General features: G+C 42.6%; 2 protein-coding genes and 2 pseudogenes across 4 annotated transcripts; 2 read left to right on the top strand and 2 right to left on the bottom strand.

The window, feature by feature from the left end:
- Nucleotides 1-15,305: 15,305 nt before the first annotated feature.
- Nucleotides 15,306-105,485, top strand: LOC124805132 (cytochrome P450 6j1-like). Of its 2 annotated transcripts, none has more exons than XM_047265590.1 (9): nt 15,306-15,371; nt 32,066-32,277; nt 36,714-36,902; nt 53,206-53,339; nt 64,990-65,197; nt 71,881-72,047; nt 79,269-79,490; nt 95,062-95,322; nt 104,135-105,485. In XM_047265590.1, the coding sequence occupies exons 2-9, from the start codon at nt 32,081-32,083 to the stop codon at nt 104,299-104,301; spliced, it is 1,545 nt and encodes a 514-aa protein (XP_047121546.1). In that variant the 5' UTR covers nt 15,306-15,371; nt 32,066-32,080; the 3' UTR covers nt 104,302-105,485. The 2 variants fall into 2 exon arrangements, with proteins under 2 accessions (XP_047121546.1, XP_047121547.1); XM_047265591.1 differs by having other exon boundaries at nt 95,062-95,345; nt 104,135-104,298.
- Nucleotides 41,613-41,729, top strand: LOC124709441 (annotated as a pseudogene).
- On the bottom strand, nt 56,611-56,728 carry LOC124709388 (annotated as a pseudogene).
- A 6,246-nt stretch (nt 105,486-111,731) lies between the features above and the next one.
- Nucleotides 111,732-287,900, bottom strand: LOC124804932 (cytochrome P450 6j1-like). Of its 2 annotated transcripts, none has more exons than XM_047265309.1 (9): nt 287,857-287,900; nt 229,519-229,741; nt 219,117-219,305; nt 213,245-213,375; nt 208,064-208,271; nt 175,649-175,815; nt 168,744-168,965; nt 163,984-164,244; nt 111,732-113,235 (listed from the first exon to the last, which is right to left on the bottom strand). In XM_047265309.1, the coding sequence occupies exons 2-9, from the start codon at nt 229,713-229,715 to the stop codon at nt 113,066-113,068; spliced, it is 1,545 nt and encodes a 514-aa protein (XP_047121265.1). In that variant the 5' UTR covers nt 229,716-229,741; nt 287,857-287,900; the 3' UTR covers nt 111,732-113,065. The 2 variants fall into 2 exon arrangements, with proteins under 2 accessions (XP_047121265.1, XP_047121266.1); XM_047265310.1 differs by having other exon boundaries at nt 229,519-229,738; nt 287,857-287,898.
- Between the last annotated feature and the right edge of the window lie 458 nt (nt 287,901-288,358).

Here is a 288,358-nt window from a genome sequence, read left to right as displayed (position 1 = left end):
GGTTCTTGGTCAGATGAAGGAAGTTCGTTTTTATACCACCAGTAATATAGGTCATTTAGTTTTAAAAGGCAACTTTCACTGCCTTGCCTGAGTAGCACATTACTTTGGCCAAATATGTTTTGTGCAGCTATAAAACAATTTAGATGTGGAATTATTTAACTTGGGTGGGTCCATAGTGCCTCTCGCCAAGTGTGGTACCGAGACCTAACTTTTCACATTGCCAAGTAGGAGGTACAGAGTACAATGTGGGGTACATACTGATAGGCTGTTTCATTTTAATGATTCGTAAAATACTAGACTGTGATTACCTATTTCGTTTTAATAGCTGGGAAAATACTGGGCTGTTTCGTTCAAGTGGCTAATAAAGTCCTGCAATTGAGAGATCAGTAAAGTCCTGTGACTGAGAGATCTAAATGTGTAAGTAAGTATCTGTGTGCGTGCGTGTGTGTGTTGGGGCGGAGGGGGGGGGGGGGTGTAAGCTGTTTCAGGTTTCTGCAAAGTCAGCAAAGCTTCAGATAAATCGAGATTTGACGAAGCTGTGCGTGCGTGGTGTGTGTGTGTGTGTGTTTGTGTGTGTGTGTGTGTGTGTGTGTGTGTTCATTCTGCTGATAAAGTTGTGTTTGGTTCCTACGAAGTCAGACAAGTCGAGACTGGATGAAAAAGCTGTGGTTCTGCTGAAAAAGCATCACGCCTACACCTGCCACAGTTAGCTTTCATAAACGCAGTTAGTCATGAGCTGTTACTGGAATACTTAGAGTCTGGCTGTTTCATTTAAACAACCCACGTCATTCAGATACTTTTGAACATGGACAAGATTTTGCCTCTGAGGCTACACAACGATTGACTGTTTCATTTATGCAATTCAGTAGGTCGGATGCTATTGAACATGGTGCTAATAGTCTGCAGGTCGTGGACTAGTGGTTAGCATTGCTGCCTCTAGATTGCAGGGTTCTGAGTTCAATTACTGGCTCGGCTGTAGACTCTGTTCACTTGCGAACTGGGTGTTCGTATTATACTGATTATTTCAACACCTCTTCACTGATGTGCAATTTGCAAGAGTGGCGTCAACTAAAAAGACTTGCAAAGGGTACTCGAACAACCCCAAATGGGGTCTCCTAGCTAATAAAGCCATACGATCATTTCATTCTCATGATGCTAATGCAACAAGATGGAGGCTCTGTGGTTTAATACTGATTGGATATTTCATTCTTTGAGCAGTTCAGGTTGCTGAGATACTTTTCAGCATGGTGCCAACAGAACAAGATGGCGGCACTGGGCCTAAATACTGATTGGTTGTTTCATTTTAGTGGCCGATAAGATACTAGACATTGATTGTCAGTTTTGTTTTAATTACTGGCAAACTATGGGGCTGTGATTGGAGGAGAGGGATGGGGTAGGAGGAGGGCGAAGGGGCTGTGTATATGAAGGGATGATGGGTTAAGAAAGGGGCATGGCTTAGCAGTGGGGTGTGGCTCTACTCAGGTGGGAGTTCTGTGGATTCATCCCGGAAAATCCATTGCATTCGTAGTTGTATTTCTGGAGTCGTGGAAAAATCGTTAAGTAAAACGCATATTGGCCATGATGCCAACACTGAAAATCTCAACAAGAAATGAAATACCTGCACCATGATATAACGGAAATAAAAAGTAATTTAAAATATTTGGACTCTGGTACATCTATATGCGATGAAGATCATGCATCCAGCATAGGTGTAAACGTTAACAGAACTAACAATAGTAGTACACTTGCAGCCAACAAACAAAACCTTGTCAGGAGGGCTCATGTACTACATGTTATGGCTGCGATATCGTGTTTTCCTGCTTATCTCGTGGAGGATAACATGCTCTGACAATGGAAACCAAGACATTTGCTCTAGGACAACATGATATTCATCTTATGGTGGTCATAAAACCTTTTTGTGGCATCATTCGTAACAGAAGATGTGACACAATGTTTAAATTTATAGTAGGATACTTGCACGCAGACACAGTATTGTGGGCCACTGAAGCATACTCGACTTACAATGACTTTGAAAAAGCATTTTTGTTCAAGTACTGGTCAAAAGATGAACAGAAATATTTATATAGAAAGGAATTTAATACCTCTAAGTACAAGAATAAGTAAGGCACTCTCTGTGCATACTGCGGCAATATTGAAATAAAACAATGCATTAAATAACACTGACTGATGAACTGAAAATAGTAATCGAAAATCTCTTGATAAGCATCAGAGAAAAACTGGTCACAGTTCTGGATCGTGACACAGATGAATTCTTGTCCACAACTGACACATTCGATTTAAATGAAGAGGATAGGTGTACAGCTGAGAATATCGCTCACGCTTCACAGGTAAACAGTTGAGGGAGCACAGCTAAACAGAACGACTGACACTCATTTGAAAACTCACTGGACCAACAGGCGTGACAACGCATGAAAACGATGGACGAAACTCATGAAAGTAAAATAACAGGTGATGGAAAAGTAAACTGAACACAAGGTACCACACTTGATATGATAACATAGATCACGATCACAATCGTTGTTTGGATAAACTTATTGATTATAACCTAGAGGAAAACTAATTTTAACCACTCAAGTTTTCACCAGTGTCCTGGTCGAAGGGTATTTGAAAGGGTCAGATTTAGACAATTGCATGTTGCGCCTCAGTGATGGCATGGACACGCACTACGAGTTGCAAGCTATCTATGAAATTTGTCTCGGGCTTGGACCCAATGAGAAACGGTCGGCTATAGCCATTCGAATTGAAGGAATTGATAAAATGGCAGTTATTGATTTTGGGGCCAAACGAATTTCTGAATGAAATGAGGACCCACGCTACCTGTTAACATCTGCGGAATATTATGTGCAGTAGATAAGTGACTTACCAGCAGGGAAGAACTCTATGATCCAGTAGAAGCATTTGTTTCGCGACTAGGAAACTGTATATGGAGGTAACTTTATTAGATACAGCTGAAAGCTGTTGCTGGTTCTGTTTGTCGCTAAAAGTGCAGAAGGTGGTGATCAAACCTGCACCCACAAATCGCAGCTTGGATACTGGCAGTATTAGTGACATAACAACAGCTATTGAAGCATCTGAAAAATTCATATTAATGACCAACGGTGAGTCGATCTGCAGACTGGTCTAACCAATTACAGTGACATTTTTGAGGAGAAGCCTGTAATAATTTATGGTTACGAATGCAAACTAGAAGTAATAGGTCACTGACAACTCAATATGCCATCATCAATTCCATGGGCAAAGAGACCCTCCGCTAAAAAAGAAGTGAACCAGATGTTGTGTTGGGAGAATTTCAAACCTCCACAGAAATCCACTTTTAGCAGTGTCCTAGTCTGGGGGTAAAATGTAGTACTCAAAGTCGGAGGTATCAATAAGATACTCTTACCAATCAGGACTAAGCCTGACAATCCACAGGCACAACTGCAAAAAATTCTGGGAATAAAATACCTGAACTGCTTTGACTTGAGTAAGGTCCCCGATTAGAAGCATAGAAACTTTTTTTCCAGTTGGTAAGTCTGAAGGGCCGCCATCAGACAATGGTACCAAGTACATAGCCACAAGTAGGAAAAACTTTCTCATGGATGAAGGGAGAAAACAAGTTTCAATTTCAAGAAATCATCCAGAAGCAAACCCTTTTTACAAAATGTCTAGGTTTATGTGCACATGCATGTCACGAGACCACATACAGACTACGTATATGGTATATTTAGGATCCTTCAAAAGAGTGGTTAAAGAGTAGCGGAACACAACAACAAGCTACACACCATGGTTGTTGCTGTATGACAGTCTACGAAAAAATAAGTGATGTAAATCCATGCCGAAGTTCGTATGAGGTAAACAATGCAATACAGATGAGGTCAGACAAACGTCGATGAACCTATTTGTGAAAACAAATCAAAGAAAATCATATTTTGATAGAAAAAGTCACTTAAAACCACAAGCGTAAAGGCAGTGACATTGTTTTGGTTCGTAATCGTCCCAAATCTTCTCTAATAACTAATAAAGTGAAGAAGCAATAATTAAAATGAACTGTCCCATTTGAAATTATACGTAACCAACAGGCTAGGGTCATATTTACTCAGCTTTCCCCGCCTAGGGGAGAATAGGATACATTCTTTTAAATGTAACCAGTCTATAGAAGCAGCCAAATGAAAACCTTTGACACAGTCCATTGTAGTTTTGTCTATTGACTGAATTACTCATCCTTTCTTTTCAAGTGAAATAAGCCTGAATTTTTTCTGCCAATTGAGCTGCGTACTCATTCTATTAATTAAAACCATTTCTTAGTGTTTTGACTACGCTATTCATTTATTCTTGTGAATGGAACCAGTAAGTAGTACTCCCATTAGCTGAACACAACGGAGTTACACATACATTTAGAGGACAGCTTTTCCTGAGGGTATCTAAAGGCATCTCAGGAGGTATATATAAATTAAAATAAGCATTATACATATTGATTGGATTACTTATTGAACAGCCTAATTCTTCTTTCCATCTTTTAAAACTGATTATTGTATTGCTGTAGATTAATGTGTGGTAGATGCTAGTAAGGTGTAATTAACTAAGCTGATGTTTCTCTGGAGGTACAAAGTGGAACATAAAAGTTCCCTCTAGATTACATGAAGAAGAAAGAGACTCTCCTAATTTTACTTACTGGTTGCATTCTGCTGTGCTTAAAAGCTGTGATGATGGCCATTAACTAAAAATCATTTAAATATAGCCATTTATTTGTGTGGAAAACATATATACTGCGCAGAAAATTACGTTGCGGGCTATGTAGGTGGAAATCATACTGGTGATCGTAAAGCTGTTTGTGTTTTACGGCTTTTGAGCAGGTGTAATATTTCATGGACATGAGAAAGTACTATCCACATTCACACATTAATACTTCAATTTCACAGTTAAGTCTGTCTTCAGCCATCACTGTAAACAGTCTCTAATCACACTCGAATCCTCCTGAGAACGCTCGTGGAAGTCGACTGATCCAAGAGCCATTCATTTAAGCGGAAACTTTCGATAGTTTTGGTACTGTTAAATGGTTATTGCTGACTCCATTATTCCTGCCCATCACTATTATTATTGTTCAGATATTTGCTTGCCAATAAGTATATTTCACTTGAGTTATTCGCCCACTTTATGAACAGGCGATTACTTAATAGTGAGCTTTGATTATGAACCGAAGGTGCCGAAAAACTTAGTGATGTGGAAGAAGTCGAATCACTAGATAACCAGTGATCCTCAAGATAAATTCATTGTGATATGCAGTATTCTGCAAGCATGGTTCATATTCTGAAACTATTAATTAAAGGAAAAAATTACTTCTGACAGGTTCCAGTAGCTGAGCAAAAACCAAATGATTAAGTCACCATACAATTTAAAATAAATCTATCTTATATACTTCCTGTTCATGTCGTCTCAGCATTCACTGGCAGATGATTATCAGTGATGTGTACAAAAGAAGTGGGTAGAGTAAGAGCTTTCACTAATTAGCAGGAATACCAAATGCAGTTTGGATTCCGTAGAAATATTGGAACACGTGAGGGAATACTGACCTTACGACTTATCTTAGAACATAGACTAAGGAAAGGGAAACCTACGTTTCTAGCATTTGTAGAATTAGAAAAATCTTTTGACAATGTTGACTGGAATACTCTATTTCAAATTCTGAAAGTGGCAGGGGTCAAATACAGGGAGCTAAAGCCTATTTACAATTTGTACAGAAACCAGATGGCAGTTATAAGAGTCGAGGGGTATGAAAGGGAAACAGTGGTTGGGAAGGGAGTGAGACAGGTTTGTAGCCTATCCTCGATGTTTTTCGATCTGTATATCGAGCAAGCAGTAAAGGAAACAAAAATTCGAAGTAGGAATTAAAATCCTTGGAGAAGAAATAAAAACTGTGAGGTTTGCGATGACATTGTAATTCTGTCAGAGACAGCAAAGGACTTGAAAGAGCTGTTGAACAGAATGGACAGTGTCTTGAAAGGAGGATATAAGATGAACATCAAAAAAATCGAAACGAGGATAATGGAATGTACTCAAATTAAATCAGGTGATGCTGAGGGAATTAGATTAGGCTTGAGACACTTAAAGTAGTTGATGAGTTTTGCTATTTGGGGAGCAAAATAACTGATGATGGTCGAAGAGAGGATATAAAATGTAGACTGGCAATGGCAAGGAAAGCGTTTCTAAAGAAGAGAATTTTATAAACATCGAGTATAGATTTAAGTGTCAGGAAGTCGTTTCTCAAAATTTTTGTGTGAAGTGTAGCCATGTATGGAAGTGAAACATGGACGATAAATAGTTTGGACAAGAAGAGAATAGAAGCTTTCGAAAAGTGGTGCTGCAGAAGAATGCTGAAGAATAGATGGGTAGATCACATAACTAATGAGGAGGTATTGAATAGAATTGGGGTTCGTAGCACAACTTGACTAGAAGAAGGGATCGGTTGGTAGGACATGTTCTGAGGCATCAAGGGATCACCAGTTTTAGTATTGTAGGGCAGCGTGGAGGGTAAAAATCGTAGAGGGAAACCAAGAGATGAATACACTAAGCAGATTCAGAAGGATGTATATTGCAATAGGTATTGGGAGACGAAGATGCTTGCACAGGATACAGTAGCATGGAGAGCTGCATCAAGCCAGTCTCTGGACTGAAGACCACAACAACAACAACAACAACCAAGTGCACTGAGGTGTGAATAAGAATTTGGATTGAGATGGGAGGCATTCTATGGTCATCCATGCAGCTTTGCAAAACCCACTGTGCGAGGATGGCACAGTACTGGAATAATAATGAATGAAATGGGGGATCCTGCCTGCAATACAGGGATAGCTGCTTTATCAAAGGAAGTGGACCGAGGCGTGAATGGGAATTTGGACTGAGGAGGGAGGCATGTCAGGGTGGTCTGTGCAGTTATGCAAAGCTACAGTGTCAGGATGATGTAGTGGTTAGAGCATCTGCCTAGTGAGCAGGAGACATAAGTTCGAATCACAGCCTTGGTACAAATTTTCATTCATCGCTTTAGTCTGCATATTAACATCATAGATTATTCAGATCTGAAAAATCTCTGGAGTCATATAGTTTCATTTGAATAAAGCCCCTATTCCTGGATTTCAGGCAAGATACCCATTTCGTTCCAAGCTTAGGTGCTATTCCAAAACAGTTGGAGAGTGCTGTTCAATTTTAGGTGGAATACTAAGTGGCCTGTGGCATGAAAGGGAATTTGGATTAAGGCGTGCTAGGGTAGTCCGTGCAGATGAGCAAAAGCAGCTGTTCCATGGTGGTGTAGTGATTAGCGAATCTCTCTAGAGAGCAAGAGAGCTGGGGTTCGGGTTCTGGCCTTAATACACATTTTAAATCGGAGCTTCATTCTGCATGTATTATGTGTATTGTGCATTAAACTAAGGGCCTATAAACGGCGGAGAGGCTTCGTCCTGCCGCAGCTCTCAGTGGTTCACAAGCCCCCAACAGGCCACAGCAGTCCACCCACCCCACTGCTGCTCCCCACCGAATTCAGGGCTATTGTGCGGTTCGGCCCCCAGTGGACCCCACCCGAGAAGGCCTCATACCAGACGAGTGTAACCCCAAATGTTTGCGTGATAGAGTAATGATGGTGTACATGTATGCGAAGACAGTGTTTGCACAGCAATCGCCATCATAGTGTAACTGAGGCGGAATAAGGGGAACCAGGCCGCGTTCGCCGAGGTAGATAGAAAACCGCCTTATAAACCATCCACAGGTTGGCCGGCACACCAGACGTCGACACTAATCCGCCGGGCGGACTCGTGCCGGGGAGTGGCACTCCTTCCCGCTCGGGAAGCAGCGCGTTAAACCGCGCGGCTAGCCAGGCGGGCCTTCAAGTATCCATCATAGATGTCTCAAACTTGAAAAGATCAGTGAAACTAGATATTTTCATGTAACTGTTTTTTTTATTAAAACATAAATTTGTAATGTGGCACAAGTTATTGACTTCTTAAAAGCAATCTGAAACCCATATTTAATGCAAGAAGTACGAAAAATTCTTATTCAGGTAAATAGATTCATAAATTTTTATAAACTTTGTCCGTAGAAATACACTGTTTATTCACCTCTCCTTGACATAAGATACATTATTTGTCTCTGGAAAAGTTGGCAACACTAGTCATCGTTTAGGTATAACTGAAAACGTTGAAGAAGGGACTAAGTGAAACCTGGGAGTGAGTGATAAATTTTCAGATAGCTGAAGCCTCTGTAGGGACTAGTTTCATTCGGTCTTTTTTCAGTGTAAAGAAACGAGTGAACGAAAAAGGCACTCGGTTGTTAAAACAAAGTCGGTTGTGCCATCACTGAGCATAAGAGTCGTATATGAGTTTCCACCGTGCCGTATGTTAGAGTGTTTCCATGAAATGGTGGCGCAGTGTCTATCGAGCCGCTACCACTCGTTAGCCCAGAGGTCACCAAACTGACAAAATGACTAGCGCGGGTCGCATCATAAGTCTGGGAAGAAAAAAAGAAAAACCAATTTCAGCGTTCTACGTTAATCACGGGTGAGTGACATTTAACGCAGATAAAACAAGGAAAAGCAACATATTTACTTACTAAAAAAGTTGTCAAAAAAGCGAAGTTAGCAAAAAGATAGTTACATCAGACCTACTATGCACATGTCAGAATCTAAAATAAGCAGTAAAACACGTTATTGAAATCACTGTTTTGGTATTGCTGCAACCAGTCAAGAGAGTTGGTTTCAAATGTTCATCTGTAAATCTTGTTCTATCAGCTGACTTCACATACTCCTGTTTTGAAAATGTTTGGTCGTAGACGTTAGTTGTTCAAACACTGGTGCCGGTCTAGTGGCCGATGTCTTCCGTTTCGCAAACTCAATTTCAGGTAAACAGCGGTAAAATTCACCAAGTTCTCCCTCTCTATGCTTCTCTTTCAACAAGTCATGTGCTTGCAAATCGGTAAGCTCCAATTGTAGTTCAAGTGGCACGTCATGAATGCTGCAATAAATCGGATTCTGGAACACAAGAATTTCATTCTCAATTTTGTCAAAACCTGAAAAACTCTCGAAAAAAAGTGTTTCTCAAAGTCACGAATATTTTCTTTTTGAGAAAATCGAGGCTGACATCTTCGAGGATTGCTGTGCGAAACTCTTTGAAACAGTGGAAATGAGAAAAGATTTTTCTTCCATTGTGCTTCCAACAATGACAGCTTTGTCCCAGATTCCCTGAGGATTCTGTGCATATCACAGACGGGGTTATCCTTTACCTGAAGTTTCTAGTTTAATTCATTCATGTGGGATGAGATGTCTACCAGAATTTACAACTTCGACAGCCAGGTAGGCTCTGACAGATTTGAATCAACTCTATCTTTGTCAATTAGAAAAATGTCTATTTCGGTTCGGAGCGTGTAAAAACGAAGCGGACTTTACCCTAGCTGAGCCACCTGATTGCTGTATGACGAGGCAAGCTACAGAATTCACAGTCAATTTCTTAGAGAAGAGCCCGGAACTGGCGGTGATTGAGGGCGTGTTCCCGAATAAACTTCACAGCGGAAACGACTGGTTTCAATACACAAAAAATATCCAAGTCTTTCTCGCAGAGTACTTGCCGATGTACACTGCTGTTTGAAAAAAGTGAAACACCAAGATCGAGAGATGTGACCGAAATGATATTTATTAATACGATTAAGGACATGACACTATACATTTGACTAGCATTACAGACCTGTAGATGCCCTGTGACTGGAAATTCAGCACGGAGTAACGCCACCACGTGCTGCATGGAAACACGCTGCTGAGGAATACTCTGTCACACAGTTTGTAGGTATCCACTGGAGTGCAGGAGGACCTGAACGAGCAAGAAGAATTCTTGCACATCAAAAAATGTTTCAAATGGCTCTGAGCACTATGGGACTTAACTTCTGAGGTCATCAGTTCCCTAGAACTTAGAACTACTTAAACCTAACTAACCTAAGGACATCACACACATCCATGCCCGAGGCAGGATTCGAACCTGCGACCGTAGCGGCACGCGGTTCCAAACTGAAGCGCTTAGAACCGCTCGGCCACACCGGCCGGCTCTTGCACATCCCCACCCCCACATACGGTCGGCGTTGCCCTACTGAAATATGGCATGTGGAACGGCATGCACAGGGCAGTGCTTGGGCTGTAAAACCTTCCTGACGTAGGAGCCGAGATTGCGCGTTACAGGCAATGGTGCCGCAAACCATCACACTTGACGTTTGTCAGTTATGCTGCTCAATAACACAGTATGCCCGATTGCGTTCACCATTGCGGCGTCGAACGCGTATGCTGCTCTCACTGTAGGACAAGTTGAAGCATTTTGCCACTCAGCACGCCAGTGTCGGCGCTGACGTGCGCATTGTAGAGTGAGGCGTCGGTAAGTTCTGGACAATGGAAGTCGACGCAATGGCATGCGTGTCGCAAGTCCAGCCCGCAGGAGACGGCGTCAGACCGTCGAACCAGACATGTCCACACCCGTTGCAGTACTCCAACGTCGCGCCAACACTGTGGAAGAAGATGTTCTATTCGTTATGATCAAGCGGACTAGATGGCGTTAATCTCGCGCTGTGGCCACATTGTGTCGTCCATTACCCTGTCGACGCTGCATCCGGCCCAATTCTCTCCCTTGGTTTTCCACATACTGTTGAAACAGCATGTCGTGTGCGACCCGCTGTGTCACGGAACGACAGACCCCCCCCCCCCTCCCCCGTCCCTCCCCCCCCCCCCCCCGCACCCCCACCCGAGATCAATCATTCTGCCCCATTCGAACGCACTCTCATGCCAATATTCCACCCTGTGATGTCTGCGAAGCACAGAGCGCTTGGTTATAGTTTACACTTCGGATGGAAATGTCGTGTGGCTAGGGCCTTCCGTCGGGTAGACCGTTTGCCTGGTGCAAGTCTTTTGAGTTGACGTCACTTCGGCGACTTGCGTGTCGACGACAACACAACACCCAGTCCCTGAGGGGAGAAAATCTCCGACACAGCCGGGAATTGTACCCGGGCCCTGAGGCATGACATTCCTTCGCGCTGACCACACAGCAACCGGGACGGACTCCACTTCGGGTGACTACTTCTCATCGACTGAGCGTTGCGGAAGACCGACCTGTCCGGTCACACAAAAGAGGGCGTTGTTGGGCCTACGTGGACTCCACCTCACTGTCATTTACATTATTTATTATGGTACTGCTGTTCCATACGTTCATTGACTCTGACTGTTTCACTTTTTACGAACAGCAGTGTGTGATGTAGCATATAAACAGTATGCACGGAATCTGAAAATATTTCACTGAGTTCTGATCTGCCCCTGCAGACCCTACCTCAGGCCAGCCATGTCTTTTTTTCCTCCATCAACTGTAACACCTCGAAGCTGATCCCATTGAAGGTTATAGTCTTGCAAAGTTTTTTGCAATTCCATGATCCGTCTTTTCACTTGTTGATCCATGCGTGCTGCAAACGGACGCCAGCTCTTACGTTATCTGAAAACCTAAACTGAGACCATGAACACGAGAAGCTGAACTTGAAAGATCTGTGGATCCATACAACACCAGAAAATACCATAAGAAGTTCCTAGCTTCCTCGTGCATCTGCAGCACTTTGTTCTCTCCAGTTAACTTCATTCTCCAAAAAAGTGAAGTTGCCGAGAGGTTGACACTTTCAAAGAAATCGGATTTCTTAGGAGATACGTCATTTCCTGCTTCCATCATACATCATATCCAACCGCTCTTCCTCGTTCTGCCATCTTGTGCATCATTTTGTAACTTGCACGACTGACAGATTCATTTCCAGCAATCCTTTACGTGAAGAGATTTTCTTGAGTTTCCAAATTACGTTTCATGGATCCATATTTCTCGGAGTGCAGCTTTCCACAAAACTTTGAATATTTTGGTACAGGTTATTTTGTAGTTGTACCGAACTCTGTACTCTTTCAAAACGGCAACACTTCCAATCCATCTAACTCATGTAGTTTTCTGGTCTTTTGTGTCCACAGACAAGTAGTTAACTTACCATTCTTCATTGAAAACGCGACGTTGAACGTCCACTTTCTTTCAAGACACTGAATTATAAACATTATTAAAGTCTTGGAATGGCGCGAAATAAGTGAAAATTACAATAAACAAGAATAGCTAGATACAATAACTTAATACTGAATGCAATAAATTCAATGCACATGGATGCCAGGAGGTCTCCGTGTGTACAACAAAAACGAATATCGGTGTGTGTGAAGATCTCCTAGCATCCAAAAATAATACTGAAATTTAAACTGTATCACGATGTCTCGTGTTACGTACGTTTTATCAAGCAAATTGAAGTGGAGTTATCGGCCTACTGACGTAGTTTGGTGACTTCTGCGTTAAGCAGAACAGTGACTGCGAGAGGTGAGCTGCTAATGCAGTTCTTAAATACGAAAGATAAAGTGACGTGGAAATATGCCGAACTGTCTCTGTTTCTGGCAGCAGTTCACCTAATGTACAGGGTGTAGCTGAATTCACTTTGCAGACTTTGAAGACACGACCCTTACGCCAAAACAAGAAAAAATGTCCTGCAAACATGAGCTCTAAAGTGCATAACTTGAGAGGTATGAGGATTTGTTCATCTTCGATACTGGGAAATAAATCTCTTCTACTGCATGCTCTTTGCTTTCCTTATTTTTGGAAGAGCTAGTACGGATCAAAATAAGAAAAGAAGTGCAATAAACCGGATTTAAAACGCATATGACAAGAGGTATGATCACTTGCTCATCTATGCTGCTTTGAAACATATCTCCTCTATTCAACAAGTGCCCATCGCTCTTAAAGTATCTATTTTAGATCCCATGTTTACTGGACATTTTCCTCTTGTTTGGGTCCATATAACCTCCTCCCAAAATTGGAAAACAAATAGCTTGCAGTAGACGAGATATGCTTCACAGTATGGAAGATGAAGAAGTGCTCATAACTCGTAATGTAGCATTTCGCAGCCCATTTTTAGAGGACATGTTTTCTTCTTTTCGTACCGTATACAAACCTGTACTCAAAGAGTCTGAAATGAATTCAGTTACATCCTGTATAACATTAATGGCCAAAAGTAAAATAAAGATGAACTATTTCAATACAGAAAGGTCTTGTCTAAACTTTTTCCGTGTTCTTTTTAACATTGAAAATTACACCTTTAGGTTACTCATATTAACTGCAATTGTTGTTTTATTCTTTTCGACACATGTTGAGTTTCCTTCTATGCGAACTACGGAAGACTACAAAACGTTTGTCCCCGTACAGGTAACTGGGAGCAGTGTATTATCTGTAAAGAATTAAACTAATATTTGTTGTACAATTTGTTACATGTTTACCAGGATGAGATGCATCGCAAGAATTCATAGCCAGATTCCTACTGACAGCTCATCCTGTCATCCCACATTGCTGTTGTGAAGACATCCTACTTGCCTGATGCCAAAACTGTCCCTCAAAATAATGTATCAAGATCCAACAACGATGCCAGAAGGCAATCTGCATCAGGTTTTTGGGATGGCTATCAAGCATCTACGGATGAATGCCTGGACGAAGACTATGAGGTCCATCCCAACGAAATTCATTTAGATTAATTCCTCGTAACAATTTAAAAAAATAATGTGTTGTCAACTTATTTATAAAAGGGGAAGACACCATACCGATTAATGTATTGAAACAAAACAATTAACAAGACTTAGGCTGTGTACTTGAAATAAATATGTACGAATGCAGAAAGAGATCTGAATTTCCATTTTAAAATAAGCATAATAACATGCAATCATGTATATGTTTGTGCACTGTGCACTGTGCACTCTTATGTATTGCTTCTGAAAAAAATTATTTTAAACGAACAATGTATTAGAAAGAAATTTTCACTCAGAGTGCGTATGGTGACATGTACAGACAAACATTTATGTTCGTGTCTGATGAACTTTATAGCAAAACTACGTGGTAAGGATGAAAAACTGAGACTCTCCACGTATTAGCAGCGTTATGTTTTCAATGTAAACACTTTTTTCCTCATGTCTGCCTCTTAGTTTGTAAGAATTAATGTGTTCTTCTCTTGTTTTTGTCAAATAACTGCTTAGCATCTCAAGAGATTTCGTCAAAAGACTGAATGTTAACAGCAATAGTCAAAGAAATTTCAGATTTAAATCTCAGACTTTTAAAATGCAGAAATGGAGTCAATGTCATTTTTGCATAACAAGTATAAAGAACTTTACAGATAACGAGTTTAGCTTTCTATACTTTAAATTTAAAATCTCTGCCTCTCTAATGCAAAATAGTGTTTCCTAATCGGAGGCTGCACGATACATGATCATTTAAATTTTGTATGGAAGAAAGAAGGTAAATAAAGTATCAAAAAATTAAGAAAACATAAGGAAAAGACACATTATTGAGGAAATACAGGGTGTTCCAGAAGAAACTGTCAGTATTCAAACATACGACAGGAACGATTTTTCGAAGCAAACAATTCTAGTTAACATGGGTTTTAAACTGCATACCTTAAGACCTATGAGCACTATTTCATGTTCGATACTGTGATACAAATCTGTTCTACTGCAAGCTCTTTCCTTTCCATATATTGGAAGCAGATAGTGTGGAGCACAACAAGAAAAAAATTGTCTAGTAAAAATAGGCTCTAAAACCAGTACCTTAAGAGCTATGCGCACTTCTTCAGTAGAAAAGATGTTTCACTGTAGCGAATATGAACAATGCTAACAACTCTTACGGTATGCACTTTACAGCCCATGTTTACTAGACAGTTTTTTTTCTTCTTTTGGTTCGAACTACCACCTCTTAAAATATGGAAGGCAAAGAACTTAAAACAGAAGAGATTTGCTTCACAGCATTGAAAATGAAGAAGGTATGCGTTTAGAGTCATGTTTTCTAGACTTTTTTGCTCTGAATGATTGTTGCTGTCATATTTATAAATACTGACAATGGCTTGTGGGATACTATAGTGGCAAAGACTAGCCAACCGGCAACACACTTTGCCTCGGTTGAGAATTATTTGTTACGTTAACGATCTGTGGTAACGTCGCACTTCACATGACATCCCTGTACGCATTTGGAGGAACTGACAGTCGTTGCGATACCATAATTCGTCCCACAGCAGTCATGGTGAAAACTACATTGCCTAGATAAATAAATCTGCAATCATCTCAATTGCCAGTGTAGGAACGCTGAGCGGTGACGCCTACAACTGAGGTGGTGATGGAGGAATTGCAACAGGAGGGCTAGTGGCCTCGATTGGGCCTAACTGCTCTATTAGGCGGGCCAGTGGGGTCAGTCGCTGCTAGGCAACGACGCGCAGCGCTTCGCTTCGCACAGTCGCCTCCACTGCTTTGGCCCCGCATAAGGGTACGTATAGTTTGTGCTGCCGCACATTCCGATTTTCGCGGCATATCCCGATTTCGAGGAGTATCGCGAACCGCCCCACGTAATCCTTCCACGGGATACCATACGTTCCAACTTTTAGGCACTGCTAACAAAATGGAATGCGTATTCACTTAAAAAATGGTCAAGTACATCAAAGTTCCGAAATGTGTTTCTGAACCCATAGAACAAGAAATCATTTGCCAGGGGGTCGTCGTCAACCGATGAACTGAAGGAATGCCTCATTGCACACCAGAAATTAGTTTTACAACGCGTGGCTTTCGTTTCTGTTTTATTACAGCCACGCCGCTGTATTCTGAACAATGTGTAAGTCTCTGCCCCCACCTCTCGGCCAATGAGTGGTCCCGACTGCTCTTACAACTACTACCTTTTCATTCCACGGCCACGGCGGTGACAGCCTCTCTCGGGCGCCCCCCCCCCCCCCCCCCCCAACTTTGTTAGTTTCGCTCTTTCGCTTTTAGTAAGAAGTAAAATTGGGGAGGCACGTGGCTCTAAATGAGTAAAACACGAACATCCAGTCTGCGGGCGGAGGAAATGCCCGACCCGGGCGGGAATCGAACACGGAAACCCGTATCGAGAGGCAGCAACGCTAAACACTTTTTTTTCTCATTTTGTTTTATATTGCTTGTTGAATTTATTCGGGGCGGACGTCCGATAACACCAGTTCAGGTTCTTCGTTGATCCTTTCACTCAGTTTTTTATTACAGAGGGTAGCCAACCCTTTGCGAGAACACACTGAGCTACCGTGCAGGAGTCACTAAGCCACGAGCTGAGGACGTTCAGTTCATTCGGTCGGTTTAAATACGACTGGTAGGTAATTTATCGACTACGTATTTATTTCGAAACACGATAAATGCAAACACTTTGATGGCTCTGAGCACTATGAGACTTAACTTCTGAGGTCATCAGTCCCCTAGAACTTAGAACTACTTAAACCTAACAAACCTAAGGACATCACACACATCCATGCCCAAGGCAGGATTCGAACCTGCGACCGTAGCGGTCGTGCGGTTCCTGACTGTTGCGCCTACAACCGCTCGGCCACCCTGGCCGGCAACAAACCCTTTCATCAGAGCTCGTTTCGTATATTAATTAATTACAGCAGAAAGTCTAAATATCAGTCAATCTTATTAGTATTCTCATAAATTCAAAGCACACTATTCTTTATTAAGCGTATGTTACTTCGTATTTTATCCAGTAGAGCGCGTTTCTTTTTGCATTAAGGCTTTATTAGTAGGCAATCTAATTAATCACAAATGTCATAAATACAAATGAAAAATCCAATTTCATTTTCTTTCATTTTTTTTTTACTGCTAGACTAAAGTTCATACTTTCTATGAACAGAACAGTACCCACGAGCATGGTACATTTGTACCAGTATATGATGAACACAACAGTAACTTTCAGTTTACTTGTACCAGTCCAGCAGTTTGTTCAATAATATGTTATTAGATCTCTCTTCTACAAAATAAAAAATAAAAATAAAAAAAAACTTCTGACTTTTTACAAATGAGTTAACGTACTAAATATGTGACATTAAGCGATAAATAGTTAAGGAAAGGTTTGAAATTACGTTTCAAGTTCGTTGGCAATTGCTAAGTGCTCTCGTTATCAAACGTCGAATCAGTATAGTATGCGAAATTTGCGCTCCGCTTTAAGCAAACCCTAGTTTTTGTAAGCTTCTCAATATCTCTTGAATTATGTGCAGTACAATGATATAATTTTGCACGTACTTTCTACTATATATGTGGATACTGTCTGCCAAATTTGTTGCGAATGCTGTTAGTAGTAGTAGTATTAGTAGTAGTAGTAGTAGTTGTAGTAGTACACTACTGGCCATTAAAATTGCTTCACCAAGAAGAAATGCATATGATAAACGGGTATTGATTGGACAAATATATTATACTAGAGCTGACATGTGATTATATTTTCACGCAGTTTGGGTGCATAGATCCTGAGAAATCAGTACCCAGAACAACGACCTATGGCCGTAATAACGACCTTGGTACGCCTGGGCATTGAGTCAAACAGAGCTTGGATAGCGTGTACAGGTACAGCTGCCCATGCAGCTTCAACACGATACCACAGTTCATCAAGAGTACTGACTGGCTTATTATGACGAGCCAGTTGCTCGGTCACCATTGACCAGACGTTTTCAATTAGTGAGAGATCTGGAGAATGTGCTGGCCAGGGCAGCAGTCGAACATTATCTGTATCCAGAAAGGCCCGTACAGGACATGCAACAAGCGGTCGTGCATTATCCTGTTGAAATGTAGGGTTTCACAGGGATCGAATGAAGGGTAGAGCCACTGGTTGTAACACATCTGAAATGTAACGTCCACTGTTCAAAGTGCCGTCAATGTGAACAAGAGGTGACCGAGACGTGTAACCAATGGCACCCATACCATCACGCCGGGTGATACGCCAGTATGCGATGACGAATACACGCTTCCAATGTGCGTTCACCGCAATGTCGCCAAACACGGATGTGACCATCATTATGCTGTAAACAGAACCTAGATTCATTCGAAAAAATGACGTTTTGCCATTCGTGCACCCAGGTTCGTCGTTGAGTACACCATCGCAGGCGCTACTGTTTGTGATGCAGCGTCAAGGGTAACCGCAGCTATGGTCTCCGAGCTGATAGTCCAAGCTGCTGCAAACGCCGTCGAACTCTTCGTGCAGATGGTTGTTCTCTTGCAAACGTCCCCATCTGTTGACTCAGGGATCGAGACGTGGCTGCACGATCCGTTACAGCCATGCGGATAAGATGCCTGTCATCTCGACTGCTAGTAATACGAGGCCGTTGGGATCCGACACGGCGTTCCGTATTATCCTCCTGAACCGACCGACTCCATATTCTGCTAACAGTCATTGGATCTCGACCAACGCGAGCAGCAGTGTCGCGAAACGATAAACCGCAATCGCGATAGGCTACAATCCGACCTTTCTCAATGTCGGAAACATAATGGTACGCATTTCTCCTCCTTACACGAGGCATCACAACAACGTTTCACCAGACAACGCCGATCAACTGCTGTTTGTGTATGAGAAATCTGTTGGAAACTTTCCTCATGTCATCACGTTGCAGGTGTCGCCACCGGCGCCAACCTTGTGTGAATGCTCTGAAAAGCTAATCATTTGCATATCACAGCATCTTCTTCCTGTCGGTTAAATTTCGCGTCTGCAGCACGTCGTCTTCGTGGTGTAGCAATTTTAATGGCCGGTAGTGAACTGAAACGTCATGGCCGGTGCTGAGGTCTGACTGCATGAACAGCAAAAATGTAATACGTGGTATATTTTTTTTCCTTTTATCATTTTGCGTGGAGTGTTAAGTTTGTTGCAAGTCGTTAAGCGCTCTCATTCTCAAATTTGGATGAATAAAGTTCGGGTATTTGCACGACGTAAATTATATTGCCGCAAGACGTACACAGTTCCTAACCGTAAAACTTGTCTTACTGCGTTAAAACTGTAACATCTGATAGTACATCTTAAAGAGGAATACTGAAAGCTAAATTTTTGCTGCCCCTGGAAGACATTAGGTAGCGAAACTGAAGCTGGGATTGGGTTAACGTGCCCTAAATTAGCCGCTTAGTAATATATTGTAGTTACATTCCAAGGGACTTATAATTTACATCAGTTTTTTTTGGTGCCTCGGCTTTTATATTCCTGTTGAGCCTGTTTTTTTGAACTACCACTCCCCATTCCCGATTTTCTGCAAAGTGGATCTGGCAAAAATTAGTATAGTCCAGCATTCTCTCCTGGCGCTGACGTCTCACTCAAGAGAACTTCAGAATCGGTGGATTCCTCCGATGGCCGGCGTCGACCGAAGACGATCGATCTTTTCAAAGCAACACGTTAGTATGTGCTCGGCATCAGTGCAGTCGATCTCAATGCCCAACTCTACCGACACCGGACGACGGTCGGCGGAATTTAAATCAGTTTGTTTTCTTCGCCTGAATTGACCGACGGACGTTCCCTCATGCAAACATCAATTGTGAGGAATGTCTAAGTTTAGTGCAAGAAAGAAGGAGTCTGTGGCATCCGGAGGATGAGAAAGATAATAATAGGGATGTGTCTCAGAATTTACGGTCTGAAATCGTTATTTTATTCGAAACCACAATTTTCGAACAACTTAAAAAATTATTGAACGGTACCTTATCTTAGACTAAGCGCGTTGTATGAATGCCCGCCCCTTTCAGGCTCATATTATACTTAATTCAGACTGTCATCTGCAGCACAGGAAAAATCGTTATCAGAAGTTTTAGGTCTAGATTATATCCTCGCAACATTATGTGTTCAAGTGAGAAGGATGACGTGTGTCCATTTTAATGCTTAAAATTTCTGTTGTGGATATTCTTTGTGTTGTCGAAAGTGGGCGTTAGCTGTCTGCGAGTTATTGTTACTGCGTACTGGCGTTTACATGCCAGGAGAGAGGCGATTCTGTTATATGAAGTTGTTTGCAAATGTGGTATGAGTTTCCACTTCTCAGAGCTTTAGGCGTTCACGGTATTATGTTCTGTAATTTATTTTTGTACACTGGACAACACAATGAACGTGTGTCTTCTTCGAAATCCCGTAATTGTCTCCCATTGCGAAGCAGAATTATAAAATTTGGCTCAAAGATACTTAAAACGTACCTCTATAATGGTACAAAAGTGTGGTACCCTCGATGTAACCCTCGGGCTGAGCGACACTTCAAACAGCAAAGCGTCGACACATGCGAAAAACGGTCACAACTCAGAAGTTAACGTCAGGCATAAAGTTGCTTACTGACGTTACGATATCAAATTTCGCCAAAATTATGCCAAACCGCACGGTGGGAAGGCCGCCATGCCCGCTCTTAGCCACATTTCCCTCCTTCTCTTGACACCTCTCCGATGAAAGTCGAAACCACGATGGCCAGAGTTGAAAGCCCGCAGTTCGCCTATGGGTGCCTCACCGAAAACATTTTAGTATCGCCGCTCAGAAGCAACGCAAAAAACCCAGAAGACTGCATGAAGGGGATCAAGAAACCCACATCTTCTGTTTGGGCGTTGATTCGCACACATTTTGCAGTGTAAAACGAGAGTTCACTGTGCGGTGAGTAACGGGACTATATTCTTGACAACGTTGTCCCTGCTGAAACTCCCCAGATGACTGATAGCTTCTCAAAGAAAAGCGGGAGGTTGCAACCACACTGAACGTAATCTGACGCCTTTGGAGTGTAGCACTGCCGCAGTTATTCCCCAGTTATACAGGATGGAACCACTAGGGACTGTTCAAAAGTAATCGACGAAATTGGAAAGTGATCCAGAACAGTAAAGGTTGTTCATGCTTTTTCAGCCCTCCTGTTTCACACCCTCCTGTGGCGTGATCACGAGAGGGTACAACATTGACACATTCATGAATAAAAGCGCTAAGGCTCTCTCCACTAATGCTCTAGCGCCTGCTTGTAGGCATCGGAATCGGGAGTTGAAGGGGTTGCCTACCGTCAGGCGCTAGAGCTGAATTTCAGCGCCAATCAGCTGAATGGGTATATTTTTGATGTGCTCAACAATTTGCAGGGGAGGTACCAGGCATGTTGCCGAACTCGACGTCTAAGAGAGACCCTTTGTTCTTTTATTCACGCATTTGTCAATGTTACACTCTCTCATGATGACGCAACAAGAAGGTGTGAAAAGGAGGGCTGAAAAACGAAAAATCCCCTTTGCTACTTTGGATCACTTTCAAATTTCGTCGAACGCTTTTGAATGGTCCATGGTGGTTCCACCTTGTATACCAGTGGGAAAACTGTGGTCGTGCTACACTCCAAAGGGCTCGGATTACGTTCGTGGCGCTTGGCGCCCCACGATGCTCTCAGAGAGAGATTGAATCTCTCGTGGATTGTCACCAGTGTCGAACGTTCTCAAGAACATCGTCCTGTTGTTTACCGCACTGTGAACTGTCGGTTTTAGCTGTCAGATGTGAGAGAGTGAACCCCAAGAGAAGGGGTGGTTTCTTTGACGCCCTTTACGCCATCTCTTGAGGCCTTTTCGTGTCGATTCCCAGCGGCGCTGCATCTGAAATGTTTTCCTCGGCCCTCATAAGTGAACTGCGGGATTTCAACGCTCGCGTCTCAGTTCTGGCCTTATTCGCAGAGACATCATGAGCAGTCGTCATGTGGTTAAGAGAGAGTGTGACGACGCCCCCGTGGCGCGGCTCGTCCACAGTGGCTTTGGACAAAATTCTGGTGAAATTTGGTGCCAATGTGACATCATTAACCCACCTTTCATTTCACATGAACTCCTGATCTCTGGTCTTTTTTCACATAGGTTGATACGTTGCTGTTTGATACGTCCTCGGGCACGAGAGTGTCGTCTCAAGGTGCCACACTTTTGCGTCAGTTTAGAGAAATGTTGTAGGCACCTTCGGGCAAAATTTCAAAAGTCTGCCTCGCAATATGGGGCAGTTTCGGGTATTCAAAACACGTTTTAACTGTGATGTGAGGTGTACTTCACAGGTATCATGAAAGACAGTCACGAAAGTTAATAGATAAATGTCTTATTCGCTGAAGTTATTTGGAGTTGTCTTTGTTATCTTGTTTTTCAGTGTCGTCATATAACACTACCGGCTACTGCTATAGTAGTAGTTCACCGAAAATGCTACTTGTATGAAAGTAATTTAGTTTTGACCGTGAACGTATGCTGTTCGTTAAGATATCAAACTATACTTCCATACACAAAATATTACGATTTGGTAGGGAGCAGTAGTCGAAATAGTGAGAATCGAACTTATAAAGTAAACTGTAATTAAAGGAAAGAAAAACGGTCGCCAACCTAATACAGAAAAGTGTTACCAAGATGTTATACTGTCCATTATTAAAAGTTATTATTCCGTATCACTTTGCTTGATACTGAACTGTTTTACAAATAGGACATAATCTAGGAAGTATTACATCAGCAATTTCTCATGAGCTACACAGATGTAGACTTAAAACGTTTTGGCCAGAAACTGACCCTCATTAACGCTCACTGTCTAAATTCAAAATAAGAAGGCTACCGTAAATCACTTGATATCAGTTATTGTGATGATGGCTCAATGGAGACCCAGAAACTATTTTATCACTTGACTGAACTGAGACCTGAACACGACTAGTAAAACACAGTGTGAAAACAATTTTAAACATAAATACGAGAATATAAACAGTTTTACAGATCCGTGTAGCAATGTTTATTATGTTGGGCCTTAAACTGCAATGGCCAATAAGAACTTAATATAATCACTGTTTTGTTCAATTATTTTGAATACTGAACTTAACTTTTGGCAAGAATGAAAATTAAACAACGTAATTAGTTCTTTTACTTGACTTTAGGCTTTTGCAAAACTTGATCTATGCCTCTAAGCCAGTTTACGTGACGTATTTCAGAAATAACACTTAAGAAAACTACTACTTCACAAAAGTCAACGAGGACCATTAAAGCAATAAATACTTCTCTGTTCAAAGAAAGAGGATAGTCGGATATACTGCCTCACTAGGAAAACTGCCCTGTCTAAATAACACGACAAAGGAGTAATCCAAGGTCTTCGACACTAAGTTTAACTAAAAACAATTAATATTTGCAAATAAAGCGAATAATCGTTCCTTGCAAGTAAATATTAGGGTGGTTCATAAGTTCATAGTTTTTTACCGTAAGTTTAAGGAACAGAACAGGTACACAAAACAGAGACTTCAGTCATCAATAATATATTCTCCTTCACTATTTACAACTGTCTGCAAACCCTTGGGCAACTTTTCGATTCCGAAACTGTATAAACCATGTGGTCTTGAAGCAGAGAACTCTTCGGGCCGTCTTCGGAGCGCATTTCCATCCGGTGAGGAACTTCCTTGAAGGTTATTCGATAGAGAGCGGAGAAGGTGGAAATCTGAGAGCGCAAGATCAGGTCATGAAGGTGGGTGCGGAATGACTTCCCAACCCACCTCCTGTCTAGAGTTCTTTGTCAGTCTAGCAAAATGCGGGCGCGCGTTATGGCGGAGAAGCGTCACTTCACGCAGTCTTCCTTGTCGTTGTTCTTGGACTGCGTATGCGTCTCATCTGCTGACAATAAATGTAACGTTAGCTACACCTTGGGGAAGCAATTTGTAATATACCACACAGTCGCTAATCCACCAGATGCAGAACTTTATCTTTTGTGGTTGCGTACAGGTCTTTGTACTGGGAGTTGCTGCTTTGTTTGGGCTCAACCATTCCTTTTTTTTCTTTATGTTAACATAAAGACATCATTTCTCGTCACCATTAACGATACAGGATAGAAATGGCCGTGTTGTTCGCGAGCCAAATGATGACGAAAGAACCAGGTGATTTTCATGTTTTTGGCTTAGAGCGTGCGGTACCCATACACATGATTTTAAACCTTCCCCATTGCATGCAAATGTTGCACAACTGTGGAATGAACAAAATGCATCAAATATGCCAGTTCTCCAGTACACTGACGTGGATCATTGTGGATTAATACGCGTAAACGATCTTCATCAAACCCCGAAGATCTTTTTTCTTGGAACTCTTACATTTGGTCCGTGTTTGCATAGAAAAACAGTAATATCAGAAATTGAGTCCGCCTTGATGCAAAACACCTTGTTATTCTTTTATTTCTTTATCATCCCAAACTAATTTCGGTGACAAATATCACCATCATCAGTGGGGTTTTTTAATCTAGAACATGCAGAAAATTGCATGGTTATACAAACACAGTAAAACACTAACATTCGAGCCTTCAATCCAGGCCTAACAAGAGAACTAGTGACAGAGGAAATGAAGCAAATCATCAGAAAGAACAAACCATCCATAAACACAAATAAAATAAAAACATCTGATGAGAAAACCATAAACAGCCAACACAGAAAACTAAAACAACACAATGCTCTCATCACCAAGGCAGACATAGGAAATGTTCTAGTCTTAATAACAGAGGCAGAATACATTGAGAAAACAGAAAAATTTCTGGCAGAGAATGAAGTAAGCAAGTTAATCAGTGACCCAACACAAAGATACGAACGAAATGTAAAGACTCTCTCAAAAAACATCACACACCCCATGACACAGAACCAGACAAAAAGGATGACACAAAAGAACCCTGAAGCTCCACTCCTAACAAGCCTGCCAAAAGTCCACAGACCCCTCATCCCAGTCAGGCCAGTGGTCGACTTCAGAAAAGCCACATCTTACTTACTAGGGAGACACACGCACACATTCCTACAGAAGACATACACATACACAAACAAGAGAAGCCTCAAAAACACAGGAGACATAATAGAGAAAATTAGGCATGTCAACATCCCCCCCAACAGCAAAACTGGTATCTTTTGACATAACATCCATGTACGCAAGCGTATGAAACTATAAACATTATAGAAAAACAGCTAAAATGCAAGAAATTCCCAGATGTACAAATAAAATGAAATCTCATCCATTCTTAGGCTAATCACAGAACAATATTACTTCACTTTCAACAACAACTTCTATTTGCAGCAAGGGGGGCTTCCCATGGGGTCCCCCATCAGTGGAACCTTAGCCAACATTTTCTTGGACCATATAGAGAACACAATATTCAATAACATTGTAAAACAGGGAGAGTACAAAATAATATACCGGTACCAATATGTGGATGACATAATCTATCTCGTAGTTGAAACACATAACAAGACAGAAGAGCTACACAGCAACATCAACACAGTACACCCACAAATACACTTCACAATGGAAATAGAAAACAACAAGAAACTAAATTTCTTGTATCTTACAATCACAAGAAACAACCTGAAACATGAATTCTCCATCTACAGAAAACCCACATCCACAAGCACTGTTATCCACAGCTCATACAATCACCCGACAGTGCATAAATATGCCAGTTTCACACACATGCTCCACAGGATAAACAGAACACCTCTTAAACCAGACAACTACACACAGGAACTAAACATAATCAAATAAATTGCTGTTGAAAACGACTGCGAAATAGACATCATAAACAAGCTCAACAACAAGGTAAAACGGAAACACGCAGTACACACAGACAACAGAGTAGACTACACCACTTCAGAGAAAAGAGGGAGATGGTACACACTAACATACAATAACATAATATCAGAATAGGAAACATCTTGAAAAAACAAGGGATCCCAATAATATTCAGAACAAACAATACAGTTCAGAAAAGACTAAGGCCAGTCAGAAAAACCTCAGACAAATTCAGCAACGCGGAAATATATCTACTCACTTGCAACTCCTGTCAGACCCAATACGTAGCACAAACAAGCAGAAATTTCCGAACGAGGTACACAGAGCACATGAGAGCTTTAAAAAGTGACAGCACAGATTCAGCTTTTGCAGAACATCTAATGAACAAAAACCACAACCCCACTAATATAGAAAACGATCTACACATTCTGAGAAACAGCAACAGTCTATACCGACAACTAACAATAGAAGAAAATTACTACATACAAAAGGCTATAGTCGAAGGGGAAAATGTAATAAATGACAATACAACACTTTGCAGCAACACACTCTTTACCGCTCTGAGAGAACTGACCAAGGTCACAGAACAGAAAGCACACACACGCAAAAGAACCACTTCCCCATCACGCACAGAGACATAAATAAAGAACAGAAGTCGTCGTAATTCGCGCTACTGTTTTCATAGCCTTTCTCGCCACATGCGATACACCTTTCACGACACACGCGAACAGCAGGATAAAGTTCTGGATCAGAAACAAAATGCGAATAGCTAAGTAACAGCTCAGTACACACCAAATAACTGGTTTCCACAACACTACCACAACCTCAGGTATATTGGTGACATACGAAGTACACCTTTTAGCATTTTGTTTACTAACATCCGCTCACATGGTTGCAGATGACATGATGTTCGGTAAGTAAAAAACGGCAACAGAAAAAAGAGCATAGAAAATATTCTCCAAACAGCGCCAATAATTGCTTAAAACATGCTGTAACACACAATAAATAACTTAATATGAAAGTTTCCGTAGAAAACCATATTTCAAAAGATGAATACTAAAAATGTAATAATGTTTTACTGTGTTTGTATAACCATGTTATTTTCTGCATGTTTTAGATTAAAAATCCCCACTGATGATGGTGATATTTGTCACCGAAACTAGTTTGGGATGATAAAGAAATAAACGAATAACAAGGTGTTTTGCATAAAGGCGGACTCAGTTTCTGATATCACCCGAAAATCTTCCTGAACGTGGAGTGTCACTAGTGTCAAAACGATCCTCCTCAAAACGATAGAACCATTTTCTTGCCGTGTTCCGGTTGGTTGGTTGGTTTATGGGTTTAAGGGACCAGACAGCAACGGCCATCGGTCCCGCCGTGTTCTGCACATTGGCACTATCCCTATAAAAGCCGCAAATGTTTGTGGCTGACTCCGCTGCTGTCACCCTTGTACTGAACTCAAACGGAAGAATATGTCGGAAATGTTCCGATTTCTTCACTTGGGACTCCATTTCCTAGCGTCAACAGCTCCACTCACTATCTCCGAATGACGAAATGACAATATATAAACTCAAATAGCTACAGTGAACTACAAATATAAAATAACACTCGATAAATAAACCTATATAACCGGAATACCAACAAACAAACCAAAAACTCTACGAACTTATGCACCAACCTCTAACAATATTAACACTTCACTTGAGACATAAGTGTTGGCTGTGGCGATCTTCTCTGGCTAAAGTAGGGCAGAAAACTTACTCACGGCTCTTGATCCATAAAGGCCCTGAAAACTGTTTTCTTGGCGCCGAATTTTTGTGATTCAGAGCCAACCAGTAAATCTCACGAATAATTAGTCGTCATATTCCACATCCGAGGCATTATCACATTAACCTTGTTACGTTCCTATCATCATTCAGCTCAGAAAATTTGAACAGTTTGCATGTTAACCATCGGCTGACTGTGCCTCAAACACTGCTTCCGATTCTTCCGCCAAATCCACCTTTTCTATTTCCATCATGCGGCCTACGTAGCATCCCGCCTTCCATTCAGATTTTACATAATCACAAACCTTCGTCACTAGTAAGTGAACTAGTTCTACAAATTCTATTTAAAACAGCAGCAGTTGATCAGAACACAGATTTGGAAAATATATAAACAGATATATTACAATGATACAGACTTACAGGAAATATGAATAAACATTTACATAGATACTCAATCAAAGAACTTGATGAAACAGGTATCACATTAAGCATATGACACAAATAGTTACATGAAAGAGATATAGTCGATCGTGAATGTGTCACAGTCACGAATCGACTATGTAATAAAACGTTTCTCTCCTTACCTCTCGTATGTCTATGACTTGTTTGCTTATTCCAATAACTGAGGAAGTAAGTTGAGCACTCACCACTTTCTTTTAGACATAGATATAGCTCATTCACATGCATTCGTTGTCTTTTCAATACCTAAAACCGCAGTGCAGCTATCGCCTCCATGCACAGTGAAGAGCTTTGGGGACGATGCCTGGCGACCGTTGTCGGTTCGACTGCAACCGCAGCCTTACATTTTCATATGGGCTATACACTGAGGCGACGAAAGTATTGGGATACCCCCCAGTATCGTGTCGGACCTCCTTTTGCGAGGGGTAGTGCAGCAACTCGACGTGGATGGACTCAACAAGTGTTTGAAAGCCCCTGCAGAAATACTGAGCCATGCTACCTCTACACGCGTCCGTAATTGCCGTTGCGAGATTTTGTGTACGAAGGGACCTATCAGTTACGTCCAACATATTCTCGTTGAGATTCTTGTCGGTCATTTTGGGTGGCCAAATCATTCACTCGAATTGTCCAGAATGTTTTTTAAACCAATGGCGAACAAATGTGGCCCCGTGACATGGCGCACTGAGATCCAAAAAAATTTCATCTTTCTTTGGGAATAAGAAGTCCACGAATAGTTGCAAATGATCTCCGAGTAGACGGACATAACCATTTCCGGTCAGTGATCAGTTTAGTTGGACCAAAGGACCCGGTCCATTCCATGTAAACACAACCCACAGCATTATGCAGCCATCAGCAGCTTGCACGGTGCCTTCTTGGCAACTTGGGTAAATAGCTTCGTCGGGTCTGCGGCAAACTCTAAGCCTACCATCAGCTGTTAGCAAAGGCACTCGCGTCGGTCGTCTGCTGCTATAACCCATTAACGACAAATTTCGCTGCATTGTCCTAACGGAAACGTTCCTTTTACGTCACACATTGATTTCTGTGGTTATTTCACGCAGAGTTGCTTGTCTGTTAGCACTGACAACTCTGCGTAAATGCCGCTGCTCTCGGTCGTTAGGTGAAGTCCGTTGGTCACTGCGTCGTCCATGGTGAGAGGTAATGCCTCAAATTTGTTATTCTTGTCACACTCTTGACACTGTGGGCCATTCTGCGTACAAATGACGGGTCCGCCAATGCACTATCCTTCTGTACCTTGTGTACACAGCATTACCGAAATCTGTATGTGTACATATCGCTGTCTCATGACTTTGTCACCACAGTGTCCAGCCACGTTACGATCCTAGTAGTGAATCTCCGGGCTTCGTTCGATAACCGTGGTTATATCTATTCCATAAAGAGTTCCAAACGTCTGTAGAGTAGCCTATAATCGGCCACATTACCGTATATTGCACGCGATTTCCGCTGACGATGAACTGCTCTTTTCCAGAACGCTTCCAGCACGACCATATCTGCCATTCCCCTTTCCTAACACTGATTTTTCATGTTGCACCCATTTCGTATCGCTTCTTAGTGTTAACTCTAAATAATTATGTGGTGTGAAGAGCTCAAAATGTTCACCACTGGTTTTGCAGTCGGACACTGTTGGACCTTCCTTGTTGGCTGGTCACGTCCAATGATGACGTAAGACTTCACTTTGTAAGCCTAACGCCTGTTCACAAATGAATATGAAATGCAGTACATCTAACATAGTCAGGATCAGCCCGACGTCTCGAAGTTTTCGCCGACACTGACTTACTTTACTGGCTATGATGTGCACTCAAAGAACTAAAAATATTTCTGCAGATGAACACTCGTTTTGAATAATAATTCTGCTGAAATCAGAATGCACTTAATAGCTTGTTCTCAGGTCAAATATTCCTTCACGTAAAATATGAGAGCGAGTTTGATAAATGTCTGTGCTATACAAATCGAAGGCAGTTTATAATAATTGTGTGTTGTTCTTTAATTCAATGAGCAGTGGCAACAAAATTAGTTTTGTTCTATGATGGACCAAGTGGATCGCAATTTCACGAAACATGTAAATCTAAACAAAAGGAAACCACATAAAATGTAGTATTCCCATGACAGTATTAAAACACTAGGAAGGAAATGAATTCTATACACTAGTCTCACGGACGAACAATTAAAATGCCAATTAATTCGAAATAAATTCGCTGAAAGCAAATAACTTGGCACTAGATGTATCAGGTATAGATGTGCTACCTTCATTGAAGTGATGAAAGTCCTAGGATACATCCCACTTTCGTGCTGGACCTCCTTTTGACTGGTGTAGTGTAACAGCTCGACCTGACATGGACTCAACAAGTCGTTGGAAGTCCCCTGCAGAGACATTGGGTCATGCTACCTCTACAGCCGTCCATAGCTGTGAAAGTTTTGCTGGTGCAGAATTCTGTGTACGAAATGACCTCTCGATTATGTCCCATAAATGTTCGGTGAGTTGCTAAGTCATTCATTCGAATTTTCCAGAATGATCTTTAAACCAGTCGCAAACATTTGTGGCCCATTGACATAATTCACTGTCAGTCATAAATATTCCATCGTTTTTTGGGACCGTGAAATTCATGAATGGGTGCCAGTCCTCATCAAATAGCCGAACATGACCATTTCCAATTACTTATCAGTTCAGTTGGACCAGAGAATCCAGCCCACACCATTAAGGAGCCACCACTGGCTTTCATAGTGCCTTGTTGACAACTTAGCTCCATGGCTTCTTGGGGTCTGCGCCACACTCGAATCGTACCATCGGCGCTTACCATATCAAATAGGGACTCCTATGACCAGGCCGCGATTTTCCAGTCGTCTAAGGTCCAACTGCTGGCGCTGCAGGCGATGTCATTAGTAAAGGCATTCGCGTCGATCGTTTGCTGCCATAGCCCATTAACGCCAAAATTGCCTGCACTGTCCTACCGGATACGTTAGTCGTATTTCCCACATTTATTTCTCTTTAAATCACTTTATTGCTGATGAATGTACATCCATGTTCAAAATATTCAAAGGTGTGTGAGTTCTTAAGGGACCAAACTACAGAGGTCATCCGTCTCTAGGTTTACACACTGCTTAACCTAACTTATGCTAAGAACAACACACACACCCATGCCCGAGGGAGGACTCGAACCTCCGGCAGGGAGGGGACGCGCAGTCAATGACATGGCGCCTCTGACCGCGCGGCCACAGCGCGGCTGTACATCCATGTATTTATAAACAATTTATAGGTTCTGCGGTTTTTCAAGTACGCGTTTGTTTAGCGTAAAATATATATAGAAGAATGTCTCCTTGTTTGTTCATAATTAACGCAAACCTACAGTTTTATTCCGATTTTCATGAAATTTTGCATACTTTACCTCCAAGGCAAGAGGAAGATCACTGTCTACATAAGGTTTCAAAATCTCACTTAAATCATGTATGTATGTAATATATAAAGGGGAAAGGTTGCTACCAGCAATTTCTAAAAGTTCTTGGCCGATTTAAATCAAATTTCTGCACGCTCCCTAATTAGTGATTCGGCGGACATAGGCTATTTTTTTAGTGTACGCAGTATATAAATACATAAAGGATAAAAGGACAACAGAAGCGCTTGATCGAACACGCGGGCATGGGCGCCTGGATAGTTGGTTTGTTTACACTCCAGACGGACAACCGAAGAATATTGTGAAACCCAAGCTTTACGATAAGAGTGTTATTTTACGGTTTTATTCGAGCTTGGTACAATTATATCTTTGCTGACTGTCAATATACTTTCATTATGTTTTCGTGAAAGCTTTGAATGTAGAAACAGCTAAATTTCTTTTGAAGTAATCAGGGGGTTTTCTCGCCTGCTGACTGTAAAGGTGTGTTTAAGTTATACAAAATATTGATAAACATGTGAAATATTTGCTCATTTGGCATATGCACGTATTTTTTGAGTCAAAACATTTTTTGCAGGGAACTGATAAAAATCTTTATTTTACTATAACATTTGAGGTACGTTATGCAATGCAGTTAGATTACTTTAATTTATAATTTAAAAAGGAATAAAAGCCTAATCTGTGATGTAATTGTTATTACTAAACGTTTTGTTTGAAATTGGTGTATATTTGCAAAGTTCAGAACCAGTAACCTTGACCCTGATTTTTACGAGTGCCGCAGCTGAAGACGTATTCATTCATCGCGTTCCATTGTCACCGATCATTCAAATATGCCATTCGGTTTAAAGCGATTACAGTTTCCCATGCGGTTTGAATTCGCTATGATTATCAACAAGGCGTAGGCCACTTACGTTGTGTGGCAGATATTAAACATCCCGGTCAATGCTGGGCACTGCAGCTACTTGCATTATATTTGTGGGCACATAGGTACCGATAATTCACGTAAGTGAATGCTGAGAAGACCGTAAAATAGTTCGTATTTCCTCCAGTGACGACGCCACACGATGTCCCTGGACTGGTGCACCACGGGCGCCCTGGTGGTTCTGGCGGCGTGGCTACTGTGGAAGTACCTGTCGTGGAACTACAGCTACTGGCAGACACTGGGAGTCCCCTGCCCGGTGCCATCCGTGCCGTTTGGGAACATGAAAGACGCCATACTAGGCAAGAAACATGTTTCAGAGGCCGTCAGAGACATCTATTGGTAAGTGCTGACTACTACTAAGCCTTTGTTATGCAGAGCTGTAAAATGAAGATTAACGACTGACTGTTGCTGTATCAAATAAACAAAACGCTTTGTTAGTTACTTGCTCCACAGATCAAATTCACGATAGGCGTTATGACGTGGGACGTGTCGACAGAACAATCATAGAACACTTACATACGACGTGTGTGAGAAAAGTAACAAGACAACAGTGCGATCTATTTGGCAACGCTGTGTTGTTCCACTTGTGTAGATCGGTGTTTTCAATCATTCCAGATGCTCAGGCCGAATTTCAGTTCCATGCAGCCATCACGTAATTTCGGAGAGAATCATCAGTAAAGATGTGTCTTTGTTGTGCGTGATGAAAATGGAACAGCGTAATATACAACTTAAATTAGAAAGAACGAACAGAAAATGTTTTGGAGAAAGCGATCCAAAGACTGCGTTTCATTGGTCACTCACCAACCAAGAGACTGCCTACACTACTTCTGGTGCGTTACGACTCCCAGGACTGAACCAACGCAGCATCTCCAAATGCTCTGCCGAGCCGCCGGCTGCCAGCCGTTTCAACGGACGCAGGAAGGCGCGCCGATTTTCAGAACCTCTTCGCCGGTCGGCAGCATACGGCCGAACTGTTTCCTTACTTTCGGAGCTGTACAAGGATTTAAATTATATAATGTGCATTGTGATCTGCCAATCCGTTTACCACGAAAGAAGTATTTGTCTCTTTAACTTTAACTTCTGCTTGTTGAATGAATGCATCATCTATGAGTACTAAGAACTTGAGCAACTTTGGTAAGGAAGTTTATGACGTACTTATATTTCGTTCCCCCAACGCTAGGTAGCAAATCGAGCAGCAAATTGCCTCCAGCGAACTAGATCTGCTGCCAGGTTTTCAGCTTTCAACCCGTTCATGCCCATGCATTGAGGATCCTTTGCAAAAGTTAGTTTCCTGCTGTTACGAGGTCTTCCTTTGCTTCTGTATCCATCTATTGGTTTCCGTAACAGTGTTGATGTTGGGATTCTCCACCTTTCATGAGTAGAACATGTCCCATTTACCCCGCAAGCGTCAGTCTTCTTTAAGAAACGATTTTATGCACGCTGCGTAGATCACTTTTTCTCAGCACTTCTTCATTTGAAAAGTTGTCGCGATAGCTTATTTTCGGAATTCGCCTCAATCATCTTTGGTGAAAAACATTGAGTTTCTGTGATGATTTTGCTGATATTGTCTAGCTCTCAAATGCGTATGTTGCCATCGGTAGGATGATATAGGAGTACAGCCGAAGCCTCGTACACACTGACCCCCATACACTGAGGTGACAAAATGCATGGGATAGTGATATACACATAGTGATATTATCGCGTACACGAGATATAAAAGGGCCGTGCATTGGAGTAGCTGTCATCTGTACTCACTTGAATTATGTGAAACTGTTTCTGACGTGATTATGGCCGCACGACGGGAATTAACACACTTCGAACGCGGAGTGATACATGGAAGTACACTCATGCTCATAAATAAAGGATAATTGCAGAATGTGGTCCCACAGAACGTGACACAACACAAAACTGGCTCTAGTAGCGTAGGCACATAGGGAATACACATGACACAGATCTGTAAGTCCACGGTATTGGTGATAAGTTGCGAAAACCGTCCCGAAACACGTGTGCTACAAAACGCCACTGTTTCCTGCGCCATGTACCCCGACATCAATATGGGACATGATCACCGTGCACACGTACACAGGCCGCACAACGGCTTGGCATACTCTGGATCAGGTGGTCGAGCAGCTGCTGGGGTATAGCCTCCCATTCTTACATCAGTGCCTGTCGGAGCTCCTGAAGTGTCCTAGGGGTGTGAAGACGTGTAGGGACACGTGGACCGAAAGCATCCTAGACGTGCTCGATGGGGTTTAGGTCTGAAGAACAGGCAGGCCACTCCATTCGCTTGATATCTTCTGTTTCAAGGTACTCCTCCACGATGGCAGCTCGGTGGAGCCGTGCATTATCATCCATCAGGACGAAAGTGGGACCCACTGCACCCCTGAAAAGGCGGACATACTGGTGCAAAACGACGTCCCGATCCACCTGACCTGTTACAGTTCCTCTGTCAAAGACATGCAGGGGTGTACGTCCACCAATCATACTCCCACCTCACACCATCAAACCACGACCCTTCCACACAGGTCCCTTTCAAGAACGTTAAGGAGTTGGTATCTGGTTCACGCCAGATGAAAACCCGGCGAGAATCAATGTCTAGATTACACCTGGACTCGTCCGTGAAAATAACCTGGGACCACTGTTCCAATGACCATGTACTCTGTTCTTGACACCAGGCTTTACGGGCTCTCCTGTGATGAGGGCTCAGTGGAATGCACCTTGCAGGTCTCCGGGCGAATTAACCATGTCTGTTCAGTCGTCTGTAGACTCTGCGACTGGAAACAACTGTTCCAATGGCTGCGGTAAGGTCCCAAGTAAGGCTACCTGCAGTATTCCGTTGCCCTCTGTGGGCACTGATGGTGAGATATCGGTCTTCTTGTGGTATTGTACACTGTGGACGTGCCGTACTCTAGCGCCTGGACACGTTTCCTGTCTGCTGGAATCGTTGCCATAGTCTTGAGATCACACTCTGTGGCACACGGAGGACCTGTGCTATGACCTGCTGTGTTTGACCAGCCTCCAGTCGCCCTAGTATACTACCACTCATAACGTCATCAATGTGTTGTGTTCTTTGAGCCATTTTCAACACGCAGTCACCATTAGCACGTCTGGAAACGTCTGCACACTTACTCGCTGCACCATTCTCTTACATGCACCAAGACACCTCTGCGTATGTGGACTGCTGCCAGCGCCACCGTGCGACGACCGCAGCTCAGATGCAGCGCATGGTCATACTCCGACGTGATTTAATCCCGGAAACCGTCCACCAGAGAGTTTTTTCGCCAGGTATCAGCATTATCCTTAATTCATGAGAATGAGTGTAGATGGATGTGAATTCCATTTCGGGAATCGTTAGGGAATTCAATATTCAGAGATCCAGTATCGAAAGTGCACCTACAGTGCCAAATTTCAGCCATTACCTCTCACCACGGTCAATGCAGTAGCCGACAGCCTTCACTTAACGATCGAGAGCACTGGCGACTGCGTATGGTTGCCAGTGCTAACAGACAAGCAACATTATGTGAAATAAACGTAGAAATGAATGTGGGACGTATGACTAGCGCATGCGTTAGGACAGTGTGGCGAAATTTGGCTTTCATGGGCTAAGAGAGCAGAAGACCGACGCGAATGCCTTTGCTAGCAGCACGACGTCTCCTGCAGCGCCTTTCCTGGTGTCGTACCGTGTTAGTTGGGCCCTAGATGACTGGAAAACCGTGGTCTGGTCGGATGAGAACCGATTTCTGTAGGTGAAAGCTGATGGTAGGGTTCGAGTGTGGCTCCGACCCCCGAAGCCATGGACCTAAGCTATCAATAAGGCGCTGTGCAAGCTGGTTGTTGCTCCGTAACGGTACAATAATGGCGTGTGACGAGCGCCTCCAGTCGGGTAGACCGCTCGCCTGGTGCCTCCGATTTGAAGCCACTTCGGCGACTTGCGCGTCGATGGGGATGGAATGATGATGATTACGACAACACGACCCCAGTCCCCGAGCGGAGAAAAATTTCCGACCCAGCCGGGAATTGAACCCGGGCCATTAGGATTGATAGTCTGTCGCGCTGACCACTCAGCTACCGGGGACGGACTCCATAACGGTGCAGGCTGCGTCTACATAGAATGAACTGGATCCTCTGGGCCAGCTGAACCAATCGATGACTGGAAGTGATTATGTTAGGCTATAAGGAGGCCATTTGCAGCCATTCATGGACTTCATGTCACGTTACTGGGACACAAATTTTTCGCGATTGGTTTGTAGTACATTCTGGACAGTTCGAGGGAATGATCTGGACACCCAGATAGTCCGACATGAATCCCATCGAAACGTAATCGAGAGGTCGGTTCGCGTACAACATTCTGCAATGGGAACACTTTCACAGTTATGGACGGCTATAGAAGCAGTTTAGCTCAGTATTTCTGCGAGGGACTTCCAACAACTTGTTGAGTTCCGAGCTGCCGAGCTACGCCTAGCAAAAGGTACGATACGATATTAGGAGATATGCCATTACTGTTGTCACCTGAGCCGGCCGGAGTGTCCGAACGGTTCTAGGCGCTACAGTCTGGAACCGCGCGACCGCTACGGTCGAAGGTTCGAGTCCTGCCTCGGGCATGGATGTGTGCCATGACCTTAGGTTAGTTAGGTTTGAGTAGTTCTAAGTTCTAGGGGACTGATGACCTCAGAAGTTAAGTCCGAAAGTGCTCAGAGCCATTTTTTGTTGTCACCTGAGTATAAGCCCTACTGTGAAATGAATAATATAGAGACTGTCTTGTTTCCGCTCTGCAGCCAGATGGAAGGTGCGCCGTTCTGCGGCTTCTACCGCTTCCGGGAACCGATGCTGCTAGTGAGGGATGCCGACCTGGTGAGGACGATGCTCGTCAGGGACTTCCCCTCCTTCCACGACAACAACGTGCAGACCAACGAAGACATCGACCCCATATTCGCCAGGAACCCGTTCGTGCTTAAGGGCGAGAAGTGAGTACCTCTAGTTCAATAATGTAGTGAATTACATGCTGGAACATCCCTTCCTGTTGTGGAGGTCAAATTACCGTACTTTCAGGTAATTAGAGTCGAGAAGCAGACCAGATTTTTAGAGTCCAGGGTGAACACGAAATCCATGGAAACAATTTCTGAAGCTGTTGGGGGATATTTTCTGAGGATGGTTGGTTGATTTGTGGGAGGAGACCAAACAGGGGCAGGATGAGGAACTTTGTCGGCCGCGCCGTTTCAAAGGAACCAACCCGACATTTGCCTGAAGCGATTCAGAGAAATCGTATAAATCCTAAATGAAGATGGCCGGACACGGGTTTGAACCCTCGTCCTGCCGTATACGAGTCCAGTGTGCTACCCACTGCGCCACCTCGCTCGGTTTCTGAGAATGTTGGCATAAGAGAGCCGTACTCTGCAATGACTCGTTACCGAGTAACTGCGTATAGTTTCATTTATTACCTCTATCCACCTTTGCATCTGTACTGCTTTGAAAATATCCGAACAACAGTGTGAATGTCGACGGTACGCGATGCGTGCTGTGTGTCTGCTAAGGAGCGAACTTGGTCTGTTCACTCACGTTATTTCCTGTTAATAAAAGTAATTTCCTCTTCACTCTTCACCCTAAAGCTTGCATTCGGTATTACTCGTTTCTGTCTCGGGTTTGTTTTTCTGAGAGCATCAGTTATACGTCAACAGCGTTACCCACCAGTGCGGATAGAGTAGCTAATGAAGTGTTGGCCGATATGCACTTCGTGTATGAGTTCACTGGATACAATGGAAGAGCGGCATAGCGGTACTGTGCTATGTTCGTGCAGAGACGTATTTTTCTCTCTGCAACTTGTAACGCCCCTGCACTCACTGAATAACCAAGACTGAATTTAGAAAGTATCTAACTGTAACTCCAGTTTACTCAAAAATGGCGAGTTTGTTGCAATCTACACAATGCTTTAATTGTGAATAAAAACTTTAGTTGTGCTTATCTTTATGGACCGATGCTCTCGATGATTGTCGACCGGAGTCATTCCGCAATCTGCAGAAAGTTCTGAATTTTCTTATTTTGCACTCATCATGCGGAACTAGTAATTTTTCAAATAAATGTTTCATTCACTTTTTTAATTATTTCATTGATCCTTACTTCTTTTGTCGTGTAACATTTAGAGCAGATCTTTCTACTATGTTTGCTCAGTCCCCACTTCACACACTTCTACTGTCCGCTATGCTAGCCCGTGAACAATAATTATATTACGATCACATCTCCCGCCGAAACATCGGACACTAAGTAAAACCAAAGATATATAGAGGGCTACAAGAAGTGGGTCATCGTTTCCAGAGGTCTGTATTACCCAAAGTATTACAAATGCATACACGGTCCAGTCACGTTAATTTGACCACCGCATATGTTCGACGTCAACCTGCAATAACAACTCGCAGGCGGCAGGTGGCTGCAATCCAGTGGATGCTATATAAAGCGTTTCGGGGGACGTGGAAAACACGATAGTTGTAATTGCAATGCGATAACGGAGCAATTTATCTGAACTGCAATAGGGCATGATCATTGGCTTTCCGAAACGCCTATATTTGTAAACTTTTCGCTTTCCAACCGTGATTACAGTATTCTTTGCGTGGCAAAATGGCGCTATCCAACACCGGCGCCAAGACAACTGCAGTGCAGCACTGGTCATAGATGACAGTTGAACGACGGCTACGGAGATATGTACGGGCGAGTAGCCGTACAACAGTTGAGCATCTGACCGCCCAGATGACCCAGTGGCCTACCAACAGTGTCTCAGCGAACGTTGCTGCGTATGTTCCTCCGAAGCAGGCGCATGGTTCATGCACCCATGCTGAATGATGTTCATCTGCGCCGAAGACTGGAGTTTGCGCGCCAATACCGCAAATAAAGGCCCACTGAGTGGCGACGGACGGCCTCTTCAGATGCTCCACTGGACAGATGGCCGCAGGTGCGTACAGCTTGAATCGTCTGTATGCAAACACCCTGCAACAACTTTACTGTGTGGGGGATGTTTTCGTAGCATTCTGGAAGGAACAATCGATCAACGTAGGTAAGCGCCAATCTTTGGCGACCATGTCCACCCCCACATGCAGTTTGTTTTCCCTCAGCATAGTGGCATCTACCACCAGGACAGTGCGCCGTGTCTCAAAGCTCGCCTTGCACGTGCGTTGTTCGTAGAGCACCAGGACGAGTTTACCATACTCACCTGGCCACCAAACTCCCCGGATTTAAACCCAATCGAGAATCTACGGACCATCTCGATCTGGCTGAAGCATCATGCATCCTCACCCGAGAAACCTACAACAGGTGGCCACGCCACTGAAGTCGGTATGGATCTACATCCCAGTCGGTACTTCCATTCACCCTCTTCCTGCACATCTCGCAGCGCTCCGCGGTACAAAAGGTAATTATTCATGCTTTTTACAATTGGCGACATTAAGGTGACTGCACAGTATCCCCACTGCTTCCCCCGCTACAAGACAACGGAGATTACTCACCAGGTAATTCTCGAATAATGAGTAATTAATAATATCATGCGAAGATTTGCCTTTTATTTATACTACATCATCAGCATTAGTAGTGCAGCAATATGGACACCGCTGGTCATAGATGACCCAGTGGCCTACCAACAGTGTCTCAGCGAACGTTGCTGCGTGGCAAGATAAGGCAGACGGCTCCACAAATGATAGATTTTCATCGGGAATATTTTCAAATAGTTCACTTGTCCTCTAAAGAAAACATACACTAAATATTAAAACAATCCGATATCATCATTTCAAATGGCGGGAGGAGAGTCCTTATTTTCCTTCCCCATTCAATCTCGCCAGCTCTGAGCCCCTCCTACACGCAGATGTTCAAGCAGGAGATCATGTCTTACCGTTTCAGCAACAGCAGTTATCTCCAGTTTTTCACGCTCCTTTGCGAAACGATTACTTGTGATGCAATTAGCCGAAATTCTTTCAGTTTATGACTGTTGCATATTGTATTTGCGGACAATGACCGAAAGTGAAAAATATGACAAACCCTGGAGGTGCCCATTGTACTAAATGAAGTCCCTATGGCCCTCTATGATCACAAGTACAGAATATGTATTAATAGGTCCATTTGTGACTATTTTGTAATCATCTTTTAAGTATAGGAAGAGTAAATAAACTGGTACACGAACCAAAGAAATTACCTTAAATAAGATAACATATTGTCACTATACAGAAGCTCTTCCGACGTACAAGGTCTTCTAAGCGGCAGTACCTGCCTTTCCCTCCAACAGCGCACCTCTGCGCATGCAGTAGTTTCACCCCTCCCTTTCTCCTCGCTTCTGTCACCATCTCATCCGTGGTGCTCGCGGGATTAGTTTCCGAACAACCAAGAGATCACCATGTGTTCGATATCCACAACATGCCCAATCAAAATGATACGAAACCCGACATTGAACTCATGTGAGTGTCGAAAACTTCAAAACTCCTGATCGCATTTCAGAGAGTGAAAATTTAAAGGATAAAAGAGAGAGATCGGAAGGACATGTACAACCTGTACAGTTTACAGCGCACAGCCCCAAAGGTTGAAGGACATGAGGGGTAGATGGAAATTGAGAAGAGATGGAGACAGAGTTGTTGCTTATCTTACTGTTACTCAGTCTGTATACTGAGAAGTCAGTAAAGAAATTGGGGATGATTTCAGAAAGGAATAAAACTTGTTTAGATTATTCAGTGGAAGAAAGGTAAAAATTTTTACAATTACACTAATTTTTTCTCAAATTAAATTTCTAGATAAACTTTCAATTTACTATGCCTCCCATAAGACGAATATTGCTCTCTTGCACGGAGTTTAAGATACAAGTTCTGTTTGGAAGCACTGCATCATGTGGTAAGAAATAGTATCGAAAACTTCTGTGTGTACAGTCTTAGCATTAAATGGTTCTTTCCCAGCTCTTCAGTTTGTAAAGCTTAAACTGGGTATTACTTCTGACTCCAGTTATATAAAGGAACACTGGAAAGGTGTACATTGCTAGCCATTAATATTGCAGTACCATGATGGCGTCTTGCGACATTCGTCAGATTAGTCCTCACTGTTTTGGTTAAAAAACCCTATTTTTCAACGTAACCTCCGTTCATTGCGACGGCTTTACTTCACCTTATTAGGAGGGACTGTATGCCCACCTAGTACCATTCTACTAGTCGACGTCGGAGAGAACGTATTGCTGCATCAATAACCTCCCCATAATCCATTCCCGCGGAGTGCATTCTACATTGTGTCATACTCGATGCTCTTCATGGTTTGCTGGTCGGCGAGGAACCCAGCTGGCACACATCTCTGAGTATCCCAACCGGCAGACGAGTGTCTAAGCACTGCGAACGGCAACGTCCACCAGAACAGCAAGGTGTTTGATTCTGATCCATCCATCACATCGAAAGACAGTGTCCGCACGTTCCAACATTGCAGGAGTCACAACTGCGTGTGATAGGCAGGCACACAGGAGATCTGACAGGTTTCCGCGGTCTTATTGGGATGATGTCAGACGCCTCGCCCTACGACTTACCGTGCTTTTGTTCACTGCCAGATCTCCGTAGACATTCAGCAAACGCCTGTGAATGTCTGCGATGCTCTGGATTCCCGCGATATTTCACATTTTTTTCAACCGAAATTGGCTGAGAAAAAAAAGTGAGTTGCATTATTTACTTAATGGCAACGGCCTTGCCCCAGTGGATACACCGGTTCCCGTGAGATCACCGAAGTTAAGCGCTGTCGGGCGTGGCCGGCACTTGGATGGGTGACCATCCAGCCGCCATGCGCTGTTGCCATTTTTCGGGGTGCACTCAGCCTCGTGATGCCAATTGAGGAGCTACTCGACCGAATAGTAGCGGCTCCGGTCAAAGAAAACCATCATAACAACCGGGAGAGCGGTGTGCTGACAACACGCCCCTCCTATCCGCATCCTCAACTGAGCATGACACGGCGGTCGCATGGCCCCGATGGGCCACTTGTGGCCTGAAGACGGAGTGCTGCATTATTTACTTAATGGTCCTCCTAAATTATTATACTACTGGCCATTGAAATTGCTACACCACGAAGATGACGTGCTACAGACGCGAAATTTAACCGAAGGAAGAAGATGCTGTGATATGCAAATGATTAGCTTTTCAGAGCATTCACACAAAGTTGGCGCCGGTGGCGACACCTACAACGTGCTGACATGAGGAAAGTTTCCATCCAATTTCTCATACACAAATCGCAGTTGACCGGCGTTGCCTGGTGAAACGTTGTTGTCATGCCTCGTGTAAGGAGGAGAAATGCGTACCATCACGTTTACGACTTTGAAAAAGGTCGGACAGTAGCCTATCGCGATTGCGTGTTATTGTATAGAGACATTGCTGGTCGCGTTGGTCGAGATCCAATGACTGTTAGCAGAATATGGAATCGGTCGGTTCAGGAGGGTAATACGGGACGCCGTGCTGGATCCCAACGGCCTCGTATCACTAGCAGTCGAGATGACACGCATCGTATCCGCATGGCTGTAACAGATCGTGCAGCCACGTCTCGATCCCTGACTCAACATCTAGGGACGTTTGCAAGACTGCACGAACAGTTCGACGACGTTTGCAGCAGCATGGACTATCAGCTCGGAGACCATGGCTGCGGTTACCCTTGACTCTGCATCACAGACAGGAGCGCCTGCGATGGTGTACTCAACGACGAACCTGGGTGCACGAATGGCAAAACGTCATTTATTCCGATGAATCCAGGTTCTGTTTATAGTATTACGATGGTCGCATCCGTGTTTGCCGAAATCGCGGTGAACGCAGATTGGAAGCGTGTATTCGTCATCGCCATACTGGTGTTTCACCCAGCGTGATGGTATGGCGTGCCACTGGTTACATGTCTCAGTCACCTCTTGTTCGCATTGAGGGCACTTTGAACAGTGGATGTTACATTTCAGATGTGTTACGACCCGTGGCTCTATCCTTCATTCGATCCCTGCGAAATCCCACATTTCAGCAGGATAATGCACGACCGCATGTTGCAGGTCCTGTACGGGCCTTTCTGGATATAGTATATGTTCGACTGCTACCCTGTCCAGCACATTCTCCAGATCTCTCACCAATTGAAAACGTCTTGTCAATGGTGGCCTAGCAACTAGCTCGTCACAATACGCCAGTCACTACTCTTGATGAACTGCGGTAACGTCTTGAAGCTGCATGGGTAGCTGTACCTGTACACGCCATCCAAGCTCTGTTTGACTCAATGCCCAGGCGTATAAATGCCGTTATTACGGCCAGTGGTGGTTGTTCTGGGTACTGATTTATCAGGATCTATGCACCCAAACTGCGTGAAAATATAATCACATGTCAGTTCTAGTATGATATATTTGTCCAATGAATACCCGTTTATCATCTGCATTTCTTCTTGGTGTAGCAATTTTAATGGACAGTAGTGTATACGATGAATCTGGAGTATCCTGTCTTAATGGTCATGTACAGAAGATGATTCTCATAATCTTTTCCATGCAGCTGTTGTTAAACAGAGACGTAATAGGGATGGAACCTATGTCGATGAAGAATGCGTAGAACACCTTCCTCACTCATGCCACTTCCTAGTGCGATTGCGCGGGATCTAACTTGCGAATTAACTGCAACTGCGGCAGAAACAGTAATTTCCCCCTCTTCTGTTGTCAGTTGTTCAAATCAAATGGTTCTGAGCACTATGGGACTTAACTTCTGAGGTCATCAGTCCCGTAGACCTTAGAACTACTTCAACCTAACTAACCTAAGGACATCACACACATCCATGCCCGAGGGAGGATGCGAACCTGCTACCGTAGCGGTCGCGCGGTTCCAGACTGTAGCGTCTAGAACCGCTCGGCCATTCCGACCGGCGTTGTCAGTTGTTTCCTTGTGTTACGTTGTCTAGGTGTTACATTACCACATTCACGTAACTGGTTGGAAAGGTTGATGAATAATTACCCAGATGGTTGACGTATATTGGGATATCATGCCGCATGTACCGTTCAAGAACGATTTGCATTTTCCTACACTCTCTACATGCACCATGATCATGTCGCCTTTTTCTGCGTTGGCAAATCCCATAGTTCACTCACGACCTACAGCTTGGACAGTGTAACGGGACATCCTCTTCTAGCATTACTTTTCCTCGACAATAGTTGTCGATACAAGTTTATTTTTCCAATTTTGGACAGGTCAATATTATTTCAGTTGCTTTTCTGAAAACTTCCATATAACTTTATTCACAGTATATTACATTTCAGGCAAAAATTCATGAAAACAAATTGCCTTACAAAATGTTTTAGTTTCGATATTCTAATCGATAAGTACTAGTTCTGACTGTACATTTAAAATTATTTATTTCGAAACATTTGAAATTATGAATTATTGATACACTTAAAATATCTATTATTAATTACGCAAAAAATGGGTCAAATGGTTCTGAGCACTATGGGATTTAACTTCTGAGGTCATCAGTCCACTAGAACTTAGAACTACTTAAACCTAACTAACCTAAGGACATAACACACATCTATGCCCGAGGCAGGGTTCGAACCTGCGACCGTTCCGGTTGCGCGTTTCCAGACTGTAGCGCTTAGAACCGCTCGGCCACACCGGACGGCTTAATTACGCAATCCTGCACTGCTTACTATATTTATTTCTGGATTCATTTATGAAATAATAATCAAAAGTAATTGGCCTTCATCTGCACTACGTTAGAATCCACTGCATTTTGAACGCTGCAACTCCCCAGTGCCAAATAACAATCCATTTATCTACACTACTGGCCATTAAAATTGCTACACCACGAAGGTGACGTGCTACAGACGCGAAATTTAACCAACAGGAAGAAGATGCTGTGATATGCAAATGATTAGCTTTTCAGAGCACTCACACAAGGTTGGCGCCGATGGCGACACCTACAAAGTGCTGACATGAGAAAACCGATTTCTCATGCACAACCAGGAGCTGACCGGCGTTGCCCTGTGAAATGTTCTGATGCCTCGTGTAAGGAGGAGAAATGCGTACCATCACGTTTCCGACTTTGATAAAGGTCGAATTGTAGCCTATCGCGATTGCGGTTTATCGTATCGCGACATTGCTGCTCGCGTTGGTCGAGATCCAATGACTGTTAGCAGAATATGGAATCGGTGGGTTCAGGAGGGTAATACGGAACACCGTGTTGGATCCCAACGGCCTCGTATCACTAGCAGTCGAGATGACAGGCATCTTATCCGCATGGCTGTAACGGATCGTGCAGCCACGTCTCGATCCCAAAGTCAACAGATGGGGACGTTTGCAAGACAGCAACCATCTGCACGAACAGTTCGACGACATTTGCAGCAGCATGGACTATCAGCTCGGAGACCATGGCTGCGGTTACCCTTGACTCTGCATCACAGACAGGAGCGCCTGCGATGGTGTACTCAACGACGAACCTGGCTGCACGAATGGCAAAATGTCGTTTTTTCGGATGAATCCAGGTTCGCCGGCCGAAGTGGCCGTGCGGTTAAAGGCGCTGCAGTCTGGAACCGCTACGGTCGCGGGTTCGAATCCTGCCTCGGGCATGGATGTTTGTGATGTCCTTAGGTTAGTTAGGTTTAACTAGTTCTAAGTTCTAGGGGACTAATGACCTCAGCAGTTGAGTCCCATAGTGCTCAGAGCCATGTGAACCAATCCAGGTTCTGTTTACAGCATCATGATGGTCGCATCCGTGTTTGGCGACATCGTGGTGAACGCAGATTGGAAGCGTGTATTCGTCATCGCGATACTGGCGGATCACCCGGCGTGATGGTATGCGGTGCCATTGCTTACACGTCTCGGTCACCTCTTGTTCGCATTGATGGCATTTTGAACAGTGGACGTTACATTTCAGATGTGTTACGACCCGTGGCTTTACCCTTCATTCGATCCCTGTGAAACCCTACATTTCAGCAGGATAATGCACGACCGCATGTTGCAGGTCCTGTAGGGGCCTTTTTGTATACAGAAAATGTTGGACTGCTGCCCTGGCCAGCACATTCTCCAGATCTCTCACCAATTGAAAACGGCTGGTCAATGGTGGCCCAGCAGTTGGCTCGTCACAATACGCCAGTCACTACTCTTGATGAACTGTGATATCGTATTGAAGCTACATGGGCAGCTGTACCTGTACACGCCATCCAAGCTCTGTTTGACTCAATGCACAGGCGTATAAATGCCGTTATTACCGCCAGAGGTGGTTGTTCGGGGTACTGATTTCTCAGGATCTATGCACCTAAATTGCGTAAAAATGTAATCACATGTCAGTTCTAATATGATATATATGTCCAATGAATACCCGATTATCATCTGCATTTCTTCTTGGTATAGCAATTTTAATGGCCAATAGTGTATGATTTCATGTATAGTACAATGGCGGACGACAGATACCAGATTGAAAGTAATTATGCCCCGGTGTGCAGGTACAGAAGACAATTTTTGCTGGTCGTAATTATAATTAATTTAAAAGTTAATGATTTTCACCAAGACGTCGGTTTCCGTTGTAAGAGAGTCCTTTGTGCTAATCGTAAGTGGTCCTTCGCTCTTGAATGTACCAGGTTTTCCTCATATCAGGTCGTTGTAGGTGTCGCCACCGGCGCCAACCTTGTATGAATGGTCTGAAAAGCTAATCATTTGCGTGTTACAGCATCTTCTTCATGTTGGTTAAATTTCCCGTCTGTAGCATGTCATCTTCATGGTGTAGCGATTTTAATGGTCTAGTAGTGTATGAACTCATGAATCATAGTAAAATTTAATTCACGTTGTAAGGCTTATGTTAAAATAGGTATCGATTATTCGTGATACGATGCAGTATGTCACAAGACGTGAAGTCTGGGGAGAATGGTGCGGGTAAGTTCAGGTGTGGTATTTTGCTGACGTGAAATGGCAACATTCACTTGGAAACAACGTCCTCACCTGCTATTGGCTAAGCAAGGCTCTACTACATATAGGAGCACAAAAATTCCTTAGCTGTGATTGGCTAAAACGTTCGAGTCAGAAGCTCCTTTGTGTCATTAGGAACTCTTGCTTTCGTTGCTGTTATCGCCAGCCTCATAGTGAGTGTCACAGTAGGAAGTTGTATCGGTGTTGGCTGTCATCAGTTGCTGTAAAATAATTTTAAATGTTTACTACGGTGAATATCGGGATTATGGACAAAGTAAACAGTTGCAATGGTGATGGAAACAGCTGTTGTTACGGAAGATCGCGTTATTGGATTAATGTACCAGCAACTGATATGTATGACTGTAATCAAAGAGAGCAGTTATAAATTTTGTTTAAACACGGGTCTTTGGCAAGACTTACAGACGGTAATAAAACGTGGCATACCCTAAAAAGCATGACGCGCTCTTTACTGCAGAGTTGCTCCTCACTTTCCTGCAATTTTAATTCAACACCGCCACAACAACTCACCACGACATTGTGCTATCGTCTGCTGCGAGAGGGACATCTTTAGAAGATATCATGGAAAGAGTCCTCTAGAAGACTTGGGCGAGCTGCGATGGATTTTTACATTTCCAACCACAGTCTTCGCATGTACTGCTTGTCCGTTTCAACGAGACACTGGGGCACGTACTTGTTAACACAAGGGGAACGTTGTAACACAGTAGTATCATAATCAGTCTCAAAGGCTTTTTAATCATTAATTAAACTAATTCTCATCTGCCATCATTAGACACTATCTCTCTCGTTTGCCCACAGTTACGGGCTTCATTTCTTAAGTTTCATACGTGTCCTGTGTGGTTTTCCTTAATTGACTAAGCGTCATCTCCTGGTCCAGTAATAACTATCTCGTACTCAGGCACTTTTGTCACCTATTTTCTTGTCTCTTTACCATGTTCAGTCTTGTGAGCTTCATCATTGTACGTGTTTATCTAAATATGTATATTTAACTGAGTCTGTAGTCGAACCTTGTTTAAGTGGAGAAGTGCTACTCCTTCCATTCTTAATGTATCATCATGCCTTGTCTACTCCACTGTGTGCGTGAAGACAAGGTCATAGTACGCCTGTAGCAAAAGGTGAATACGATGCTCTGGGTGTAGTCAGGGTAGGAAGCTGAGAAGAGAGCGGTTTTACCGTTTCGTAATTTCTCTTTGGTTCGAGAGTGAGCGATAGATCTATAAGTAACTTCAGGTGTACAGCAGGAAAGGAACTCTTGTTGTTCGTGTTTGCAAATCAATAACTTTGTCAGCGATACAACCAATAACCTCAGAAATTTTGCTGATTATCCGATTTCCTGTAACTAAATATAGTAGGAAAAAGGCTGTACAAATATTCAGTCAGATCTTCCAAAAATTTCAAAATGGTGGCAATATTATCGACTCGCTTTAAATGTTCAGAATTAAAAAAAAAAAAAAAAAAAAAAAAAGTGATATCCTGCGACAACAATACCAGTGAGTCATGACTGGAGTCAGTTAACTCATACAAACACCTGGGTATACATATTTACAGGAATACGAAATAGAATAATCACATAGAGTACATGGAGCAAGTGGTATACTTCGATTTGGTGGTAGGATGCTGGAAAAATGGAATCAGTGTATAAATGAAATTTCGTACCCATCTCTGAAAATTGATCAACTGCCTGCAACCTATACCAAATGGAGCAGTTAGGGAACATTTAACGTATCCAAAATAGGGCAGCACGTATGGTCGCAGGTTTGTTTCAGCCAAGTGGGAACATTTTTTGTACAGGATGAAACACCTAAAACTTGCGCCGCAAATATTATGGAAATGGAAAGTGCTACTGATGTGTGGTTTTCACAGAATGGATTGCTAGTCAGCGTCTCGTATTTTTAACTAATAAACAGATTGTGATAATACTTAAAAAGGATGATTTTTTGGAAACATACTCTTTTTAAATGGAACAATGTCTATTGACGTTAACAAACTAAAAGTAGGGTAAATTAGACTGTTTTTGGTGTTCGTTGCAGGATTGTAGTGCGAGTCGTTTACGAGATATCGTGTTTTGAAAAGCTTCCACACTGATATTCTTTGTGCTATACAACCTATGTAGTTGCTAGATACGATATTTTCATGTTTGCTTACAATGTGCTTGTGTCTTTCTTGAGTCTATTGCGAGTTACCAGTCAGTTACTGTACGGCGGTTGTAGTTTATCCCCTCCTTCCTACTTGCAGCTATTGTCCACAATCTTTTTTGAAGAGCTGAGAGGAGCAAGATTACAATAAACTTCCTAGTTTACTTAGCTTTTTATGTAGAGTTGGCTCCAGATCTTCTCGTCTAGGCTTCTGATTCTTGAAACTGAAAATGTCACGTTTTAGATCCTCACTGTTTGATTTATCTAAATACATTTGAAGATTGTTGTTACAGAATTTATGTTGTTACTTTAATATATTCTGTCACATTTTAGTATATCATATAGTATTTTGATTCTTCACATTAACGAAGTCGAAATTACGTTTTCCGCACAAAATACAAAGTTACGTCCAATCACATCAGAGGTATGCTTACGACTGTTTCACTCAGCTGAAATAACAGTATTCCAAATGGTTTACAATTTTTCTTGACAAATGAACTTCTATTAGTTTCTGTAAAATTATTACTTTCGATTATTATTTCATAAATGAATCCAGAAATAAATACAGTAAACAGTGCAGGATTGCGTAATTAAGCCGTCCGGTGTGGCCGAGCGGTTCTAGGCGCTACAGTCTGGAACCGCGCGACCGCTACGGTCGCAGGTTCGAATCCTGCCTCGGGCATGGATGTGTGTGATGTCCTTAGGTTAGTTAGGTTGAAGTAGTTCTAAGGTCTACGGGACTGATGACCTCAGGAGTTAAGACTCATAGTGCTCAGAACCATTTGAACCATTTGATTTGAACAACTGACAACAGAAGAGGGGGAAATTACTGTTTCTGCCGATGTTGCAGTTAATTCGCAAGTTAGATCTCGAGAAATCGCACTAGGAAGTGGCATGAGTGAGGAAGGTGTTCTACGCATTCTTCATCGACATAGGTTCCATCCCTATTACGTCTCTGTTTAACAACAACTGCATGGAAACGATTATGAGAATCATCTTCTGTACATGACCGTTAAGACAGGATACTTCAGATTCATCGTATACACTACTGGCCATTAAAATTGCTACACCAAGAAGAAATGCAGATGATAAACGGGTATTCATTGGACAAATATATCATACTAGAACTGACATGTGATTATATTTTCACGCAGTTTGGGTGCATAGATCCTGATAAATCAGTACCCAGAACAACCACCACTGGCCGTAATAACGGCATTTATACGCCTGGGCATTGAGTCAAACAGAGCTTGGATGGCGTTTACAAGTACAGCTACCCATGCAGCTTCAAGACGATACCGCAGTTCATCAAGAGTAGTGACTGGCGTATTGTGACGAGCTAGTTGCTAGGCCACCATTGACAAGACGTTTTCAATTGGTGAGAGATCTGGAGAATGTGCTGGCCAGGGCAGCAGTGAACATTTTCTGTATACAAAAAGACCCGTACAAGACCTGCAACATGCTGTCGTGCATTATCCTGCTGAAATGTAGGGTTTCGCTGGGATCGAATGAAGGGTAGAGCCACGGGTCGTAACACATCTGAAATGTAACGTCCACTGTTCAAAATGCCATCAATGCGAACAAGAGGTGACCGAGACGTGTAACCAATGAAACCCCATACCATCACGCTGGATGATACGCCAGTATGGCGATGACGAATACACGCTTCCGATGTGCGTTCACCACGATGTCGCCAAACACGGATGCGACCATCATGATGCTGTAAACAGAACCTGGATTCATCCGAAAAAATGTCGTTTCACTATTCATGCACCCAGGTTCGTCGTTGAGCACACCATCGCAGGCGCTCCTGTCTGTGATGCAGAGTCTCCGAGCTGATAGTCCATGCTGCTGCAAACGTCGTCGAACTGTTCGTGCAGATGGTTGTTGTCTTGCAAACGTCCCCATCTGTTGACTTTGGGATCGAGACGTGGCTTCACGATCCGTTACAGCCATGCGGATAAGATGCCTGTCATCTCGACTGCTAATACGAGGCCGTTGGGATCCAACACGGTGTTCCGTATTACCCTCCTGAACCCACCGATTCCATATTCTGCTAACAGTCATTGGATCTCGACCAACGCGAGCAGCAATGTCGCGATACGATAAACCGCAATCGCGATAGGCTAGAATCAGACCTTTATCAAAGTCGGAAACGTGATGGTACGGATTTCTCCTCCTTACACGAGGCATCACAACAACGTTTCACCAGGCAACGCCGGTCAACTGCTGTTTGTGTATGAGAAATCGGTTGGAAACTTTCCTTCATGTCAGCACGTTGTAGGTGTCGCTACCAGCGCCAACCTTGTGTGATTGCTCTGAAAAGCTAATCATTCGCATATCACAGCATCTTCTTCCTGTCTGTTAAATTTCGCGTCTGTGGCACGTCATCTTCATGGTGTAGCAATTTTAATGACCAGTAGTGTATCTTGTTTAGCTATGAAGCTACATTTACCAATCATGGCCAGGTAAACCGCCAAAACATACACTATTAGTCGGTTGACAATCCCCGTTGGTTTCATAAGGTGGAATGGCAGCGTCCGTGGAATATAAACATGTGGTGTGGGTTAGTGAACTATCAGGTCATAGGCCCGTGTTTCATAGGCGGAACACTGAAAGCGCACAAGTATCACAGCCTCCAAACAGACAATGTTCCACGTATGCTGGAAGGCGTTCCTCTGCAGACTAAGAGGAACCTTTGGTACCAACAGAAATTGTTTCCCAATCGTTCGATTAGATACAGAGGACCTGCACCTTGGCCGGCCTGTTCCCCGGATCTGACGCATGTAGACTTCCTTCTATGCGAAATCTGAAAGACGCTGTCTGCAAGGACATACCAATTACACCCGATGATACGCAACGACGTATCACTGCAGCCTTCTCGGACATCTCCGCTAGACTGGAAGCGTTTACTGCCGCTGCCGATGGTCATTTTGAACACAACTTGGGAAGGGCAGTTGTCTTGTTACTGGTTAGAATCCAAGTAACCTAGTGTATGCACTTGTGTTGTTCTTTAGTGTGTGGTACCACAGGTTTTGTACATGTGTCGGTATGGGAACTTTCCAAAGTACGATATCTCGTAAATGACTCGCACTAGACTCCTGCAATAAACACTACTGACATTCTGATTTACCCTATTTTTAGTTTGTTAGCGTCAATAGGCATTGTTCTATTTAAAGATTGTATGTTTCCACAAAAATACCCTTTCTAAGTATTATCACATTGTTTATTTGTTAAAAGTACGAGCCCCTGACTACCATTCTGAGAAAACCGCACATCAATAGCACTTTACATTTCCGCAATATTTGCGGTACAAGTTTCGGGTGATTCACACTGTACATTACTTTTTTAATGTCCAGTCTGATTTCACTAACATTCTGTTAATGCTAGCGAGTCATTACCCAAGTAGATAGTTAAACATTTATGGTAATTGTTAATATACTCAATTTATGTAATTTACCTAAGAAACTACCTATCGAACGACCTCTCGCGACTAATTACTGTACATACAACGGATATTAAACAAGTAATCAGACATACTTCATTTTCAGTCCTACAGACGATATTAAGTCTATAAGCAGAACTAACTTCATAAGTTCGTTTCGGAATCTATAAGAAAATTTTAAGTGTAATTTCCGATGTAAACAAGCACATATGTCGATCGCAGAGCAAATTCTTCGGTGTGTCAGTGAAGCAGTGTAGCTAAAAGTGTGTGTGCTATACATATAAATATGAAAAAACGAAATAAAAGTTGCAAAATAAAAGTAAGAGCATCTAACTATTAATTAAACGCAATTTACAAATTGGAAAACTTAATAGATAAACGGATTGTTATTTGGCACAGGGCAGCTGCAGTGTTCAAATTGCTGTGGATACTAAAGTAGTGCTGATGAAAGCACAAATGTGTTATGTCAACTGAAGATGGGTCAAAGCCAGAAAGGCCTTTGGCCTAAACAGAGTTGTATAAAAAGTGAGTCATTGCTGTATTTCTTCGAATAATTTAATTCACAGCCACGTAGTTTAGCCACCATTGAAGTCGATAAATTAACATTATTTCTGTGTTTTATCATATTGAATGTACGTTCAAACCTTTTCCTTCATTTATGCAATAGATTCTCGCTGGTTACCGTTGCGTCTTATTCAGGCTTCATTGAAAGGGGAAAGTCTGTAATTGAGCAACGAGAGGCTTTTTAGCTGGTAACAAATGTTGTTTGTCGCAGATGGAGAAAGCTGAGGTCACAGTTAAGCCCGTCCTTCACAGCGAGCCGCCTGAAGCCGATGTTCCTCCTGATGAAGGAAGTGTGTGACGAGCTGGTGCAGGTGCTGCAGAAGGAGGGAGCCGGTGCTGGCAAAGGTAAGCAGCCGCTCTGGCGTGCCACAGGAATCGTTTCGCTGCCGAGGAAAGAATAGCAGTGCATTGTTATCAGTCCAAAAAGTCCAGACACTGCATTCGTAAAAAATAGATAATAGTCAATATGGTGGGTTTGAAGCCTTAGGTGTTTTAGTCGTCCCCCTTTACTTGAGAACAACGCACGGAAATTTCAGGCAACTATACGAAATTGTCAAAAAAGTCCTTCTTTCGAATATTGCCCGGCTCACACATCCCACTGGCTTAAGTGTCGGTTATGCCCTGAAAATATCAACCCTTCATGTGAATTTCTGCACTATGTCATTTTTTAATGATTTCTTACAGAAAAGAATTTACCACGTTTTGCATTTGAGATAAATAGCTGCAGGCGTCCATGCGTCGTTCTCTTTATTGAGGAGCCAAGGTGTAAGGTGAGCGAGACAAGCTTTCCAAACACTTTTTTCTTCTCCCAAACATTCGGAAGAATAAGTCGAACACTTTATTTAAAGATGTTCCTTCATTGCGATTTATTGCGTAACAGTTTGACACGCTACGATCACATGTACACTCCCTGACACTGCCTCCTCGCAACTGACTGGTCGAATGAACAGCTTTTTTTTCTAAGTTGTTAGTTGAAGCTGTCACATTAATAACTACGCTGAGATCGTTGGTACGCCAGGAATAAAATCACTCTCGAAACGTTTGGATGTACCGCGTAGATACATGGTGACAACTATTGAACTACATGAAAAAACGTAAATTAGTAACAAACTACGGCGTGCACACACTTCATTCAACATATGGACGTCACTACAGACATTCGGATCTATGTTATGACATGTTCGATACACCTGCTAATATTGGCGATGATGTGGCAGAAACGAATAGCGAAATTCTGCATGAGCTGCGAGTAGTGTCGGAACACCGATGCTGTCGATGAACTCCAGAACGTCTGTTTTCCGCTCAGCAATGGTTTTGTGTTTATTGCTGTATAGCTTGTGTTCAACATAGACCCATAAAAACAAGACGCATGTGTTCAGACCCGGAGAATACGGCGGCCAATCGAGGCCCATGGCAATGGCCTCTAGATAGCGCAGAGCCAGAATGCAGTCTCCAAAGTGCTCCTCAAGGACATCAGACACTCTCTTACTTCTGTGAGGTCTAGCTTCGTCTTGTATGAACCACATCTTGTCGAAATTAGGGTCACTTTGGATAATGGCGATGAAATCATCTTCCAAAACCGTCACATTCCGTTCGGTAGTCATCGTGCCATCGAGGAATATTGCACACTACATAGTCACCCGTTGGGGGTGAAGAGACTTCTCGAGTACGAAATGCGGTTTCTCAGTCCCCAAAATACGCCAATTTAGCTAATTGACGAACCCATCCGAATGAAAGTGGGCTTTGTCGCTAAACCAAACAACAATGCGCATACTAATTCCCATCATGGCATGCGGACAACCCTGCAGTTTGAACGTCCTAATGCAAAGCATTCCGAAGTTATGATGATTTCTTTCATATAGTACAATGCCTGTCATCCTGTAGGATACTTTAATCAATGTTGACGTTCCTGTCAGGAAGCACGTTGTAAATTACAATCTGTTGCTAATTTTTAGTCATCTCAATGGTAATCAGCAATCCTACGACTGGAGATAAAGGAAATATCTTTCGACTAAGTAAAAAGTGGTAATAGTTACATACTTTTCCACTAGAAGAAAACTATGATTTTTTTTTACAGGAATAAAAGAGAAATCTGTTGTCGACAGATGTGAGCCAACGGAAGTATTTCCAAAGTAGTAATTATGGAAACTGAGAATAAACAAGCATAAAAAATAACTGTCGTAACCGAGCAGAGAGAGGTGTCCAAGCCAAGCATAACAATAAAGGTAAAGTTTGTGGTTCAGGCTCTTGACCCGACTGTCGGCCAGACTAAATGTAAGTTGCAGCATTTCTGTTCGCCAGAGGACGAGGAGGGGGAGGGTTTGCACGTCTCTCGCCCGGGCTGCCTTTTATCCCCTGGGAACATCCCCGGTAGTCATTTTGACAGCAGGCTCAGAGAACCTGGGAACGTCCCGGAAGGACTGAAAAGAAGGAAAATCCCCACCTCTGCCGAGGATTGAACAAGGTGAACAAGGTTCGTCCAGAGCAGAAGTATAATTTTTTATCTGCTAGACCACTACGGCCGCACAATAAAAAAATGCGTATCGAATACTGCAAACACCAAGGAAAAGAGCGAGAAACAGTGGCGATAGCTTTACATATCCGACGAGTTTGGAGAGATTAAATTACGGCAAAAACATTGACAAAGCTGCATGACACAAGTGAACTGTGAATAAATGAATGTGATTCAAGATTGCATTATACCGCTCTCCCTACGACAGTGGTTCAAATGGTTCAAATGGCTCTGAGCACTATGGGACTTAACTTCTGAGGTCATCAGTCCCCTACAACTTAGAACTACTTAAACCTCACTAACCTAAGGACAGCACATACATCCATGCCCGAGGCAGAATTCGAACCTGCGACCGTAGCGGTCGCGCGGTTTCAGACTGAAGCGCCTAGAATCGCTCGACCACTCTGGCCGGCCCTACGATAGTGCCTTATAAAAGATGTGTAATATCGTTAACTGCTGTTATTTCGAAGGAGATAAAATGCAGATTAGAGATTGAGAACCGGACATCAAGCTCGGAATACACATAGATAGGAAAGGAAATCAGCCACATCGTTTTCGGAAAACCATCTGGGTGTGAAGACACAACCTCAAGAGTTGATGATAAAACCTTAGAATCAATTCGACTGGAGAAGACAAAGGGCTTGAGGCTAAACCATAATTCAGCATCTTTAATGAATAACATAGATCTATAAGAAAGTTTCTTGTCCCTAGGGTTTTATAACTGATTTTAGCTGTATTTGGGAAGCTGAATGTGAAATGGAATCAATTTTTATCTAGCTGCTCTACTTTTTAGATCAGTTTAAGAAAAGAAAGGCGTGCAGTTGTATACGATACGTGCAGTTCAAACTCTATTTTGTGCAGTTCTAAATAACTTATAAAACGAACTAATCTAAACTCCTCCCGAGAAGGTCATGAAGGCCCAACGGCACCGACCGTCCGCCATGTCATCCTCAGACCATTGGCGTCACTGGATGCTGATATGGAGGGGCATGTGGTCAGCACACCGCTCTCCTGGTCGTATGTCAATTTCCGCGAGACCGGAGCCGCTACTTCTCAATCAAGTAGCTCCTCAGTTCGCCTCAGAATTGCTGAGTGCTCCCCGCTTGCCAACAGCGCTCGGCAGACCGGATGGTCACCCACCCAAGCGCTAGCCCAGCCCGACAGCGCTTAAGTTCGGTGATCTGATGGGAACCGGTGTTACCACTGCGGCAACGCCGTTGGCTCTAAATAACTTATACAGGCATTGAGTCCGTGTATTGGCCTTATTGTTAGTCCACCGTCCGGTTATTTACAGGAAAATGCACTAGATGCAGTAGGCATCTGGTAAATTAAGTGACCTTCAGCGCTAGAGTTGGCGTTAGTTTGTCAGCCCTGCCAGTACAAGGTAGAGCGAAGTTGGCCTCGAGGGTTTTCCGAGGGCTGTTCGGAAAGACCTTTCTTTCCGAATACGCCTCGTGTTTTTATTTAGGAAAGAGTTAAAACGTATTGTGTTGTAGATTCCTATTGAATAAAATATATAATTGCAAACAGAAAAAAGTGTAAATCATCCTGATGTGATTTACTACAAATGCGGAGAATGCATTTTGAAAGTAAACAGAAAAACTGTTAGTGACTTCGTAAAGTGAGCTTATCTTGGATACTTTCGTGTTAGGCCTGGTGATCAGGATAAAACTTTGGCGCCGCTTCTGGTGTGTAAAACTTCTACAGAACGTTTACGACAGTGGACTACCAGGAAAAGAAAAACTCTGAAGCTCGGCGTGCCGATGGGTTGAAGAAAACCCAAAAACAATATCGATTACTGTTATTTCTGCCTAGTAAATATTAAAGGAAGCTATCGAAATAACCGTTGCAAGGAGACTCATTCTCCAAGTAGTCCTGACCCTGACTCTGAGGAATTGCCGATCACGTCTGTTTCATCAGTTAGCAGAGTTTTGTGAGAACGAGTTTTGTCATTATGATACTAATGAAGACGACAGTGATTATGAGGGATATCAAGAATTCGTTAGCGTTTCAAACCAGAATGAACTAAATGTCCTCACCGAGGTCTCAGCCTGTCAAAAGAAGCTGCTGATTCACTGGCTTCCAGGTTGTACCCATAAAAATTTACTGGAACGAGGAACATAAATTACCTTTTACAGGACAAGAGAAAAAGGTCTGCTACCTTTCCTCTGTCAAGAAGACAGTCTTGTATTTTGTCACCAAATTAGAGGATTTCTGGAAAGAATGATTCTTCCTCAACATTTTCCAGATGACTGGGGTATATTTACTGATATCTCAAAAGGAAGTTTGAAATGTGTCCTTCTAGACAGCGGGAACTAAATAGTTCAATACCAATTCCTCAGTCAGCGAAAGTGGAAGAAGAACATAACATCATAGCTTTGGTCTTGCAGAAGATAAAGTATCATGAACATCAATGAGTGATTTGTGTGGACTGAAAAATTATAAACTTCCTCCTTGGTCAGCAAAGTGGTCCACCAAACATCCTTGCTTCTTGTTCCTCTGGGATAGAAAAGGCAAAACATAGCACTGGGTTACGAGACAGTGGCCTAAGAAAGAAAAAGAGTCTTATTAACGACCTCTTAGTTGAAAGAGAGAAAACCACATCTTTCCTCCACTGCAATATCATGCTATGTCTTATACATCAGTTTTAAAGGATAAGAATGGATTATGTTTTGCATGTACAGAGGAAATGCCTCAATTGAGTACGGAAAGAATTAATGCAGGAATATTTGACGGCCCACAAACAAGGCAATTCATTAAGGATCCCATCTTCGCAAATTCTATGACAAGAGTTAAGCGAAAAGCCTGGACTTCATCCACTGCAGTTGTCGGAAATTTTATGGACAAATTCAGAGTTGTAAACTATGTTGAAGTAGTAAATATGTTGCTTAACTTTTTCAGATCCTTTGAGCTTAACATGAGTATTAAGATGCACTATCTACTCAGGCACTTACACCGCTTTCCTGAAAATTTAGAAGTCACCAGTGATGAACAAGTTGAATGATTTCACCAGTGCATTAAAGCTATTATGAGCTGCTACCAAGGAAGATGAGATACGCAGACAGATTATTGTTGGAGTGTAAAAAGAGACTATTCCGAAATACATTCAAGAATGTCGCGGAAAAGAACATTCCGAAGTGTTCAGTAGCTAGTTGTTTTTATCGTTGACTTTTTTTCCTTGATTTCTGTATATAATAATATTTGTGTAATGTAATAATAAAAATTCCGCGTAGTATTTTTTTGGTTCATGGACTGAAGTTAAAACAGTATAATGTATATTTCACTGGAATACCGTCTGTTAGAAATTTTAGCTCCTATCCAAAACTAATGCCATATTGAATTTAGGGCATCAGTGAAACAAGTTCCAAGTACCCCGGCACAGAAACAACTTTTGGCCTGTGTAATTAGTGGGAAAATTATCATATACACTTTATGTATGATGTAAGAGTAATAGAGAGATCATAAAAAGGTAATGATTATTCATAAGTGTAATCTTACCCTGATTTTTGCGAGTCGATAACCAGTGGCAATACAAGTTCCTGACCATCACCAAGGTGACGATTTCCATTAAAACCAAGTCTTTTATCAACATGGATGGTTGCGCACTTAGGGATACACCTCCAAGATGAAGTTTACCGTTAGGAAGACTCCAGTACTCTACAATTTAACGTTCCAGAATGGTCCTTCCAGAACTGCTGCTAAAGACGCAGCTTGGTTGGTCATAGAATGTAGGGCTACTTATGTCTGTCGCCTTTGGTAGCTGACGTTTCAGGCAGCACCGAAAGCGAGCAATGATTCATTTTCTGGCTTTTTGAAGTTTCTCGTTCGTCGTGACAACTTAATTAATAACTGTAATCTCCACTTCTGTCCTTAACTTCTGTCAGAAGCTTGAATGTAATCAGAGTGATTAAGCTAAAGGTTAAGATTACGATCATATCGGGAAACTGTAAGGTGGGTTAACCATTTTGGCAAGAGCAGACAATACCAAGGAGCCTATTAGACATACCTTCACCTTAGTCTATTTAGGGAAACCACGGCGAACTTAAATCCAGACGGCTGGACGTAACTTAGCTCCCAGCCTCTCGAAAATCCGAGACCATTGTGTTAACCATCATTCCAACTCGCTCTGTTATTATTTTGCATATGTTGTACTATCCAATATGCAACAGTGTTCAGTAAAATCACCAGACAAATTTCCCTTGACTAGGTACGCAACACACTCGCTACACTAGATACGTTGTCAGAACGAGCAGTAAATTACATTTCAACCAAAATTATTTGTTAGATTTCAATAAGTAGACTGTAACTTAGACTTAAAACATAATATAACAATCACAGTAGAAAAAATGTAACAAAATAAAAAGTGAAAACATAAAAAACCATAACACTGCAGTAAAAACGTAACTGAGGTATCATACAGTAGTAAAATAAAATTTTAAATATTTTTCGCTGTGCGAATGGCCACAATGTTGGATAGTAAGACATGTAACTGTTCTCATAAAATGTCTGAGTACGGCCCTTGCTTTATTTATGATTGTGTCATTTTCGATGTAAACGTCTCGGCATAAGTATAGTTACTGTATTTTCATTCAGTAGTTTTTGATGAGTTGTATTCTGTAATAACTATAGATCGTGTACAAAAAAAAATTATTTGTATGAAAGCACGAAGTAAGCATAACACACGCTAAAAGTAGTCTCGCAGTACTTACACTCTCTTATACATACTGTTATGAACCAGCGGCCGTAACTGAAAAATTTTCGAGGTACAAACCCGCGTCTAGGGTGAAATTATCTTCAGACAGGAAGTCTACCGTATCAGGCATGACTGTTCGATGTCTTTTGATTTCATATAACACTTCAGTCCACTGTGGAGACGTAGTAACGACTCAGTGGCTGTTATGTGGCATGCAAACATTACTGCCAGGCATTTACCCATCAGTTCCTCATGAACGGAAAACATGAAAACTGTGTAAGAGTTTCATGATATAAAATAAAGCGGATGACGGACACGAAACGGATTAACTTACGCAACGTTTTAGTATAACTGAATTAAAAACAGTGGTTGGCTGTTCCAAAAATGGTAAAAAACAGGAATAGCTGTCATAAGAAAGTTAGAGATAAAACATTTCAGAAAGAGAGAGACACAGAAAGTCTATAATACCTGACACAAAACATGTCATATTTCAAAAATATGGAGGAAGTGAAATGTGACATCCTTTCTGAAGCCAGATAAACCACCAGCAGATGGTAAAAGCTATAGATCAGAATCACTATTGTGTCACTTACATGAAATCTTTGAAAGAATATTTTTGAATATTTGTACTACATGATGGAGCCATCAGTAATTCATCAGAAGACCTGTTTCAGATCAATAAAGGGTTGCACATACATTCCTAAATCTTAACCCAGTACAGTAAACAGATTATGGGTTCGAAATATGCAATATTACAATTGTAGCTTGCATCTACCTAGCATCTGGTTACGACTCTATCAATCGTCGTATATTAACAAAAGGAAAAGATTTGTTGACTTTTCAAAGGATCTACGGTTTCACCAAAACTCATTGAAAAATTATTCGGAAGCAGAAGGTTCAGTATAGACTTCAGAGAAAACGTAGTGGATAGCGATATCTGAAAACACACAAGGAGGCGCACTGGACCCTGCTCTTCTCAACTATTATGCTAATGGCCAGTCACTGCTAAACTACACCACGAGTTCATGTCGATCATTTGGCTTCGTCAACTGACTACTTCCTTAGGGGAAGCTCTTCTAGAAATTACAGTAACGATCAACTTCATTGAAACCCAGCTAAAGCTCAAATGCGTGATTTTCCACTTAAAGAAGGGCAGGCACATTGTAATTTCAGTGTCTCAAGACTTGGAGAAATTTTTGATGCTATCCCATTTCGAAAATAATTTGGTGTCACACGTTACTGTACCTTGAAATCCAAACAGTATTGCCGTAACACAAGGATGAAATTAGAATCCAGGAATAGCGTCCTTACAAAGATAACTGGTAGTACTTTTGGCTGTCATTCACGAACTTTAAGAACAACGGCATTATCAGTCTGTCATACTCCGTAACAGAATACGCATGTCCCGTCCGGTACTGGTCTGTCTATGGTAAAGAGGAAACGAGGGGCCGAACGTGATATGCAATCTTATTACCAGTTGGTTACTGACTACACTACTTTCCTACGGGAGGTGTGGCTTTCCCAGACACACGTCGTGAGCTTACAGACGATGTGGAACAAGCCTGATCATAAAGCCTAGTCATGTATTATATCAATATATACTTCCCACCAGGAGATTGAGTCTACTAAAGCTTCGTGAAAACGAGGAACGTCAAACAACTCCATCCAAAGTAACAGGGGAAATGAGGAAAGTAAAAGCTGTGAAAAATCCTCATTCTGCTCAGTCATCTCAAAATCTCCCTCCTAGCCATTAATACAAGTGGAAAACTGGTGTACTCTCTGGCACCTAAGATCAGCAGTCAGAAGAACCAGAGGCAATCTCCAAAAATGGGAATTTCCAGTAATCACTAGCTACTGCGCCTGGTGGCAAGAGCAAGTCAACGACCACTTCTGCTTCCCTCTCTGTCCCGCATCCTGCAGCGAGAAATGTCCACGCTGCCTCACGAGAAAAGTGAAGCACGCAGAAGGGGTGGAGGAAACTGAATGAAACTTCACGGGTTGGGAGGGTATGTGGTGTTATTTCAGTAAGCACTATGTCTAGTCAAATTTGAAAAGAATTTGGCATTGCAAGCCCACTTATCACCACGGTGTTGCATCCCCTCTAGCGTGGATGCAAGCACTAATTCGGTTCGCTAGTGTGTCATAAAAGCGCTGTATCTTCTCTTGAGGCAAGCTCACTGATCCTTTATATAATACTGGGCACTTCTGATACTGATGATAGTTCCAATTTCATAGAAATCATGTGCTGACAGGTGTGAATCTTGCCGAACTACCAGTTTAATAAGTCATGGTTGCAAAATACTTACACCATTTCTTTACAGAAAAATGGAAAAGCCCTGGTAGAAGCTGATCTTCGGGAAGATCAGTCTGGATTTCGGAGAAATGTAGGAACACGCCAGGCAATACTAACACTACGACATACCGCAGAAGATAAGTTAAGGAAAGGCAAAACTACGTTTGTAGCATTTGTAGACTTCGAGGAAGCTTTTGACAATGCTAAATGGAATACTCTCTTCGAAATTGTGGAGGTAGCAGGTGTAAAATACAGGGAGCGAAAGGCTATTTACAGCTTGTACAAAAACCAAAAGGCAGTTATAAGAGTACAGGGGCATGAGAGGGAAGCACTGGTTAAGAAGGGAGTGAGACAGGGCTGTAGCCTAGCGCCGGTGTTATTCAGTCTGTACATTGAGCAAGCAGTAAATGAAACCAAAGAAAAATTGGGAGTAGGAATTAAAGTCCAGGGAGAAGAACTAGAACCTCTGAAGTTTCCCTGTGACATTGCAGTTCTGTCAAAGACAGCAAACGACTTGGAAAAGCGGTTGAACGGAAAGCACAGTGTCTCGAAAGGAGGATTATGAAGGTCAACAAAAGTAAGTAAGGATATTGGAACGTGGTATAATTCAGTCAGGCGACGCTGAGCGAAACAGGTTAAGAAACGAGATTCTGAAAGTAGTTGATGAGTTTTGCTATTTGGGAAGCAAAATAATTGGTGATAGATATAAAATGTGGACTGGCAATGGCCAGTAAAGCGTTTCTAAGGAAGAGAAATGTACTAACATCGAATAAAGATTGTTTAAGTGTGAGGAAGTCTTTTCTGAACGTATTTGTAAGGAGTGCGGAGATGTTTGGAAGTGAAACATGGACGCTAAACAGTTTAAACAAGAAGGGAATATAAACTTTTGAAAAGTAGTGCTACAAGAGAATATTGAAGATTAGATGGGTAGATCACATAACTAATGAGGAGGTACTGAACAGAATTTTGGAGAAAAGAAATTTATAGCACAATTTGACTAGAAGAAGAGATTTGTTGAGAGGGCACATACTGAGACATCAAGGGATCACCAACTTAATACTGGAGTGAAGTGTATGTGTGTGTGGGGAGGGGAGGGGGTGTAAGTCGTAGAGAGAGACCCCAAGATGAATACAGTTGACATATTCAGAAGAATGTATGTTGCAGTAGTTATTCGAAGATGAAGGGATTTGTGCAGAACAGAGCGACATGGAGAGCTGCATCAAATCAGTCTTCAGAGTTAAGACCACAACAACAACACCTGCTAATACTAGGGCGGAGATGACGTCCCATACACGGTCTGGAGATATTACTGACCACTGGAGTACCTCGTCATCAGACTGTTCGTAGAGACATATTCCACTTGTGGACGAGCATTGTTCTAGTGAAAAACGGCACCACGATACGTCACATGAGATGTAACGCTTGAGGATCCGAGATGTCCGTGCCATACCAAAGTTCTGTTATATTTCCCTTAATCGCTACCAGTCATGACCTGAAGTCACACTTCATGGCTTCCCACTCCATGATAACAAGCACTATACCGCTGTGCTACTCCAAAACATTGAAAGAGTCGGGGGCCCCTTTGCAGGTCGCCGCCATACACTCCTACGAAGATCGTCTGGGGTAGTCCAGGAACTCGATTCATGTCGAACAAAATGCGACGTCATTCATCAAAAGTCCATGTTTCCCAGTCACGACACCAATCCAAACGCAGCCGTGTTGAGCCGTATTGCAGTAGTTCGAGTAACTTTTGAGGTAAGTGATTCATGAAAGGTATAGGTTATTGTTAGCCAGGGCCATTCTTTTGTACGGATTATTGAAAGTCAGATTGCGTTGCGCTAAAAAAATATTGTGTGTCAGTTTAGTGATGATCAGAATAAATAAAGAGAACTGCCTGAGTACGTTCAGTTTTACTCAGCTGTCTTTGTATAAATAACGTAGAAGTTTACTAGCACAGTCATTCATAATTTTTCTAAGGGGACATTTTATACTGTTTAAAACTTTTCCAGATACTGATAATGCTGTCTCATACAAGTACGAATCATGTTCGTACCCTTCACAGTGACCGTTCATCATCTGACCTCGTCGCGCCCATTATATACCCCACCAGGTGTGCGAACAACACTAATGACCATTCTACCAGTCACAGAAAATTGCAACGATAATCATTTACATACCCACCGATGATGCGTATGTTTATGAAATTACTCTGACATCTTTATCTTCTGGGTGCTTCACTACTTTTGTGAGGCATTGTACTCTAGATGTTCTTGAGGTTATCTGATTTGGTCATTCATGGAGTAATCTTCTTGTATTCTGTACATTTTTCTTTGTACTGATATTTCTGCGAAGGAATAAAAAATTCCCAGTGTCCATTTGATGTGAATAAACTACTATGTGATTCATAAGTGGTTCTTAAAATAACCCCTTATTTTGATGGAAGTGACAATTGTCTTCTCGCAACAGCAGATGTAAAAAGGATCGATGCATGTTTCAGATGGTATGGAAGCAAGAGAAGTGTGCTTGCGATATATGACGGACGTGGTGGCCTCCTGTGCGCTGGGAATCAAAGGAGACGCCTTGGAGGACCCGAAGGCGCAAATGCTGCAGCTGTTCCGCAAGCTTTTCCAGCCGGGCTTCGTGACCTTCCTCAAGTTCATGTTCATCACAACATTCCCGTCCTTGGCCATTATGCTACGCCTCAGGTAGGTTGCCTGCTTCTGTCGCTGGTGTAGCCGAAATGTCAGCCCATAAAGTAACAATAAAATATACAAATAGTCTGATACAGAACAAACCTAATAGTTCAGCGTCACAGATATGCCATACATATTTAGGATGTCGTCAACTTTCCATACTCAAAGACGAATATACTTTTACATACACTAGGCATTCATTTTCTGTCCAGGGCGTATTGTCCAGAATAAAATTAAAAATATTTCTCAGCCTTCAGTTGGAATGGACCTGCCTCATTCTGTTTAAAATGTAAATCCATGTGACAAGATTAAGTGTCAGAGTCTGTTTCGCAATGACGGCTCTGTTAGGAATATTGGCCCCAGCAGCATCATAGGCTCGAGCTGTACATGTCTGCTTTCGTGCCCAGCAGCTAATCAGCCACAGAAACAGTTGTATCCTGCGATACTTTACTCAAATTTACCCAAGCATCAACAAGTAATGCGAATTTAAATAACAGTGATTGCAATGCAGTAAATAATAAAACAATAAAGAAGGTTATATACATAATATTGAATGGTTGACGTAGCCAACATCAAAGGATTTATATGGCAAAGAAATGATGATTCACTCAATCTAAGCACGAAAATAGCTTTAAATAGAAGACTAACAAGTACTGTTTAGTCATGATATAAATTACAATACTACACAGAAGAGCCAAAGAAACTGGTACACCTGTATAATATCGTGCAGCGCGCAGAAGTACCGCAACACTACTTGGCATGGACTTGACTTATATATGTGAAGTAGTACTGGAGGGAATTGATACCATGAATCCTGCAGGGCTGAAACTTCCTGACAGATTAAAACAGTGTGCCGGACCGGGACTCGAAATCGAGACCTTTGCCTTCCGCGGGCAACTGCTCTACCAACTGAGCTACCCAAGCACGCCTCACGACCCGTCCTCACAGCTTCAATTCTGCCAGTACCTTGTCTCCTAACTTCCTAACTTCACAGAAGCTCTTCTGCGACCCCTGCAGAACTAGCACTCCTGGAAGAAAGGATATTGCGGAGACATGGCTTAGCCACAGCCTAGGGGATGTTTCCAGAATGAGAGTTTCACTCTGTAGCGGAGTGTGCGCTGATATGAAACTTCCTGACAAATTAAAACTGTGTGCCGGGCCGAGACTCGAACTCGGGATCTTTTCCTTTCGCGGGCATCTGCTCTACCAACTGAGCTACCCAAGCACGACACACGACCCGTCCTCACAGCTTCAATTCTGCCAGTACCTCGTCTCTTGCCTTACCAACTTCCCAGAAGCTCTTCTGCGAACCTTGCAGAACTAGCACATGGACAAAGCCGTGTATGGGGTCTCCGAGAGAACGAACTTTGCCATACTGCATTCGCCATCGTAACACAGGCTCAGCGTCAGGCGCGATGGTATGGTGTGCCACTGGGTAATTAACACACTCTCCTCTAGCTCTCATAGCTAATAATTTAACAGTGGCCGTTAGACTTATGGTAAGTTAAGGCTGGTGGCTGTATACTATATTCGAAGTCCCCGTGATGTTATCTTTCAACAATATAACGCAAGACATCGTATTAACTCACACTGTCCCAACCTACCTCGATACAAATGGATTTCGGCTGTTCTCTTGGGCACTACGTCCTACATATCTATCCCCGTCTGAAAACAAAATTAATGGTCACGGGTTGTCAAGAGACTCGAACACCATCACTCACGTATAATTGATGAACTATCTGAGCTGAGGCGGCATCTAATGATGTGCTAGAGTCTAACACATACACTCACGACACACTCGAGTGCGAAAGTTGTTACTGTTTGACAGCTGGAGGGACACTAGCGCTCCAAGCGTGAGAACGCAATCACTTAATTAACGAAATAATTGTTATATTTTTGCGTTACATACGTTAGTAAATTAACAAGCGACGTGAGCTATCGTGAAATATATGTAAAATCAGCCCAATAACATTCATTCAGTAACAGGATCTACAACTTATTCATGAAGAAATACCTTTGAATATGTATCTACTTACAACTTATACAGCTAAAATGAAGAGAATATAAACACATATTTCACGTATGACAAGCATATATTTCTTCTGTTCTGTGTTGTCATTATCATAGGTACTTTCCGTGACACTTAAAACAATTTTATGGAGTCTAACGACTTGCTCATTCTTACACATCACTCGACTTTCTAATACAGGAATATTTTTGTAACTGCAATTACATTTGCTTCGAAAACGAATGTGTTGAAGATTCTCGCCATTTGTGGCTCAGGTTTAGCAGCAATTGTGGATTTGGTTTCTTCTATGTGGGCAAAAGGTTTTATTGCTCCTGACGATTTATTACTGCAGCTGTGTGGTTTTTCCTAAGCTACAGTTGTGGAGGTTTATTTGGTACGTTAAATAATGTAGGTATTACATTGCACATAAGCTTCCTACGGTCCATATTTACTGATTGGCTGAAAGTGTACCGAACGTTAGGAAAGGTAACGGCACCAGAAAGGTAATTCTGAAGTTACGGTTGATAATGGAATCTGCATCATCAAATAGAAAAGTCAAAATGATCTATGGTGAAATTAAAAGCAGGGATGGTAATATTAAGTGTAAAATGGAAATTCCGAGGTTAAATACAGAGGAGAGTGTATAGGTGGAAATATTACATTGAAGGCCTCTGTGTCTGGGAAGACTTGTCTCATGACGTGATAGAAGAAGAAACAGAAGTCGGTAGGGAAGAGATAGGGGATTCTGTATTAGGATCAGAATACAAAAGAGCACTGGACGACTTAAGATAAAATAAGGCAGAAGGGGTAGATAAGATCCCACCAGGATTTCTAAAATCGTTGTTGGAAATGGGAACAAAACTGTTTATGTTGGTGTGTAGAATGTGTGAGTCTGGCGACGTACGATTCAACGCGTCTACTGTTCAGTCTATGCTTCGAAGAAAGAATGACAGAAATAAAAGTAAGCTATGAGAATGGAATTAAAGTTCAGGGTGAAATGGTATCAATGATACAGGCTCCCAGGTAGATGCTATTTTTCTTGACTTCCGGAAGGCGTCCGATACAGTTCCGCACTGTCGTTTGATAAACAAAGTAAGAGCCTACAGAATATCAGACCAGCTGTGTGGCTGGATTGAAGAGTTTTTAGCAAACAGAACACAGCATGTTGTTATCAATGGAGAGACGTCTACAGACGTTAAAGTAACCTCTGGCGTGCCACAGGGGAGTGTTATGGGACCATTGCTTTTCACAATATATATATAAATGACCTAGAAGATAGTGTCGGAAGTCCCATGCGGCTTTTCGCGGATGATGCTGTAGTATACAGAGAAGTTGCAGTATTAGAAAATTGTAGCGAAATGCAGGAAGATCTGCAGCGGATAGGCACTTGGTGCAGGGAGTGGCAACTGACCCTTAACATAGGCAAATGTAATGTATTGCGAATACATAGAAAGAAGGATCGTTTATTGTATGATTATATGACAGCGGAACAAACACCGGTAGCAGTTACTTCTGTAAAATATCTGGGAGTATGCGTGCGGAACGATTTGAAGTGGAATGATCATATGAAATTAATTGTTGGTAAGGCGGGTACCAGGTTGAGATTCATTGGGAGAGTCCTTAGAAAATGTAGTCCATCAACAAAGGAGGTGGCTTACAAAACACTCGTTCGACCTATACTTGAGTATTGCTCATCAGTGTGGGATCCGTACCAGATCGGGTTGACGGAGGAGATAGAGAAGATCCAAAGAAGAGCGGCGCGTTTCGTCACAGGGTTATTTGGTAACCGTGATAGCGTTTCGAAGATGTTTAACAAACTCAAGTGGCAGACTCTGCAAGAGAGGCGCTCTGCATCGCGATGTAGCTTGCTGTCCAGGTTTCGAGAGGATGCGTTTCTGGATGAGGTATCGAATATATTGCTTCCCCCTACTTATACCTCCCGAGGAGATCACTAATGTAAAATTAGAGAGATTAGAGCGCGCACGGAGGCTTTCAGACAGTCGTTCTTCCGGCGAACCATACGCGACTGGAACAGGAAAGAGAGGTAATGACAGTGGCACGTAAAGTGCCCTCCGCCACACACCGTTGGGTGGCTTGCGAAGTATAAATGTAGATGTAGATGTAGAATGATCAGATTCGCTGATGAAATTGCTCTCCTCAGTGAAAGTGAAGAAGAATTACAGGATCTACTAAAGGGAATGAACAGTTTAATTTGTACAGAATAAGGTCTTAGAGTGAATCGAAGAAAAATGAAAGTAATGGGAAGAAGCGGAAATGAGAACAACGGGGAATTTAGCATCAGAATCGTTCACGAATTAGATGAAGTTGAGGAATTCTGCTACCTAGGCAATAAAATAGCTCATGACAGACGGAGCAAGGATGACATAAAAAGCAGACTATCACTGGCAAAAGGCCTTTCCTGGCCAAGAGAAGTCTGCTAGTATCAAACGTACGCCTTAATTTGAAGAAGAAGTTTCTGAGGATGTACGTTTGGAGCACAGCATTGTGTGGTAGTGACACGTGGACTGTGGGAAAACTGGCAAAGAAGAGAACCGAAGCATTTGAGGTGTGGTGTTACAGAAGAATGTTGAAAATTAGGTGGACTGATAAGGTAAGGAATGAGGAGATTCTGTGGAAAATCGGCAGTGAAAGAAATTTATGGTAAACATTGAAATAAGAAGGGATAGTACAGTAGGTCATCTGTTAAGATATCACTGAATAATTTCCAGGGTATGAGAGAGAGCTGTAGCAGCTGTGTAGGGGAAGACAGAGACTGGAATACATCTAGAAAATAATTTGGGACGTATGTTGTAAGTGCTATTCTGAGATGAAAGGGTTGGAACAGACGACGAATTCGTGGCGGGTCGCATCACATCAGTCAGAAGACTGACGACTCAGAAAGGAAAAAAAATGTTTGCAGCGTAATATTTCCTTCTTCACATAACGTAAGTGGCATTGCTTCTATCTACTTTGTCTGGAGGTGGTGAAGTGTTAATCATTTGCATATCCAAGAAGCTAATACACTCCATGCTATTTAGGCGTTTGATGCCTGCCGTCTTCTTGGGGTTGCAATTTTAATGGATATCAGTGTAACTAATAGACTGATAACTGAGGGCTGCATTCTGTCCAGGGGTTTCTCGCAAGCCCGCTATAGCGTCCAGACTTTCGTCAGCTCGCTTCTGTCAGATGTACACTACTGGCCATTAAAATAGCTACACCACGAAGATGACGTTCTACAGACGCGAAATTTAACCGGCAGGAAGAAGATGTTGTGATATGCAAATGATTCGCTTTTCAGAGCATTCACACAAGGTTGGCGCCTGTGGCGACACCTACAACGTGCTGACATGAGGAAAGTTTCCAAACGGTTTCTCATACACAAACAGCAGTTGACCGGCGTTGCCTTGTGAAACGTTGTTGTGATGCCTCGTGTAAGGAAGAGAAATGCGTACCATCACGTTTCCGACTTTGATAAAGGTCGGATTGTAGCCTGTCGCGATTGCGGTTTATCGTATCGCGACATTGCTGCTCGCGTTGGTCGAGATCCAATGACTGTTAGCAGAATATGGAATCGATGGGTTCAGGAGGGTAATACGGAACGTCGTGCTGGATCCCAACGGCCTTGTATCACTTGCAGTCGAGATGACAGGCATCTTATCCGCATGGCTGTAACGGATCGTGCAGACACGTCTCGATCCCTGAGTCAACAGATGGGGACGTTTCCAAGACAACAACCATCTGCACGAACAGTTTGACGACGTTTGCAGCAGCATGGACTATCAGCTCGGAGACCATGGCTGCGGTTACCCATGACGCTGCATCACAGACAGGAGAGCCTGTGATGGTGTACTCAGCGACGAACTTGGGTGCACGAATGGCAAAACGTCATTTTTTCGGATGATTACAGGTTCTGTTTACAGCATCATGATGATCGCATCCATGTTTGGCGACATCGCGATGAACGCACGTGGGAAGCGTGTATTCGTGATCGCCATACTGGCGTATCATCCGACGTTATGGTATGGGGTGCAATTGGTTACACGTCTCGGTCACCTCTTGTTCGCATTGACGTCATTTTGAACAGTGGACATTACATTTCAGATGTGTTACGACCCGTGGCTCTACCCTTCATTCGATCCCTGCGAAACCCTACATTTCAGCAGGATAATGCACGACCGCATGTTGCAGGTCCTGTACGGGCCTTTCTGGATACAGAAAATGTTCGACTGCTGCCCTGGCCAGCACATTCTCCAGATCTCTCACCAATTGAAAACGTCTCGTCAATGGTGGCCGAGCAACTGGCTCGTCACAATACGCCAGTCACTACTCTTGATGTACTGTGGTATCGTGTTGAAGCTGCATGAGCAGCTGTACCTGTACACGCCACCCAAGCTCTGTTTGACTCAATGCCCAGGCATATCAAGGCCGTTATTACGGCCAGAGGTGGTTGTTGTGGGTACTGATTTATCAGGATCTATGCACCCAAATTGCGTGAAAATGTAATCACATATCAGTTCTAGTATGATATATTTGTCCAATGAATATCCATTTATCATCTACATTTCTTCTTGGTGTAGCAATTTTAATGGCCAGTAGTGTAATAGTACTGCCGGTGTCCACTTCGTCGTTGCAACTTTTCGTTCGTGAACGTTCCGGCAAGTTAAGTGCTTACGCTTCTACAATGCAGGCTGATGCCCGAAGACCTCGAAAAGTTTCTTCAAACTGTGGTGACCCAGACGGTGGCCCGCCGCCAGCACGAGGGGGTCTACCGCAACGACTACCTGCAGATGCTGGTGGAGCTCAAGACCAAGGGCTACCTGGACGGCGCGGGGCAGGTGCTCGCCGACAGGAGCTGTAAGTATACTCAGCTGTGGATCTCCACAGACATTGCCAAGATGTTACGAGGCCAAGGATTACACAAACACTGGACTGACACTACTGTCTACAGACGATATTGTACTAGGGTCGTTCGATAAGTAGTGCAGCACATTTTTTCTCTTAGCAGGACTATTTTATTCACGATTTGTATCACTATATTTTTCCCAATTCTTTGGCTATGAAACCATATTTCTTAACTTAATCTTCTCTGTTACATGCACTTACGTCACCTTAATGTGAGGACCTGTATACCATCATGTTACCATTCTGTTGGTCTGCATTTCAACCAAGTTCTTGCAGCATCTATAATTTCACCGCCGTTACTGTCGTGCTTACCACGGAGCCCACGCTTCAGCAGGCCAAAGAGATGGAAGTCAGAAGGTGCTAGATTTTGGCTGTAGGGTGGATGAGGAAGAATAGTCCACCGGCGTTTTGTGATCTCCTCTCGGATGCACAGACTTCTGTGTGGCCTTGCATTATCGTGGAGGAGGAGGGCATTAACATTTTTGTGGCCACGAAGGCGCTGTAATCGTTTCATTAGTTTTGTAAGAGACTCACATCGGAGTTTGCAGTAGGTCGTTTGACCATTACAGAGGACATCGAACATAATAACAACTTCAGAGACCCAGAACACTGAACGTCAACGGACCCACCGACAAGCTAAGATTCCACTGGTGCACTTCAGTTTAAATAACCAAGTACTGTTAAACTCCACTGGAGGGTGGCTAAAATTTGCCAACTTGAAAACACACGTTGTTGCTCTCGGGAATATCCCAACAGCTGACAACGAACTCCAAATGACACAATGTGAACAGTCGTGACTTGCTGGTAGATTAAGTCAGAAATCAACTTTCATGTCCAGCATCGGTGAGCCACTAACCTCGTAGCAACGGGAACAGCACCACACTCTCTGACACCGCATAGAGTCCGCCAGCGAGGCCCAGCCAAACTATGCGCGGTGGAGATTTCCTCGCTGCTCCACGTCAACCGACCAACTGCCTGAACACAGCCCAGCTGGAAACTATAAAAGCCAGGCCAAAGATAGTCAAAGGTGTTCATATCGATACACACCGCTGCTGCCACCCGCGGAAAGAGAGGATAACAGCATAGCAACAGAATAGCAACCAAGGTTTAATCCAATGCATGGCATGAGCCAGCCACGGTTCAAACACTGTAACCATGACTTTACCATCTGAGAGTTTTAACTTCTTCGTTGAGGGAGACACTGTGTGGTGCCACTCCATGGGTTGCCATTTTGTTTCAGGTACGAAGTTGCGAATCCATGTATCATCGCCTCTGACAATGTGTGACAGGAGATCGTCACCGACAGACTGATAACGAACTAGCAATTCGCACAAATATTCTTTTTTTCCCCTTTATGCTGTTCAGTTAGACTGCAAAGATCCAACGGGCACAAACCTTTGAATACACTAACTGGTGGACAAGTGTGTCACCACTATCAACAGAGATGTCAATCTGGCACTGCGCTGTTATTCATTGATCATCTGGAATAAGAGAGCACTCATGTTGCAACATTGCAGGCGTCACAGACTTGTGTGGTCGGCGTGGTCATGGGAAATCACACAGACTTCCTTCACCTAGTTCTGTAGATGACAGACACAACGCCCAGAGAAGTGGTCGAAAGCTTGGAGTTTTATCCTGAATTGACGCAGCACTTTTTTTTGCTTTATTGAATTTCGATTCACCCCCTCCCACCCCACCCCCCACCCCGAAGGGGGCCGGGCTGGCAGCAGCTTACTATGCTGCTATTCAGCCTACAACGTTGTTTTAAAAATATGAAGGGAACAAATAATAAAAACAGGCGATAAAATCGGAGACTTAAATAGTACATGGCGAAAAAATCGTGGAACTTAAAACATAGAACAAAGGGGTGATGATGCGAATAAAATACATACGAAGCAGATTGGTAAAATAATAGACAGACAATTAAAAAACACGGCTACAGTCTGGTTTCTGTTCGCAAAAGACATAAAATTCACACCCAGCGACAGCATGGTTTCTGTTCGCAACACTAGAAAGACGAACAACACTGAACATTCACTGGAACACTGCACTAAAAGGTTGGCAAATGTGACATACCACAGCCGAGAGCAGGTGGGGGGAACTGGACAGATGATGTGGAAATGAAAAAAAGGGGGAAAGGGGGAAGGACAGGAAAAGCGAAAGGGGGGAGGGGGGAAAGTAGCCGATGGGGGATGAGGACCCATAAGAGGCGGGGAGGGGTGCTACGCGGCATGTACACCGAGAGACTTTCATTCAAGAAATACGTCGCGAAAGACTTCGTAGCCATACAACACCCAGAGGCTTACCATGCATTTATCTGCCTCCTGTTGTCTGTAGACGTTGTGCAAACGACTATGAATATTTGCGATTGTCTGGTTTTCCGCCGAAAGTAATTCAATAACCACTCTTTACTTGGAAGGCACCTCAGTTGCAGACTAGTTACAGCGCTGCCATTTACCGGAGGTTACTGAATGTATATGAGGTGACGCGGTGATGTCTGAGGATATTGCAGACAGTATTAAAATTTTTTTCAACCAGAATTGACCAAGAAAAAAAATGTTGCATTATTTATTGAACGCCCTCGTAGATTCGACAACATTTCTCCAAACATTGCGTATGTACAGCACTGTTGTAAATAGCTCATTTGTGAAGTTCCTCAACTTAATTATCTATAACCATGTTTTCCTCTTGTTCTGTTTCATCTCGCGACCACCTAGTATCGTGGGTGATTGTTCAGAAAGCGTGTGAATGTACTGCAATGCTGCACGTGTTTGCAATGAGGTGGTCAAAGAGGATACTTTTTTTGGTGACTGCCTTGTTGGTGCATCTGTGGAAACAGCAGCAGATCACCACAGCGTATCTAGCGCTCTTGCAAATTGGGAGCCAATGTGTTTGCGTGTGGCTAGCAGTGCGATCTTGCCCAACAAAGCTGCTGCTGTACTTGTTACGCTCTCTGTACGTTAACATAAATTAAAACATATGCTCTTTTGGTTGTAAGCCTGCTACTCCTTTCTAAACTATAGCTGACCGTTCATAAAAAAGTGGTTGAACTTAGTTTATGCTCTGAAATATATTACAAACAGTAAATCTGTAATGTTAATAACACAATATGACTGCGATAGCTTAGTTTGGAAATGCCGAACCTTGCGCAAAGCGCAACAAAAGAGAAAGGGGGGTGGCGGGTGGGGGTTACTCGGAAGTAATATAATTGAGAACTGAACTAGAACAAAGACTGTAGGCTCATTCGTTATTGTATCAGACTGTAGTATTGTCGCGAAATAGGGGAGATAGTGCCACAGACATGATACGTGAATTGGAGTGGCAGTCATTAAAGCAAAGTCGTTCTTCGTTGCGTCGGTACCTTCTCATGAAATTTCAATCACCAGTTTTGTCCTCCGGTTGCGAAAACATTCTTTTGGCACCCACCTACATAGGGAGGAATGATCTTCACGATAAACTAAGAGAAAACAAGGCTCTCACAGAAAAATTTTAGTGCTCGTTTCTCCCGCGAGCTATTAGAGAGTGGAATGATAGAGAGACAGATTGAAGGTGGTTCATTGAACCCTCTGTCGGGCACTTTACTGTGAATAGCAGAGTAATCACGTAGCTGTAGATGTAAAGTTGTGCAGGACAGACGTTTTAGTAATCTATTGCCTACACCATCTGATAACAGGAAAATAGAGAGCTTGTGTGTTGAAAGCAATAATTTACGATGACATCGTATTGTTGTTGTGTCGTCTTCATCATCATCATCATCATCATTGCACCCAACTACGGTCGGAGGAAGGCAACGGCAAACCACCTCCACTAGGACCTTGCCTAGTAAGGCGGCGCGGGTCTCCCGCGTCGTTCCCCTACGCTCTGTAAAGGAGTATGGGACTCATCATCATCATCATCATTGTATTCGCCTCCATTTAACGTCCTCTTACCTAAGCTGCTGAAATTTCTTACGAAAGATAAATGCAAACGTGGCAAGAATGTGCTACGTAGCACATGATCAAAATACAATGTAAGTTGCATGAAACAACTCAGACACGAAGGCAAGGTACATGTGGCAGAATTTGTCAATAAAAAATGATGTAAGATGATGAATTCTCGAAGTCTAAATGTATGAAAAACGCTGTGCAATACATGAACAAATCTGATATACAAGTTAGTCGTTATGGTTACAAACAGACATCAAGTCAGAATATTGAACATTCCTTCTCAACATCATACTACAGGATTACATAAAAATAACTTTATAAACTGTTTAGAAATTTAATTTCGAGTGAGAGTAGATGTTGAATTTACAGGTGGATTTCTCGGAGGCAGATATCGATCGACGCGTGCTCTGAAGTAACTGAAAATTACATCAAAGACTCAGCATTATGCACGGCAAGTTCACACGAAAAAGTTGATGCGAAAAGACCTGATTTTACTTCAATGCTTTCGCTATTCCCAGTCATGTTAGTGCAGCCCGAATGATGGCTGCTTGCTGTGGGCACGCCATTATGTTGAAAGTTTACCGCGTCCCAGCAGGTGTCCTATCACCAGCTGCGGATGAAAGTGTGACGTGCACAGCGCAGTCAGGACATTGACGACAGTGCGGGCTGAGGCCTACTATGTCACACTTTAATGGAATGTGTGCCAAAAGTCTCCTAGAATGCTGAGTAAATGTTATCCCCGAATAGAGAGGAGTTGAGGTTAAATTAGCAAGTGACCTTATAAATAGATATGGAAGAGTTTGCTTAGATTCTGTGTGGAATCCTGCCCTCTCCCTGGTCAAACAACAAAGGGACAGAGTTAATGCTGTTCTTTATCGATAACTTGTGATGTTGGTCATCTTTGGTTGTGTTGTTGCGCTAGTATTTAGAGCGTGTTTGTGTGCGTGTGTGTGTGTGTGTGTGTGTGTGTGTGTGTGTGTGTGTGTAGGGGCGGAGGGGGGGGGGGCTTTCTCGTTACATTTGTCCTCTGAGAATGACAGGCTGTGCACCTGCAGAAAAATCGGCGGCTGCCGAAGACCTCACCCAGCTGCCCGGTTGTACTCCTAAAAGATAGTTTAATGGGGATTTGTTTAATTTTTGTTTTGGTTCGTATTCGTATGTGACTGGACGGAAAGTCATTTGTTCGATTCGCTCCCACCCATAACCTCCAAATTCTCTGGGGGTCACGTTAGTATTATCATCGTTTTTAGATAATTTCAAATATATTAGTAAAACACAATTGTTGTTGATATTTTTGTTGTTGTTGTGTGCCACCTTCCCGTGAGTGACGTAATAGTCACCATATTCGATGTACGAGGGGCGTTTGAAAAGTCAGTCCAAAGTCCAAGACATGGCACCACCGGCGCGTATCGAGGTCATGTTTAGTTAGTAGCGTCTTTGGAAAGAACGCACACCAAGTTTCAGCCATATTGGTCTAATTCTTTGTGTTTGGCATTCGTGTGAATCGAGGTTCAAAAATGGTTCAAATGGCACTGAGCCCTATGGGACTTAACTGCTGAGGTCATCAGTCCCCTAGAACTTAGAACTACTTAAACCTAAATAACGGTCGTAGCGGTCGCGCGGTTCCAGACTGACGCGCCTAAAACCGCTCGGCCACCCCGGCCGGCGTGAATCAAGGATGTCGAGTGATTGTCAAAAAATGGACGAAAAAGAATTTTGCGTGGTGATTAAACATTACTTAATGAAAGGCAAAACCCCTCAGGAGACTAATGAGAAGCTTGATAAACTTTACGGTGACCCTGCACCTTCGATTAGAATAGTTTATAAGTGGTTTAAAAATTTTCAGAGTGGCCATATGGGCACAAGTGATGCTGAACGTTCTGGACGCCCTGTAGAAGTTACGACTCCAGAAATCATTGATAAAATCCGTGATATGATGATGGATGACAGAAGAGTTAAGTTGCGTGAGATTGCTAGTGCTGTGGGCATCTCGAATGAACGGGTACGTAATATTTTGCATAAATATTTGGACATGAGAAAGCTACCCGTAAGATGGGTTTCACGATTGTTCATGCTTGACCAAAAACGGAATCGTGTGAAGTGTTGCAAGTATGGTTTGCAGCTGTTCAGGAAAACTGTGCAGGACTTTAAGCGTCGTTTCGTCAGTGTGGATGAAATATGGATACATTACTATACTCCTGAGACCAAAGAACAATATAAACATTGGGTTCCCAAGGGAGAATGTGTACCAAAAAAGGCGAAGACCATTCCTTAGGCCGGAAAGGTTATGGGGACTGTCTTTTGGGATTCGCAAGGGATAATCCTCATCGACTATCTGGAAAAGGGTAAAACTATTACAGGTTGATATTCATCGTTGCTGGACCGTTTGAAAACGGAAATGCAAGAAAAATGCCGGCGATTGGACCACAAAAAAGTCCTTTTCCATCACGACAATGCACCAGCACACGTCTCAGCAGTTGTGGTCGCAAAATTAATGTAAATAGGCTTCCAACTCGTCTCACATCCTCCATTTTCTCCAGACTTGACTCCCTCGTACTACTATTTGTTCCCCAAATTGAAGAAATGGCAGGCGGGACAAAGATTTTATTCAAACGAGGAGGTGATTGCAGCAACTAATAGCTATTTTGCCTACTTGGACAATTCCTATTATTCGGAAGGGATTAACAAATTAGAACAGCGTTGGACGGAGTGTATAAGCCTAAAAGAAGACTATGTCGAAAAATAAAAAAAGGTTTACCCCAAACACGTAAGTAGTTTTTATTTTTGCACGGACTTTTCAAACGCCCCTCGTACATGAGATTCGCCACATAGATGATGAAATGGAAATGGCTCTGAGCACTATGGGACTTAACATCTGAGGTCATCAGTCCCCTAGAACTTAGAACTACTTAAACCTAACTAACCTAAGGACATCACACACATCCATGCCCGAGGCAGGATTCGAACTTGCGACCGTAGCAGTCCCGCGGTTCCAGACTGCAACGCCTAGAACTGCACGGCCACCGCGGCCGGCACATTGATGATGTCACAGCTGAAAGTCGATCTTGGTATCAAAAGCTTCAGTATTTATGGGGGAAGGAATCGACAGAGCCCTTGTAGAACAAACCATCCAAATCATCGCACGAATTAATTTAGGAATTTTAATTCGGACACTGAGAAAAGAATTTGTGCCCATTACTCGACCGTTTCAACCTCTGCGCCTCCTTGTTGGCGAATGCTGTTGCAGTCTTCACGGACGTGGACATAGCGGCGCAGGTGATGACGTTCATGACTGACGGCATCCACACGAGCGCCACGGCGATGTCGTTCACGCTGTACCAGCTGGCGCTCAACCCGGACATCCAGCAGCGGCTGCGCCAGGAGCTGCGCGAGGCGGTGGGCAGACACGGCGGCCAGCTGGGGTACGACGCCATCAACGACTGCACCTACCTCGACATGGTGGTCTCAGGTTAGCGCCAACAACGCCACGCGTGGGTCCGCGTATTGTATGTCCCATCACTGCACCTACCCGCTTCCTTTCCATGCACTTTCCTTCAAACCTGCACGCTTTCTTTCGTTGACCCATTTTTTACTCTCTTCATTAGATATATTTTCTTGATTTTCTGCCTGCTGTCTTCCGAAAAACTCTGCTTTCCACGAGTTACGTAATAGTTTCTGTAGATCCATCATACGCAGGCCATTCCAAACTTCTAGAACTTGTAGAGGGAATTGAGTAGACAATATTTTGAATTGCAAGTCATGTCTGCAAACGTACCATTTCCGTCTACAACCATTTGAAAACGAGATTATAGTCTGACAACCAGTAATTTATTAAACATAATCCACTACATAACCTGTCTTACAATTCGACTCATTAATAACCAAAGAAACGAAAAGAAAACTTAATTACTTTTCAGAAACACTGTTCTTAACAGTTACACTTAAAACGTTTTTGTCCTTTTCAAAGGAGGGTTAGAAGTCTGATCAATCAGAAGTAAGGTTCGATGTGGTGACCACCAAGTTCCTCGCACACATTGTACCTTCAAATGATGTGGTACACACGCTCTGTCACACATGATATCTCTGCTGCCTGTCCTGCAGTGACCACAGCTCGTGCCATCGGACCTTCTTCTGTCTCTACGAGAGTCTTCTAAACTAATCTTCATTCGATCCCAGAAAAATCAGTCCAACGGAGTCAAATCTGGTGACTGTGGAGGCCATGTGATTGGACGACTTTATATCCATCTGTATACGAAACGTTGGTCCAGATATTGCCGTAACGACGTGAAAAGTGAGCGCATGGACCGTCATGCTGAAACCACATGTCTTGACGGACTTTCAGTGGCACAGAATCCAACAACACGCCCAATGACATAAGCCGATCCGACATAATCACTCCCCACCACAACTACCCTGTTGCATACCTACCTAGCAAACACGTTTCCAAACGGCTGTAGCGCGAAAACGGTACGTTCCCGGACTTGGATTCCACTTCAAAATATTGTCTACTCAGTACCCTCTAAAAGTCATAGAAATTTGTATGGGGAATTTTAGAGGACCCTGTAGGTGTGAATGCGGAACAGAGGCTGATAAATAAATCGAAGGAAAACGGTACCAACAGCCGTAATTCTACCAAATTTTTTTTAAATTAAGCAACCATTTTCGACGCTTCATTAGCATCATCTTCAGGCCTCTGTACAACAGTCCACATACAACTGTCGATGATACTATAACGACAAAGTAAAGTCAATAAAATGTTTTTAAAACGTATATAACATATACATGAACAGGTGTATAGCATTAGATGTGCAAACGAGCTATAGTAATATAAACATAAAATCAGATATTGGTGGATATTAATAGAAAAATATAAGAAAATTATAATAAAAAGTCGGGGAATTAAAAGTATACAAAATCAACAGTATGAATTAATAACAAGTAAGTGAGACATTCTAGTAAAGAGGTAAATACGTACACTCAGTCACAATGTAATGATTCATCACGAAATTAGGCATGGAAAGTAACAAACAGCATAAAAACTTACAAAATAACGCTTTCTTGTTTTCGCGTACAAGATCTGTGAAATACGGTGACGCCTTCGTGTACCAGCGGTGGCCCACGCTCGACTCCAGCATTTGTGCTACCAGCAATATAGTGAGGTACGAGGTACTACCTCTCATCCTGGTGCAACGAACTGTTTAATACAATTTTATATGGCCTTTCAGCGACAGAGTTTTCTGAACAAATGAGGTACCTCATAATTTGTGATTCATTTATAGTAAAATTATTTTATGTAATCTCTCATAGTCATAAAAGACTGCACTTAAGCCACTTTCACAACAACAAGGTCACTGTATTAAAATAGCAGCCTATAACGTTTCAATACGACCACCGCTCCACGTCGGTAAACAGAAAGAGCATAGCGTCCAGATGAAGGAAAGCACGAATACTCTCTCCGCCCCACAGCCAGAAACACAATTCTCAGCGCCAGCGTGAATGCGTTAACGACGCTGATGTGCTTCTGGATCTGTCAGGCAACTGTTGATTTTCGATTACCATTTGTTTCCTGGTTATTTTATTTGTATTTCATTTATTTATCATATTTCGTGGAACAATGGAATCCAAAGCCAACGGAGATAGGAGCTAGTCCACTCGTATTTTACAGAATACTGACTTCACAATCTATATACAAAATAAATTGAATTTTTTTTAAAAATCACTAAAATAATTATGAGAGCGTATATGAATAAATAACGCATTCCAGATAATAGTTCGATGCGGCCCACCCGAATTCTTACCTCAGAGTAGTGCTTACCACTTGCACGCAATCTCCCATGATTATTTGCTCGATATACACTGAAGGTTATGGGATAGCGATATGCTCATATACAGACGGCGGTAGTGTCGCATACGGAAGTTATGAAAGGGCAATGCCCTGGCGAAGCTGTCGTTTGTACTCGGGGGCGGGGGGTAAGGCATGCTTTGCTCGCGACTGTTGTGATTCGATAATGAGTGTGGCTGCTTTAACGCAGGGAGTAAGGGAAGGAGCTTTGCATGAAAGCATCAGTGGGCTTGTATTGACGAAGTGATTATCACAAGCACGTACAACGCCTGTCTACGCACCCATTCTGCAACAGATGGCAATGTGTTTATTTCCTTCACAACCTGCTGAAATATACTGGAACAGTATGTGTAGCGTCACCGCCTGTTAATAGTGATTTAATTACTTTATGTGCAATTAATATGGAAGGCAATTATGGGTTGTGAACTATTTTTATGTTAAAATGAAAAGCAATGGCGGCAACGTTAAAAGAAACTGGGGCCTCTTCCATTAAACGACTAACTTAATTCTGAACTTTTATGAAAGTTGATGCAATTTCCTCTGAAAGTAGCAACTGCCCACAGTTTTGGCTTGGAGAGCAAATTTTTTGGTAAAATTTGTTACTGACCCTGAATTTAAATATGTTTCCTAGGGGAAATTAGTATTAAATTGATTATCGGACTTCGTAATATTAAAATGATTTGCAGGTACTATTCGCATTTCGCAAAAAAAGACTATGGCGGATGAAATGGCGCACGCAAACTATAATAACCAAAAGAAATGCTTCCGTATTTGAGAAAACACGCAAAATTATGAATCTTTAAGGAAGGACAGGTTTGTAAATGAATATGGTTAAATCTTAACAGTATATTTTAAAGATATAAAGGTCAACTTACACTATTCCACACAGCAGATATTTGATGCCTAATATTTAAAACAACAGACCCTCTACATGAAACGCTCGATATTCACATGCACGCACTTGATATTCTGATATCTAATAACAGTTCCAGTTGCAAATAATTAAGTAACAGTCCAAGGAAGCCATCATATGACCATTTCCGCAGCATTAATTGCGTAACATGAATCAAGCATACACAGGAAGCCAAGCACAATGGCAAGAGAGTAAAGAGCAAAAAGAAAAGAGCGAAAGAGCACAGCAAAAGAGAGCAATCTTTGTTTCACTGCTGTTTATACTAATTACACATTATGATCTTTGTCTGATTATCGATATATTATCGAGAGGTGTCTGGCATAGTTACATTACTTTGGGTAAATTTCGTGTAAAAGTTGTGGACGTTATATGTGGTTGCTTTGGCAATGTTATCATCGGAAAATGCTATATATACTTTCACTAGTGAAATATTAAACGCTCTGAGTAATCGGAAGTCACCCGTTGGGATTTTTTATGATCTATCAAAGGCTTTTGATTGTGTAAATCATGGAATATTTCTAGATAAGCTCAAGTACTGTGGTATGAATGGGACAGTGCTCAAATGGTTTAAATCATACCTAACTGGACGAGTGCAGAAAGTTGAAATAAACAGTTCACATAATATGCAAGAAAATGGTGATTTATCAAACTGGGGAACAATCAAGAATAGGATGCCGCAAGGTTCGGTCTTGGGTCCTCTGCTGTTCTTAATATATATTAATGACTTGTCATTTTATATTCACGAAGATGCAAAGCTGGTACTTTTTGCCGATGATACAAGTATAGCTATCACACCCGACAGACAAGAATTAACTGGTGAAATTGTAAACGATGTTTTTCAGAAAATCATTAAGTGGTTCTCTGCAAATGGGCTCTCATTAAACTTTGACAAAACACAGTATATACAGTTCCATACAGTAAATTGAATGACCCCATCAATAAATATAGACTTCGATCAGAAATCGGTAGCTAAGGTAGAATATTCGAAATTTCTAGGTGTATGCATTGATGAGGGGTTGAACTGGAAAAAACACACTGAGGATCTGCTGAAACGTTTGAGTTCAGCTACTTATGCTATTAGGGTCATTGCAAATTTTGGCGACATACAGCTGAGTAAATTAGCTTACCACGCCTATTTTCATTCTCTGCTTTTGTATGGCATCTTATTCTGGGGTAACTCATCATTGAGTAAAAGAGTGTTCATTACACAAAAGCGTGTAATTAGAATAATTGCTGGAGCTCATCCAAGATCATCCTGCAGACATTTAAAAAGCTAGAAATCTTCAAAGTGGCCTCACAATATATATATTCACTTATGAAACTTGTTGTTAACAATCCGAACGAATTCAAAAGTAATAGCAGTGTACATGGCTACAACACTAGGAGAAAGGATGATCTTCACTACTCAAGGTTAATTCTAACTTTGGCTCAGAAGGGGGCAAATTATGCTGTCACAAAAGTCTTTGGTCACTTACCTAATAGCATCAAAAGTCTGACAGATAGCCATATAGCATTTAAAAGGAAATTAAAAGAATTTCTTAATGGCAACTCCTTCTACTCATTAGATGAATTTTTGGATATAGTAAGTGGGTAATTTCCCAACCTGCACAAAAAAATAAATTAAAATTTATTGAGTGTCATGTAATATTTTGTGTAATGTAATGTCTTTTATTAACCTGACACGTTCCACATCATTACGAAGTGTCGTATTCATGATCTATGGAACGAGTACTAAAGTAATCTAATCTCTAATCTAATCGTAAGAGTAGCAGAGTGGCGCTTGCGGTTTCGATCAATGTGGGGCAGTTCCCGTTTTGTTTACGTACAGTTTCTGATTTATGGTCTTGTTTAGCAATCAGATATCTCATTCATCAAATAGGTTCAAATGGTTCAAATGGCTCTGAGCACTATGGGACTTAACATCTTAGGTCATCAGTCCCCTAGAACTTAGAACTACTTAAACCTAACTAACCTAAGGACATCACACACATCCATGCCCGAGGCAGGATTCGAACCTGTGACCGTAGCAGTCCCGCGGTTCCGGACTGCAGCGCCTAGAACCGCATGACCACCGCGGCCGGCCATCAAATAGGCTTTACGCTGTCTATCTCTCTTCAAACATACGGTATCAAACTGGTCTTTGTATGACTGCGATGAAAGTAGTAGGTACTTTGAGTGACTTTAACCGGTTTGAATTATGAAAGAATTTTATAATTTTGTAACATAATAATAATCATAAAAATAATGAAATTCTCACATCTCTACTTCATATTCGCACCTTTTATAACTTCAATAATCTGAAGCATTGATTTTATCAGATAGTGGAAGCGAGCAACCATGAGGCATAGCACATCCAAGAAGGATTTCCTGAGACCCTGACGGCAATCTCTCAATCTCTACACTTTGGGTGGAACAGCAGCACAACCCCTGTGAATCTTGAATTGCGGCTTAGCGCACCGTGACCTAACCGTTCAGACAATTGAGATATCCCACTTGGTTCTGATACCATGTATAGTAGTGCAGTGTCTTTTAGTTTTACTGTAGTGTCTACCCCCGGTAGTTGAGTGGTCAACGCGACGGATTGTCAATCCTCAGGGCCCGGTTTCGATTCCCGGCTGGGTCGGAGATTTTCTCCGCTCAGGGACTGGGTGTTGTGTTGTCCTAATCATCCTCATTTCATCCCCATCGACGCGCAAGTCGCCGAAGTGGCGTAAAATCGAAAGACTTGCGCCAGGCGAACGGTCTACCCGACGGGAGGCCCTCGTCACACGACATTATTCGTTTAGTGTTGTGCTATATAGTGTAGCATTCTCGTAGTGTAGCCCAGATTTATAAATTACAATGTTTGTGATCTACCAATGCACTAAACTGTAACAGACCAATAGCGTGTTCCTTCTGGATTCGAGATGAACATATATATTTGTGACTGATAGCCACATGGTAGCATGTAGACTTAGTTAATTGTCGTTATTATTATTATTCACGTAAATATTCTATGTAGATTCCTCCACCCCCCTTAAACAGCATAATGGTTAGTTGTTACTAACACTTTTGAAATATTGTTAAATGTTGTTAAAAGTATTATGTGCTATATTCATGCCAATTTATGTGCAACATTCGATCTGTACTTTTATATAGATAACAGACTAAAACAAAATAGCAAGTAAATAAATAAATAATAACGGTGGTGAGTTAAATCCTTCCTTGGAAGTATCACGCATGAGCAGAGACTGAATGCTACTATCTTCACTATAGGAATAGTCGCCACTATCTCCGAAAATGAAACATGATAGCTTTCTCACTTTGCACACTTTCAGAGTCCAGGCAGCTCTGGTGCAGTAATTCACGACCTTCGTGTAGGACATTGTATATATATGAATTGTCACTCTGTACACATCCACCATAATGGGTTTTGTTGTTGACAATATTGGCTCATTACGAAGAAAGTGCAATGTCCACTCAGAGAAAACAAGACTGAAAAACGATTTGCACTAGGATAAGAATTCATGGAAACAATGGACTGTCAGAAAACCGAAAAAGAACAGAATCCAAGATTTGAGGTGTGGTCCCATAGAAGGATGTTGTAAATTAAAGGAAGTTTCTCCGCATAATCGGCCAAAACAGGAACATGTGGAAAACACTGACAACAATAACCGACAGGACGATAGTGCACATGTTAAGAAATTAAGGAATAACTTACATTATAATGACACTGAAGGAGCAAGGTGAGGTAAAATCTTTAGATTGGGATACACTGAGGGGACAAAAATTATCGGATACCTCCTAATATCGTCTTGGACCTTCTTTTGACCAGCGTAGTGCATCAGCTCAACGTGACATGGGCTCAACAAGTCATTGGAAGTCCCCTACAGAAATATTGAGCCATTCTGTCTCTTTAGCCGTCCATGATTGCGAAAGTGTTGCCGATGGAGAATGTTGTGCACCAACTGATTATTTCCCATTAATGTTCGATGAGATTCATGTCAGGTGATTTGGACGGTCAAATCATTCGCTCGAATTGTCCAGAATGTTCTTCAAACCAATCGCGAACAATTGTGGCTCGGTGACATGACGTCGTTATTTGGGAACTTGAAGTCCATAAATGGGTGCAAATGATCTCCAAGTAGCCGAACATAACCATTTGCAATCAATGGTCGGTTCAGTTGGACTAGGCCGGCCGCGGTGGCCGTGCGGTTCTGGCGCTGCAGTCCGGAACCGCGGGACTGCTACGGTCGCAGGTTCGAATCCTGCCTCGGGCATAGGTGTGTGTGATGTCCTTAGGTTAGTTAGGTTTAAGTAGTTCTAAGTTCTAGGGGACTTATGACCTAAGATGTTGAGTCCCATAGTGCTCAGAGCCATTTTTTCAGTTGGACTAGAGAACCCAGTCCATCCAATATAAACACAGCCCACACCATTATGGAGCCACTACCAACTTGCACAGTGCCTTGTTTAACTTGGGTCCACGGCTTCGGAGGGGTCTGCACCACACTCGAAATCTACAGTCAGCTCTCACATTGATTTGTGCAGTCATTTAAGGCAGTGTTGCTTGTCTGTTAGCACTGACAACTGTACACAAACACTGCTGCTCTCGGACGTTAGGTGAAGGGCATCGACCATTGCGTTGTCCCTGTGAGAGGTAACGTCTAAAATCTGACATTGCGGACCTCGGAATACTGAATTCCCTAAAGATTTCAGAAATGGAATGTATTAAGTGTGTATCTTCAATTACTATTCCGCGTTCAAAGTCTATTAATTCCCGCCATCGTAGTGCGGCCATAATCATGTCGGAAACCTTTTCACATGAATCATCTGAGTACAAATGATAGCTCCGCCAATACATTGCCCTTTTATACCTCGTGTACACGATAATACCACCATCTATGTATATGCATACAGCTAACCCATGATTTTTTGTCACCTCACTATATCGAAGTGAATCAGGGAAAGCTACAGCAGAAGCCAATGGTTATGTTTTCCATATATCTTCTATTCATGCACAGAGTATTAAAAAGATGTATTCCAGATATTCAGGAACAATAGTACGGACCAAAACAAGAAAAAAATGTTCAATGAGCTCTAAGATGTATACCTTAACAACTGTGTGCACTTGATCATCTTCGCTACTGTGAAAGACATCTGTTTGACTGCGAGCTCTTTGTTACGAACGACCTACAGAATGCAGTACACAAATGAGGAAACATTCCTCTGTTATTGTCCATTGATACAACATGTATTAATGATCTGTTAGTGTTCTCACTGTAAACTGTATACACAGTTCTGTGTAAGTGCAGCGAAGACGTTAGCTGTAATGGAACCACTTTGTGTTGTGATAAATTTGTGAAAAGCTTTTGCATTGTAGTTTTCATGTCTGCACTTACCAGGATTATGGGGGCCTATTATTGCACACGGAAAATAGCAGATATGGTCTTCTGTTATGGTACGACAAATGGAAGCAGCCTTCGACACCATGTCCTGTATGCTGCAAAAAACTCGGAGCATCATATACACAAGTATTCGATCATCTTTTTCAGAGACTAGCAGACTCTAGCTCCGTAATTCCGACAACGATGAATCTTGGAGGACGTCGCACCATTCATACTCCTGTTGTGGAGAGAGCGAAAGAAGATCCTAGAACTAGTATACGTCGAATCTTTCGGAGTTCGTCATCTTCTAGCCTGAGCAATCCTGCAGGAACAGTTGGTATATCCATATGATGTACAGCGTGTCCAAGCCCTTCGGCCACGATATTAGCCTTCCTGAATGTAGTACTGCCAATGGCCTTAGCAGAGATGTTGTAAAGATCCACTTTTTACGACAACGATACTGTTTGCAGACCAGATTCATACTACGCGAGATGGGATTGTCAGTTTTCATAATCAACAGTGTGGGTTGATGCAAATCCAGATGCACTTGAAAAACCAAGGTATCAGCGCCGATTTTCAGTTAATGTTTTGGGCAGGAATTATTGGTGATATACTTGTAGCATCTAAAATACTGCATATCGGGTTGATTGGTGCAAAGTATCGTCAGTTCCTATCAAACGACTCGACTGCGCTACTAGAGGAGATACCATTTGAACAACATCTGAGGACGTGGTTCATGCGTGATGGAGCACCAGCACATTTTCTCCAAAATGTCCGAGAAAAATTCACATAGACATTTAATGGGCAATGGAATGATCAGGGTGATCCAGTACATTGACCAGCTCTTTCTCCCGACCTTAATACCTTGGATACGTGACTGTGGGGAAACTTGAAATCTTTTATATATGCAAGCCCCATCAATATATACAAAACATATAGGACTAGGTTGTCAGCATTCGTGACCACCTTTAAATTTTAGAGATTGTGCATGATTCTATAAGACGTCGGGCATCCTTTAGCGATATCTCACAATTTCTGTTCGTATGCAATAGAAAGAAGATTGCATTAGACGCTCAGTATTCTGTAGGTCGTTCGCAATACAGAAAAAGTTGTGATAGAAGAGATGTGTTTCACAGTAGCGAAAATGAACTAGTGTTCATAGATTTTATGATATGAATTTTAGAGCCCATGTTTACTGGACCTATTTTTCTTGTTTTGGTTCATACGACCACCTGTCAAAGTATTTAGTACTTTATTTTGAACAGCTTTTGAACTGGCTGAAGTCCCCCACAGTGCTTTCTGCCTGTATGTTTGGGCTAATCGCAAGAATTACTGTGGGGATTTTGATACGATTTTGACTAGTAGAGAGACTAATCCACGAGGAATCTTTGTACACATAATTTATAAATATATCGTCCGCCTCCCTAGCGTAGCGGTAGCGCTACCGCCTACCACGCCAAGGGGCCGGGTTCGATTCCCGGCTGGGTCGGGAGATTTTCTCCGTTCAGGGACTGGGTGTTGTGTTGTCCTCATCATCATTTCATCCCCATCTCCGGCGAGCAAGTCGCCCAATGTGGCGTCGAATGCAATAAGCACTTGCCCTCAGCGGCCGAAATTCCCCGAATGGGGGACTCCCGACCCACAATGCAGTACGCTCATTTCCATATCAATATATCGAGTAGATTATTGAATTATGATGAATTAAATTCCCCGCTGCTGTGAAAACGATGCAGTTGCCATATAATGGTGACTGGCAGCACTCGGAATCATTCATAAATACTGTCCGCTCGACTTCAGTGCCAAGCTGGCACGAGCTACCATTAACAAGAGGCCGATTTTCTGAACGATATGCGAAGCAGGACTTACCAGATATTAAGCTGATAAGAGCAGATGTTTGGTTTCTGTACCTCAGTAAGTAAAAATGCTGTGCTGGCGCTGTAGTCTGGAGGTCAGCAAGTGGCTGTAGCATATCTATTCAATTACAAGTGCCAGTTTTCGGTAAAGAAACAACACTAAATGTGCGAGAAAATTATTTAAAATTATTCTCGTTGAAATTCTTGTAGCGCATCTTGATTCATACTCAAAAACAAGTACCAGTTTCGGTAAAGTGGTCCATTGTGTATGGTTTGCCGCAAAATTATTTTCAACGGGTGAAATTTTAAGCAATGTTAACAAAGTTTCTTTCCCGAGTGAGATTCATACGAAGAAATGTTGGTGTGGCAAACCTGCCTTCGTGCGATGCTCGTGGTGTTCGGAAGATCTCTCTTTAGAATATTTCTACGGACGGTATCATACAAAGGAATGCACCAAATCTTCCTGAAGAATAAACGTAAGAATGAAATATAAGAAGTAATATAAATATTGATATAAAGAATGACAGATAATAAGATGAGAATTTAAAAAGATTGTAACTCCTTAAAGTACCATACATACATGTATTGTATAGTGCATATATGACGCTTATTTCAAAACCCAGTTGTAATTTAACATTTAATATAACGCCCCTGCATCCCTTTACTTCATAAGACACATTTGTGTAGTAATCTTCCACAGACTGGGTAAATAAATGAAGAAAAAAATATAGCCACTGTGTCTCCATTACGGCTAAGAGTAATGCGTTCTAAAAGACATCTGAATTACTTCGAATACGTTTACCGTCGATCTCTCAGAAACGGTCGAGTATCTACGGATACGACGAGACACGTGGTCGCTTAATTTGACCCCTCTTCCACTGAGAGAAGTTTCTGAGAAATCGGGTTGTGGCACTTGCCGTGTTTTCCTCGTTAGAGATGTTCGTCTGGGGCCGAGACGGGTCGCTAGTTACTTATAAGCGTGACCTGAATGAGTAAACTTCAGTCATGTTATAGAAAACACTTTCAAAGTCTCGCAGAACCACATCTGGCCTGAGCTGTAGACACACTGCAGATTAGACGCTTCATTGCGCCTTCTGTGGCTTGGAATGGGAAAAACGGACCGATTAAAACCGATACCGGAATTTCATTTCTGAATAACCGATATTTTCCGGTATTTCTTTGGTCTGGATTACAATACCTGCTTTTATTTTTTTACCAATAACCAGGTGAAAAAAAAACGAAAATCAATTAGCCATAGCTGCAGTGGTAATTTTTTTTTTTTTTTTTGCTTTTAAGTAAAACTTTTTTAAAGAACGAATAATTTTTATTCGTAAAATTTGCGTTGATTTGAAATATTGCGTTATTATAGAAGATGGGAAAAGCGATAAGTGCTATTTTAATAGAAATGTCAACAGTAACGAGCAACAAACACTTGGCAGCCGGCCGATGTGGCCGTGCGGTTAAAGGCGCTGCTGTCTGGAACCGCAAGACCGCTACGGTCGCAGGTTCGAATCCTGCCTCGGCATGGATGTTTGTGACGTCCTTAGGTTAGTTAGGTTTAAGTAGTTCTAAGTTCTAGGGGACTAATGACCTCAGCAGTTGAGTCCCATAGTGCTCAGAGCCATTTGAACCATTTGAAACACTTGGCATATAAATTGGTACAGCGTTACCACGTGGTGTGGCCTATTAAAAGACACACGTGTACCTGCAATGTCCAAAGACTAGCCCCCTCTCTTCTATATGTTAGTTATCGAACGCCTCTTATATTGCAGAATGGCTCCACCCCTAGTCCGGAAATACTCGTATTTTACAACGTGCGGTATCAGTGAAGTACCATGTTTCCTATGCTTTAAGAGATTAAAAACGGAAGAAGCCACAACAAATTTCGGACATAATATAAGGAGAAAACTTATAACTTAACAGTTGATTCATAGTTCACAAGAAACATAGAAAGCAGCTTATCCCCTGCCTGTGTCTATATAACGTGCCCTTACCTGCTTGTAGCCCTTGAAAACGGACAAATTAACACGAAAAATAGAGTCCTTCAACCTCAGTTTTCACGCTTTAGCACTGACTGTTCGTAGTATTTAAATAATGGCATGATCTCCGATTACAAGACGGTTTTTGAGCAGAGTAAAAAAATTGGAATCCGTAAGAGAATAATGGTGATTTTTGTAGTTGTCCACCAAGGTAAGCAAAAAACGGTGGACGGATTATGTTTCCTTTAATTTCCCTATTTTATATTTTGATTCTATGTATCTTGAAACTGAGAGAGTCAAAATTTTTTAATCTTTGTTCGGTATCTACAGGAAATAATGGGAATAAAAAACGAAAAATCGGTTATTTCTTAAACTAGTTATTTTTTGCGGTTGTAACAGTCCTGTTACATGGGCGTTGAAAAAACACAATACAACTGAAAATCATTTATTTCAACAACAAACGCCATACCTATTTGTGACTCTAGTCACCGGTGGTCCAGTTTCTGTGTTTGGCCCACTGAACAAATATGGCATTAAGCGCTCCTATGAGTAATGGCCTTCTGCGACATACCCGAATCCAAAATCCATTGCTTACTGCTCCCTTCACAATTTTCCGTGCTAAACTGATTGGGATGGACCTGCATATACTGACAACAGCAATTCCTGTCAGGTTTGAAACCGATGGTCATTCACAAGGCGGGACAATCGCCTACGGTCCCTGTTGGTTAGCATCTTTTTACATCGCCCATTACACCGTCTTACATGGCTGCGAGTGGTACACAGTTCCTTGTAGACACACAAGACAGTCCGCTCTGACATACCAACTAACTGGAACTTCATTCGTTTTGTGCTCATGGAAACACGATATCTCCTTTTTCGCCATTTTGTCACACATCCATCCACGTCAACACATCCTACTAGGCTGATTCCATTCATCCGACTGGCACATACACACAACTTCACTGCCGTGAATTAAGTCGTCGTCAAGGGTCACACGACTGTCTGATACACATCATATGCTGTGCTCCAAGACGACCAGCGTCTTACGTTGATAGGATAACTAATATTTCTCCCAGTGAGTTAAACAGCACCTATTGAAGAGGTGACATGCAAAGGTGAACATGTTCATATTCTAAAAAAAAAAGTGAGATACGGAATGGAATGGTCCATAGAGAATAAGCAGAATCTGAATACATCACGAAACGTGAATTAACTCGAATATGTGTCATGATACAACCCTGTGAAAATTTATGGTTCACGCAAACACGAACTTCTCCACATATACATTTCGTGCAAAGGAGAACCAGTCCATTACGGCCAGTAGGAGATGCTGTTTCGAGCCACGTGATTTCCATTCCAGTCACGGCCAGACGTCCCAGCGCAAAGCAGCTATTAGTAACAGTTCGTTCTCCTGTGCTCCCGCGTAATAATATTGCCTAGCACTAACATTAATAATTATTATTACAAAGACACTGTTACTTCCTTGCTGACCGTATTTTCGGTATAGCAGAGATACCCCTATTAAAAGGCAACAACTGTAACAAAAGAATATAATAAGGTCTACAAGTCAGTGGATGACGTAAGAAATCCGGATGAAGACTGGAGAGTGATAGACGTGAAACACTTATCTAAAAGTGTACGAAAATGAGATCACATAACTGAAATTAAACGAATTTTCATATACAAGTGATGGAGACAACTGCACTCTGGATGTCACAGCAAGATGTGCAGAAGTGGATGTCTCGTTAGAAACGCTGATGGACCATTACGAAACTCTTTTCTTAACCACGAGCTGAAGTGCTTCTCAGCCATCCAATCTCAGATGTCATGTTACTGCGAACAATTTTCGGAGAAGACTGGCAAAATCAATAGGACCTAAGCTAGTATACATCCATCACTGACAATATACCAATGTTGTTCAACACACAGCTAGAGAAAATTGCTTGTGACTGGTTAGAAGAAGCTTCTGGTTAACATGTTTAAGTGTAACAGCTACCTCAAAGAACCGTTTGCATAATAGATAACATCGTTGGAGGTAGGAATTAAACAACGCCTTCAGTCACAACTTTTTCGTATTTTATTAACTACACTATGCATTTCGGACCCTGTGGGTCCATCGTCAGGTGTACTTTGTTTTAATACATGTTTTATTTCTTCTCCTGAATGAGGTGAAATGCATGTTACTGCCATGAAAAAGTTTAATGTTAGGTTATGAATTTCGTAAATCGAACGCTGAAAATACGTGCAAAACGTTGCAACGTTTTGCAAGCCTTTCCTTTCCTTGGATTATGTGGTAAGTTTACACTGTTCATTTTCTACTATTATGCACATATTTTCCGCGTTCGACTTACGAATATTTTCATTGCAGATTTGATTTGCAGATGTGAACTGCCTTTTGGCACAGAAGTAAAGGCATTTCCATTACAGTATGTTGTATTGTATTGTATGTTAACCGGGGGCCTAGAAACGACAGAGAGGCTCCGTCCCCGCAGCAGCCGCAGTGGACCGCAACCCCACGACGACTACAACAGTCCACTTCACCCCTCCGCCGCCTCACGCCGAACCACACTTTCAGGGTTATTGTGCGGTTCGGCCTCCGGTGGACCGACCCCCCCCCCCCCCCCCCAGCCACTCCCCTCAGGGAACGTCTCACACCAGCCGACTGTAGCCCCTATGTTTGCGTGGTAGAGTAATGGTGGAGTACGCGTACGTGGAGAACTTGTTTGCGCAGGAATCGCCGACATAGTGCAGCTGAGGCAGAATAGGCCAACCAGCCCGCATTCGCCGAGGTAGGTGGAAAACCGCCTAAAAACCATGTACAGACTGGCCGGCTCATCGGACCTCGACACAAGTCCGCCGGGCGGATTCGTGCCGGGGACCAGGCGCTCCTCCCCAATCCGGAAAGCCGTGCGTTAGACCGAACGGCTAACCGGGCGGGCTGCAATATGTTACTTTCATTCAGATGTTGCCTGAAATGAGTTTTATGTTGATCGTGGGAAACTACACTCAGCGGAAATGTTCATCTTTGCTTGCCCACCTCCTCATATTCACCGCTAACTCTGACGTGGCCCACTTGTCGCGCGTGTCCAGAGACGCTGCGGGTGCACCCTCCGGGCGGTACGCTGGAGAAGACGTGCACGGCCGCCTACCCGCTGACGACCGCCTCCGGCCGCCCCTTCACGCTGCAGACCGGCTCCCTGCTGGTCGTCTCCATCCTCGGCCTCCACCTGGACCCGCGCTACTTCCCACACCCGGAGCGCTTCGACCCCGAGCGCTTCAGTCCGGACAACAAGGACCGCACCGCGCTCAAGGCTTACATGCCGTTCGGTCTTGGGCCGCGGTCCTGCATAGGTGAGCACGCTGCTAAACAATACGTAAGCATCTGAGATGGTTTCTATTTTTTTAATGCAATGCAATTTACAGGGTTACGTGAAAAACAACCAGATACGACGAAAATATTTTTTCCATGAAACGGTAATCCATGAGAAACTTACACTATCTGTTCAAAAGTATATGGAGACCCCTAAGTAGTTTGGAGTTGACTACTAGATGTCACGAGAGATGTACCCGGCAATAGAAGTTGAGGCGTGAGGCGGGGAATATTATGTTGTCAGTAGGGTAGTCACATCAGAATGAGTCGGTCAGGAGACCTCAACGACATCGAATGTAGACTAGTCATTGGCTGTCTCCTGATAAACATTTCAAACCTTCTAAAGCTGCACAAATTGACTGTTGGTGCTGTGCATACACGAAGGAGCCACCACAGACAAACCAAGACCAGCCAGACTTCACCTGCTGGACACATCTACTCGCGCACCGAGACCGCCGAGCACTGCAGAGGGTGTTCATAAAAAATACACTACTGCTCATTAAAATTGTTACACCACGAAGATGACGTGCTACAGACGCGAAATTTAACCGACAGGAAGAAGATGCTGTGATTTGCAAATGATTAGCTTTTCAGAGCATTCACACAAGGTTGGCGCCGGTGGCGACACCTAGAACGTGCTGACACGAGGAAAGTTTCCAACCGAATTCTCATACACGAACAGCAGTTGACCCGCGTTGCCTGGTAAAACGTTGTTGCGATGCCTCGTGTAAGGAGGAGAAATGCGTACCATCACGTTTCTGACTTTGATAAAGATCGGATTGTAGCCTATCGCACCGTGACGTTGCTGCTCGCGTTGGTCGAGATCCAATAACTGCTAGCAGAATATGCAATCGGTAGGTTCGGCAGGGTAATACGGAACGCCGTGCTGGATCCCAACGGCCTCGTATCACTAGCAGTCGAGATGACAGGCATCTTATCCGCACAGTTGTAAAGGATCGCCCAGCCACGTCTCGATCCCTGAGTCAACAGATGGGGACGTTTGTAAGACAACAACCATCTGCACTAACAGTTCAACGACGTTTGCAGTAGCACGGACTATCAGCTCGGAGACCGTGGCTGCGGTTACCCTTAACGCTGCATCACAGACAGGAGCGCCTGTGATGGTGTACTCAACGATGAACCTGGGGCACGAATGGCAAAACATTTTTTCGGATGAATCCAGGTTCTGTGTACAGTATCACGATCGTCGCATCCATGTTTGGCGACATCGCGGTGAACGCACATGGGAAGCGTGTATTCGTCATCGCCATACTGGTGTATCACCCGGCGTGATGGTATGGAGTGCCATTGGTTACACGTCTCGGTCACCTCTTGTTCGCATTGACGGCACTTTGAACAGCGGACGTTACATTTCAGATGTGTTACGACCCGTGGCTCTACCCTTCATTCGATCACTGCGAAACCCTACATTTCAGCAGGATAATGCACGACAGCATGTTGCAGGTCCTGTACGGGCCTTTCTTGATACAGAAAATGTTCGACTGCTATCTTGGCCAGCACATTCTCCAGATTTCTCACCAACTGAAAACGTCTGGTCAATGGTGGCCGAGCAACTGGTTCGTCACAATATGCCAGTCACTACTCTTGATGAACTGTGGCATCGTGTTGAAGTTGCATGGGCAGCTGTAGCTGTACACGCCATCCAAGCTCAGTTTGAATCAATGCCCAGGTGTATCAAGGCCGTTATTAGGGAAGAGGTGGTTGTTGTGGGTACTGATTTCTCAGTGTCTTTGCACCTAAACTGCGTGAAAATATAATAACATGTCAGTTCTAGTATAATATATTTGTCTAATGAATACCCGTTTATCATCTGCATTTCTTCTTGGTGTAGTAACTTTAATGGCCATTAGTGTAGCTTGAATTCAGCGGAAGGAATCACTCGTGAGATCAAAAGCGCTGCTAGCGTTCCAGCTAGCACAGTGACTGTGCACAAGCAGAAAGAGGTGGAATACAGTAGTGCAACAGCTGTTCGTAAGCTACACGTAACTGTGATCAACGCTAAGCGACGCCGCGCGGGATTAGCTGTGTGGTCTAAGGCGCTGCAGTCATGGACTGTGCGGCTGATCGCGGCGGAGGTTCGAGTCCTCCCTCGGGCATGGGTGTGTGTGTTTGTCCTTAGGATAATTTAGGTTAAGCAGTGTGTAAGCTTAGGGACTGATGACCTTAGCAGTTAAGTCCCGTAAGATTTCACACACCTTTGAACATTTGCGAAGCGATGATTTAGGTGGCGATGCCATTAGACAGTGGAAGACTGGAGTGTTGATCACGCTATAGCATGTGGCAATCCGAGGCAGTGGTTGAAGTTTGGCGAATGGCGGGAGAATGTTACCCGCCATCGCGTGAAGATCCAACAATGAATACGCAGGAGGAGGTACTAAGATCTTTAGTTACCGTGTGGAGCCCTTATTGCGCTTAAGAAGCCGCTATATCCGGAAGGATAGGAACACATTTCACAGTATTTTGTACAACATACAGTGGAGGAACAATTCAGAGATGACTGTTTCTATCAACACGCCAGTGCATCCTGTCATAAAGCACCATTTGTGAGGCAACGGTTTCTGGACTGAAACATTCTTGAAATGAACTGTTCTACCAGGAGTCCCGATCTGAATCCAATGGATCGTCTTTGGGAAGAGAAGGTCGACTTCGCTCCAGACACCAGCGTCCAATATCGCTATCGTTTCTGGTTTCAGGCCCTGACGAAGAATGGACTTCCATTCTTCCACAGACATTCTGAAACCTCATCGAAAGTACCCCCAACAGAAGAAATGGAAATGAGCCTATGGCATCGTTGGGCCGGAGACCCCATTCGGGGAAGTTCGGCCGCCAAGTGCGTCTTATTGCATTCAATGCCACATTGGGCGACTTGCGCGCCGGTGATCAGGATGGTATGATGATGAGGACAATACAACACCCAGTCCAAGAGCGGAGAAAATCTCCAACTCGGCCGGGAATCGTACGCGCTCCCGCTTGCGTGGGAGGCAAGCACGTTACCACCCAGCTAAGCAGGAGGACACCCCCAACAGAGTTCAAGCAGTCAAAAGGCGAGGGGTGGACACACCCCCATATTAATGTCAACTAACATGTCTCTATATTCTTCTAATCAGATAGTCTAATAGATGACATCTTCAAAACTGGGTGTGATGAAGCAAACTGTTTTTATTATTGAAATTAGCGTGAAATATTTAGCTGTTCATTTTATTTATTTGTCCTCACGACACTAGAGCTATAAGGTATGTCACATAATTTACATTACATCCATTATGACATGTATATAATAAGAGGCCTTACGTATAGTGTAGAATCCAAATTTTAGAAATAACTGTGACAAATACTATCTGCATCTATTTTCTGCTACCACTGCCGTTACTATTTCCACATGTTATGTCATAGTTATTTCCAAATTTTGAATTCTATACTACTGTTATTTCCAAATGTTGAATTCTATATTACTGTAAGACTTGTTATAAAACGCTTCCCCTACTTAATGTAGTGCAAATCATGGAGATTGCTTGGCTCGGTGTGCAAGTGCTGCTGATGGCCCTAATCACGCCTGGACAGATAAACAAACAAAGACAACAAATAATGTTTGCAGATTTCAATTCTCAAAAGCACTTTCCTCTATCACATCTAATTTTGAAGATATCAGCAGTTTATTTTTCCTAGAACACCATTCACCGGAAATGTTTTCATCGTCTTTTGTTGTTTTGATGTTACACTGGAAATAACGCTGGTAATCCTGAATGGAAGTCCTGTCAAACCGTCCTTTCCATACGATGTTTTCATACACATATATTAAACTTTAATCTATCTCATGTGAAACTTTGGTGCGCAGCACTGTGTGAAGTAGCCCACTGTTCACCAACCCAAATAAGATAATGTTGAAGGGAGCAGTGCGACTCAGCAGAAAGAGATACGCATCAGAACTCGATAGATATTAGACCTACCTAAAAGAGACATAAATTAGCATGCCACAATTCCATGAAAGTGCCAACGAATACATTTATTTCCTGCGAAGATGCAAGCAGTCGAAAAGGTAATGGAGTAGATAAGGCATCAATTAACGAGATGCTCGAGAAGTATTTGTTTTGCACTAAATGCGTTAACACTAAATCGGATGCAGATATTGGTGAGTAATAACAGCAACGCAAGTAATGCACATTGGCACAATGTTTTACTCTGCTAAAGGAGAAGTTCCTTGTAAGTCATCATGTATGACAGCTGCAGTGTTTATGAACAGTAGCCGCTATATTAATGTGAGTGAGGATTTCGAAATACTGCTCCTCTTTCAGGCAATACCGCACACCATATCTGAGCAAAAATTTGCGCAGGAACGCGGGACGAGGAATATACAACTTTCAAAACGGCGTACAAATAACACCACTGTTCAGAACGACGTCAAATTGCAACGGAATGTTATCGGAGAAGGGCGAAAATGTATGGCAGAAGAAAAAAAAAATAGTGTGAAAATTGACCAATAGATGGCGCTGTATATGTCAGAAAACGTAAGTGAAAACCCCTGTCATGCGCACGACCCATTGAAGTTGGTATAAACACGCCGGGTACACGGCTTTTTCCTCCTTTCGCGTCTGCGACGTCCGCCACTACTGTCTCAATGCAGGATCGCGCTCTGCTTGTAAACCTGTATTACAAGAATGATGACTGTGCACACGTCGCTCTGCAGAAGTTCCGGACACTGAAGGGTTTGAAAAAAAGGCGTTGGTCCGGTGACTGCCGTGGGTCTGGACAAAATGATTCGGAAATTCGAAAAGACATGTTCTTTTGGTGTGCAACCTGGTAGAGGGAGGAAACGAATTGATTCGACGTCAGTGGAAGCAATGGCCACAGCAGTGTAGGAGGAGACGAGAGGTGGTGTGCAAACGTGTAGTGCACGTAGAATTGCCCGAACGTTGGACATTCCCGTGAGCACGGTGCGTAAAATCCTACGAAACATCCATCTTTTCTGTCCATTCAAAGTTACCCATGTGCACGAGTTGCTTCCTGTTGACCTGTCAGCAAGAGAGACCTTTTTTTTAGAATTTCTTGCTCGCGTGGAAGTGGACAATGATTGGCCGTGGAAGATTTTGTGGACAGACGAAGCCCACTTCCACGTGAAAGGATATGTCTATAAACAGAATTGTCGAATATGGGCAACGCAAAATCCACACGCAAGTCAACCAGTACCACTTCATCTTTACGGCATCATTTATCGTAGGGTCATATTTTTTCGAAGAGACAGGTGTTTCCGGTCCTGTTATCTGTACGGTTACTGGTAAGCGCTATGAGTGTCTTTTGCGCAACCATGTCATTCCAGCTCTTTAACAGCGTGGCTGTGTGGATGGTATCATTTTTATGCAAGATGGCGCACCTCCGCACATTGCAAATGCAGTGAAGCATCTGCTGAAGCGCCATTTGGGAAATGTTAGAATTATGAACCGCCATTTCCCTACAGCCTGGCCGTCACGATCACCTGATCTCAATCCGGGTGACTTCTGGCTGTGGAGCTATCTGAAAGACGTTATGTTAGGCGTTCCGACTGCAAACTTAGCTGCATTGATAGCATGCGTTGCGCAACACATTCTGAACGTGACCCCGTAAACACTTCGAACAATGTGGAATATGCTTTTTCTCTATTTTCAGTATTGCAGAAAACGGTGGACAGCAGATTGAACATGTCTTGCGCCAGTCACACCAAAATTAATAATCGTATTTCATTTTGATTGATGCTTTTTATGCAGTTTTTGGCCTCAGGACAATTAAAAACCGATTTTTCCTGTCCGATGTGACATGATCTTGCGCTGGTGGATGGGCTTACGTAACTAATAGTATCACACCTGTACACCCATGGACACTGAGTAGTACCGGTAGTTTACCGTCAAACGTACATCTTAGGCATTGTTGTACGATTCATTTGTCATTTGTAGTAGACCACTATCACATTAGGATGCTTACAGCGCCATTTGTTGCTACATATTGTAACTATTTATTTTTCTTCTGCCATACATTTTCCTCCTTCTCAGATAACATTCCGTTGCAATTTGACGTTATTCTGGCCAGTGGTGTTATTTCTACAACGGTTTGAAAGTTTAACTTGAATTATAATCACCCTGTATAAAACCATTTCAAGTAATGACATGTACAGTGTGTTCATAATTAAAGTTCCAGTTTAAAAACGCTGTAGAAGGAGAACCACTTCTCAGGAACCGAGCGAGGTGGCGCAGTGGTTACACACTGGACTCGCATTCGGGAGGACGACGGTTCAATCCCGCGTCCGGCCAACCTGATTTAGGTTTTCCGTGATTTCCCTAAACCACTCCAGGCAAATGCTGGGATGGTTCCTCTTAAAGGGCACGGCCGACTTCCTTCCCCATCCTTCCCTAATCCGATGAGACCGATGACCTCGCTGTCTGGTCTCCTTCCCCAACCAAACCAACCAACCAACTTCTCAGAATTAAGTTAAATTTTAACAGCATGTTATTGACGCAAGGGGGAACCATCGTGGAACAATAACAAAAGAACTGACGAAAATGTGTCCAATAGATGGTACTGTAAGCGTTTTAACGTAAAAGTGGAATCGGCTACAAATAACAGATGAATCGCAATACGACGGCTATAGTTTGAGTTGCACATTACACCACCCGTGTCGCTGAATGTGCACGAAGGCACAAGTTCGACAGTCAACCGTTGTGGCTCTGTTAGTCAGGTAAGCCGATTCCTCAAGACAAGGTCGTACCACTTCGGATGGGAAAAATCGGTATTCGTCCTGAGGCAAAAAAACAGCGTAAAAATCAGAAAGACATCGGTTTCTAACTGTCGTGAGACTGGCGCAAGACATGTTCAATATGCTGCCATGAGCTGAAATTAAGAAACAGCAATTTCCACAAAACACCTGAGTGTCTCAGAGGTGACGTTCAGAATGCGTTGCGCGACGCGTGCCTACAGTTCAGCTACGTCCGTATTTGGAGCACTGAACACAACATCGTTCAGATAACCTCAGAGCCAGAAGTCACACGGAAGATCAGGTGATCTGGAGGCCCAGGCTGTAGGGAAATGACGGCTGATAATTCTAGAATGTCTAAAATACCTCTGCAGCTTCCGCTTCATTGTCTGTGCAATATGCGGGGGAGCGCCTTCTTGCGCAAAAATTATCCCACCCACACATGCACTGTGCTGAAGGGTTGGAATGACATTGGCGTGCAAAAGACTCTCACAGCGTTTACCAGTGACGGTACAGGTAACGGGAGCCGCAGGACTCACTTCCTCGAAAAGCTACGGCCCTATCATAAACGATGCTGTCAACCCGCACCAGAGAGACCCGTTTGCAGAATGAACCGGTACAGGTTGCTGTGCGTGCGGATTTTCCGTTGCCCATATTATGGAATTCTGCGTATTGACTTGTCCTTGAAGATAGAAATGGGCTTCGTCTGTCCACAGAGTGTTCCATGGCCATTCATGGTCCACTTCCATGCGAGCAAGAAATTCCAGAGCGACCGTTTTGCTGGCTGGTCAACAGGTAGCTACTCCTGAACATGCCTGATTTTGTATGGAAAGCAAACGGCAGGATGTTCTATAGGATTTTATGCACCGTGCTCGCAGCTTGTCCAACGTTTGGGCAATTGCCTGAGCACTGCATGTTTGCACGCCACTGCTCGATCCCTCCCTCAATGCTGTGGGCATACTCCCTCTGCCACACTGCATTTCAAAAGAACTTGTCTTTTTGAGTTATGCACTCATTTTCTTCAGACCCTTAACAGACATCGGAACAATGGCTTTTTTTCATACCCTTGAGTGTCCGGAACTTCGGCAGGGCTACTGGCGCACGGTCACCGTTCTTTTAAAAGAGCTTTGACAGCAGCGCGCGATCCTTCATGGAGGCAGTCACGTTGGACGTCTCAGATGCAAACTGAGCAACAGCGGCGTGCCGCGCGTCTGTTGGTTGGTGTGGATACTCTGGATTGGCTTACCTAACTAACAGTGCCACAGCTGTTGACTGCTGGACTTGTGAATTCAGCGCTTTCAGAAGTACGGTGGTGTCACGTGCAACTCAATCCACAGCTGTCGCGTTGCGATTCAACTTGTAGAGGAAGACCAGAGATTAGTGTAGTAAGCACGTTCAAAAATGTGTATCATGCATTAGTTATGCATAAAGAGTGCTTCAACAACATAATTCAATTATGGATAACGATATGCATGAGTTCATAAGGATTAGTGTAGTAAGCACCTTCAAAAATGTGTATCATGCATTAGCTATGCATAAAGAGTGCGTCAACAACATAATTAAATTATAAATAGCGATATGCATGTGTTCATAAGGATCGGTGTAGAAAGCAATTTCAAAAATAGGTACCATGCATTAGTTATGCATAAAGAGCGCTTCAACTACATAATTCATTTAGAGTTAACGATACGCACGTGTTCATAAGGATTAGTGTAGTAAGCACCTTCAAAAATGTGTATCATGCATTAGTTATGCATAGAGAGTCCGTCAACAACATAATTCAACTATGGTTAACGATGTGCATATATTCATAAGGATCAGCGTAGAAAGCAACTTCAAAAATAGGTACGATGCATTAGTTATGCATAAAGAGGGCGTCAACAACATAATTTATTTATGGTTAACCATATGCATATGTTCATAAAGTTGAACACTGAATATACATCGAGAATATTCTTATACAGACTGTACTGTATTTCTGTATTACGTATACTCAAATTACAAAGTCTTGAGACGGTGTGCTGCAATCAATACCTTTGTTTAAAATTTTTCAGGTCAGAGATTCGCGCTGTCTCAGGTGAAAATGGGTGTCGCCGCTGTTGTTTTGAACCTCGATGTGTCGCGAACTCCACGCACGTCCGACCCCATCGAGATGGACCCGAAGTTCATACTCAACAATTCCAAGGACGGACTCTGGCTCTCCTTCAAGCCCCTAGCCTGATACAGGGCAAAAAACTGAAGGAAGAAAAGTAAAAGAAAGGTGTTTTAGATACCTAAGTGCTGGCTAGGCTTGCGATGAACGGCATTACCGAATCTGTTGTGGTTAAAGTTCCAATAGTACTTTATTGTATAGAAGCATGTTGTAGCAATTGCTCAAATTTTATAAATTAAAAGCAAGAGCATCCCTGCAGACTCGTAAAATATTTCTAAGTCTCTGCAGTTTTATTTTTTTCATTCGAAAGTGGGTGAAATCATTAATTGTTTACTACAGAGCACTAGACAAGTTTGACACTAGAGCTGAAGGCATTGCAACACCCAAAATAACACACAAACTGAATCTTCCCAGATATGGAACTGTAGGTCAAACGTGTATGACAATTCCAACCACAAAGATGACTCAGCGCTAGATGAGAGGTGCATAATAAGCTGTTCTCGGTCAGAAACTTCCGTGTGGGGATACTGGATGAAATGATATACTGAAGTACCGGTACCGAAGGCATATGTGAGTGAACGCGAAAAATTAGGCATGTACCCCAAACAGTGGTACGTGAACTACCCTCTGATACAAACCTTGTATTGTGCTGCGCCGTAGAAATGTAGGTAAATTATTTTTCAACAGAATAATAGTGATATCCATACTGCTACAGAGACTGTAATGTGGTTGATGTACAACACTGTAAAACAGCCAAAGAAAACCCACTATCCTAATTTACATTTCTTGGAAATATGTGGAATGTCTTGAATCTTGCACTGAAAGAAATCAAATTAAATAAAAAGCACTGTTGTGAAACCCCTTCGAGACGCCTAGGCAAAATCCCAGTGGAGACATCAAAGTGATAGAATCAATAAACGCTTCCAAAGAGTAGCCCTCTTACGGCGAAGAAACAAGATAAACTATTTATGTACGATTATGCTTTGTATGGCACAATGTGTCTTTGTTTTTTAAGTTCTTTGTGGCTACTTTTTTAAACAAAGTTCACAATTTCGAATTTTCAGCTTTCATTCCATGTTGATTTCATATTAATTTATCCCCATAAAACCTTCAACGTCAAATTGCATTTGCGCCAGAACACTTTTTCTTAAGTTTTCAAATACGGTCAGCCGATGTGCCGATGCTAGCACCAGAATTGGACTACAGAAACTGGTAAAATAATTAAGTGTGCAAATACATGTTGTATGTTTAAAATAGACGACTGCTTAAAGTTTTACTTTATTTGACATAGTGTGCAGTTTTAATTATTTTTTGTTCTTCGTATGTTAAATAAATATTAAAGTATCTATACAACAAGTCGTTTCTGGCAGCGATTAATCTCCTAAACAGCTTCAAAAACAAAATGTCAAGGCGTCCAAATACATTTTATATATGGTGTACACAAAGATAGAGTAGAGACAAACAACCTCTTCACTCCTGAGCGCATATTAAAAGTACATGTGGGCTATTATTGTCTTAATTGGTTTGTGTTAATGCTAGTTGACAATGAATGGCAGTCAAAACGTTTTTTGAATCAATAGTGCATTTTTTATAAATGGTATCATATATGATACCTCAGGACTTAAGCAGGATAATAGGACACACAACTTAACAGCTTCTTGTTGCTTTATGAAAAAACATATATACTACACATATTTCTCATATTTGCTGTAGATTTCAAGGTAGATCAAAATGCACATTTGGTATCAAAACTTTCAACAACTGTAAGCAAGCAGTTCGAAATACTTGAACAAAATTACCATAGCAAAATTTTTCAAGGTATTTTTGCTTTTTCTGATATTAACCACATGGACTGGCATTAGGTTAACATAACTTGTCCTAATTTAACTTCACTTTTTATCGTGTAATGCAATTCCTATCAGTAGTGAAGCAAGGAAGCACTTTGCACTGTTCTCGCCCTGCAAAGGTAAGCCATCTGCAACCAAGTGCCCGACATTTTGAGGTGTTGTTTTCAACATGGCACTCAAGGCTGGGGTAAACAAGCAAAAAAAATACAACCCCCCTTCCACTGACGTAAATAGAATTGGGACTGGGTCTCGAGGTATCATAAATGATGCGGAAAAGTTTAAAGCTCATAAACTGGTTATAACATTAATTTATGCTTCGCCACTAACTGAGGAGTATCTGTGAAGCTTTAGTAAGTTAGTAAATCATCTGAAAACACTTGTAATTACAAAAAGATTTGTCTTTATCTCAATTTCGCCGAGACATGCTGCGCAGTTACAGGATCCGGAGTTTGTAATGAATACTGACACCCCTTGGTGCTCGGCAGAAGGACGAGCAAGTGAGCTGTGCAACTGCGATGTGCATTTATATGGTACCACAGGCCAGAAAAGACTCAGCTGCGTATGCGCCCGGAAAAAAAATAAAACCTGGCAGTATCATATATGATATCTTGGGACTGAAGAGGATAAGTAAAGCTGTTCTCAAACGGGACGAGGTACCTGACATCGACGTGAACGAAGCATCTATAACCAACCGCATGAGACACAGTGCCAGCTTAAAGTGATTTGCAGTTTCAGCGTTCTGCAGTTGCAGATGTCGCCTGTATCAGGTCTACAAACCACACAGTTTATTTACAAAAAATGGACGGGTGTAAATTCCCACGTTACGTCTATTAAAACACACATTCCTCCCCTTCTTCATATACTAATCACTTTGTTCTGTCTGTGGCAAACGCAAATAAAAACATATCCATGGACATGTTGCAAAATAAAAAGGGAAGTTCCTGTTCAGTAAGCAAAGACATCAGCTTATAATACTTCCATTACAAAAGAATTGCAATATTGAGAATCTCTACATGGCCATGTTTTGACAAAATTGAGTTACCTGTGATTCTGAAATTTAAACACATAAGCCCATCATGATACAACGAAGTTCTATTAAAAATAAATGGCAATATTGAGAAACAACACACGCACATTTTTTTGACAAAGTTACCTGTGATTCTGTACTTTAAACATATACGTAGGCTGACCATAATACAGACAAAATCCGTAAGTTCTGGCATTTTCTTTGTTGTTGTGCAGCCATTGTATCACCTAAAACGAAGAGAAACTCCACATGTACAAAAGTTATAGGCATTATCAAAATTGTATGTTACCAGCACTGCTTTAAACAGATAGCATAATCGATATGCGCCTATATATGACAAGGAAATGCACGACTTTAGGCAATTTCTGCCATTCCTACCAAAAGAAGAAATTAAACAGAATTTCTACACTGACATATACAATTGGTCACCATATGTCAAAGATTGAGACTATTTTTTTATTTTCCACGTCTAGTTCCGTATGGTGAAATTGAGGAGCAAGTCTCCAATGTCCTGGAACGTGTCAGTATGTGAAATTACAACATAAAAGTAATAACAGATAAAATAAAATGTTTATGAACGCAAAAAAGGACAAGCCATAACTTTATGTAAACGCAATCAACAATATAACATAAGAATTAGCTTAATTTTTCAAAGACCTCCTCGAAGAAGTTGTGACCCATGAGGAAACTCTTCAGTTTGGTTCTGCCTAGCATTAACTGAGTCAAAGCTGCTAATTTTTGGGAATAAGCTGATATTCTCAACAAGAAACGGCAATATACATACATATACTGAGAGAGGTCAATGTCACAATACCCTGACTAGTGAACACGGTTCGACAAAAGATTCGCGAACTTACACCACTTATTGCCCGAAACGCCCGCTTCTGAGCCAAAGATATCCTTTGAAAATTCTAAGAGCTACGCCAAAATATAGTACCATACGACATAAGGGAATGAAAACATGCAGAGTACACTACTTTTCGCGTCGAACGATCACTTTCTTCAGAAACCGTTCTAACAGTAAAAATAGCAGCATTAAGTCTTTGAATAAGATCCTGAACGTGAGCTTTCCTCGACAGTTTCTTATTTATCTGAACACCTAGCAATTTGAACTGTTCAGTTTCACTAATCATCACATTCTGTGAAATTAAAACGTCGGGTTTTGTTGAATTCTGTATTAGAACATGAACTTTTGTCATGAACTGCACTATTTTAAACAGAACTATTGTTGCACACAACATCCTTTACTGGCAAGCTAGCGTCATCATCAAACAGAAATATTTTAGAATTACCTGTAATACTGGAGGGCATATCATTTATATAAATAATTAACAGGAGTGTGTGGAGTATAATTCCAAAGAGAATGGAAAACAGGCACAAGTCGGTTAATTTCTGTCCATTACCGTAATGATGTATGAGTTAAGTAATGATTTATGAATATTTACTACAAAATATTGAGAAAGCACACATGTCCATTAAATAAATTTTATCTTAACGTCAAGAAAACGTATCATGATTGTGTTCAGTGTATTAGTATTCTTCACTCTACGTTAATTTGAACGAAAAATGAGCAGAAAACCAGAATTTCAGCGCAAATATAAGGCCTCAAATGTTTCTTGTATCTCCTGCAAAGTTTAGTTTTTTGGACATGTGGAATTTCTCAATATTGCTATTCAAATAGTGTGATACAAACTTACGATAGTCTTCCACGTAACATAAAATTATTTCATCGTTTTCTCTTTTTAATAAGCCCCGAAGGTGATGTTCCCCGTCATTTTATTACAGAAAATCGTACAATCAATGTCGTGTTTCCGAGAGATCGTCAATGAGCTGGTGCTTCGAAATGTCACATATTCGTAAGACGTAAGTTACAACATAAAACTCACAAAAAATGGACTTCAACTGAAAACGATAAAATCCAACGTAGCGTATCCCTAGTTCTGGTTGTGCTGTACAGTGTGTTCTTGAATCTTACTGGTAAAGTGGTTCGTTGCGCTTTGCCGAGATATCATAGAATTTGTTAATGTGTGCGGCAATACTTCCTCAATGTGAAACAACAGGTATTGATGTCACATAGCTGTACGTCCACGTCGGCTTTTACGTTCCGGGAGAGGAAGACATAAGGAAATGGAGACGTAAGGCTGTTGTAAGAAAAGCCGATCTAATAGAGACCATACTAATGAAGACTTAGTCAAAAGGTTTTATAACTAACCTAAGTATAATACAAAATCTTTTACCTCCAGAAAGTGAGAGTAATGCACTGTCATTATTAGTCAAATAACACTTGTAATCTTCAGTTGCCTGCCTATCTTGAAAATATTTCACGATCCTCCAAATAGCGAACCAAGCCCTTGGTTTTTGCGTTTCGGATCTAATTCACTGGGAATAAATACGGCATTACACATCACTTTCTACGATATCGCAAAATATTATCAGACCCACAATTTCATCTTCGTTTGCATCAGTATTCACTATATACTTTTAGTATAGCTCTTTCCATTTCTCGTGAAACGAGTGATTCAGCTCAAATGAAATGCTGTAGTTTTCTTTCTGTCTTGCTTAACATTGCAGGCCAGCCGTTTTGAATGTAAGCTATTCAATGTCAATAGACAGCTACATCTCCGTTTATGACTGAGCCTACAGGCCTATTCTCCAAGAGTCCAAGAGTATTATCCTCAGACTCTCATAGCATAGCGAAATTCTGACGTCAGAAGGGTGTTTTCATTCTTGAGAGTCACGAGTGTCTCAAGTCATGTGCTCCCATTTCCCATATCTGCTAATCATCTAATACATCCTTCCTATAAACGTTTTACTAGCACATCATACAACTGTTATCTATGGTATGACATTTTTCCTTTGACTCTATTTTACACAGTTCCACCTTCCTACTGAAGTAAATAGTTTCTCACTTGAACGAAGAAAATGTGAAACATGATACTCAATAGATACAAAATATACATCTTGTCTTCATTCTCATTCAGTCCTTCTGTTATGCATATTTACTGCTATTACACTATCAGCTACTTTACATTGTGTTCAAACTGATAGTCTTTCTCTTTTCTCTGACTGTATCTAAAAATTGCATCCTCAGTTTTATAAACTCTTTTTTCAAATTCTTATTGTTTCTTGAAACTATTTGTAAACTAGACATTGCTTTTGTTCTTTTTGATAGATAGTAACAGTATGTACTTTAATGGTTTTATGAAGCAAAATAAACATTTGTAAGCCAAAAGGATGACTGATAATTTTAATTGAATTATTTTCATGTGAACTTAAATTAGTAGTTACTTTCAATAAGCAGTTTTCAGCGGCTGCCAGTCTAAATTTGTCCAGTCTCACATGGTTATTTGATGCTTCTGTTGCTATTGGCTTTTGTAAGAAATCTGTGGTTAATTGACTGAGTAGATGTAATAAATTACATTGCAACAAAATGTCTCTCTCAAATTCAATCAGAATATTGGTTTACAAGGATAAAAATTTGTTTTGAATGTTAGATACTTTTGCTGTACATGACATCTATTTTAAGCAATCACTGAAGGCCATATATTAAAAATCATTTCACTTCAAACAGAAATTTTCTATGGTAAGGAACACATTGAGCAATTCATTAACTTCCAAGTCTGTAGATGTTATATGGTTACAGTTTATACACCATTTTATCCCAATGTATAACAGAGATGTCACATTATTATGCAATATTACAGGGTTTGCTATTCTCTCTCTTCATTAAAGTTTAGAAAGTTTTGTGTAAACATACGTGTTCAAGAAAATTTGTTACTATAAATGCGAAACCATATAAAAGTTTCGTAGAGTTCTCATTCATAGAGACATCATCAAGATCAGGCCATGTCTGGAATGTGAAATGTGATAGTCCAAACAAGCAAAGGAAACAATATCAAACTCAGTAAATCATTCTTCCAGAAATTTCAGATAGTAGTTTTGGCCTAGACACTGAGTATATAAAATATGTTGGTTATGTGTGCTCAATGAAAATAATGAAACAATCTGTTCTATGAAGCTTAGATAAGATAACTTTTTATTGAAGAAAAACAATATTTCGTTTTTGTGCAGTGTAAATGAATGTATTTGCAGTAATACTATCCTTTATAAGAAAAGAAGAAACTAAAGGTTAGTGGAATATTCCATAACAAGCTACACAGGCAGATATAAATTTTGGATTTTATTTCTCTGTGCTTTCTGATTTCTTTCGTGCAGATACGAAGAAAATTAGATAATAATTATATATTTATTACTAGTATTAAGATAAAACTCTTTAACAGACTGGAGTCTGGTTTAAAACTGTCGCAGCTTACCAACAGAACAAATACTCTACTACCAACTAGACATGAATGCTTTGTTTATATCCAAAATCAAACTAATCAAATGTTTAAGGAAATTTGACACAATTGGTAATTTCTAATGCTATATACCACTGATATGTACATTCTGAGAGTAAAAATAAATCAGTTGTAGAAAACACTGGAAAACTACAAAAACTCCCAATGAAGACTGACATTTCAAGTTTATGTTTTTACATATGTTAAAACTATAAATGAGAAGTATGAAGTAACTGAAATACCAAGTATAAGATTTTCCAGAATATGTAAAAACATTTATGTCACATATAATACCTAAGAAATAAGAACCTCTGTATTTGAAACACTTCCATATTATTATGGTATGTATGGAGTAACAGAAATAAATGACTGTTCAGCCTTTGATTAAATTATTCTGAAAGTATAATAAATATATAATCATACATTAATGGAAAATATAACATTTGAATATATAGATCATCTTCAGTTAAAACTCATAAGAAAGTACTTAGTATTCAATTTCGTATGTATATAACACAAACATCAGAACAAAAAAAGTTTTCATTTAATATGTTGATTGCCGTATGGCTGTTGTCACCCATAACAGAGTCTCATGCCTAAGACTGTAGCCCCTCTTGGCCTGGCAGTGCAACATCTATTACTAAGCATGTAGCAGACGACGTGTTAATATGTTCCCGACATAGTAAGTTATGATATAGTGGTTGCAATATTAAATGGTAATCAGTACAACATATAATTTCTTCACTGATGTCTTCTCTGTTCCTTAACTGTCAGATAGATGTGAAGTGTCCAGTCACTTTGTTGAATCAATAATATAAAATCGATTATGTATACATTTATCATTATCTCATTTGTTGACCAGTTTTAAACAGTAATTTTAATCAGCCAAGAATTTACATTGTAGTACACACTCTCTTGCAAAATTGAATGTTCATTCTCTGAATCATATTTTTATTCACATCATTTCAGACAGAACTTACCCCACAATATGAGAAAAACATAGATGTTAAGCTGAATTCCGAAAATAATTGGTTTCCTATGAGGAGAACTAAAATTTTCAGGCACCTTCTCCTCTTGGGAAATATCTAATCCAGCCCTAAGGAACAGAAACAATTTTCTGCTGTAGCTTCTATTATATCAAATATTCTCAATGCTTCTTCAGGTCCAAATAAATATGAACAGAAGTCCTAAACTATTGAAAACAAACTTCATAAATCACAGGTAGACGCATAAATGTAGAATCTGCAGTTGTTCCAACGTAACTGCGACAAAATAATTGTTATTAATAAATAGTTAGCCAGATGATTAAAGTTGTTCACCACCATCTGTTATTTATTCATTTACACCAGTAGATCAGTTTTGCTGCAATTACGCTCTAAGATAGTAACGTCGTCCAAAGCTAGTAATCTTTATTCCAACATTATGTTAAAAATCAGTCATAATCTGGTGATGTTAATGATTTCTATACACTAATTGAAGAAAACCAGACATAAAATGTTCTCAAGAGGAAAACTCGAACGAAACAAGCTCTTTTATTGAAGTGCAGTTTTTTTAACCCATACAAAGATATACAAATTAACATGAACAATTTGACATTAATTTTATTCGTCAGTCTTCCTCGCCTATGCAGGGAGAGGTCGGAAAGCAAGCCATAAGCCATTCTTGTTGGCAGTCAGAAGAGACTTGGGATCCATCTCGACAGACTTGGAGGTAAGTGGTGTGCAACATATTTCCAGGCTGAGAACTATGGCCGCCAAGCCCATCTTGACCTGTGACAGTGCAAATCGCTGACCTGCAAAAGGTTCAATGCACGTTATAAAGACATAGAGTACACTTACACAAGCAAATAATGGAGACATTACTATAAAATGAATTAGGATATTCGCCACATAGAGGAAGCTTGAACAGCAGACAGTCGCATTTAAAAACAGACTATTCGACGTTTTTAGGCATCGGACAAAGTCCTTCTTCAGATGAAGAAACACATAGACTGTCCACAGGGCACAGAGATGAAAGAGCTCATATGCGTGAGAGTTTGTAAGTTGTATGTGTGTGACTTCGCGTGTGCGATTGTGCATGTGTGTGATTCTTCATCTGATGACGGACTTTGTCCAATAGCTAAAAAATATCCAACTGTCTACTTTCAAATGTGCCTGTCCGCTGTCCAGTGCCTCCTCCATGTGGAGGGTAGTAATATATCCTAATTAATGTTGCTGTCCTAACCCGGATTTTCAATTGTTAGATCTTACTGCAAACATTTCTGGAGAAAAGTAATAACAATATCAATGATTCGTTTGAAAAGCAACATTAAGTTAAGTAGCTTCACAGTCGTTAACAAATGATAATACATCGTACAGTAGGCTGTGATACCATAACAGTATAAAAACTGAAAACCACATTCAGACAAGTAATTTCCAAATAACTAGAATTGTCACTATTCCAAGATTTGTATGATAGGTCTAAACAAGTATAAACGGAATTTCTAAGAGAAGTATTGTATACAAGGACTCCAAAAATCACAAAGACAAATATATGTAGAGGCTCAAACTGTTCCAACATACCTGCCATAATATAATTGTTATTCACAAATAATTCCCAAGATGATTACCCCATTCATAGTGACAGATTTTTTAAAAAAAATCAATATAACGGCTTTCAGACAGATGAAAGAGTGCTAACAACTGCACTTTATGGTACATAAGCGTATTATCATAACAACTCGATACTATAAGCTCCTACGATGCTTCAGATGTGTGCACTTCATTTCAAAAACCGAAGTGGAGTACAGAAGCACTGTCTACTCCTCAGTATTTGAAAGTTATCTTGGACTCATATTACCATTTATAAGATACAGTATGTTATTACAGCACACATAGATGAAAATGGCATACTCCCAACTCTCATGATCAGCAAAGTGGCAGCCAAATTTATTAAGAATTACGCATTGTATGTACTGTAATAATTTTAAATGACATTCCTGGTAGCAGCTGTTCATAATCATGGGCTTCCAGTTTCTGAATCTCAGTTCTTGGTGTCAGTTTTCTGCACCTGGGTCAGTCCTGTGTGTTTAAGCTTTTCATGCCAAGTCGGATTTCTACAGCCCTTAAGAAACTCTTCTGCGTGATTATCAGCTGTATTTTAACACCAACTGTAAAACGTTACTGTTCACCTGGAGCTGCAGCGCAGACGTTATACATTAAGTATTATGTAGAGTGAAAGGTAAATCTCAATGGACCCTCCTGTTGTTCTGACATAGACTTCCAGTTTGAACACTAAAAGCTGTGATGTTCAAGGGCTCTGACTTGGTTGTCAGTAGGATCAATGGGTAGCGTTGTTCGCCTTCATATCACGAATACCTTATAGGCGAACTGAAATGGTTAATGGAGAAATGTGGTTTCACTTCTCGTTATATGTGTTCGTAATCCGCATTAATTTTATAAGAAACATCATTTTCAGCTTATCGATGGAGAAATTTTTGTTCTGCTACGTTGTCAAGCACATATACACATTGTCATGACAGGAACAGATACAAGTTATTAGTGAAATTGTGACCTAATTTAAAGCAATGTAGGCAACAGCAGCTATAACTGATACAAATAAAGGAAGGGCCAAACTTGTGTTATTCACTTGAATGTGAATGTGCCATGACACGGCACCGAATACTCATGCAAAAACTGATATAATGTCCTTGGAGAAAGTCCGCAATCACCGTTCGAAAATCAGATTTTTTATAGTCTGTCTTGATTTCATTTTCTAATTTTGTAAACAGATCGGTTTTGGTTCAAAGCAATCAAGACAGAAATTAAAAAAATCTGAATATTTATGTTTGACAATGGCGTAGTGCCTGAATTACAATAGCAGAATAAAATGTCTACAAACCATAAGAAGAAAACAACGTCCTCAAGCACTAGTACAATTTGAAGCAAATTGTGTAGGAGTCGTGTATCTGAATCTATTCGCCAGATGAGCTTCATACTGATTTGGTGGTTTCGTGACGGTCTCAACATAACTGATGGTATTTTTAAGATTCCGTGCTTCTTACCGGTTCCATTTATGTGTAGAGTATTATGGCAATTGACGTAATGTTCCAAGTACGGGTCGTCTGTGCTATCTTCTTCCCACCCAACATGCTCTTGGACGTCCTCTTCTTTTCTATTATCCTTGTAATTAATCCGTGTAACTCGCTTCTCCTGGGTGTTTTCCGACTCTACCATATGAGATGGCCGCCGAGATGTTAATGAACTGAGTATCAGATCCGAAGTCTTCCTTAAACTGAAAACTCCTTTCCGTTTTAAAAGTGTTGAAATAGTTTTATTTCTACAGATTCCTTTATTACGCTGCCATATAATTTGAAGCATGCACCACGACGCTGATTTTATCGTATCTCGTGTCACTAGTTTACTGCAGACAGTTCTCGGCAACAGCTAATTTGCTTAATTATTTTGCAATTACCTGTATAAGCGAATAACATGATTCTACAGTAAAGTTGAGACACTGTTCAACCCCCATCCTCCTCTAATGCCTCCCGCGGATCTCCCTCCTAAACTGTTTTCATCGATGTTCGGCGTCAGTTATCTGCAATGTTGGCTTCTGTGAAGACTTAAGAAAGTCCAGAGAGTTCCTGGTTTACGGTATGGTGCTTTGAGAAATACCCTTATTTATTACAATTAATTTTTCTCGCAGTCGCAGTAAATACACTGAACCAATTTATTATAACCCTTGCCAAACAATCTAGTCATTAATTAGTTACAATTGTCAAGTTACTGCTGTGCCTCTGCAGTTATGCTGGATAGAGTCCCCCATAAGAAAATGAATGTTAAAAATGATCATCATAGGTAGACGTAAATGTCAACAAAAATTGATTATTCTAGGAATAAAGTTCACGTTAGTACTTACAACCACCGTCATATCTCACAAATATTTGTGATATAAGTAGGACTTCCTAGTGACCGAGGATCAACGATGTATATTTTTCTTTCGAAACACAGGTTATGTAAAACAAAGATTCCAATACTCTTATAGGCCGTTAAGATCGTTCTACATTAGATTAACATTTTTCTAACAGGGATGTTACACTCCGTAGACAACGAAAAAATGCCACCCTCTTGATGTGTGCTTCTTTAGGAGTATAAGCTCTGCATAAGAACGATCGTCTATTTTCCAAAACTAAAATGTGCAAAACCACAAGTAAAGCTACATGATTGTCATTTCATTATCAGATTTCCTTCTGTTCTATACAGTCCACTTTCTTCACCAAAGTACACGGCTATGTTGTACTATGCTTGGCTAAAGGGGGGTTGCGACTTTGACGCGCCAATATCATCGCTTAAAAATGTAATTCGTGTGCCGTTTGATATTGGACTGATTTAATGAAGAAGTGACGCTGAATGTGAAAAAGTAGTTTTAGTCACATGTCATACTGTACTGTTTCATTTAGCTTCGATCACATCAATGAAATCGCACACCTGTGTTTGTTGTTCAGATAGGGTAATTACACTCCTGGAAATGGAAAAAAGAACACATTGACGCCGGTGTGTCAGACCCACCATACTTGCTCCGGACACTGCGAGAGGGCTGTACAAGCAATGATCACACGCACGGCACAGCGGACACACCAGGAACCGCGGTGTTGGCCGTCGAATGGCGCTAGCTGCGCAGCATTTGTGCACCGCCGCCGTCAGTGTCAGCCAGTTTGCCGTGGCATACGGAGCTCCATCGCAGTCTTTAACACTGGTAGCATGCCGCGACAGCGTGGACGTGAACCGTATGTGCAGTTGACGGACTTTGAGCGAGGGCGTATAGTGGGCATGCGGGAGGCCGGGTGGACGTACCGCCGAATTGCTCAACACGTGGGGCGTGAGGTCTCCACAGTACATCGATGTTGTCGCCAGTGGTCGGCGGAAGGTGCACGTGCCCGTCGACCTGGGACCGGACCGCAGCGACGCACGGATGCACGCCAAGACCGTAGGATCCTACGCAGTGCCGTAGGGGACCGCACCGCCACTTCCCAGCAAATTAGGGACACTGTTGCTCCTGGGGTATCGGCGAGGACCATTCGCAACCGTCTCCATGAAGCTGGGCTACGGTCCCGCACACCGTTAGGCCGTCTTCCGCTCACGCCCCAACATCGTGCAGCCCGCCTCCAGTGGTGTCGCGACAGGCGTGAATGGAGGGACGAATGGAGACGTGTCGTCTTCAGCGATGAGAGTCGCTTCTGCCTTGGTGCCAATGATGGTCGTATGCGTGTTTGGCGCCGTGCAGGTGAGCGCCACAATCAGGACTGCATACGACCGAGGCACACAGGGCCAACACCCGGCATCATGGTGTGGGGAGCGATCTCCTACACTGGCCGCACACCACTGGTGATCGTCGAGGGGACACTGAATAGTGCACGGTACATCCAAACCGTCATCGAACCCATCGTTCTACCATTCCTAGACCGGCAAGGGAACTTGCTGTTCCAACAGGACAATGCACGTCCGCATGTATCCCGTGCCACCCAACGTGCTCTAGAAGGTGTAAGTCAACTACCCTGGCCAGCAAGATCTCCGGATCTGTCCCCCATTGAGCATGTTTGGGACTGGATGAAGCGTCGTCTCACGCGGTCTGCACGTCCAGCACGAACGCTGGTCCAACTGAGGCGCCAGGTGGAAATGGCATGGCAAGCCGTTCCACAGGACTACATCCAGCATCTCTACGATCGTCTCCATGGGAGAATAGCAGCCTGCATTGCTGCGGAAGGTGGATATACACTGTACTAGTGCCGACATTGTGCATGCTCTGTTGCCTGTGTCTATGTGCCTGTGGTTCTGTCAGTGTGATCATGTGATGTATCTGACCCCAGGAATGTGTCAATAAAGTTTCCCCTTCCTGGGACAATGAATTCACGGTGTTCTTATTTCAATTTCCAGGAGTGTATTTTAAACAGATGGAAATGTAGCGATAAGTCATGACATTGCAGTATGTGTGGGTTTGGTCCCCCTTACATCGATATTTTGTTTCTTCTCGTTACCAAAATTCCTCTCTTGGATCTTGAATACGTGTTCATTTAAATGTCTCTCGTGATAACACACGCAGATTTGCATGCGAATCATTCTTATCATCGTTTTTGCGATGAGCGATTTACATTGTAAGAACATTTTCTGAGTGATCAAGGCCACGCACTTCCGTTAATGGTGTAGACTGTCCACCTGACGAGGTTTTATCTTTTTTCTGAGGTTTGCCTCCTTACATAATCAGCTGACTGTAGTGTTTATGTCAGTCACAGTAATTACATTTTCTTTCTACATCAGCCATTTCATACGTACCGTGGTGGAGAAGGTATCAGAAGGTTAGCGTGTTGTGCAGCGTGAACAACTTAAGCAATAAAATGGAGTCTTATTATTATTCAGCTAAATAAATTCTGTTGGAGCTAATTAAATTTAGTGAAATGAATGTCCATAAGTTTTTAATTAAGCTATGTTTATGTGGAAAGGCCATCATTTTCGCCTGATAAGCTATGACGGAAATTAAAGCCACCATCTGACTTCAGATCTTCGTTTTTCCCACAGATTTGCGATTTATTGACTGCATACCAGGATATTTCATGCAGAAAAAAACATTTCGTAATTTATTATGTTAGAATCCCTACAGCAGCAGAAGTTACCGACGCAAGCTTGTAAGGATTAAGATGACGTTTAGAGAGGGCTTACTTTACGTTGTCATTTTGTCTCATCTAACCCTTAGTGGTGATAATCGCTCACAAGTTCGCTGGTCTACAATGCTGTTTGTTGATTCCATCGAGAGATAGACGCTCCAGCACTGACAATTCAGTATGCATCCTTCCAGGAAGTTCTGGTAACAGCTCAAGCAAGGACATGGAGTTCCTCCAGCCGCAGAGGAAAATTTGGTGGACAGAATGCAGACTGCAGTGGTGACCATCGCTCATCATTATTCTGTTCTTTTCTCATACACTGTGTCAGCATCATCAATAGGCAGATTTAATCCACAGACACAATAGCCCACAGAAACAGGAACACACAGGATTAAAAATTAGTGACTTCTACGAGACTTCGTGCTCATAACGAGTAACACTATCTGTAGCCTTGTTAATGGCCTAAATTCAGCAGGAAGAGAATCCACGAGTTTCTTCAGCTATGTCATAAGCAGCTGAAGCTACTCACCAATGGCTAGATACCATAAAGGTATGAAATTACATACATGCTATTACGTTTGACCCACTCTTCAAAATAGTGCCGAACATTTTATGTGGGACTGAGATTGGATGATTTAGCAGGAGATTCGAGGTTTGATAGACTGCCTGAGAGTTCGACAAAGCCGGATCGTACGGGCGCAGCTAGCGAACACAGCCGTTGTCGTTTTGGAAGATGGGAACGACCACAGTACGCTCATGATAAGGATGTAGGAGAAAGGGCAACACTTGATCAACAAGAACGGTGGAATAAACGTCTTGTTTCAAGTTCACGATAAACTGAGTCAGTGTTCCACGTCATGGATCGAGAATCACCAGAAACATCGCAGAACCACCTGTGGCCTGCTCTACATGCCAGGTGGTTATAATAAAAGTGCAGCTACTCTCGATGGCTCGGTGTTGGCTGGTAGAGGTGCTAATGCGTTAACACGGAACTGATTTACGCTAGAAAAAAGTTAGTTCCAATTCTGGCCACCAGGCCCAAATTTGGAGCTGTACATCATCTCGTCAACGTCACCGGTGCTCAGATTGAACAAATTATGTAAGCAGCATTTAATAATAAAATCAACATGATGCCTTTCTCACTTGTTTGGCCTCATATGCTCACGTACGTTCCTAATTCATTACATATTGAAACATTTCTATACGTCTTTCTTGATTTGTACCTGTTGCCCAAGCTTGAACTTTTTTTTCAGAGTAAATCGATTCCGCTTTAACGCATTTGCATATCTACCAATCTTCGCTGCTAATCCGTAATTACAGCCCACACTGGACTCTGTGAGTAGCTGCAGCTAAGTTATAACTACCCAGCACATCATTCACTTACTGTCGATTAAACTCCTCATTGGGCACTCGCTGCACGTTACACTTTACACCATTAGGAAAGTGGCAAAATCACTAGTAGTCGGAAGAACACGGTCGTGTCGTATTCTTGGTGAATCTGTTCATCAGTGCATCTATATGCGTCACTAGTGAAAGAAGAAAAAAGTGAAAAATTTCAAGATCGAAAAGATGTCTTCTCCAAAAGTTGATTCTCAAACTCTGTGGGATGCAACAAAGTGCAATATGCAGTCATAGACATACGAATCTAGCAATCCAGTGAGCACGTCTGTTCGATAAGGTGTCAAATAGGAAGAAAACAACCATCTTAGATCGGTTCAAGGCTACTGAAAGTCTACTCTATCGCCTAATATTGGAGGGTGGTTTTCGGAGGTTTCCTATGTAGCTGAATATCGTTTACGAATCAATGTAATCTATTAAAAACATCAATTGGATACGTATGAATTGGTTGACATACAATAATTCGGTGTAATACTAGTGTGCCTCTTGGGGCACGATACATTATTTCAGAATCTCTATCCCCTAAGTGGAACACTCCTGCATATAGACGACGCGCTAAACGGAAGGGGCTGCTCACTACATTCCAAAATCCTATCTTCGCCGAGGATGTAGAGCATAGATTATTACCACCAACTTTCAAATTGAGCAGTGACCACCATTCAAAGATAAGGGAGATTAGAGCTCGTAATGAGGAGTTCAGAGAGTCGTTTTCCCCTCGCGCGATCCTCAAGTGGAACAGAGAGGAGAATATGACTTTGGCACGAATAGTGCCCTCCGTCACACATCGCTTGGTGGCTAGCTGAGTATATATATGTAGATGTAGATCTAGAGCTTCTATTCTCTTCTTGTCCGCTACGTTTATCGTTCACGTTTCACTTCCATATAAGGCTGCACACGCTTCATATACTGCCTAACACTTATTGTGTCAGATGCTAACAATTTTTTCTGTTTCAAAACCTCTTTGTTTCTTAATGCTAATACTCATATTTATACCATTTAACAACCTTCAAAGTTCTTTGACTTCTCTGACAGAATTACGCTGTCATCGGCAAACATCAAACAGCTTTTATTTATTCTCGCTGAATTTTAATTCATTTTTCCAAATTTCTCACTGATTTACTTTACATTCCATTCAAATTACAGACTGAATCACATGCAAAGATATCACATTCCCTGCTCAAGTACCGCTTCCTTTCAAGTCCTTCGATTCTCAGAACTCCTGTCTGATTTCTGTATAAGTTGTGAATCATGTGTTTTATCCTTATTAAGTTCAGGATTTGTAATGCACTGATGTGGCAAAAACCATGGGATAGCGATATACAGATGGCGAAAGTATCGCGAACACACAGTATGAAAAGGCAGTGCATTGTGAAACGTCCCCTTTTGACAAATTATACATGACTGAGCTTAAACTGACATACAATATTTTTATTTAGCGCAACGCAATCTGACTTTCAAAAATCCCTACAAAAAAAATGGCCCTGACTAACATTAACCTATACCTTTCACAAATCACTTACCTCACAAAAATCTTCGTTATTGGAACTACTGCAATACAGCGAGCGCCACTACTGCCAGCTAAATAAAAGATTCAAACTACGGAAGGCACTAACTACTGATAGGCATAGTTAGCAAATGAAAGATTTTAATAGAGAACAAACACTGTATTTACCTTAATAGTCATAATATATATAGCAGTTCATGACAAATTACAAAACTCCGCCATCTCTCTCCCCACATCCACCACTGCTGGCGGCTCACCTCAAACTGCGCAACGCTATGCGTTGTTCACATCCAGCTGCCGCTGCCCAACACTACAATGGTAGACAACAATGCAAACCAGCCACAGACTGCACACAGCACAGCCAGTGATTTTTATACAGAGGTGGCGTTACCAATAAAAAAACCTAAACAGCCTACTTACAATTGGTGCAACCGTCATTTGTCCTCAGGTGATTCATGTGAAAAGGTTTCCGACGTGATTGTGGCGGCACGACGGGAACTAACAGACTTTCAACCCAGAACGGTAGTTGGAGCTACACGTATGGGACATTCTATTTCGGAAATCGTTAGGGAATTCACTATTCTGAGATCCACAGAGTCACTACTGTGCCGAGAATGCCAAATTACAGGCATTACCTCTCACCATGGCCAACGCAGCTTCACTTAACAACGGAGAGCAGTGGCATTTGCGTTGAATTGTCAGTGGCAACTGATAAGAAATACTGCGTGAAATAATCACAGAAATCATTGTGGGACGTACGACGAACGTATCAGTTAGGCGAAATTTGGCGTTAATGGACAATGACGTAAGGTGGCTGTATATCACATTCCTTGTAGCTGCGGCATGGCATATACAGGGCGTTTCAAAAAGAAAGAGCAGATTTCAAACATTTATTTCTCAAAAACTACAAATGATAGAAACACAATTCAAACGTTTCTTGTCAGAGAAAGGTTCAAAGTTTTTCAATGGTCCGCGCAGAAGTTCCATGCAAATCCGCAGTGGCGCTGGCGTTTGTTTGTAGGAAAATGGCGACGACACCACAGGAACGATCATTTTGTGTGCTGCAATTTGCAAAGTTAGAGTCCATTGTTGGTGTGCAACGTGCATTCCGCCGTCAATTCAACAAACAGCCGCCTCGTCATAAGCAAATTTATGAGTGGCATCACAGATTCGTAGAAGATGGTTGCATCTGCAAGCGAAAAAGCACGGGTCGTCCACGCACATCGGATGAAAATGTCGAGCGTGTCCGTGCAGCTTACGAAAGGAGCCCTAGAAAATCCACGGCACGGGCAAGTCACGAACTAAACATGTCTAAAACAACGGTATGGCGCGTTCTGAGTAACCGTCTGCACATGAAGCCGTACAAACTGCAGTTATTGCAAGCATTGCGTCCTGACGACCACAACAAAAGGTTCGAATTTTCAACTGCAATTCTACAGGACATGGAAGAGGACAATTTTGCCGAACGATTAATTTTTTCAGATGAATCAACGTTTCACATTTCTGGTAAAGTTAATCGGCATAACGTACGAATTTGGGCGAGTGAAACTCCGAGGGACGTTATTCAACATGAAAGAGACTCACCAAAGGTTAACGTCTTTTGTGCAATTTCGGTAAACAAAGTTTATGGACCTTTCTTTTTCATGGAGAAAACTATCACAGGAACCATTTACCTGGACATGTTAGAAAACTGGCTATTTCCTCAACTTCAGGAAGATTCAAATCACTTCATCTTCATGCAAGATGGCGCCCCACCACACTTCTCTGAACCTGTACGACGGTACCTAAATAACACCATTCCAGGACGGTGGATTGGAAGAGCAGGAGCACAAGATCAATGTCATCGTCTGTGGCCTCCCAGGTCACCAGACCTTACTCCCTGCGATTTTTATTTGTGGGGGTACATAAAGGACTGTGTTTATGTCCCACCTATGCCCGCTACTCTTCAAGAGGTACGACATCGAATTGTTGCGGCCGTGAATTCGGTAACTAAAGACCAGTTGCGTCGTGTGTGGCAAGAAATGAGATACCGGTTTGATATTTGTCGTGTAACAAATGGTGCTCATATTGAGGTACAGTTTTGATATTTGTTGTGTAACATTTGGTACTCATATTGAGTGAAGGACCGTTGGAATTGTGTTTCTATCATTTGTAGTTTTTGAGAAATAAATGTTTGAAATCTGCTCTTTCTTTTTGAAACGCCCTGTATTGATCAAACTATCAGGGCCGTGGAGGACCGATATACTGAGCATAAACGACACACACGATTACAGCAGCCAAGTAGATCCGCTATTGCCGAACATTGCTTGGATAATGGTCACCCCATGTTATATAATAACACCGAGATATTGGCATGCAAGTCCAGCTGTTGGGACAGTGTTATTAAGGAGGCAGTTGAGATTAAATTAGCGAGCAACCTCGTTAACAGGGGGTGGCACTAGTGTTCAGTGTGTGTGTTGTCTTTCCTGCATCAGTCCGAGAACCGAGGTTTTAAATTTGCATGAACGTCACCTGTCCGTTGCAGTTTGCCTTGAAAATGGCGGAGTGTTCTCCCACCGAAATATTGACGGTCAGTGAAAGTGTTACCTGGCTGAATTCTCGGAAGTTATTTGAAAATGGCAGTAGGCGAACGACGCGAGTGCCTTTGCTGTCAGCACGACATCACCTGCAGCCTGGGCTCGTGCCCGTGTTGGTTGGACCTCAGACTACAGGAAAACCGTGGCCTAGTTAGACGAGTCCCGATTTCAGTTGCTAGGAGCTGATATTAGAGTTCGAGTATAGAGCAGACCCTAAAAAGCCATGGACCGAAGTTGTAAGCAAGGCACTGTGCAAGCTGGATTGGCTCCATGATGATGTGGGCTTGTTTACGTGGCATGGGCTGCGCCCTCTAGTCCAACTGAGACGATCGTTGACTGGAAATGATTATTTCGGGTACTTGGAGACCATTTGCAACCATTTATGGACATCATGTTCGCAAACAATGACGTAATTTTTATGGATGATGATCCCCCTGTCACCGGGCCACAATTGTTCGAGATTGGTTTGAAGAACATTCTGGACAGTTGGAGCGAAAGATTTGGCCACCCAGATGGATCGACATGGGACATAATCGAGAGGTCAGTTCATGTACACAACCCTGCACCGTAGCAGTCTCGTAATAATGGACGGCTACAGAGGCAGCATTCCTCAATATTTCTGCATGGAACTTGCAACGACTTGTTAATCCCATGCCACGTCGGGTTGCTGCACTACGCCGGGAAAAAGGATATCTGACGTCATATTAGGAGGTATCCCGTGCGTTCTGTTACCTCAGTGTAGCGTATTCCAGTGAACACTGTGAACTGCTTTATCTACAAATATTACAAACGCGGCTTGGCCTCTCTGCACGACTTTCCTAATATGAGTCATAAGGGCGCTATTGCCTCGTGTGTTCCTAAATTTCTACGGAACTGACTTGCTCTATTTTCAGGTCGTCCTCTACCGGCAGTTCTATCATTATGTAAGTAGTTCTCAAGAGAATTTGCAACTATGGCTCATTAAACTGATACTTTGGTAATATTTACGTCTGTCGGCAACTTATTTCATTGATGTTGTCATTATTCTACTCCTTAAGTCTGTTGATTATATAGCGTCCCTCACGTGTCCTACACACCAGCTTGAATAGTTCTTTCACTGATGGCACTTCCAACTATATAAATAATTCCAAGGGAATATCGTCTAGCCCATGAACATCTCTGAAAAATTTGTGTTTGATTTTGCACAATGCCAGGAGCTCCGTTAGTGTCCAATCTTCCGCCTACATGTGGAGACAAAATGGTTCAAATGGCTCTGAGCACTATGGTACTCAACTTCTGAGGTCATCAGTCCCCTAGAACTTAGAACTACTTAACCTAACTAACCTAAGGACATCACACACATCCATGCCCGAGCCAGGATTCGAACCTGCGACCGTAGCGGATGCTCGGTTCCAGACTGTAGCGCCTAGAACCGCTCGGCCACCCCGGCCGGCAATATAAAATGAAATCATAGATTAGAATCTCAAAGCATACTGTGAATGGTTAAAATGAAATGAACTAAAAATCATCTTCTTGCCTAAAACACGTTATTGTTCCGGGGAACTTCGGCAACTCTCAAAATCTTATACACCTTGTAATCTCCCCACGGAAAATTACCCTCTACCACGCAATAATTAATAATGGTCAACCAAATCATCCACATGTATTTACGTTTGAACAGTATCTGATCAGATTTTCTAGTAATATATGCGCCGACAGTTCGTCGACGCCAAGGTATTTTTCTAGTACGTTTATTCTTTGGAACAATAGAGGTACAGAAATGTATGCTCCATGGTTATTATAGAGAGAGAGAGGAACAGCTTCGGAAGTATCGGTTGGAAGATTGTCGGATTGCTAAAGGAGATTTATTTACTCTTCTTCGCGCTAAAGCGAGCTAGGAAAGTTTGTGCCGCTAGCGTGATAGATAAAGAGAAAGAAAAACCTGTAAAAGAAAATTACATGAGACTTGGAACCAACAGAAAACGGAACATGTACGGAAATGGATTCAATATACAATTTTCCTCAGAAATAAGGTTTGTGACCATTTTATTCTAGAGTGAATGACGAATGAGATCTCTGTCTGAACCATTGATGATTGTCTGGGCCCTGTAATTAATTGGGAAGTTTCAGCTGTGACGAAGAGAGCCTGCAATCTCTGAGTTTTTTGAAATCGTCCAAAAAGGCTTCGTCCACATCTGAAATTTTAGATCTGTCGTAAACTGAACGAATTGTTCAAACGATCGATTTTCCCAACTGAATGCAGCGCTTAATAATAACAACAAATGTAAAGATCTTTTCTAGCAAGCCAGCCGCTGAATATTAAGACGAAGGGCTCCACCAGAGATTCTACTAGGCTGATTTCACGTAAATAATATATTTAAACTGTACACAGATAAAGGAGAGAGAGAGAGAGAGAGAGAGAGAGAGAGAGAGAGAGTGAGAGAATCCTCCATTAGCATAATTGTTTCTCTGTCTTTTCACGGATCAGCCTAACTAGAAAACACGAAGCCCTGACTTTATTGTACCGATATATGTGTGAGAGGGAAAGAGCGATAAAGGCGACAGATACACTTCTGTACAGACAAAACATTACACCAAGTTAGCGGCAAGCTGCATTCACATAGACTTTCATCAATTACAAAAGCAGAGTAGAATTCATTATAATGGCCAATCCGTGACAGGACACGTTTTTGGACGTTGTTAAAATAATTTTGTTCTCTGTTTCATGTGAACTACGACGAGACAACTTAACTTGGAAAAGAGAAGAAATACTCGCAGGCAAATTAAGTGGATCTACAAATAAGAGCAGCACGCTGGGGGCAGAAAACGGGGCAGATGTATGATTCTTTATTAAAGCTTGCTAGGATTGAGGAAGTAGACGTAGATTTGAACATTTACTAATTGTGCTCATGACAGACGCAGTTTGATTGACCTGCCCTGGTTGCATTTACCTGTATAAGTACTATAAGAAAGTAGCCACAGAAGTATTCTTGTGTGAAGGGAGATACATACATATTGACTGTAGAACATTTATATGGTTTTAACTAGGGCAATGTTTAAGATGAGGCAAGCAGAGCAGAGCAACACGCAACAGCCTGCAGCTGTGAGCACGGATAATAGTGATTCAGTAAGAAGTGTTGTAGAACCGATCGCTACAGATAGTGCATTAGAACGCCCGGTAGACACGGCTGGAGATGTAACAGCAAGTGTGCAACATGGATTAGATCCATTAGTAATTATCATGAGACAGATGCAGATGATAACCGAGAGCATGAATAATATGAAAACCGACATTAATGCGAAGTTAGCCTCAGTTACCGAGGGGCAAAATGATTTGAATGCGAAATTAGCCTCAGTTACTGAGGGGCAGGAAAATCTGAAAGCTGAGATTAAGCAGCAGTTACATGACAGTTTTTCCGAATTAGAGCAGCGGATAGAGGCGAAGACAAAGGAACTTAAAGATCAGGCCGAAGAGACGGAACGAAAATTAACTGCACAAATAGAATTGGTTAAAGCTCAATGTGAGGAATCTACTCAACGCGTACGTGTAGAAATGAAGGAGTATGTGGCTATTAAGATAGATACCGTACGGGAACAGGTGGAAATGGTTCCGCAATTAGTACAAAAGCAAGATGCCATGTCATGTGCAATTGCGCAACTTCCTGAATTGGCACGTACGCAGACGAACCTAAAGGAAAGTGTTGAACATCTGACCGAACGTCAAGACGTTATAGACCACCAAATTAATGTATTAACGGGTAAATTATCCGAAATCACATTAGAAAACAAAAGGCTAATGTGTGAAAACGTTGAGCAAAATGTTAAAGCAGCATTCCAGAGTCTATGCGGCAAACAGGAAGAGAATTTGTTTGCGAAAGGACTTGAGGAAGTGCGACAGCAGTTAGGTGCTGATTTCGAGCATTGGAAACAAACGATAGAAGAGTCGATACGCGTTTCACAACAAGGCTCAGAACAAATGAATACCGTCCAGCAGCAGAAGTTGGCAGCGTCTGTAGAGCCAGTTACTGCACATTCGCACACGATACCGACTTGTGTGAGTAACTCGAATATTAAATTGCCACGAGCTAGTTGTTCGCGTGAAGTTTTATCTGACGGAGATTACGAAAGCCTTTGCCATGCCGAAGAAAAAATGATAAAGCATCGGCAATTTCGAGCATTGGAAACAAACGATAGAAGAGTCGATACGCGTTTCACAACAAGGCTCAGAACAAATGAATACCGTCCAGCAGCAGAAGTTGGCAGCGTCTGTAGAGCCAGTTACTGCACATTCGCACACGATACCGACTTGTGTGAGTAACTCGAATATTAAATTGCCACGAGCTAGTTGTTCGCGTGAAGTTTTATCTGACGGAGATTACGAAAGCCTTTGCCATGCCGAAGAAAAAATGATAAAGCATCGGCAATTCCAGATTTTTAACACTGACAGAAGGGGGGTCCATCCGATTGTTTTTATCCGAAGTTTTAGAGGAGTGCTACCCAGAAATTGGTCGGAGTGGCAGAAAATCAGTTTCGTGACTGGGTATATACAAGGTTCGGGGGCGATCTGGGCCTCGGACATGACTTCTGTTTGCTCGACATATGACGATTTTGAGAAAGCGTTTTTAGCAAAATTCTGAAGGGGTACAGGAACGCCTAAGGTAGGAGGTGCTCTACCCAGAGCCTTTCTCTTTTTCAAAAGGAAGCCTTAGGAAGTATTTTGAAAAATATATAAACAAAACTAGATATTGGGACAGACCTATGCCTTTGCCAGACATAATAAACATACTTAAGGCAAGATTACCAACTAACATCCGGAATCAATTAATTTACGGGAACGATAAAGACTTGGAGTCGTTCCTCACGACATTAGATCATATAGACATTATAGAAGAGAGCAACCAGAAAGCCCGTAACAACAGATTCCAATATAGGGAGATAGAACCTCCGCCAAATGGTAGGCAAGGGAACGCACAGAGATCGATAAATAGTGGAGAAACCCCTCAAAATCTCAATAATAATACCGGCAATAGTCTTGCGAGGGGCTATCCAAGGAACAACAGGAATGGGAAACGATACAATCCCGTATGGGGGAACGAAAGGAATTTCAGACCGCAAGCCTGGAACAATAACAGTAATAGAAAGTGGAATCAACCGGGGGGAATAGATTCAAATAACCAACATCAGTGGGGACGGACATCTACGAATCAACCGGTAATTACCGAAGTGACGGACGATGTCAACCACCAGGCGAATCAAAATCCAACAAACTTGTAAGGACCCACTCGTGCCCCGGAGGAGCGGTCAACAATTGGTTGAGGGGCAACAGGATATGTGTACCCATGCTAACGTATAATGATGGACGATTACTGGCAGATGAATTGATCGAGGACTTAGAACTCCAAGATGAGGATAAGGAACAGGTGGCAGTAGTCGAAGTGCAAGTCATTTTGGAGACTGTACCTATAGTGGCGGTTTTGGACACAGTTGCAACCACGAATGTTATTTCGGAGGCTCTATTCAACAAGATCAGAAATATAAGACGAGTACCAATTTTTCCAGTTCAAAATTGCAGAATAATAGGCGCCGTTGGGGCTAGATCGGCTAATGTAAAAGTGCAGTCACTACTTAGTGTAGAAGTCGGAAATGTAGCAATATTAAGCACATTCCTTGTTGTAAAAAATTTGGTGGTAGACTGCATTATAGGAGTCGACAGCCTACGACAATACGGATGCAGAATAGATTTTAAAACAGGAAAAATTTGGTTAAATGTAAATAAACAAGAAATTGAGTTGGACGTGTTGAAAAAGGAAAGCCTTACCAGAAAATATAATAGTGGGATCAGTGTGCAAGTAATCAGGACTGCACAAAATTCTAAACAGCACGTAAATAATGAGTTCCAAGTCATAGGAAACTTCGGTCAATTAGTGTATGAGAAGTTAAATGAATCCGACTGCATTATTGAAGAGCAGAAGAAGTAGCTCAAAGAATTATTATTAGTGTATGAAAACGTGTTTGACGAAAGGCCAGGAGTTATTAAGGGATACATATGCCATCTCTACGTTAAGCCACACGAAACGTATTGTAGAACTTTCTATCCTGTTCCCTGGAGGTTAAAGGCTCAAGTTCAAAAAGAAATAGATCGCATGTTGAAATGGGGTTTGATCGAACCCTCTACAAGCCCATACTGCTCCCCATTGTTGGTCGTGCCAAAAGCAAATGGAACTGTGAGACTGGTACTCGACGCCAGGGAAATAAATAAAATCATAATTCCAGTGAGAACACATCCGGAAAACGTAGACGAACTGATACAACGGTTCCAGGATGTCCAATATTTGACGAGCATCGATTTGCGGAGTTCGTATTGGCAGGTCAAGCTGGATGAGTTATCAAGGAAATATACAGCTTTCATTTATACCGGAAGAAGTTACCAATTTACTGTAGTTCCTTTCGGACTCAACATTAGTGCGGGAATCTTTATAGCAGCTCTAGATTATGCTCTAGGCCCAGAACTAAGAAGCAGGATAACAGTATTTGTTGATGATATGCTTATTGCATCGAAGACCTGGGAGGAGCATATTACCTTACTGAGTCGGGTGTTGGACGTGTTCAAAACCATGGGAATAACTGCTAACCTACAGAAATCCCATTTTGCACTAAACAGAATCAAGTTCCTGGGGCATATAGTTGACGCAAAGGGAATTTTACCGACCAAAGAGAAGCTAATTGCGATTAGTAAGTTTCCAACACCGAGAAATAGGAGGCAATTAAAAGAGTTTATGGGTCTTGCTTCATTTTTTAGAAGATTTATAACTAATCAGGCCATGAATGCAGCAGCTCTAAATAGTTTGCTGAAGAAGGATGTGCCCTGGCTCTGGACATTAGAGTGTCAAGAAGCATTTGAAGAGATAAAGAAGCAATTAGTAAATGCACCGCTTTTGTACCATCCGGACATGCAAGAGGAATTCTACTTGTCAACACATTCGTCAAATGTGGGTTTTGGAGTGTGCCTTTTCCAAGTACGCAAGATAAATGGACAGCTTACCTTTTGTCCTATTGCGTTTGCTAGTCGTGTTTTGTCCAACTGTGAACGAACGTACACGACGACAGAATTAGAGGCTCTTGCGGTCGTCTGGGGATTTAAAAAATTTCATTATTATTTATATGGGTCGAAGACTATCGTATATTGCGATCACCAATCATTAACGTTTTTAAAAACGTGTAAACTGTTACACCCCAGGCTGGCTAGATGGACGCTCGCTCTGCAACAATACCAGTTTAAGATCGTACATGTCTCAGGGCAGCAAAACATTATTGCTGACGCTCTATCAGGGTCACCGCATGGTTTAACAAAAGAGATTGAAGTAAATAATTCCTCAGAATTCCCTGTATTGCTGCTGCAGGAAAATCCATTTAAGACGTACTACGTCAATTTGTGTGTGCATATGGCCCAGTTACAGAAAAAGGATGCTCAATGGGGAAGTGTCATTCAAAGGTTACAACAGCAACCATCGGATCAGATGGCAAACTATTACAAGCTGGTAAATGGCGTATTATTTTTCCGCTGTGGAAGGCCAAACAAAGTCCGCTGGTGTGTTTGTATACCTGAGGCACAAATAGAGAAACTTGTATGGTTCACTCATTTAACCTGGGGACATTTCGGTGCGACAAAATGTGCAGACAAAATAAGTGGATACTGTTATTTTCCCAACATAAAGCGCAGAGTGCATGAGGTCTTAAAGAGATGCATAATATGACAAAAAACAAAGCCGGATTCAAAAGGGACTAAGCACCCATTATGCTCAATATTAGTACAAGAACCAAAAGAATTAATTTCATGCGATCTGTGTGGACCGTTACCTACTTCAAGAGGTGGTGTTAATTATGTGTTGGCATTTCTCGATGTGTGTACGAAATACGTAAAGCTATACCCGATAAAGGCGGCTACAGCCAAAGTAATTGTATTAAGATTGATAAGGGATTATCTTCCACATGTTGGTACACCTAAGGCGATCATAACAGACAATGCTAAAATATTCACGGGACTCCGATGGAAGCAGACTTTGTCTCAAGTCGGTGTGAAACATATACTAACATCATTTTACCACCCACAAGGCAATTTGGTTGAGAGGATTTTTAGAGAATTCAATCGATTTATGAGGACGTATTGCCATAATAAGCAAACTGCGTGGGCAAATTATGTGGAAGAGTTTGAGCAGATATACAATAACATGCCCCACTCCTCAACTGGATATACACCTTGTGAATTGATGTTCGGAGCAAAAGAGGAAACCTTCTGGACTGACCATATCCCCAAAACTCAGGAAACTGAGATGCCTTGGGAAGAAAAAATAAGACAAGCTATCATAAATATGACGAAAAAGGCTGATCAAAGAAAACAACGATATGACAAATTAATCAAAAGGGTACAGACATACCATGTCGGAGAGAAGGTACTAGTTAAACGACATACCAAATCATCCGTAATAAAGAAAAGTATAAAGAAATGGGAGTTACTATATACTGGACCATACAGTATCCTACAAATTCCGAATCCGAGGGCTTATCTGTTAGCATACCCGGGATCGAACAAAATAAAAGGGTTATTTTCTCATAACGACTTAAAAAAGTATAATGAAGATTAGAAGATAGGGAGGAATGGTGTTCCGAGTGACAGAAATGAACGCTCGTAAAAACATAACAATAAACTGTGTGTGTAGTGATAGAAACCTTTAAATTGAAATAGTTAATCAGTGACATAGAGTATAGAAATAGTGACTAACTATTATTATCGAGTGTTGTAAAGAAGATAGTGGAGATAGGCTTCACCTGTGGTTTGGGTGAACATAGAACTTTAGCATTGCTAATGTCATCAAGAATGATTAAGGATCTAACTGACCTTCAAGAAGAATGAAATGCTTCCCGCAAATGACGCGGAATAATCAAAAGAGGTTCCGAGTGAATATTCATATATAATCTCATGTGAACGCTTACATGTGTAAACGTGTGATGGGATGTGTTGTGGTAGTGAATCGTGAGTGACGGTTAACGCCGCAAAGATAATTTCCCGCGCAAAACAGTTGACGTCGGCGCGAGAATTAAATCGATATAGACGATACAGATATGCTTTGTAAGAGACTCGCACCAAACGCGAGGATAAACTGATTCATGTTGAACTCTAAAAGAAATAGGTGTTATAATTAGAAGTTAAGAGTTTTTAATTTATTAATGAATGATTAAAGAAAGTAATATTCATAGATTCAGTACTAATTTAATGGTTCGTGTTCGTTTGGGAATTTTGTGTGAAAAATCCATTTCCATATATGAGCATGGATGAACACCGTATGAATCAGAGAGTAATTGAAAGAAGCGAATCCGCATTCCTCAATGCTAATAACTTTTACATTTCAGCACTCAAGCGAAGAAATATATGTATTTAGAATAAAAAGTTTTGAGTATAGCTAAATTATATGACTTATCAAGGAAATATGGATGATGTCTTGGTATAAAATGAACTACACTTTCCATTATTCGATGATTTGAATCCAAAATCTATAGTAAGTTACATGAATCCTTTAAATTACGAAGAACAAATCAGTGATAGAAAATGCGTTAGAACTTTTGGACTTATAAGCACAAGTGGGGAGGCAAAGTCAAAAGGAGTATTCAAAAGGGAGTAAATCGGATGATGCTTTTGGCAACATCATTAGTTAATGGTTGAATTCCTTGAAGTACGTCGTAACAAAAAGGACCCATGAAGCCATAAGGATTTTGCTTTCAAAAAGGAGAATCTTGGACGGTGCAACCTAATCAGTTCTCTTACAGGAAGAGTTTTCCTTTTGGTCATTGCTAATTCTTTTGGAATGAATGTTGCATGTGAATTCGAGTATCCCTGTTCCTTCTACTCTTCCCATTGTGGGCCGCGTAGAAGACCGACTACAAATGTGGACGTCGGGGACATGCAAGACCCGGGGGAGTTTAGCACCGCAAGATATTGTACCAGGAGCAAGATTGTAAAACGAGAATTCACGTTATTTATTGTAAAACGTTTTTTTTGCTAGAGGCACAAACCACTCTTCTCCAAATCGTGATACAAATTGATCCCTGTCTTTCCTTTAGAGACCTATTTCAAAATTATATTTTTTTTTCATCTATAGGCTTTCCTATCTTCTATGTACCGTAGGCTGGGGGTCTAGGCTTAAGAGGTTTTCCAAGGTTTCCCTGCTTAAGAAAGTTCCCGAATGGGTAGACCCTGACATCAGTTCATGAAAGATCATCTTCCTTGGTTGTGCACAGCAAATATAACACCTAGATGCACGTAAAAGCAATACAGCCGCGGTACCGGTCTCTTCATTTCTTCTGTCTTCAACATTTCTTTTCTTCGTCTGTCTCAAATATAATATTCTCTTTCAGTCGGAGGACTGACAATCATCACTTCCGGGTTATCCACGCTAATAGATAGCTCGCGAAGTGTGTTCGGTGAATCAAAATTGAGCTCACAAACTTCGCTCGCTGCGAGGGACATTGTAATCTCCCCACGGAAAATTACCCTCTACCACGCAATAATTAATAATGGTCAACCAAATCATCCACATGTATTTACGTTTGAAAAGTATCTGATCAGATTTTCTTGTAATATATGCGCCGACAGCTCGTCGACGCCAAGGTATTTTTCTAGTACGTTTATTCTTTGGAACAACAGAGGTACAGAAATGTATGCTCCATGGTTATTATAGAGAGAGAGAGGAGCAGCTTCGGAAGTATCGGTTGGAAGATTGTCGGAGTGCTAAAGGAGATTTATTTACTCTTCTTCGCGCTAAAGCGAGCTAGGAAAGTTTGTGCCGCTAGCGTGATAGATAAAGAGAAAGAAAAACCTGTAAAAGAAAATTACATGAGACTTGGAACCAACAGAAAACGGAACATGTACGGAAATGGATTCAATATACAATTTTCCTCAGAAATAAGGTTTGTGACCATTTTATTCTAGAGTGAATGACGAATGAGTTCTCTGTCTGAACCATTGATGATTGTCTGGGCCCTGTAATTAATTGGGAAGTTTCAGCTGTGACGAAGAGAGCCTGCAATCTCTGAGTTTTTTGAAATCGTCCAAAAAGGCTTCGTCCACATCTGAAATTTTAGATCTGTCGTAAACTGAACGAATTGTTCAAACGATCGATTTTCCCAACTGAATGCAGCGCTTAATAATAATAACAAATGTAAAGATCTTTTCTTGCAAGCCAGCCGCTGAATATTAAGACGAAGGGCTCCACCAGAGATTCTACTAGGCTGGTTTCACGTAAATAATATATTTAAACTGTACACAGATAAAGGACAGAGAGAGAGAGAGAGAGAGAGAGAGAGAGAGAGAGAGAGTGAGAGAATCCTCCATTAGCATAATTGTTTCTCTGTCTTTTCACGGATCAGCCTAACTAGAAAACACGAAGCCCTGACTTTGTTGTACCGATTTCTGTGTGAGAGGGAAAGAGCGATAAAGGCGACAGATACACTTCTGTACAGACAAAACATTACACCAAGTTAGCGGCAAGCTGCATTCACATAGACTTTCATCAATTACAAAAGCAGAGTAGAATTCATTATAATGGCCAATCCGTGACAGGACACGTTTTTGGACGTTGTTAAAATAATTTTGTTCTCTGTTTCATGTGAACTACGACGAGACAACTTAACTTGGAAAAGAGAAGAAATACTCGCAGGCAAATTAAGTGGATCTACAAATAAGAGCAGCACGCTGGGGGCAGAAAACGGGGCAGATGTATGATTCTTTATTAAAGCTTGCTAGGATTGAGGAAGTAGACGTAGATTTGAACATTTACTAATTGTGCTCATGACAGACGCAGTTTGATTGACCTGCCCTGGTTGCATTTACCTGTATAAGTACTATAAGAAAGTAGCCACAGAAGTATTCTTGTGTGAAGGGAGATACATACATATTGACTGTAGAACATTTATATGGTTTTAACTAGGGCAATGTTTAAGATGAGGCAAGCAGAGCAGAGCAACACGCAACAGCCTGCAGCTGTGAGCACGGATAATAGTGATTCAGTAAGAAGTGTTGTAGAACCGATCGCTACAGATAGTGCATTAGAACGTCCGGTAGACACGGCTGGAGATGTAACAGCAAGTGTGCAACATGGATTAGATCCATTAGTAATTACCATGAGACAGATGCAGATGATAACCGAGAGCATGAATAATATGAAAACCGACATTAATGCGAAGTTAGCCTCAGTTACCGAGGGGCAAAATGATTTGAATGCGAAATTAGCCTCAGTTACTGAGGGGCAGGAAAATCTGAAAGCTGAGATTAAGCAGCAGTTACATGACAGTTTTTCCGAATTAGAGCAGCGGATAGAGGCGAAGACAAAGGAACTTAAAGATCAGGCCGAAGAGACGGAACGAAAATTAACTGCACAAATAGAATTGGTTAAAGCTCAATGTGAGGAATCTACTCAACGCGTACGTGTAGAAATGAAGGAGTATGTGGCTATTAAGATAGATACCGTACGGGAACAGGTGGAAATGGTTCCGCAATTAGTACAAAAGCAAGATGCCATGTCATGTGCAATTGCGCAACTTCCTGAATTGGCACGTACGCAGACGAACCTAAAGGAAAGTGTTGAACATCTGACCGAACGTCAAGACGTTATAGACCACCAAATTAATGTATTAACGGGTAAATTATCCGAAATCACATTAGAAAACAAAAGGCTAATGTGTGAAAACGTTGAACAAAATGTTAAAGCAGCATTCCAGAGTCTATGCGGCAAACAGGAAGAGAATTTGTTTGCGAAAGGACTTGAGGAAGTGCGACAGCAGTTAGGTGCTGATTTCGAGCATTGGAAACAAACGATAGAAGAGTCGATACGCGTTTCACAACAAGGCTCAGAACAAATGAATACCGTCCAGCAGCAGAAGTTGGCAGCGTCTGTAGAGCCAGTTACTGCACATTCGCACACGATACCGACTTGTGTGAGTAACTCGAATATTAAATTGCCACGAGCTAGTTGTTCGCGTGAAGTTTTATCTGACGGAGATTACGAAAGCCTTTGCCATGCCGAAGAAAAAATGATAAAGCATCGGCAATTTCGAGCATTGGAAACAAACGATAGAAGAGTCGATACGCGTTTCACAACAAGGCTCAGAACAAATGAATACCGTCCAGCAGCAGAAGTTGGCAGCGTCTGTAGAGCCAGTTACTGCACATTCGCACACGATACCGACTTGTGTGAGTAACTCGAATATTAAATTGCCACGAGCTAGTTGTTCGCGTGAAGTTTTATCTGACGGAGATTACGAAAGCCTTTGCCATGCCGAAGAAAAAATGATAAAGCATCGGCAATTCCAGATTTTTAACACTGACAGAAGGGGGGTCCATCCGATTGTTTTTATCCGAAGTTTTAGAGGAGTGCTACCCAGAAATTGGTCGGAGTGGCAGAAAATCAGTTTCGTGACTGGGTATATACAAGGTTCGGGGGCGATCTGGGCCTCGGACATGACTTCTGTTTGCTCGACATATGACGATTTTGAGAAAGCGTTTTTAGCAAAATTCTGAAGGGGTACAGGAACGCCTAAGGTAGGAGGTGCTCTACCCAGAGCCTTTCTCTTTTTCAAAAGGAAGCCTTAGGAAGTATTTTGAAAAATATATAAACAAAACTAGATATTGGGACAGACCTATGCCTTTGCCAGACATAATAAACATACTTAAGGCAAGATTACCAACTAACATCCGGAATCAATTAATTTACGGGAACGATAAAGACTTGGAGTCGTTCCTCACGACATTAGATCATATAGACATTATAGAAGAGAGCAACCAGAAAGCCCGTAACAACAGATTCCAATATAGGGAGATAGAACCTCCGCCAAATGGTAGGCAAGGGAACGCACAGAGATCGATAAATAGTGGAGAAACCCCTCAAAATCTCAATAATAATACCGGCAATAGTCTTGCGAGGGGCTATCCAAGGAACAACAGGAATGGGAAACGATACAATCCCGTATGGGGGAACGAAAGGAATTTCAGACCGCAAGCCTGGAACAATAACAGTAATAGAAAGTGGAATCAACCGGGGGGAATAGATTCAAATAACCAACATCAGTGGGGACGGACATCTACGAATCAACCGGTAATTACCGAAGTGACGGACGATGTCAACCACCAGGCGAATCAAAATCCAACAAACTTGTAAGGACCCACTCGTGCCCCGGAGGAGCGGTCAACAATTGGTTGAGGGGCAACAGGATATGTGTACCCATGCTAACGTATAATGATGGACGATTACTGGCAGATGAATTGATCGAGGACTTAGAACTCCAAGATGAGGATAAGGAACAGGTGGCAGTAGTCGAAGTGCAAGTCATTTTGGAGACTGTACCTATAGTGGCGGTTTTGGACACAGTTGCAACCACGAATGTTATTTCGGAGGCTCTATTCAACAAGATCAGAAATATAAGACGAGTACCAATTTTTCCAGTTCAAAATTGCAGAATAATAGGCGCCGTTGGGGCTAGATCGGCTAATGTAAAAGTGCAGTCACTACTTAGTGTAGAAGTCGGAAATGTAGCAATATTAAGCACATTCCTTGTTGTAAAAAATTTGGTGGTAGACTGCATTATAGGAGTCGACAGCCTACGACAATACGGATGCAGAATAGATTTTAAAACAGGAAAAATTTGGTTAAATGTAAATAAACAAGAAATTGAGTTGGACGCGTTGAAAAAGGAAAGCCTTACCAGAAAATATAATAGTGGGATCAGTGTGCAAGTAATCAGGACTGCACAAAATTCTAAACAGCACGTAAATAATGAGTTCCAAGTCATAGGAAACTTCGGTCAATTAGTGTATGAGAAGTTAAATGAATCCGACTGCATTATTGAAGAGCAGAAGAAGTAGCTCAAAGAATTATTATTAGTGTATGAAAACGTGTTTGACGAAAGGCCAGGAGTTATTAAGGGATACATATGCCATCTCTACGTTAAGCCACACGAAACGTATTGTAGAACTTTCTATCCTGTTCCCTGGAGGTTAAAGGCTCAAGTTCAAAAAGAAATAGATCGCATGTTGAAATGGGGTTTGATCGAACCCTCTACAAGCCCATACTGCTCCCCATTGTTGGTCGTGCCAAAAGCAAATGGAACTGTGAGACTGGTACTCGACGCCAGGGAAATAAATAAAATCATAATTCCAGTGAGAACACATCCGGAAAACGTAGACGAACTGATACAACGGTTCCAGGATGTCCAATATTTGACGAGCATCGATTTGCGGAGTTCGTATTGGCAGGTCAAGCTGGATGAGTTATCAAGGAAATATACAGCTTTCATTTATACCGGAAGAAGTTACCAATTTACTGTAGTTCCTTTCGGACTCAACATTAGTGCGGGAATCTTTATAGCAGCTCTAGATTATGCTCTAGGCCCAGAACTAAGAAGCAGGATAACAGTATTTGTTGATGATATGCTTATTGCATCGAAGACCTGGGAGGAGCATATTACCTTACTGAGTCGGGTGTTGGACGTGTTCAAAACCATGGGAATAACTGCTAACCTACAGAAATCCCATTTTGCACTAAACAGAATCAAGTTCCTGGGGCATATAGTTGACGCAAAGGGAATTTTACCGACCAAAGAGAAGCTAATTGCGATTAGTAAGTTTCCAACACCGAGAAATAGGAGGCAATTAAAAGAGTTTATGGGTCTTGCTTCATTTTTTAGAAGATTTATAACTAATCAGGCCATGAATGCAGCAGCTCTAAATAGTTTGCTGAAGAAGGATGTGCCCTGGCTCTGGACATTAGAGTGTCAAGAAGCATTTGAAGAGATAAAGAAGCAATTAGTAAATGCACCGCTTTTGTACCATCCGGACATGCAAGAGGAATTCTACTTGTCAACACATTCGTCAAATGTGGGTTTTGGAGTGTGCCTTTTCCAAGTACGCAAGATAAATGGACAGCTTACCTTTTGTCCTATTGCGTTTGCTAGTCGTGTTTTGTCCAACTGTGAACGAACGTACACGACGACAGAATTAGAGGCTCTTGCGGTCGTCTGGGGATTTAAAAAATTTCATTATTATTTATATGGGTCGAAGACTATCGTATATTGCGATCACCAATCATTAACGTTTTTAAAAACGTGTAAACTGTTACACCCCAGGCTGGCTAGATGGACGCTCGCTCTGCAACAATACCAGTTTAAGATCGTACATGTCTCAGGGCAGCAAAACATCATTGCTGACGCTCTATCAAGGTCACCGCATGGTTTAACAAAAGAGATTGAAGTAAATAATTCCTCAGAATTCCCTGTATTGCTGCTGCAGGAAAATCCATTTAAGACGTACTACGTCAATTTGTGTGTGCATATGGCCCAGTTACAGAAAAAGGATGCTCAATGGGGAAGTGTCATTCAAAGGTTACAACAGCAACCATCGGATCAGATGGCAAACTATTACAAGCTGGTAAATGGCGTATTATTTTTCCGCTGTGGAAGGCCAAACAAAGTCCGCTGGTGTGTTTGTATACCTGAGGCACAAATAGAGAAACTTGTATGGTTCACTCATTTAACCTGGGGACATTTCGGTGCGACAAAATGTGCAGACAAAATAAGTGGATACTGTTATTTTCCCAACATAAAGCGCAGAGTGCATGAGGTCTTAAAGAGATGCATAATATGACAAAAAACAAAGCCGGATTCAAAAGCGACTAAGCACCCATTATGCTCAATATTAGTACAAGAACCAAAAGAATTAATTTCATGCGATCTGTGTGGACCGTTACCTACTTCAAGAGGTGGTGTTAAATATGTGTTGGCATTTCTCGATGTGTGTACGAAATACGTAAAGCTATACCCGATAAAGGCGGCTAAAGCCAAAGTAATTGTATTAAGATTGATAAGGGATTACCTTCCACATGTTGGTACACCTAAGGCGATCATAACAGACAATGCTAAAATAATCACGGGACTCCGATGGAAGCAGACTTTGTCTCAAGTCGGTGTGAAACATATACTAACATCATTTTACCACCCACAAGGCAATTTGGTTGAGAGGATTTTTAGAGAATTCAATCGATTTATGAGGACGTATTGCCATAATAAGCAAACTGCGTGGGCAAATTATGTGGAAGAGTTTGAGCAGATATACAATAACATGCCCCACTCCTCAACTGGACATACACCTTGTGAATTGATGTTCGGAGCAAAAGAGGAAAACTTCTGGACTGACCATATCCCCAAAACTCAGGAAACTGAGATGCCTTGGGAAGAAAAAATAAGACAAGCTATCATAAATATGACGAAAAAGGCTGATCAAAGAAAACAACGATATGACAAATTAATCAAAAGGGTACAGACATACCATGTCGGAGAGAAGGTACTAGTTAAACGACATACCAAATCATCCGTAATAAAGAAAAGTATAAAGAAATGGGAGTTACTATATACTGGACCATACAGTATCCTACAAATTCCGAATCCGGGGGCTTATCTGTTAGCATACCCGGGATCGAACAAAATAAAAGGGTTATTTTCTCATAACGACTTAAAAAAGTATAATGAAGATTAGAAGATAGGGAGGAATGGTGTTCCGAGTGACAGAAATGAACGCTCGTAAAAACATAACAATAAACTGTGTGTGTAGTGATAGAAACCTTTAAATTGAAATAGTTAATCAGTGACATAGAGTATAGAAATAGTGACTAACTATTATTATCGAGTGTTGTAAAGAAGATAGTGGAGATAGGCTTCACCTGTGGTTTGGGTGAACATAGAACTTTAGCATTGCTAATGTCATCAAGAATGATTAAGGATCTAACTGACCTTCAAGAAGAATGAAATGCTTCCCGCAAATGACGCGGAATAATCAAAAGAGGTTCCGAGTGAATATTCATATATAATCTCATGTGAACGCTTACATGTGTAAACGTGTGAAGGGATGTGTTGTGGTAGTGAATCGTGAGTGACGGTTAACGCCGCAAAGAAAATTTCCCGCGCAAAACAGTTGACGTCGGCGCGAGAATTAAAATCGATATAGACGATACAGATATGCTTTGTAAGAGACTCGCACCAAACGCGAGGATAAACTGATTCATGTTGAACTCTAAAAGAAATAGGTGTTATAATTAGAAGTTAAGAGTTTTTAATTTATTAATGAATGATTAAAGAAAGTAATATTCATAGATTCAGTACTAATTTAATGGTTCGTGTTCGTTTGGGAATTTTGTGTGAAAAATCCATTTCCATATATGAGCATGGATGAACACCGTATGAATCAGAGAGTAATTGAAAGAAGCGAATCCGCATTCCTCAATGCTAATAACTTTTACATTTCAGCGCTCAAGCGAAGAAATATATGTATTTAGAATAAAAAGTTTTGAGTATAGCTAAATTATATGACTTATCAAGGAAATATGGATGATGTCTTGGTATAAAATGAACTACACTTTCCATTATTCGATGATTTGAATCCAAAATCTATAGTAAGTTACATGAATCCTTTAAATTACGAAGAACAAATCAGTGATAGAAAATGCGTTAGAACTTTTGGACTTATAAGCACAAGTGGGGAGGCAAAGTCAAAAGGAGTATTCAAAAGGGAGTAAATCGGATGATGCTTTTGGCAACATCATTAGTTAATGGTTGAATTCCTTGAAGTACGTCGTAACAAAAAGGACCCATGAAGCCATAAGGATTTTGCTTTCAAAAAGGAGAATCTTGGACGGTGCAACCTAATCAGTTCTCTTACAGGAAGAGTTTTCCTTTTGGTCATTGCTAATTCTTTTGGAATGAATGTTGCATGTGAATTCGAGTATCCCTGTTCCTTCTACTCTTCCCATTGTGGGCCGCGTAGAAGACCGACTACAAATGTGGACGTCGGGGACATGCAAGACCCGGGGGAGTTTAGCACCGCAAGATATTGTACCAGGAGCAAGATTGTAAAACGAGAATTCACGTTATTTATTGTAAAACGTTTTTTTTTTTGCTAGAGGCACAAACCACTCTTCTCCAAATCGTGATACAAATTGATCCCTGTCTTTCCTTTAGAGATCTATTTCAAAATTATATTTTTTTTTCATCTATAGGCTTTCCTATCTTCTATGTACCGTAGGCTGGGGGTCTAGGCTTAAGAGGTTTTCCAAGGTTTCCCTGCTTAAGAAAGTTCCCGAATGGGTAGACCCTGACATCAGTTCATGAAAGATCATCTTCCTTGGTTGTGCACAGCAAATATAACACCTAGATGCACGTAAAAGCAATACAGCCGCGGTACCGGTCTCTTCATTTCTTCTGTCTTCAACATTTCTTTTCTTCGTCTGTCTCAAATATAATATTCTCTTTCAGTCGGAGGACTGACAATCATCACTTCCGGGTTATCCACGCTAATAGAAGGCTCGCGAAGTGTGTTCGGTGAATCAAAATTGAGCTCACAAACTTCGCTCGCTGCGAGGGGCATTGTAATCTCCCCACGGAAAATTACCCTCTACCACGCAATAATTAATAATGGTCAACCAAATCATCCACATTTATTTACGTTTGAAAAGAATCTGATCAGATTTTCTAGTAATATATGCGCCGACAGCTCGTCGACGCCAAGGTATTTTTCTAGTACGTTTATTCTTTGGAACAACAGAGGTACAGAAATGTATGCTCCATGGTTATTATAGAGAGAGAGAGGAACAGCTTCGGAAGTATCGGTTGGAAGATTGTCGGAGTGCTAAAGGAGATTTATTTACTCTTCTTCGCGCTAAAGCGAGCTAGGAAAGTTTGTGCCGCTAGCGTGATAGATAAAGAGAAAGAAAAACCTGTAAAAGAAAATTACATGAGACTTGGAACCAACAGAAAACGGAACATGTAGGGAAATGGATTCAATATACAATTTTCCTCAGAAATAAGGTTTGTGACCATTTTATTCTAGAGTGAATGACGAATGAGTTCTCTGTCTGAACCATTGATGATTGTCTGGGCCCTGTAATTAATTGGGAAGTTTCAGCTGTGACGAAGAGAGCCTGCAATCTCTGAGTTTTTTGAAATCGTCCAAAAAGGCTTCGTCCACATCTGAAATTTTAGATCTGTCGTAAACTGAACGAATTGTTCAAACGATCGATTTTCCCAACTGAATGCAGCGCTTAATAATAATAACAAATGTAAAGATCTTTTCTTGCAAGCCAGCCGCTGAATATTAAGACGAAGGGCTCCACCAGAGATTCTACTAGGCTGATTTCACGTAAATAATATATTTAAACTGTACACAGATAAAGGACAGAGAGAGAGAGAGAGAGAGAGAGAGAGAGAGAGAGAGAGAGTGAGAGAATCCTCCATTAGCATAATTGTTTCTCTGTCTTTTCACGGATCAGCCTAACTAGAAAACACGAAGCCCTGACTTTGTTGTACCGATTTCTGTGTGAGAGGGAAAGAGCGATAAAGGCGACAGATACACTTCTGTACAGACAAAACATTACACCAAGTTAGCGGCAAGCTGCATTCACATAGACTTTCATCAATTACAAAAGCAGAATAGAATTCATTATAACCTCTGATGTTTAGCCACATGTGGACCAATAGTGGGTCTCATGAAGCAGCACTGTTTAGCCGTCACAAAATAAAGCCTCGAAAATCAGTAAATAAAACTATTCTTCTACTGTTGCTCCGAATTGCATGTACTAACCGCCCTCTGCTGCGACAACGACTCGAAGCCTATTGGGTATTTGATTTTTCTCTTATTTTTCGGGCCTCCTTACCTCCCCTCCTAGCCCAACCTTCCTCTCCAGTTACGCCTTCATCGGCGAGCTTCTCTTCATATTTTTCATTTGTGCTGAATTGCTTTTTACCCTTCTTGCATATACACGTGTGTCATGTATTTTTTGGAGACTGCATGATTATATAACGTGAGTATTTCTTCTCTTAGCAAATTAAATATTACATATCTTGTTGTGAATTAATTTGTTTGTCCAGATTCAACTTACTGCGTTTCCTTAGAACTATATAAAATATATGTCTGTAAAAAAAAAACTTGAAACTTCTGTTGCAGCTAATGGGTTAAGGGATGGAAAAAAAACCTCTGCTGATGCTGCTTAGTATCGTGTGTAGCCTCCTTCGGCTTCCGCAACGGCTCGAAGTCTGTTGGGCATTGAGTCCACAACTCTAGCCACATAACTGGGAGATTCAAGTAACTCAATCCAAACGTCATGAATCACATTATAAAGGTCTGCGAATCGACGGTGACTGTTCCTTTTCCCGTATTACTCTGACCACTTCTGTCCAAATATTCTCAATGGGATTCATATCAGCTCCTTTAGGTGGAAATTCCATTACAGTAATATTACTATGGTCGTCGAAGCACCTCTTAACCACAGGTGCCATATGAATAGGTGAGCGATCTTGTTGGAACATGATCTGATCATCGCCAAATCTTGCTGCCACAGAAGGCAACATCACGTTCTCCAGAACTGATATTAAATTGCGCGCATCGAGTCTTCCTTCCACTTCCCACAGGTGCCCACACCCTTCGGCCGATACCCATGCCCATACCGTTACCGACTACCTGCCACTCCTTCGACAACTGCAAATAAATTTTGGATTATACCTAGCACCTTTTGGCATGTAGAAACAATTCATAAGATGATGACACCTTTCATCGTGAAGGATCTGCAATCGGTTCTGGGTGAAGTCACCTTGTATCACCAGTATCAGGGAAGTCTGTCAATTGTTGAATCGACTGTTGTTCGCAGCGTGTGACTGAACTTCGCGGCATCTCAAAGTGTTACTAAGCAGCACTCTGGCTCTGCCGGCCGTAAAAATTTGCTGCATAACGAAGGCAGCATGCAACAAATGTCCAACTTGCATGAAGTGTCTTACATGCTTGGACACGCAAACAGTAAGTATTCCAGTGCAGCTGCACAAAGGAGTAACTCCATCTGCATTACGTATATGAGACCCTCATTCAGATTTCGTTCTTCAGTGATGGTTGTTTATGAGAAGACTGCGCTGCGCCTGGTGTGGAAAAAGAAAAGTCTACCAGGTAATGTCGAAATTCGACAGCAGTATGATCTTGGTCTATGGATAACGAGGTTTTATGGTTCCGTGGTGTGCTCACGTTCGTCAGGATCACATGACTGTCATGCAAATGTGCAATCAGTGAGTTCAGGAGGGCCATACTCAGTCCCATGCAGGATCTCTACGACCCCACACGACTAGCGCCCAAGAGGACAGACACTTCATTCACTCGGCGATGTAGAATTGTACACGCACATCACGTACACTCGGTGACGGAATTGTCTACAACTCTTGCCATATCGTTATTCCCAATTGCACAGCTTTACTGCCACTATCACAGCATAACATGTAAGGTGACGAAGCGCAGCTGACGTATGGCCTACAGATTTAAAGTCGAGAAACCCTATGAGCACTATCAGACTGATTTACGAGGTGTGTGAGAAAAATAATGAGCCAGACAACACTGCGAGCGATCTGGTTATGCTGCATTGTTCTACTTGTACAGACAGGTCCTTTCACCTCTTCCAGATACTCAGCCCGAGTTTCAGCTGCGCACAGCCATCTTTGAAGTTGTGTTGTTGTTCTGCGTTACGGAAATGAAACAGGGGAGTTTATAGCTATCAATTTTTATGTTAAACTTGGGCATTTTCGTGTGTGACCTTTGAAAAGTTGAAACAGACCTATGGGGAACATTCTCTATCAAGAGCACAAGCTTCTCGCTCGCACAAGTCACAATTGGAAGGCCAAGAACACGTTGAGGATGAACCTCGCTCAGGGAGACATTCAACATCAAAAACCGACGAAAAATTCGAACGTGTGTTTGCTCTCGTGTGATTGAACAATAAGGAAGATGGGTGACCCATTAGACACTTTCGCCGTACATCAAATTGTGAGCAACGTTTTTCATACGGGAAAGGTTTGTGCCATAATGGTGCTAAAAAATTCACAACTGAGCAGGTTATCTACAAAATTTTCAGGCCCATTCCGTAGTTTCCTGTGCATGGTCAAGTTGACACTTTGAAATTTCGTTGTCTTACTTCTTCCAATTCCGTAGCACTGTTTGATATTAGGCTATCATCCACTGCTTACCTTGGAATCACTGTAATTTATTTTGCGTGCAATTTGATATGCATAACTTATTAGGTCACTATCATTCACATCCTGCAAATTGCATTAAGCTTCCTCCAAACACGCAGATACCAATTTTTGTGACAAGTGCGCCTTGTCCTCCCTTGAATATTCGTGTTTTTCTTACGCACTACATGTCATATTGCTGCGGACTTATTCCAGATCTGTTCATAATTGTTTTTTTTGCTGTGCTTCAGATTATCTTTCATGTACGTAATTATGCTTAGTACCCGCTTCTTCAACAACGATTGTCCTTTCCTACATTTCATTGGAGACGCGATTTATGGTTCCCCGTCCGACAAGGATGATGAACTACATAGCTCGTCAACTGTTTCAGTATCACTTCTACTACTTAAACACGTATCGTCATCGTTGTACTCGTCACGTACTTTGTCCGCATGTCGATTACGATTTCCTCTCTTTCCTATATGGAATGTCCCCCACGTCTAGCTCCACCTATGATTTCGCGTTCAAAGTCTGTCAATTACCGTAGTGCGGCCACAATCATGTCGAAAACCTTTTCACGCAATTCATCTGAGTACAAATGACAGTTTCATCAACGCACTGTCCTTTAATAAGAAAACAGATGCTGACAGGTGTGAAAATTGCCGAACTATCGGCTTAATAAGTCATAATTGCAAAATAGTAAGACGAATTCTTTGCATAAGGACGGAAAAACTGGTAGAAGCCGACTTCGTGGAAGATCAGTTTGGGTTTCGGAAAAATGTAACAACACGTGAAGCGGTACTGACGCCAGGACTTACTTTGAAGGATACTTTAAGGAAAGGCAAACCTACGTTTACAGCATTTGTAGACTTAAGCGAAAGCTTTTGACAAAGTTGACTGGAATATTCTCTTTGAATTTATAAAGTAAGAGGGGTAAAATACAGGGAGCGAAAGGATTTACAACTTGTACAGAAACCATAGAGGTTAAAACAGTCGAGGGACACGAAACAGAAGCAGGGAATGAGAAGGGAATGAGACAGGGTTTCAGCCTATCACCGACGTTGTTCAATCAGTACATTGAGCAAGCAGTAAAAGCAAGCAAACAAAAATTTAGAGCAGGAATTAAAGTTCAGGGAGAAGAAATAAAATCTTTAGGGTTTACTGATGACATTAAAATTCTTTCTGAAACAGTAAAGGACTTGGAAGAGCACTTAAACGGTATGGACAGTGTCTTGAAAGGGGGATACGAGAAGAACATCAACAAAAGCAAGACAAGGATAATGGGATGTAGTCGAATTAAATCCTGTGACGTTGAGGGAGTTAGATTAGGAAATGAGACACTTAAAGTAGAAGATGAGTTTTGCTGTTTCAACAAAATATGAAGCAAAATAACTGATGATGGCCGACGTAGAGACGATGTGAAATGTAGACTGGCAATGGCAAGAAAAGCGTTACTGAAGTAGAGAAATTTGTTAACATCGAACTCTTGCCTGAAGGTATTTGTCTGGAGTTCAGCCATGTCTGGAAGTGAAATGTGGACGATAAACAGTTTAGACAAGAAGAAAATGGAATCTTTTGAAATGTGGTGCTACAGAGCAATGCTGAAGATTAGATGGGCGGATCACGTAAGTAATGAGGAGATAATGAATAGATTTGATGAAAAAAGAAAGTTGCAGCTAACCTCACTAGAAGAAGGTCTCGGTTTATGAGACACATTCTGAGACATCAATGGATCACGGATTTAGTGTTGGAGGGAAGTGTGGGTGGAAGATGGGGGAGGGGTAAAAATCGTAGAAAGAGACCAAGAGATGAATGCAGTAAGCACATTCAGAAGAATGTAGGTTGCAGTAGTTATTTGGAGATGAAGAGTCTTGTATATATGGTTCTCGGGCGAGACGTCGGATGTCATAGTGAAAACTCCACAATATTTCATCAGAGCAACTGGCCGACATCTTCAGATGCAACGAACACACTGCTAAGGCATGACTAGAGCCCCCTATTTATGCCAGTCTTAGCCAGAAAGTGCGCATGCGTGGAGGCGCCAAAATTCGATGGCCAATAGCGACGATATCGACCGATAGCTGGAAGGACAGCAACGCCACCTGCAAGATGAAACCGTTTACCACAAGAAGAGAACAACGAAGTTCGTAGGCGATCTGTATACAATCCAGCTGACGAACCTTTGCCTGACGCGGCGGTATCGATCTTGGAGAAGAGACTGAACGTCGCACCCACGCCGAGGACACAACCTGTTTTGGGCATCATTAGTGCCGTCGAACAAGGCATCCTAAAACTTCCCAGGGAAACTGCCAAGGAGATTCGGCGGGAGACTTGCCGTGCTCTAACAGGGGCTCAAGTGCCTAAGAACAATATAACAGCTGCAGAGAGGTCAGTGGTTCGATCCCTATGAGAAGAGCCTTATATTGTGATTTTACCGGCGGATAAGAGAAATGCGACTGTTATCCTCTCCACGTCAATGTATCTGAGCAAGATGCACCAGCTTTTGGACGACTCTGCATATCGCTTACTAAATAAGGACCCCACAGCCCAAATTCAGTGACAAACTTTGGAGCTCCTCAAATACAGCACGATCTCCGATGTAGTTGCTAAGAGACTACGTACACAGGCGCTCGTACCTCCCAGGCTATATGGACTGCCCAAAATTCACAAGGACAATGTGCCACTGCGGCCTATTGTAATATTGGGGCACCAACGTATAATCTCGCGAAACATCTGGCAGCGCAACTGAGCCCTTTAGTAGGAAAATGTGAGCATTATATCCGTAACTCACAAGACTTTATTCGTCGGCTCAGGAACTTACGACTTTCACCATCAGATATACTCGTAAGTTTTGACGTATTCTCACTTTTTACTCGAGTACCATTGCAGGAATCGTTGTTGCTCATTAGCGAGAAGCTGGATGGGGAACTTTTAGACTTATTCAAACATGTGCTCACCTCGTATTTTTTATTCAATGGATAATATTTGGAACAGACTGACGGCGTCGCAATGGGTAGTCCCCTGTCACCCATTGCGGCTAATCTTTTTATGGAAGACTTCGAGGAGAGAGCACTCCGGTCATCGGAATTGAAACCTACGTGTTTTTGGCGATATGTGGACGACACGTTTGTTATCTGGCCTCACGGCACCGCATCACTGAATGTATTTCTCGAACATCTTAACTCGCTTCATCCCAACGTCAGGTTCACTACGGAGATGGAGAAAAACGGCGAACTTCCATTCTTGGACGTGTTGGTACGGAGAAAAGAAGATGGCACGTTAGGTCACTCAGTGTACCGTAAACCAACACACACGGACTTATACTTGCAGGCCACCAGCTGTCACCATCCTTAGTAACGAAGTGGCATACTTAAGACGTTGGTTCACAGAGCACGAGCCATATCAGACTCAGACAGCTTACCCAATGAGCTACTCCATCTGTGTACCACTTTCCAACAAAATGGATATTCCGAACGGGAGATTCGCCGTGCCTTACACCCGAAGCGGCTTACCCAACGTGAGGAACTGGAAGAAGGCGAAGAACAAAGAGGAATGGTCATCTTGCCCTACATCGGCGGTGTCTCTTCAGAAATAGTAAGATTATTGAAGAGGCATAAAGTTAAATGTGTCTTTCGTCCGCCGGCAAAAATTAGAGCTCTCTTGGGCTCATCTAAGGACAGCCTTGGCCTAAGAAGACCCGGTGTTTACGATATTCCTTGTAGCTGCGGCATGTCGTACATCGGACAAACTTGTCGCACTGTAGAAGAGAGATGTACTGAACACCGACGCTACACTCATCTGGAGCAACCAGAGAAGTCTGCAGTGGCCGAGCATTGTCTCAGTACAGGCCATTCTATGAATTATCAACACACCAAAACTCTCGAGTCGACGAGTTCGTACTGGTACAGTGTTATTAAGGAAGCAGTGGAAATACGTAACTAGACGAATCTTGTAAACAGAGACACGGGATTTCAGCTCAGTACAGCCTGGGATCCAGCAGTGGCCATATTGAAGTCGCATCGAGCAGAGAGGAGTACTATTGGTCATACGACGGATGACGATTCGCCAGCAACATAAGTATTCTGTTGACAACGGGAGGATAGTCACGCGCCTTACGCGGACGCGCATCTTTTCTTGCGGCTTCCGACAGAGCAGCGCAGAGCAGCAGCGGCAGCCTCCGCGCGTGCGCCGAAGTCTTTGGTTCTTAACATTGCAGGTGGCGTTGCTGTCCTTCCCGCTATCGGTCGATATCGTCGCTATTGGCCATCGAATTTTGGCGCCTCCACGCATGCGCACTTCCTGCCTAAGACTGGCAGAAATAGGGGGCTCTAGTCATGCCTTAGTCCTTCGTGAAGCTCCTGTCTCTTTCCTCTCCACCCTGGCCAGGCTCTACAATGTAGTCCTGTCCACCGGTTACTACCCCGACCTGTGGAAAACCTCCCGTATCCTGATGTTCCTTAAACCTGGCAAACCGCCGTCCGCCGTCTCCTCCTACCGTCCCAGCAGCCTTACCTCGGTCTTCAGCAAGGTCCTGGAATCTATCCTCACCCGCCGCATCCACCAGCATCTCCGCCAGCACCGCCTCCTTACCGTTACCCAGTGTGGCTTTCGGCCGTCCTTCTCTTCCGACGATCTTCTCCTTCACCTCACTCATCTCCTTTCCGACCAGCTTAATTCCCGTCGCTCCGCAATCTTCCTCTCCCTGGGCTCGAACGGGCTTATGACCGCGTATGGCATTCTGGTCTCCTCTTCAAGCTCCAAACCTTCGCCCTTCCCATTAACTACGTCCGTCTGATCGGCTCCTTTCTCTCCCACCGTCCTTCCTATGTCACCATCCATAACACCGACTCCTACACCTTTTTCCCCTCCGCCGGTGTGCCCCAAGGCTCCGTCCTCTCCCCCCTTCTGTACCTTTTGTATACGGCGGACATGCCGCCGCCGTCACCCCCCGTCCACCTCCTCCAGTTTGCCGATGACACCGCCTTCCTTGCCCTTGCCCCCACCCTGCCGCGCTCCCAATACCTTCTCCAATCCCATCTTCACCGGTTCACCGCTTTGTGCAACCAGTGGTTGCTCAAGGTCAATCCCTCCAAAACCCAGGCGATCATTGTAGGCAAAATCACCTCTTCCTTCTGCCTCATTGATTTCTGTCTCACCATCTATGGCCGTCCTATCGCCCTCACTCCCACCCTTAAGTACCTTGGCGTCACCCTCGACCATCGCCTCTCCTGGACTCCCCATCTCTGGACAATCCAAGCCAAGGCACACTCCCGTCTCCTCAAGCTCCTTTCCGGCAGTACGTGGGGTCTGGACCCCTCCACCATCCTCCACACCTATAAATCCTTCATCCGCCCTATCCTTTGTTACGCCCATCTGGCCTGGATTTCCGCCCCCCCTACCTTTTATAAATCCCTCCAAATCCTTGAATGCCATGCCCTCCGCCTCGCCTATCGCATCCGTCTCCCCTCCCCCACGCGGATCCTGTATGATCTCATCCCCTTCCCCCACCTCCTCCTCTTCCTTGAAAGGATACAGATCCTGTACACCTCCCACAAACTCGATCCTCCTCATCCGCTTGTCTCACCAATCCTCTCCCACCCCCACCCGCTGCCACACCTGTATTCCCACGTCCCACCCGGTCTCCATCTCTCCACCCTCCTTACCCTCTCCGAAGGTGGCTTCCGCCAACTCCCCCTCCCTGATGATGTCCTCCTCCCCTCCTATCAAGTTTGATCCTCCCCCCGACTTCCTGTGTCCTTTCCTTTCGGCACCTCCCTCCCTTCTCTTCCCTTCCCTTCCCTTCCCTTCTCTTTCCTTTTCCCCTGTCCCCTCCCTCCTCCCCTCTTCCCCCGGACTCCCCCTCCCCCTTCCTACCTTCCCCCTATCTCCCCTGCCCTTGGCATCTGCTCTCCCCTCTCCCATCCCCCCTCCTCATCTCTTGGCAGGTCCCCGGACTCGTACACGGTTAGTGAACATTCGCACGCCGGATATCAACGCCTCATGTTCTATGTGTGTCGTCGTTTTGTGCTTAAATGGTTCAGTGTTATTCGTTTTCGTGCACCTACGTTCACGTGTGACAATATTCGTCTCTGTCCAAGTGTCTGAACAAATTTTATCTTCGACTCTACGCCCGTGAACGGCTCCATGTATTTTAAAAAGTGTTTGTCTCCGTTTCTATGTCCACCATGTTTTTTCTCTCGATGTCTTCATTTGTATCTTGTGTGTTCTCTGAGGCCAAAGAGCGGCGTAGCATGCTGGTGCTGGCCTGCCTGTTAACAGGTTTGAAAATAACAATAAAGAAAGAAAAAAAAAACATGCCTTAGTGTGTTCGTCGCAGCTGAAGATGTCGGCCAGTTGCGCTGATGAAATATTGCGGAGTTTTCACTATGACATCCGACGTCTCGCCCGAGAACCATATATACAACATGTCCGTCGGGAAAGCCTCAAGCAACACATGAAGAGGCTTGCACGAAATAGTGTAGCATGGAGAGCTGCACCGAGCCAATCTTCAGACTGAAGACCACAACAACAATGTGATACTACCACCGTCTACGTATGTACACATCGCTGTCCCATAACTTTTGTCTCCTCAGTGTATACTACACTGTACGAACTCAGTCAGAAGATAGCAGACAGTGCGATTGCTATACACTGAACCAGTTGAAATAGCTGTTTATATTTTAAACGGTTATTATTGGGTGAAAATGGGTACATTCACACGAAAGTCTATCGTCAGGAAGCAAATCACTTGCTGCTAATGGCTATTTCAAGTTATTAATGTCGACAATCGAGCAATAACGCCACCATTACAATGCCAACACAAAATCGTTTAATAGTGATACTTGCTCTTACCATTTGCCCTGTGGTCCCGTTTCGCAGCAAAACCATCACAAAACTTTTCACAAACATTCTGCTCTCATCTTCACCTTATCTGGTACTCCTTGTGATATATGTCCCATTTTTCACAATATTTCTTCACCTTTTCAATAAACAATCAACGACCAAACCGGCAGCTTCCATGGCAGGCCGACAGCAACTGTTGCTATGGTTACGAACAAGTGTGTACCGCCAAGGGCCCCGCTACCAGGGGGAAGTGATCGAATGTTTCTCTTTCAATAAAAATGATTTAAAAGTCGGTATTACGAAGGTTTTTAACAGGGTCTGAACTAGAACTTTTTATGAGTACTTAAAACCGCCATTCTCTATCAAAACTACTCCATACTCCCTGGTTTGCCCTCGACCCAACAAAGTATCTTATGGTAACTCTTGTATACCACCCGATTCTCGCGTAAGACAACTTCTTCGCGGGAAAAATGACGTGATCGTTGTGAGGCAGCAGTGACTGGCGATTACAATTCTCTCGCGTGTCTTCCTGGTGAATTCATAGCTCTTCGCAGTTGTATCTTGCAAGCACTAACTAATGCGTCGTACGAGTTAAACTGAGAACATTCTTTGTACTCGGTATTTCGGAGAACATTATCAGGTTCGCATGGATTAAGCTAGTCTGAGGATATATCTGCCTACCTGAGAATGTCCTCAGCGTGAGTATTGTAAACAAAGGACATTCTCCGCTTTCGTATGAATAAAAGTAGAGAAGTGTCTCACAAATGGAGAACGTCTGCAGATTTTTGAAGCGACCTCAATATCATACTTCGAGCTGAGTAAGTTATGTTGTGGCTATTACATAGTATTTTTAGTGAAAACGGCAGAATTTATGGAGCTCGAAAGGCAGAATAATTGGCCAAATGCGAGTAATATTCGCGCACTGAGGCTTCGGTGCAAACTTAATTAGGTATCTCTATATATAGTTCATCGATCCTAGTAATCTAGAAGCTCAATGATTATTGGCTGTTTCCGATGTAGATGCTGCCAAGATATTGGTCCAGGGAATTACTAGACCGAATCAAAATCTCTACAATGGTTTCACAGACTCAGCACTGTTAAAAATATTCGCAAAAAGTTTTGCACTCGAACGTATTCGTACTTTTATTGCTGAGAAAGAAGGAGACAGTGGCACTGGGAAAGAGATGCAATAGTAATAAATACTGGAACCTAGAACAGGGGTTGTGGTAAAAGAATAACGAAGGAGACAATGGCGATGTGAGAGAAAGAGAGGGACTCAGTGACAGAACAGTGCTAGGGAAAGAGTGAAGGAGACAGTGCCAGTGAGAGAGGAATAAAGAGAAGGAGAAAGTGAAAGTGGGTGAGAGCCAGTGATAATGAGAGACAGACTGTATGACAATGACGAAGAAAAGAGAGTGACAATGTCGAGAAAGAGCAACATTGGAAAGGAATGGATCAGATAGTAGCAGTAAGAGAGAGCAAGAGGTGACAGTGACAGTGAGACGTAACTGTAGTGGTAGGACAGAAAGAAGGAGACCCTGGCTGTGAGACAGGAGACAGTGACGGAAAACCACAATGAGATAATGACAATATGTTACCCGAGAGCGCTAAGGCGCTGCTTCCTGGACTCGGGTAGGCGCGCCGGCCCCGGATCGAATCCGCCCAGCGGATTAACGACAAGGGCTGGTGTGCCGGCCAGCCTGGTTGTGGTTTTTAGGCGGTTTTCCACATCCCACTAGGTGAATACCGGGCTGGTCCCCACGTTCCGCCTCAGTTACACACGTCGCCATCATTTGAAACACGTCCGCACTATTTCACGATTTACACTCGATGTAGACAGCTGGGGTACACTGATTCCGTCCTGGGGGTACAGGGTGGCGGCAGGAAGAGCATCCCGCCACCCCTAAAACTAACCTTGCCAAATCCGTTGTATCCACGCCGACCCTGCGATCGCTGCGGGACTGTGGCGTAAGCGAAAGAAAGAGAGAAAGTTAGGCGAATTTAATGAGTGAGAGAACGACTTGTAGTGATGGAATAATTGTAAGCGGGACAGTAAGGGGACCTTGTGGGAGTGAAATGTGAGTTACACGTTAGAAAGAGAGCGAATATGTTCGCATGCCAAAATATTTGGGTAAATTTTTAGTGGTGCTGAGGAAGGTGGAATGAGGCAGCTGGTATACCACTTTTCAGTCAAAGTCTATTAAACAGGAGCATATTCGTCTTTTTTGTGCTCGAATTGAAACATTTTTCTGCTGGTCTATCTTGCTAAGCACCTGCCCCTATCCAGGGGCAAGGGGCAGTAGCAGATAGCTTATCTAACGGCTTCCAGGGACATCAAAAATTTTATTTTAATTGTTTCTGTAGGCACTAGCATTGGTTCCGGAAACAATGATAGTATGAAAGCTAAGTCGCTGTGTTCGTGCACAGCATCAAGAAATCAGTAGATGCAGGGGCCCAGGTAAATGCTGTGTTCGTTGACCTCCAGAAGGCATTCGATAAAGGTCCGAGCGTGACCTAGTGAGCAAAATATGAGAATACGTGATTCGATTTAAGAGTTTCTAGCAAACAGAACAGAGCATGTCACTCTGAAAGGAGAGAAGTCTACAGACGTAAAAGTAACTCTGCGCGCGTCCCATGCAGGATGGGACAAATGAAAGGGGACTGGTCGAGTTGTTACGATTGGAAGTGAGTGTATGCACGTATCCACACCCCATGAGCGTACACCACGTGTGTGCCCGACACGTGGTCCACACGTGGTTCAGAGTGTAGTTCGGGCTGCGTCAGTGTGAGTGGAGCGGGCAGAGGGGACGAGGGTGCTCACAGAGGAGCAGCGGGTATTCATGTGGAAAGCTGCGTGACAACAAAGTAGTGGAAACGGTGTGGTCAGTTGTTTGCTGCGAAGTTTAATGGTGCCAGAGAGCCAGCAAAGAGTGCCATGCAAGTCTTAGTCCGAAAATGGCGTCAGAGAGGATCCGTTTTGAACAAGTCAAAAAACATTGTGAAATATACCCGCACACCAGAAAATGTGCCTCACGTTTACCAGAAAATACTTCAGAGACCTACCAAATCAATCCGATACATGTCGCTAGAGATCAGCATATCATTTCGATCATGCAGACGAATATTCCACCTGGACCTGTTCTCTCAGTAACGTTTATTTTCCCCGCCCTGTAGAACCACTATTTTTCACAATACGTGTATAAATAACCTAATAGATAACGTCGGAAATTCCTTATGGTTTTTCGCGGATGACGCTGTTGTGTACAGAGAAGTCACGACGTTAAAAAAGTGTAGTGAAGTGCTGGAAGGCCTGGAGATGATCGACGTTTTGTGCAGAGAGTGGCAATTGTTTCTCAACATGAACAAATCCAAAATTTTGCGGAAACATGTGCAGAAAGAGCGTTTACTGCATGTTTACACAACTGCAGAAGAATCACTGGAAGTAGATGCTTCCATAAAATACCTAGTAGCACGTGTACGGAAAGTTTTGATGTGGAGCGACCACATAAAACTAATCACGAATAATGCAAAGTACATTGGAAGGAACCTCAGAAAATGCAGTCTGTCAACAAAGAATGTGGCTTACAAAACACTCGTTCGACCAGTACTTAAATATCGCTCGTTATTGATCTGTACCAGATAGGAATGATAGAGGGAAGACAGAAAATCGGAAGAAGAGCAGCGCGTTTAGTTGAGATGCTCAGCCAACTCCTGTCGCAGACAACGCAAGAGAGACGTTCTGCATCACGGTATGGTCTACTGTTTAGCTTCCGTGGGAGTGCGTTAGTAGAAGAGTCAGCTAGTATATTGCTTTCTCCTACGTCCATCAAGCGCAAATACCATGAAGATAAAATCAGAGAGAAATTCGAGTCCATACGGAGGCATAACAGCAACGGTTCTTCCCGCGAACCATATACGAATGGAATAGAAAAAGGTGGGCGTGACACTGGCACACAAAGTAACCTCCGCCATACACCGTAAGATGCCTTGCGCATTATAGATGTAGATGTACATGTGGATTTCATATAAGTAGTGGTCGAATTTTTAAATGTAAAATGTAGCGACAATCAAAAGATTAAGAGGCTATAATCTTAGATGAAAAGTTAAACACAGTAAGTTCATTACTGCTCGCCCCGTTGGCCCTGGGGTCTAACGCGCGGCTTCCCGGATTGGGAAGGAGCACCGGTCCCCGGCACGAATCCGTCGCGCGGATTTTTGTCGAGGTCCGGTGAGCTGGCCAGTCTGTGGATGGTTTTTAGGTGGTTTTCCATCTGCCTCGGCGTATGCGGGCTGGTTCCCCTTATTCCGCCTCAGCTTCACTATGTCGGCGATTGCTGCGCAACCAAGTTCTCCACGTACGCGTACACCACCATTACTCTACCACGCAAACACAGGGGTTACACTCGTCTGGTGTGAGACGCTGCCTGGGGGGGTCCACCAGGGGCCGAACCGCACAATAACCCTGAAAGAGTGGTTCGGTGTGGGGCGGAGGAGGGGTGAAGTGGACTGCGGTAGTCGTCGTGGGGTTGCGGACCACTGCGGCTGCGGCGGGGACGGAGCCTCTCCGTCGTTTCTAGGTCCCCAGTTAACATAACATAACAGAACAAGATCATTATTACAGTTACAAACTGTGTATACGTCCTGAGGCAGCGTAACTCACGGCGCGCAAAATATCCAGACAATATTAATCCAGTATTTATGGATGAGAACATTTAGCGAGGTCCAACAAACTTCAGCCATAATTTCAAACATTTTCCCACTGAAACCTAATCCCCCCCCCCTTCCACACACACACACACACTCGCACACACACACACACACACACACACACACACACACACACACACACACACAAACACACACATCCATTATAAATAAATGGATAAGTTTATCACTTAGTACGTTTTCGCTGTTCAAGTTCAGGATCAAGCATAATGTTTTGATTTATTACTTCTTTACTGCTGCTTCTACTTGCTACACATTTTTTCAGGCAATATTCAATGTCTCTCAAAAATATAGCATTCTATGACATGATTCAGGAATCGTGATGTCACACACACTGAGATGCATGAAAAATTAGTTGTTAATTAAAGGGGAGGGCAATTTGTCGAGACGGTACTCACTGAGTTTTGGTTTTGACTTTTCATTAGTGTGTGGATGAATAATTCAAAACTAATAAAACTAACATACACTGACAGGAAAAACATCGCAACACCAAGAAGAAGTTGTACGACATAAACGAAAGGTGGTAGGCATGTTTCTACATCTAAAAGAAGATGTCTATTCAAATTGCACACCAGTCCAGGAAAAGTGACGCTAGTAGCGCCACTATGAGGTCATGAATCAGGTATTTTATGCGCACTGTAACAGTAATGGGCATTAATTATCTTTGATACTGGGCGTGATGAGTTGATGTCAGTCAACAATGCCTTTAAGGCGACAAAGATGCCATTATCAATGAAATCGTGTAATAGGACTGCGAGAAGCTGTATGTTCCTTCTGCTATATCGCAGAAAGACTTGGCAGGAATGTAACCACTGTACATTATTGCTGGCAGCGGTGGTCACGAGAATGTATGGTCGCAAGAATACCGGGCTCCGGACGACCACAGGGCAGTATCGAGAGGGGAGACATCGTGTTTGGCATACGGCTCTGGCGCATCGTACTGGAACTCCAGCTGCATTCTGAGCAGCAGTTGACACCACAGTGACACAGCGAACTGTTACAAATCGGCTACTTCAAGAACAACTCCGAGCCAGATGTCCCATAGCGTGTGCATTCCACTGACTCCAAAACCACCGCCATTTGTGAGTTGGAGGGCGGGGTGGAGGTCTGTTGCGTTTTCCCATGTCAGCTGGTTCTGTCAGTTATGGAATTGTGTTGGTTAGAAGGAGGTCAATTGAGGGCCTGCAACCACCCAGTCTGCGTTCTAGACGCACTGGCTCTACACCTGGAGTTATAAACTGGGATGCAATTTCGTGACAACAGGATCAATCTCGTGGCTACCCAACTCACTCTGACAAACTTTGTACGTCAGTCTAGTGATTCGATCTGCTTTGCTGCCATTCATGAACAGCAATCCATGGGAGGTTTCCCAACAGGATAACACCCGCCTACATACCGCTGTCCTAACCTAACATGATCTGCAGAGTGTCGACATGTTTCCTTGGCCTGCTCGATCTCCAGATGTGTCTCCATTCGAGCGCATATTGGACATGATCGGATGACAACTCCATCATCATCCACAACCAGCATTCACCGACTCTGCCGGCCGGAGTGGCCAATCGGTTCTAGGCGCTACAGTCTGGAACTGCACGATCGCTACGGTCGCAGGTTCGAATCCTGCCTCGGACATGGATGTGTGTGATGTCCTTAGGTTAGTTAGGTTTCAGTAGTTCTAAGTTCTAGGGGACTGATGACCACAGCAGTTGAGTCCCATAGTGCTCATAGCCATTTGAACCATTTCACCGACTCTGTGTTGATCGCCCAAGTGCAACAGGCATGGAATTACATCCCACAAACTGACATCTGGCACCTATATAACACCATGCACACACACGTTTCCATCTTGCATGCAGCATTCTGGCAGTTACACCGACGTCTGACATTTGCAATGGCTTATCTTGCGCTTACAGTAAACTGCTACCTTGCAAAGTTAATCACTTAAATATGTTACCTAGACAAATGTAGCGGGTGATCAAAAAGTCAGTATAAATTTGAAAACTTAATAAACCATGGAATAATGTAGATAGAGGAGTAAAAATTGACACACATGCTTGGAATGACATAGGCTTTTATTTGAACAAAAAAAAAGAAGTTCACAAAATGTCCGACAAATGGCGCTGGACAGCATAACGTCAGTGACTGCGCATGACAATCGTGTATAAAAGGAGCTGTAATGAGAGAGAGAATCAGATGCACCAGCAGTCGCAGCATGTTGACGTTACCTGAAAAGGCGCTTTTAGTGAAGCTGTATTATCAGAATGGGGAATGTGCTAGTTCAGAGTTACGATCCTATCGCCATACGAAGAGGATTCGAATGGGTAAAGGGTCCGTTGACAAATGTAGCTGTGGCGAGAATGATTTCGAAGTTCGAAGCCACGGGTTGTTTAGACGATAGACCCCGTAACGGCCGACCGAGCACAAGGCGTAATGCTGCTGAGACAGTTCAGAAAGAAATGGAGACAGTAGCGGGTTTGTCTATGCACGGGGAAGTCAGCGCTCATGCAGTCGTACGTCGCACCGGCGTTCCGTACACTACTGTTTGATTGGCAGTTAGGTGCATCCTCCGATGCTATCTGTACAAATATTAATTCTTTCATTAGCATTATCACGTCTCCTGTTCTTTGTATATAAAGAAAATGGCTTATCAGTAAGTACAACAGCTGTACCATAATTCCTGTCGCCCTTAACTCCAATTGAACAGGTACGATAACAAATAATGTCTCTATCATAATAGGACTCCAAACCTAATTGAGGCTTATCACTGCCCCTTACAATAGCAATAGTTAACCAACTATTACCAGTTACAACCTCTGTAGTTGTACAAGAGAAATTAATCTTAGCTCCTACAAAAGTAATAGGTCCATTTAGTAGCTCTTCTTGTGCTACATTATTAGAAGTAAGACTAAATGTATCCACAGTCTTGTACACAGGCATTCTTGATCTTCTTGTATATATTCTCCTCCTGTATGGCTATATGGCTGTGTGCGCCGCCATATTGGCGGGTGACCTTGAACGAGTTTCGCTCGGCCGCCGCTAGAGCTCGGAGGATCGCGCTATAGTTCTAACTAAGCGCGATCCGCTGGAAAAAATACTTTTCCGGCCGCCATGTTGGATTATCAGCGCGGTACTTCCTGCCGCGCCCAGTTTGGCGGCACTTATCACTACGAACTTCCGCAGTACAGGCAACTGCACGCTCATTCCACTCGAGGCAGCCGCACTGAGCACACAGCCATGCCGTACAGGAGGAGAAGATATACAAGCAGATCAAGACTGCCTGTGTACAAGACTGTGGATACATTTAGTCTTACTCCTAATAATGTAGCACAAGAAGAGCTACTAAATGGACCTATTACTTTTGTAGGAGCTAAGATTAATTTTTCTTGTACAACTACAGAAGTTGTAACTGTTAATAGTTGGTTAACTATTGCCATTGTAAGGGGCAGTGATAAGCCTCAATTAGGTTTGGAGTCCTATTATGATAGAGACATTATTTGTTATCGTACCTTCTATATGGCTGTGTGCGCCGCCATATTGGCGGGTGACCTTGAACGAGTTTCGCTCGGCCGCCGCTAGAGCTTGGAGGATCGCGCTATCCATCGGCATCATGAACTGTTACCTGGCAATTTAGTGAAGCGGAGGGCATTTGCGGTGTGGGCGTTTCAAAAGATGGCGAAAGACGACGATTGGTTGAGTAACGTGTTGTGGACCGACGAAGCTCAATTCATGCTCCGAGGGTCTGTCAACGCCCACAACTGCAGAATTTTGGCTACCGAAAATCCTAGAACTGTCGTGGAATCTCCATTGCACTACGAGAAAGTCACAGTATGGGTTGGATTTACCACATCTACCGTTATTGGGCCTTTTTCCTTCGAGAAAATGCGTGATTCTGGTTTTGTAACTGCTACCGTGACGGGTGAGAGGTACGCTGATATGTTACAGAATCGCATCATCCCCAGCCTGGCTGATAAACACCTGCTGGAACGTACGATGTTTATGCAGGTTGACGCTCCACGTCATATTGCTAACGCGTGAAAGATCTCTTGCGCTCAGTCGCCACTTTCGTCATGCTTGACCTCCCAGGTCCCCAGACCTCACTCCGTACGATTATTGGCTTTGGGGTTGCCTGAAGTCGCAAGTGTATCGTGATCAACCGACATCTCTAGGGATGCTGAAAGACAACATCCGACGCCAGTGCCTCACTATAACTCCGGACATGCTTTACAGTGATGTTCGCAACATTATTCCTCGACTACAGCTATTGTTGAGGAATGATGGTGGACATATTGAGCATTTCCTGTGAAGAACATCATCTTTGATTTTTCTTACTTTGTTATGCTAATTATTGATATTCTGATCAGATGAAGAGCCATCTGTCGGACATTTTCTGAACTTTTGTATTTTTTTGGTTCTAATAAAACCACATGTCATTCCAAGCATGTGTACCTCTCTATCCACATTATTCCGTGATTTATTCAGTTTTCAAATTCATACTGACTTTTTGGTCACCCGGTATATTATTCCCGAAGGTTCATTATTCTACACTAATTATTTTTTGGTGTTGTGATTTCTTCCGTCAATGTAATTATGGTTCTGAGTCTTAAAGGTTTTACATGTTTAGCGTCAGTTATTTGACACATTAACTACTTTGTAGAGTTTAAAGCTATTTTGTGCACTCTTCTTTAAAGGATCGAGGGGGGAATTACTGGTTTACTACTGAACCGCGCAAGAAAATGACGCTGCAAGCTCGAGATAATAAATCTCTCGAGTCCATCGAGCCTTAAAAACACACCACTTGCTCTGAAAACTCACCCAAGCAGGAGCGTGGTCCCAATCCGAAAGGTGTGAACGCTTGCATCGAGGTGCGATCCTTGTTGTCTGATGAGAAACGTTCAGGGTCAAAGACGTCCGGCTCTGGGAAGTAGCGAGGGTCGCGGTGCAAGCCGAAGATGGAGACGACCGCTGTGGTGCCGGGCTGCAGCGTCACGGAGCGGCCGGCAGCTGTCGTCAGGGGGTAGGCCGCCGTGCACGTCTTCTCCAGGTGCCCTCCAGGAGGGAACAGCCGCAGCGTCTCTGCACATGCGCGGGCATGGGTCTTTCTGTGACGTCACACTCAGTGGTTGCCGAGCTTATCTTCACAGAGCATATTTCAAATTAGAGGTAATGACAGAAAGTGCGGGCGGAGGGGAGGGGGGGGGGGGAGGGGATGATATCTCAGGGAACGTTTCCATTCGTGTTCAGCTGGCATTCGCTAGAGTTCGTTCGCGTTCGATTGGCATTCGCTAGCGCTCGTTCGTATTCCACTGGCTGTCGGTCTTTTAGAGAACAATCAAAGGAGCTATACGTGCTCTCCACTTCACCGCTAGCACTCTCATGTCTACTTCTTTTGTTGACATGAATTGCGTGAGTGATGGACAGGTGTGAAGAGACTGTAATCTTACTGATAGAAGACAGTACAGCACATGGACGAAAATATCGAAACAGCGCGATAAATGCGTGCTTCAACATAACTGCTGATACTAGCCAAGCTTCCAGGTTCCCTGTTGAATTTGAACAACCGTTCAATGTCCTCAATACGTTGCAAGTACCAGCCGTGGTAAGAACAGTGTTCTGTGTAGTAGTGAGTCGGAGATAAGTGACTTAGAAAGTGGGCTAATTGTTGATGCTCGCATGCCGGCTGCTTCCGTAACCAAGGCAGCTGAAGTTTTTGAGTTCCAGTGGCACCATATCGAAGTTTATACCATATACAGGGAAAACGGAAAAACAACGCAGAGGAAAGTACGTGTTCAGTAACTGTGGCAGGCGGTACTTGAAGAGGATGGTAACGAAAAAATAAGAGAGCGACAGGTGCAAAAGTCCCTGCAGAAGTCAATGTCGCGTTCGCTTTTCTATCGCATCAAAACAAAACAAAGAGAGCTCCATAAGCTGCGAGTGCAGGACGAGCTGGAATTCCGAACTACTTATCAGTGGTGCAAGTGCCAGTAACAGGAAAACGTGCTGTCGAAGACATAAGACCTGGACTATGCAGCAAAGGAAGAAAGTCATTTGCTCAGATGAGTCTTCTTTCACATTGTTTTCATCTCTGTCTAAGTTTTTGTACGAAGAATGAAACATGGCGAGGGTTCGGTGGTGATTTGGGCAGTCATTTCACGGTATTCCATGGGCCTCATGTTTGATCTAGAAGTTCGCAACTATTATGTGACAATTTTGGCTGATCACGTCCATATGGTGGTACAGTGGCTATTCCTCAGTGATGGTGCAGAGCCAGCCGAGGTGGCCGAGCGGTTCTAGGCGCTACTGTCTGGAACCGCGCGACCGCTACGGACGCAGGTTCGAATCCTGCTTCGGGCATGGGTGTGAGTGATGCCCTTAGGTTGGTTAGGTTTAAGTAGTTCTAAGTTCTAGGGGACTGATGACCTCAGAAGTTTAGTCCCATAGTGCTCAGAGCCATTTTTTTGATGGTGCTGAGTTGCAAGACAATAGGACCCCTGTTCACATAGCTCTCATCGTTCAAGACTGGATCTGCGAGCACGAGGACAGATTTTCTCCTCTGCCCTGGTCATCACAGTCACAACACCTGTAAATTATTGAGAATTTCTGGTCTGCTTTGGAGAGAAGTGTGCTTGGTCGCTGTCCACTTCCACTGTCGTTTCCTGTACTTCCCACTACTGTTCAGGAAGCTTGGTTTAAAATGCGCTTGAGAATCATACTATACAAGCATTTGTCCTCTCCGAGACGAATGGAAGCTGTTTTGAATGCCAACGTATTACACATGGTAATACGGTTTTGGTGTTTCCATATTTTTGTGTCCGCTCCCTGCACTTATTGTTGTGTCTAGACAAGACAGCCTAGACACAATGAGAGGAAGCCGACAGGCACGCGCTAAGCCAAAGCAGGGTGCGTGAGGTCTGAAACAGGATACGTAATGAATGCTATAAAGAAAAGTACGTAGCTTCTGGAATACTTAACTTTAATCCATCCTTTTGGTACATCTGGAGATTGTGGCGATACAAGTGAGACTCTTTAGATACATGCAATGTTACTAATGGCGCCTTGCTAGGTCGTAGCCATTGACTCAGCTGAAGGCTATTCTAACTATCTGCTCGGCAAAGGAGCGAGGCTTCGTCAGTGTAGTCGCTAGCTACGTCGTCCGTACAACTGGGGCGAGTGCTAGTCAGTATCTCGAGACCTGCCTTGTGGTGGCGCTCGGTCTGCGATCTCACAGTGGCGACACGCGGGTCCGACATGTACTAATGGACCGCGGCCGATTTAAAGCTACCACCTAGCAAGTGTGGTGTCTGGCGGTGACACCACACTTATAATAGGTGCTTCAGGGATACAAGAGGAAAAGGTATATGAAAGAATATGTACTATTATAGTGAATAAAATTAAAACTGTACGAACAAACACATCATTTGCATCCCTTGGTTAGGTTAGGTTGGATCAGGTTATATTTTTGATGACAAAAATGGTTTACATGGGTTCAAGATATGAAACAAACAATTGCGTGACTTTATTATAGAAGTTAATTTGTAGTGAGTTGTGTATTAACTTGAAGGCTTCACCAGACTCTTACCTGTGCAGTCTCCATCACAGGTTAGGAATACCTTATGAATATGTTGTATTAAGCAACCCGCCAGTGATTTATATAATGTGTTCAACTATTGTAGGAAATCGGAATAACATGACAATGAAAGATGATTTAGCCAAAGGAGATAAAAAATACAAATCAGGCTAGTAAAAGATGAGAAGATGGACTTTCAAAGATAAAACAAAAGAAACAATCAATGAACACGAATTGTTTGTTATACAAAACTACAGTTACGTAACTTTTGTGTCAGAATTTTTCATAAATGATTTATAGGTGTAAGTCATACAGTTACCCGCCAGGTTAGCCGAGGGCGCTAATGCGATGCTTTCTGGACCCAGGTAGGCGCGCTGGCCCCAGATCGAATCCACCCGGCGGATTAACGATATCCGGTGTGCAGGCCAGCCTTGATAGGATCTTTAGGCGGTTTTCCACATGCCAGTAGGTGAATACTGGACTGGTCCCATGTCTGCCTCAGTTACACGACTCGCAGACATTTGAAAACATTTGCACTATTCCATATGTTACACTAGACACAGACAGCTGGGGGACACTAATTCCGTCCCAGGGGGTATGAGGTGGCGAAAAGAAGGGCATTTGTCCACCCTCTGACACTAACATCGTCGCATCCATAGTAACAGGGCCGACCCCGCGTTGAAGTGGGACAAAGGCCCAAGAAAACGATGGTGATAGGGTGTAAGTCATACAATTACACTGAAATGATCGCTGTATCCCACGTACAGAGTGTCCCAGGAGGGAAGCTCAGTATTCACCGATGTGATAGGAACGATCATTCGAAGCAAAAATACTCGTGCAAACATGGGCTCTAAAATGCATACGTTAAGAGCTATGAGCACTTGTTAACAAGTGCTCATTGGTCTTAAAATACGCACGTCATCCCACGTTTGCTGAACATTTTCTTCTTGTTTTGCTTCGTACTACCACCTCTCTAAATATGGAAATCAAAGAGTTTGCAGTAGGATAGATGTGTTCCACCGTACTGAAGATTAATATGTGCTCCTAGTTCTTAAGGTATGCATTTGACAGTCATGTTTACTCGACTTTTTTCTCTTCGATTGATAATTCCCGTGGTATCCCTGAATATTGACAGTTCCTCTTGGGATACTCTGTATACCACATTCTCTATGGGGACCGGAGGAGAGGGGGGGGGGGGGGGGGGAATTGTGGTTCTACTGCCAATACAAATTAAAGCTTCCACAACATTTGCATCGCTAATTCAAAGAACTTTTAGTAAAGAACGATATTTAAAGAATTATGAAGACGTCCTGTAATTGAGAATATCTCTTTAAAATGGGTTATTATCTCGAATAATCGCAAAATTTCAAATGAAAATTACTACGCATGACAATCACTGGCTATATTCAGATCGAAAAAGGAAGGAGAAATTCAGCCACAAGCACAGTGAGAACGTGTTTTTCTCAGAATGCTTCTAAGTCAAACACTGCTTTTATGACCGTAAGATGGCTAATAACACTCGAAAGTGCAAATATACTTTCGAAACTTCATATGATTTTGCGAGATGATAAACCAATATAAAAGAATGAAAGCAGTTCATCACTGCGGATACAAAGTTAAAAGAAACTGTGTCGTTCAAGCCTCTGAAAGCTTGTCAAGCTTCTCGACAAATATTGGATAGTGCAGCAGAATTTGAGGGGATGATGCTGGATAGTAGAAGGAGAAGATTTGTCAACAAGCACCAATCGTCTTTAATAGATTGCTGGTTGTCCTTTCAGACATTTGCTGTGTGTTGAAGTTTTTACTATAACCTTAGACGTTTATATTAATAGAAACTAAATATTCGTTTCCAACCATTAGTTCCTTACGTGAGGGTAACCAGTTTGGAATACTCTACGGTTTGTGTACTTTTGACTCTCTAGGTTCGGACTGCCCTGTATCATAAAGCTACGTGTGCTTTGCGAAGACAAAGGTGGTATGCGTAGAAGCAGGTAAGGCAGGCGCTGACCTGAGATGACCATGTCCAGATAAGTGGCCTCTTGGATGACGTCGTAGCCGAGCTGCCCTCCGTGCTTGCTGAGAGCTTCCTGCAGCTCCTGCCGCAGCCGCTGCTGCACGTCTGGGTGGAGCGCCAACTCGTACAGCACGAACGACATGGCCGTGGAGCTGGTGTGCACGCCGTCCGTCATGAATGTCGTTACTTGCGCCGCTATGTCCAGGTCCGTGAAGACTGCAATGGCAGGACATTGTGAGCTACGTGACACATTAGTTTTCCAACAGACAAAGTATGAAACGGCAGAATGAAGTCAACGCCTGCTTTGATCTGAAATTTCTTTATGTGTACGGGTTGTTCGAAATTAATGGGGCAAAACGACACAGTTGACAGTTCAAGACACTAGGAGCAAATTGTACTTCGTAAACATGGTAAACGAACGGTCTATGAAATAATCGCTAATTTGTGGCCATCGGTCTTCATTCTATGTAAAACTGTCCTCGTTAGGAAAATACCGATAGTTTAAAAGAGTAACTGCGTGGTAGTCGGTATAAATACTGTTGCTACTAATGAAAGTGCAAGGCAGTTCTACTAGTGGTTTAGTACATTACAGTTACATGTTGCAATCACAGTACTCTCGCACCTGTTAAGGAAGGCGATAAGCGACGCTGAAGGCTGTGTCGGTCCTGCAGCTGCATGCAATACCGTATCCTGAATGAGTTTCCAATAATTTCGATTGCTTTTCTGTTTCTTGATAAACGTTTACAGCTGTCTAGTAGAATATTTCGTCGTGTTCTCTCATAGTCGCAGCAAAATTTGCCGACTTTCTGTCAGGTTATATGACACACCCTGACGCTGCTCGAATGGAGTATCCTTAAGTAATCCTGGTCCATGAGGCAGCTGCGCTTCTGCCGAAATATACAGTAATTTTTTCACATCTCTACGATTTTCGTAGTTAGGAAGAGCTGAAAGGTAACTGTATAAAGATGGTAACTGTTCTTTCGGACATGTCCGAAAGAACAGATACCATCGGTGACCATGCGGCTCTCTTTGAATCAAATGATAATTAAATCAAGAGCCTAAGCTGTCGACAGGTGTTGATATACATCAACGGGGACAGTTGAAAGCATGTGCCCCGACCGGGACTCGAACCCGGGATCTGCTGCTTACATGGCCACCGAGGGCACAGAGGATAGTGCGACTGCAGGGATTTATCCCTTGCACGCTTCCCGTGAGACTCACATTCCCAACTGGAATGTCCACACACTACATTCGTAGTGCCCTGCCCATTACACTCATTACTCATGGCAGACAATCTTACCGAGTCCCGTGGTGGATACACAGGCATTGCCCGAACTCTTACGGGCTGGATACACACGCACTGCCCGAACTCTTACGGGACTCGGTAAGATTGGCTGCCGTGATTAATGAGTGTAATGGGCATGGGCACTACGAATGTAGTGTGTGGACATTAAGTTGGGAATGTGGGTCTCATGGGGAGCGTGCAAGGGATAAATCCCTTCAGTCGCACTATCCTCTGTCCCCTCGGTGGCTCAGATAGATTGAGCGTCTGCCATATAATCAGGACATCCCGGGTTCCAGTCCCAGTCGGTGCACATATTTTTAAGAGTCCCCGTTGATGTATATCAACGCCTTTCGACAGCTTAGGCTCTTGATTTAATTATCATATCATTGAAAGGTAACTGTCGTATTTGCCGTGTCGAGTTTCAAGAAGTCTTGGCCATGAACTCGAATGTAATTGCGAACTTGATAAATGTACTCAGCCTCTGTAGTATCGATACAGTTATATTCTTTGTCTGTTCTTGAGAGCACACTTGTTGGTCAGAGAGGTTTCTTTTGAAGAGAGTAGCAAAGTTGAGTGTGTAAGACTGGCTATGTACTCGGTTTGAAAAGGATGGAAGCTGGTCTGCCGTGTAGTGGAGGCAGCATTATTTAAGAAGAATTTTGTACTAACATATTTTGAGTAAAGAAAACGAGGTTATATCAGTAGAAGAATGTTAAAACGGGAAATTTCAAGGTAATATTTGTAAGTGTGTAATTTCGACTGTTGGAACATTGCGTACGGCTGAAGTTTGCTACATAAATATTATAATGCAGTATATGGTTTTATATAATTTTGTCTTATAATTGAAACAAGTGTCAAGGAATGTAATCGTGCACAGGAAAATTATTAAGAAATATGTTGCTAACTTATCTAGTTGTGAGAACTTCATGAAAATGTGTGTAGCTGTTCTGGCTTAATGAAGCATAGTTTAACTTGGAGTCTTCTTCTCATTTATCAGTCGTTTAGTTTAGTGTCTCATTTTTTCTTTCTTTACCTTTATGAATGAGTTCTGTAAGTTCGCATTGCACATCGCGAGTTGTGTGTTCTAGAATCATTTTTATAGAGAGTGATAAGATACCGTCTTGCATTGCGCATCACAAGTACGGTAAATGAAATTAGATTTTTGATAGTTTCATCATTATCTTAATAGTAACAGGATGCAGAATACACGAGCGTTCCGTGCGCACAGATAAGCCAACAAATTGAACCATCATCACAATTCATGTGCACTGTAAGGTACAATAATTGTTGGAGTGTATTTGTAAAATTACCATTTCAGAGGTTTTAAGTCAGTTAAAGATTTCAGAAATATGGTATCTTGTGAGTTTTCAAGCAGTTTTATCAGAAAGACAGGTGCTTTAAGTGTTATGTTCATTTGCTGTGTAATTAAATGAACAATTCTGGTAGAGTCATTGTTTGTAAGATCACAGATAAAGATTAACAATATTCAGGAACAACATTTTAATTTGAGTCACTTGTTTTGCAGTCAGATAGCGTACGTAAATTTCGTCGAAAACGAATTACTCTCTCACGTACAAGTTGTTTGATGTACTGGCTAGTCTGGATTTCCCATTGTGTAGCATGAGCATCACATACGTGCCGTCAAAATTTAATTTTAACACAGTTTTGTCGTCCGGCACTGAGATTTACGTATTTCGATATCAAAATAAGTTTCATGCCAATTTTTCAAATGCCAACGAGAAACTTGCAAACACGACTTTGGAAGTTTTACAGTATGCTTTCAGAGTTTATAAACAACGTAGTCCGTTGTCTCACAAATGGTTTCTCTGTGGGCCTGTGTCTGTTTGACATTAACATTCACTCATACTGTAAGTGCGTTTCGTCAGTTTAGCTCTTTACATGATTCTCAAGTCAACACAGTACTTTACCTGATAAAACGTACGCGGAGACCCTCACGTAATACGGAATTGGCGACTAGATGTCACTAGAAGCTCACTCGCCAGTATAAAAGGAGCTGGGGAGTATCGTGTTGTCAGCAGAGAAGCAGTGACATATTTTTGTAGTCAGTGCTAAGCGACGCTTGAGGCGGTGTAAAGAGCGAATCCCCTGATAGAAAATGACTGATAACGAGTGATTTGGAGTAATGAATCAAGCTCCATCCTGGGGCAATCCGACGAAGGGTTTATGTTTGCTGAATGCCTGGAGAACGTTACCTGCCATCGTGTGTAGTGCAAGCAATAAAGTACAGAACAGATTGTCTTACAGTTTTGGGGTGTTTTACGCGGTAAAGCTGTAGTCCCCTTATTGTGGATAAGAAAACGGTAAATTCGGAAGGACAAGAAAATATTTAATTGCACCATGTGCTGCATGTAGTACAGGGCCAGTTCGGAGACAATAATTGTTTGCATCAACATGACAATGCACCCTTTCACATAGCACCATCTGTGAGGCAATGGATTGTGGACAATAATATTCCTGAAATTGGCCCCCCTGCCAAGAGCCCCGACGTAAGACACATCCTGTGTTGTGATGCAGGGGTCGCTCGCCTGGCAGACCTGCAATCCTTCTCATACCTGTGCCATGCGAGCTGCCTAACATTAAAGGCGTCAGAGCAAGAGACGACAGAACTTCGTTCATGCTGACTAGGCCAGCAGGCAGCAACGTGTGTGCCACTAACGGTTGTCGCTCCTGCGACCTTTTTGCTTCCGTGGCCCACGTGGTCGTGAACAGTTCCTCTTGTATCTCTATGGGGCCTGGGTACTAAGGGTGCAGCAATTCCACTCCAAGCCAGACTCTCGTTGAGGTCTGGAGAGATCTCTTTTGGAATCTTCGCTGTGCTTGACGCCATGCCGCTCGCCAGCCACCGCTGACCGAGGAAGCCGCTAATGTCTGTCGCCATCGTCACCAGGACTTGGCTTAGGCATTAGGAACGAGCATGACTTGGGAAGCAGACGTCAGCTTTATCTTCGTACATTGTTCTTCTAACAACTAAATTTTACGTTGTATCTTGCTCTGCGACCAAGTGAATACCAGACTTCCACTTTCCATCATTAAGGGCTTCAGCCTCAGTTCAGTCATGTGTACATTCAGTGTCAGTCACGAACTTTCACAAACTATTGTAGTGATCATCTTTTCTCCAAAGAGGAGCTTTTGGTTGATGCATTTGTTAATAAAACTGTTTTACATTGTTTGCCTGAGGTGTGTTCTCATTTCACAAGACTTATTATATATAATGTTAACGAATTGTATTTATTAATGCCATACCCAATGTATGCATTAATAATTTGTGCAATGTTCGTTTAAGATTTACCTTAAGTTGTAAAATGACCAATTGTACATATAAGTGAAGAAATTTGTAGCACACAGTGGAAAACGACTTCATCTAAACGTCTCTTCTAGGCAGCGGAACTATGAGTACGATAATGTTCAAACATCTGAAGTGATAAATGTTCTGATACGCAGTATGATTTTTAAAAGTACAATCAAACTGCAAGGGAGTGATTGTTGAGAAGATAAATAACTAATAAGGTCCAATGAGGATCGGAGCTGCGTGGTTCCTGTACCAAGGTCACACCAACCGACATCCTGTAAATTATCTTCCAATGGGACGAGACGCTGTTTTCTTGCCAAAGGACGTTACTGTTTCCCTAGATTGCAACGGCTTCGAGCTGCTGCATGTTTGTTATTATTGGTTGACTGACTCAAATAAAAGTGTAGTTGACGATGACCTAGAATTCGAATAGGGAACTAATCAAATATGATCGTTGCACCTTAATACGATATTAGACTACGTAAAAACCGAAAATGAACGGAATCGAAGAGTCTGACGCGTGGTATTACAAAACAATACTGAAAATTAAGTTGACTGTAAGATAAGACGAAGGAAGGAAGATGTAGAAAATGCTATCTAGAAGAAAGGAAAGGATGATATGACATGTGTTAGGGAGCTAGAAATTAGCTTTCCTGATATTATAACGAGCCGTAGAGGGAAAAAAGGCTGTAGAGGAAGACAGAGATTGGAGTGTATCCAACAAATAATTGAGGGTATTTGGTGCAAGTGAGACTCTGTGATGAAAAAATTGGCACAGGAGAGAAAGTCGCGGGAAATTTCACCAAACCATTCATACGACCGATTATCTAATTACAAGGGACAGATGGTTGTTCTGCTTCAGTGTGACATTAACAAGTAGACCCTCGCCCTCCTCTCCTACTGTTTTCGCGTTTCAGGAGATAGGCGAGTTTGTGGGAGTGGATGACCATCAAAATCAGCTACACCTACTTACAACGCATGTTTTGCATCATGTAGGTTCAACACCTGTGATATTCTCAGTCACACGGCCAAGCAATATTGGGTGAACCCAACGATCTTGTGGAACTTCGTCCATTCAAAGTGTTACTACCTGTATCACAACGTGTGTGGATTCATTGCTGACTCACTTTTCTCTGTAGGAATATTTATGATGATTTTTTCATCATACAGCCAGCATCCTGGGACTCCTGCCATACACCACATTCACAGATGATACACATTGAAGAGAGACAGTTTCATCAACTTCTACATCATTGATTTGTGCCCGCACAGAATTTCTCTGTTATGTCGGACATAAACCAGCAGTATCAGTTGACCTTATTGTGAGAGCAGTAGCTATTGGGTATCTTCTGCTGGGAATAATCGTTCTTCATTGAACTGCCACTGCATTTTCCAGTGGACTGATGCTACACATGAATGTACGTCAATAATTCGTACACGTGATGTACGTGATACAGGTAGTAACAGTTTCAATGAAGAATTTTCCACATGGTCACTTGGCTTGCCTGAGAGTAGCGCAGGTGTTCATCACACATGATCCTCCATATGCAGTGTACATAAACGTCGTATCTGATTTCAGTCACTTTCACTCTTGCTGGAACAAGATACTAGGAATTTGTTATGGAGGACATTCCTCCTACATGGCAGTGCTGAGTCCAACTCTACATTACGGTAAAAAGCGACCTCGACAACACCTTAGGAAGTGGATGGATTACTGGAGGCAGTCCGGTTGTTCGTAACATTTAACCCAATCCAAGCACCATTTTCATACGCTAGAAAAACTTATTCACATTATCCACTGTGCGTTCGGGCGCAAACTGGTGCATTTGCAGGTGCACGGTTGAGCATGTTGTGGCGTGTGCTGGACGCCTCTAGGTCCATCGGCGCATCTTGGAACACCTGCTCTTGATCACAAGATACCGTTCTGTCCGCTAATGTACTGTATGAATAAAATAACTTCCAGCGGGGAAACCACGCGTTTCCGGACGTATGCTCAGTAGATCTTACTACCCTGTCAGAGATCTCCTACAGTTGATATCCATCTTCCAAAATAACAAAGTATATTAGAACTGAAATGAGTACAGAAATAGTTTTGTGAAAGCCTGAATTTTGCTATCCAACAGGTTGTGGACCAGAAGCACACATAGAAGAGAAACACTCCAAATCAGAGGCTTAACGTGTGTGATCAACTCAGTATCACTGATATGTAGCATAAAGTGCTTCCTAGGAAACATTTACATCTTAGTATCTTAGTGTTGTTGTATTGTGTTCTGGAACGTAGTAGACTGTAAGATTTACACTCACCAGATTTGTCGGCGAGCACCTGCCCCGCGCCGTCCAGGTACCCCTTGGTCTTGAGCTCCACCAGCATCTGCAGGTAGTCGTTGCGGTAGACACCGTCATGTTGGCGGCGAGCCACCGTCTGGCCCACGACGCTGCGTAGGAAATTGTGCACCTCCTCCGGCATCAACCTGTCACAAAAACCACACCGTAATTTTTCTTATACAGGGATTGTTGCATAACAGAAAACCTTTTAAGGACATCACTGTCGCCTTTGATAGTTAAAATTTTTTATTTACAATATGTACCGTGGCAATTTCGGTCTTCAGTCGTTTTCGAGTAAAAAACAGCGAAAATTTAGTGCTTGAGCAGATTTTTGAAAGTGTATTGAAACGAAATTTTTAGTGTGTTTCACTTGAAAACAGCGAAACTGCAATACCAGTTTATATAAATAAAAAATTAAACAGCCAAAAATTACGATGGTCTCTTAAAATCCTGCTACAGCCCTGGAGGTCCAAAACTAGTAGCTTAATCTATTTTTCACTGGTTCAGTAAAGAAAAAATTAATTAAAGGACGGGAAATTTGAAGTAGAACAGGACGTTGTACACAGAGCAAAAGCATAGGCTAAAAGGCCGTTGATGACACACACCATATATCAGATTATTGGTGTAAAATATAGTATACTGGGAACTGGGAGCACTGGGTATTGGGAGCAAAGCCCACCAAAACTTGAAAAGATTTTGGGCATTGAGAGTTTCGTTTTTAGAAAATGTACTGTGACAACTGCTGTGAGAGACTCGTTTTACTATATACTTCTTGTTTGTAAAAAACTTCAGAATAACTAGAAGATATTTCATCGCAGTTCACTACACGGCATAAAGATTTATTTAATGTTTCTACAAAAATGTATCTTGTTTTGTTACATTGTCATTACATATGACACAGTAAATGTAGTTCAATCTTTTCCCGCTTCTTGTTGTTTTTTAAGCCATTGATTATCACCTGAGAAACTCCTGAAACGAATTGACTTCCTGCCTGTTTGAATTTTTTACATAAATTATAAAACCTACTACAGCTATCATCTACTGCTAAAAATCGTAAAGGAAGGATGACTTAAGGCGACATGGCTTTTCGAAATGTGGTGTCCTTAAGTTGACCGAACCGCAAAACATGAATTTTATATGGTTTTTCGTGTAGTTTTTTTATATGTCTGAACAGGCCTTGGAAGGCCTAACGGTACAGACCAGCCGCCGTGTCATCCTCAGCCCACAGGCGTCACTCGACGCGGATATTGAGGGGCATGTGGTCAGCACCTTTCTCCCATCCGTACGTCAGTTTAAGAGACCGGAGCCGCTACTTCTCAATCAAGTAGCTCGTCAGTTTGCCTCACAAGTGCACACCGCTGGCCAACAGCGCTCGGCAGACCAGATGGTCACCCATTCAAGTGCTAGCCCAGCCTGAGAGCGCTTAACTCCGGTGATCTGACGGGAACCGGAGTTACCACTGCCGTATGGCGGTTGGCTTGTTTTACATGTACGGCTCTCTAATTTTTTGAGATTCACCCATTTCGTGGTCCTAGACAGTTAAGAATTGATAGCAAAACAGATAGACAAGGACATAGCCTATGTCCAGTATTGTTTAAGTTTATATTATCTGAGAATTAGAGGACAAATCTCACGTAAACGAGATTTTTGTGTTCGAAGAGAGAATGCGGGCTGACTATCTTTCTCAATTACCTGGAAACAACAAAGGAAAAAACTAAATAACTTCAAAGTTAGGCAAAAGAGGATGGACTACGAATGTCATAGTGTCCCATTGAGTTTATTATCAACAGTGAAAATGCCCCACACACTTTAGATCTTAGAGAAGGGAAGGTCTGCATAATAAAGATATTCCTTTACCTAGGAGAGTTGATAGAAGATAACAAATCGGATAAGGTCCCAAATAAAAAGCGTGAAAGGAAAATGAAAATCGTTTATAAGCTAATTAAGGACCCGTATAACAAGAGACAGTTGTGTTATGGGTCTAAATTACAACATCTTGATACAATTGTCAAAACTGAGTTCTTGGTAGCAGCAGAAAAGTGACACACAATCGCAGAGAGACGGCTGGATGTCATCAGGAGAACAGTGAAAAAATACTCCAGAATCTTCATATTCAACGAAAAAGTCAGCGAGAAGAAAACTAACCTACAAATATATAACATGAAGTCTCCCGATTTATGTTCACTCTTTAAGAATTAGTAGAAGCCTAACTAACGAATACAATTTTCGTGCTCTTCAAGCAAAGATAAATGGAGCCGAAATGCCTGTGGAGAGTGACGTAAGATGAAGAAGTAAATTTAGACACAGGTCAGCTAGTTCAGCTCGTTTTTCTTTCATGCTTTGGGTGAAGAGCAGGTAAAGAACAAAAGATCCTACACGAGAAGAGCAGAAGAAAGGAAGATGAAGAACTACCGGTAAAAGGTGTAGATAGCAATGGTGAAAAACTATGAAACCACTGGCACATAGAGGGTCCGAACGAAGCGTGAATTAACAAAAGATAAGTTGATGTAGGGAAAGAAGCATAGAAGATAAAGAAAAAGAGGAAGAAGAAATTTCTTACGTAGAAACCAAGACTGAAAAGATGGCTAGAGTAAGGAGGATACTGTAGGTAGATAGACGAAGGTGAAGAATGATTTTTGCAACGACAAAGAACTCTACAAGCAGAAGTTATTCTCACTTAACGAAGGAAGGTGGTGGTTTGTAGGATTAAAGGGACCAGACTGCTACGGTCATCGGTCCAACGAAGGAAGAACTAGGAGTGAGGTCCCTATTTCAGCGTTGCACGGGAATAAAACGTTTACTGTGTAAAATATGGAGAAAAAGAAACTGGAACCGCTTGAAATGTTGTTTTTCTGAAGAGTGCTAAAAATTAAACGGACTGGTGAAGTACAAAATAGGTAGGTATTTGAAACATGGGCATTGAACTTTGGCAACGCTTAACAAGTTATCAGAAGCAGAAATTGGTTAGCATTAGCAATAGCTTCCAAGATCTGTTAATGTGGCAGTAAACGGAGCAATAAATAGGAAAAAGAAAGAGACAGAAGAGACAATAAATAAGACGTAAGTTGTGAAAATCGAGAATGCTGGATGTAATATGTACATACTGATGGAAAGATGAACACAAGAAAGAAAACGCTTGTATCAAACCATTCTACAGACTGATAACTTTAAACACCTTTCGATAGAACGATACCTGCAAACTACATGAACAAAGAAACAATCACGCAACGAATGGCTCATAGAAACACTCCATCGGCCGATTCCTGAGTACTGCGTACCAGTCTGGGGAAGGATTAGTTGAGAATGTAGAACACATTAAAAAAATGAGAACGATTCGACACGTGTTCAATTAGTAAACGCGTAAATGTCATGGCGATGCCCATCAAACTTGGTTGGCTATTGTTGTAAGAGAGGCTGTGAGATTTCGCAAATTCGGTCGCTTGTTCGCCGCTGGTTTACGTGCGATTTAGCAAGTTAGCGGCCATTGAGTTGTGTGCTTTCCCATGTGGTGAGCTGTGAGAATCAGTAAGCCGAAAAGTCCACCTCTCGGTAACTGCCCTGTGCCAGCTGCAGGCTATCGCCAATACAGTTGAGCTACATGTTCCCGACGGGCTACGTTATAACAACATACTCTTCACATTGATGAGACCAATTCATTACGCCTTTTAATTTGTTTGTATGACCAGTATCGTGGAAATCATCCTTACGACTCTTGAAATTACGCAAAAATGTTTGAAGCATATCTGTGTACGAATGCGCACAGCTATGAGCGTGATATAACAGCTACAGGCAGCAGACAGTCGCTACAGTTGCTAACAGAAGTCACGTATTTGTACCATGGCTAGTTTCGCCTTCAAAGCCATTTCACTCAAAATGGAATCAATCATTAAGCCATAACATGCATATTATGACAGCAGATCTGTAACGACCTACTTCAGCTTTCTCCTCGCGTTTCCAAATAGCATGTACAAGTTATTATCACTAATAAAATTAATGATTAAATTACAGGTCAATAAGAAAAATGCCTGTTATTAACTTTGTTTCTTCTCACAATAAATTTGATGGCATGAGTGGATGTAGGTCAAAGAGACGCTAACGTTATTTTTAATTGCTTTGCTATTTATAGTGATTGGTTATAATTAAAGTGCAGCTACTCACAGAAATACAGTTTCGGCTGTAGTTATCGTATGACAGCAGAACTTGATAAATATTCTAATGCGCTAATGCGGAACCGATTTACGCCGGAAAAAATTTGTTCCAGTTGTGGCCACCTTGTGCAAAGCTGGCGCTGTTAATGGAAGGAAGAATTAAAGAATGTTTCACATGCAACGTCTAGAGAAGGGGATGCGGGAGTAAAAGTCAAACAAGTGAGAAAGGCATGATGTTATTTTATTATTAACCGCCGCTTATACAGTTGGTTCAATATGAGCTCGGGAGGCGTCGACGAAATGCTGCATCCGTAAAACGACGTGATCAACAGCTCTAGATTTGCACCTGGTGGCTAGAACTTGAACTATTTTTTTCCAGCGTAAATCTGTTCCGCATTAACATCTCTACCAAGTTTCGCTGCCATATGATAATTACAGCCCACAGTAGGCTTCCGTAGGGAGCTGGTAACCTGCACTTTAATTCTAAAAAAAACACTAAACTCCTCCCGAACAGGCCAAGAAGGTCCAACGGAACCGACCGGCCACCGTGTCATCCTCAGCCCGTAGGCATCACTGGATGCGGATATGGAGGGGCACGTGGTCAGCACACCGCTCTCCCGGCCGTATGTCAGTTTGCGAGATCGGAGCCGCTAATTCTCAGTTAAGTAGCTCCTCAGTTTGCCTCACAAGGGCTCAGTGCACCACGCATGCCAACAGCGCCCGGCAGACTGGATGGTCACCCATCCCAGTGCTAGCCCAGCCCGACAATGCTTAGCTTCGGTGATCTGTCGGGAACCGGTTACCACTGCGTTACCACTGTTGCACTTTAAATGTGGCAATCTAGTATTTTTATGTCTGTCGCGATGACGCATGACTTAGAGTTTTTAGAGATTTTTAGGTATTGTCTACTATATGCACATTTGATAGGTCAAAGAGCGACCAGCGTCGCAGGCGCTACTTTTGAGGTATAGTACAAAAAAATTTTCTTGTTAAATTTAAATTGTGTCCCAAAATTAGGAATATTTTCGCGTGTTTCGATCGTTGCCGTATTTGTTGCTGGTTTCAGTGTTGGAAAAAGTCGCGTGAATTTTTTACTGTGGTACCTGAATTTTATTTGATTATTTGGCTGCCCGACTTAACACCTGTTTAGCAGAATTTCACTACATTTTTTTTAGTTAAGGCGCATTGGGACTTCGCAGTTACGTGGTTATCGTGTACCGAAATATTATACTTTATTGCACGCTAATTCAATTCCGGGAATTCTGACCAGTCCGTCCTCATTCGAGGGTGACTGGGGGCAGTGGTGGGTTTGAGCATCACTGGGCGAAAGGCAAACTGGCTCCTTACGCCTTAGCGAGGTACTACCCACTGTTAATACTGAGAGAGCAACGGAGGCCTCTCCTGTTGAGCCAGCGGCCGATTTCTGTCCAGTCCGGAGAAGTGCGGAAGGCGGGTATTCTAGTAATTGAGAGATCCAACTTTATGCACATAACAGAGCGCGTCAAGGAAATAGTATGAAGGGCAGGAAAGAATGCCTGTGCACTCGGTATGTTCGCCGGGGGGCTCGTCCATAACGTACAGGAGACACTGCCTGCGTCTATCGAGCACATTGGGTCGGCCGGCTGCAAATAGTGGCACAAATCGGCAGGAATGACTCCTGCGGCTTGGATTCCGAGGCTATCCGAGGCTCCTTTCGGCAGATAGCTGATTTTGTGAAGGCAACTAGCAGGGTGCAGCCAGCGAGGTGCAGGCTAAGCTTACTATTTATAGAAGAGTACTCATGCCCGATCGCGGTCCTCTGGTTAGGAGCGGAGTCGATAATTCAATCAGAGGCTCAGACGACTCTGCGACGGTGTCGAATGCGAATTCCTCGACCTCCGCTATCTGATGGAGAATTGTAGGGTTTCCCTTAATAGGTCATGAGAGTAAGACACGCAGGAAGCGGTTAGTTGGATAGTGAGTAAGTCCGGCGTGCACTTAGGAGCTTTTTAGGTTAGAGAAATCACCGCTTGGTGTCAGAGGCGAAATACCTGCCACAATCGATTTTACATCAGCCACAATGTTCTCAGAGAAAGCACGTCCTCACAGATCAGATGTAGAAAAGGTTAATATGATACTGGTAAACTGCAGGAATATCCAAGGAAAGGTTCCTGAATTAGTATCGCTTATTGAATGTTATAATGCTCAGATGGTATTAGGAACAGAGAGCTGGTTGAAACGGGGAGTGACTAGCAACGAAATCTTAAGTTCAGATTGGAATATTTGCCGTAAGGATAGCTCAGACGCCAATGGTTCTACAGTACCATATTTTACCCCTCTCTGTGACAAAGATAGGTTAAGTAGATGATAGTGTAAGTTATTCTTTCTTCTGATATTACAACCATGAATGTCACTATTATTTTTAAACTGGTCCATGTTGTTGAGAAGAAATTTCATTACTGATTAAATGTACTGTGAGGTTGTTGTAAGAATTCCTGACCTTTTAAACATATGCCTACTAGATGTGTGGCTATGAGCCCCACACATTATTGTAACCACTTTCTTTTGAGCAGTGAATAGTTTTTCCCTAAGTGTTGAATTACCGCAAAATATTATTCTATGTTACATCAGAGTGCGAAAGTATTCAAAGTAAGGTAGGTTATTAATTTCTATATCCTTAAAATCGGCAATTACTCTGACTGCAAAAGTTGCTAAAACTAGTCGCTTTAGGAGATCCAAAATATGAATTTTCCAATTAAGACTCTCATCTATATGTACACCCAAAAAACTTATTATGCTCTACCCTGGCTACTGACTTCTGTTTATGTGTTATATTGATGGAAGGAACTGTGCTCCTATCAGCAGAAACTTAAATGCACTGTGTTTTTTTTTTTTTTTTTTCAAAATTCAGGGTAAGCCCATATGCAGAAAACCAGTTAATAACTTTTCCAAAGACATTATTTGTATCATTTTCTATCGGAGTTTCTTTTACTGGATTAATAATTATGCTTGTATCATCAGCAAACAGTGTCAGTTTAGTTTCTTATTTCAAATAAGAAGGGAGGTTATTCACATATATCAAGAACAGAAGGGGACCATGCCAAGCCCTGTGAGACACCAGATGTAATTTCACCCCAGTTAGATGAAGTGGCAAACTTTCTTAAATCACTTGAACCATATAAAGAAACTGTGCTTCCTGCTCTCTAATATGACGTAAACCACTCATATACTGTTCAATTTATGCCATAGAGTTGTACTTTCTGTAATATAATATCATGGTTCCCACAATCAAATGCTTTGGCTAAGTGACAGGGAATTCCTACTGGTGACATTTTACTATTTAAAGAATCTATTATGAGGCTGTGAAATTGTATCCTGCTGTTTCAGTGGAACAGCATTTTTTAAATCCGAACTGTGATTCACTAAGCATCCCATTACTGTTGAGATGGCAAACTATTCTTGAGTACATTACTTTCTCTACAATTTTTGAAAGTGCTGTAAGTAATGATATTGGTCAGTAATTATTGACGTCTGTGGTGTCCCTTTTTCTGTAGAAAGGCTTCACTTTGGAATATTTTAACCTGTCTAGGAAAATATCTTGAGTTAGTCATACATTACATATGTGACTCAGAACATCAGCTGTAACTGCTCCACATTGTTTTAATATCTTGTTTGAGATGTCATCTACTCCAATAAACATCTATTTCTCAAAGATTTAATGATTTTCCTTATTTCACAAGAGGTTGTTAGGTGAAAAATAATCTGAATTTCTCAAAAATTACTCGTCCATGTACTTCTTGGCTTTTTCTTTTGAACTATTCTCACCAGTTTTTTCACCTACACTTAAAAATGGTTGTTAAATACATTAGCTACTTGTGTACTGTTAGTTAAGATGATCTTAGTCTCTTTAATAGTAATACTACCTACCCCAATGGTTACTTTTCCTGTCTCCCTTCCAACAACATTCCATATTGATTTGATTTCATTGTCCATGTTGTTAACTTCATCTCTAACATACATATTTCTTGATTTACTGACAACTTTTTTTATGATTCTTGCTGTCTCATGCAGTTTTCTTTTTCTTTCTGAAGACACTTAGATATCTGTAATAATCCAAGATTTCTTTGAAAATTGTTTGATGCCACATTTACTATTTTTTTTGGCAATGATGTTCAAAAAGGAATATAAATTTATCAAGAAATATATTGAAGCTTCAAGAAATATATTGCATTTATCATTAGGATTTGGCTCATTATATACATCTCCCCAATTAACATTTCTTAAACTTTCTCTGAAGTGCTCTATAGATACTTGACTGAGCAACCTTACACTTTTACTTGTTTCTACACTGTACATCCTGCAAGATTTTGTAAGTTAATCAGTTGTGCATCATGGTCTGATAATCCATTTACCACAGGGAAAGCATGTACTAGTTTTGCATCTTCTTGCCGCACAAATATATTATCTGTTAGAGTGCCACTATCGTGAGTTACACATGTAGGGAAATTGATCACTGATTCTGAGTCATTAATAACACTTCTAGTTCACTTTTCGTATCAGAATTGTTTATAGAGTTTACATTGAAACCACCACAGATTAATAACTTTTTCTTTTGATCTGACAGACAGCATAACAGGGAGTCATTTTTTATGAAAAGCTGCCAATCCCTTGATGGTGATCTGCACACTGTTGTTAATATCAACACTACATTGTCTAGCTATAGTTAACATGCAGATACTTCAAAGTGCTGTTTGCAATAAAATTTGCTTACTTCTACAGTTTTGTATTAATATCCTTGTTTTGTGTAAATGGCAACTCCCCCTTTCTCCATGTTATATCTGCAAATGTAAGATGCTAAATTAAATCTGTTATACCGACACTTTCCATCCCCACAGTTACATAATGTTCAGATAGACAAAGTATATCAATTTCATTCTTATTTTTGAAATAATCTAAACACACTTATAGCTCATCTACTTTATTTTTCACATGCCTGGTATTTTGATGAAGTAAATTGATACTACCCTTAGCTTTATCCCTATTTACTGTACATGAAGCTTCTTTTATTCTATTGGCTTTAACCTAAAAAACCTGTCTGCCTGGCCCCATTAAGCAACTGAAATCACTCAACGGAAGAAAGTCCACTGGACCTGATGGGATACCAATTCGATTCTACACAGAGTACGCGAAAGAACTTGCCCCCCTTCTAACAGGCGTGTACCGCAAGTCTCTAGAGGAACGGAAGGTTCCAAGTGATTGGAAAAGAGCACAGGTAGTCCCAGTCTTCAAGAAGGGTCGTCGAGCAGATGCGCAAAACAAGAGACCTATATCTCTCACATCGATCTGTTGTAGAATTTTAGAACATGGGTTTTGCTCGCGTATCATGTCATTTCTGGAAACCCAGAATCTACTCTGTAGGAATCAACATGGATTCCGGAAACAGCGATCGTGTAAGACCCAACTCGCTTTATCTGTTCATGAAACCCAGAAAATATTAGATACAGGCTCCCAGGTAGATGCCATTTTCCTTGACTTCCGGAAGGCATTCGATACAGTTCCGCACTGTCGCCTGATAAACAAAGTAAGAGACTACGGAATATCAGACCAACTGTGTGGCTGGATTGAAGAGTTTTTAGCAAACAGAACACAGCATGTTGTTCTCAATGGAGAGACGTCTACAGACGTTAAAGTAACCTCTGGCGTGCCACAGGGGAGTATTATGGGACCATTGCTTTTCACAATATATATAAATGACCTAGTAGATAGTGTCGGAAGTTCCATACGGATGATGCTGTAGTATACAGAGAAGTTGCAGCATTAGAAAATTGCAGTGAAATGCAGGAAGATCTGCAGCGGATAGGCACTTGGTACAGGTAGTGGCAACTGACACTTAACATAGACTAATGTAATGTATTGCGAATACACAGAAAGAAGGATCCTTTATTGTATGATTATATGATAGCGGAACAAACACTGGTAGCAGTTACTTCTGGAAAATATCTGGGAGTATGCATGCGAAACGATTTGAAGTGGAATGATCATATAAAATTAATTGTTGGTAAGGCGGGTGCCAGGTTGAGATTCTTTGGGAGAGTCCTTAGAAAATGTAGTCCATCAACAAAGTAGGTGGCTTACAAAACACTCGTTCGACCTATACTTGAGTACTGCTCATCAGTGTGGGATCCGTACCAGGTCGGGTTGACGGAGGAGATAGAGAAGATCCATAGAAGAGCGGCGTGTTTCGTCACAGGGTTATTTGGTAAGCGTGATAGCGTTACGGAGATGTTTAGCAAACTCAAGTGGCAGACTCTGCAAGAGAGGCGCTCTGCATCGCGGTGTAGCTTGCTGTCCAGGTTTCGAGAGGGTGCGTTTCTGGATGAGGTATCGAATATGTTGCTTCCCCCTACGTATACCTCCCCAGGAGATCACGAATGTAAATTTACAGAGATTGGAGCGCGCACGGAGGCTTTCCGGCAGTCGTTCTTCCCGCGAACCATACGCGACTGGAACAGGAAAGGGAGGTAATGACAGTGGTACGTAAAGTGCCCTCCGCCACACACTGTTGGGTAGCTTGCGGAGTATAAATGTAGATGTAGATGTAGATTAACTACAGGGATTATCTCTTGTATGACTGTGGCCCTCCATACAGTATCTGCTAACAGAGAAGCTAATTTATCTTTCCCCCTTCTATTTAGGTGCAGACTATGAGTAGTGTATCCCCACCTACCAATAGAATCCACTGGAACAACACTTACCTGAGATTTTACCGATATCTTGAGCATCCTGTTCAGCTCAGTGTTAAGATGCCTTACAGCAGTGTTTACCCAGGGCCGATCATAGCGCTGAAAGACCTCCACAAACCCAACATTTGCGGGCCCGTTTCTGCTCCTATTTTATCCAGGTCACTACTAATACTACATCTTGGATTCATAGCCACGCTGTAACTACCTGATCTTCCATCTCAAAGTCCCTGCGTAGCTAATCTAGCATTGTATACAACTAGCAATGACTCTGGAAAGAACTGAATACACAGACGTGAAACCATGTGGTCGGCTAATTTCCGCTATGCTAACGCGTCCTTGATTGTGATCAACGAATTGGTGATAGACCGAAATGCACTGTTTCAGCGACGCCTGTTGCTCTATGATTACAAAAGCAGAACGTATCTCCATACCTGTGATCTGTAAATGATCAACAGAGTAAACACTAATCTCTTGAATTAGATCCCAATCAACTTCACAGGATCTCATGGAGCGAGAGCATGTGGTAAATGCTGACCCGTTCGTTTGATGGAGACGTGAAACACGGCACCCTGATTGGTACTGTATGCGACGTGTTCCTCATATGCTAGAGAAGTTATTTGTTATCTCTCTCATCATCCCCAATGCCTCAGTCAAGACACTAAGAAGCTACGCTAAACTGGGAAACATGACACGCAACAGTCACGATCCGCAAGAAGAAATTCAGTGCGCAAGAGCTAGGAAAACGTTGTAAATCGTGCAGATGAACAACCCATCGCAGTTTCTCAGGAACCTAAGCTATAAAACTTCACTACACTTTTAAAAACGAATTTTTCATCTGGTAATTAAATTCTAAGTGTCGCTTAGCTGTGCTGTTCTTCTTGATAATATTCTCCAACACTTGGAGATACCCCTCCCTAATGGGAATCTTTCCTACGCCATTACTCTCCTTTGTTAATATTATCACGAAGGACTCCTTTGCTTCCGATGCGCAAAATAGGTCGGTAATCTATGATGTAGAACGTAGTTATCTGAGGCGACATTCTTAGATATATACTTCCTGAATTTCTGGTCGTGTAAGATTTTTTTGCACACTAAAGCTTTCAATAAGTACCACTGTCGTCATCCTCAAAGATAACTGTCGGAGTAATAGATCGTCTCGTATTTTCGTAGGTACTTAGTGTATTATGTCATGGAAACGACACGAATTTATAGGACTTCCATATGTTACCAGAGATTATACTGAGGTCCTTGATGAAGGACCATTAGCAGCAGAGATGCTGATTCCGCTAGATGACAGACAGCTCAGTTTCTTTCTCAATATCCTTTGAATGTCTACCGCTGGTTTGCATCCACTACTACGGATATAGCAATTGTGGCAGTTACAGTTGCTGTTGCTCATTCTGATCTCACATTAGATTAGATTCAGTTTCCGGTCCACAGACACAAAAACGAGATGATTCTCGTGGGTGTGGAACATGTCAGAAAGTATAACATAAAAAACATAGAACAAGTGAGTATAATACTCATTTCCTTGATCATTTGTCAGGAGATTGTCCAGATATATGAACACATCAGAATAAACTTTAACTGATAATACTTACAGAATTAATACACTGTCAGAATGAAACATTGTTATGCACCTTTAGCACATTAATAATACACAAAATAACCTATCTTGACTGTTGTGACCGAATACCGTCAAAACTGAAATCTAACAGAAATTTTTACTTAAGCTAGTCTGACAGTTAAAGATATTTATCTACAGAGTGGAAGATGTTTCCTATCAAGAGGTCTTTCGGACTCTGTTTAAACTGTACTTTATCTTAAACCAAGTTTTTAATGGTTGCTGGCAATTTATTGAAAGCGTATGTTCCTGAATACTAGACTCCTTTTTTGGACCAAGGTAAGTGACTTTAAGTTGTTCTTATCCCTGGTATCGATAATATTATTGAGCTGTTGGTTGTAAATAGAGACATATTATTTGCAACCAATTTCATGAACGAATAAATATATGGAGAAGCAATGGTTGGAATACACAGTTCTTTGAACAGGTTTCTAAATGATGTTCTTGAATTTACATCAGAAATGTGTCTTATTACACGCTTTTGGACTCTAAAAACTTTTGCTTGGTTTGAAGAGTTACTCCAGAGTATGGTCCCATACAACATAACAGAATGAAAGTAAGTAAAGCATGATTTTTTTTTTGTATTCATATCTCCTACATCTGACATCATTCACAATGCAGCTACACACTTGTCTAGGTGCTTCAGCAGTTCTTTGGGACGCCTTTCCAACCAAATTTCTTATCGAGTTGTAATCCTAGGAATTAAACTCTGTCAACTCCTTCTATGCGCATGTCTTCATTCGTTATATATCTGCTGGAAGGAAATCTCTTACAGGTAATGAAGTGCATATAGTGGTCTTTTGAAAGTTTCATGACAGTGAACTAGCTTTAAACCGTTTATTTATGTCAGTGAAAATTCGATTAGCAGACATTTCTAAGTGTGCACTTGACTTGCTATTTACTGCAATGTTTGTATCATCTGAAAACAAAACAAACTTAGCATCTGACAATGTAAGAGACGAATGTCATTAATGTACACAAAACCAACGGACGCAAGATGGAACCTTGAGCAACACCATAAGTAATTAATTTCAAATTATATAAAGACTGAATGCCTACTCACCAGGTATTTCGCAACGACACCCTTTTTCTCCTCTTAGTGAGGTAATACGCGAACCCTTTTGCAGTACTCAGTGACAGCATAACACTCTAATTTACTTAAGAGAGTGCTGCGATACACACAGTCAAAGGTTTTTCACAGAGCACAGAAAATGTCAGTAGCCTCTAACTTGTTACCGAGTGTATATTCTCACAGTACATGTAAATAACCTTCTCTATATCTGTACCCTTATGGAACCCAAACTGTGAGTAGGACAATATATAATCTGTAGTCAAATGCTTAAGAATACGCTTGAACAGAACGTTTTCAAATATTTTTGACAAAGTCGACAAAACTGAAATTGGTCGATACTTTGATGGCATCTTTTTGTCTCCCTTAACTTTATCATATTTTAGCCAGCCTGAAAATGTTCCGATCATAAGAGATTGATTACACAAATAACTAACGACAGAACCGAACTCACATGAACTCTCTTTGATTAACTTGTTGATATGTTATCGTGACCACTAGAATAATTTGATTTTAAGGATTTCATTATGAATGCTACTTCTTAGGGAGAAGTGAGTGTCATTTCCATTTTACTGAAGTTATTTGTAGAGACTGGTCTCAGATATTATAATGAACTGTTTACTGAACCTGATAACCACAAGCTGTCAGTAATGGAAGCAAAGTACTCGTATACCAGGTTTGCAACATTACATTCACTTGTTACCGATGTCTCATTTATTTTTAGAGCTATATGTTCCTCTTCCTTTCTGGTCCTACATGTCTCTGTCTTCACTATACCCCTTAAATTTCTTTTTTAATTTTATTGCCTGATGAAATTATCTTTTTCTCATAATAAAGTTGCTTAGTGTTAGATTCCTGGATTATTTGCTTCAGTTTTTCAGTAGTCTTTGTAATGCATTACAGTGCTACCATCAGAGCTGTTCCTAGATAGTAGAAACAGTTACCTTTTTGTCTCACATGAAACCTTTATTTCTATGCAATCTATAGTTTAGTCATTTATCTTCAGGGGAGAACAATTTTCAAAGGAGAAAGTAACTTTATTAATGAATGCTTTGCTTCTTCCGTTTGAGTCAGAAGTATTGTAAACGTCTATCCAGTTCAAGTCTTTGAGCACTCTCATATAATTCTCAATTTTTGACTGTTTTTTTACCCTCCTGTACTCAGATTTAATAGATTTTATATCCTGACAAGTTTCAACATTTCACATAAGATACTGCATGTCATGACCATGTAGAGCATTTATAGTCGGTTTTATGATATGACTTTCTTCCCTATATTTGTCACAAAAAAATTATCAGTAGCAGTTAAGAACATTTACATCCCGTTATTGCAAAGTTCACAGCAAGAATTAAATTAAATGTCAGTGTTACTGATTGCAATAACTGTTCATTGGCAGAGATATTCAATAAACCCACACGAAAATCACGAGTAACCACTATTTTCTTGTTTTTATGTGATTTTTTTATGAAGAGGTTAAAATTTCCCGAAGGTGCTTTCAGTGATGTCTTTGATGACAGATTCCGTCTATAGACTCATGGGATTATATTTTCATTTCATCATACATGATCGTGTATTTCTTTAGGAGGCTATATTCAGAAACTAAAGATTTGTCTAATTCATTATATTTAATGTGGTGTTGGTGCTCTGTGCAACGATCCGAAAGAGTACGTCTAGAACGCCTCATTTAAAATTCTAGGAACACTAAGACAAAGGCTCTGTTTCATTGGTTGTGGTATCTCTTTAATTTTGTTGGTTACGGTATCTCTTTAATTGATCGAAAAACGGGCTGATGCCTTGCCTGCCCAGGATTTCGCCTATTTTATGCGATCCAGTGCCGAAGAAAGGAAGAAGTGCTATAGGCTGATGATCTAAAGGACGTAGCATCGCTACTAATGTTCGTTCGTCCCAGACATCGACATCATTTCTGGTAGCATGAAGATCTTCCGTGACTCTGTAACGTCTCCAAGACATAATTCCGCCAACTACATACGAAAGTGCTACCACGTGACTTTGTTCGACAGATAACTCCTCGCGATGATGTTGAGTGTATTGGTGTGTTGTTTGTGGGAAGAGACCAGACAGAGAGGTCATCGGTCTCTTTGGGTCAGGGAAGGACAGGGAAGGAAGTCGGCCGTCCCCTTTCAGAGGAACCATCCCGGCCTTTGGCTGGAGCGATTTGGGGAAATCACGGAAAACCTAAATCGGGATGGCCGGACGCGGGATTGGACCGTCGTCCTCCCGAATGCGAGTCCAGTGTGCTAACCACTGCGCCACCACCTCGCTCGGTTCGCGATGATGACAGAGGACGTCGTTGGAAGTTACAGCATAAAGACTAATATGGCGTAACATAAACCAGAGAAATATTTATGAAATCTACAACTCAACAATTGTAACTGAAATGCACGAACAATATGGGGTGACTGAAATTCGAAAAGTAATCACTTTATTAGTCAATGGCTCAATTTTTTTTAAAGAAGTTAGTATCATACCTTACGCTTGAAGTTATGAGCACAAAGTGAGAAAGCAGAAGTCACACACTGAGGTTTCTGAGTTTATAATTTAGCAAATCAGTGAATAGTTTAAACTATGTAATGGATGATACACACTACATGGACCTCAATGTTCCTTGTACCGTACATAGCTTTTCATGTTCATTCGCTTCACAGAACGAAGTTGCCGTAAAAACTGAGACCGTAAAAAAATTGTTGTAATCTTCTCACTCCAACATAAATGAACGTCTCAATATTTTGAGTGAACTTGTTAAATTGGTACACACGGCTAGATACGGTTAAATATTTCGTGATAGAAGAACAGAGATCTTGGTTTCAGAATAGAATTATGAGATTGCATTCTCCTATGCGCTAGAAAGAATTAAAGTTCGATGTACAGATTACCTCCCCCCATGAACCATGGACCTTGCCGTTGGTGGGGAGACTTGCGTGCCTCCGCGATACAGATAGCCGTACCTTAGGTATCTGTTGAGAGGCCAGACAAACGTGTGGTTCCTGAAGAGGAGCAGCAGCCTTTTCAGTAGTTGCAGGGGCAACAGTCTGGACGATTGACTGATCTGGTCTTGTAACACTAACCAAAACGGCCTTGCTGTGCTGGTACTGCGAACGGCTGAAAGCAAGGGGAAACTACAACCGTAATTTTTCCCGAGGGCATGCAGCTTTACTGTATGGTTAAATGATGGTGGCGTCCTCTTGGGTAAAATATTCCGGAGGTAAAATAGTCCCCCATTCGGATCTCCGGGCGGGGACTACTCAAGAGGATGTCGTTATCAGGAGAAAGAGAACTGGCGTTCTACGGATCGGAGCGTGGAATATTAGATCCCTTAATCGGGCAGGTAGGTTAGAAAATTTAAAAAGGGAAATGGATAGGTTAAAGTTATATATAGTGGGAATTGGTTCAAATGGCTCTGAGCACTATGGGACTTAACATCTGTGGTCATCAGTCCCCTAGAACTTAGAACTACTTAAACCTAACTAATCTAAGGACATCACACACATCCATGCCCGAGTCAGGATTCGAACCTGCGACCGTAGCGGTCACGCAGTTCCAGACTGAAGCGCCTTTAACCGCACGGCCACACCGGCCGGCCTATAGTGGGAATTAGTGAAGTTCGGTGGCAGGAGGAACAAGACTTCTGGTCAGGTGAATAAAGGGTTATAAACACAAAACCAAATAGGGGTTATGCAGGAGTAGGTTTAATAATGAATAGGAAAATAGTAATGCGGGTAAGCTACTACAAACAGCATAGTGAACGCATTATTGTGACCAAGATAGACACGAAGCCCACACCTACTACAGTAGTAGAAGTTTATATGCCAACTAGCTCTGCAGATGACGAAGAAATTGAAGAAATGTATGATGAAATAAAAGAAATTATTCAGATAGTGAAGGGAGACGAAAATTTAATAGTCATTGGTGACTCGAATTCGGTAGTAGGAAAAGGGAGAGAAGCAAACGTAGTAGGTGGATATGGATTGGGGGTAAGAAATGAAAGAGGAAGCCGCCTGGTAGAATTTTGCACAGAGCACAACTTAGTCATAGCTAACACTTGGTTCAAGAATCATTGAAGAAGGTTGTATACATGGAAAAAGCCTGGAGATACTGACAGGTTTCAGATAGATTATACAGGGTGTTACAAAAAGGTACGGCCAAACTTTCAGGAAACATTCCTCACACACAAATAAAGAAAAGATGTTATGTAGGCATGTGTCCGGAAACGCTTAATTTCCATGTTAGAGCTCATTTTAGTTTCGTGCACCTACGCTCATTGGAGCACGTTATCATGATTTCATACGGGGTACTCTACCTGTGCTGATAGAACATGTGCCTTTACAAGTACGACACAACATCTGGTTCATGCAGGATGGAGCTCCTGCACATTTCAGTCGAAGTGTTCGTACACTTCGCAACAACAGATTCGGTGACCGATGGATTGGTAGAGGCGGACCAATTCCATGGCCTCCACGCTCTCCTGACCTCAACCCTCTTGACTTTCATTTATGGGGGCATTTGAAAGCTCTTGTCTACGCAACCCCGGTACCAAATGTAGAGACTCTTCGTGCTCGTATTGTGGACGGCTGTGATACAATACCCCATTCTCCAGGGCTGCATCAGCGCATCAGGTATTCCATGCGACGGAGGGTGGATGCATGTATCCTCGCTAACGGAGGACATTTTGAACATTTCCTGTAACAAAGTGTTTGAAGTCACGCGGGTACGTTCTGTTGCTGTGTGTTTCTATTGCATGATTAATGTGATTTGAAGAGAAGTAATAAAATGAGCTCTAACATGGAAAGTAACAGAAGAAATATTGAATTTAATTGATGAAAGGAGAAAATATAAAAATGCAGTAAGTGAAGCAGGCAAAAAGGAATACAAACGTCTCGAAAATGAGATCGACAGGAAGTGCAAAATGGCTAAGCAGGGATGGCTAGAGGACAAATGTAAGGATGTAGAGGCTTATCTCACTAGGGGTAAGATAGATACTGCCTACAGGAAAATTAAAGAGACCTTTGGAGAAAAGATAACCACCTGTATGAATATCAGGAGCTCAGATGGAAACCCAGTTCTAAGCAAAGAAGGGAAAGCAGAAAGGTGGAAAGAGTATATAGAGGGTCTATACAAGGGCGATGTACTTGAGGACAATATTATGGAAATGGAAGAGGATGTAGATGAAGATGAAATGGGAGATATGACACTGCGTGAAGAGTTTGACAGAGCACTGAAAGACCTGAGTCGAAACAAGGCCCCGGGAGTAGACAACCTTCCATTAGAACTACTGACAGCCTTGGGAGAGCCAGTCCTGACAAAACTCTACCATCTGGCGAGCAAGATTTATGAGACAGGCGAAATACCCTCAGACTTCGAGAAGAATATAATAATTCCAATACCAAAGAAAGCAGGTGTTGACAGATGTGAAAATTACCGAACTATCAGTTTAATAAGTCACGGCTGCAAAATACTAACGCGAATTCTGTACAGACGAATGGAAAAACTAGTGAAGCCGACGTTGGGGAAGATCAGTTTGGATTCCGTAGAAATATCGGAACACATGAGGCAATACTGTCCCTAAAACTTATCTTAGAGGCTAGATTAAGGAAAGGCAAACCTACGTTTCTAGCATTTGTAGACTTACAGAAAGCTTTTGACAATGTTGATTGGAATACACTCTTTCAAATTCTGAAGGAGGCAGGGGTAAAATACAGGGAGCAAATAGCTATTTACAATTTGTACAGAAACCAGATGGCAGTTATAAGAGTCGAGGGGACGAAAGGGAAGCAGTGGTTGGGATGGGAGTGAGTCAAGGTTGTAGCCTCTCCCCGATGTTATTCAATCTGTATATTGCGCAAGCAGTAAAGGAAACAAAAGAAACATTCGGAGTAGGTATTAAAATCCATGGAGAAGAAATAAAAACTCTGAGGTTCGCCGATGACATCGTAATTCTGCCAGAGACAGCAAAGGACCTGGAAGAGCAGTTGAACGGAATGGACAGTGTCTTAGAAGCAGGATATAAGATGAACATCAACAAAAGCAAAACGAGGATCATGGAATGTAGTTGAATTAAGTCGGGTGATACTGAGGGAATTAGATTAGGGAATGAGACACTTAAAGTAATAAAGGAGTTTTGCTATTTGGGGAGCAAAATAACTGATGACGGTCGAAGTAGAGAGGATATAAAATGTAGACTGGCAAAGGCAAGGAAAGCATTTCTGAAGAAGAGAAATTTGTTAACATCGAGTATAGATTTAAGTGTCAGGAGGTCGTTTCTGAAAGTGTTTGTATGGAGTGTAGTCATGTATGGAAGTGAAACATGGACGATAAATAGTTTGGACAAGAAGAGAATAGAAGCTTTCGAAATGTGGTGCTACAGAAGAATGCTGAAGATTAGATGGGTAGATCACATAACTAATGAGGAGGTATTGAATAGGATTGGGGAAAAGAGAAGTTTGTGGCACAACTTGACTAGAAGAAGGGATCGGTTGGTAGGACATGTTCTGAGGCATCAAGGGATCACCAATTTAGTATTGGAGGGCAGCGTGGAGGGTAAGAATCATAGAGGGAGACCAAGATATGAATACACTAAGCAGATTCAGAAGGATGTAGGTTGCAGTAGGTACTGGGAGATGAAGAAACTTGCTCAGGATAGAGTAGCATGGAGAGCTGCATCAAACCAGTGTCAGGACTGAAGACAACAACAACAACAACATACAGATTACGAAAGACCAAAAACTGTAAGAATCCGAAAGAATTACTCAGAATATAGTTTTATTTAATGCATGCACAGACAAAACTGGACTTAATTTAGAATGAGTTGTTAAATATGTAGCAGTTTCATAATGAATTCAAATTGCTATTTGAATTCTGAGAAATGACTAAACAGTGCATTAAATTCCCTTTTAATTTAGGAAAGGGTGCTATTTCAGCAAAAAATTGATGGTCTTGAATTTCAACGAGATGACGGCACATAGAGAATTAAGTTATGAAATTTCAGACGTGTTAGACCCATCAAAAAGTTATCATACGCATATATAACCAAATTTATCTCACTTTTATCGATTTCTAATGTTGCTATCTCACTTACAACTGTTTTGAAAACAACTGAGCTGTCTTAAAAACAAGTTATCTTTCGCGAAAAAAGAATTTTAATATCTGTAAAGATACGTTTAAGAACGACAAAGGCTCGATAGAGGATAGTGATGTACGACTGGTAGCTGTAGAAAGCGATCTTCATGAATGCTTCAAATTATAAGATAAAAATTTCACAGATGTTCGAATAAGGAACCTCGAAGAGCTAAACTGCTGAGTTAGTGGAGGCTTTCATGCATTTTATACGAAATTACAGTATTCAATAAAACAATTTTGTTCAATTTTGTTATGAATGCAGAATAGGAGAAATGTTATTACAACCGGCAGTTACATATGACAAAGAAAACAACTTGCTCGCTACCTCAGTTGCCTGAGAAATGGAGGTCATATCCAATGACTCGTACCATTACCTTCGTGGACCCAAGGCTGTAGCATAAATTTTATGACGGCATGCTTTCACTCAGCAGTGAGGCAACTGATTCTTAAGCACACGTAAATTAAATTCCGCTTATGTGATTGTATTTCCTGGTGAAAAATATGAAATTAAACACGACTTACATAGTTTTGTTTTAACAATATTTTAAAATGCTGTTAATGATTTACACAAGAAATCAATAACAAAAATTTAAAATGCTAGACATTGTACAACACTCTTTTTTTCACACATAGGAAACACGTATGTTACTTTAAACGGCTCTGTAGTTAGTTTTCGTGGTAATATACTTTTTAATATTGTATACATATACATACATATATGCACACATTAAAAAAATGTACATGAAAATCTACGATACATAATTTACAGAACAGCCGTTAGGAAGTCAGGTAAAACACAAACATGTGAAAAACGCAGTTTTTCAGGAGAAGCTAATAACCATTTATTTGTATCGTTATACGACAAATTTATTCGAAATTATTCTAGTAACTTGCTAACAGGATTCTGTACATCGTTATCATACGTATACTCTCCAGATAAGGGGTATTGCAACAAATGTCTCAGGTAGCATTTCAACACAAACAAAATTAAAAAGACGGATTACAAGTATATAGTCCACTAGTAAGCGACATTTCAAACCGGTACTGGTAGGCACACCTATACAATGATGCAAACAGACACTTATTACTTATGCTTAGACTTTTCTTTGAATTTATGGATGTATGTATTGTAAAATGTAGGGAGAGGACAAATACATAGATAACTTTGGGAATCAGCACGGAACAACATTACTTTAAAAATTGAAGATTTTACGAGGAACTGCTAGTACAGAATCCAAAACAGAACAAGCCTAACTGCAGCACCAATGTCTATGCTACAATTTGTACTTATACGAGACGTTGTGGAAGCCCCTAGCAACAATTACCATCAGGTGTAGTTTCACAGATTTCCCGAAAAAATCTGGTCCTCATGAAAACGTAGGATGCAGGCTCCTGTACCCTAAGTAACTACCAGACTTCCCTCGAAATTTTTTCATCCCTCTCTTCCTCTACACTTCATTAGAAGGAAAAAAACTGGCACAAGTTCCCCCTTATTATAATAAGTTCTGCAGCCAGCTTATAGGTATTATACCAACAGAAAAGAACACGAAACTTTATATAAATACCTGCTAGTCAGCACAATCCACCGATTCAGTGGAGTAGCTGACTCTGTTGCCCCTATCTTTCCGCTAAGGTCTGTATTTATCACGAAGGCAGTGCTTTTACTCGATACTCATGGTAAATGCACTAAAATACTCGTCACACTCAAGCGACGAACAAAATACAACGTCGTGGAGTCCATTTGTCAACAATAGACAAAGCCTGTGACAGCCAGCAGATGTTGTCATTTAACAGCTGGGAAAATAATGATCGTACAGGTGTGTTAGGCACTGAAATTATTCGCGACATAAATGCCTCCTAACAGTTTTCTGTTTCATTTGCAAATTAGCTTACGTGTCCGACATGTTTCCATCAAGTCGCTGAAGGTGTAATAAAATCATTGGTATGCCAAAGACTATTTTAATTATAAGTCAGCCAGTGAGCGCTGGTATCCAGAAAGGAGTACCAACAACAGACTCAGCCAGGTGCCGTAAATGAGAATCAGACTGGGCAGTTCCACACGAAAACAGAGCCATCCAATACAACGACGACAGCGAGGTCAGGTTGTAGGTTACTTACGCTCTCATGCGCTACCACAGGCTCAGTAGCGAAACGGACGGTGTCGACATAAGCCGTTGGCGGCAGGATACATTCATAGACACCACCATCTACGCTTGTCAACGAACCGTGTGCCCTACTAACATGCTGCCTGTTAGTCTAACGATGTGTAACAGCTTCTGATGTAGAGCGCACATGTCGCCACATGTCAGGTTCCCTAATAGTCGTCTGACCTGATTCGAGATGGGTGGATAAAATCAAAGCCGGCGAACGCTCTAGCTCATGAAACTAGGCGTTTATACTAATAAATAAATGCTTCCTAGTTTAGAGTTATTTCTGTTACTTTCTTTCGGGTTTTGTCACTCCGCTGTAGTTCTACAAAAATTGACAGCAATGGGAAAAGAAGCAGAGAATAAAAAGTAATAGAAAAAGAAACAGAAGAATTATTAACTAATCCTGCGAAAAATAAGGCTAATTCTGATGTCAGCGGGGGAAGTGAAATAGCTCTTTCTTGACATAAGGTAATTATAGTGATAATAATTCAGGCAACAACAAATGTAGACAAAACGACCTATCTAGATACAAATGATTACAACACAAAATTCGTGTAGTAGCTAACTTCTTTCTAACACCTAGAAAATAAAGGGGAACACATTACCGTTTACTTGAGTTTCTTCTGGTGTATCACACGGTCAAAAAACGGACGAGAATGCAGCGTGTCAAGTCTTCGAGGACAACCAGATCTTCGGTAGCTGATGATAGTCTGATTATCAAATCTGAAATTTTGTAATTACGGCAGAACTCTTCAGTCCGTGTATCTTAGTATGAGTGTCAAGTATGTACTAAATGGTAGTGTTCGCTTCATCTTTATGCATCCACCGTCTATTGGTTTCTGCATTGGCCCAGCCCAGTAGACTTAGGGCTTAAATTAAACAAGAGTTCTGGTAGGCGATAAAATGCAACAGCAGGTTACTACATTGGACTTGCAGGTACAACATTTAAAGTAATTAAATCTTAAGCTGCATCATTATTAGTACAGAGACATAAGTAGGCGTGCTATAGGCATTCTGGATCATAAAAGACCCCAACCCGCCCACTTGATTAACATTTGTGAAAACATGTGACTCACGACCGTATCCCACTCGCGACGTCGCTAGCGAGGCACCTTTATCAGTAGCATCATCACTCTAATCAGTGAAGTCATCAGCTTTAGCAGTGATATCACCATTATCACATAAAGGGCGATGAACCTCATGCCCATCCCCGTCCCCTTTCTTTCTCCCCTGGACCTCTCCAGCCTAAATCAGCACACTATTAAAATGAAACAGTCACTTTCATTCATCATGATCGATGATTTGATAAGCCTTCAACTATGTCACTCATGATTTACATTATTATAATAATTTAATTTATAATTAAGTAACTTAACTATGACTACGCACATTTAAATAAACCAGACTGTAGTATTTTATCAAGCATTAAAATGATCACATTGTATTCCGAAAGCAAACATTTTGGCTGTGCTCAAATGTATCCGAATTATCTGAATTACGTGAGCAACGTCGAATGTGTTTGTTTAGAATATTATGTAAAGGGTGTGTCTTGAAGTACTTACATACTGGAAATATGATAGCAATACACACACATACACAAACACACACACACAATCCACCAAAATGCAGTAGTGAAGTCTAAAGCAAGTCCTCCAGCTCTGTTTCCATGTCTACATAGTTATAGATAATATGCTAAACTGACAACTGAGAATTCAAGTTTAGCAGGAAGGGCGATGTGGTAAAACTGACCTGACCAACCGTATAATGGCAGAACGCAAATGTTAGCTAAAGTATTACGCTAAGCAGACAAACAGAAAAATAAAAAGGCAGTCTAATTACGGCCAGCTACTGGAAAAATGTAATTAATTCTGTTATTTAGCCCTGTTATTGGTATTAAGTCACAATGCACCCTCATCTAAATTGTTCTGCGATTGTTTTCAAGTGTTACAATAATACCTCTACATCCACAATACACAGAAGATGTTGACATTTAAATCTGATGCTGTCTTTTGGTGGTTCATAGAACAGTCAACATTTGACGTTCTTACAAGTTTTTCAGTAACGATTTATCTTAGCAACAGCCAATTTTGAGATAGATGGGAAACAAACGTAATGTGTCATGCTTTACACTAAAAAAATGTAATCAATGATACCGATTGGCTGTAATTGCTTACAAATGGTTGTGCATAAAAGAGGTCATGTTCAACAAGACCTTTCGACCATATTTACCAATCAGAACTACGGTGACAAGCCTATCTAAAACTGTATTTCCCATTAACAACTATATACTAAACAACAGCAACATCTAATAAAAACGAGTAATGTAAAAATACCACATCCACACACAACAAAGCCAAAAGACAAATGAATAGCTGAAACACCATTTTAGAAAGGAAGGGAGATTTTATATTATTTCAGTGTATCACTTATACTGCAGATTTTCACATACACAAGCAGAATTTCTGCACTGTCTAGATACATCGAAACACGACCAAAGCTGTGTCTGGAAAAAGACAGACATGAAACTTCACGTAGTACGATGGTGAATATTTTCTAAAATGAAATCTTTGCCACTGAAATAATGTTATTTATCAAGTACAAAGCACGCGCAGGTAGTTAATAGACAAATATAATTACAGCTCTCTGACCACAAACAAAAATTCTAAATTTGCTGTGAAACGAAATTGTATTACTTCTCAAACATATGAAATATCGAGCACAAAATGCTCATCTCCATACTGTTGCAAGTTAACAGTTCTATAAAGTGCATATTGGCACTTGTGACAAAACTTTAAATTATACAGGACATGTTAACGACAAAAGTTGGATTGCCTTACAAAACTACGCAAGCACAATCGACCTTAAAGTTACGTATTTCCACATCTAAATTATCTATATAATTTATTAAAACACACACAGGCTGTTTATTGACACTAATGAAACAAATTGCATGTTAGTTGAATACCACAGTCTGACATGAATTTAAATTCATCAAAAAATTGGTTCTACAACATTGTAAAACACACATGAACGCTACTGCTGGGCTAACTTTCAGCCTAATGTGCACATGTCTATAAGAATTAGCGAAGTAAATAGACTTTGTCTTAAAATCATGTATTTTTCCTGATAGACCAACAAATTTGGTAACAGGTTCAACATTCAATTCATCTTTCATTAACCTAACTTCTCTCTTATGCTGAGGAATGTTCCTGTTATTTACAGGGAAACTTTAAGTATCAGTTCATGTATGAGTATCACTCCTGATATCCTCATAAATATTTTAAGTTTCAGTGTGGTAAAATAAGCTGTCAGTTTCTGTATAACACAGTTTTACATGATTTGCTGTAACCTTCTTTCTCTAAGAAAATGTCAGTTACTGGAACGCATGTCAGCTACTGGAAGAGACGTCAGCTACTGTGAAAAACTAAATTCCTTTCATTCCCTCTGTATTATAATTTTGTTACCTGGAAATTTACTGTGGTGTATAAATCCAAGAGATAATGTCAGCTACTGAGGAAAATCTGTATTTTTTTAATTCCATCTATGATATATTACAACGTTATTACATTAAAATAAACATTACAGAGAGACAGAGGATATTTACTGTCACATATAGGTCAGATGGTTGAAATTTACTGATTATGATGATGATGAGGCAGAGGTGGAAACACTATATACAGTTTTTGGTGTTGTGTGCACAAATGTGAGATGAAATTTTACGACAAGGCAGTAGATGCATATGTGAAAGACCACCAATACCCAGCATATTATTGTACGAGACAATGATGGTCAGTTTACAGGGTGGAAAATGATGGTTTACGTGGTATGCACTATTTCCTCTGGGACAATGACAGTCAGTTTACAAGGTGACAACCGTTTCCTCTGAAGGACTACCATTCCTGCAGGGTGACAACCATTCCTTCTGTGGACAAATGGTAGTGATTTTACAGGAAGACCAGCGTTCGCCTTAGGGGACCAGTATTTCCTCTTGGACAATGATGGTCATTTTGAAGGCTGATCACCATTCCCCTTTAACATTCCCTCTGGTTGACCAACATTATTTCACTGGGCCAAATGATGGTCGTTTAATAGAGTGACTATCTTTCTTCGTGGAAGTGGGGGAGGTCACATTATGGTCATTTCAAACGGTCATCAACATTCCCCTTGGCTGTCCCCTGGGTGACCAAAATTTCGCTTAGAGCAATGATCGTCTGTTTACTGGGTGAAGAATAATGGTCAGTGTACAGGGTGGGAAATGATGGTCGCTTTAAAGGGTGAAGAACGATGTTCGATTTACACGGTATTCACTACTTCCTCTGTGACAGTAATATTCAGTTCATAGGGTGGCTACTAGTTCCCCTCTGTGATTGCCATTCCTCCAGAGGACCTCTTTCCCAGTGTGGACAAATGGTGGTGATTTTACAGGAAGGCCACGATTCCCCTTAGATTACCACAATTTCCCTTGGGTAACCAGCATTTCTCCTTGGACAATGATGGTCATTTTAAAGGGTGATAACCATTCCACTTGAGTGATTACCATTCCCCCTGGTTGACCAACATTCTTCACTGGGCAAATTATGCCCATTTTATAGGGTAACTATCATTCTCAATGGGGGCAGGGGAAGACATAAGATGGTCATTTTGAAGGGTGATCAACGTTCCCTTTGATCGGCCACCATTCCAACTGGGTGGTCACCGTTCCCCCAGGGTGAGCAACATTTCTCCTAGGACAATGATGGTCTGTTTACAGGGTGGGGAATGATACTTTGCAGGATGATCACAGTTACCCTGCATACTGTTGTGTGGTACAATAAAGATTATTTGCAGGGTTACTGCCATTACCTTATGTTTTCAAAAATAGTTAATAAACAACTACGTGATACGAAGTACACTTTACTTTGATACGATGTAATCAACAGTATGTTAAGAAGTAGTGAAAAGGGCAATTAATTGTGAACTGTACTATGACTATGCTTACAACAAACACGCTACCTCCCTCAAGATCCGAAATAAACTGTTACGATCGTCCACCCTGTGCATCTTATTTTCGGAAGACTGCTGCTGGCTTCTACTCACAATGGCCAATGATGGTCAGACTCGCCAACATTATCTGGGAACAGGACAACTTTATTTTTTATTTTTTCAAACATGCTAATGCTAGTATGTCTTTCTTTTCATGATGCATTTTACGCTGCTGATGTCACAACAAATGATACATCATCAGGATGAAGTCATTCTCTCCGAAATTCTTCTAAAACGTCAAGTGTTGACAACTCGTTCTATGAACCACCGAGAGACGGCATCAAATTGAAACGTCAACATTCTTTGCATATTTTAGATGTGGAAATAAAACTGTAACATTTGACAAGCATCATAGAGCAATTTAGATGTGGACATAGTTAAATTTAATGTGCATTGTATCTTACACAAAGAATAAGCCTAAATACTGGAATTAATTACATTCCCCCAATAGATGGCGTATGTGTTTGTTTGTCTGCTTTGTGTAGTATTTTAGCCAATATGTATTTTCTGCAGTTATAAGCCTAGTCAATTTACTTTTACTACATCATCATTTTAGCTTCAAGTTTAAATCTCAGTTGTCAGTTAGCACCTTATTTTAACTATTTAGATATGCAAATAGCATTGGAGCACTTGCCTTAGAGTTCAGAATAGTGTTTGGTCACCATTTTGAAGGATAAATGTGTGTGTGTGTGTGTGTGTGTGTGTGTGTGTGTGTGTGTGTGTGTGTGTCTTTGCGAGTGAGTGAGTGTGTATGGGTATTGTTTACATATTTTAGATACAGGAAAATTGCAAGTCACACTCTTTACCTAATTTTTTGGATGAGTACATTCAAACATGGTGCAAACACCTGCAGTTTTATCAGTCTCTCCCGAAATGTTTGGTATGCAATAGAGATTCCATAGAATTTGGAATGTAAAAGAGAATTACACAAAATATTCAAGTTACGAGTTAGTACAGCAGAGAAGGCCATTGCCCACGATTTAAGTTACACAAGACAATCTGCATTAAAAATATGTGTGCATGCAAACAGCTTAACTGTTTCGAGACAAAAGTACAATTATAAATGATATCAATGAGCAGTTTTACTCAAGGTCCATATATTTAGCTACTTACTTTTAATGACAACATCCCTAAAACTATGGATCCAATGATATTAATATCAACCGATCGGTGGTCCCATAGCTAGTCGAGGTCGACTGGGGTGCCTCTGATTTCTGAACTCTTTGGGGGACATCAGAGAATCCCATTTCCTTTATGTCCGATTTTGATACGTAGTATTTTTGTAGTATGATGTTCAGTTGTCAGAATTTTGTACACTGCAGAATTGTAGCAAAATAAAGTGTCAACTGAAGTTCAATATTATTTCAATAAAAATGCTACTGGTATCTACAGTCCCTGACTTAGGCAGTGCTTGTCTACGTCCAGTTCGGTCCCTGTTCTTCTGCCAAGATAAAGTGCAGCCATCATAGTTAAGACATACACTACGTGACACAAAAAGTAAAGTACCCAGAATACGTTCACATACACATGAACGGCAGGTATGTAAATCATTAGAGTTGCAATTCTCTAAGAAAGGTAGAACCCACCACCAGAGTTCAATGGCGTTGTTTCTTTGTTGTTACCAGGCCTGGTAGAGTATACAAAGGACATGAACTGTGTCAGATATTTTGTGATCTCTATGAAGGGCGCGGAGTGCTGAGTATGCATTTGAGACAGCGTTATCAGTACGTAACAGAGTTTGAAAGGGGCCTTATTGCTGGTCTCCATTTCGCTGGCTCGTTGTATCATGCAATTACCAGATTTATGGGGAAACGAATATCACGGTGGTCCGATGTTGGACTGCTTTGCGACGTGAGGGCATCGTCAAATTTCCGGTCGACCACGTCTGACCACCACCTTCTTTTGGAGAACTAGTAATGAACTCCCCGGAACGTTCTTTGCCATCCCACACAATTGGTCGGAGACTAGCAGCATCCAGAGTGGAGAATTACCATCCCATGCGTAGGCTGTAGTTAGTATCACAACGCAAACAGCTACGTCTGGAGAAGTGCCGCGATCGGGAAGCACGGACTGCTTATGAATGACATCGCCTTCTACTCAGCAATGGACCGTCGTCGACTGTGGTGGAGACGCGGGTGAAGTCCAATTCTGGCAATGTTTTTCGGTGTTTTGGAGAAATGCAGCAATGTTATTCCTGGCGTCATGGTGTGTATGTTTCACTTCACGGATGGCTGGCTCTGAGCACTATGGGACTTGGAACATCTGAGGTCATCAGCCCCTAGACTTAGAACTATTTAAACCTAACTAACCTAAGGACATGACACACAACCATGCCCAAGGCAGGATTCGAACCTGCGACCGTAGCAGAAGCGCGATTCCGGGCTTAAGCGCCTAGAGCCGCTCGGCCACAACGGCTGGCCTTCCACGGATGGAAGTGATTCGTGGATCTCTAAAGGTACAGCAGTGCATTAGCGCTATCCTGTGTCCTTACGTGGTACCTCTGATGCGAAAATATCGTAGTGCCATTTTTCATCAGGACGATGTTCGTCCACGCGTACAGTAGCATGTGTCCTAATGGAACGTGTGCATGATGTTGAGGTACTCCCGTAATCGGTAAGATCCCCTAATATGTCTGAGACAGAACATTTGCTGGGTCAGTGCGGACATAACCTCCATCCCATTGCCAGTATTCAGGACCTAAAGGACCATTTACCACATTTGGGACCCAGCTTGCTCAGGAGAGGGTTCAACGGTCTTCTGATACTCATCCCATACATGCAGGACAAATACGGTGCAATGTCGTATTGATACGTCCTTCGTAACTCTGACTCGTTTTAGTAATAACTGCAATAACATCACATAGCCTCCCAAACAGTGAAATTTCATTTCGTTTCCCCCTCCTATTCTAGTGCTTCATTTCTTTCGTCAGTTTAGATAACCAGTTTTTAGGGCTGAGTGAGATTTATTTAAAGTTTACTTAATTAAAGTTTACCACAATAGGTTCGGGCCGTTGTACTGTCTTTAACATAACGAAATAGAAAAATAATCTCGAAGTCTGAAGGCAGTATCGGACGTGCATGCAGTATGATTAATAAACAAAGACTCACACATAAACTGACGGAAAAAACTACGACACTAAGAAGGAGCTGCACGACATAAACGATAGTCGGTGGGCATTCTCTACACTGAAAGATGATGTCTATTCAAACATCGCGCTAGTCATATAAGAGTGGCTCTAGTAGCTATGAGGCTGCAAATCAGGTTTGCCTTAAATACATGCTGTAACGATAGTGAGTGTTATTTAACTTTGTGATTGAACGTGGGAGCTGATATTAGTCACAACTGCCAATGGCTGCCATTGAGGCGACGAAGACGACATTACCTTCACTTACAGAGTTTGAACTAAGTGATGTAATAGAGCTACGAGAATATATGTTCCTTCTGCGACACTGCAGAAAGGCTTGGCATGAATGTAGCCACTGTACATGACTGCTGCCAGCGGTGGTCACGGCAATGTGCAGCCGCAACAAGTCTGGGCTGCAGATGGTCACATGGCTCTACCAACAGCGAAAATCACCGTATTTGGCGTAGGGCTCTAGCGCTTCGTGTTGCATCTGCAGCGTTTTGTGCCACAGTGACTCAACAGACTTACAGAAATCGGTTACTTCAAGGACAGCTCTGAGCCAGACACCCTGTAGAGTGCATTGTACTGACCCCGAACCACCACCAGTTCGACGTCAGTGGTGTCAAGCGAGAGCCCATTGGAGGGCAGTTTGGGGTTCCGTTGTGTTTTATGATGTAAGCTGGTTCTGCATCGGTGGCAATGGTGGCCGTGTGTTGGTTAGGCCAGTTGAAGGCCTGCAACCAACCTGTCTGGGTGCTGGACGCACTGGACCTACAGCTGGAGTTGTGGTGTGGGGCGCAATTTCGTATGACAGCAGGAGCAGTCTCGTGATTATCCCACGCACCCTGAGTGACGTCAGTCTGATGATTCGACTTTCTGTGCTGCCATTCATGAACATCATTCTAGGGGGTGTTTTCCAACAGGATAACGCTCGCCCATATAGCGCTGTTGTAGCCCAACACGCTCTACAAAGTGTTGACATGTTGCCTTGGCCTGCCTGATCACCAGATCTGTCTTCAATCGAGTACATATGGAACATCATCGGACGACAACTCCAGCGTCATCCACAAACAGCATTAGCTTTCCCTGTATTGACCGACCAGATGCAACCGGTGTGAAACTACACCCTATCAACTGACATCCTGCACCTGTTCAACACAATGCGTGCAAGTTTGCGTGCTTACACTCACGGTTACACCGATGATTAATGTACGTTTCACACTGCAATGGCGTTTCTTGCGCTTACATTAAGCTGTGATCTCGCAGTCTTAATCACTTGAATACGAGTATGTTACCTAGACAAATGAGCGCCCCAAACTTCATTGTCTTTATTAATTATTTTTTGAGGTTGCCTTTTTTTCGTCATTGTATAAGACGTCGTCTTTGAATTAGTGGTGGTACCTCAGGTGGAAAAGTGATGCCAAGCGAGGACAGGCACTGGTGATCATGAACCTGATGGAGCTGTTGGTGTTGGGCTCCAAAATCAGACTGAACATCTCCAACATTTCCGACTTCTGGTCATCGAGGGCGCCTCCTTTGATCCCCAGAGCACAAGAAGTCACTACGTCAGTCGTGTATCGCATACATATCCCCAGAGCCTCGACACCATCTGAAACATTAAAAACAATCAGTGGCACTAACAGTGAAGGGGGGGACATCACCGTGCCAATGGAAACAATCCGAGTAATCCGTGCACAGTAAGCGGTAGTTCTACTGTTGCATGAGGTAAGCAAATACTTGGGTGCATAAAGTGGAACAAATATGGATACGTACTGAAGCATTTTTAATTTTTATATGTTCATTTCACCTAGTCGAATTAGAGGTATCAGGCATTTTGTAACATTTAATGAAACAAATGTAACATTTACGCTGCATGGATTGCAAAACTGGATACTGCTCAACGTAAATTACAAAAAAATTTGTTAGGCTCTATGCAGTCATTAAAATAATAATAATAGTAAGAGCAATGAAAAGACAGTGTTTTGGATATTTGGAAGGAACAGGTACATCTAAGCTCAGCAAGAAAGTAATGTAACGATCGATAATCGCCATATTATCATCAACTTCAATATCATCATCAGTAATACAGTTACTCATCGTTACCATAATCTATAACATTACCTTCTTTAAGACTAGTGAGCCGCCCAACTTTGTAGGAGTAGTACTACGTATCCATGGACCGTCCACTTCTCTGGTGTAGCAGTGATAAATTATATACACAAACTTGCCTCGTAAATCATTCTAAGTATTAGTGAAAAACGTATCGAATTCCCTGTACTGGTTCCGGAGATCAACCTTCATCTAGAGACAGGAAAACACGATGGGGGACTTTAATATACGAGTATAATATCTATAAAATGGTATATTAAAGCAGTCGTTGTACCAAGTTTTAACAGTAAAGTAAAGGTGTCTTCAACACAAAAGCTTTTTGCTCTTCTAGGCATAGTCCTATTGGAGGTGACAAGCCTTTGCTTTCTTCCGATCTGTGAACTGACTAACCCAGAAAGTTATAAGGAGAATTACAGTTCGTATCAAAAAAATTTATGTATAATAGAGGAGCATTTCGTCACACCGTGACAGTACATGTAAGCTGTACAGCTTTTATTGAAAACTACAGATGGATACAACGCGATATTGTTTGTTGGGAGCGGTCTGAAGTGTTTAGCGTGACGTGTGCAATAGCAAAACACAAAAGTTTCGTTTGTAATCAACGATTTCATTTGATGAGGTCCACAGATGAACTTATGAAAGCCAAATTGCATCAATTTCACGCTATCTTTGTGCTGATATTAGAACTATTTATTTATTTTTGTATTAATTATGTCAAATGCAGTTGCACGAAAATGGAATTTCAAGAACATACCATCTAGGCAGTTAAAATCGTCTCACAGGAGCTCATCAATCAAGTTCATGATAATAGAAGGTAACAAATCCTAATACACATATGATAGCTGACATTAAAGACATTTCAAAAGAGCAGGTACAGAAAACACTTTTACGAAAAACTGGGTGTTGCAGCGCTGTTATCCACTTTCATAACAATAAATTATACTGTCTCCGGGCATATGGCTGAACTGTGTTCAACAAAACTGCTCTATGTGGGGTGGTATGTAAGGCTGCACAAACAAAATGTCATATCACTGTAGCTGGAAATTCCTTCCACATTCTGCAGTCAGTTGTCTTATAACAGGAATATAATTGAATTACGGATGATTTTAATTACTGAAACATTAGCAGGTTTAAAAAACATAATAAATCGTGCAAAACGTACTTTATACAACCAGTGTGCAGCCAACTGCAGGTGGTGGCTCACGTTGGTGCCAATGACGTGTGTAGCTTTGGATGGGAGCAGATTCTCTCTGGTTTCGGACGGCTAACGGAAATAGTAAAGATTGCCAGTCTTGCTTGTGAAATTAAGGCGGAGCTACCAACTGCAGCATCGACGATAGAAGCGACTGTGGTGCTTTGGTGCAGTGCCGAGTGGAGGGTCCGAATCAGAGACTCAGGCGGTTCTGTGACCGTGTGGGCTACAGATTCATTGACTTGCGCCATCGGGTGGTGTGTTTCCGAGCTCCGCTTTATAGGTCAGGAGTCCACTACACAAAGAAAGCGGCTACTCGGGTAGCAGGGACTGTGTGGAACGGACTGGGCGATTTTTTAGGTTGGAGGGTCTCAGAAAACCACAGAAAGAGCGTCCGTATAAAAGGGGGCAGGCAAAACAGAGCAAGGTAGTTGTAGAAATGATCGATATAATAGTTGTAAATTGTCGTAGCTGTGTTGGGGAATAACCAGAACTCTAAGCCCTAATAGAAAGCGCTGGAGCTCGAATAGTTATAGGTACGGAAAGTTGGCTAAAGCCGGAAATAAGTTCAGCCGAAATTTATTCGAACGATCAAACAGTGTTCAGAAAGGATAGATTAAATACAGTTGGTGGAAGAATTCCAATCAAGAACAACTGCCAAGATGAGAAACATAGAAGTAGATATCCTCGGTGTAACAAAGCAGCTTAAACCACTTAATAAAGGCAAGGCCTCCGGTCCAGATTGTATATCAGTCAGATTCCTTTCAGATTATGCTGACACAATAGCTAAATATTTAGCAATTACATATAACCGCTCGCTCACATAAAGATCCGCAACTAAAGACTGGAAAATTGCTCAGGTCACACCGATGCCCAAAAAGAGGAATAGGAGTAATCCGCTAAATTACAGGCCAATCATCACTAACGTAGATTTGCAGTAGGATTTTGGAACATCATGAATTACCTCGAAGAAAACGATTTATTGACACATAGTCACCACGGATTCAGAAAATCTCGTTCTTGTGAAACACAACTAGGTGTTTATACTCATAAAATGGCTCTGAGCACTATGCGACTTAACTTCTGAGGTCATCAGTCGCCTAGAACTTACAACTAATTAAACCTAACTAATCTAAGGACATCAAACACATCCATGCCCGATGCAGGATTCGAACCTGCGACCGTAGCGATACTCATGAAGTAATGTGTGCTATCGACAGGGGATATCAAATTTATTCCATATTTTTAGATTTACAGATGGCTTTCGACACCGTTTCTCACAAGCGTCTTCTAACTAAACTGCGTGCCTGTGGATGTGCGACTGGACTCGTCATTTCCTATCGAAAAGGTCACAGTTCGTAGCAATAGACGGAAAGTCGTCTAGTAAAACAGAATTAATATCCGGAGTTCCCCAAGGAAGTGTTATAGGCCCTCTATTGTTACTGATCTATATAAACTACATACGAGACATACGAGTCTTAGATTGTTTATCTGATGCTGTCATTTACCGTCTTGTAAAGTCATCATATGACCACAACGAATTGCAGAATGATTTAGATACGACATCTGTATGGTGCGAAAAGTGGCAATTGACCCTGATTAAATAAAAGTGTGAAGTTATTCACATGAGTAGTAAATAAAATCCGTTAAATTTCGATTACGCTATAAGCCACTTAAATGTGAAGGCTGTAAATTCAGCTAAATACTTAGGGATGAATAGTGTTGTGGGTAGAGCAAACCAAAGACTGCGGTTCATTGGCAGAACACTTACAAGATGCAACAGATCTTGTAAAGTGACTGCTTACAATACGCTTGTCCGGCCTATTGTGGCTCACTGTTGTGCGATGAGGGATCCGCATCAGGTGGTACTGACGGATGACATCGAAAAAGTTCAATGATGGGCAGCACGTTTTGTATTATCGCGAAATAATAGTTGAGATAGTTCCACAGACTTGATATGTGAATTGAAGTGGCAATCATTAAAACAAAGGCGTTTTTCGTTGCGACGGGATCTTCTCATGTAATTTGTATCACCAGTTTTATCCTCCGATTGCGATAACATTCTGTTAGCACCCACCTACATAGTGAGTAATGATAATCATGATAAAATAAGAGAAATCAGAGCTCGCACAGAAAAATTTAAGTGTTCGCTTTTACCGCGCGTCGTTCGAGAGTGGATCGCTAGAGAGACATCTTGAAGTAGGTTCACTGAGCCCTCTGCCAGGCACTTAATTGTGAATAGCAGAGTAATCACGTAGATGAAGATGTGTATAGATTTTGTGTTAGCAGCCTAGTATATTCTGCATTGCTATTATCTACAGCTTCCTTCTTTGATTTTTACACTGACGGAAAAAAAATTTCAACATCAAAAAGTAATTAATGTACAGTAATGACATACCGCGAATACATTTGTCTAGGTAACATATTTAAGTGATCAACATTGCAGTATCACAGACTAATGTAAGCGCGAGATAAACCATTGCAGATGGCCATGGTTGTGATGGAATGGTTCGAGGAACACAGTGGCGAGTTCCAATTGATGTGCTAGCCAGATCTGAACTCTATCGCACACATCTGGGACGTAATTGAATGTGGCGACAGAGCTCAACGTCCCCCTCACCGGAATTTATGGGAATTAGGTGACTTGTGTGTGTGTGTGTGTGTGTGTGTGTGTGTGTGTGTTGTGCCAACTTCCTCCAGCGACCTACCAAGGCCTCATTGCTTCCATCCCACGACGCGGTAGGCGGTCATAATATTCTGGCTAATCAGTGCAATGTGCACGACAGGAAGTCAATGTCTTGTTAAATGATCATTCTGTTACTGAGGAGACTGCACACTCCTGGGCACTAAAAGCGAAAACGGCTAACACATCTTGGAAGTATTCCACTCGCGAAGGAATTCATTCATGAACCATATTAAGATATGCAGGCCCACAGTTCCCTCTGCTGCGGCGAATTTATGAAAGCCTGAGTTGTGTGACTTTTTCGTATACAATTTTCGAGTCAAATCTCGTTGCTACTTTTTTCTCTTGAACATCAGATATTTAATTTTGAATATCTTCATAGTTTTAGGGTTCATTTTTTACTAACTATGAGGGTAGTTTACGCTTCTTTCCAAACACACACACCTTTCAATCTGACATCAACAGAGTTTGGCGCAGCTAGGCTATTTCCTGAAAGCTCCAGCCATATGTGAGATGTGAATCGTGATGCGAATTTGAAAATAGGGCGTCATTACACAGAAAATGAAAGACTGAACACTGTAGCAGTTACTGAAGCTACCTCCGCTAGCCTTGGAGTGGTCCTTGAGCACCCGCACCAGGTCGTCACACACCTCCTTCATCAGCAGGAACATCGGCTTCAGGCGGCTCGCCGTGAAGGACGGACTCAGCTGCGAGCGTAGCTTCCTCCACCTGTAAACAGCCGCGCCTCTTAATACAGTGCTGGCAAGTCATCGCTTCGTAACATAATGCTGTAAAGACAAACTTTGTACAGCATCAGAAGTCCGAAGGCATCAGCTGTACACTTAGACGTACAGGGGGGTTCGACAAAAATATAGAAACACCAAGAACACAACACGTTATCGTTCCCAATATGTCGCTGGGAAAATGTTGGCATTTAAAACAGATTCCAGTCGCCTCGGAATACATAAATACAGGTTCTGTTTGGTTTTCGAGGGAATCTTATACCATTCTTCCTGCAAAACAGTGGCAAGTTCATGTCAAGGCGAAGGGGGTGAATAGCTATCACGGAGCCGTCTCTCCATGGCAGGCCACAATGGCTCCATGATACTGAGATCTGGTGACTGCTGTAGCCAGGGGAGACGCGGAAATTAATTCTGGTGCTCACGAATCAAGTCCTGGACAATGCGACCTGTGTGAACAGGCGTCCAGTAGTTTTGGAACATAGCCTCACCAATGGAGAATAAACACTGTACCATGTGAAAATCAGTCGAAATGGTCACATAGTCCTTTGAAGTAATACGGACTTGCAGAGTAACCTTGGGTCTCATCGAATACCACGATATGTCTGCCCAATCATTACCTAACTCCCTCCATGTTCTACATCTGCATCTACATTTATACTCCGCAAGCCACCCAGGGTTGTGTGGCGGAGGACACGTTACGTGCCACTGTCATTACCTCCCTTTCCCGTTCCAGTCGCGTATGGTTCGCGGGAAGAACGACTGCCGGAAAGCCTCCGTGCGCGCTCGAACCTCTAATTTTACACTCGTGATCTCCTCGGGAGGTATAAGTAGGGGGAAGCAATATATTCGATACCTCATCCAGGAAGGCACCCTTTCGAAACCTGGACTGCAAGCTACACCGCGATGCAGAGCGCCTCTCCTGCAGAGTCCTCCACTTGAGTTTGCTAAACATCTCCGTAACGGTATCACGCTTACCAAATAATCCTGTGACGAAACACGCCGCTCTTCTTTGGATCTTCCCTATCTCCTCTGTCTACCCGACCTGGTACGGATCCCACACTGATGAGCAATACTCAAGTATAGGTCGAACGAGTGTTTTGTAAGCCACCTTCTTTGTTGATGAACTACATTTTCTAAGGACTCTCCCAATGAATCTCAACCTGGCACCCGCCTTACCAACAATTAATTTTATGTGATCATTCCACTTCAAATCGTTCCCTAAGCATACTCCCAGATATTTTACAGAAGTAACTGCTACCAGTGTTTGTTCCGCTATCATATAATCATACAATAAAGGACCCTTCTTTCTATGTATTCGCAATACATTACATTTGTCTATGTTAATGGTCAGTTGCCACTCCCTGCACCAAGTGCCTATCCGCTGCAGATCTTCCTGCATTTCGCTGCAATTTTCTAATGCTGCAACTTCTCTGTATACTACAGCATCATCCGCGAAAAGGCGCTTGGAACTTCTTGCACTATCTACTAGGTCATTTATATATATTGTGAAAAGCAATGGTCCCGTAACACTCCCCTGTGGCACGCCAGAGGTTACTTTAACGTCTGTAGACGTCTCTCCATTGAGAACAACATGCTGTGTTCTGTTTGCTAAAAACTCTTCAATCCAGCCACACACCTGGTCTGATATTCCGTAGGCTCCTATTTTATCAGGCGACAGTGCGGAACTGTATCGAACGCCTTCCGGAAGTCAAGGAAAATGGCATCTACCTGGGAGCCTGTATCTAATATTTTCTGGGTCTCATGAACAAATAAAGCGATTTGGGTCTCACACGATCGCTGTTTTCGGAATCCATGTTGATTCCTACAGAGTACATCCTGGGTTTCCAGAAATGATATGATACGCGAGCAAAAAACATGTTCTAAAATTCTACAAGGGATCCGTGTCAGAGATATAGGCCTATACTTTTGTGCATCTTCTCGATGGCCCTTCCTGAAAACTGGAAGTACCTGTGCTCTTTTCCAATCATTTGGAACCTTCCGTTGTTCCAGAAACTTACGGTACACGGCTGATAGAAGGGGGGCAAGTTCTTTCGCGCACTCTGTGTAGAATCGAATTGGTTTCGCGTCAGGTCCAGTGGACTTTCCTCTGTTTTGCTCCTAGCATGTAAATTCGGCCAAAAACCTGAACAGTGTAAAATAAGACTCATTTGACCTAATGACTTTCATCCATTGCTTCACAGCCCAGGTTTTATGGCTTCGGCACCATGTTTTCCTGTTGCAGGCATTTGCATCACTTATGAATAGTTTTGGAATTTCACCTCACTCTGCAATTCCCTGCATATAAACCTCCATCCGCGTTGTTTTAATGCTGACAGGATTCACGAGGGGACATTGAGTTCCGTAGTGACTGCTGTAGCTGTCTTGGTCTTATTTTTTCGTCATGATCATCAGCGGGCGTCTGTCTCACGCACTTTAGTCCGCGTTGTTACTTAGAGGATGATGTCTCTTTCGCTTTCGCTGTAGGCGGTATAAATCTTCGAATCAGTGCCTCTCGAAACACCAAATACTGCAATTACCGCGGTTACTGATCCATCCACCATTCGAGCACTAACAATTTGCTCACGTTCGAATTCTTACATTTACAACCCAATAAAGGATTCTGCGGTAGTATCGACAATTCAAGAATAAAGGTTGCCTCTGTAACAGCAGAAACTCCGGACACCAGGTGCTGCAGTTGAAATTTGGAAATTTGTGGTAAAGTCTTACGGGGCCAAACTGCTGAGGTCATCGGTCCCTAAGCTTACACACTATTAAATCTAAACTTACGCTAAGGACAACACACACACCCGTGCCTGAGGGAGGACTCGAACCTCCGACGGGGGGAGCCGCGCGGACCGTGACAAGGCGCCCCTGACCGCTCGGCTACCTCGCGGGGCTGTTGCAGTTCAAACAGTGGAAAGTGTACAAGAGGCGTTTCTACGCAGTCAAAAAACCTACTGCTCCTGCAAATCGCGAACTGGGCATTCCGCAACCGACTCTGGTGGAGATTCTGCATAAGCAGTTGAACAGTTGAATCAGAAACCGTATCGCATATGGCAAAGCGACTGCACCGCATTTTGAACTTCTACAGGGAGCAATAGAAGATGACGTCCCCCCCAATACGGGTTCAGTGCTGAGACGAAATTCCACGTAAACGGTCAAGTGAATCGTCGCAACGTCCGCGTATGGGGTGAGGCACATCACAGTATTACAATGAAAACTGAATGTGATTTTCAAAAGATAAATGTCTTCTATGCTGTTTCACGTAGCACAGTGTGGTGGCCTACTTTTTTCCTGGGGAAAACTGTACCAGGTATAATGTATCTACAAATGTTGCAAAGGGGGTGGCTTCCTAAACTAACAGCGGATATCCCAAACGTCTTATTACAACAAGACTGAACTCCGTCTCATTGCTGTAGACTAGCGCGTCGCCATCTGTACAAGGAACTTCCAAAGTGGGGGATTGGTCACTGTGCTGAGGGTGAATTGTAAGTCATCAGGAGGCCCCCAAGGCCTCCTGATCTTGCAATTTGTCATTTTTTTTCTTTGGCGATATGTGAAACAATGTTTACGTACCACCTTTGCCGACAACATTGACTGAATTCCATAATCGCATCATTACTGTGCTGGTGAATATTTGATAGGGACATGTTCGAACGTGTATGGGTCGAACTTTTTTTCCGCACAGATGTTGGTCGTGTAATACAAGGGGAGCTTGTTGCGGGATGTCTTGCACATCATTATCAATGACACCGGTTGTCAACAAGGCACTGTGCAACAACGCGTCATTCATTACTTTTATGTAACAGTTTGTAAAATACATTCATCCAAACCCTATGAACCATTATTTTGTAATCAGCCTGTATTTATCATAATGAAATTGTCATTTCATAATTAAGTATGATGTAAAAGAACAGTGTATGTGTAAAATCCAGGTCTGAATTAAGAGAGAGTTTGATGGCCCGAATATAGACCGAGGTGACAAAAGTGATGGGATACCGATATGAACGTATGCAGATGGTTGTAGTATAGTAATACACAAGATATAAAAGGGCAGTGCATTGGCGGAGTCGTCATTTGTACTCACGTGGTTCATGTGAAAAGGTTTACGACGTGATTATGGCAGCACGATGGGAATTAACAGACAATGAACGCAGAATGATAGTTGGAGTAAGACGCATTAGACACACCACTTCGGAAATCGTTAAGCATTTCAGTATTCCGAAATCCACAGTATAAAGATTCTGTCGAGAATACCATATTTCAGGCGTTACCACGCGCCATGGACAAAGCAGTGTCAGACACCCTGCACCTAACGACCGAGAGCAGCGGCGTTTGCGTAGAGCTGTCAGTGCTAACAGACAAGCAACACTGCGTGGAATAACCGCAGAAATCAATGTTTGACGTACGACGAATGTATCCGTTACGACAATGTGGCGAAATTTTATATTAATGGGCTGTGACAGCAGACGACTGACGAGAGTGCCTTTGCTAACAGCACGACATCGCCTGCAGCGCCTCTCCTGGGCTCGCGGCCTTATCGATTGGACAGTAGATGACTGGACAACCATGGCCTGGTCAGATGACGCCCTGTTAAAGTTGGTAAGAGTTGATTGTAGAGTTCGAATGTGGAGCAGACCCTACGATGCCATGGACATCGGTTGTCAACAAGGCACTGTTTTTGCAAGCTGGCGGTTCAAATGGTTCAAATGGCTCTGAGCACTATGGGACTCAACATCTTAGATCATAAGTCCCCTAGAACTTAGAACTACTTAAACCTAACTAACCTAAGGACATCACACACATCCATGCCCGAGGCAGGATTCGAATCTGCGACCGTAGCAGTCCCGCGGTTCCGGACTGCAGCGCCAGAACCGCTAGACCACCTCGGCCGGCAGCTGGCGGTGACTCCATAACGGTGTGAGCTGTGTTTACATGAAACGGACTCCCTCCTCTGGTCCAACTGAACCGATCATTGACTGGAAATGGTCATGTTCGGGCACCTGGAGGCCATTTGCTGCCATACAGCAATAGAATTTTTATGGATAACAATGCGCCATGTCACCTGGCCACAATTATTCACGTCCTGTTTCAAGAACATTCTGGACAATCCGAGAGACTGCTTTGGCCACACAGGTTGTCCAACATGAATCCCATCGAACATCTATGGGACATAATCGAGAGGCCAGTTCGTGCACAAAATTCTGCACCGGCAACACTTTCGCTATTATGGACAGGCTATATAGGCAGCATGGCTCAGTATTTCTGCTAGGGACTTCTAACAACTTGTTGAGTACGTGCCCCGTCGTGTAGCTGTACTACGCTGACCAGGAGGAGGTTCGACACGATATTAGGAGGTATCCCACGACTTAAGTGAGGCGCGCGGGATTAGCCGAGCGGTTTAAGGCGCTGCACTCATGGACTGTACGGCTGGTAACGGCGGAGGTTCGAGTCCTCCCTCGGGCATGGGTGTGTGTGTTTGTCCTTTTGATAATTTAGGTTAAGTAGTGTGTAAACTTAGGGACTGATGACCTCAGCAGTTAAGTCCCATAAGATTTCACACACACTGGGACATTTGGACCTTTGGACACCTCAGTGTGTGATTAGATTAAAGAAAAGAATTAAAAGCGCAATGAAATACATAGTTATCCATGTTTCCCTTTAACTTGAAGCATTCTGATTTACAAGACATCCAGCCAAACGCATTATTTTGTAGGCGACACTTACTTTTCACCTTTAAGAAAGAATGGATTCCTCGCGAACAACGGATCGAGGTTCTCGTCGACGTGGAAGCTGTTGTCATGGAACGACGTGAAGTCCCTGACGAGCATCGTCCTCGCCAGATCGGCGTCCCTCACGAGCAGCAGCGGCTCCCGGAAGCGGTAGAAGCCACAGAACGGCTCGCCTTCCATCTGGCTGTACCAAACAAAAGGCTTCTCACTTCATTTAACTAGTGTCCTACTTGCTGTACGGTCGTTTAGCTCTGTATCAAGACAGTAAATTCAGATGGGCACAAGAGCACTGAAGAAGAAAGGGAGGAAGAGAGCTAGGGTACCGCCGTGCTCTTTCAAGGGATTTACCTTAATCCTTCCACTACCATTGACTCAGATGTGTCCCACGATAAGTTATGAAAGAATCAGTGTCAATTTTTCGCATGTTAGTGCTATGTATCAGTCTTCCACTGGAAAATGGAAGCCTGCTAATGGTTTGCAGGATTATTATAATTACAGTTTGCACCTATAGGTTGCTCCGTCACTGCTCGCTAGATTTCTCGCCGTAAAAGATGGCATTTATTGACTGTATTATCCGACTTACAGAGTAAATGATAGCACTGGAAGTAAAGGTGCAGCTGTCAAAACAAGAAGAGCTCCTGGGTGCTCAAGTGGTGTGTACAAATCTATGGCGACTATTGAGGACCAGCACAACTGCTGGTGAAACAAGAAGTCGTGTAGGATGTGCTAAGAGGAAGAAGGAACCAGGACAAAGATTATGTAGCATATCCCATATTGTTTTGTAGAAAGTTGTTTCACACATTACTGCAAATACAAGGATTGATGTGGCAACGGCCTTGCCGCAGTGGATACACCGGTTCCCGTGAGACCATCGAAGTTAAGCGCTGCTGGGAGTGGCTGGCACTTGGATGGGTAACCATCCAGCCGCCATGCGCTGTTACCATTTTTCGGGGTGCACTTAATCTCGTGATGCCAAGTGAGGAGCTACTCTACCGAATAGTAGCGGCCTTCGGTCAAGAATACCATCATAACGACCAGAAGAGCGGTGTGCTGACCCCACGCCCCTCCAATCCGCATCCTCCTCTGAGGATGACCCAGCGGTCGGATGGTCCTGGTAGGCCATTCGTGGCCTGAAGATGGAGTGCTTTTTTTACAAGGATTGATGTGATTGTCACATGAGCCACTCGAACTGGCATGTAATGATTAAGCGCTTGTTATTTCGAATAATCTATCGAAATGTAAAATACTTGTACTCATCAATTTGACAGGGCACAACTCAGTTTCGAAACCCTGTAATTATTTCCCACTGCGATATATAAGTTTGATATTTGGCTCAAATATGCCTACAACCTTAGTCTGTAATGGTACAAAAGAGTGTGAGCCCTGCGATATCAAGCGCAGGCTTGGCGGCGCTTCAAACTGTGAGAAACACGCGGAAAAGAGACAAGAGCTCAAAAGTTCACGTAAGGTGTGAGACAGGTTAAGGGCGTCACACTGGCACCAAATTTTACTACGATTCTGCCAAACGCCACCGTGAACGTAGCAAGCGATGGTAAGGTCGTCGCTACCGCTCTTACCCACATTTTACCCCTTCTTATGACGCGTCCGCGACGGAGGTTAGCACCACGACACTCCCCATTAGAATCAAGTGTTTTCTTACGTGTGGCAGAGGAAAATATTTCAGTCGTAGCACTACTCAGAACCGACACGAAAATTTGTCAGGAGCAGCATAAAGGACGTCAATGACAGGTTGATCTGAACACATTTTTCAGTTGAAAACGACAGTTCTTAGTGCAATGAGTACCAGGACAACATTCGTGATAATCCTTGACGCTGCTGACACTCCACGGTCTCTTCAGCCCTTCTGTAGAGACATCGTGAGGTATCAACCCCACTGAATGTAATCACACCCATTTGGAGTTGCAATGCGGCCGTAATTTTTACGTTTGTATACAGAATGGGAACCAAGCACAAGGGGCTCTTCAAAGCCATTCGATGAAATTTGAAGGTGGCATGATCCTAGAGGGGTGCGACATTGACACATGCATGAATGAATTGCCAAAGGGTCCTTCTAGGACCCTCCCAGTTCGTCAATACTGTTAGTGCGGCGGTTGTTGAACACTTTAAAAATGTACTTACACAGAAAAAACACGTGAGTCATTCTTTACGCCTGCTAGTATACATGCCGAACTGGGGATGCCTAGTGGTTGCCTATCTACAGGCGCCAAGTCTCTCGCCGCAGAAGAAGTAATGGGGAGGGCAGAATACCAAAGAGGAGTGAAGTGGTTTGACAAGGTATGCTCACTGGTAATACAATCTAAAAATGAAGCGAGGCAAAGAATACTGCAAAGGAAAGCAAGACACGTAGTGGAAGATGATAGAGAGAAGAGAAAGAGGATAGGTAACTTATGTAGTGAGAAAGGAGAAAGATAGAGCACTTGGACGAAATGAGGAATAATAATGAAATACGAAAGTTCTTTAAAAGATTTACAGAAATGAAAGGATTCCAGCCGAGAGCAAGGACAAAAATGGAAATCTAATTGAATATAAAAGCGAAGCTTTGGAGAAATGGCAGGAGTATTTTGCTGAATTACTTGAAAGAAAGGGGGGAGAGAACAGAGAGGAAACCTTGAATGAGGCTGAGGAGGGACGGAACTTGTAATTAGAAATAGAAGCGGAAGGAAATCGAACCACCAGACGTAGAGGAAGTGAAGAATGCAATAAAAAACTTAAAGAATAATAAAGCAGTGAGAAAGACTACACAGAGGTCGAATCATTAAAGTTTGGGGGAAATAAGATGGAGATGGCTGTTAATGAATTAATAAAGGAAATATGGATAAAGGAAGAAATGCCTAAGGATTGAAAATGGCAATAATCTGCCTATCTCATAAGAAAGGCAATAAGGCAGAGTGCAGTAATTATCACGGGATTACTCGCTTAGATACAACCTATCAGGTGTCCAGTAACATCTTAGTCTCTCGGCTAGATCACCTGGGCGAAATGATACTGGGGGATTATCGGGCTGGTTTCAGTAGAAATAGATCCTCAATATACCAGACTTTTTTTTACTGAGACAAGAGCCAGAGAAATTTTATGAATATGACAAGCAACTGCATCAGTTGTACATAAACTTTAAAGAAGCATGCGACAGCCTTCAGAGGGACAAGATTCTCTAAAGTATGAAGGATTTTAGAATCCCACTAAAATTAGTGAGGCTGACCAAAACGGCCTTGAAAGCAACAGTTTGCAAGGCCAAAACAGAGCAAGAGTTGTCGGGGGAGGTCCATGGGCGGGGCGGCTGCGGAACGGAGATGCGATCTCTGCGCTACTCTTTAACTTAGCAGTAGAGAACATAATTCGGAAAATGTCGACAAACACTATTTAGCCGGCAGGTCCAGGAGGTGACATACGCTGAAGACAAAGCATTAATTGCTAGGAATCTCAAACCCTTGAAGGATAATTACACTGCACTGGAAGGAGCAGCGCTGATGTCAGGATTGGGAGTTTAATACAGAGAAAACAAAATATGTGGTGATGGGAGATCCTGACTCCAATAAAAATAAATGGGAAATGGTACCAAAGAGTGGAAAATTGAAGTCCCTATGCTCGATAATAACATAAGATAACAGGACGGTAGCGGAAATTCAAGAAAGGATAACAAGTGGCAAGACCATAAATCTTAGCAGGAATACAAAAATCCAAATACATTTTACTGTATTAAGTCCTATGTTAATGTATGGTTCGGAAAGCTAGATGGGGATCACAAAGGCGGAAGGCTGGTTGTTGAGATGGGAAAAGAAGATTTTGAGGAAGATATTTGGGACAGTAAGAGAAGAAGGAAACTGGAGAATAAGGACAAATGCAAAACTACAAGCACTTTTGGGCAGATAAATATGGTAGTGAAAATCAAGCAAGGAAGGGTACTGCGGGTTGGCCATGCTCAGAGAATTCCAGAAACGCTAAGTGTTAAGAAAGTGTTTATAGGAAAGCCTGAAGGGAGAAAGAGAAGAGGGAGATTCAGGAAAAAGGGGGCTTGATGATATGGAGAAGGATCACAAAGCAATGGGAATCAGGAATTTGAGAAGGAAAGCTGTGGACAGAGAAGAATGGAGGAAAGTGACAAAGGAGGCCAATGTTCTACAAGGACTATAGCACCGGCTAATAAGTAAGTAAATAAGTACGATACTCTCCAATAATAGGATAGTGCGCGTGCGTGCGTGTGTGTGTGTGTGTGTGTGTGTGTGTGTGTGTGTGTGTATTTGTGTTTCTCAGGCTACTGCGAAGAGAAAACAAATGCAGCGATATGAGACAAAATATTAATTAACTGTTCTTGTGCTCCGAAAGTGAGCAACCCAGACGAATCAAACGTAATCGAAGCAGGAATATAATTCAAGCAGCATAAGTTTCAGTTCTAGTTGGTTCTGTAGTACGATCATGGGGTGGTATCCTACTAATATTTCTAGTAGTGATAGTTGTTGAATATGTAGTTGTAGTTATAGTTGATTTAACTGAGCTAACACAACGAAACGACGGAAATAGTAATAGAATTAGTAAAACCAAATTTAACGTAATTAAAACCTAAGATTTTTTTCCTGTGATAGTAAAGGGGTCCGAACTGAGAATGGGAAAAGCTGCCTTAGGAAAACCGCATGTAACTAGCGCACAGGTAGTCACTGAAACGTTAGACTGATAGTAGTAGGAATAAAAAATAAAAATATAAAACGAAATCGACTAAACATTAAATTTAAGACAAAGGCACACTCAAAATGATTGACATAATAATTACATTAATCTGAATTTCATCTGTAATGGTGCATTGTTGTTACTAAGAAACTGGAGTATAATGAATGGATAAATAAATACTGTGCTGTTTATCTAAGGCTCAAAAAAGCACTTAAATCATTATTCCTCTTACATTAAGAACATGAACTAAAATTATGGGTATGGGTGATTTCGCATCACATTCAACTTCAACGTCTTTTTGCAACTCGATCTTTCACCTCTGGGATTTTCCTCAGAAGTCTTCTGGTATCCCGAGAACATAATATATTGGCAACATACGCTCACTATCTCATTACCAGCTATCAGTGCCTAGCCATTCCGATCGCGCATCAATGAGAGTCAGTAATCTTACACAAGTGCTCTACTTTGAAAAAACCACGATCAAACTTTTAAGTTTACGACAACAATGGTTTTCGACACTGCTCAGCCTAAATAAATTGGAAATAGTCTTGATCGCATATCTTATTTAATATGGTGACCGGTTTCGATCTTTTTATCAGATCATCTTCATACCATGAATGTCTGGTGCAGGCGGTGGCGCATGGCAACTCTCTTGCTTCTGGCTGGTGGTGTACTGCAGTACAAATAACGCTCAAATAACGCTAATTCTTCCAGAGTTTGCACCATCGCGTCGGCTATCATTTTAAAATATTGTTCAAATAATTGCTTTATCCGTTCATTTGGCAGTCCTCAAAATTTAAACAACTATTAAATATTTCTGCCAGAATTTCTAAAGCTACTACGTCTCCCAAGCCTGCAGTTCCCCATTTTTCATTTGTCGGGTGTACTAGTATTTGTTGTTAAGGTTTTGTTGAGTTAGCGGGATGTTTACATAATTGGATATGAATTCTGCACTGTTTTCCGTTAGCAAAGTTTCGTAGTAAAAAAATGGTTCAGATGGCCCTGAGCATTGTGGGACTTAACTACTGAGGTCGTCAGTTCCCTAGAACTTAGAACTAATTAAACCTAACTAACCTAATGACATCACACACATCCTTGCCCGAGGCAGGATTCGAACCTGCGACCGTAGCGGTCGCGCGGTTCCAAACTGTAGCACCTAGAACCGCTCGGCCACTTTGTCCGGCGTTTCGTAATAGGTTTTCTACTCCTCCATAGATATAAGACTCTTCCCTGCGATGTATTTATGTTGTGTTCGCATTTCTTTCATTATCTTCCATGTTTATAGGGTGATATCTTGTCGTCTCTCTTTCCAGTACTTATTTTTAAACTCCGTTACTTTTTTCTGTATCCTTCTCCTTTTGTCATAATACTTTAATCTATCTTGAGTGTAGCTGTGTAGTTTACTGTTTCTCAAAAACAGTTTTCTTCTCCAGAAAGAATTTTCACTACGTAGCTATGTAGTGTGTGCGCTGATAAGAAACTTCCTGGTAGATTAAAACTGTGTTTCCCAACAAAGACTCGAGATCTTTCCTTTGATGGGCAAGTGCTCTACCAACTGAGCTACTCAAGCACGACTTAAAACATGTCCTCACAGCTATACTTTCAACAGTAACTCATCTATCTCCCAACTCCACAGATATTCTCCTATGAAACTTGCAAGACTAACGCTCCCGGAAGAAAAAATATTGCGAAGACATGGCTCAGGTGGACTGACTCTGGTGGACTGTTTCCGGGCTGAATTTTCAGTTTCATATGAGCACACGCTGCACTGCGGAGTAAAAATTCTTTCTTGAAACAATTTCACAGGCTGTGGCTAAGTCATATCTCTGTAATATCGTTTCTTCCAGGAGTGCTGGTCTTGCAAGTTTCGCAGCAGAATTTCTGTGAAGTATGGAAGGTAGGAGATGATCGTTTCTTCCAGGAGTGCTGGTCTTGCAAGTTTCGCAGCAGAATTTCTGTGAAGTATGGAAGGTAGGAGATGAGGTACTGGCTGAAGTAAAGCTGTGTGGACGGATTGTGAGTCGTGTTTGGGTACCTCAGATAGTAGAGCACTTGCCCACATAAGGCAAAGGTCCCTTCTTCGAGTGGCGGTCCGGTACACAGTTTTAATCTTCCAGTAAGTTTTAGCTTTCTTCTTATCTTTTACCTCTCTTCACTCCACCACTGTGTTACTTTCGCATACCTTTGATAGACAAATTTTACTCAAGCGTTTCATTTGCAGCTTTGTGTATACATGTTTTAAGATTATTGGACATTACATTTTGTGAAACTTCTCTCATCCTGTCCAGTTTCGTAACTAGCATCATCTGGTACAAGAATATAGCTGCGTAATTTCTCAAACTCTCATAATGTACTTGATATTATTTAATGGAGTTCCATTTTCGTCACCTGGTCTGTTGTGATGCGGGTCTGTTTTTGTAGGGAAAATAAGTTTTCGCTATGGCTAAGAAAGGTCTGACCCACATTCTGGGCCACATATGATCATGATGTCGGAGATTTTCGGTTCAGTTTTCGGTATGACAATATAATCAGTGATCGATTTTAGGCTACGTGTGGATTGCGTCGATGTACATTTGTGAATATCTTTATTTGAAAACCATCCATTAGATTTTTTGTTTCCATTGTTCACATAAATGAATTAGCCTTTCATCATTGTTATTCACAATAGATTCTCCGCAACGTCCTACCACTTGATCATTAAATTTGGAACCTATCTGCACTTAGGTTAACAACGAGAAACAACGCCTTCCGATTTCCAACCTTTTCCAGAGCTGTCGTCAGATCAAAAAAGACATTGGCTTTCTCAGTAGTTACCGTATCGTCCACTGTGGCATACGCTGTTATGAGTACCAAACAAAGATTTTTCACATCGATGTCCATTTTCAAGAGTTTGTGATTGATTTGGTCCCAAGATTTTATAGATTTTTGTACTTAACTTCGTGGGATACCCCTCCTGGGGCTTGTTTTTCTTTCGAAACATCTGTCTCTGTGACAGATTTTATGTCCATAGCCTACAGATCAAATTCTTTAAATACTTCTCCTTCTGTTGAAATTCCTTGGAAATTCCACGTTCCTAACGGTAAAGTGTGTTTCTACGACAATTTTCGTTTACTTGTTTGACAGTCCGTTTCTGAGACTTTGTTGAGAAATTTTTCATTTAATGGCTTTTTTATGGGCGATGGGCTGTAAACCTGTCGTCTCAAACCCCAACCTGAAGAAGCAGGTGTTCTCTGTCGCGGTGTGTGACGGTTCGACTATGTCGGCTGTACGTGCGCTATTTATTTTCCTCCTGCAAAGTAGTAAGGCTAGGGCAATGTTTAAAAAATAGTGGCTGACCTATAGAATTAAAGCTGTTGTGACTAACAGTGGAAGTGCAACGATCTGTCTGTCATACTTCTTCAGACGGAAGGACTGTGTGCACAGTGTGGTGTACTGAGGTTACTGTGTTTGCTCGCGTGCAGAACGTGAATTTGTTTTATAGAAACGAGAGTGGTGTTAACTTTGTCTGGTATTATTACTCTGCGAACGTAACCAGAACTGAATGTGCTGTTGTACAGAGAGTTGCTAATTTTGCGTGGGTATCATTCGAGTTGGTTGGTACTAGTATTGCTAATAGTGAATAACTGGTGAAGAGTGTTGTTAGTAGATCTACTACTTAGTTTAAGTGTAAATGTATAAAAGTTCAGTTCAATCTGAGGGCTGCTTTTCATATTTACTGTTGGCACGCTACTTTATTTTTTGATCACTGCATTTATTGGCCAAGAAGCCGAATATTGTTGTTTCTTCCAGTTTCGTTGTCAGTGGGTCAGTGTTTATTTCAAATTGTTTTATTATTATGCTGAAGAAACTACACTGGAGCGCCAAAGAAACTGGTATAGGCATGCGTATTCAAATACAGAGATATGTAAACAGGCAGAATACGGCGCTGCAGTCGGCAATGCCTATATAAGACAACAAGTGTCTGGTGCAGTTGTTATATCGGTTATTGCTGCTACAATGGCAAATTATTGAGATTTAAGTGAGTTTGAACGTGGTGTTATAGTCGGTGCACGAGCGACGGGACACAGCATCTCCGAGGTAGTATGGAGCGGGGATTTTCCCACATGACCATTTCACGAGTATACCGTGAATATCAGGAATCCGGTAAAACATCAAATCTCCGACATCGCTGTGGCCGGAAAAAGATCCTGCGAGAACGGTACCAACGACGACTGAAGAGAAGTGCAACTCTTCCTCAAATTGCTGCAGATTTCAGTGCTGGCCCATCAACAAGTGTCAGCGTGCAAACCATTCAACAAAGCCTCATTGATATGGGCTTTCAGAGCCGAAGGCCCACTCGTGTACCTTTGGTGATAGTACGACACAAAGCTTTACGCATCTGGGCCCGTCAGCATCGACATTGGGTTGCTGATGACTGAAAACATGTTGCCTCGTCGGACGAGTCCCGTTTCAAATTGTATCGAGTGGATAGACGTGTACAGGTATAGAGACAAGCTCATGAATGCACGGAACCTGCGTGTCAGTAGAGGACTGTTCAAGCTGGTGCAGGCTCTGTAATGGTGTGGTGTGTGTGCAGTTGGGGAGATATAGTGATATGGGACCCCTGATACGTCTAGACAGGTGGCACGTATATAAGTATCCTGTCTGGTCACCTGCATCCATTCATGTCCATTGTGCATTCCGACGAACTCGGGCGATTCCAGCACGACAATGCGACACCCCATACATCCAGAATTGATACAGCGGGATTCCTTGCAACGTGCTCTTCAGAAGAGATCTCCACCCCTCGTACTCTTACGGATTTATGGACAGCCCTGAAGGATTCATGGTGTCAGTTCCCTCCAGCATTACTTCAATGTCGAGTCCATGCCACGTCGTGTTGCGGCACTTCTGCGTGCTCGTGGGGGTCTTACATGATATTAGGCAGGTGTACTAGTTTCTTTGCCTATATTTCACTTATCGTGTTGTTCTAATGCTCATGCCTCAGGAACTAAGTTCAGTTTGTCAAACTGCTATTTTGTTAACTCTCGAAGAAGATAGTTTTCGTTTGATAAAAATTGTGTGTCAAAGTCATCTCGTTACCTCTACTCTTCCAACTGCCGCAATATCCATGCCTAATCACGAGCAATAATCTCAACTGTTGGCTTTGATACACAAGATAAACTAAAAGATATTGATTTGCGGACAATCCATTTCAACAGCGCACGTTAGGGGCGCTCATTCGACATTTCCTGCAACGATTCGTGGAGAATGGTAATTTATCCACGCCAGGCACTAACCCGCTTGGAAATTAATATACCCGCCACTGGAGATATGGCTATCACATGCACAGCACAGCACAGAACAGCTTCTTCCTATGGAATTTCTCCTATGTGATTACATGAGAGCAATGGTGTATGGCACCCGAGTAGGAAGTAAAAAGCAACAGATAGGGTTCTAACTTCCTGCCTGATCCTATGACAGACAGCATGTATCTCCGAGCAACTGCGACAGTATCTTATGCGCCGTTTTCATGCAAGCACTGATACTGGCGTGGATCGGGGCTATAGTTGTGTAAGTTGTGTATGGAAAACAAAGTGTTATGTATCAGGTCTTTATCTCCCAACAATTAACTTAGGATCCTTTGTCACCTGGACAATTTTGACCCAGAGGTCTAGGACACACCATAAACGTGAAATTTTAATTACAGGATATTAGTCCTTTCTTCAACTTACCAGTAGATGTCTCTGATGACCTCCGTGATGTGTTTCTTGCCGAGCATTGCATGTTTTATGTTTCCAAATGGCACAGATGGTTCTGGGCAGGGAACCCCCAGTCTCTGCCAGTAGCCGTGGTTCCACGACAGGTACTTCCACAGCAGCCACATTGCAAGAACCACCAGGGCGCCTGTAGTGCACCAGTCGAGGGACATGGCGGTCGCAGTCTACCACAAAACTGCTGAAAAACAAACAAGAGAAGTACAATATTGAAATGGCAAATTACTCCCCATTGATGTTACCAGTCATTTTATTTTGATAATGTTCAACTGGTTTGACTAGATAGAGAATGCATCATAGCATTTCAGTGAGCAGTTATGGGAAAGATTTTTAGGGAACCTTCCCGTCCTAAATCGAACTCAAGAAGCTTTTGTCGTACCCCTGATACTGGCCAACGACCTTGCCGCAATGGTAACACCGGTTCCCGTCAGATCACCGAAGTTAAGCGCTGTTGGCCTTGGCTAGCACATGCATCGGTGACCGTCCGAGTTCGCTGAGTGCTGTTGGCAAGCGGGATGCACTCAGTTCTTGTGGAGCCAATTGAGGAGCTGCTTGACTGAGAGGTGGTGGCTCCTATCACGAAACCTGACAACCGCTATGAGGGCAGTGTGCTGACCACATGTCCCTCCATATCCGCATCCAATGTCGCTTATCGGCTAAGGATGACATGACGACAGATAGGCACCGTCGGGCCTTCTGAGGCTTGTTCGGACGAAGTTGGAGTAATGAATCCTGGTTGTGTAATTCTTCTGATAAATCATTCTTGGAGGCAGCAGTGACAATTAATAGTATGAGCACAGAACAGCAGGAGATGGGAGTAGGATGTTACTCGATGAAATCACTATCTACCGCCGGTATAAATTGCAGAACTCAGTGCTGCCATCGCAGTTACTATTGATTACATAAGTATTATCCATTGCAAATTTTAAAACTTAGTACACTGTTCGATTGGGGGAATTATGTGCAAATAATACACAGCCTGCATACGACCTGTACTTTGCTAATTTAACCAATGTCAATAAAGTTTTCAAATTGGGTGTAGAACCTGACGTCAATTCTATTCGTCAACGTATTTATACGTACTCCGCAAGCTACTGCACGGTGTATGGTGGAGAGTACCTTGTACCACTGCTAGTCATTCCCTTTCCTTTTTCACTCGCAAATCGAGGGAGGGGGGTAACGACTGTCTATGGGCCTCAGTACGAGCCTTAATTTGTCTTATCTTCTTGGTCCTTACATGAAATGTACGTTGGCGGCAGTAGAATATTTCTGCAGTCAGCCTCAAATATCAGCTCTCTTTCTCGACAGTGTTTCACGTAAAGAACGTCGTCTACCCTTAAAGGATTCCCATTTTAGTTCATGAATCACCTCCACAATACTCGAGAGTTGAACGAACCGACTTGTAACAAATCTAGCAGCCTGCCTCTGCCCTGGTGGGGATACCAAACAGTCGATAAATACTCAAGAATGAGTCGAACTAGTGTTCTGTATAGGCTCTCGTTCATAGATGAACTACACTTTCTATAAATTCTCCCAATAAACCGAAATCGACCATTCGCCTTCCCTATTACTGTCCTTACGTGCCCGCTCCATTACATATCGCTTTGCAGCCTTAGGCCTACATAGTCGACCAATGTGACTGTCTCAAGCAGCACACTGCTGAGGCTGTATTCGAACATTATAGGAGTCTGTTTCCTACTCATTTGTATTAATTCTACTAAACTAAACTCCTCCCGAAAAGGTCATGAAGGCCCAAGGGTACCGACCGACCGCCGTGTCAGACCTTAGGCGTCACTGTGGTCAGCACACCAGTCTCCCGGCCGTATGTCAGTTTCCGAGACCGGAGCCGCTACTTCTCAATCAAGTAGCTCCTCAGTTTGCCTCACAAGGGCTGAGTGCACCCCGCTTGCCAACAGCGCTCGGCAGACCAGATTGTCACCCATCCAAGTGCTGGTCCAGCCCGACAGCGCTTAACTTCGCTAATCTGACGGGAACCGGTGTTACTGCTACTGTTGTATTAACTTCCGTTTCTATATATTTAGAGCTAGCTGTCATTCATCACACCAACTGCAAAATTCTGTTTAAAACTTCGTGTATCCTCCTGCAATCACTCAACGGCGACATCCTCCCTTGTACCACAACGACATCAGCAAACAGCTGCATACTGCTGCTCACTCAGTCCGTCATATAAATGTACTGAGGAGAGGAGAAGTTTACGACCCTTCATCAACAAATTGCAGTAAGCTGAAATCAGCAACCAAAAGGAAGCGCGTACGAACGGTACTCAAAAGTTTGTCCTGTCTCCTCGTGTCCATTCACCACTCATTACCAATGTCATTTGGGTAAATTGGGTGCTACAAGCCAAAGTGTCTGGAATGCTGGGTATTAAAATGCCAAACCAAGAAGAATACCAAATTTTGTTTATTGTACATATACATTTTAGTAGGATGAACACATAACTAAATTTGAAGCTGATTTGGGTGTATACAGAGTGAGAAATGTAGTACCTCTGGCAGCATTATGCTGGACGGCGAGTCTAGGTTCGTGCGTGTTCTTGTTGAAAGATAACACTGTCGGGAAAAAACGCAACAGCAATAATAATTAATGGAGAGTAATGAAATTTCGAGAAATATTTGTCTACATAACATGTTTAAGTGATTGACATTGCAACATCACAGGTTAAAGTAAGCGTGAGGTAAGTCATTGCAAATATAATGATAACCCTTGTAACGGACAGACTGTTGAATGCTAACATGAAAACGTGCATTCACTGTCTTGTACAGCTGCCGGATGACAGTTTGTGAGAAGGTGTTCCATGCCTATGGTGCTGGAGTTGTCGTCCGATGGGGAATGGGAATTGAATCTCAATGTAGACAAGTGTAATGTGCTGCGAATACATAGAAAGATAGATACCTTATCATTTAGCTATAAAATAGCAGGTCAGCAACCGGAAGCAGTTAATTCCATAAATTATCTGGGAATACGCATTAGGAGTGATTTAAAATGGAATGATCATATAAAGTTCATCGTCGGTAAAGCAGATGCCAGACCGAGATTCATTGGAAGAATCCTAAGGAAATGCAATCCGAAAACAAAGGAAGTAGGTTACAGTACGCTTGTTCGCCCACTGCTTGAATACTGCTCAGCAGTGTGGAATCCGTACCAGATAGGGTTGACAGAAGAGAGAGAGAAGATCCAAAAGAGAGCATCGCGCTTCGTTACAGGATCATTTAGTAATCGAGAAAGCGTTACGGAGATGATAGATAAATTCCAGTGGAAGACTCTGCAGGAGAGACGCTCAGTAGCTCGATACGGGCTTTTGTTAAAGTTTCGAGAACATACCTTCACCGAAGAGTCCATCATTATATTGCTCCCTCCTACGTATATCTCGCGAAGGGACCATGAGGATAAAATCAGAGAGATTAGAGCCCACACAGAAGCACACAGACAATCCTTCTTTCCACGAACAATACGAGACTGGAATAGAAGGGAGAACCGATAGAGGTACTCAGGGTACCCTCCGCCATGCACCGTCAGGTGGCTTGCAGAGTATGGATGTAGATGTAGATGTAGATGATGTTTCACATGTGCTCGATCGGTGACATATCTAGTGATTGAGCACGCCAAGGCAACATGTCGACATCCTATAGAGGATGTTGGATTCCAACAGTGCTAAGTATGCGAGTCTTACCCTGTTACTCCCTGGAATGCTGTTCATTAACGACACCACAACAGGTCGAGTCACCAGGTTGACGTACACTTTTGCAGTCAAGGTGCGTGTCCTGCCGACATACGAAATCGCATCCCAGACCATAACGCCAGGTGTACGTTCAGTGTGTCCAGGACGTAGACAGGTTGCTTGCAGGCCCTCACCTGGTCACCTTCTAACCAACACACGGCCATCGCTGGAACCGAGGCAGAACTAGCTTTCATCAGAAAACACAACAGATTTCCACCCTGACCCCCAATGAGCTCTCACTTGACACCACTGAAGTAGCAAATGGCGGTGATTTGGAGTTCGAAGCTGTCCTTGAAGCACCCGATTTGTAACGATTCGTTGTGTCACTGTGGTGCCAACTGCCGCTCAGATTATTGTTGCAGATGCAGTACGATACGCCGCAGCCATACGCCGAACACGACAGTCTTGCCTCTCGGTAGTGCCACGTGACCATCCAGAGTCCGGTCTTGCAACTGTACATTCTCGTGACCACCGCTGCCAGCAGTCATGTACAGTTGCTACAATCTTGCCAAGCCTTTCTGCAATATAGAGGAAGGAACATCCAGCTTCTCTTGGTCCTATTACACGAGCTCGTTCAAACTCAGTAAGATATTGATAATGGCGCCTTCGTTGTCTTCAAGGCATTCTTGACTAATATCAACTCAGCACGTCCAGTCTGAAAGGCAACTAACGCTCACGATCGTTACAGCATGGATTAGGTCCTCAAGCGCAGTAACCACCACTCCCATACGATTGGTGCGTAATCGGAATAGACATCATCTTTCAGGTGTAGAAACACACCCATCTATTTTCGTTTATGTCGCAAACACCTTTTTGGTGCCGGCCGAAGTGGCCGTGCGGTTCTAGGCGCTGCAGTCTGGAACCGCGAGACCGCTACGGTCGCAGGTTCGAATCCTGCCTCGGGCATGGATGTGTGTGATGTCCTTAGGTTAGTTAGGTTTAACTAGTTCTAAGTTCTAGGGGACTAATGACCTCAGCAGTTGAGTCCCATAGTGCTCAGAGCCGTTTGAACCATTTTGAACCTTTTTGGTATTGTGATGCCGCGCGGGATTAGCCGAGCGGTCTCAGGCGCTGCAGTCATGGACTGTGCGGCTGGTCCCGGCGGAGGTTCGAGTCCTACCTAGGGCATGGGTGTGTGTGTTTGTCCCTAGGATAATTTAGGTTAAGTAGTGTGTAAGCTTAGGGACTGATGACCTTAGCAGTTAAGTCCCATGAGATTTCATATACATTTGAACATTTGATTTTCTGGTATTGTGATCTTATTTTCCGTCAGCACTTATCATGATGATAAGATCCAAACACTTCCCTTAACATTTCAGCATTGTAAGGCCTGCTGCTGTCCAAACTAACAGCTATGGAAACCAAAGATGATCGTATTGTGCAAGCAGTGACACCCCACACCACCACGCCATGTGCTGTTCCCATAAGAATGTCATCCGAGAACATTCGTTCCCCTCGGTGGTCCTCACATGGATACGTCCATCGTGATGCTGAATGCAGAACCGGCATTGGCGCCACTCCTGTGTCCATTGATAACACTTTTGTAAAATGGGTGTCGAATATTCGTAATATGCTCAAATATCTCACAAGACTTACACTCTGAGTAGAAGATTCCAGTGTGGCATTTTGATGTCGTGACCCGGCGTCACCCACATGGAGACAACGTTCTGGTTTGCTATTGGCTAAGCAAGGCTCCGCTGTATATCGTCACCATCATCATGATAATCATCGTCATTAGTGTTCTGCTCGTAGGCAGGTTTTCACTTGATAAATCTCCACTCTCTCCTGTCTCCTACCATCCTCCCATACTCTTCAGGTTCGCATAATTTACGCTTCCTTTGATGTCGTCTATTATCTGGTATCTCTTCTCTCCTCTCAATCTCCTCCCACACTTCGTTACTCACTCTTTCCCTCCAGCTTATCTTCACCATTCTCCTCCATATCTACATCTCAAATGCTTCTAGTTCTTTTTTTCATCCTTTCGTCTCAGTGTCCACGTTTCTGCCCACACAGTGCGACACTCCAGGCAAAACACTTGCCAAGTCTTATGCTCAGCCCTTTACCTGGTTTTCCACATAATAATCACCTCTTTCTATTGAATACCTCCTTCGCTGTAGCAATGCAAGTATTCACCTTCTGATGGTGTCTCATATTTTCAGTGATCGTACTTCTGAGATATTTAAACGTTCTTACACGGCTAATAATAGCTGGTCCTATCTCAATATTTGCCAGTCTCCTTCCTTTGCTGATTACCATACTGCGTTTTTACTGCATTAATTCTCATCCCATATTTCACATTAGCTTCATTCACCTACTTTAGCATTTTGCTTATTCACTTCCTGCCACTAATACCGCGTCAACAGCAAATATTTCCATCTACGCCTATCATAATAATCTGTTCCAAGCATAACAATAAACGGGAGAGGCAACAATGTTCCCTAATGTCCCTTTTAGTGCGGCGTCCTTCCGATATTTCATTTCGATCCCTATTCCTACTTTCTGTTGTAAACATAGGTTCTGTACCAGTCGTCTCTCCTTCAAATTTACTCCTTTCCTCTTCGAAATAGCCATCAGCTTGTTCCATTGTACTCTGTCAAAAGCTTTTCCCAAATCAACAAAAACAGTAGAAATTTCTCTACCTTTCTCAGTATTCCTTTCGCCTATGATTTTTAACAGTCCAATAGCATCTCCTGTTTCCTAAATTCGATGTGTTCTCTCTAGTCCATTTATACCATGCGCCATAGAGCCTTCTGTTCAACACTCTCAGCAATACTTTAGCTATATATAATAGCACAGAACTTCCTTTGTTGTGATTGGTTAAGGCGCTTGAGCAGTGTCGGCTGCTAGAGTCAGGCTGTTGGCGGGGGCCACAGTAGACGTTCGTACCACTGGTGTCTCTCCTCAGTTGTTGTAAAATAGTATTAATTGTTTATTAAAAAGAATATTGGGGCAACGGACAAAGTAGACGGTTGCAATAGTGATGGAAACACTCAATTATCATAGAAAATGACATTACTAAACGCATCGTAATCGCACGCGAATGTGACGACCGAAAGCGCTGACGCGCGGAATAAGTTTTGACAAAAGCATCGCTAAGGACGACCTTATTACTTTAAGATGTGGTTAGGCATTATTAGATTAACGTACCAAGAAGTGATAGGTGTGACATTAAACAAAGAGTTCAGATGGAATTTCGTCTGAAGCCAGTGCTGTTGCAAGATTTACAGACCGTGGTAAACCATGGCATTTACTGCTTTCCTCCTCGCTTTTGTACAGTTTTAACGCAACAGCGCCACAACAGCTCACCGAGGCCACGACCTGGTGCTGTCATCTGTTGCCTGACGGGCGTCTTTAGAAGATACCAGGTAGGAGTCCTCTAGAGAACTTTTGTGTGGAGTAACGGATTTGGACACCTCCATTCAAGAACTCTCACGTACAGGCAACGGTTTGGCTATTACAACCAGACACCAGGGCACACACCTGTTAACATGAGGAGAGTGTCGTACAGTGTTGTCGTTGGCCTCGCTATTGTTGGCACATCTGCTCACAATCAGCCACCGCATAAAGGTAAACTGTATCACCGGTCGCCGTATTGAGAGTCCAAAGTGAACAAGCGCCGTCGTACTGTCGTACTCTCCTTGTGGATACTTGTCTCCATAGCTTTAATCGTTATTAACTAAGTTAACTTGTAGTAATGGATTGAACTTTAAGTTAATTTTGAAAAACGTTAAAGGACTCTTTTAACTTCCGCTTTCTTTGAATCTGATAAACGGTAGCTAAATCTTACTACAAGGTGTACAACTTTGCTTCCGCCGTTTTTTTCCCAACATTTGAGGTTTTAATGAAACAAATTGGTTACACATGTATCACTCAAAGTATTTTCCGTCGCTGCTCACTACTTTCTCCCATGTTTCGGGCAGTGTACGAATCCGGCGTCTAAAAAATTGTTCATCTTTTGAAGCAATCTACGAATCGATCCAACTTGTGACTTCTTCATGAGACCGGAAGTGTTGGTCAGCCAGTCCATGCGCCATTGATTTAAACCGGTGGTAGTCAGAGGGAGCAATGTCTGGAGAATACGGCGGGTGGTGTAGGACTTTCCATTTCAACGTTTCCAAGTATGTTTTGTGGTCTTTTGCAACGTGGGGTCGAGCGCTGTCGTGCTGCAAAATCACTTTATCGTGCCACTCGCTGTATTGCGGCCGTTTGTCTTTTAATGCTCTGCTCAAACGTATTAATTTCGTTCGATAACGAGCACCTGTGATTGTTTCACTTGGTTTCAACACCTCATAGTACATGTCGCCGAGCTGGTCCCACCAAATGCAGAGCATGACCTTGGAGCCGTGAATATTCGGTTTGGCCGTCGACGTGGAAGCATGGTCGGGATGTCCCCATGATTTTTTACGTTTAGGGTTATCGTAATGAACCCATTTTTCGTCCCCGGTCACAATACGATGCAAAAATCCCTTGCGTGTTTGCCTCTCAAGCAACTCTTCACAAACACGCAAACGCCGTTCAACGTCTCTTGGCTTCAGCTCACACGGGACCCAAATTCCTTCTTTCTGAATCATGACCATAGCCTTGAGACTTTTGAAATGGTTTGCTGTGTCACGCTCACTAATCGTGCCAGTTCTTCTGGAGTTTGAGGCGAGTCTTCACTCAGCAATGTCTCCAATTCTGCATCTTCGAAAACATTCTCTCTTCCACCACTATGCCGGTCTACGACGTTAAAATCACCGTTCTTGAAGCACTGAAACCACTTCTTTCACTAATAGCGTCCTTACCATACGTACCTAAGAGCATTTTATGAGACTCAGCCGCTGTTTTCTACATATTGAAACAAAACCGTAACAGCTACCGCAAATGACGAGAATTAGGCTCGTAAACTGACATTTTTAATCAAGAACAACTTTGCGATGCAGACACAAATCGACAGATTTTTGAATGACCGAGGTCAAAGCTAACTGCCTGACGTCTGCGATCTGTTTCTTTCGCTGCTACTTACCGTTGTCACCACCTATCGGCAAACGGTGGAAGCAAAATTTTACGCTTTGTACTTAAGACAAAAATGACACCGCTCCATCCGCGGAAACCATGTTCTGACTAGTTCGGGTCGCGTGGGTGTCTGGCTACGCGCCGCGTGGGATTAGCCGAGCGGTCTTAGGCGCTGCAGTCATGGACTATGCGGCTGGTTCCGGCGGAGGTTCGACTCCTCCCTCGGGCATGGGTGTGTGTGTTTGTCCTTAGGATAGTTTACGATAAGTAGTGTGTATGCTTAGGGACTGATGACCTTAGCAGTTAAGTCCCATAAGATTTCACACACATGTGAACATTTTTTTCTGGCTACGCGGGGATGCGCGTGACTGATGTAAAGAATTGAGTGTGAGCGAGAATAACTATAGAGCCGGGCTGTGTGGCCGAGCGGTTCTAGGCCCTTCAGCCTGTAACTACGCTGCTGCTACGGTCGCAGGTTCTATCTAATCCTGCCTCGGGCATAAATAGATGAACGCACCGGTAGCAACTTGCTTATCCCTCGGACCCCGATGAACGCGCCAGACGAAATGCACATCTCGACGCTCTAAGTTGGGGGGCACGCCTCATCATCCGCCCTGATGCCACCCACTCCGACCAAGGGCCCTCCCCACGGGCGCCACCCAGCCTCAGCAAGGGCAACATGGCAGGATGGTGTAACACTCCGGTTTATTCTACTTGACTTATCCCGCTCGATCGGGATCTGATTAGCAGCCCAAATAGATATTAATTAATGTGACCGTGTGCCTAATGGGGCTGGCAATCGGATTGGACTGCTACGGAGTTGTTACATTCCATTTTGTCCTTCGCAAATACTGTAATAATGTACTGTTTGGTGGCAAGAAGAACAACAAACACAGCTTCACTAAACAAAACCTATATTCTTATCAAAAAACCACAAAGATAAGGAGACAGCCACTGCCTTCGTCAATACACTGTTTATAACGGCTAATCTCAGCACAGGCCTGTTTGTTATTCATTATCGTCACACGCAGATTTTAATCACTGTATCCAACACTGCAATCCAACACTGCAATCCAAATAATGCCGACGCGGTAGACGCGAAAATACAAATATCGGCACAAAAATGTCACTGAACCACACTAGTAATTATACTTTTTCACTTTCCCGTATAATACTAACACAAAGGGGTTGAACCGCGGCGATGGCCACTCCCTTTGTCGGTAATTTCTATCAATTGCTGGCTTCTGCTCAGCTCCGCCCGCCTCGCGGGAACCTACAACACGCACTGACTTGACTCAACTCTCGCTCTCGCGACCCGATACACTAATCGATAGTTGCCCTGTCGACCTGTGTGAGTGCAAACCTAGTAGTAAGGGCCTGCGGACCCCTTACATCCCCGCCCTCGAAAACTTCTTTAAAGCCGCAGGCGAAAAAGAATCGGCAAGGGAATGAAACATTGCTACATTTGAACAAACACACAGTGTAAATAATTAATGAAATTACAATTCATCAAATAATCCCTCGACTCCGGTAGTGGGCTGCCTCCACAATAATTTTTACAAAAGGTTATACATCTCATAAACATGGCATTGTCCAAATTACAATTTTTATATCAACCAGCAATAGTCCTCTCTAGTCCAATATTGAATGAAACACACAACATATACACTCAAAAATTATTACTTAAACACAGGACATATGAATTACTATACTACAAATTAGTTATTACAGGTTTTATACTCATTCTTAGATAATCTTCGACATGAAATATGCAATTCTAATTGTAATACATCACAAAACACAATGTAAATAAACCTTTCCCTCTTTCAAATGTCCATTTTACAGCTAAATGTTCTAACCATGTCCTTCCCCACTACATCAAGGAGCTTGAACACTCTCAGTTCAGACATTGGCCCTAATCGAGTTCCTCTTCCTCATCTGGGTCATTTCTGCTCTCGTGGGGAGTAGTACCTTTTTATGTTTTCCACATGCTCCTTACCATGCACTCTCTTTGTCCGCGCATATTCCAACTCCACAGTGTTAGGATGACCAATTTTTATAATCCTGTACGGTCCCTTATAAACGTGGTTAAACTTATGTATTTGAGAGTTTATTTTCTGTGATCTAGCATGAACCTTTACTAATACCAGGTATCACACTCGGTAAGTTATCGGTTTCACTAGCTTGTCGTGTCTTTCCTGTCTTTTCCTAGCCTTCTCCTTCATACTTAATTCCACCAGCTCCAATTTCCTTTCCCAGGTCAATGAACTTCCTGGTGGGTAGACTACCAACTCACGAAAAATACTATCGGGTTCTTGATTGAGCAATACTTCACATGGGGCAAACCCTGTAGAATCATGTGGGAGGTGATTCCTAACCCGCTCAAATTCTTCCAGATATTCTTTCCATGAACCATGCTTCCTATGACAGTAGGTTCGGCATAAACGGTTCAATTCCTTCATTGTTTGTTCCGCTGGGTTAGAAGCTGGCCTATACCTAGAAATGGCAATTTGCTCTATTCCGTGCTCACTTAGCATCTCTGTCCATTCCTTTGACCTGAACTGTGACCCATTATCACTCAAAATTCGCTTAGGAATACACACCTTTTGAAAACAGTCTTTCTCAAAATGGTTAATGATGGCTCTACTAGTAGCTTTCTTCAATGGGTAAAATTTTATGTACTTGGAAACCAGTTCTTCCACTACTAAGATTTGTGTGTAATTCCCTCGTGAGGCAGGAAGTGGCCCAAAGAGATCCACTGTAACTATGTCCTTAATTGCTGTTGGTACAATTGGATGCATATATCCTTTGTGCTGTACTGTAGTCGTTTTAGATTTTTGACAGGTGTCACATGTACTCAGTATTTTACGTATACGCCTTCCCATGTTGTTGAATGCACAATCTAATTTCAACTTTTCCAGGCACTTCTTCGGTCCATAATGCGCATTACTATAGTGCGTATACCAAATTAATTTTTCTACCACATGCTCAGGCACACAGAGTTTCCAGTTCTCCTCACTCTCCTTGTTCCTTTTATAAAGTATCCAATTGTGAATATAATAAAATGTGCAAATTGTTTCCTCTCCTGCACACCTGTACTTGTTTTTAATTGTCTTTAATTTCTCGTCCTCGTTCTGTTCCCTACGCACATTCTTTAGGAACTTCCTTATGCATTCTTCATACTGTACTCCCCTCATCAGGTTAATTCTAACTCCTTCTCCTTCTGGCCTGTCCACCAACATTCCTCTTGAGTCAGCTGGTAATCTTGACAGAGCATCAGGTATTATGCGTGTTGCTCCTGGTTCATAAATTATCTCGAAGTCATAGTCCTGTAATGCCAGGGCCCATCGCGTTAGTCTGCTATGCCTCAACTTGCTTGTAGTCAGAAATGTAAGGGCCTTATGGTCAGTCACGACTTTCACATGCCTCCCGGCCAAATAGTACCGGAAACGCTTAAACCCCCACACAATTGCCAATGCCTCCCTTTCAATAATCGAATATTTCCTCTCCCAAGCATTTAAACTTCTGCTACCTAACGCTATTGTTCTTACACTCTCACCATTTCCGCTCCTCTCTATTTGGTACAAATGTATTCCTAGTCCATAATCAGAGCTGTCTGCTCCTAAATAAAAATCCTTGGAAAAATCCGGGTGGTACAATACATCCGCACTATATAGTGCTTCCTTGATATTCTCAAACTCGGTTTGGCACTCTGCACTCCAATGCCACGGCATCCTCGCCTTAGTCAATTCCCTCATACTCGGGGCATTAAGTACAGATCCTTTGACAAATTTTCTATAAAACTCACAAACCCCGAAGAATGCTCGCAACTGTTTCTTACTATGGGGGGTCGGAAAATTTCTAATAGCCTCCATTTTACTAGGATCAGGATAGATACCCTCCTCGGATATTATATGGCCCAGAAATTTTATCTTTGATTTGCCAAATTCCGACTTGTCCAGGTTTACAGTTACCCCTGCGGTTTCAAAAGCTGCCAAGATTGCATCCAGTCTATTCAAATGTTCTTCCCATGATTCGCTTGCTATCAAGAGGTCATCCACGTAGACGGTGACCTTCTTAAGTAACTCCTCGCCTAGTATCTTATCCATCGCTCTTATAAATTTAGACACTGACACATTAAGTCCAAACGGCAACACCCTAAATTGATAGCACCTTCCTCCATAAGTAAATGCCGTATACTGGCGAGACTCTGTGGCCAATGGTATCTGCCAGTAACCAGCAGTCAAGTCGATACTACTAAGCACCTTTGCTCCTCGGAATTTTTGAATCAGTTCTTCTATAGTCTCTGGTTTGTCCCTCTCCGGTTCGATGATTTTGTTCACTGTTCGTGCATCCAAAACTATCCTCACCTTTCCATCCTTCTTATCAACGACAAATAGGGGATTGTTGTATTGACTATTGGTCCTTTCTACAACACCAAGGTCCATCATCCTCTGTATTTCTTCATCTACTGCTCTTCGTTTCGCCTGGGGAATGGAATATTGTTTTATATTGAACAGTTTATGGTTCTTTATCTTTAGCTTACACTCCACCCCTTTCATGATACCTGGCCATTGAGAAAATACTTTACAACGCCTGTATAATACTGTGGCTAATTTCTTCTTAGTCCTCTCATCTAGGTGTGTCATCTCCTCCAACTTTTTCCTGATCTTATCCTCTTTATGCCTATCCTCTCGTGCTAATCCCTCAAGGTATATCAACACTTCTCCTCCTAGTTCCTCTTCCGCGTATCCTGTGGTGGGTTCCTCTTCATGACTCAAATTTACTCTTCTGAATTCTTCCTCTTCTTCGATTGCACTCCCCTCAGCAAACTTTAACCTCTTCTCTTCTGCCTTTCTTCCTTTGACCTTGATAGTACCTTCATCAAAACTCACTACTGCATCAACTTCATTCAACCAATCTATCCCTAAAATAATTGATGTGTTCAATCCGGCCACCACCAAAAATGTTGCTTCGTATTCTTCTCCCTCTATCTCGAAGGTAATCAACACTTGTTCTTTAATAGGTTTACTCCTTGCACCCAACGCGTTCACAATTCTCACTCCACTCACTGGAAAACTAGGCAAGCTAATATTTGCTTTTAGTATCTGTTCATATAGCCTTTTGGATACTGCACATGCTTCACTTCCTGTATCGACTAATGCTTCGATATTCAGTCCACATAACTTGATCCCTATCATGGGCAGCATGGGTTCTTTGGGAATCCCACTTCTTTCCTCCAGTAGATCTTCTCTTAGGTCTCCACCATTGTCGTGTCTTAGTAGGTTTACCCTGGTCCTCGTAGCTCTCACTCCCAATCGGACCTCATCTGGAGTGTCATTCAGTTTTCCGGTCTCTCCACCTCTTCTATATGCACCGTGTCATTCATTCGCCTATCCCATCTTCTCTCATGATCTCTTGGTTCTTCACTCCTTCTCCAATCATTTCTCCATTGACGTTCACCACCATGGTTCCTGTACCTATGACCACCACCTCTTCCTCTATAATTAGACGAATTACCAAAATGATTCCTTGGGTCATTACCTCCCCCTCGGTTTTGATCATTAGCTTGATTGTGTCCCTGTGATTGAACAGATTCCAACTGTTCCAGTATCTCCATCAAAGCCTCCCTATTTTTAATTAGGCTCCCAGATACAGTTTCTTGCATTTTCTGATTCAATCTTCTTTTTATCGCAGATATCATTACGTCATCACTCAGGGGTTGTTCCAGGGTCTCGTTCAATTCCCACAAATGTTCGGCAAACTCTCTCAACGTTCCTCTCTATGCACTAAGTGACTTGCGATGGAGTAGGTCCTCAATTGCTGCATATCGATGCCTTTTGGACCAGTATTTCTTCAAGAATTCCTCTTCAAACTGATCATAACTAGTAGTCCCTTCCTTCTTCCTGACCCCCCAAGTGAAGGCCTCGCCTTCCATTCTATCTATTGCAAATTGAATCTTGTCTGAGTCCTTAAGATGTGCTGGGAAAACTCCTTTTAGCCATTTCATAAATATCATTGGGTGCAACCCTCCTTTCGGTCTAAATTTCTGCCCTGTATTATTTTGGACGCACCGATTATCACTGCTCATCAATGTAACGACCTTACCTCCCCCAATGGCTAAGGTGGCGTTGCTAATTCGTTTATCAATTTCTTCTGTCTTGCTCTCCAATTGCTGCACTCCCTGTTGTAACTGCCTGACCTCCATTTCAACCCTCTTGTTATCCTCTTCTCGTTGCACGGCTATGGCATTTCTCAGATTGACAGCTAGTTGGTTTTGCCTATCTCCTATCCCCTTAACCGCATCATTGCATTGTTTCTGCATCTGCGCCACCTCCGCGATTCGATGATTGCAATTTGTTTCCACTTCGTTGATTCTTTCTCCCAATTCGCCAATTCGGCTTTCGTTTCTTCAATATCGTGTTCTATCTTTTTTGTTAACTTTCCTTCCACCTTCTCCACGTCTCCCTGGACTTGGTCTATACTCTTCTGCAGCTTATTCTCTCTCTCGTTGATATCCATTTTCAACTGTTCTTGTAGCTCCTGTATTTCCTTCTTCAGATTACATTCCATCTTCATCTGCGATGTTTTGATCTCTTGTGCTATAGTTTCTTGTAAACTTTTCTCTAACGATGCGTTAGTTTCTTGTAAACGCTTCTCTAACGATGCATGATTTTCTTGTAAACTTTTTAGTGATTCTCTTGTTTCTTGTGAACTCTTCTCTAATGATGCGTTAGTTTCTTGTAAACCTTTCTCTAATGATGTGTTAGTTTCTTGTAAACCTTTCTCTAATGATGCGTTAGTTTCTTGTAAACCTTTCTCTAATGATGCGATAGTTTCTTGTAAACCTTTCTCTAATGATTTGGTCCCCTTTAGCAACTCTGCTAACATCGACCGTATATCTGCATCCTCTGAAATTGGCTTATCTCTCGCTGTTTGTCCCGGTGTCTTGGGATAACTAGTTGAGTGTGCTAATGGGCTATCTAATGACACTCCATAATCACTGATTCCCGAATCATCTCTGTCTTCCTGTCCTATCCCTTTCCTTTCAACTACTGCCTCACAAACCTGCTTATCTTCAGTAGACATGTTTGTTTATTTTTAATGCACAGGTAGGTAATATAGAATAACCTCTAGTAACCCAAAACACTCCTAATTACCGTGAAACTAATCGTACCTGAAGTATTTTTCAATTAATCCCTAAATTGATACAATACGCAAGAGCATCGAACACAACAACTCTCAAAACCTAATCACATCAAATATCAATTTCCATATACACAGTTTATGTAAAAACGTTTTAAACAAGATAATCACAACACTCATAAAATCTATAAATGTAAAATCTCCAAAAACAATGAGCATATCTGTATAATTACCATTTAGACAGTGCAGTGTGCATAAATAAGTATGCTATATTTCAGAGTATGCTTCGCAAATTTTTCGGAAATTACTACAATTGGGCACTTGTCCTAATGTAAATATCAGTTAAAAATTGTTTATTTATCGCGAAGACTGCACACCGCAATTTAATGTTATGTCAACCAGTCGTCTTCACTCACCAACTGACGTTATCGCGAGTCGCGATGTTTTGACGTTTGAGGTGGGCGTGGTGTTGTACTGCCGCTGGAGCTGCGTGAGGTTGCGCTGCTGTTGCAAGTCGTCGTAGTTTTCCGTCGGCCGCTCCGTGACGCTGCAGGCGGGCGTAGTTTGTATTTTGGCCGCTAGGTGCCGGGACTGCGCTCGGTGTCTCGAAGTCGCGTCGCTCAACCGGCCGCTCCATGGTGGGATGTCGTGTGAAATCACCTCGCGGATCGAAGCTCTTTGGTGCAACTGCTACACGGGTCTGCGTGACGTCACTCAATAATTGCGTCGCCACAATACATTGTCGTCCGCATGGCAGTTTATGGGTCCACACGAAGCTGTCCGATTTTCACTATTCAAAAAGCAATTTCAGTCAAAATACTACCGCTAAACACTTCTTTAAAAACTTTCGTGACGAATTCTTGGCTCGTTTTGCTATTTTACTGTTCACACGTGTCTTTCTTTGGCGTTCACTTTTCACAGTTTTTCGCGCGGATTTATGCATTTGCACATTATAACACAGTTTATTGCCACTATTGTTCTATTTAATGTGGCAAGAAAAAACAGTTTAGTCACAATCGTAAGATATTATTACTTCGTATTGTTCAAAAATGCACTGTTCCTTGTCGCTATTTTACAGTTCCTACTCTGTCTCGATCCAAATTGAAAAAACACTTTCTTGCGTTAAGCAAGGTAAAATTATCTATTGTTCTTTACTACTCGTCCGAAAATTGCACTAGTCCTTTCACGGTAAGCCAAGGGTGTAACACTCCAGTTCATTCTACTTGACTTATCCCGCTCGATCGGGATCTGATTAGCAGCCCAAATAGATATTAATTAATGTGACCGTGTGCCTAATGGGGCTGGCAATCGGATTGGACTGCTACGGAGTTGTTACATTCCATTTTGTCCTTCGCAAATACTGTAATAATGTACTGTTTGGTGGCAAGAAGAACAACAAACACAGCTTCACTAAACAAAACCTATATTCTTATCAAAAAACCACAAAGATAAGGAGACAGCCACTGCCTTCGTCAATACACTGTTTATAACGGCTAATCTCAGCACAGGCCTGTTTGTTATTCATTATCGTCACACGCAGATTTTAATCACTGTATCCAACACTGCAATCCAACACTGCAATCCAAATAATGCCGACGCGGTAGACGCGAAAATACAAATATCGGCACAAAAATGTCACTGAACCACACTAGTAATTATACTTTTTCACTTTCCCGTATAATACTAACACAAAGGGGTTGAACCGCGGCGATGGCCACTCCCTTTGTCGGTAATTTCTATCAATTGCTGGCTTCTGCTCAGCTCCGCCCGCCCCGCGGGAACCTACAACACGCACTGACTTGACTCAACTCTCGCTCTCGCGACCCGACACACTAATCGATAGTTGCCCTGTCGACCTGTGTGAGTGCAAACCTAGTAGTAAGGGCCTGCGGACCCCTTACATCCCCGCCCTCGAAAACTTCTTTAGAGCCGAGGGCGAAAAAGAATCGGCAAGGGAATGAAACATTGCTACATTTGAACAAACACACAGTGTAAATAATTAATGAAATTACAAATCATCAAATAATCCCTCGACTCCGGTAGTGGGCTGCCTCCACAATAATTTTTACAAAAGGTTATACATCTCATAAACATGGCATTGTCCAAATTACAATTTTTATATCAACCAGCAATAGTCCTCTCTAGTCCAATATTGAATGAAACACACAACATTGCGATGACGAGAAAGCCGGCTAAAGGTCTCAACGCACGACGGATACAGTGCACCACGTAAGGCGCCCTTCCCCAATTGGCTCGCTCTTCGGAAGAATTTAGAAAGATGGAGGTCAAACCCAAGAGGGGCCCATCACATAAGGCCGAAACTATTGAGAATCCTGTTAGCCGCCTCTTCCGACAGGCAGGAATACTGCTGGGATATTCTTACACGCAGGGGGGGGGGGGGGGGAGACCAGTAGTTGTTTCTGATGCACCACTGCAGGTTTACTGTAGCCCTTGGACCTTCAGATTGACGATGAGACACAGAAATTGCATCAGGACTCAATACAACAAGCACCATGCCGACTTCTGCCCAGGCGGGTAACGCTGCAAAAGATCTGTGCTTGGGACCTTTCCTGGGAGTCCAGTAGTGGTTTCCGATGCACTACTGTAGGTTTACTGTAAACCTTGGACCTTCACATTGACGATGAATCACAGAAACTACATCAGGATTGAATACAATAGGCACCATGCCAATTTCTGTAAAGAGGAGTAACACTTAAAACGGACTGTGCTTGGAAACTTTCGTGGGAGTCCAGAAGTAGTTTCCGATACACTACTGCATGTTTACTGTTACCCTTATACTTTCACATCTACAATGAAACACAGAAATTACATTGGGATTGAGTACAACAAACATCATACCGCCTTCTGTACAGGCGAGTAAAGCCTCAAATGGATCATTTATTGGGAGTGAAGTAGTTGTTACTGATTCACAGCAGCAGGTTTACTGTAACCCTTGGACCTTCAGATGACGATGTAACACAGAAAGTGCATCGGGATTGACATGCTGACTTCTGTCCAGGGGAGTAAGGTTTCAAACGCTCTGTGCTTGGGTACGTTTTTGGGAGTGAAGTAGTAATTTAGGATGCACCACTGCAGATATACTCGAACCCTTCACATTGACAATGATACACAGAAATTGCATCGGGGTTGAATGCAGACGAGTAGCTCTTCAAACAGTCTGTGTTTATAGTCCTTCCTGGGAGTCCAGTAGTTGTTTCTGATACACCAATGCAGTTTTGCTGTAACCCTTTACCTTCACATTCAAGATGAGATACAAAAATTGCATCGGGAGTCAAAACAACAGGCATCATGCCGACTTCTGTCCAGGCGGGTAACGCTGCAAGCGATCTGTGCTTGGGACCTTTCCTGGGAGTCCAGTAGTGGTTTTCGATGGACAACTGTAGGTTAACTGTAAACCTTAAACCTTCACATGACGATAAATCACAGAACCTGCATCAGGATAGAATACAATAGGCACCACGCCATCTTCTGTAAAGGGGAGTAACGCTTAAAATGAACTGTGCTTGGAAATTTTCGTGGGAGTCCACTGCAGGTTTGCTTTAACCCTGGGTCCTTAACATTGACGATGATACACAGAAACTGAATGGGCATTGAATACAACAGGCACAATGCCGACTTCTGTCCAGGCAGGTAACGCTGCAAACGATCCACTGTGCTTGGAACCTTTGCTGGGAGTCCAGTAGTACTTTCCGATGCACAACCGTAGGTTTACTGTAAAACTTGGACCTGCACATTTACGATGAGACACAGAAATTGCATAGGGTCTCAATACAACATTCACCATGCCGACTTCTGTCCAGGCGAGTAACGCTGCAAGCGATCTGTGCTTGGAACCCTTCCTGGGAGTCCAGTGGTGGTTTCCGATGCACAACCCTAGGTTTACTGTAAACCTTGAACCTTTACATTGATGGTGAATCACAGAAACTGCATCAAGATTGAATACAATAGGCACCATGACATTTTCTGTAAAGGGGAGTAACGCGTAAAACGGACTGTGCTTGGAAACTATCGTGGGAGTCCAGCTGTAGTTTCCGATGCACAACTGCATGTTTACTGTAACCCTTGGACCTTCACATCGACAATGAAACATAGAAATTGCATTGAGATTGAATACAACAGGCACCATGGTGCCTTCTGTACAGGCGAATAACGCCTCAAATGATCTGAAGTTGGAATACTTATTGGGTGTGAAGTAGTGGTTTTTGATGCATCACAGCAGGTTTACTGTAACCCTTGGAGCTTCACTTTGACGATGAAACACAGAAATTGCATCGGATTTCAATATAACAGGCACCATGATGACTTCTGTCCAGGGGAGTAACGCCTTAAACGGTCTGTTCTTGGAACCATTCGTGGGAGTCCAGTTGTAGTTTCCGATGGACCACTGAAGGTTTACTGTAACCCTTGGACCTTCTCATTTTCCATGAAACAGAGAAACTGCCTCTCCATGGAATACAACAGGCTCCATGCCGACTCCTGTCTAGGCGAGTAACGCTGCAAACGGTCTGAGCTTCGAACTCTTCCTGAGAGTCCGGTAGTTGTTTCCGATGCACCACTGCAGGTTTATTGTATCTCTTAGACCTTCACATTGACGATGAATAACAGAGACTGCATCGGGATGCAATAGAACTGGTTCCAGACCCCTACTGGCCAGGGGAGTAACGCTGCAAATGGTCTGTGATTGGAACCTTTATTGGGAGTCCTTCAGTGGTTTCCGATGGACCACTGCAGGTTTACTATAACCCCTGGACCTTCTCGAAAAACACAGTAATTGCATCGGAGTTTAATTACAACATGACCCATGCGGACTTTTTTCCAGGGCAGTTACGGGGCAAGCGGTATGTGCTTGGAACCTTTTCTGGGAGAGCAATATTTGTTTCCGATGCACCAATGCAATATCAGTGTAACACTCGGACCTCCACATTGGCGATGAAACACAGAAATTGCATCGGGAATGAATACTACAGGAGACATACTGACCGCTGTCCAGGGGAGTAGGGCTTCAAACGGTCTGTGCTTGGATACTTTTTTGGGAGTCCAGTAATAGTTTGTAACACTTGGACCTACACAGAAATTGCATCGGCGTTGAATGCAAAAGGAACCATACCGACTTCTGTCCAGGCGAGTAACTCTTCAAACGGTCTGTGCTTGGGCTCTTCCCTTGGAGTCCAGTAGTTATTTCTGATGCACCACTGCAAGTTTACTGTAACCCTTCGACCTTCAGACTGACGATGAAACACAGAAATTGCGTCGAGGCTCAATACGACAGGCACTAGGCTGACTTCTGCCGAGGCGAGTAACGTTGCAAACGATCTGTGTTTGGAGTCTATCCTGGGAGTCCAGTAGTGGTATCCGATGCGTTACTGTATGTTTACTGTAAACCTTGGACCTTCACATTGGCGATGAAACACAGAAACTGCATCAGGATTGAATACAATAGGCACCTAGCCATCTTCTGTTTAGGGGAGTAATGCTTAAAACGGACTGTGCTTGGAAACTCTCGTGGGAGTCCAGTAGTAGTTTCCGATGCACCGTTGCATGTTTACTGTAACCCTTGGACCTTCACATCGACGAAGAAACACAGAAAATATTTCGGGACTGCATAAAGAGGTACCATGCCGACTAATGTCAAAGCAAGCAACGCTCTAACGGTCTGTATTTGAAACATTTCCTGGGAGACCAGTAGTAGTTTCCGATGCACCGCTGCATGTTTACTGTAACCCTAGGACCGTCACATTGATGATGAAACACAGAAACTGCATCGGGATTGAATACATCAGACACCATGCCGACTTCTGTCCAGTGAAGGTCCAAAGGTTATTGTAATTCTGCAGTGGTCCATCGGAAACAACTGTAGGACTCCCAATAATGGTTCCTAGCACAGACCGTTTGAAGCGTAACTCTCCTGGACAGAAGTCGGCATGGTGCCTGTTGTATTCAATCCCGATGCAATTTCTGTGCTTCATCGTCGATGCTAAAGTTCAAAGATTACAGTACCTGAGCAGTGGTACATCGGAAACTACTACTGGACTTCCAGGAAAGCCTCCAAACACAGACCGTTTTAAGCGTTACTCCCCTTTCCAGAAAATGTCAAGGTGCCTATTGTATTCAATCCTGATGCAGGTTCTGTGATTCATCGTCAATGTGAAGGTTAAAGGTTTACAGTAAACCTACAGTTGTCCATCGGAAACCACTACTGGACTCCGAGGAAAGGTCCCAAGCACAGATCGCTTGCAGCGTTACCCGCCTGGACAGAAGTCGGCATGGTGCCTGTTGCATTGAGTCCCGATGCAATTTTTGTGTCTCATCTTGAATGTGAAGGTCCAAGGGTTACAGCAAAACTGCAGTGATGCATCAGAAACAACTACTGGTCTCCCAGGAAGGACTCCAAGCACAGACCGTTTGAAGAGCTACTCGTCTGCATTCAACCCCGATGCAATTTCTGTGTATCATCGTCAATGTGAAGGTAGAAGGGTTACAGTAAACCTGCAGTGGTGCATCCTAAACTACTACTTCACTCCCAAAAACGTTTCCAAGCACAGGGCGTTTGAAACCTTACTCCCCTGGATAGAAGTCAGCATGTCTCCTTTAGTATTTAATCCCGATGCACTTTCTGTGTTTCATCGTCATGTGAAGGTCCGAGTGTTACACTAAACATGCAGTGGTGCATCGGAAACAAATATTCCTCTCCCAGAAAAGGTTCCAAGCACATACCGCTTGCTCCATAACTGCCCTGGACAAAAGTCGCTTGGTGCATGATGTATTCAATCCCGATGCAACTCTGTGTTTCATCGTCAATGTTAAGACCCAATGGATACAGTTAACGTTCAGTTCTGCATCGGCAACTACTACTGGACTCCGAGGAAAGCTTCCAAGCAAAGACAGTTTGCAGCGTTAATCCTCTGGACAGAAGCCATCATGGTGTCTGATGTATTCAATCTCGATGCAGTTTCTGTGTTTCATTATCAATGTGAATGTCCAAGGGTTATTGTAAATCTGCAGTGGTCCATCGGAAACAACTGTTTGACTCCCAATACAGGTTCCAAGCACAGACCGTTTGAAGCGTTACTCACCTGAACAGAAGTCGGCATGATGCCTGTTGTATTCAATTCCGATGCAATTCCTGTGTTTCATCGAAAGTGTGAAGGTCCAAGGGTTACAGTAAACCTGCTGCGGTGAATCAGAAATAACTACTTCACTCCCAATAAATTTTCCTATCTCAGACAGTTTGAGGCGTTACTCGCCTGTACAGAAGGCGGCATGCTGTTTGTTGTACTCAATCCCAATGTAATTTCTGTGTTTCATTTTCGATGTGAAAGTATAAGGGTAACAGTAAACATGCAGTAGTGTATCGGAAACTACTTCTGGACTCCCACGAAAGTTTCCAAGCACAGTCCGTTTTAAGTGTTACTCCTCTTTACAGAAATTGGCATGGTGCCTATTGTATTCAATCCTATTGCAGTTTCTGTGATTCATCGTCAATGTGAAGGTCCAAGGTTTACAGTAAACCTACAGTAGTGCATCGGAAACCACTACTGGACTCCCAGGAAAGGTTCCAAGCACAGATCTTTTGCAGCGTTACTCCCCTGGGCAGAAGTCGGCATGGTGCTTGTTGTATTGAGACCTGATGCAATTTCTGTGTCTCATCGTCAATCTGAAGGTCCAAGGGTTACAGTAAACCTGCAGTGGTGCATCAGAAACAACTACTGGTCTCACCCCCCCCACCCCCCCCCCACCCCCAACCCTGCGGGTCTGGGGGTAAGAATATCCCTGCAGTATTCCTGCCTGTCGGAAGAGGCGACTAAAAGGATTCTCAAAAGTTTCGGCCTTATGTGATGGTCCCCTCTCGGGTCTGACCTCCATCTTTCTAAATTCCTCCGAAGAGCGAGCCAGTTGGGGAAGGGCGCCTTACGTGGTGCACTGTATCCGTCGTGCGTTGAGACCTATAGCCGGCTTTCTCGTCGTCGCAATGCTGTCTCGCTTGTTTTCCATCTCTTGGGCGAGGATACCTTCCTGGGTACGATTACGACTATGGACTGTGCAGTGTTGCTTTTTGCTGAGACGACGACCTTGGACATTTTTGCAACTAAGATCCAGCATAGGAGCCAGTCCATTGTGGTGGGGCCCTCCATGTATCGTGTTGGTTGTAGCCCCCTGACTACACAGAGATCGCTCTGCTGATGCTTGCGCCATTAACTCCCCACGTATGCCAAGGAGTAGATGCCTATCTCCGTGGAGCATCGGGACTCCTGGCAATGACCATCCTGCCATGTTGCCCTTCCTGAGGCTGGGTAGTGCCCGAGGAGAGGGCCCTTGGTCGGAATGGGTGGCATCAGGGCGGATGACCCGCAATGAGTGGTATATCATCTCTCGCTGGTGGCCAGCCGCCAGCAGCCTCTAAGCATTCTCGGGCTCAATTTAATGCTCAGAAATACGATCTGAAAACGTTCCCATCCCTGGCCACACTGTGGGATGAGCTAATTCTCACGATGGCAGTGACATTTATTCGCCTCGGTTGCTAGTTTGTACGAGAGCTGATGGGGATTCTTTCATGTCCACAAAGCCTCAGTTCTTCGTAGATCATTTAGAGGACAAGTTTGGGGAGGTGGAGGGCTTGTCCAGAATGCGGTCTGGGTCAGTTTTGATAAAAACGGCATCCTCTGCCCAGTCACGAAGGTTACTTGCTTGTGACAAGTTGTGGGATGTTAACGTTACCATCACACCACATAAGAGTTTAAATATGGTCCAGGGTATTAATTTCCATACGAACCTACTTTTGCAGTCTGATGACGAGCTGCGCGCCAACTTAGAGTGTCGAGGTGTGCATTTCGTCCGGCACGTTCATCGGTGTCCGAGGTATAATCAGGTTGGTACCGGTGCCTTCATCTTGGCCTTCAAGGGTGATACATTACCAGAGAAGGTCAAGGTGATGGTCTACTGGTGTGATATCAAGCCCTATATCCCTCCCCCAAGGTGGTGCTTCAAGTGCTGGAAGTTTGGCCATATGTCTTCACACTGTACTTCCAGCCTCACATGTCGAGATTGCAGACGCCCATCACATCCCAATACTCCATGTGCCCCACCTCCCATCTGTGTCAACTGTGGAGAGCATCATTCACATTGCTCCCCAGACTGCAGGATCTTACAGAAAGAGCGCAAAATCATGGAATATAAGACCCTGTACCGACTGGCCTATAGTCAGGCTAAGAGGAAATATGACCAACTACATCCTGTGAGAATGACATCTTCACACACCGCTGCTATGACAACCGTGCTAGCCCCATCACTTCCGAGAATTCCAACTGAATCGCCGAGCCGTACAACTCCACATGAACCCTTGCCCGTGGGGGGCTCTACCCACCCTGTTGCTCCTGCGCCACCTACTTTGGGAGCAACACCCTCCCACTCATCGGGGATGTCCGTCCCTGCTTCTAAGCCAGAGAAGCGTCCAACTTCTTCGGCTACTCTCGCACACGAGGGGTCCCTTGGGTCCCTCCCTTCCCAGGTTTCCACAAGCGGGAAGGATGACGCCCAACAGTGGCATAAGTGCCCACAAGCAGCTGGTCGTAGGGCTTCACGATACTCCTCTGTCCCGGAGACTGAATCGGTGAAGCCCTCCCAGCCGGTGAAACCCAAGGTTCAGTGAGAGACGTCCAAAAGAAAGACCTCTAAGGCCAATGAACTTGTGGTGGCACCGACCCCACCGCAACCTTTGAGCCCTGCATATGGAGAAGAGGTGGAGATCCTGTCGTCCGCTGAGGACCGCGATCTCGCCGGTCCCTCAGACACCATGGATAGCACTTGCACAGGTGCTCAATCGGTGGCAGCAGGTGACCCAGCGGCGTAATCTGCCTCCCCAGTCCCTTCACGCCTTTCTCAGCCATGGACAATATCATCCTCCAGTGGAACTGCGGCAGTTTCTCCCACCATCTTGCCGATCTCCGACAACTTCTCAGCCTTCACCCTTTCCTCTGCATTGCTCTTCAAGAAACTTGGTTACCGGCAATGCGAACCCCCGCCCCCCGTGGCTATCGGGGTTATTATAGGAACCAGGCACCTTATGGAAGGGTATCTGGTAGCTTCTGCATCTACGTCCTTTACTCCCTTCACAGCGAGTCTGTCCCTCTACAAACACATTTAGAGGCTGTCGCTGTTCGGCTGTGGACGCCACAGGCTGTTACTGTCTGCAGTCTGTATCTTCCGCCCGATGGTAATGTCCCGCAGCATGTCCTGGCTGTGCTGATAGCGCAATTGCCGCCACCTTTCCTGTTACTGGGCGACTTCAATGGCCATCACCCTCTGTGAGGTGGATCAGTGGCCACGGGCAGAGAGAGCCCGTTGAGCATGTATTGGCACAGCTCGACCTTTCCATTTCAAATGATGGTGTCTTCACACATTTCAGTGTGGCGCATGGCACCTACTCAGCCGTCGACCTTTCAATCTGCAGCCCTAGCCTCTTACCGTCTGTCCAATGGAATGTGCATGACGACCTGTGTGGTAGTGACCACTTTCCGATCCTTCTGTCACTGTCACAGCGTCACTCTTCTGGGGCCCCTTGCAGATGGACTATGAATAAGTCTGACTGGGACCTGTTCTCCTCCATTGCCGTTATTGAGCCTTTTTCCAATGAAGCCATTGATGTGGTGGTTCACTCGCAGAATCTACCATTCCCCATTCTTCTGGGTCCCCTAGGCGGAGGAATGTGCATTGGTGGTCGCCTGTGATCGCTGAGGCGATTAAAGATCGCAGGCGGGCGCTCCTGCATCACAAGCGGCATCCCTCATTAGAAAACCTCATCGCCTTAAACCGGCTCCGTGTGCGGGCTTGCTGCATCATTCGCCAACACAAGCAGGAGTGCTGGGAACGGTAGGTCTCCCCCATTGGCCTCCATATCTTTCCATGGCAGGTTTGGGCCAAGATTATGCGCCTCTATGGCTATCGGACCCCTGTCAGAGTCCCTGGGCTGTCACTGAATGGAGCAGTTTGTATTGACTCCGACATAATTGCAAACCGCTTAGCAGACCATTTTGCTCTCATTTCCGCTTCTGTGCATTACCCACTGGCATTCCGCTCCATCATTAAAGAGCGGTTGGAACATCGGAGCCTTTCATTTCACACCCGCCATCCTGAATCCTGTAATGTTCCATTCCGTGAGTGGGAGTTCCACAGTGCCCTAGCTGCTTGCCCTGATACAGCTCCCGGGCTAGATAACATCCACTGTCAGATGCTGAAACACCTCTCAGTGGACTGCCAGCAACACCTCCTCGACCTTTAGAACCATATCTGGGTCGAGGGTGAGTTTCCGTCGCAATGGCGGGAAGCATTGTTATCCCTGTTTTGAAACCTGGCAAGAACCCATTGCAAGTGGACAGCAACCGCCCCCTCAACCTCACCAACGTTCTCTGCAAGTTGCTCGAACGCATGGTGAGCCGGCAGTTGAGTCGGGTACTCGAGTCTCGGGGCCTTCTCGCTCCGTCTCAGAGTGGGTTCTGTAACGGCCGCTCTGCCGCCGACGATCTGGTGAGTCTTTGCCCGCCGTCAGCACCTCGTCACTGTCTCTTTTCGACATGCGGAAGGCGTACGATTATACATGGCGCCATCATATCCTCTCTACGCTTCATGGTTGGGGAATTCGGGGTACGCTGCCGATTTTCATATGAAATTTTCTGTCACGTCGTACCTTCCCCGTGCAAGTCGCGGCCTCCCATAGTTCCCCTCAAGTTCAGGAGAACGGGGTGCCACAGGGATCTGTCTTTAGTGTCTGCCTGTTTTTAATTCCAATTAACGGGCTCGCTGCGGCGGTGGGAACGTCTGTCTCAGCTTCCTTATATGCTGACGACTTCTGCATCTAATATAGCTCCTTTGGCATTGCAGCTGCTGAACGTTAGCTGCAGGGCGCTGTCCGCAAGGTGCAGGCTTGGGCTGTAGCGCATGGCTTCCAGTTTTCGGCTGCCAAGACCTGCGTTATGCATTTCTGCCACCGACGCACAGTTCACCCTGAGCCGCCGCTTTATCTTGCCGCGAACTTCTTGCTGTGGTGGAGACACATCGGTTTTTGGGTGTGGTTTTTGATGCCCAGTTCACTTGGATCCCACATATTCGGCAGCTTAAACAGATGTGTTGGCGGCATCTTAATGCTCTGCGATGCTTGAGCCACACCAGCTGGGGCGCCGTCCTTTCTACCCTCTTATGGCTCTACCAGGCGTTAATCCAGTCCAGTCTGGATTATGGGAGCCTGGCTTATGGTTCAGCATCCCCTTCTGCGTTGCAGGTGCTGGATCCAATCCTTCACAGCAGGATTCGACTTGCCACTGGAGCTTTCCGGACCAGCCCTGTGAACAGCATACTTGTGGAGGCAGGACTCCCTCCACTGCAGTTACAGGGCCAACATTTACTGGGTGCTTATGCTACACACGTTTGTAGCTTGCCTGGGCATCCTAATTGTCGTCTCCTGTTCCCTCAGTCGGTCTGGTTGTATGATCACAGTCCACGTCAGAGAGCTTCTCTCTGGGCTTGGAGTTTTCCCTCTTCCACCTTCTTTCCAGGCCCCCTGCGTACACCCCTGTGGTTTGTGCCCCGCCGTTGCCTTCGGCTCGAATTGGCACAGGGCCCGACGGACTCAGTCCCTCCGGAGGCCTTCCGCCGCCACTTTCTTTCCATCCTTGCCACATATCAGGGCAATGGCGTTGTCTACACTGACGGTTTAATGGTTCCTGGTCATGTCGGTTATGCTCTCACTCTGGGGGGCGAACAGCGCTCATTGTCAGCTGGCTACAGCGTTATAACTGCCGAGCTGGTCGCCATCTTTCGTGTCCTAGAGTACATCCGCTCCTGTTCAGGAGAGTCCTTCATTATCTGTACCGACTCCCTGAGCGGTTTACGAGCTATCGACCAGTGTTTCCCTTGCTCTCGTCTGGTGATGGCTGTCCAGGAGTCCCTCCATACTCTTCCTCGTTGTGGCCACACTGTGGTCTTTGTGTGGACTCCTGGCCACATCGGCATCACGGGCATTGAACATGTTGACCACCTGGCCAAACAGGCCACCAGTGAACCAACTCTGGACATTGGCCTCCTGGAGACCGATTTGCGAGCAGTCTTACGCCACAAAGTTTTCGCGCTTTGGGACGCTGAATGGTGCCACTTGACCACACCTAGTAAACTCCGTGCTGTCAAGGAGACGACGATTGTGTGGCGGTCATCCATGCGAGCCATTCGCCATTCGCAGGGACTCAGTTGTCCTTTTTCAGCTCCGCATTGGCCAACCCGGCTGACGCACAGATATTTACTGCGCTGGGAGGACCCGCCTCTCTGTCGCTGCGGGGCAGCTTTGACGGTGGTCCACATTTTGTTGGCCCGTCCGCTTTTAGCTGTACTCAAGCAGACATTCGCGCTGCGTGATACGCTCCCTGCCCTTTTAACAGATGACACTGCCATGGCAGGCTTAGTTTTGAGTTTTATTCGGGCAGGGGGTTTTTATCACTTAATCTGAGTGTTTGTCAATTTTTTGTTATGAGTCTGACCTTCGGCCTACGATTTTAGACTGGATTATTTTTTAGTGTTTTTTTAGGTGGTTGGCTTTTCCTTTTTTGCCTCTATGGTCGGCCAACCACTGTCACACTCAGTGTGATTCAAATACCTTTTGTCTGCTCTCAGACTGCGTCTTCCTTATCCTAGGTTGTCTGTTGTCATGTATACTGTTCGTTTTTATTCTGTGTGAGTGCTTGAAGTTTTGGAAAAAGGGACCGATGACCGTAGCAGTCTGGTCCCTTTAATCCCACAAACTAACCATCCAACTACTGGACTCCCAGGAAAGACTCCAAGAACAGACCGTTTGAAGAGTTACTCGCCTGGACAGAAGTTGGTATGCTGCCTGTTGCATTTAACCCCGAGGCAATTTCTGTGTGTCATCGTAAATATGAAGGTCCAAGGGTTACAGTAAACCTGCAGTGCTGCATCCTAAACTACTACCGAACTCCCAACAAAGTATCCAAGCACAGACCGTTTGAAGCCTTACTCCCCTGGACAGAAGTCAGCATGTCTCCTGTAGTACTCAATCCCGATGCAATTTCTGTATTTCATCGTCAATGCAAAGGTCCAAGGGCCACAGTAAAACTGCATGGGTGCATCGGAAACTACTACTGGACTCCCAGGAAAGGTTCTAATCACAGATAGTCTGAAGCATTACTCGTCTGGACAGAAGTCGGCATGGTGCTTGTTGTATTGAATCCCGATGCAATTCCGGTGTTTCATCGAAAATGTGGACTCTCAGGAAAGGTTCCAAAAACAGACCGTTTGAAGCGTTTCTCGCTTCTGCAGAAGTCGTCGGAATCCAGAGGCAGGTCCCGTGTTTTATCGTCAATGTGAAGGTCCAAAGGTTACAGTAATCATGCAGTGGTGCATCGGACATAACTACTGCACTCCCAGGAAAGTTTCCAAGCACAGACCGTTGAAGCGTTACTCCCCTAAACATAAGTCAGCATGGTGCTAGTTGTATTCAATTACGATGCAATTTCTGTGTTTCATCGTCAAAGTGAAGGTCCAATGGTTACAGTAAACATGCAGTGGTACATAGGAATTACCTACTGGACTCCTACGAAAGGTTCCAAGCACAGTCTGTTTGAAGAGTTGTCCTCTGGATAGACGTCTGCATGGTGCCTGTTGTATTCAATCCCGAGGCAGTTTCTATGTTTCTCCGCCAGTGTGAAGTTCCAAGGGTTACAGTAAACCTGAAGTGGTGCATCGGAAACAACTACTGGACTCCTAAAAATGGTTAGAAACACAGACCGTTTGAAGCGTTAGTATAATGGACAGATGTCGTCATGGTGCCTGTTGTATTCAATCCCGATGCAATTTCTGTGTTTCATCGCCAATGTGGAGGTCCAAGGGTTACAGTAAACCTTCGCTGCCGCATGGGAAAAAACTACTGGACTCCAAATAAAGGTTCCAAGCATGGACGGTTTAAAGTGTTAATTCCATGGACACAAGTCGGCATGGTGCCTGTCGTATACAACCCCATCGCAAATTCTGTGTTACGTCGTCAATGTGAAGGTCCAAGTGTTATAGTTAACTTGCAGTGGTGCATCGGAAACAACTACTGGACACCCAGGAAAGGTTCCAAGCCCAGACCGTTTGAAGCGTTTCTCGCCTGGGCAGAAGTCGGAGTGGTGCTTTTGTATTCAATCCCGATGCAATTTCTGTGTTTCATCGTCAGTGTGATGGTCCAAAGGTTACAGTAAAACAGCAGTGGTCCATCGGAAACTCCTATTGGTTTCCTAGGAATGATTCTAAGCACAGACCTTTTGAGGCGTCACTGCCTTGGACAGAAGACTTCATGGTGTCTGTTGTATTCAATCTCGGTGCCATTTCTGTGTTTCATCGTCAGTATGGAAATCCAAGGGTACCGTAAATGTCCAGTGGTGCATCTGGACTTCCAGGAAAGGTTCCAACCACAGACCGTTTTAATTGTAACTCCTCCCGACAGAAGACAGCATGGCGCCACTTGTATTCAATCCCGATGCAATTTCTGTGTTTCATCGTCAATGTGAAATTCCAAGGGTTACAGTGTGTCTGCAGTGTTGCATCGGAAACATCTACTTATCTCCCAGGAAAGGTTAAATGCAGAGACCGTTCGAAACGTTCCTCACATGGACAGAAGCAACACCGATTCAAAGGAAGGCCTCGGCGCTTGTTGGTGACGTCACGTCAGCTAGGCACGGCGAACGCCAGGTCTGCTACAGGCAGAAGCGCCTGGGCGTGCTTATCACTATAAATCTCTTATTTTTGGACAAAATGTTTGGTATTGTTTCGGATTCTGCAGTTTTATTTAGATTAAAGATTTTCTTACTATCGTAAAGCCACAAATGAAGATCATATTTCTGTATTACTCAATCCTGTAAAAAAAAAAAAAAAAAAAAAAAAAAAACTTAGATCAGTATGAGAAGATGCTTTGCGCCATTGCAAGCTTCGGAAATTTTACATTCAAGTAACTATATGTACTTGATCCATTTTGCTATCGAAACTTACCCCAAACCCCTTACAATGAACTCGTTTCTTTTATTTATTTATTTATTTTCATTTGACATCGTCACTGGAAATGTGAACTAATTTACGTGTGTAAATGTCCAACTGTTGCCAGTCATTGGACTACAGTCGTTTTCAACCAAAGGAATTCTTAATAGGAAACAAAATATCTTCATACATCGAAAATACTGCTGAGCTTAAACTTTTTTAAACATGCACATAAATATTCCGCTCTTGCAACTGAAAGGAGGAACTTTATAAGGCAAAAGAATTTTATTTGATGAAACAAGTATCTCTCTTTTGCCTCTTCTTCTGTCCCCCACCCCCTCCCCCAACGTGTACAATCGCAAGATATTTCATTAACATTCAGTGCTCCTCACCCCATAGTCAACCAAGATACCTAAAGAAGAGCACCAATATGTTCACAGTTTCTTGTAAAAGCAACCCAACACAAACGTAACTTCCTCAGATTTACAAACAAGGTAAAGAAGTACGAATTCTGTTGCTGCTGGACCATGAAGTTGTTTTTGTATGTCAATCCTTAAAACAGGTGGAAATTTAAGTTCAGGAGTACACTATTTGTTAAAAAGTGTAACGAACTGCACAATTCATTGATGGCAGAAATATCTCAGAACAATGTGTGTTGGTCAACTACCGCCAATAGTTTCACATTTTCCTGTGTCAGGGAGGGAGACAGCACCATTATGAGTATGCCTGCAACAGACCTGGCGTTCGCCGTGCCTAGCTGGCGTGACGTCACCAACAAGCGCCGAGGCCTTTCTTTGAGTCGGTGTTGACAGAAGTCTGCACGCTGCCTGATGTATTCAGTCCCGATGCAACATTAGTGTTCATCGTAATGTTATGGTCCCAGGGTTACAGTAAGCCTGCGGTGGTGCGTCGGAATTAACTACTGGACTCCCACGAAAGGTTCCAAGCACAGACTGTCTGAGCGTTACTCGCCTGGGCAGAAGTCGGCATGGTGCGTGTTGTATTTAATCCCAATGCAATTTCTGTGTTTCATCGTTAATGTGATGGATCAAGGTTTACAGTAAACCAGCAGCTGGACATCCTAAGCTAATACTGGCCTCTCAAAAAAGTTTCCAAGCACAGACCGTTGAAACGTTACTCCACTGGACATAAGTCAGCATGGTGCTTGTTTTATTCAATTACGATGCAATTTCTATGTTTCATCGTCAACGTGAAGGTCCAGTGGTTACAGTAAACATGCAGTGGTGCATTGGAATTACCTACTGGACTCCCAGGAAAGGTTACAAGCACAGTGAGTTAGAAGAGTTTCTCCTCTGGACAGACGTCTGCATGGTGCCTGTTGTATTCAAACCCGAGGCAGTTTCTGTGTTTCTCCGCCAATGTGAAGTTCCAAGGGTTACATTAACCTGAAGTGCTGCATCGGAAACAACTACTGGACTCCCAAAAAAGGTTACAAATACAGACCGTTTGAAGCGTTAGTCCAATGGACAGAAGTCGGCATGGTGACTGTTGTATTCAACCCCGATGCAATTTCCGTGTTCATCATCAATGTGGAGGTCCAAGGGTTACAGTAAACCCTCAATGGTGCATTGGAAACCACTACTGGACTCCCAATTAAAGTTCCAAGCACAGTCCGTTTAAAGCGTTAATGCCTGGACAGAAGACGGCATGGTACATTATGGAATCAGTCCCGATGCAATTTCTGTGTTTCATCGTCAATGTGAAGATCCAAGGGTTACAGTAAACTTGCAGTGGTGCATCGGAAACTGCTATCGGACTCCCAGGAAAGGTTCCAAGACCAGACTGTTTGAAGCGTTACTCCACTGAACAGAAGACAGCATGGTGCCTGTTGCATTCAATCCCGACGCAATTTCTACGTTTCAACGACAATGAGATGGTCCATGAGGTACAGTAAACTTGCAGTGGTGCATCGGAAACAATTACTGGACTCTCAGGAAAGGTTCCAAGCCCAGACCGTTTGAAGAGTTACTCGCCTGGACAAAAGTCGTCATGGTGCCTGTTGTATTCAATCCTAATGCAATTCCTGTTTATAATCGTCAATGAGAATGTCCAAGGGTTACAGTAAACCAGCAGTTGTGCATCCAGAACTACTACTGGATCCCAAAAACGCTACCAAGCACAGACCGTTTGAAGCGTTACTTCCATTGGACATAAGTCACCATAGTGCCCGTTGTATTCAATCCAGATGCAGTTTCTGCGTTTCATCGTCAATGTGAATGTGCAAGGGTTACAGTAAACCTGCAGTGGTGCATCGGACAAAACTACTGGACTCCCAGGAAAGGTTTCACGCACAGACGGTTTGAGCGTTACTTGCCTGAACAGAAGTCGGCATGGTGCCTGTTGTATTCAATCCCGAGCCAATTTCTGTGTCTCTCCGCCAATGTGAGGTTCCAAGGGTTACAGTAAACCTGAAGTGGTGCATAGGAAACCACTACTGGACTCCCAAAAAAGGTTACAAGCACAGACCGTTTGAAGCAGTTAGTCCACTGGACAGAAGTCGGCAAGGTGTCTGCTGTATTCAATCCTGATGAAATTTCCGTGTTTCATCGTCAATGTGGAGGTCCAAGGAATACATTAAACCTTCAATGGTGCATGGGAAACAGTTACTGGACTCCCAATAAACGTTCCAAGCACAGTCCATTTAAAGCGTTAGGTCCTGGACAAAAGAAGTCGTGGTAAATTTTGGATTTAGTCCCGATGCAATTTCTGTGTTTCAACCTCAATGTGACAGTCCAAGGGTTACAGTAAACCTGCACTGGTGCATCGGAACAACTAGTGGATTCCCAATAAAGGTTACAAGCGCAGACCGTTTGAAACATTACTCCACTGGGCACAAGCCAGCATGAAGCCTGTTGTATTCAAGCCTGAAGCAGTTTCGGTGTTTCATCGTCAATCTAAACGTCCAAGGATTACAGTAGACCTATACTGGTGCATCGAAAAAATCTAGTGGACTCCCAGGAAAGGTTCCAAGCACAGACCGTTTGAAGCGTTATTTCCATTGGACATAAGTCACCATAGTGCCTGTTGTATTCAATCCAGATGCAGTTTCTGCGTTTCATCGTCAATGTGAATGTGCAACGGTTACAGTAAACCTGCAGTGGAGCATCGGAAAGAACTACTGGACTCCCAGGAAAATTTCCAAACACAGACCGTATGAAGCATTACTCGCCTTAACTGAAGTCCTGATGCTATTTCTATGTTCATCGTCAATGTGAAAGTCCAAGGGTTACAGGAACCTACAGTGGTCCATCGGAAACAACTACTGGTCTCCCAGGAAAAGTTACAGACACACTTTTTAAGGAGTTAGTCCCCTGGACAGAAGTCAGCAGGGTGTCTGTTGTATTAAATCACGTTGTAGTTTCTTTGTTTCATCGTCAATGTGAAGGTCCAACGGTTCCAGTAAACGTACAGTGGTGCATCGTAAAATACTACTGAACTCCCAGGAAGGTTCCAAGCACAGAGCGTTTGCTGCGATACTGCCCTGGACAGAAGCAGCATGGTGCCTTTTGTCTTCAATCACGATGCAATTTCTCTCTGTCATCGTCAATGTCACGGTCAAAGGGTTACAGTAAACCAGCAGTGGTTCATCGGAAACTACTACTGGACTCCTAGGAAATGTTCCAAGCACAGACCATTTAAGGCGTAACTCCACTGTACAGAAGGCATCATGGTGCCTGTTGTATTCAATCCCGATGCAGCTTCCATGTTTCATCGTTAGTGTGGTGGTCCAAGGTTTACAGTAAACTTGCAGTGGTGCATCGGAGGCAACTACTGGACTCCCAGGAAAGGTTCCACGCACAGACAGTTTGAAGCGTTACTCGCCTGGACGGAAGTCGGCATGCGACCTGTTGAATTCAATCCCGATACAATTTCTGTGTTTCATCGTCAATGCGAATGTGCAAGGGTTACAGTAAACCTACAGTGGTGCGTCGGAAACTACTAACAGACTCTCAGGAAAGGTCCAAGCACAGACCGTTTGCAGCGTTATTGACTGGATAATAAATGTTCAAATGTGTGTAAAATCTTATGGGACTTAACTGCTAAGGTCATCAGTCCCTAACCTTACACACTACTTAACCTAAATTATTCTAAGGACAAACACACACACCCATGCCCGAGGGAGAACTCGAACCTCCGCCGGGACCAGCCGCACAGTCCATGACTGTAGCGCCCTAGACCGCTCGGCTAATCCCACGCGGTTATTGACTGGACTGAAATCGGCATGGGTGCATGTTGTAGTCAATCCTGATGCAATTTCCATGTTTCATCGTCATTTTAAACGTCTAAGGGTTACAGTAAACCTGCAGTGGTGCACCGGAAACAATTACTTGACTCCCAATAAATGTTCCAAGCACAGACCGTTTGAAGCGTTACTCCTTTGGATAGTAGTCTGCATGGTGCCTGTTGTATTCAATACCGATGCAATTTCTATATTTCTCCGTCAATGTGACATTCAAGGGTTACAGTAAACCTGTAGTGGTACATCAGAAACAACTACTGGACTCCCAAAAAATGTTAAAAGCACAGACCGTTTGAAGCGTTAATCCACAGGACAGAAGTCAGCCTGGTGCCTGTTGTATTCAATCCCGATGCAATTTCCGTGTTTCATCGTCAATGAGGAGGTCCAAGGGTTACAGTAAACCTTCAGTGGTGCATGGTAAACAACTACTGGACTCCGAACTAAAGTTCCAAGCACAGTCTGTTTGAAGCGTTAACGCCTGTAGGGACATCGGGTAGGTGCCTGTCGTATTCCATCCCAATGCAATTTCTGTATTTTATCGTCAATGTGAATGTCCAAGTGTTACAATAAACGTGTAGTGGTGCATCGAAAACTACTGCTGGACCCCCAGAAAAGGTTCAAAAATCAGACTGTTTGAAGAGTTACTGCATTGGACAGAAGGCAGCATGGTGCCTGTTGTATTCAATCCCGATACAGTTTCTGTGTTTCATCGTCAATGTGAAGGTCCAAGGGTTACAGTAAACGTGCAGCGGTGCATCCAAAACAACTACTGCACTCCCAGGAAAGGTTGCAACCACAAACCGTTTGTAGCGTAACTCGCCTGGACAGAACTCAGCATGGCGCCTGTTGTATTCCACCCTCATCCAATTTTTGTGTCTCATTGTCAGTGCCTGTAATACCGTAATACTGTGCTTCCCCAAGTACAAGCTTCTTTCCAACAGAGTCTCACCATTCTATTATCGATCAAGGAACTTGCCTGTAGCCTCGTATTAAGCACACATCTATACTCCACCGGCACTGTCAAAGTCTTTAGAATACATTGTTCATGGTTAACTAAGCGATCAACAAACTTCTGCACGAAATCAAGTCAATTTTTGGGAGAAAATTAAGTGCCAGATGTTACTACTTTGTAAATGTTTACTTTTTTACTCAAGTTGTATCCGGTTGCAGGTATTATGACAATATTCAACTGGCTAGATTCACATCTTAAGCATTGCGTGCTGTTAGTATTGGGTTGACTACGTAAGTTCGTATCGTTTTTCGTAAGTTTAATAAACACAACAGGTACACATAACAGAGACTTTAGTCATCAATAATATTTTCTCCTTCGCTGTTTACGGCAGTATGCAAACGCTGGCGTAGCTTTTCGATTCCGCGACTGTAACAATCTCGTGGTTTTGAGGCGAGGAACTCCTAAGTGTGCATTTTCATCCAGAAAGGAAGTCCCCTGAAAGTCGTTCGATAGAGAACGGATAAGGTGAAAATCTGAGAACGCAAGATCAGCTGGTTAAGGTGGCAGCGGAATGACTTCCCAACCCAACTCCTCTACAGGGTTCTTTGCCAGTCTAGCAGAATGCGTCCGGACGTTATCGTGCAGTAGCATCACTTCACGTAGTCTTCACGATTGTTGTTCTTAGATGGCGTCCGCAAGACGCCTCAGTTGTCGACAATAAATGTCAGCAGCGATGGCTACACCGCGGGAACGCAATTCGTAGTACACCATGTTGTGGCGTAACAAGCTAGCTACGCCACACTGAGAAGGGAGCCGAAAGGCACGCGTACACACACGCCGACTGGCGTCAAGTCTGGAACAGGATACGTTATGACTGCTATCAAGAAAATACGTAGCTTTGGAATATACTTAACTTTATTCTTTGTTGGTTTACAACGTTCTTCTTGAGACATTTATACGATAACTCTCAAACTAGGTATGGCTAATGGCGCCTTGCTAGGTCGTAGCCATGGACTTAGCAGAAGGCTATTCTAACTGTCTCTCGGCAAATGAGAGGAAGGCTTCGTCCGTATTGTCGCTAGCAATGTCGTCCGTACAACTAGGGCGAGTGCTCTATCGTATCTCGAGACCTGCCTTGTGGTGGCGCTCGGTCTGCGATCACACAGTGGCGACACGCGGGTCCGACATGTACTAAATGGACCGCGGCCGATTTAAGCTACCACCTAGCAAGTGTGGTGTCTGGCGGTGACACCACACACCACACTATCGCTTTTCCACCAGATGTATAACATAATCTTTTGGTGGATATTCGCAAGTGTTTATACGGGAAGTTGCCGCTTCGTTTGGGCTTTACCATTCCTTTCTTTTCCTTATGTTATCATAAAGACACCATTCCACGCCACCGATAACGATATAGGATAGGAACGGTCCCCGTTGTTCACGAGCCTATTAATGAGCAGCAAGCAGAAATGTACGTAGGACGACCTGCTGATATTTGTGACATTGGCTTAGAGCGTGCGATACTCACACACCCGATTTTTTGACCATCCCCAGCGGGTGGAAATGTCGCACGATGGTTGAATTATGACAGTTCAACAGATTTACCACTTATCGAGTACACTGACATGGATCGTTGTGGATTAATGCTTTTAAACGATCTTCAAATTCTAAATGTCTTCCTGAACGTGGAGAGTCACCAATGTCAATACGATCCTCCTTCAAAAGGGGAAAACCAGCCGGCAGCTGAGGCCGAGCGGTTATAGTCCGGAAGCGTGCGTGCTACGGTCGCAGGTTCGAATCCTGCCTCCGACATGGATGTGTGTGATGTCCTTAGGTTAGTTAGGTTTAAGTAGTTCTAAATCTAGGGGACTGTTGACCTCACATGTTGAGTCCCATAGTGCTTAGAGCCAATTGAACTATTTGAGAAAAACATTTTCTTGCCGTGCTCTGTGCAGTGACATTATCCCCATACACGGCGCAAATGTTTCTTGCTCCTTCGCTGCTGTTAGCCTTCTATTTTTTTCAAACAGAAGAATATGTCGGAAGCATCCCGATTTCTCCAGTTGGCACTCCATTTTCTGGCGTCCTCAGCTCCACTTACTATCTCCAAATGACAAAATGTCACGCCGGCCCTTGTGACCGTGCGGTTCTAGGCACTTCAATCTGGAACCGCGTGACAGCTACGGTCGCAGGTTCGAATCCTGCCTGGGGCATGGACGTGTATGATGTCCTTACGTTAGTTAGGTTTAAGTAGTTCTAAGTTCTAGGGGACTGATGACCGCAGATGTTAAGTCCCATAGTGCTCAGAGCCATTTTTTTTTTTCGTTGACAAAAATGACAATATGTAAACTCAAATTGAAATTGAAATTTGTGGTAAAGTCTTATGGGACCAAACTGCTGAGGTCATGAGTCCCTAAGCTTACCCACTACTTAATCCAACTTAAATTTACTTACGCTAAGACAACACACGCACCCATGCCCAAGGGAGGACTCGAACCTCCGACGGGGGGGCAGCCGCGCTAAATTGAGATAGTGACAGTGAACTATAAGTGGCCGGCTGCTGTGGCCGAGCAGTTCTAGGCGCTTCAGTCCGGAACCACGCAGCTGCTATGGTGGCAGGGTCGAATCCTGCCTCGGTGATGGACCATAAGTACAACACGACACTCGATAAACAAACCCATAGCAACCGGAACAATAACATGCTAAACAAAAACGGTATGAACTTTTGCACCAACCCAATACAATACAGTCAGTTGTCATAAAGCATAAAAGAACTGCTCCGCAGTCAGGCTCAGAGGATTACGCGATCCCGAGAGGGCGCCATGTCTTCCTCTGCCATTTGGCGTCACTTTGGTGACGTATGGAGGGTGTGGTGAGAAGATATCTCTCCCGACCGTTATTAGCCTTGCCGAACTTAGACCCACTACTCATTCAAGTAGTTCCGCAGGTCGCTTCACGAGGCTAAGTACACCCCATTCCAGTCCTATCACCAAAGAAAAGACCCCTGGCAGTTCCAGAAACTGGAGCCGAGTCTGATACCGGACAGTCAGACCGGCTGACCAGCTGTCTGCTGTGCTACGCTGCTGCGTTGTTGCGTTGCTGCGTTAATTCGTCGTCAAGGGCTCGCATATGTTTGTAAGTAATTAGAAGGATCATATAAATGCTCTGTTTCCAAACTTGCAGACTGGAGAAAATATCGATAGCTTACTGAAGTACATTACTGTTTTCGAATCGAATCCCCGTGTTGCATTTCCAAGCCAAAAACGTGATGGACCAGAACACATACTCTGATCAGGACACCATAGGAATCAGTTTAATAAGATCCAGTTCCTGGCAGCTTTGAGCGGTTGCTGTGACAGGATGTACAGAGAGCAATATGAACTGCTGAGTACAATAATAACTTCGGTAGAGAAGAGGAAGGCATTAAAGTCTCTGGGAGATAACTTCCGATACTGAAATCTCTCACAGCGGAATTATAGTAGGGATGGGAAAAGCCGACTGGCTGAAACTGACTCCAGAATTTTACTTTTGAATAACCGATATTTTTCGCTTTTCGATTGGTATCGGTTATAACACGTGATTTTTATTTCTTGCTAATAACCGAGTTAAAAAAAAAGACAAGTATCCATTACGCACAGCAGCATTGCTAAAGAGTTTCGTTCTCAAATAAATCCTTTAAAAAAAAACAGGAATTTTTTCAAAAAATCTGGATTGGTTCGAAATATAGTGTTATTATAGAAAATCGGAAAAACTATCGGAGCTGTTTTAATAACAATGCCGACACAAACGAGCAACAAATGCCTGCCAAAAGAATCGGTACAGTATTGCTGGGACAATTGTCCCAGCTGGCTTAAGGTACGTCTGTGTACGTGCAGTGGAGCAACACCTGTTCCCGCTCTGGTCTACAGTCTACACAGTAGTTTTTTGCTGTCGTCGCCTGACATTCGTTATACAGCAGAATGGCACCAAGCCTAGTTTGGAAATATTTTTACGAAGTTGCTTTAAAAGATCAAACATTTGTCTGCCATTTCTTTAAGTAATGAAAGAGGAACTAAATTATTGTAGCAGTAGTAAATTAAAAACTTAATAACAACAGAAAATAGCTGATCTGCACGCTGTGACAACACAATGTGTCTTTATCTGCTTGGAGCGCTTGAAAGTGGACAAATTAACACTAAAACGACGTTTTCCAACCTTAGTTTTCACCTTTTAGCACTGACTATTCGTGATTCGTGATTTCTCGGTTACAACATGTTTTCTTAGCAGTGTTTCAAAGAATTAGAATCAGTAGGAGAGTACTGGTGATGTTTTGTAGTTTTCAAGCGCTTATAACTTTTCGAGAAGAGTAGCGAATGGTGGACAGACAAATTTTCGGTTATTTGCATATTTAATATAATTTTTTTGTTCTATGTACCTTGAAACCGAGAGAGTAAAAACGTTTCAATCTTTGTTCGATTTCTACGTTTATTATAAGAAATAATAGGAATAAAAAACCTGCTATTTCAGAAACCAGTCACTAGTTTTTTTTTCTTTTACTGTTGTTTCACTCCCCAAAATGGGGAAGGCTGGCAGTGGCACATATGCCGCTCTTCAGCCAAGAGAGTTACAGAAAAACATATTCAAATGAGAAAAGAACACATAACATAGAATGGTATAAATTGATGAATAAACAAGAACAAAAATTGATGAGCATAAATGGTAGATTTAAAAACAACATGGATGAGAGCCACATACACATGTGGAGAATGAATACTGAGAGTCCACACGAAAACAAAGAAAGACCACAGTGGGAATGGAAATTAATGATGCTGCAACACTGTGGGTTCTGGTGGAACGTAGCACTGCAAACGGCACTGGTGAAACACTGACACCACAATGAAAATGTTAAAAATCACTGCACCGAAGTACCACTGGGTGAAGGGAGGAGGGCGGGAAGAAAACTGAGGGGGGAGAGATGGTATGGGAAAACCAGGAGGTGGGTAGGAGAGGGTACTGGAGGGGAGAAGGAAAGGAGCCGGAAGCCTGGGGGGGAGGGGGGGTTGAAAAGGAGAAAGAATGTGGTCGGCAGGGGAAAAGGAGGTAGAAGGGAAGCGAAGGGAGAGAGGGAGCCCTGAGGTGGGGGTGGGGGTGGAGAAGGAGGGATTAGATCTGGTAGGAGGGGTAGATGGAATGCACTAGGACATCTTCCAGGAGGGGAAGTTGGCGGAAGCCACCTTGGGCGAGGGATTGGAGTGTGTGGAGATGGAGACCAGGTGGGACACTGTGGTACAGGCGCGGCAGTGGGGTAGGATGGGAGAAGATGGGGGAAACCAACGGATGGGGGGAATTCAGTTTGCGGGAGGCATATAGGATCTGTATTCGTTCAAGGAGTGGGAGGAGATGAGGGAAGGGAATCAGATCATAAAGGACCCACGTGGGGAATGGGAAACGGATGTCATTTTGAATGGTTTCAACCCTTTGACTGTGGCTGACTGCTATAGCAGGCCGAGCCCGCCGTGTCCTGGGTGCAGCTGTCTGCCACAGCAGCTCAGCACTGCCGTGCCTCAGGTGCTGCCGGGTGCTGTAGAAGCTCGCCTATTGTTTAGCTGCTCCTGAATAAGACATATGTTTGTTTGCAGCGCTACCGGCGGGCTCTCACAACACCTTATCGTTTGCTCTAACCGTAACAGAAGCCGTTTCAATATGCGGAACACGACTACATAAGTCAATGTCAGAGCTTTTGGCGGACCCTCATAGCACTTGTGCGAGTAATTTGCTTTAGACACAATATGGCTCTACACGACACTACTGTGATTTCTGTGGAACTGTAGTTTCGCACCTCTCTGTGAGACTATTCTTAGTTAAGACATCAGTCGCCTATTATTCGCTCGTATTTGCATAGCGAATTTACGTATTTTGATGGCATGTTCAAAGCCTTTTACTTATACCGGAAATATGGGACAAAAACGAAGTATGAAAAGTTTCATTTCAATGTAATTAGAGAAAGTTTTGCAACTTTTTACGTCAATCGTAAGATACCAAGTGGTGCTAAACGTCAAGAGTACCCTACAAAACTAAATGTGTCGTCACATTTACCAGATCAGTGGGAAAAGTACAAGACATGCATACTCTGTGCTAGAAATGGTGTTAGGAAACGTACTAAGTTGTGCTGTAAGGAATGCAATGTAACTCTTTGTGCTTATCCGTACTTTAAAACTTATGACACACAATTTCAGTAATAAAAAACTCTTAAACCTTGTTTTGAGAGAACGTAGAAATATACCACTATTGTAAACGTCTTTATTTGTTTATACATTATAATAAAAATGCACCTAACACGAAAATGAAGTGTAAATATTATAAATAAATACCCCCAATTCTTCCAAAACAGTCGTAAGAGCAGAACAAAATAGAAAGCCGAAAAACAGCGAGCGCTCCAGAAGTTTGCAGCACCCAGCGCACGGCGGGAGGCGCGACAATGCAGCACACGAGGTGCGACCGCCAGTGTTGCGCATGGCAGTCAAAGGGTTAAGAGTCAGGTTAAACTAACGACGAAAGAAAACTGTATAACCGAAAACAGGTTGTTTCACCTATGACCTCTATCCTTTGATTATAGCGGTATTTTCAGCCACGATGCACTGCACTCCCAAGTCAAAAACATGTTGACCGTTAGATGGGTAAATAAACTAATGAAGAAGTAGTGCCTAGAATTGCGGAAAAGAGCTTCATAGAGTAACTTGAGTAATAGCGGCTATAGGTTTATAGGCCGTACACTGTAGTGTCATGGAGTAGTTAATTTTGAAAGGAGGGGGGGGGGGGGCAGCTAGGTTTGACTGCACTAAGCAGTTCTAAGTTGCTGTACATAGAACGCAATAGCTATGCAGGGATGAAAAGAACTGCACGGTATAGACTTGAATGAAAAGCTGCATCGAATCAGGCTTCGTATTGACGCGGCCAGATCAATACATGCCGTTATATTCCGGTGTGAATAAACGAATAAACACCGTTACAAAGTTTAGCTTCAGTCATCAGCGAGTCACAGTGTGCAGTAAATCGAAGCAAGAACTCCTCCCACAGGTACTCCCCCCCCCCCCTGCCCCTCCGCAGCACCACCCGATGACGTCCTCGGTAGAAGGGAATGAAATATTGGGTTTACCAAGTAACTCTTTTCGAACACGATTTAATAGCTCGAAAAATTTTAATAAACGGAGGAAATATTCTGTTTTGAGCACAAATCAGCAACCTCTGTGACGAGTTCTCTTATCTTTAATCGACAGTATCATAGACAGTAAATACGTGATATATTCAATGGTAAATAAGTACGGAAAGAAGGAACCTTACAAATTAGCGATATTTCTCTCCTCACTTCCCAAACATGACGCGAGCAGACATGAAAGTTCCAAGCTTCTAACTTTCCGGAAGTAGACTACATATTTGTTTACTCAAACATAATTAGAATAAAAGAGGTTTATTCGTATAGCACATTCTGTCGGAGCACGTAGCTCAACGCAATTTTTTTAGGATGAAAATTAATTGTTAGAACTTTCAAACTAAAAACAGCAACAGCAGCAATATATGCGTATGGATATGCAGTGTGTTCAAAACTCCGGAAATAATAGTTTACTGGCGTAAGATTTTATTTTAGATCATTTTAAGAGTAGCTCCGACGTGATTCTATTTTATTAAACAACGTTTTACGCATTAAAAATTGACACAAGAATTTTATCTGTTCCACCATACTCGGTTGTGCATTATTATAAACTTATCACCGGAAATCTTTTTTTTCACTTTTTAACAAAGATCGCCTAATTTTCTTGATTTACTGTATCTGTGTTGTCTCTGACAACACTGTCACCCTAGACAAAGCAGTCCTCATCGACAATGCACCGTATACCGTTTCCCATACCTATTTACAGGAGATAAGTAATATAACACCTGGGACAGATATTACTTACTGTTCTCGTATCGCAGGTGGCAACATTTGTATTCACAAGCTGCGACATGGTCAGGAATGGAACAGTGATTCGAAAATGTGCAATAAATTTCTTTATTTCATGTCAATTATCGCAAATATACGAGGTCCTCAGACAACCGATTTCGGTCAGCAATGACCATCTTCAGATCCGTTTTTATACAACAAATCTGACGATGGTCATTGCTGACCGAAATCGGTTGTCTGAGGACCTCGAATATTTGTGATCATAAACGTGAAATAAAGAAATTTATTCAACATCTGCTTTTTCGTTAGACAGGTCGAACATGTTGGTCGCTTGCTGCAAGAAGGTGACACCTCAGCGCATCTCAGGCGTTGCAAAAGCCTAAGCACGCGAGCTGTTTCTTCCAGTGTGTTTCGTTGTTTCCTTTCATTTCTAACACGTCAATTATTAATCAAATGTTTACATGCGGTAGCCCCCTTGGATATACGAGCGAAATATCGACAGAGTCCACGGTCGGTACGGGGCTGTGCCCACACACTCTTTTCGACGAACTGCACAATTTGTCATTGAAGATTTTAGTAAAGTGCGATTAAACTGCAGAGTGTATATCAATAGACGGTGTAATTTGCACTAACAGTAAACATACAGACCACCTAAGGAAAAACTGCTCAATGACATAAGTATCGTCAGTGCCTTCCGCGCACTTCACGCCACAACATCTACAAATCAACCCGTGCGAGAAGTGATTGCTGCAACGGAAATATCACACAGTACGGAACAAGATTTCGACATCTCTCTTTCAATAGTCCGGAAGTTGTTCCCTGAACACACAAAGCAACGTCGCTCTTCTACCTATATGGAGCAACCAGAACATAACACTAAGAGTTCAGAAGCTATCAATAACCATCAAGCATCGATTATTGATCGATAATATCCCGCACAGGATAAAGTTGCAACAATACAATGGACAAAACACTCTCAATTCCGGTAAATAATACGTCATCAGCTAAGTTTCACGAGTCATCGGTAGTGAATGTTCACTCATTGGTAGAAAATGATAGAAACGAATTCCTACTGCCACACAAGAATCAAAGTGAGCCCAAAAATACACACTGTCCTTTCAGAAAGCAACAACTCCCAGGCTACGGCCCGTCGATACATGGGTGAACTGGATGATGCGATGTCAGAATGAGAATCTGTACCATCAGAGACATCAACTGCTGACTCGACAGTACGAAGCTAGTCGCGAAGAAGGCGAAATTCTCTCTCCTACAGAATTTACAAGGTTCTTAAAAGTGATTAGGCGTTCTAAAAATATACTTCCTGTAGCAAAACAATTGACAAATTACATCATCGCCCTAAAACTGGAGATAGAAAAGACGCAGGATGAAAGAAGCTAAAATAAAACAAAAGCTGCAACGGCTGCCTCTTTCCTTGGAAACAGAAAAATAAAGTCATCAAGCCGGACATCAAGAGCATTCAGATAAACCCGCAGCGATCCTGCGTCGCAATACGCAGTCTTTTGCAGTTTATACATGAAAACAATTATATAGATTTAGTATTTGCCTAGGCACGATACTGTATACAAAATAAAATCCTTAGGACATCGCGGTATTACAAAACTTTCACTGCACGAAACAAAAGGAAACGTACTGTGGTCATAATCGTTATCAAAGAAATAAATGCAATAATGTTGAACCAGTATTTAGAGAAGGATACTGTGGTGGCAGAAATAACAAAGGGATACTTACTATTCTATCCGGTTATGATGTATTTCGATGTAGCGAGGAACAGATAATCTGATTTACGAAAACGGATGAAATTTTGTCCATAAAGAAATGTACTGGTATTTTAACTGGCACAGACAGTAATGCTAGGTCAGACATGTGGCACGATTTCGTAACCAACAGCAGAGGTAAAGATATGGGTCAGAGACTTACTCATTATGAACGGAGCCAGTGACACAAATACTTTTGAAGTATCTGTGGCAGGAGTAACACTGACCTCACAGTAGGATACACTCACTGCAACCCATAGGACATCAGTGGGAATGTAGCGAAGAAGAAAACTGCTGAGATCATAATATCGTTAGCTTCAGTATAGGAAAACACGTGACTAAGCGTCATAAAAAACTTCATTCCAACTATGTTCATGGCGAAAGAAGAAAAATTCAGTGAATTTGATAAGTACACACTTTACGAGGTTTGTCGCGATGATTTTCAAAACAGCGGCGCAATGAATACAAGGGAAATAGATGACAAGACGAGCCAACTTACTGAAAGAGAAACAGAAACGGAAAAATTGTAGATAGATTGGAAAAAAATTTAGAAACAGCCTGCAATAAAGCTTTTAAACCATCTTCTACTTCTTGGCAGCACATGCGGAACGTTATCATTTCCCTGATGGACACATGAGTTAATGAAAAAACAGAAACGCCCAAATGCACTGAGGCAACTTTATCAAAGGACAAAACATGATGATAAACCTAAAAGTCAGTACAGTACTTCACCGAAAAGGATTATGTTAAGGCTATACAAAACGCAAAATTACAGTCATTGAAGGAATATTGCAGCCTAACACCTAAATCAAACCCTTGCAATCTAGTCTATCGTCTATCATCAGGAAAAATTTGAAGCACAACGATGATGACAGTTTTGAAGAAAGGGGAACTCCATTGTCACCGGAGGGGCAGTTTCACTGTAGTTTTCGACAGTTAAAAGCTAATACAACAAAAAAATATAAATTGGAAGAAATTAAAGATTGATTGACGATCGTATGAATAGTTCTCTTTAAATCTCAAAATCAGGAGTTTACTCAGTGAACTTTTAATCATCTTTAAAATCTCATCATGAGTGGGACAGCAAATAGCCATTGCATTGATGCACACCAATATTTTACAAGAACTCTGTCAATTCCGCACTTATTTTCTTCTGAACACATTCAATTCACAATATTAAAACCATTCTCTACGTGATGAAATATAAATAAATGTAACATTATGAATATTTGCTTATAAAAATTGCTTTCGATAACCGGCACCGGTGGGACAAAGGACTGCCACGGGTGGGACTCATGTGGACTAGCAACTTAAATTCAAATGACGCCCAAAAAAAAAAAAATTAAAAAAAAAGTTTTGTCCTTCAACCTCATCTGTTTAATTATATTTCCTCAAATAATTTTGCAACTCTGTTAAGTTTTTCGGGATAGTAAAATTTAGCTTTTGTAGTTTTAGGAAAGTATGACATAAATTTAATTAAAAATAAAATTTTAAAAAAAGTCTCAGGCTCAGTTTGACGTGGAATCACGCAGAAATCGTATAATGCCTACACTCCTAATTTAGGGAACACAGTCAGGTGCATTCTTGTTTATTTGACACCAGCATACGAAGAAACAACAAATAAGGAGCACCATAAATAAATACAACATACACAGAAAGCTTAGAGCATAATGATAAAAATTCTTGAAATAATAAAAAGAATGAATCAATATAATAGCCCTGGCGAAAAGGAATAAACGGCAAAACACGCCTTCTAATGTTGTTTTCCCACATTGCTGTATAGCACTTGCTTAATACATTACTGTTTTCCGAAAAAGTAGTACTAATACTAAAATCTGGCAAGGAGAATAGTGCGGAAGTTACTAAACATCGCCCAACCTACATCCTGTACAAAGGAGCGAAAGTCCTGGAAAACTGCTAATAAACAGAATAATGCACTTTATTACTTCAAAAGACTCATAGAACAACAACCGACAGGGATTTACTCCGCATAAAAGCACTGTAGACTGTTTAGGTGCGGAAAAGAAATTTGTTGACAGTCAGTACGTGTCAGTGATATGTAGAAGGAGCCTTCGATGCCGTTTGGTGGCCTAGCATTCTCAATGCTCTACTAGAATTTCAGTGTCCTAAAAACGTATACAGTTTGCTTAAAATTTATTTTAACGGTCAAACGGCATTTTTGTCTGTCTACAACGGCAACATTGAAAGGAAAATAACCGAAGGATCCCTTCAAGTTTCCTGTTGTGGGTCAGATTCTGGAGCACGTAGTACAGCTCACTGTTCAACATAAATTAACACAAATACTAACGATAGCCTTTACTTACAATTTGGTAATACTGACAAAAGGAAGCAGCGCCACTGCAGCCGAAAGCGCTGTTAATCGACGAACGGACTCAAAATAACAAAATTCGTTTCAATGATTAAAAATCTAAAGTCGTACTACAAAAAAAAGTAAAAATGTAATACGAAAGTCTGTATCTTTTTGAAAAATAAACAGTTAGAGCAAGTTGGCAGATTAAAATCTCGTGGAGTAATTATTGACGATAAGTTCAGATTCAGCGACCATACACAAAACGTCACAGACAAACGTGCAAAAATCAGAAAGTCTCAACTGGGAACTTGGTTCAGAGGCTCAAAGGATCATCTACATAGGAGCAATATTACCTATGTTATCATATGCATCTCCAGTGGATTGAAGCTGCAACAAGTCAGTAAGATTGCAGCAAGAACAAACGGGTACAATGCTTATTTAACATCATGATTGCGAAAGCCTAAAAAACAGTCTCAAACGAAGTGCTCCCTTAATACCAATAATTATTAAAACAAATGGAATGAAAATAAAACGGGAAATTGTAAACAAACATTAGAAACAATTGTTCTTCATAAACACTAGCCTCATCCGGATGATAATCTCGTTCTTAACGAAATAAGGGGCAATACTTGATGGAAGTATTCACTGACAGAAGTAAAACTGAAAAAGGAGTAGGATCAGGCATAGCAGTTTTCATCAACAAAAAGCCAATATACGTTATGAAATACAGTGTTCAGACGATCAGGCAGAGCGCTTTGCCCTTTTAAAATCTTTCGAAAAGAAAAACACATTACGTGGCTTACGAAGAACGGCAGTAATACTGACCGAGAGTTAAACAACATTAAATTATTTGAGGAATCCTAACCATCTCAAAAACATATTTGAAGAAAGAAGAAATAAAATAAGAATATTGCAAAAGAGCAACTGCGTTGTAGCTACACAGGGATTAAAGCTCTCTCAGGAAATGAACTTGCAAACCAACTGGAAAAAGAGGCATATAGATCATAAGAGGTCGTAGGCTACATCAAACGATCCAATATCTTCATGAAATTGTCGTAAGTGTCGCGGTAAGCAGCTCTGCAAGAATGGGAGAAAGAATGGTAATGGACTACATAAGGAATTATTACAAAAGATCTGGTGATCAGGTTTCACAGCGCTGTTAACGGCACACGGAAAGGCGAAGGCTTACATTCGTTGATTCAGAATAACCAACGACGCCGTTTTTCCACATATTGGTTGTAACCAAACTGTGGACCACATGTTACTGTGTAGCAACTTGGACATACCGTGGGCTACCGTTCACACAGGACACCACAGATTGTACTTTGTGACACTTTTCAAAAAGGCATGAGCTTAGATGATTTCGCCGGGTATCAACGTTGGGGTGCAGTTTGTGGCTTTAGAGGTGAGCCAAGCGGTAAATACAAAGAAAAGAAAACCGAAATGTTGGATCCGGAAATGGCCGTTTTTCAGGAATAACACTGGTGCGGCGAACCCTCTGATGAAATAACCTAACACTCAAAGACGAAAATACTATCCCTTACAGCAAACCAACAGACGACTGACTTTACAATATCATGTGCAGACGCGCCACTCTTCGAAAAACATAGGATTTTCTTGCATGTACGCGTTTCGAATACTTGTAATTTTTTCTTTCATGACGATCACATAAATTTTATGCATATTTCCCGCAAACAACTCAAAATTCCTAGCAGTGGTTGGTCTTTCAAAACACAGTAATTTATACGACTCGTTCTTTTGGTCTCACGAGCAAGGTCGCTCTTTGAATAGTTCCAGAAACTATGATATTGTACCTGCCAACCATTTTTGACATATTTTTTTGTAAGAAAATGAAATAAGAACATTGAAATCGAACGGATCACAGCAGAAACAGTTCCACAAAAACTCGGAAAGAATGCTGTTGTTTCGAAATAAATGCACCTGTGAGAAGTCTAATGGTACTGTTTCAGTCGTTGGGCAGGTTAGTGACGTCACTGACTATAATCATATTTGACTTTTAATGGCATACCAGTATGAAACATACGTAGTGAAACACTTGCCACATGTGGAGCACTGCTTCGTTAAAATCGTAATTAATTTATTACTGGGTAACGAACCAACTTAGGGCACGGGTCGCATGTACCAAAAATCTCAGAGAACATTCCTCGCAAACTCCAAAATATTTTCGATGGAGTTGGGTTTCCCAGTATAAAAACATATTTCGCACTCTTCCCAAGGTAATAAAAGCTCGCAAACAGCATGACAACTCATTCTATACTATAGGGAAATTCTTGAACAGAATTAGTCATTCAGAAATCTGTAGTTGGAAGTCATTTAGCTATATAAATATATTCTAGGTGTCGATAGCCTTTTCGAGGTTCCATACCTCGGAACACTTTTAGGACCACTTTGATGGCCGTCTGCCCGTCTGTCCCACTGTGCATCTGTTAAGACCCCTTTTTCTCAGGAACAGGCAGACGCATCAAGTTGAAATTTACGTCACATACTAACGTCTATAGTCCCTTGGCGGTGTGAAACACTTAAGCCTGTAAGTAAATGCAGTCAAAAGATACGGCCATTAGGTTACATACTTTGACGCACCAACACACTCATCAAAAAGACATGGAAACTCCCGTTGACATAGAATCATTAATTTTGGCAATAAAAAAGGTTCCACTCTAAAAGTAAAGAAAAAAAACGATAACTGTTAATTTGTAAGTATCTCACAAGGAAAAACATTTGTCATTTGTTATCTGACTGTCTGTCTGTCCGTCTTTTAAGATCTGTTTTTCCCAGGAACGGGCAGATCTATCAACTGAAATTTATGTCACATACGAACGTCTATGGTTCCTTGGTGCATTAAAAAACTGGAGCTTCTAAGACAATGCAATCAAAAGGTACGGCAATTTATGTCACTTATTTTATACTCACTGACTCACTTATTGAAACCTATGGCGTACCTCCCGTTAACCTAGAATTATGAAATGTGACAAGAGGTAAGGTGTCAGAATACAAGTAAATGGAAAAGTCATAAAACTGTTACATCACCGAAAAATATTTCTTTTGTCATTTGTCACCCGACATTAAATTTAAAACTGAAACATTCTCGAAAGTTCAAGAATACCCGGGACCGATATCTAGCCAGTATCAGTCTCGATAACAGGCAAAAATCATGGAGATTCTCGATTCCCGTACTGGATGTACTGTCTTTATACGTAATTAATTTGCAAAAAAATGGCTCTGAGCACTATGGGACTCAACTGCTGAGGTCATTAGTCCCCTAGAACTTAGAACTAGTTAAACCTAACTAACCTAAGGACATCACAAACATCCATGCCCGAGGCAGGATTCGAACCTGCGACCGTAGCGGTCTTGCGGTTCCAGACTGCAGCGCCTTTAACCGCACGGCCACTTCGGCCGGCTAATTAATTTGCACCTGGGCAATTTTTTTTCTTATTTGAGGTTGACAATCACTGTAAATTTCTTTCATTTTGAAATAAACACATTATTTCATTATACAGCAATTAGCTAATTTCGTTCCCTTGGGAAACCTGTATGCGCATCTTGTCAATGCGTAACGAGTCGAATTACGTTAGAGTAACTGTTAAAGTGGAAGCACGCATGGTGCAGTCAAAGTCTTAAAATCAAATAGGATTCACGTAAATGAGCTTTGTAGTATGAAGGCTGTTATTTTTCGCTTTGACATATAGACTTCACATCTACAACAACCATGATTGTGTGAAACTCGTAGTTAAAACGTCCGGGCTTGGGGAACGTGGTCGATATACACTCCTGGAAATTGAAATAAGAACACCGTGAATTCATTGTCCCAGGAAGGGGAAACTTTATTGACACATTCCTGGGGTTATATACATCACATGATCACACTGACAGAACCACAGGCAAATAGACACAGGCAACAGAGCATGCACAATCTCGGCACTAGTACAGTGTATATCCACCTTTCGCAGCAATGCAGGCTGCTATTCTCCCATGGAGACGATCGTAGAGATGCTGGATGTAGGCCTGTGGAACGGCTTGCCATGCCATTTCCACCTGGCGCCTCAGTTGGACCAGCGTTCGTGCTGGACGTGCAGACCGCGTGAGACGACGCTTCATCCAGTCCCAAACATGCTCAATGGGGGACAGATCCGGAGATCTTGCTGGCCAGGGTAGTTGACTTACACCTTCTAGAGCACGTTGGGTGGCACGGGATACATGCGGACGTGCATTGTCCTGTTGGAACAGCAAGTTCCCTTGCCGGTCTAGGAATGGTAGAACGATGGGTTCGATGACGGTTTGGATGTACCGTGCACTATTCACTGTCCCCTCGACGATCACCAGTGGTGTACGGCCAGTGTAGGAGATCGCTCCCCACACCATGATGCCGGGTGTTGGCCCTGTGTGCCTCGGTCGTATGCAGTCCTGATTGTGGCGCTCACCTGCACGGCGCCAAACACGCATACGACCATCATTGGCACCAAGGCAGAAGCGACTCTCATCGCTGAAGACGACACGTCTCCATTCGTCCCTTCATTCACGCCTGTCGCGACACCACTGGAGGCGGGCTGCACGATGTTGGGGCGTGAGCGGAAGACGGCCTAATGGTGTGCGGGACCGTAGCCCAGCTTCATGGAGGCGGTTGCGAATGGTCCTCGCCGATACCCCAGGAGCAACAGTGTCCCTAATTTGCTGGGAAGTGGCGGTGCGGTCCCCTACGGCACTGCGTAGGATCCTACGGTCTTGGCGTGCATCTGTGCGTCGCTGCGGTCCGGTCCCAGGTCGACGGGCACGTGCACCTTCCGCCGACCACTGGCGACAACATCGATGTACTGTGGAGACCTCACGCCCCACGTGTTGAGCAATTCGGCGGTACGTCCACCCGGCCTCCCGCATGCCCACTATACGCCCTCGCTCAAAGTCCGTCAACTGCACATACGGTTCACGTCCACGCTGTCGCGGCATGCTACCAGTGTTAAAGACTGCGATGGAGCTCCGTATGCCACGGCAAACTGGCTGACACTGACGGCGGCGGTGCACAAATGCTGCGCAGCTAGCGCCATTCGACGGCCAACACCGCGGTTCCTGGTGTGTCCGCTGTGCCGTGCGTGTGATCATTGCTTGTACAGCCCTCTCGCAGTGTCCGGAGCAAGTATGGTGGGTCTGACACACCGGTGTCAATGTGTTCTTTTTTCCATTTCCAGGAGTGTATTAAGCTGTTCCCTGACGTTCACCGCGAAATTTTTGATGAAGTATGTGACTGAAACGATCGTTAGACTCACAGCAAGATAAAAGAACAGATAAAGATATACGCTCTACATTAGCGTCAAGTGGGGTATTCAAAATCCACGTAGATATGACCAAACATACATTGATACCCACTTAGCAGAACACAACAAGAACTGGCGTCTGAAACATACTGACAAATCGGCCGTAGCAGACCATGTCTTTCGAGATGGGAAACACGAAATAAAATTCTGTGAGACGAGCATTTTATCAAAGACGTGTTATCATGTGCGTATTTGTAGAGATAACGTTTAGACTCACAAACACCACAATAATTTCATCATAAAATAAGTAGGCGTCAAGTCAGCCAACATATGGATATCGGTCAGGCACCAACAGAATGTCGATCGATTACTTTAAGTCGAGAACGTTGGCGGCAGCAAGAGATATTGACGGAGTCAGCATCAAGTGAGGAATGATAGTGACCTCTCGGCGGCTCAGCTAATTCAGCGGACCACCGAGGCCTCTGCATTTTACGTGCGGAGATGTTTCCCACAGTCAGAGACGAAATGTCAGGGAATACTTTCGTAAATTGATTACGGCCTCTCAGCCCGAAACTCAAGTAAACACCGGCCGTGAATCTCTGAATTGTATGGTTAAGAAGAATAAAGTGTTTATTCAAACATATTATAAAAATGGGTGTACGTATGTATGTATGTATGTGTGTATGTAGTAAGTACGTATGATCCACTTCCACATCTCCTCTTAAACCACTGGAACGATTTCAAGTAAACTTGGTACACATATCACTTACTGTCTCGAAATCATTGCTGTGAATGTAAGACCCACCTACCTGTCAAAGAGGGGGAGGGGGGTGAAAAATCAGTGTAGCAGACTCGAGTATTTCAGAATGAGAGCTCTTAGAGACTTGCAGCAAACTTTACATATGATTTCAAACCCTTACGAAACTTTTTGTCCCTGACGACCCTCACAAAATGACGAAGGAAAAACGTTTTTTCCATGCTATATTTTTGCTGTTCATGCTGCAAAACTGAAGTATGAAGCATGACGTTTTAGTATCTCCTGAGTGCTAATTGTACTCGCGACACATTTTGCAGACAGTATTCGCATAGAGAATTGAATGTACGAGAAAAATGATATGATTGTACGACACATAGTTCAGGAAATATGACGTCGTGAACACTGAGACGAGTAAAAAATTGCCGTATCATGCAAGACGTTTAAATTTATTACTTCTTTGCCACTCACAACACATTTCGCAGACAGTGTCCATCATTGTACGACACATAGTTCAGGAGATAAACACCGATACGTATGAAAACTGCTGCATCATGCATTACTTTCTAATTTTATTACTTCTATACTACTAACTCTATTCACAGCACATTTCTCATACAGTAGGCACATACACCACTGGATGAACCAGAAAAATTATTTCATAGTAGAACATATAGTTCAAAAGATACGTCATAAACATCGAGCTGCGTGAGACTGAAACTGCAGGGCGAAATTCGCTAGAGACCCAAGTGAAATACGTATGTGTAGCAGTACGTTTGGAATATATTTGGCATGTGTGTACGTAGTCAAAACCACGGGTAAAAGCTAACCTAAAACCCCTGGAACGATTTCAACCAAATGTGGTACACATATTAGTTAGTGTGTGGGCAAGAACTACCGGCGTGAGAGTGGCAAAGAGGAGAGACAAGGGGGCAGAAGGAGATGGACAGACAGTGAGGGGTAGGGGAAAACAGAGGCACAGATAGGTGGAGGAGGAGATGGACAGAGAGAGGAGAAAGAGTAGATATATTAATTGAAGACTGGAATAAATACATACCAGGTGAACACCGGATACTTACATATTTTCAAGATAAAAGAACAGCATTAGCAAGAAAGTTACTTGCTTCAAATCTTTTAAGTGAGTGGACAGTTTGTTCAATTAACATGCTCCATATCTTAACGATTATCGTTGACTATATGTTGGAGACACTATAACGGATCTTTTAAGTTGGGATAAATTTATTTTATTTTTTGTTAGATGTTTTCGTTAAATAGCTGAATAAATTGTAATTAGGAATAATTTAATTAAGCAGAGTAGAGAAGATAAAGTCAAAGAGATGTTCATTGGGCGGACATTGTCGTAATGCAACGTCATTGCGTTGTTCGGTTGTTAAAACAAGTCGTTTGTGTTCCGTTCTGCTGTTCGGTCGTGCGCGTATCTGAAAGGAATTAATTCGGGGACTATAATAAACTTTCACATAATAGTTATGGTTCGATGTTCCGACAAAAGGGGTTAACGTCAGTGTTAATTTGAATTGTGGGAGACAGGATTAGTTTTGACACATACGTGAAAACGGACGTAACGAAAGTTGTTCGTAAATCATCCTTGAACCTGACTTATTTAATTAACGATTGCGGGCTCATTAAAAGCTATTATCTCGTGATTAGGATCAATCCGTCTTTCCACCTAGATAGTGATCATTCATTAACATTTACGTCATAAGAAAAAGGTTATTAAATGACAATTACGTGTTATTCCGTTAGTGTTGAACCGACGTAATATCTCTGAAATGACAGTGATGTATTGTAATATCTCTTTATATTCGATGAATTATTCTGATACAATTCTACCCTTGAATGACGTTTACTAATTTTCTATCTTCATACTCGCAGAATCCATGCGCAAAGTAGTTTCATACAATAGTTATGCCATGAGCGCATAATTATTCTTTGTAGTACTCTCTCTGGTGGTTGTTAGGAAAAAGCTTCCGAGATTGTTTTCGTGCCGATTATCCTGAGCATTGTTTGAAGAATTGTAAGCTGAATATTGAGATTTATGACGAAAGATAACTGATACGAAATTGTAAGATTAAAAGGGAAATATATATATATATATATATATTGCTCCTTCATACAAAAGGTGTGTAACAATTTACATTATTTGACATTTGAGAATTAATGATATTCACCGATATATTGCGTAGTTGTTAATCAGACGGGAACTTCCGAAAGACTGGATACGAACCTGCATCTAATAATCCAAGAGCTTCATTACTTCTTCGGAAGGTTAAACTTCATCAAAGCCAAATATCCGCTTGATCTGAGGTTTCCCGACTGATTATACAACGCTCCCAAAAATACGAGGCATTTTATTTGTAGAGATTAGCAGACTGCCGCAATGCACGAGCCTGCAGAGGAGAAGAATCATCGCCTGATTTCATTCTAACAAGTAAAATTTCTGAATCATTTTGAGTGACTGAGTTATGACTGTGTTTCCTATTATGAATGATTGATTGCTCGAACGAATTGAGAACTACATAACTACATAATTACATAGATAAGAGGAAAAATTACAATATAATTTGTGTTAAATACTGAAAGAGATAGGAAGTAAATTGAAATTAGTGAACATTTGATACTGAGACTATAGAAGCAGAAGCGCTTAAGGTTTCTCTTCTCTAAAAATGGCAAAATAGGTACGAACTTTAACTCAATAGTCGACATTATGTATTGCAAAGACATTAGCATTTCATACTTATTTTGACGACGCTCTGTTAAACAAAGGAACGTTGAGTCTCTGTACGAGTAATAAAATTAAATCTATAAACATAATTAATAACGGCGAACTCCGCTTTAACAAACTGTCTTGCGTGTCGTCATCGGGCAATAACTGCTCAAACCTGGAGACTTGTGTGGTGAAATTAGAAGTCGGGCATATGAAACAAACTCAAAAATCCATTCAAGCTACAGTGGAGTCGGCACAACACGACGTGGGCAGTTATAACACGCAGTTAACAAACTAAGCGCAGCAACTTTACACAGTCCTACAGCTGTCAGTTGGAGCGTACTCTGCCCCTTCCGCGTCAAATGAAACTCTTTTCGGGCAGCCACAGGGTGGGGTAAGGACGGAGTCGCGGAATACTCACGTCAGACAGCGAGAGCGACGGCCGTTCCAGCGCGGGTGCGACACACCACTGCCTCCCCTCTGGCCTCTGCGAAGCGGAGGGCCTCGTTACGGACCCCCCCTCGTTGTGGCCAATTGTGGGCCGGCCGCGTGCTCGTGCACCGTAAACACGTGGACGGCAGAGTCGACACTATGAAAATTTGTATCAGATTGTGGCGTTCAGTAGAAGAGGGGAAAGACGTAAGGCTGAGAGTGAACACACAGGAATGCACTACTCGGAAGCCCTAACTGTACAATGAGACTGTTCGTGGTAAGCAGGAAATCCGGGATCGAGGCCCACCAATTTTCTTTTGTCGCGATACGAGGGACAGGCGTAAAGTTTTAGCCCGTAGCCAGAAAAAATATTAAATAAACTAGTTATTTCCTCGTTTGTTTGCAGGTACGTCACATTTCGGCATCGTATACATTCTGATCCGCGCGCCCCGTTACCTGTAAACTGTCCGGCTGGAATACATGTTACTTTC

This window comes from Schistocerca piceifrons, chromosome 7 (genome assembly GCF_021461385.2).
Source record: "Schistocerca piceifrons isolate TAMUIC-IGC-003096 chromosome 7, iqSchPice1.1, whole genome shotgun sequence".
NCBI classification, from domain to species: Eukaryota; Metazoa; Arthropoda; class Insecta; order Orthoptera; family Acrididae; genus Schistocerca; species Schistocerca piceifrons.
Note: the sequence above shows the minus strand (reverse complement) of the source record. Positions and strands in the feature narration are given on the sequence as shown.

Excerpts from the sequence above, each read along its gene's own strand:
- LOC124805132 (XM_047265590.1), top strand. The coding sequence starts at position 32,081 with ATGTCCCTGGACTGGTGCACCACGGGCGCCCTGGTGGTTCTGGCGGCG. Across the intron at positions 36,903-53,205 it reads TTCGTGCTTAAGGGCGAGAA|ATGGAGAAAGCTGAGGTCAC; the intron begins GTGAGTACCTCT and ends TGTTTGTCGCAG. Across the intron at positions 65,198-71,880 it reads GCCATTATGCTACGCCTCAG|GCTGATGCCCGAAGACCTCG; the intron begins GTAGGTTGCCTG and ends TCTACAATGCAG.
- LOC124804932 (XM_047265309.1), bottom strand. The coding sequence starts at position 229,715 with ATGTCCCTCGACTGGTGCACTACAGGCGCCCTGGTGGTTCTTGCAATG. Across the intron at positions 164,245-168,743 it reads TCTGGACATGGTCATCTCAG|AGACGCTGCGGCTGTTCCCT; the intron begins GTCAGCGCCTGC and ends GCGCATGTGCAG. Across the intron at positions 113,236-163,983 it reads GGGACCACGCTCCTGCTTGG|GTCAGCGATTTGCACTGTCA; the intron begins GTGAGTTTTCAG and ends AACCTTTTGCAG.